Source organism: Dama dama, chromosome 16 (assembly GCF_033118175.1).
Source record: "Dama dama isolate Ldn47 chromosome 16, ASM3311817v1, whole genome shotgun sequence".
NCBI lineage: Eukaryota > Metazoa > Chordata > Mammalia > Artiodactyla > Cervidae > Dama > Dama dama.
In genome coordinates, this window is record NC_083696.1 from 22,696,813 (window position 1) to 22,985,170 (window position 288,358).

General features: G+C 47.7%; 3 protein-coding genes, 1 long non-coding RNA gene and 1 other non-coding gene across 19 annotated transcripts; 3 read left to right on the forward strand and 2 right to left on the reverse strand.

Moving 5' to 3' along the window:
- Nucleotides 1-28,060: 28,060 nt before the first annotated feature.
- On the forward strand, nucleotides 28,061-32,775 carry CKS2 (CDC28 protein kinase regulatory subunit 2). The gene is made up of 3 exons (XM_061163571.1): nucleotides 28,061-28,247; nucleotides 31,011-31,138; nucleotides 32,440-32,775. Exons 1-3 carry the CDS (start codon nucleotides 28,189-28,191, stop codon nucleotides 32,490-32,492), a joined length of 240 nt encoding a protein of 79 aa, XP_061019554.1. The 5' UTR covers nucleotides 28,061-28,188; the 3' UTR covers nucleotides 32,493-32,775.
- Nucleotides 32,776-34,355: 1,580 nt separating this feature from the next.
- On the forward strand, nucleotides 34,356-71,611 carry SECISBP2 (SECIS binding protein 2). Of its 12 annotated transcripts, none has more exons than XM_061163558.1 (17): nucleotides 34,356-34,500; nucleotides 35,494-35,642; nucleotides 40,478-40,727; nucleotides 40,946-41,069; nucleotides 42,295-42,524; nucleotides 45,704-45,785; nucleotides 47,347-47,552; nucleotides 50,214-50,336; nucleotides 51,622-51,711; nucleotides 52,995-53,127; nucleotides 59,768-59,934; nucleotides 60,623-60,770; nucleotides 61,686-61,809; nucleotides 62,433-62,653; nucleotides 69,380-69,537; nucleotides 69,858-70,050; nucleotides 70,719-71,611. In XM_061163558.1, the coding sequence occupies exons 1-17, from the start codon at nucleotides 34,465-34,467 to the stop codon at nucleotides 70,820-70,822; spliced, it is 2,538 nt and encodes an 845-aa protein (XP_061019541.1). In that variant the 5' UTR covers nucleotides 34,356-34,464; the 3' UTR covers nucleotides 70,823-71,611. The 12 variants fall into 12 exon arrangements, with proteins under 12 accessions (XP_061019541.1, XP_061019542.1, XP_061019545.1 ...); XM_061163559.1 differs by having other exon boundaries at nucleotides 69,383-69,537; XM_061163562.1 differs by having other exon boundaries at nucleotides 47,461-47,552.
- Nucleotides 71,612-85,864: 14,253 nt separating this feature from the next.
- Nucleotides 85,865-205,987, reverse strand: SEMA4D (semaphorin 4D). 3 transcript variants are annotated; one of them, XM_061163555.1, is made up of 17 exons: nucleotides 205,905-205,987; nucleotides 168,956-169,027; nucleotides 121,339-121,400; nucleotides 112,180-112,534; nucleotides 110,663-110,808; nucleotides 107,502-107,564; nucleotides 105,592-105,690; nucleotides 101,844-101,937; nucleotides 101,092-101,205; nucleotides 99,942-100,093; nucleotides 98,462-98,637; nucleotides 98,191-98,347; nucleotides 97,000-97,222; nucleotides 95,824-95,939; nucleotides 89,297-89,469; nucleotides 89,167-89,210; nucleotides 85,865-88,182 (listed from the first exon to the last, which is right to left on the reverse strand). In XM_061163555.1, exons 4-17 carry the CDS (start codon nucleotides 112,283-112,285, stop codon nucleotides 87,254-87,256), a joined length of 2,592 nt encoding a protein of 863 aa, XP_061019538.1. In that variant the 5' UTR covers nucleotides 112,286-112,534; nucleotides 121,339-121,400; nucleotides 168,956-169,027; nucleotides 205,905-205,987; the 3' UTR covers nucleotides 85,865-87,253. The 3 variants fall into 3 exon arrangements, with proteins under 3 accessions (XP_061019538.1, XP_061019539.1, XP_061019540.1); XM_061163556.1 differs by lacking the exons at nucleotides 168,956-169,027; nucleotides 205,905-205,987 and adding an exon at nucleotides 133,856-133,921; XM_061163557.1 differs by lacking the exons at nucleotides 168,956-169,027; nucleotides 205,905-205,987 and adding an exon at nucleotides 124,180-124,201.
- LOC133071161 (uncharacterized) lies at nucleotides 169,577-171,220 on the forward strand. Of its 2 annotated transcripts, XR_009696365.1 has the most exons (4): nucleotides 169,577-169,610; nucleotides 170,352-170,497; nucleotides 170,702-170,847; nucleotides 170,958-171,220. It is a non-coding gene; the product is annotated as an uncharacterized LOC133071161 (long non-coding RNA). The 2 variants fall into 2 exon arrangements; XR_009696364.1 differs by lacking the exon at nucleotides 169,577-169,610 and having other exon boundaries at nucleotides 170,006-170,497; nucleotides 170,976-171,220.
- A 78,931-nt stretch (nucleotides 205,988-284,918) lies between the features above and the next one.
- On the reverse strand, nucleotides 284,919-285,041 carry LOC133071485 (small nucleolar RNA SNORA26). The gene has a single exon (XR_009696438.1). It is a non-coding gene; the product is annotated as a small nucleolar RNA SNORA26 (small nucleolar RNA).
- Between the last annotated feature and the right edge of the window lie 3,317 nt (nucleotides 285,042-288,358).

The following is a 288,358-nucleotide window of genomic DNA, read 5'->3' on the forward strand; positions in this document are numbered from 1 at the left end:
AACTGGAAACCCTGCAGGCACCCAGCCTCCCACCTGGGTGGGTGTAGAGTAACCAGCTTTCCCAGCTTGCTTGTAGCTGTCCCTGTTTTCACTTGGAAAGCCCTTATCCTGGGCAACGTCTCAGCCACAGTCATCCTCTAGCTGGGTTATGTATTTATCTAGAATTACCTTCTGGAGTGATTGTGAAAAGTAACTTAAAAGACACTTATATATATTTTTTATATAAAAGCTTCCTCGGAAAACAGAATTTAACTTGCAGATTATCCCTTAATACTCTGTGAAAAGAAAAGTTATTCAAATTAATACAATTAACCTATCTTAGTATATTCATTTGTATTTGCCTTAGCACTTAAAATATAAATGCACCATACTGTTTTTTAAAAAGGATCATATTGCATTTCTCAGGTAGTGTTTTTAATTTTAAATGTCACTGCAGAAATAATGTGTTATAAACACTGCACGCATGACTCACGGCTGGTAGGATTTGAAATTTCCCACTTGAAGTCACTTACATTCTTAAAATAAGTTTATTCCTATGTTTCTTTTACATTCTATCTTCCTGATAAGAACCCAAAATATTGCATTCTTTCCCATTTAATTTTCCCAAGAAATATGCTTTGGCGTTTCTATTTCTCCTTGAAACTGAAAGGAAGAAGTGATGGTCTTCAGAGACAGAAGTGATTACACGGAAGACACTGGCTAAGCCATCAAAGTTATCTAAGTTGGGAAAGGATTTGTTGGCCTTCTGCTTATGTTTATCAGAATGATGCACTGAAGGCGCCAAACTTTTCAAATGGTAAATTTAAAGTCTCTAGTGAATTAAAATGCAACCATGTGAAATCTGAGACTGCTCAAAGTGTGCAGAAGAGCTGTGATCTCTACCACATTGCTGAAAATGTGTTAGAGGCCAGAAAAAATATATCTGACGGTTGTTTGTATTAACCAGTAGATGAGGAGACATCTACTGGTGAGTAGGTGAAGAGAGATCAGAGACCAAGGGCCACTGAGGGCATTGGGGATAAACATCACCCTCCCTGTTCTTTCCAGTCCTCACCCTCACCCTTGTCAGTCTGTCCACCTGCCCTCTGAAAGCAGGAAGAGCCAACAGGTGGGGAGGGAGCGCAGAGGCAGTTTGTGATCTGCTCCAGTCTACATCGACCTTTGATCTTGCAGAAGGAACTGTCTCTCCCATGTCCCTCCCCTACTGCTGGTCATATTCCAAGGCCAACAAGAGACTTCCTAAGAGACAGTCTTAAGTGACTTACTAGACAAATCTGTGAAGTCACTGCCTTAGTTTACACCCATGGCGTTTCTTACATGCAATCCAGTGAGCACCCACACCCTGAAATCACAGAGGAGCTTTTTTTTTTTTTTTTTTTTTAAGTTGTTACAAAAATTTGTTTTTTAATTGAGCCAGGTCCCTAAATACAAAATAAATCTATCCACAGAATCTTATATACTGAACACAGATTTTTTTTTTAATTTTTCCTCCCTCCCACCTCCCTCCCCATCCCATCCCTCAGGGTCATCCCAGTGCACCAGCCCTGAGCACCCTGCCTCATGCTTCGAACCTGGAGTGGCAATCTATTTCACATATGGTAATATACATGTTTCAGTGCTATTCTCTCAGATCATCCCACCCTAACTTTCTGCCACAGAGTGTAACAGTCTGTTTTTTACATCTGTGTCTCTTTTGCTGTCTCACATATAGGGTCATTGTTACCATCTTTCTAAATTCCATATATATGCATTAATATACTGTATTGGTGTTTTTCTTTCTGACTTACTTCACTCTGTATAATAGGCTCCAGTTCCATCCACCTCATTAGAATTGATTCAAATGCATTCTTTTTAACAGCTGAGTAATATTCCATTATGTCTATGTACCACAGCTTTCTTATCCATTCGTCTGCTGATGGACATCTAGGCAGAATACAGATTTTAAAATAAAAATTTAAATTCATCTAAAATATCAGGTAATCACAAGACAAAGCACTAGAAATAAACCTACAGAAATAATAACACTTAGCAAAGAATTTTTGTAAACAACCAAATGAATGATTAGTAAGTAATTGACCTAGATTGGAAGGCTCAGTATTGTAAAGATGCCAATTAGCTCCAAAACTATTTATGGATTTAATGCCCCCCTCTTTTATTTGCAAACATTTGAAACTACAGGTAAGAATAGTGAAGTGAAGTCGCTCAGTCGTGTCTGACTCTTTGCAACCCCCTGGACTACCAGCCTCCTCCATCCATGGGATCTTCCAGGCAAGAGCACTGGAGTGGGTTGCCATTACCTTCTCCAACAGAGGAGCTTTTTAAGAACACAGGTTCCTGGGCTCCACTGAATCAGAATCCCTGGGAGGGTCCCCGGGAACCTGTATTTGTAACATGATGGTTCTGGTACACACTAAGGTTGAGCCTCAGTGATCCTTGATCTTCAGAGCATAGCTAACTTTCATAACTCCCTCCCCCCAAAGACATCTGCCATCCCAGCCCTGCCCATGGACAGCTCCCTTCCGACCTCCTTCTCTGTGGGATATACCCCTGGGTCCTGAGGATCTTGAAATGAAGTGCACACAAAAGTGCTTCCCTGGCCTCATCTCCTGAAAAGAAGAGCCTGTTTCCTGAGTCAATGTCACATATAAAATAGCACACATGTCAGTCTTCTCTATAGGACTTGGGCTTCACTCAGACTTGAAGAGGTCAACTCAATGTTTGCCTGTCCTTGAGCCTGGTTTCTCTAGCAGACAGACCATGAGCCACTTGACAGGAGGGGCTGTCTCTGTCTCTTGCACAAAACCCAGACCCACAAGCCAAACTCAAAGCTGCCTGGGATGGTAACACTCTCACACTCTTGCTGACATTCTTTAGTTTGGCAGGACCCCGATAGGTATTTTTGAAAGTAAAGCTTCATTGGACACTGAGAAAAAGTAAATATTAAAGCATAACTAAGTTTAGCAATAACTAATTCATTATATGTAACTACGGCACAGAATGATGTCAGATACATTGACATATTATATAGCAGCAGACTTTAAAACACACACAAAAAAATGGATTTAGATAAAAGCACTGCCTAAGTGCAAATAGGGCTTCTCTGATAGCTCAGCTGGTAAAAAAAATCCGCCTGCAATGCAGGAGACCCTGGTTCAATTCCTGAGTAAGGAAGATCCGCTGGAGAAGGGATACGCTACCCACTCCAGTATTCTTGGGCTTCCCTTGTGGCTCAACTGGTAAAGAATCCACCTACAATGCAGGAGACCTGGGTTGGATCCCTGGGTTGGGAAGATGCCCTGTTGAAGAGAAAGGCTACCCACTCCAGTATTCTGGCCTGGAGAATTCCATGGACTGTATAGTCCAAGGGGTCGCAGAGTTGGACATGACTGAGCGACTTTCACTTTCAAGTGCAAATAAGTTTTAAAATGTGTGCAATTTAAACTACTATATAGTGATTACAAATAGGAATTAGATTGTTGTCTTTATAAATGTTCCTACTTACTTTTCTGGTTACCAGAATCAAATTTTGGACCAGCTTATTTTGGACTATCTCTAAATGCTTCCCTGGTGGCTCAGCAGTAAAGAATCTGTCTGCAATGCAGGAGCTGCAGGAGACACAGATTCAATCTCTGGGTTAGGAAGCTCCCCTGGAGGAGGGCATGGCAACCCACTCCAGTATTCTTGCCTGGAGAATCCCCGTGAACAGAAGAGCCTGGTGGGCCATGGTCCACAGCGTCTCAAAGAGTTGGACATGACTGAAGTGACTTCGCACACATGCACGAAATGCCACAGCTGCTATCGGAAAAGCACCAAGAACTGTAACAATAAAACAGTGAACAGGGATTTCTCTGGTGGCCCGGTAGTTAAGACTCTGTGCTTCCATCCCTGTAGGGGCCACGGGTTCCATCCATGGTCAGGGAACTGAGATCCCACATGCTTCAAGGCATGGCCAAAAAAATTAATTAATTAAACAGTAAAACAATGAACACTGTCTGGGATAGAAGCAAGCCCTCAGCTGACATCAAGGGCTGCCCACCCACCACCATGACACTTAGATGATGGATTTCCCATTGATACTACCTGGGAAAGGGCATTGATCTTCAAAGTTGGCTCCAAAGAGATGACCATCCTCCCCACAGGGCACCTCTCCCACCTGGCTGCTCATTACAAAGCCCAAACCAGCTCTCTCCAGTTTGAGAGCAGCCCCAGCAACTCTCCACCCTCCCAGAAGGTTCTAGGCTGGCAAATCCCAACTAAGCAGCAAGCTGGTAGAAACTCAGAGTAAAAGGCATCATCTGGACTGTGAAAATAAATAGCATGAAATTCTTGTACTTAATTCATCAGAGTCCCTCACAGCCTTCCTCAGGGCACACTGACTATCCTCACTTAAATTTGTGTAGCCATTTCTAATCACAAATAGCATTAGAAGGAAACGTATAAATGGGGATCAAGGAAACTGCTAAATAATAAAAATAAATTCGTCAGTGATCAGGCAAAGAAAAAAACAGGAGATATTCAGTACCTACTACAAACCAAGCATTGTGTTGGCCCTGGAGATACAACTGAGCCGATGAAGTCTTCACAGAATAGAACCTCACACGTGTTCTCCACCTGCGTTCTGTCTGTAGAAAAACTTAAGTCAAAGAATGAATTTAATCACAGAAGTGAGAAAAGGCAGAAAGAAAGGAAAACTGTCAAGCATGACAAAATAATAATACTCTAGGCATTAAACAAAGTCAAGGACTTTTAGTTCTGCCTTGAGGACTGTGGGTAATATTCTGAGTCATGTTCTGTGAACAGTTTTGCAGATACAGACAGACACTCCTACCAGGTCGGAGGAGCTAACTGTGTGCTGCCCACAAGCACGAAGGTTCCAGACCAGTTAGAACCAGAAGGTTGGAGATGCTGGCTCCCAATTACCTCAGTTCAGTTCAGTCCAGTTGCTCAGTCATGTCCAACTTTTTGTGACCCCACAGACTGCCAGGCCTCCCTGTCCATCACCAACTCCCGGAGTTTACTCAAACTCATGTCCAATTACCTCACCACCAGCCAATCAGAAGAATGTCCATGAGTTGATCATGCCCTGCTCCTTGAACACTGTGAGACTCCTCACTACCCACTCCAGGGTGGGACCCACAGTCTTAAGGGCATGAGGCCATTGTGGCCTCCTTTGCCCAGCAAAGCTATTTCTTTCTCAGTTCAGTTCAGTCGCTCAGTCATGTCCAACTCTTTGCGACCCCATTGACAATAGCACACCAGTCTTCCCTGTCCATCACCAACTCCTGGAGCTTACTCAAACTCATGTCCATCACGTTGGTGATGCCATCTCACCCAACCATCTCACCCTCTGTCGGACCCTTCTCCTTCCACCTTCAATCTTTCCCAGGGTCAGGGGCTTTTCCAATGAGTCAGTTCTTCACATCAGGTGGCCAAAGTATTGGAGCTTCAGCTTCAGCATCAGTCCTTCCAATGAATATTCAGGACCGATTTCCTTTAGGATGGACTGTTTGGATCTCCTTGCAGTCCAAGGGGCTCTCAAGAGTCTTCTCCAACACCACAGTTCAAAAGCATCAATTCTTCAGCACTCGGCCTCCTTTATAGTCCAACTCTCACATCCATACATGACCACTGGAAAAACCATAGCCTTGACTAGACGGAACTTTGTTGGCAAAGTAATGTCTCTGCTTTTTAATATGCTGTCTAGGTTGGTCATAGCTTTCCTTCCAAGGAGCAAGCGTCTTTTAATTTCAGGGCTGTAGTCACCATCTGCAGTGACTTTGGAGCCCAGAAAAATAAAGTCTGTCTACTTCACCTGAAACTCTGTCTCCGAGATTTAACCTAGCACTAGTACACAGAGGCCAAATTTCAGCAACAGAGAGACAAAAATGAGTAAGACCTTGTTCGTGCCCTCATCTTAGATACAATCTGCATGTTAAGACCAACACACAAATGATTAACGTTAATATGATGAAAACAAAGTAGCAATTACATTAGTACAGGTACCAAATTTGACCTAACTTCAGCATAAATGTCATTTGCTGGTATGGTGTTGGTGACTCATATAATTGTTGGTCAATCTAGACAATCAGGGGCTTCCCTGGTTCAGTGGTAAAGAATCTGCCTGCAATGGAGGGGACAAAGGAAATGTGGGTTTGATCCTTGGGTCAGGAAGATACCCTGGAATAGGAAATGGCAACCCACTCCAGTATACTTGCCGGAGAAATCCCATGGACAGAGGAGCCTGGTGGGTTACAATTCAAGGTGCCATCAAAGAGTCGGATGTGATTGAGCACACACACAATGCAACTAGACAATCAGCCCTCATGAGAGAGAGAAACCAAAGCAACCCCAAAGATCTCAGTAACTAGAACTGCTATGCCATCACCTAAGGTTGCTGCCATTCCAACTGCCTTCCATTCACTTTCCTGAAAGAAAAAATGTTTTTCTAAATTGCATTACCAACTACTATGGTCAGGGAAACAAAGTCCCATAGTCTGCAGACCAAAGCCCGCCTCTCCTGGAGTGAGAACTGAAGTGAGAAGTACCTTGTCTTGCCAGCACTCGTGTAGACCCATCTTTCCATACAGATCTCTGCCTTACCAAGAGGCCTCTGACTAACATTTTGCTAATACCACCTACACACTCACCTGCTCCCCAATGGAACACAACCCAAAATGACATCCAGTAACTGCATCCAGAGTAAGATAGGGTACCCACTTGGGATTACACATTGGGTTATGTTCCTAGCAAACTGGACACTTGGTAATGGCTAAGTGAATTGTATAAATAGAAGTCCCTGTTTTTGAATCCAAGGTAGCAGTTGATGGATTTGTTGGTTGGTAAGTCATTAAGTCATGTCTGACTCATTTGTGACACTATGGACTGTAGATGGCCAGGCTCCTCTGTTCATAGGATTCCCTAGGCAAGGATACTAGAATGGGTTGCCATTTCCTTCTCCAGGGGATCTTCTTGACCTAGGGATTGGACCTGCATCTCCTACCTTGACAGGTGGATTCTTAACCACTGAGCAACCAGGGAAGCCCCCAAAGTAGAGGAAGAATTTGTTAATAATTGGTCATTCAGTCCACCTAGCTGTTAAGATCTCTCCTATAGAAAGAGCCTCTGGTTGGCATTCAAATTGAACACTCTATCCTTGGATTCTGGGCCTCTTCCAAGCAACTCAATCTCATCTCCCTGTCCCACATCATCTTGCCTGCAGACCTGCCTTTCAGTCCTTCCGAGATCCTGACCAATGACAGGATCCATGTAAAGGATGGAAATAAGCATGAGGGAGGGCCCTCCCTCCTCCCTCCTCCCTCCTCCCTCCTCCCTTGCCTCCTCACTCATTGGCCACTTTTTTCCTTTTTGACTATCTGCCTTCCCTGTCCCATGAACTTGGACTGCCCAAGGGACCACATGGCTAGCAAAAGCAGTAACCGGTAAGTGGTCATCAGTATTGTACCAACCACTCTAAACAGAGAACATGAAAAGAGAAAACCCCCACCCAAGTTTTGTTAAAATATAAAATGCTGCCTGTGTTAAAACTGTAAGGATGTATATACTCAACTTGCTCCTGTCTTATAAGAATGCTGACCCGTCTTCAGTCAGGGGGTGGTGGGTGCTCACTGGTGCCGAAGAAAGTCTTTAACCTCTGTTTGGTCTCTTAACTCATTTTTTTCCCCCCAAGAATAGGTCTAGGTCTAAAGCTCAGACCATCTTGTTTTGCAGGCTCAGTGGATATTGAGAGGTTCTACTCAAACAACACCTACTTGGAAAACATTTGTCCTTCTCTGTTATCCATCAGAGCTGCCTAAATGGGATGCAGTACTTCAGTTGTGCATTTCTCTTAAGTGCAGCCATGTCCTTATACCTTATTGCTTTATTTTTCATTTATGATTCTCCATCAGTCTGTCATAGGACCATATGCTTTATATGTTCAGATTGAGAGAGAAAGAGTGGAAATTCAGGCAATCTAAGAGGTCTAAGAGGGGGAACAGGATGATCCCATGTCTTTCAGAAGCTTCCTTCTGTTTTCAGGGACTCAGCAGGCCCAGCTTAATATTGACCACCTCCATGTGATGCTGCAGTGTTGCTGGAGGAGGTCATCGAGAGGTCATGGCTTCTGACTGATATGAGAGCAGGACCCTGGCAATCAGAGCTTCCTTACCCCTTCACTGTCCTTGGAACGTATGTACTCTCCACCGACCATTCCCACAGTTGGAGCTGTTTCAGAGACTTAGCCTTGAGAGAGCAATGGGTTGTCAAGACCATCTGGACTAAATATGAGACTGAACCCAGATAAGGTTTCTCTATGAACTCTTAAGATTCTTGTGGGCAGGTTGAAGTCCTACTGCTCTGTGGCCACGTGACAGCATCCTACATAAGTTTCGCTGATTATTAAGGCTGTCACCTATCAATCTGGAATGGTCTGCCTCTTTCTTCGGTTTTTCCTTGCTCTCTCTGTATGGGGGCCACTTTGCAAATCAACAAATGTTCCTGGGCACCATATGGCCAGGTGAGTCAGCTGAGCTCAAGTAAGGATGGTAGCTTGGAGCCCTGGGATTCATGATCAGAGGGGAACTTCATCCCCACAACAGGTCCGTGTCTGTACGCTCTTATTCTGACCTTTTACATTCCTTCCTATATATTTTATGCCAGGATTTCTGGCCCTGTAATGTCCCTTTGTTTGAGCCAGCATTTGGTCTAGGCTTATGTTAGCCAATACAGGAAATTATTGCAGTTGTAACCAGCTGCAAGCCAGCAGCTGAAAGCAGAACTCCTGGTAAGGACATCCATATAAGCAATGTCAGTACTATCCAAAATTAAGTTTTGCGCTTCTTAGCCTCCCACCCTTGAAATTTCTTTCCTCAAGTATAAATTAGTAAACTCCTGCAACTCCTCCTCTTTCTTACTCTGGTTCTGTGACACACATACCCACACACTACACCATATACCACACCCTCATCACACACACAAAACACAACATTCTCACACTCCAGGCAGGTGAAGTATGAATCCTGGGAGGCTAAGAGCAGGAGGATACTGTTTTTCTGTAGGAGAGGCAGCTTCTGAGAGCTAGAGAAGCATAGGGCAAGGTGGTACCTGAGAGGACTTGGGGTCCTCTGAGTCTTCCAACTCAGCCCTGATGACACCAGTACTAACTTGGGGAACCCACCCTTTCCAAATTAATGCTATAACTGTCAAGGAAGAAACGCAGTGAGATAGCAGATTCAACTGGCACTTCAGTTCAGGAACCTATAAAACCCAACTCTAAGGTTTGGTTTCTCAGAGATATCAAAACCAAAGCATCAAGGATGCTTCCAGGATCCAAATAAAGACCCCCGGGTTTATCTCCTGCCTCACAGGGGAACTGAGATTCACAGTGTGCTTTTCTCATTTTAAATCAGTGCCTGAGTCCAAAACAATCCTGGAACCCTGTGATCTTGGCAGTTCCCTTCTCCTTTCATGGGTCTCAAGTTCCATCTGGAAACCCGGAGCCTCAGAGAGCTGCAGGCAAAGGCTCAACAGGCCGGCTCTCCACTGTGCACTGCCATAATAAGTAAGGGTCAGCTTCACAGAACAGGAGCCGGGGCACAGACCCGCCTCAGGTAGCTATCAATTCTGATGTCTCATATTTCCTCCGCACTCCCACAGGCCTGTAGCACACTCCAGCCAAAGCCTTTTTTTTTTTTAATTAAAAAGTCTTCATGGTTGTTTGGAGCCTAAATCTATAAAACTAAATGACTGCCAGGTCACTTGCAGGATCCAATAGCAGGAATGGGGCAACCAGCGGTTTGGGGAAAGACACCCAGCCTCCACTGTGGGGACATCACCACTGGACAACTTGCTTCACCGGTGTTCCGTCCTGCTCAACATCCAGACTCCAGGAGACAGGATGACTTGCTTGCCTAGGGCCATGTGCTCTTCAGGCAGTTGAGGGGTGGGGTTCTAGTTTCTGTAGCCACAAATACAAGTTGTGATGGGACTAGTGGGAGAGAATTAATAGAAAGGTCTATGGATACAGAAAGAAAAGACTACACTGATCCCACTTGGCTTAGAGGAGTGGGAAATTGCCAAACAGGAAGGAAATCGGGACCAACACCTTCCTCAAAAAACTCAAGTAATAATCCTGAGACCATGGGTAATAAACCTGTCAGCCCGAAGCGAGTGATCAGAACCACTATGATTATGGGGAAGGGCACGTTGGTGTGTCCCCACGTTGGTGTGTCCCATGGGTGGGTGTGGGCTATAGACTCGAGCAGCCTGGGACATGGAGTTGACAAGTTTTCAGTCAGAGCTGCTCCCTTAGCCTGGCCTGGATCAGACACTCTGGCAGCTCCCTTGGGGATGACCTAGCAGGATCAGAGCGCAAGATGACAGATAACATGTCAGGGGGTCACTAAGGATCCACAGAGGGGTTCTCCTACATACAGGGAAGGGAGGGAGGCTGAGATCATTCTGTCCTGTGGCTTCCTCATTTCTTCTTAGATTTATTGTCATTTATTGTCATCCCACTGGTGACAGAAGTCAGGGTCTGCAGACCCAGAGCCTGTCCAGGGAAGCCAAGTGCTTCCATATTAAATCTCCAAAATCAATGCTAGTTTTTTGTTTTTAGCTGTTCCATGTCTTAGTTGCAGCATATGGGATCTTTAGTTATAGCAGACAAACTCATTCTTGCAGCATGTAGGATCTAGTTCCCTGACCAAGAATCAAACCCAGGCCTTCTGCATTGGGAGCATGGAATCTTAGCCACTGGACCACTGGAGAAGTCCCTATACTAGTTTTAACTTAGGAACTTCTAGGGTCGCATACAGTGACTTTCATTTTTTATAAAACCATGCTCAAATGTATAATTCATTCTGATTTTTAAGAATGCTTTACCTTAAAATAACTTCAAATTTACAGGAAAATTGCAAGAATAATATAAAAAAACTCCCCTATTCCCTATATCCCCAATTCATTATTTTTAATTACCCCAAATCACAGTTTTTCACATTCAATCATATTTGTTTTATCATTTTCTTTCTCTTTCTTTATACACTCACAGACTTATTAAAGAATGTCCTCATACTAAGGAAATTACTGTATTCATATGTATACACTTACAGTGTTTTATATACAAAATATACATAGCATGTAAGATATGTAGATAGAGTATGACAGTACATGCCTATTTAAAATTTTTTTTTATTTATTTATTTGGTTGCACCAGGTCTTAGTTGAAGTATGTGGGATCTTCAGTTCTGTCTTGCAGGACCAAGTTTTCTCAACAGGGGTAGAACCTGGGCCCCCTGCATTGGGAGCATGGAGTCTCAGCCTCTGGACCACCAGGGAAGTCCCAGTACATGCCTAATTTTGAACCATCTGAGAGTAGGTTGAGGACATGCTCCTTTATCTTTAACTGAAGTATGTATTTCTTAAGAATGAGGATACAATTTACCTAACCATAGTGAAGTGAAGTGGAGTGAAAGCCGCTCAGTCATGTCCTACTCTTTGCGATCCCATGGACTATGCAGTCTATGGAATTCTCCAGGCCAGAATACTGGAGTGAGTAGCCATTCCCCTCTCCAGGGGATATTCCCAACCCAGGGATCGAACCCAGGTCTCCCACATTACAGGCAGATTTTTTACCATAGTAAAAAATATTCTAACCACAGTATACTTATCAAATTCAGAAACTTTAACATCAACACTTTTTATGATCTACCATCCTTCAAAAGTCTCAAAAACGTCTTTTGCAGTCTTTTTTCTTTTTCCTGATTCAGGATCACATACTGCATTTAGTTGTCATATTCTTTTGGCTTCTTTAACCTGGAACTGTTCCTCAAACATTGCCTTTCATATCAACATTGTAAAAAAAAACTTTTTTTTGGTTTATTTTTGGCTGTGCTGGGTCTTCACTGATGCATGGTCTTGTCTCTAGTTGCAGCAGGCAGGAGCTACTCTCTAGTCTCAGTGTGTGAGCTTCACTGCAGTGGCTTCTCTGGTGGAGCATGAACTCTAGAGTTCAGGCTCAGTACTTGTGGCACACGGTCTCAGTTGCCCCACAGCATGTGGGACCTTCCCCATCCAGGGATCAAACCCATGTTTCCTGCATTGGCAGGTGCATTCTTTACCACTGTGCCGCCAGGGAAACCCCATATTAACTATTTTTGATACTGTTGTTCATTTATTTTAAAGACTACCCTTCCATTTCCTTTTGATGTTTCCTCCCCGAGAGATTTAGGCTGTGTACTTTTGGCTTAAGTGGTGGCGTGACCTTCTAGGGGTCGCACATCTGAAGACACGTGATTTCCGTCTGCTCTGTATGTGTGATGTGCCTTTGATCACTTGCTTAAGGTGTTGTCCAGTCTCTTCATAAGTAGAATTTCCATCTTCATAAGTAGAATTTCCCCATTTGAAATTAGTTAAGTAACTTGTATGGAAAATTGTCACACATTTTACCAAACTGTCAGAACAGATAAAGAAAAGCTTTTTGCATATGACTCGGTATGCAAAAATGACTTCCCAAAATACTTAAGAGATTCAGAAATGGGGACATCACTGCATCCAGGTCGTGGATTCCCAGAGGCATAACTGTAGCTCTCAGCGCTGTCCAGAACCTTGTAATGCTCAGATAAATGAACAATCACCCCAGTCGTCATCCTCCTCTTCTTTTTAAAGGTCTTCACAGTAACATGATTGAGGTCTATTGCTCATGACCCCAGGATTATTGGGTCTTTTTGCATTTTCTGAGGAGAACGTTGGTCCAGAATTTTCTTCCATTTAGCAAATCCCCACTCCTCACCTTGGAAGCAGCAGACATCACTTTCTCCCTGAAGCTTACCTGGGGCAGTCCCCCCTCCACTCCAGGTAAGATAAATTTACTCCTCCTTCCTCTCCACCTCCAAATCAAAACCTATGTGATCATGTAGTACAATATTTCAGCTGGGAACTAGTAGAAAAATCTGTTTAACTGAGGGCAATACTCAGCCTTCATATGTGAAATTTTTCTGTCTTGAGGGAAGATTTGCATGAGTTAACATAAGATACATCCAGTACCTGTGTACACAGCCTAGTAGTCTGCATGCAACCAAGTTCCAGGAGGCTCTGCCCACATAGAGCCTGTGCAACTCCTGGGCATGGAAGCCTTTCTGTTTCCTCATTTCTTGTTTATAGGGAATAGACTCCAGCCTCCACGACCTTCCCTGAGTCCCAAAGGGTGAATTAGAACAGTTGCTAATCAGGGAAGGGAAGGGATGCAGAGACAATGGTGGGGCAGCCAAGAAACAATAGTGCAACTCTGGGGCAGGGTCCTGGTTCTACCTCAGTTCAGTTCAGTCACTCAGTTGTGTCCGACTCTTGCGACCCCATGGACTGCAGTACGCCAGGCTTCCCTGTCTGTCACCAACTCCCGGAGCTTACTCAAACTCATGTCCATCGAGTCAGTGATACCATCCAACCATATGTCATCCCCTTCTCCTCCTGCCTTCAATCTTTCCCAGCATCAGGGTCTTTTCCAATGAGCCAGTTCTTCGAATCAGGTGGCCATAGTATTGGAGTTTCAGCGCCAGCATCAGTCCTTCCAATGAACATTCAGGACTGATTTCCGTTAGGATGGACTGGTTTGACCTCCTTGCAGTCCAAGGGACTCTCAAGAATCTTCTCTAACACCACAGCTCAAAAGCATCAATTCTTTGGCCTCAACTTTCTTTATAGCCCAACTCTCAAATCCATACATGACTACTGGAAAAACCATAGCTTTGACTAGAGGGACCTTTGTTGGCAAAATAATGTCTCTGCTTTTTAATATGCTATCTAGATTGGTCATAGCTTTTCTTCCAAGGAGTAAGTGTTTTTTAATTTCATGGCTGTGGTCACCATCTGCAGTGGTTTTGGAGCCCAAGAAAATAAAGTCAGCCACTGTTTCCATTGTTGCCCCATCTATTTGCCATCAAGTGATGGAACTGGATGCCATGATCTTAGTTTTCTGAATATTGAGTTTTAAGCCAACTTTTCCACTCTCCTCTCAAGGGATACATATAACAATATATTTGAGTTCTTTATAGAATGAAAGGGGCTTTCCTGGTGGCTCAGATAGTAAAGAATTCATCTGAAATTCAGGAGACCTGGTTTGATCCCTGAGTTGGGAAGATCCTCTGGAGAAGGGAATGGCTACCCACTTGCCTGGAGAATTCCATGGACAGAGGAGCCTGGAGGGCTACAGTCCATAGGGTTGCAAAGAGTCAGACATGACTGAAGTGATTTAGCATGCAGCCCAACATAGAACTAAGAGCTCCACAAGTAAAAGATGTTAGCACTACAGAGAAGACCACCTGAGGCCAGATTAAAGGAGTGCAGGCTCTTCACACAGCCGAATCCTTATCAGCACCTCCTTCCTTGAATGATTGCTTTGAAATTTCTCACTAAATCCTCTTGGGTTGGTATACACAGTTTTTCAGGGCACAAGTCTGTGTCCCCTCTTTGCCTGGTAAAGCAATAAAAGTATTCTTTTTCACTTCACCCAAAACTCTGTCTCCAAGACTTGATTTGGCATCAGTGAACTTAGACTTGTGGTCGAGTTTTTGTCATCAAGACTGTGAGGAAAAGGTTGTCCAGGAGCTGTGCCTCATGGCTAACCACAATGAGATAGCTCTACATTCTAGTAGAGGTTTTTCAAATGTAAGACGTACAGATCCTATTTGAAAGTAAATAAATCCCTCTGACTACCAGTGTCAACTTTACATCCATTATACTAGGGAAAAAAAACAACAACACTTTTATTATAATGTTACTTAAATACACACAACAGAATAAAGATTAGAAGTTTTATACAAAGAAAACAAAATATTAAATGCAAACTAAACTAACTTCAGTTTAAATACAAATTAAATTGACTTAAAAATGTGATAATGTTTTGCTGAAACCAAACATCACTTCAATATACTATGATAGTACTTAAGACGGGTTTTTTTTTTTTTTTCAGGCCAGCATGATTTACCAATCCCATTGGGCTTTTGATACTTCATATTGTGATACTGTGATTTATGAAAGCAATACTTATTTGATCTTTGACCCTATTCCTGGCACAGATCTCCTAAAACCATAGTACTTGCCATGAGAACCTCATGAAGTGTATAAAAGGCCAAAAAGCTATGACACCAAAGATGAGTGCCCCAAGTCTGAAGGGGTCCGATATGCTACTGGGGAAGAGTGGAGGAGAATTACTAGTAGCCCCAAAATGAATGAAGGAATTGGGCCAGAGTGAATACAATGCTCAGTGTAGATGTGTCTGGTGAAGAAAGTAAAATCCAATACTGCAAAGAACAGTATTGTATGGGAACCTAGAATGTTAGGTTCATGAATCAAGGGAAATTGGACATGGTCAAGCAGGAGATGGTAAGAAGAAGCATCCTAGAAATCAGCAAACTAAAATGGATTGGATGGGTGAAATTAATTCAGATGACCATTATATCAATTACTATGAGTAAGAATCCCATAGAAGAAATGAAATAATCCTCATAATTAACAAGAGTCTGAAATACAGTACTTGGGTGCAACCTCAAAAATGACAGAATGATCTTGGTTCATTTCTAAGGTAAGCCATTCAACATTACAGTAATCCAAGTCTATGCCCCTACCACCGATGCCGAAGAAGCAGAAGTTGATCAGTTCTTTGAAGACCTAGAAGACCTCCTAGAACTAACACCTAAAAAAGATGTCCTATTCATCATCAGGGATTGGAATGCAGAAGTAGGAAGTCAAGATACACCTGGAGTAACAGGCAAGTTTGGGTTTGGAGAACAAAATGAAGTAGGGCAAAGGTTAATTGAATTTCGCCAAGAGAATGCACTAGTCATAGCAAATAACTTTTTTCAATGACACAAGAGATGACTTTACACATGGACATCACCAAATGGTCAATACTGAAATCAAATTGATTACATTCTTTGTAGCCAAAGATGGAGGAGCTGTATACAGTCAGCAAAAACAAGGCTTGGAGCTGACTGGGGCTCAGATCATCAGCTTCTCATAGCAAAATTCAGATTTAATCTAAAGAAAACTGGGAAAAACAATAGGGCAGCCAGGTATGACTTTAATCAAGTCCCATATGAATTTGCAGTAGAGGTAATGAAACGATTCAAGGGACTAGACCTAGTTAACAGTGTGCCTGAAGAACTATGGACAGAGGTCCATAATATTGTAAGGGAGGTGGAGAAGAAAACCATCCCCCCAAAAACAAAAAGCAAGAAGGCAAAGTGATTATCTAAGAAGGCCTTACAAATAGCAGAAGAATGAAGAGAAGCAAAAAGCAAGGAAAGGTATATCCAATTTAATAGAGTTCCAAAAAATGACTGGAAGACACAAGAAGGTCTTCTTTAATGAACAGTGCTTAATAATAGAAGAAAACAAAAAAAGGGGAAAGACTAGAGATCTCTTCAGGAAAACTGTATATGTCAAGGGAGCATTCCACCTAAAGATGGGCACAATAAAGGATAAAAGTGGTAGAGACCTAGTAGACGCTGAAGAGATCAAGAAGAGATGGAAAGAATACATGGAAGAACTGTATAAAAAAGATCTTAATGAACCAGATTACTATGATGTTGTGATTAGTTAGCCAGAGCCAGACATTCTGGGGTGCAAAGTCAAGTGGCCCTTAAAAAGCACTGCTGTTAATAAAGCTAGTGGATCCAATGAAATTCCAACAGAATTATTCAAATCCCTAAAGGAGGATGCCATCAAGGTTTTGCATTCATTATGTCAGCAAATCTTGAAGAACCAGCAGTGGCCACAGGGCTAGAAACGGTCAATGCACATTCCAATTCCCAAGAAGGGTAGAACCAAAGAATGTGCTAACCGTCAGATAATTGCACTCATCTCCCAGGCTAGTAAGGTCAGTTAAGTTCAGTTCAGTCGCTCAGTCGTGTCTGACTCTTTGCGACCCCATTGACTGCAGCATGCCAGGCCTCCCTGTCCATCACCAGCTCCTGGGGTATACTCAAATTCATGTCCATTGAGTCAGTGATGCTATCCAACCATCGTATCCTCTGTCATTGCCTTTTCCTCCTACTTTCAATCTTTCCCAGCATCAGAGTCTTTTCAAATGAGTCAGCTCTTTGCATCAGGTGACCAAAGTATTGGAGTTTCAGCTTCAACATCAGTCCTTCCAATGAATATTCAGGACTGATTTCCTCTAGGATGTACTGGTTGGGTCTCCTTGCAGTTCAAGGGACTCTCAAGAGTCTTCTCCAACACCACAGTTCAAAAGCATCAATTCTTCGGCACTTAGCTTTCTTTATACTACAACTCTCACATCCATACATGACTACTGGAAAAACCATAGCCTTCACTAGATGGACCATTGTTGGCAAAGTAATGTCTGTTTTTTAATATGCTGTCTAGGTTGGTCATAACTTTTCTTCCAAGGAGTAGCATCTTTTAATTTCAAGGCTGCAATCACCATCTGCAGTGATTTTGGAGCCCCCCAAAATAAAGTCTGACACTGTTTCCACTGTTTCTCCATCTATTTGCTATGAAGTGATGGGAACGGATGCCATGATCTTTGTTTTCTGAATGTTGAGCTTTAAGCCAACTTTGTTACTCTCCTCTTTCACTTTCATCAAGAGGCTCTTTAGTTCTTTTTCACTTTCTGCCATAAGTGTGGTGTCATCTCCATATCTGAGGTTATTGATATTTCTCCCAGCAATCTTGATTCCAGCTTGTGCTTCATCCAGCGTTTCTCATGATGTACTCTGCATATAATTAAATAAGCAGGGTCACAATATACATCTCTGACTTACTTCTTTTCCTATTTGGAACCAGTCTGTTGTTACATGTCCAATTCTAACTGTATCTTCCTTACCTGCATACGGATTTCTCAGGAGGCAGGTCAGGTGGAATGGGTGGATTTAACTCAGATGACCATTATATCTACCACTGTTGGCAAGAATCCCTTAGAAGAAATGGAGTAGCCATCATAGTCAACAAAAGAGTCAGAAATGCAGTACTTTGATGCAGTCTCAAAAATGATAGAATGATCTCTGATGATTTCCAAGGCAAACCATTCAATATCACAGTAATCCAAGTCAATGCTCTGACCAGTAATGCTGAAGAAGCTGAAGTTGAATGGTTCTATGAAGTCCTACAAGACCTTCTAGAACTAACACCCAAAAAAGATGGCCTTTTCATTATAGGGGACTGGAATGCAAAAGTAGGAAGTCAAGAAACACCTGGAGTAACAGGCAAATTTAGCCTTGGAGTACAGAATGAAGCAGGGCAAAGGCTAATAGCATTTTGCCAAGAGAACACACTGGTCATAGCAAACACCCTCTTTCAACAAAACAAGAGGACTCTACACATGATAGTAAGGTCATGCTTAAAAATCTTTCATGCTTGGCTTCAGCATTATGTGAAGCAAGAACTTCTAGATGTCTAATCTGGGTTTAGGAAAGGAAGAGGAACTAGAGATCAAATTGCCAACATTTGCTGGATTGTAGAGAAAGCAATGGAATTTCAGAAAAACATCTATCTCTGTTTCATTGACTACACTAAAGCCTTTGACTGTGTGGATCATGACAAACTATGGAAAGCTCTTAGAGAGATGGGAATACCAGATCATCTTACCTGCCTCCTGAGAAGCCTGTATGTGGGTCAAGAAGCAACAGTTAGAACCCTGTGTGGAACAACTGGTTGGTTCAAGATTGAGAAAGGAGTATGGCAGCGTTGTCTGCTGTCACCCTGTTTGTTTAACCTATATGCTGAGACATATTAAGAGAAATGCTGGGCTGGGTGAGTTACAAGCTGAAATCAAGATAGATGGGAGAAACATCAACAACCTCAGCTATGTGGATGATACCACTCTAAAGGCTGAAAGCCAAGAGGAAATAAAGAACTTCTTGATGAGGGTGAAGGAGGAAGAGTGAAAAAGCCAGCTTAAGACTAAATATTTAAAAATGTAAGATCATGGCATCTGGCCCCATGACTGCATGGCAAATAGAAGGGGAAAAGGTGGAAGTAGTGACAGATTTCCTTTTCTTGGGCTCCAAAGTTACTGTGGATGGTTACTGTGGCCATGAAATCAGAAGACGATTACTTCTTGGCAGGAAACCTTGACAGTGTGTTGAAAAGAAGAGACATTACTCTGCCACAAAGGTCTGTATAGTCAAGGCTATGGTCTTCCCAGTGGTCACATACAGTTGTGAGAGCTGGACCGTAAAGAAGGCAGAACACCAAAGCATTGATGCCTTCAAACTGTGGTGCTGGAAAAGACTACTGAAAGTCCCTTGGACGGCAAGGAGATCAAACCAGTCAACCTTAAGGAAGATCAACTCTGAATATTCACTGGAAGGACTGATGCTGAAGCTGAAGTTCCAGGATTTTGGTCATCTGATGTGAACAGACAACTCACTGGAAAAGTCCCTGATGCTGGGAAAGATTGGGAGCAGAAGGAGAAGAGGGCGTCAGAGGATGAGATGGCTGGATGGCATCATTGATGCTATGAACTTGAATTTGGGCAAACTTCAGGAGATGGTGAGGGACAGGGAGGCCTGGTGAGCTGCAGTCCATGGGGTCGCAAAGAGCCAGGCAGGACTAGGCAACTGAACAACGACATTGTGATACTGTGATTTTTGAAAGCAATGCTTATCTGGTCTTTGACCCTGTTACTGGCACAGAGATCCTAAAACCCTAGAAAATTACAAAAAGTGGTGAGCAATAAAGATGTCTTATGCTAACGAGATGACTTTTGGAATACACCTAAAGATGTGGGTTGGTGACCAGTATAACTGGACATCTAACTAGAGGGTTGGAAATTTCAGTCCTACTTACTGATCTCTGGGAAGAGGAGAGGGACTGGAGGTTGAATCAGTTGCCAATGGTCAATGACTTAGTCAATCATGCCTGTGTGATGAAGTCTGCATAAGAACCTGAAAAAGATGGGGTGTGGAGGACTTCCGGTGGGTGAATATGCGGAAGTTTGGTGAGAGCTCTGAGAGGGCATGGAAGCTCTGTCCCTTCCCTATGCCTTGCTCTGTGCATCTCTTCCATTTGGATGTTCCTGTGCGGTGAGTGCAAGCTTGCTAAGTCACTTCTGTCACGTCCTACTCTGGTGACCCTATGGACTGTAGCCCACCAGGCTCTTCTGCCCATGGGATTCTCCAGGCAAGAATACTGGAGTAGATTTCCCTGCCCTCCTCCAGGGGATCCTCCTGACCCAGGGATCAAACCCGCATCTCTTTATATGTCTCCTGCAATGGCAGGTGGGTTCTTTACAACTAGCACCACGCGGGAAGCTGTCTTGAGTTGAATCCTTTTATAATTAACCAGTAATCTAGTATGTGAGATATGTATACATGTACTAAGTAGGGCTTCCCAGGTGACTCAGTGGTAAAGAATCAGCTTACAATGCAGGAGACCTGGGATTGATCCCTGGGTTGGGCAGATCCCCTGGAGAAGGAAATGCAACCCACTCCAATATTCTTGCCTGGGAAATCCCATGGACAGAGGAGCCTGGCAGACTACAGACTATGGTGTCGTGAAGAGTTGGACATGCTTGAGCACACAGGCATGTCTGTACAAATCTATTAGTAGTAAAACATTTCTGAGTTCTGTGAGGCATTCTAGCAAATCAACTGAATCTGAGGAGAGGGTTGTGGCAACCTCTGATCCATAGCTGTTTGGGCAGAAGTACAGGTGATAACCTGGACCTGCAATTGGCATTCTGAGTTGGAGGTAGTCGTAGGAATCTCCAATTTGTATTTGGCCAATCAAAAGCAGGGGTAACAAAACTGGGCTTGCAACTGGTGTTTGAAGTGTGTGTGTGTGTCTGTCTGTCTGAGCGGTGGGGCTGGCAGGAGCAGTCTTGTACAAAGGAGACTTAACCTGTGGGATCTGATGCTATCTCAGATAGACAGTGTCAGAACTATGCTAAAGTGCAGAACACCCAGCTGGTGTAAGAGACCTGCTTGGTAGTGCTGGTAAGAGGAGACCCTCCACTCACCCACCCCTAATACTCAGGAATTTGTGATCAGGAACAAAAGACAAATAAATCCTTTATTAATTTAACAACTGTAAAACCTTCCTAAAGTTCAACTTTTGTTTCCCATCTAATTCTATTAGTTTCTCATTGGTCCACAACTAAAGGAAGACTAATAGGAACATTAAAACTCAACAGAAAACTAAGATCATGGCATCTGGTCCCATCACTTCATAGTAAGTAGATGGGGAAACAATGGAAACAGTGACAGACTTTATTTTTGGGGGCTCCAAAACCACTGCAGATGGTGACTACAGCCCTGAAATTAAAAGCCACTTGCTCCTTGAAAGAAAAGCTAAGCAATCTAGACAGCATATTAAAAACCAGAGACATTACTTTGCCAACAAAGATCTGTCTAGTCAAAGCTATGGTTTTTCCAGTGGTCATGTATGGATGTGAGAGTTGGACTATAAAGAAAGGTGAGGCTGAAGAATCGATGCTTTTGAACTGAGGTGTTGGAGAAGACTCTTGAGAGTCCCTTGGACTGCAAGGAGATCCAAACAGTCCATCCTAAAGGAAATCAGTCTTGAATATTCATTGGAAGGACTGATGCTGAAGCTGAAGCTCCAATACTTTGGCCACCTGATGAGAAGTACTGACTCACTGGAAAAGACCCTGATGCTGGGAAAGATTGAGAGGAGGAGAAGGGGACAACAGAGGATGAGATGGCTGGATGGCATCACTGATGCAATGGACATGAGTTTGAGCAAGCTCTGGGAGTTGGTGACAGATGGGGAAGACTGGAGTGCTGCAGTCCATGGAGTTGCGAAGAGTCCAACATTACTGAGCGACTGAACTGAATAGGAACATTATTAAAAACAACAAAAACAAAAAATCCATGCTTGGGCTTTGAAATTAAGAAGTCATATAGTGAGACAGAATGAATTTGCCCTTGGACTTAAAACTCAAAATTTAAACATTCTGGCAGGGAACTTGAGGGTCCTTCCAATCTATAGAATCTAACTAAAAAAAAAAAGAAAACTGCTCTTAAAAGCTACTTCTTTCACAGCTCATTTTCTTCATTCACATCCTTTGGTAATCTTTAAAAGAAACATTCCACAGTAATAAGTGACAAAAATCTTGAGCAGAACCCATTTTTTCACCTATGAAAAAGTGACAAAATGTTTCAATAAGAATAGTTACAATATTAGGTAAATTCACACTTTGCTTTCTTAGGCAGCAATAAATGCATTAAGTTACTTTGTTTTGTGTGTGTGCCTGCTCAGTCTTGTCAGAAGACTCCATGGGCTGTAACCTCCAGCTTCCTCTGTCCATGGTATTCTCCAGGCAAGAACACTAGAGTGGGTTGCCATTTCCTTCGCTTTATTTCCAATATATAAATTGCCTTGAATTTATTTGTACTCCTTCATTCAGTACTCTGTGAACAGTAACCCATTTTCTTCTTGAATCCAGTGCTGCTTTTGAGATTGCTGCTGTCAGTGTACTCTTGTTGCTTTGTAGCTTGGCTACAAAGACCTGCAGCTTGGTTGCTTCTTCTCCCTGGAAACTTTCCTTTGTCTTTGATATTCTTAAATTGCACTACAATCTTTCTCCCTGGTTATGTTTTTCTTAACCATATTATTTGGCACTTTACAAGCCCTTGCAACCTGAAGTCTTTTTTATCTTTCTTTGAAACTCGGAGGTTCACATCCATTATATTTTTGTATTTCCTCTTCTGTTTATTTTTTCTCTCACTTTGAGACTCTTCTAGTATCAAATGTTGTCACTTCTCCGTTAGCCTCCAGGTCGTTTTACTTCATATTTTCCATCTGTGTATCCCTAACTGACGGTTTCTGGGACTGTTACCCTGCCTTCTGGGTCACTGATTTGTTCTTTATTAGTATCCACAATGCTTTCAGTTTACCTATCTAATATTTTAACCATTTAGTTTTTGATAATATTGCCATTTCACTCTTCCTTAAGACTGTACTTACTAATACCCTTTAATCTCTTATGATATTTACAACTAACATATAGTCATAACTTCAAAAAAACAATTAATCAAATGTAAAAAAGTTTTACAGTATTTGGTGAACTGCAATGTCAATTTATGATTAAAAAAAAAGTTAGCAAACTAGGAATAAAAAGTGTACATACATCCTCAAAATGAAAGAGTATATAGAATTTTGACAAAACTGCAGTGAACATTACACTGGGCTGGTTATTAATATTACATCTCAAAGTCAGTTTGTGTGTCCAGTTATCTTAATTTTTATAAGCCACTGCAACACTGTCTGAATTACTATCAGTTAAGTTCAGTTCTGTTGCTCAGCCATGTCCGACTCTCTGCAGCCCCATGGACTGCAGCACACCAGGCTTCCCTGTCCATCACCAATGCCCAGAGCTTAATCAAACTCATGTCCATTGTGTCAGTGATGCCATCCAACCATCTCATCTTCTGTCGTCCCCTTCTCCCGCCTTCAATCTTTCCCAGCATCAGGGTGTTTTCAAATAAGTCAGTACTTTGCATCAGGTGCCCAAAGTATTGTACTTTCAGCTTCAGCATCAGTCCTTCCAATGAATATTCAGGACTGATTTCCTTTAGGATGGACTGTTTGGATCTCCTTGCAGTCCAAGGGACTCCCAAGAGTCTTCTCCAACACCACAGTTCAAAAGCATCAATCCTTCAGCACTCAGCTTTCTTTATACTACAACTCTCACATCCACATGTGACTACTGGAAAAACCATAGCTTTGACTAGACAGATTTTTGTTGGCAAAGTAATGTCTCTGCTTTTTAATGTGCTGTCTAGGTTGCTTAGCTTTTCTTTCAAGGAGCAAGTGTCTTTTAATTTCAGGGCTGTAGTCACCATCTGCAGTGGTTTTGGAGCCCCCCCCCCCCCCCCCAAATAAAGTATGTCACTGTTTCCATTGTTTCCCCATCTACTTGCCATAAAGTGATGGGACCAGATGCCATGATCTTAATTTTCTGAATATCGAGTTTTAAGCCAACTTTGTTAGTCTCCTCTTTCACTTTCATCAAGAGGCTCTTTAGCTCTTTCTCACTTTCTGCCATAAGGGTGGTGTCATCTGCATATCTGAGGTTATTGATATTTCTCCCAGCAATCTTGATTCCAGCTTGTGCTTCATCCAGCCCAGCATTTCTCATGATGTACTCTGCATATATGTTAAATAAGCAGGGTGACAATATACAGTCTTGACATACTCCTTTTCTTATTTGGAACCAGTCCATGTCCAGTTCTAACTGTTGCTTCTTGACCTGCATACAGATTTCTCAAGAGGCAGGTCAGGTGGTCTGGTATTCCCATCTCTTGAAGAATTTTCCACAGTTTATTGTGATCCACACCAGTCAAAGGCTTTGGCATAGTCAATAAAGCACATGTTTTTCTGGTATTCTCTTGCTTTTTCGATGATACAGAGGATGTTGACAAATTGATCTGGTTCCTCTGGCTTTTCTAAATCCAGCTTGAACATCTGGAAGTTCTTGGTTCACGTACTGTTGAAGCCTGGCTGGAGAATTTTGTCCATTACTTTGCTAGCGTTTGAGATGAGTGCAATTGTGTGGTAGTTAGAACATTCTTTGGCATTGCCTTTCTTTGGGATTGGAATGAAAACTGACCTTTTCCAGTCCTGTGGCCACTGCTGAGTTTTTCAACTTGGCTGGCAAAATGAGTAAAGTACTTTAACAGCATCATCTTCTAGGATTTGAAATAGCTCAGCTGGAATCCCACCACCTCCACTAGCTTTGTTCATAGTGGATTACTATAGGTTCTTAATAAATCATGATCTGCTAAGAGTCCATTACGTGTCTTTGCTATTCTTAGCCATTTCCTTATTCATATTGTTTTGGAGTCAAGTCAGTCCTTTGAAAGTGGTACTTTCATTGGAATTAGACTAACTCTACAATCAATTTGGAGATAATTTATATCTTAACCATACTGAGCCTTCCTAAGCATGAACACAGTATATTTGCCCATTTATTCAAGACTTCATTTATGTTTCTCAAAGTTTCATAATTTTGCATATCCTTTGTTAGGCTTATTCCTAGGTGGATGACATTTGATGCTGATAAATTACTTTTAAATAGGTTTTCTAGATGCTGTTTCTGGTGTACAGGAATGCCAATAGACCTTGGATATTAATCTTACACATACGGATGATTACATCAGTTGCAAACAATTTTTGTTTCTCTCTTACCAATTAATTTGTCTTAAACCTTAACTGTGATTTTCAAACATTGTTCAATCTAATTGGAGATAGAACATTTTAAAGAGAATGCTCCCAATGTTTTCTCATAAGAATTATGTTTTTTATAGGTAGCTTTACAAGGTTAACAAAGCTTCCTCTTACTTCTAATTGCTAAGAGTGGTATCACCAGTGAGTGGTAGGTTTACTAAGAGTTTGTATTATAGTAGTTAATTTTAGCAATTTTTTTCTGCATCCATTGTTGTTGTTGAGTCTTTAAGTCCTGTCCGACTCTTTTGCGACCCCTTAGACTGTCAATGGGATTTTCCATGCAAGAATATTGGAAAGGATTGTCATTTCCTTCTTCAGGGGTTCTCCACACAGGAATTGAACCTGAGGCTCCTGCTGCACTGCAGGTTATAGGAGCATTGAATTTTAGCAAATGTTTTTTCCTGCATCCGTTGGGAGGATCATTTTTTCTCCTTTACACAGTTAATGTGGTGAGTTAGATTAACAGATATTTCTAATATTAAACTATTTTTACATTTTGAGATAGTAAAATCATCCTTTTAAGAAACACAATAGGATTCAATTGGCCATTGCCTAATAAATTCTTATAGAGTGGAAGTTTATTCTATGAAATAAACTCTTGGTAAAACTTGGAAGCTTGGTAAAACTTTTCTGTAAAGTCATATACGTCCAGCGTTTTTTTTTTTTTTTTCTTGAAAACTTACATTTGAGCTGAAATATTCATGTACCATACATACAGCTCACCCTTTTAAAGTATATGGTTCAATGTTTTTTCCTGTTCACCCTTATGCAGCTGTTATCATACAGCTGGACTTTCAATCACTGCTCTAGATTAATTGACATAGGACTCTTCAGTCTTTCTCTGACTTCTTGAGCCAGTACAGGAAGACAGGCAGGGGGAAGCAGATGAAGGAAAGATATACCAAGTAGAAAACAACTATTAGAGACAAAAGAGGAATCACAAGTGTAGAAATGACATGGTGCTTAAAATATTTTTAAAATTTTCCTTGAGAGTCTATACCGTGTACAGATATATACAAGAATGTATTATTTCAGACTGAAATGACATTTGGGCTCTCTTTAAAGATATTATAGGGAAAAGGGAAAGAGAAGAAACAAGATGGGCCAAATGTTAACAGCTGAAGGTGAGCAACTAGTCTATGGAAGCTGATTTTATTACTATTCTGCTTTTCTGAGAGTTTTCACAGCAGGCTCTTACATATCTCTTTGTAAGATTTTCTTTCCTAAATTCTGCCGTGGGATTTCCTTAACCAACTCTCATAACGGTTTATTTACATCTTTTTTTTGGGGGGGGGGGCGGTTGATGTTTGGCATGGGTAGGATCCTAACTCCCCCACCAGGGATCCAACTCCTATCCCCTATAGCAGCAGCTCAGAATCTTAATCATTGGATCGCCAGGGAAATCTCTTCTCACCTTCACTATTACGGCACATTATTATGTCTAATTATTTAGGCATACATTATTTGAAAAGTAATTGTTACTTCAAAATTAGGGAGTGGAGCACAAGGAACCGTTACGTGCTGGGTATAAAGTGGTGAACAAAACAGACATGCCTACCACGCTGGTTTACTGGAGGATATGTTATAGTGGGGGTCGGGGCACAGTACACGAGCGAGCTTGCAACTGCTGGGCAAGGACGGAGAGGAATGGGGAAGGTGGGGTTTTCCTCCGAATAGGTGATGAAAACGACTTTCAGAACAGGGAATCCTTAGGCTGAGAGTCAAAGGACAAAGCGACCATCCTGTGGCAGGGAGGCAGAGGCAGGACAGTGAAGCTCTTACCGATACCGTGCTGCACTACAAAAAAAAACACAAAAAACAAAAAACCCCACACGCTCATTGTGGAAAAAGTGAAAAACACTTTCTTCTTGGCCACGGGGCTTGTGAGATCTTAGTTCCCTACCAGGGATCTAGCTAGGGTCCACGACATTGAAAGCGCACAGGCCTAACCACTGGACCACCAGGGAACCCCCTACAAGTACCTTAATTTTAAATGAGGATTCAAGGCTAACAAGCCAAAGGAATTTTTACAAATCACTATTAATACCGTTGTCCTCTACCAAACATCATTATTTTAGTCATTTTTATTTTCCCATACGCACGCACACACGCCTATCTATAGAGTTGTCAGAATGTGCGAACGGCGCGGGAAGACAATTTTCCCCTAACAGAGGTCTCTGGGCAACGGCCTAGCACCACCACCCCCGCAGCACTCTGTGGCGAGGTTCCGGGATGCTCCATGCAGCCTCGCCGCGGTGGGGTATTCTGACGTCTTCCTCAAGTCCCGGCACAACTTTGGCTTTCCGGATACCTACTCCACAAAAAGGCTGGGCGCGCCCCGGGTAAGACTTCCCAGGCCAGGATTTCCCTCAGTCTAGGGCTGCCGGCCTTCCTCACCTCCCACGTACTTCAGACACTCAGCACCTGCGGCGGACGGTGCGCCGACAAACTGACGACAGTTCTACAGGCAACACCCTCCCACTCCCGGGCCTCGCCAAACATCGCGATACCGCACCCCTCCCGCAGGTTCGCAGTCCAAACGGCTCAGCGGACCTGGAACCTTCTAAACTCCTGCGCACGCGCTCTATGGCCCTTAACGTCCCGGTTCCGCCCTTCCCTGGCCACGCCCTTCTCGTTAGGGAGCTCCCCGCCCCCACGCCACGCCAATCATCACTTCTTTCCTGGGGCGACCTCGCAACAGGCCTCTGATTGGCTGATCTTGTGCGAACGCCGCCGAAAGGCGGTGACGATAGGCTGGGAGCCGGTTGCAGCCTTCCCGCAGGATGCGCGGAAGGTGATTGGTCGACACCGTTACCCAATCAGCGGCGGGCTGTCGGATTCAAACCTGGCTCGTTCGGCTTACTGTCGGTTGGTCTCAGTTGAGTCGTTGCCTTCACCTGACGCAGACGTGCTCTCACCTGCGCCCTGTCTTCGCGCCGCGTCGCTCTTGTCGGCTGCTGCCCACCGCCCACCTGCAGGATGGCCCATAAGCAGATCTACTACTCGGACAAGTACTTCGATGAACACTACGAATACCGGTGAGCAGGCCAGACAGCCTACCTCTGCCGCGGCCCCGGGCGAGCCTGAGCTGGAACTCCGGCCAGGGGAGAGAATCTGGGACCCAGAGTCAGGGTCGAAGCGCTTCGGGCTGGGGTTGGGGACGGGGTCCGGAGGTCAGGTCAGGGGCCAGCCGGGAATCGCTGTTGGGGTCGGGCCGCCGGGGTGGGAGCGCGCGCCTCTCCTCGTCTGGCGGGCCGCCGCGGCCCGCTTCCGCTCTTTGTTCCCGTCTGTGAGGGGGACGAAGCTGGAGCGCAGAAGGGGCCGCTTCTGGTGCAGAGTTGCCGCCTTAAAAGGAAGGGGCCGAGGGCCTAAACGGCCCCGGCGTGGCCGAAGCCTGACGCGGAGGGTCCGAACCTTGTACAAAAGCGCAGCTGTTCCTAAAAGCTTCGGCCTACCTGGCATTCAGGCAAACGCCCCCCACACCCACCCCCAGTCACAGCGGGCGAGGGGGTGGTGATTTTGGTCAGGTAACGTCGCCAGAGAAACACTTCTCTTTTGAAGTTAATGGCACTAAAAATTACTTTGTGGGGGAATCCCCCCAAAACGAGCTTGCTTGGGATTTGAATGTGTAGTGGGTATGGCGACTTTGAGCGGGTGCTGGTGCGTGGTAACCCTCTTGGGTTAATAATTGAAGGGGCTTCCTTTTGAGACTAAATTGAGAACTCGAACGGATTTGGGGCATTTTTTTTCTGATAGTTTATATCGGCCAAATAATTTTTTGCTTTGAGGCATTTTTTTGGCTTCTGCATCATTATGAGATGGGACTAGAGAGTAGTTCCTAAATGTGTTAGATTAGCAAATTGGATTGTGAGAGGGAAGGAACTCTTGTAACACTTATTAGCCTTAACGCATGCCGGAAACTTAACTAGGGTGTGGCTTCAAACACCAGCTCCGCCCAGTCCTCCTGGGTGGCGACTAGGACGCTGCATCCTGGGAAACTCCTGACGTGGAGGCGGGCCCAGTGAGCTTTTCTGTCTGCAATCCTTTTAGATTTCCAAGAAAGCTATTTGAGTTAGAAAGCTTACATTCAGTAACAGTGGGTGGGTCTCCTTTTATCCCCTCCCCCTAAATATCGTGTAAATCTGTATTCTCTGGAGAAAAATTGATGATTTCTCTGGGCAGCCTTGCAGATTAGTAATACCTAATTGCATTGGAAAAATCTCTTTGAAGTCAATTGTCTTATCTTTACATACTACACAGTTCTAATACTGTAATGTGTTGATAATAATGTTCAATTATGTGATGCTGACCAAGAATTCGGCTGGGGATATGCAGTAATGGACAGAATATAACCACAATCTTACTAAAATCTGGATTAATATCTAATCCAGTATTAATTAGAGCTGTTGTTTCTTGACCAAGCCACTTAACTTTTATGAAACAGGGCAGTAATCTCCAGAGAAGGGAAATTTAATTGTATCCTGCAGTGTTATCTTAGTAGCTCCTTTGTTGTTGGTACTGTTAATGCCTTCTTTACCTCTTCACCCTCCTTGAAAAGCACTTGGTACTGAAATGTTAACTTTGGGGAATAATTCTCCTTATATGTAGTTAGAAATATATATAGTTTTGAAAGTGTTAGTCGTTCAGTCCGTGTCTGACCCCATGGACTGTAGGCCACCAGGCTCCTCTGTCCATGGGATTCTCCAGGCAAGAATACTGGAGTGGTTGCCATTCCCTTCTGGAGGGGATCTTCCTGACCCAAAGATCAAACCTGGGTCTTCCACATTGCATGTAGATTCTTTACCTTCTGAGCCAGCAGGGAAGCCCAATAGAGAGTTACACCCATGCAGGGGGGAAAAAAAAGTCATGTAGACTCCATCTGAGATTGAAGCTACTTATAAAGTTTTCCCTTGTAATCAAACCTTGATGATGGCTAGCCTGTTCCCATGGTTTATGGAGAAGGTAGGGATGTGACTTCCATTTAAACATAAAATATTGCTTAATTTTGTAGGGTATACATGAATACAAAAGCACTGTACATTTCTCTTGAGACTAATCAACAATTAGGTAGAAGATAGAAATCAGGTAACAGGTTATTTGCAGCTCTTACAATCAGGGACCATTCTCAATTCTCAAAAAATAATCACTTCTGTAGTCTTAGTGGAGAAGGAAATGGCAACCCACTCCAGTACTCTTGCCTGGAAAATCCCAGGGATGGGGGAGCCTGGTGGGCTGCTGTCTATGTCGTGGCAGAGTCTACACAACTGAAGCGACTTAGCAGCAGCAGCTGTGGTCTTAGATGACTTCTCTTGCTCCCGTATCACATCAATCTGCTTCATAACCAACAGGAAGGAGAAAAACAGAAACTGGGATTCTTTTCAGGATGCTTTCCATAAGTTGCATATTTTCTGCTTTTATCCTATTGGTCGATTTAGTCATGTGACCAGAGATAGCTGCAGGAGAGGCTGGGGTGTTTTGGATAACCATGTGTCCCACTTAAGTTTTTGAGGTTCTATTTCTGAAGATGAGCAAGCAGTCTCTATTAGGGAAAAATGTTAATCAAATAAAATGCTTTCTACTTTCAGACTACATATTCTAATCTCTAATTTGAACACAGGCCATCAAAAATCAGAATTAAAAGTGGTAGAACTACTTAAGTAGTTCTTAAAATTGATGCCAGTGATAACTAACAGGGTTGCTTTTTTAAGTGTCCTAAAGATGCATGTGTAAACCGACCATAATTGTAGGAAAGCCATATTCACATAGAGTGCTGATATTTGGCTATATATTTTTTTAAACAGACATGTCATGTTACCCAGAGAACTTTCCAAACAAGTACCCAAAACCCATCTGATGTCTGAAGAGGAGTGGAGGAGACTTGGTGTCCAACAGAGTCTAGGCTGGGTTCATTACATGATTCATGAACCAGGTAAGTTTTGCTATTTAGAGAAGCATTAATTGACTGAAAATAGTGGTTGTTGAAAACGTGTTTGTAATACTGATGTTTCAATGATGTCCCTAAGTTAAGTGATAAGCTTGACTATTTTTGAATGAGTTTTCCTTCCTAGAGCGGGTTCTAATTTTGTAGTAAACAACAGTTTACCATAGTGAAAATAATGCATTCTTCTATCTGCAAAAATAACCTATGAAGTAAAAAAAAAAAAAACCAGGTTATTCTGTTTTATTTTAAAATGTGTGTCATTGCTAGTAGTATCTTGAAGTATTTTGCCATAAATATATTTAGAATTATGGTGTCTATTTGAAAACTAACTTAAGATTGTGTGTCTAGAAGTTCTGTGTATAGAAACTGATACAATTTGAAGTGATTTGAACAGTTTTCCAGATTATTGGTAAACTACTAGTAAACTAGACTAAGAAACTGTGGTGTTTTGGGGTTATCAATAAATCTAACTTAAAGGATTTATATTGCTTTGAACAAAATTTGAAGGCACAGAAGCTGAGTCAGGTGTGGTAGTTTAGTCACTCAGTCATGTCTGATTCTTTGCGATCCCGTGAACTGTAGAGTGCCAGGCTCCTCTGTTCATGGGATTTCCCAAGCAAGAATACTGGAGTGGGTTGCCATTTCCTTCTCCAGGGAATCCTCCAGACCCAGATCTCCTTCATTGCAAGCGGATCTTTACCAACTGAGTCATACCTTAATGATATAAATTAGGTAAAGCTCAAGCTATCTTGATTTCTACTTTAAAAGAAAAGCATTGGCAGCAAAAACTCAAACTTGTAACTATCTTGGGATCAGAGCATGTAATTATATTAAAAAGGTCTTTCTCCAGATAATACAAAGCAACTGAGGACCTTACCTGTAGGTTCCTACTCAGTCCTCCACCTTCTGAAACAGAATCTACCAGGAGGGCCCCTGGGACCTATGTTTTTTAAATGAGGTGTTAACTGTCTTTTCCCCACAACAGATAACCTTTTTCTTTACTTCTCATTGGAACTGAGATTCTAAAGATAGAAACCCTTCTCCTCAAACAACTTCTTTACTTTTTCTCCAGAGTGTGTAAAATTAACTGGGGGGATATTCTCATTGTTATGTTGATTATTTATTAAGTTTATTATTGATAGTGACTTGAAAGCAAAATTTCAGATACCTTAGTAAGTAACATCAGTTGACTGGATTTATTTTATTTTGGTTCAATTGCAAATCTCTTAATTTTTTGTTGAAAGAAAATTAACCATATTAAAATAACATAAAACATTTTGTTTCCACAGAACCACACATCCTTCTCTTTAGACGGCCTCTTCCAAAAGATCAACAAAAATGAAGCTTATCTGGGGATCATCAATTAAATCTTTCTCAAATTTAATGTATATGTGTATATAAGGTAGTATTCAGTGAATACTTGAAAAATGTACAAATTGTTCACCCATACCTGTGCATGAGCTGTATTCTTCACAGCAACAGAGCTCAGTTAAATGCAACTGCAAGTAGGTTACTGTAAGGTGTTTTAAGATAAAAATTTCTTCTAGTCAGTTTTTCTTTTAATATAAGTGCCTGTTTGACTTTATCTGTTACTTTTGTTAAATAAAGTTTGTATGTTGCATTTATTACTCTGAAGTTAGTGAGGTTTGTTTTCTTAAGGTTAACTTGTGACTGTTGAGGATGTTGGATGATTTCAGTTTTATAGTCCTGAGGAAATAAAATCACTTCAAATAAATGTTAAGTGGGTTTAAACCTATCAGCTTGGTGTGATTCAGGGTACAATTTAAATTCACTTATGAAGATACTAGGAACCAGGGATAAGTTTAATAGAGCCAAGGTAGATTTTATAGTTCTGTTGTTTAGTTCCTAGAGAATTATCTAGAATCTCCAACTGAACAAAAAAGAAACCCAACTTAATACTTTGGGTTACTTCACTTATTTATGTAAGTACTGCCTTGGGAGAAACCACTTAACCCCATTTCTGTTCTCCATGTGCCAAAGGGGGATACAGTTTTGTATAAACTATCACAGCATTTTTTAAAACTTCTAACATGGTGTGCATTTTGTGTCAAATTGCTTTAACTGCTAAGGAAATAGTTAATGCAAACACAGGCTTTTTATCATCATTGCTAATGCTGAAGAAACCTTCTAGCTAATCTGCCAATAAGCATAAGACCCCCCAGTATGCTGGTCCTCTGTATGCTCCTCTCTTTGAAAATGGTAATGCTTTCACATAATAAGCACGATAAATATTGAGGGCGGTGTGGTGATCGGCAAGAGCCTAGAACTTACCCCAATCCCCATGGGTCCACTGGCTATAGGTTCAGGGTTGGGCCAACAGACGTCAGAATTGTTAAGTAAACTTGATTGTATTTAGCACAAACCAGCATACTGCATACTGCTCAATCTCCAGCACTGCTTACTGTGAGATCCCAAGCCTCATTCCGCTCAGGAGGTTTAGATGTGTTTAATTGACCTGTGGGAGGCGCACAGAACACCAGGAGATGAGCTGGAATTGCCTGCATTTACTGCTTGAAATACCTGGTAGTCACTCAACAGAGGAAACCTACAATTAGCCTCCAGTTTAGGATGTTCAATCTTACTAACCATTACTGGTCAAACAGCTCCCACTTTACACCAAGTAAGCAAGAGTTCTAGGATCTGCGCTCCCCCTTCCTCACTCCGTCTCCCAGGCACCGCCCTCCATTTCCCATTCTACCTAACACCACTGCCCTAGGATTGCTTACTTCCACCCTGCTTTTCCATCTCTTCCTCTCCCAGCACATTTCCTAGTGGTCAGCAGCCCTTTGTCGAACTGAGCAGTTTTGAAATTCTTTTTCGTTAACTGCTTTAGGTTCCTGGAAATGTAAGATGCCAGATCTTGTTGACTTTCTCCCTTTGTAGATCCACAAGGTGTGCGGTTTCCTTAAGGCCCCCAACTCCCCACAAACCCTTCTCCGCTCCAGGTGCCCGCCACCCCGTGCACCTACCCCTCGTGCGGGCCTGTCTAACCACATCCCGCGTTTTGTCCGCTATCTTTGCGGAGAAATTCTCATGTCAACTCCAAACTACACGCGCGAGGATGCAGCTTCTCCAAGTACTCACCACGCCGGGTACCTCGCGCAGGCGCAGAGCCGCCGCCCCGTGCATTTCCGACCGGAAACAAGGCGGGCCGAGGCGCGTTTTTGTGACGCACTTCCTGGCGTCCTCTCCGAAGGTGGAAAGGCGGGGAGGAGGACTGTCGCCCTTCGGTCCCGCCAGCCGACGGGGCGGCTACTGGCCTCCCCGGCCGGACCTCTTCCCAGCCGCCCGCCATGGCATCGGAGGGGCGGCGGGAGCCCGCGGCCGAGGTGAGGATGGCGGCCCTGGGCGTCCCACAGTGTTGGCCTTGCGCGGATGGGGTGGGAACTGGATTGGCGTGGGCGGGAGGCTGGTTGGGGACAGGGCGGGGGGCGGCGGGCCGGGCGGCCGCGACCTCCAGCCCCGGGTGCGTCCCCACGGCCGCAAATGAGGAAGGACTCGGTCGACGGGAAACTGCCGCTAGTCCCAAGGCTGCGGAGGATCTGAGCGACCGTGTCTGCTTACGGCACTCGTGAGCAGGAACCACTTGTTTAAAGCTTGTGAATACGTTTTCTGAAGCGGAAGTCTCTGCTCGACTAGCTAAGAGTAACCTCTAGCAGGAGCCCTGACAATCGCAAAAACTGGCTTTCACACGAATGAAAAAACATGATTATAAGTTGCTCGTGAAAGTAAATTTCTCAATACAGATCTAAAAACGGAAATAAAAACCAAACAAATATTTTAGATTCATATTTCAAGGGCTCGTGGCGATACAAAGGTTTTCTGGCAAAGCTTACTTTTGATTTTTAACAAAACAGCCTTTATTGGTTCGCTGAGTGAAAAACAGCTGTTCTAAGTTCTTTGAGAAATTTAATAGAACCATAAAGGCTAAGGAGCATGTGCGTTTTGAGTGCTACAGTTAAGTTTGATAGTTTGTTATCCTTTCACTCAGCTGAGAGGTAAACTACTGTATTCTAGGTTAAAGATAAAGAAAGGTCACTTGTAGTTCTAACTCTACAGTCTGGGTTGACTTTTATTCTCACTTTAAGTGGTTGTCCTTATTTTCCATTTTTAATATTTGATAGACTGGTTTTTCTAGTGAAAAGGGGTCTAGGGAGATATTGCTAACAAATTCTTGTCTTTGCTGGGCAGATATGTTTGAACTGCAGCACTGGGATGAGCATTTCTGGGGCTTTGAGATGGGAGGGACTCTTTTTGTTGTTTTTTTCCCCAGTTGGTTGATCTTAGAAAGTTTGTAGCCATAACCCCCTTTTTCTCCTCAGGGCATCAAGTTGTCAGCAGATGTCAAACCATTTGTCCCCAAATTTGCTGGGCTCAATGTGGGGTGGTCAGAATCTTCAGAAGCGCGGGCTTTCCCCAGCTGTGCAGCCACCCCGTACTATCCATGTGTCCAGGAGCTAGCAGTGCCTGAGTATGTATTCTTCACATCATCTTGCCTTAACATGGGGACCTTGTTGCTTGGCTTTAATGGTAATTAGAGTTGAAATGTTCTGCAGCTATCAGGTTAACGTTTCCAGAGCAACTAGAGAAGATGCTCCTCATCCAAGAAGGAAATGTACAGCACAGCTTAGCTGTGTAGCACACCAAAAACTGAAGATTCAGCTCTCCTTTTTTATCTCCATATTCATTTGGTTATTTGGGGCAGAGAAAGTATGGAGATTCCATTGCATTTATTAGTGGGGAGTGCAAGTCTATTATGCCTACAGTTTAAAACTGCATCATGTATTAATGGGTGATGAAATGGCAGGAACAAGTGGGTCAGAGCAAATGGGGCAAAGAAAAGCCCAAATAAATAAATAAAAATGCTCCTCAGTTTTAGGGTGTAACACTGAAAAACGCTGCCCAGTGATGGAGTGGGGCTAACAACTAGGGCTGCCTCTTTGTGCAGATAAGTGTTTGGAAATTGCTGAGGTTTGCTTTTAACCGTTTTACTTTATAATTGTCCTGTGGAGATGGATCCTGCAAATTTTTGGTTATAAATTATTCTAGATTTGAGCTGAAAGGCTTATTTTGTCCTTTAAATGTTGTTTTTCCTCCACAGGATTTATTCTCTAGGTAGTTGCCAAATGGTTTCCATTTATTAGCTGAAGTTAGAAAAATAAGTGTTAAGCCTTTCACATGATTGTGTGGATTACTTGTAGATTTATTTTTAAGGCATGCATCACCTTTATGCTTATGTGAAAATCCTTATCTTTATGTTCTGTTTTGGGTCAGACTTGTTACCTTTTCCCCCCACACCTGCATAGTGTGCTTGAAAATAGTTTATACTTCATATAAATTCTAGAGCTTTGTTCACAAAAAAGTTGGAATAAATAAGAAAATCATTGGTTTGTCTGGTGTATTTAGGAAATAAGAAAAGTTATATTTTTTGACTGAAATTGAAGTCCTGACAAAATGTGCTTGAAGGTCTTTGGTAGGAATGCCAAGTTTTCCATTGTATTTCTTCCTTTGTAATAGGAAGGTTGCCATGGGTCTCAGTTAAGTCATTTCCTACCTTGAGTGGGCTCACATGATAAAATACAAGCTATGTCTCACTCTGTGATAAAAACTCTTAAGCCATCTGCTTGGTGAAATTCTAGTGACCTAAAATAAAGGTGGAAAACAGTCATACAGCTAAAGCAGCATTCTAGCTGTAACACGTTGAGACTAATCAGAGGCTTAAGGACGCTCAATGCTGAATTTTTAAATTATGCTTTTTTAACCCCTTAGTCCCTTATAGCTTTGATTTTTTTTTTTTTTTTTTTTTAATATTTATAACCACTGAAAAGGTTGACTGACAGTATTCCTGCCTGACAAGAAAATGATTAAGGACAGTGGAGTCAGGAAACCAAAGAACAAGCTTAGAAAAGAATGAGAGCCTTTAAAGTGGGGATGAAGTGGTGAGACTTTACACAGTGAAAAAGTGATTATCTAGTTAATTCTAATATAAGTTAAGAATTGTTTTGCTGTTATCAGGTTTTGTTTCAATGGAGATCTCTTGCTGCCTTGAAAAAAGGACTGAAATTTTCTATAACAAACATGTCATCTTTTCTACTTCTTCCCCTATAGCAACCTAGTTCTCTGTGTCCTTAAAGGAAGTGAGTGACCTTTTGCTGAATGTCCACCTCTAGTACTTCTAGCGGTGCATGCCAAAGGACTTCATCTATTCATTTGGAGTTCATTAGCTAAAGGCTACTATATGGAGAAGCACTAGTTCCTAAGTGGGGGAAGGCCTGTTTCATGAGCTGTGGTCAAGATTGAAGAAAACATACTCCCGATCTCCTTCAAGTTTATGTTATAGGCAGTACAAATATCAGTAGAAGTATCCTAGTATGTAGAATGGCCCTGTTTGGGAAGTACTGAGTATTTACTGGTATAATGAACAAATAAAGGTATGCAAACAAAGTAAGTTCTCTATTGCCAGTCATCCTCCCCAGAAAATGATTTTGTTGATTGTCATAGTATGTACTTTGTGACACATCCTGTGTGACCGAGGGGTGAAGAAGTGTGTGTTTTGTTTGGGAATTACTGAATACATTCATTTCATGCTTGCCAAAATCCATGAGTTTGGCAGGGAGATGTAGTGTTATTACTACGCAAGAGAAACTGAGGCTACAAATGCTTGTCCAGGATTTCTCCAGGAGGTAGCACCAGCACCAGACTTAGCATTCAGTTCTTCTGACCTGAGTTCAGCTGCTCTTGCTGTTGGTATCTTGTAGTATACTGTGAAAATTACAGTGCCAGTGGTTGCTTGTAGGTTAAAATTCTCATTTGTGAGAATTGGGGCTTCCCTGGTGGCTCAGTGGTAAAGGATCTGCCTGCAATTCAGGAGACCTGGGTTCAGTCCCTGGGTCAGGAAGAGTATTCTTGCCTGGAAAATCCCATGGACAGAAGAGCATTGTGGGTTCCATGGAGTCTCAAGAGTCAGACCCAAGTGAGCAACTAAGCATGCACATACACTGTATGAATTCGTAGTTCTCCACAGAGTGTGGCTCATGTTGGGTGGGTGGGTGGAGGAGTGACTGGATTCCTGACAGGTCAGAGGGGACCAGATGCAAGAGATGTTGGGGAGACAGTAGAGAAGTAAGGTCCCATTGCTGGAGGGAGCCACTAGTCAACTGGCCTAACTGGCCTACGTGGTACAGCTGAAAAGTTAGGTTTGTTGGGTAGGAAATAGAGAACTTTGGGAGTGTTTTGGGAGGGATCATGATAATCACACCTGGTTTCTGGCTCAGCTTTAAAGGAGAGGGACTTGAAGGTTTTGATTGGGGTGGTGGTGGTGGTTGTTTAGTCCCCAGGTCGTGTCCGACTCTTGTGACCCCATGGACTGTAGCCTGCCAGGCTCCTCTCTCCACTGGCTCCTGCTTTCCACACGCAGTAAGTTCACTGTGAACAATGATCAGGAACACTTGGGGGCCTGCAGGATTCTTGAGTTAGGCACTGGAAATAGAGAAGAAAATACAGGGAGACCTTCTGCAGGAGAAAAGGGTTCATACGGGTTTTGGCGGGAAAGATCCTAGGTAGTTCCAGTTGAATACATGGAAAGATTTGGGATCGTTTGTGAGAGCATAAGTTGGCAGTGGGGCTAGTTTGGGGATCATATGTCATGTTTTGGATCTGTACGTACTGCTGCTCCTGCTGCTAAGTCACTTCACTCGTGTCCGACTCTGTGTGACCCCCATCCCTGGGATTCTCCAGGCAAGAACACTGGAGTGGGTTGCCATTTCCTTCTCCAATGCATTAAGGTGAAAAGTGAAAGTGAAGTCGCTCAGTCATGTCTGACTCTTCGCGACCCCACGGACTGCAGCCTACCAGGCTCCTCCGTCCATGGGATTTTCCAGGCAAGAGTACTGGAGTGGGGTGCCATTGCCTTCTCCCTGTACGTACTAGATGGGTGGAAATGACCTGTAAGTTGGAGACAGAGGCCTACCGGTGGTAAAAGTGCTGGAATTCAAGTATGTTGAAGTGAAGTCCTGAGCAAAATGAGGAGAGGTTCTGTCTCAAGAGTGGGTCTGACTGGTGAGATGGGGGAGTGTAGTGGGGACCGTGCCACAGAGGGACCTTTGGGAGATGGGTGAGGGCAGGAAGGGCAGAGGCTGTCAGGTCCTGGTTAGAGGGGCTTTTCAAGTGGTGAGACAGACGTGGGCGCCACGTAGCAGAGGTCAGGGAGACTGCCAGGAAGGAGGGCACGGGAGATGTGGCAGCCGTCAGTGTGGTACAGGCCTAGCCTGTTTGTAGTGACTCCTTTCCTTCTGCCTTGCAGACTCTTACTCGTAGCAGAGTAGAAACAAAAATTCTGGTAGTTGGTGCCTATGCTTGTATCTCCTGACATTCAAACAGCTGGAAGATCACATGGGGTGTCTTATCCTTAGCTTTGACTCTTCCTGCCTTTCAGTGGACCCTACACTTCAGGATTCCACTGATCTGCTACAAGATAAATCAAAGTCCTGCAAAGTCATGGAAACACCTGCTGGTGCTTATTTGTGGGAATGAGAATACTGTGATTTGTATTAAGTCAGTTGCTTAGCATTTATCATTGTCTCAACCTTCATTGCAGAATGGTTGAAACCTCTGGCCTTATACTAAATTTGCTTAAAAAAAAAAAAAAAAACAGTGTTAAATTATAGTTCGCTCTACCCTCGCGACTTGAGCAAGTTGAGTCAGTGGCCGTGTTCACAGACAGTTCCATCTTATTAGCAGGACGTGTTGTTCCTGCACCACGTTCTGCATGGTGTTCCCAGCCCCCTGAGGCAGTAGAGTGCAGGATGTGGTGGTGGGCTTGGAACAGGAAAGGGGCTGGGCAGGCTGTCTGGGGGCACCCAGAGCCCTCAGGGAGCAGGCCCTGGAGGTTGTCAGGGTGGAATTTGGATGGGCAGTGGGGGCTCTATAAAAGCTCTCTCTGCCGAGAGAGTGGTCTAGATGGCTTAAATTTTGGTCAGGGTTGCTGAGTGAGGCATTTCCGGATATTTGACAGCATGAGAGTGGAAACCTGCTGGAGCATCCTTGGACTTTTCTGATATTCCTTATCATAGGATCCTGTTATGGAGGTTCCAGCTGCGTAATGAAAAAAATGGAACTAGGTCAGCATCTTTCTTCGCTGGTTAAGAAGACGTGCTCAGAGGTTTTATTTGGTTTTTAGTTAGAGGTATTTCAGTGCTAGAATGAATGACCTCAAAAATAGTATGTTTAAGTTTGTTTATTATAAAATATTAATCATCTTGGTTTGTGGTATGAAATCTTCAACTAAAATTTACCGTTTTTATTTAGACAGAAACTCTATACTGACGATATGGCTTTTGGAGCTTCAGCTTTTCCGTCTCAGTATTTCTCTGCTGAGATCCCTCTTCATCCATATGCCTACTCTCCCTACACCCTGCAGTCACCACAAAATGTTTGCCCAGTGCCTGGCTCCCCGTATGATGACAACCAACCCAGTTGTTTTGGAGGTTTTCAAACAGTGAAGCCACGAAGTGAGCACATGTGCCCTCTCCCACAAGACACAAAAGCTGTGTTTAAGGTCTGTAAATGTCTTGGTGGTGTTGGTCACTTTAGCATTTAAAACATAAAGAACAGGCCAGTTCTTGCATGTTATTTAAGGTATTTAAAATTTGATATGGTCTACTCTAACCCTTTTAAAAAATGATTGAGTTGTAATTATGAATTTGCAAATTCAAGCCTTTTTTATAGTGATTGTGTTCTTAGAATAAAAATGTTATTTTTTAATGTTTCCTGCAGAAGAAAACCTATGGTGAACAGAAGTTTGACAGTAAGAAGGCTGATGGACCTGTATCATCTGATTTAAAATCAGTCAAAAGTTCACCTCGTGTGTCCATTCATGCTGAGAATAGTTTGAAATCAGGTAAAAATAACATGCTCTGTATATTATATTTTTCTACCCTGTCTACTCCCAGAAACATTTCTGTTCTTTAAACTGTTTTTGTGGGCTTATTCATCATGAAAAACTGAGGCCATCAAGTTTCCTATGGGATCCTGGAGTTTATCCAAAGATGATATTACATTGTCTTATGCAAGAACTTCTGTAAAATCACATAGCAAGTAGGAGACAATCACCCACCTCAAAACATTTGTTAAATAGTGAATTACAGCCATGTCCTTGTACTGTATTTGATCGTGTTGATCCCTAAAATAGCTTCTCTGGTTTTCTGTTGGGACACTTTTCAGTAAGGGAGAGAGTTGACTACAGTTTAAATCCCATCCTGAACAATACCAAACCCAGGGCAGGATGGTTATTCAAAGGACATGTCTGTTGTGGGCTTAAGAACTGCTGTTCCAGTCTCTGGTTGAAAGTTAGTGATTATACATGATACCTTGGTTTTTTTTCCTGTAAATTATTTACTATTGCACCTTGATCACAGCCATCATCTATTTATGTAATAACTTAAAACCTCTGTAATAGTGTACTTGCTGGGAATGGTTTGTTGTTTTATTTACATGTGTAATTTACTGTTATTTGATACATTTTCTCTTTGTGTTGACGTTGTTTATAAACCTTCTTGTACATGGTAATGTGAAAGAAGAGTTGAACAGTTAACTGGAATAACTCTAGCCTTGTAATTAAACAATTTTTAAAATGCTGGGGCTTTATGGCATTGTAACCTATGGCATCATTCGTTTGCATTTGAAGGAGAAAGGTGGGAGAGAGGTTATAAGTTTAATTCTATTAATACTTGTTTTCCTCTAGTTTGTTCCAGCAAACTAAAATATGGAAAATTTATTATTTAAAGGAAATTCGCAAGAGTCCCCTTAATCTCACAAAACTGTAAAGTGTGTTTTGAGAATAATTGAAATGCCCAGCTGCACAATCAGGTTAAGGTAACTATTTCATCCAGTTGAGAATTACTCCTAAGATTTGCAGCATGTTGCTTTTTTCTGCTTGGTGACCCCCATGGTCATTTATGTTTTCCACTGTTTCAGAGGTTAACAACGCTACCAAAAATTAGGCTGTTTGGACAATAATATGTTGTTGCATCAGTAGCAATAGACTTTCTACACTGCAACTGAAGTGTGAGTACAGGTCATCCAATAACCTCTAAATTTTTACCCTTTTAATTCTGTAAATGCAGATGGTTATTATAAACGAACAGACAGGAAATCCAGAATCATTGAAAAGAGTGGATCTGCCTCCAAACCTGAGTTTGGATTTACCAGGTTGGATTTTCCTGAACTGCAGAGTCCGGAGAACAGTGAGATACCAGAGATACAAAAGCAGCCCAAGTGGGGGCCTTTACACTCCGCCCCTACCAACATTGCTCTTCTCAGAGAAGTGGGGACACCCTCTGCAGTGTTATCAGGGGTGAGTGCAGCCTCCTGCTCTTTGTTCCCCTCTTTCTTCTTTTCTCCTCAGTGATGGACAGTTACGCAAGGACATCACCTGGAACACTACATACACTTCACATCGTGGGGTGGCAGGGGCCTCTTAATGTGCTTAGGTGACTTTCTCTGTCGTTGGAGCTGTTTATGGTCAGACTGTAACACCTGGTGTTGCTCTTGCCAGAAAATCACTCAGCAAGTGTCTTCATGTCTGGTGGCTAGAAAGCATTGCCATGCCTCAGGAGGAGAAGATTCTAGTGTTGGTTCAACTAAATTCCCTAGCCCATTGTGAAAATGTTGTTTCTACCATTGCATTCTGATAACACTGTTTTCAAAACAGAGAAAAGTATTTTTTAAAATCAAATAGTAATGTTAGAACTGCACAGTGTAACTTCTGATTTTCCCAGGCAGTTTATCTGCACCTCTGTCCTGTCAATGATACAGATCTCACTGCAATCAGTGTTAAATTGCACTGTATTCAGTATTTGATCTCAAGTTTTAGTCCATCAGATTGAAGCATTTTCCTCTCAGACAGATTTTGAGACTTCCAGGAAAAAGTTTTGTTGGGTTATAGTTGCTAAAATGGCTTGTGATAAATTGAGGCCCATCCCGGTGTAGAGGCAAGGAGAAAGAAGAAACAATGAGGAAAACAGAGCTTACCAGTTCATATACCTTTTGAATGGAGAAAGGATTTACATTTCCTGTCCTAGTGCTGCTTTTGGGTGCCTGGATATTGAAGCCTCTGAAGGCTTGGTGGTAGTGGCTTATATAATGTGTAGTGGCTTATATAATGTGCTGAAAATAAGTCCTTCCCAACATGTTGACCCTTAGCCTGTCACACCTGGGTGTTTTCCTTTTACATGGTGGTGATAAGTAAGGCTGATTGACTGATGTAGAAAAATCACAGTTTCATTTAGCTGTTGGGTGACTTTTCTGGGCCTTGGCTGGGTGTATGGAATAGCTGAGTGGTTGAGGGGCTCCATGCCTTCATCGTGGGTGGTCAGTGGATAATTCCAAGCCTATGAGCTCTCACAAAAGTAGTACAGGGTACAGAGGGTCCAGGGTGGGCAGGGGCATGACTGACACTTTATGTCATTGCACACTTGTGTATGAGTACTGCGTATGTGGACAAGTAGGACACTTCATGCTGTGTGGGGAGATTTGCACACTCAGTGCCTTATATATTCACACTCTTGAATTACATGTGGAGTTGTTTTGTTTTGTTTTTCTTCAATTTTCCCATAAAAAGGAACTTTTTTTCCTCATGGTGTTAGTAACATAGCACCAGAAAAGTATTAAGAAAAAACAAACTGTCTAAAGTTGTACAACCAAGAGCAAACCATGTTTGGCACTTAGTCTTTTTTTAATATTACATTGTGGGAATTGAGGGGCATTCCCTTCAATTAAGAATACATATGTACAAGTTTGTGTTTGAATTTTTTAAAACTTTTATGGTAATCTTCCCATGTCATTAAATAGTTTTTGGACATATAACTTGCATTGAATCTTTGATATCGATACATGTAATTTACTTAATCATTCTTGAATAGGTAAGCCATTTCTAGTATTTCATTGACTTTGGTGAGCATAAAACTTATGTTTACTCGAGAACAGGCTGCATTTTAATCGTTTATTTTCTCATTTGACAGATTTTTTTTAACTTGTTTACTTAACATGTTTATATACTGTGTCTATCTGGAATCTCCTAGAGAACACAGCAGCCTACAGATGGGTCCAGAAGAGAATTTGTTTCTCAGGGTATAGCCACTTCCACAGAGCTATGCTGATGCCACATCACCTCCTCCAGAACTAGCCCAGTGTTTTGGAAGCTGAGAAAAGTGCCAATAGAAGGGAGAAGGGCATCTTTCTCTTTGCCTAACTCTGTACCTCCCCATGCCTTTGGAGTTTCCAGAAATGCATCATTTGAAAGTAAAAATTCACTTCCCTAGTGGCCATTGTCTTGCATTTATTTGAGGTAGCGTGCTGAAATTATCGAGATCCTATTCAGAGGTGGGGCCTCAGGCCCCCAGCAGATTGAAGCAAACAGCTCCACACTCCCTGGAAGGGACAAGCGCTCTAGGTGACACCTCCTGCAAGGTTTGTATGCTGTGTCGGGCAGTGATTTGGAATTTGCAGGTTAGCAAGTGACACCTGCCAACACAGGAAACCATGGTTGCTCTCTGGAGGGAAGTGGTGGGTCCTTGCCTGGGGAAGCCCTGGGGCAGGAGGGCCCAGGGCGATGTAGGCATTTCCAGGCTCTTAAGTGAGCTCTGCAGTGGGGCCAGGAATCAGCAGGTGTCCCTTGGAGGATTTTGCTTTATTTTTGTTTTTAACGAAAGTGGTGGCTTTCCGTCCTAGTTACGGAGCATGTTCTTTCCATGGTTCTGAAGCAGCTCTTTGAGGTTGCCAGGTTTCTACTACCTAGGTAGAGAAATGGCCCAAGGCATATTCAGCAGTCAGCAGTTTAAGCTTCTGCACAATTTGTTTTTTTAACTAAACTTAGATGAAATGGTAAAATGGGTAAATTTTTGAAGCATATGAACTTCAGAATTTATTTTAAGGCCACTTAGTTTGAGTTTATCAGTTTCCTTTCACCTTGGGTGCTGCTGGTCACTTTGAGGTCTCTCTTAATGTAGTCTCTTGTTCCCGAGTGTCATTTGGTTCCTCTTGTTCCATGCATGATGCAGCTTTATGTCTATAAAAGGAAGTACACATTAGAAGACTTGTTTTTGTGGACATTTTCGGGAATTTTTGTTTGAGCTTTGGTGTGGGGGTGTGATGGAAACAGCTTTTCCTTTGACAGCAGGCACTTTGGCTTTTAAGAATCCTTGCTGACTTGGAAATTATTAAGCTACGTGATAATATGTGTAGTGTGATCCCATTATTGAGATCCATTTAAAATGATACACAGATGTTTATCTCTGAAGCCATGAAACACTAAAATGCTAGTAGCTAAGCTGTAGATGGGTGGTGTTTCCTCTGGGGAATGAGATTTGGCAAAAGAAAGTAATTTAACTTTGCATGTTATATACTTACATGTTTGGAATTTTTAATTAGCATATATTTTGCAGATTTTAAGAATGGTGAAGGAGGCTATATGTTTTTAAAATAATGATTATTTTTAGTTTGAACTAGTAAGAAAACAACTGGTTTGCTTTTTAGGGTGAAATAGTGGTGAAAAATAATAATCGGACTGAGTCTGTAACCGATAATGCTGTTACCAATCCCTCTTCATGTATGAGAGGTAAGAGTGGCTACCAAATACTATTTTAGAAAATCAGTTGTCTGTTTTCTTAGTTTATTTTCAGGTTAGTGCTGTTGAAATGTTTCTGTTTTAAAGCCTTCTTTAAGGCAGTTGATGGGTTGTTGATAAACTGGCATTGTTGTTAGAAGATTGAAATAAGTGGGTAAGATCCCACTTAACTTGCAGAAGGAATGTAAACTACATACAAGTAAGGAATTCTCAATGAAATGTCCATCGGGCTAAGGGAGACGTTTTATGAACTCAGGAATGACCACTTTCTTAAGCATTTCATATACCAGTGATTCTCATAGTTTTTGGTCTCAGGACCCCTTAATACCCTTTGAAACCCCGAAGAGTGTCTGTTTATTTGGATAATTGTCAATGTTTGTAACACAAAGTCTGAGGGTTAAAACTGAGAAATACTAAAATACTTATTAATTTACTTAAAAATAACAATAAACTTATTACAGGTTAACATAGCACTTTTTAATTTAAAAAGGTAGCCATTTCCCAAAGTTAAAGTCAGGAGAGGAGAGCAGCCTTTGCATTTTAGCAACTCTTTAACACCCAGTTCAGGAGATCTGCTTCAGCATTCAGCTCTTTGACTGTTCTCTGTCACACTGTTTTAAGTCCCACTGTACTCTGAGCAAGAGAGTGGGGAAGGCAGATGACACATTCCTATTATCAGGAAAACAGTTTTGACGGTGGACCCCTGAAAGGGTCCTGGGAGTCTCAGAACTTTGAGAACTGCTGGTCTGTCCTGGCCTGGTGCAGAAGTGAGATATTCAGAATGCGTTCAGTAGATTCTGCTTCTGAAATTTTTGTGGGTAACTTGTCCTAACAGAAGATCTTTTTACACAATTACTCTAGATTTATGCACAGCTGTGTTTCCTATGGTGTTAGCATGTTTGGTACATATGTGATTCAATACAAGATCCTCACTTGAGGAACTGCTGTGAAGATGTGTAGCTTTGTGGTGACAAGAACAGTCTGTCTCCTCACTGTGGGGGGGCCGCAGGCTGCTGACGTGACCTGCCTGTGTCCTGATGGATGTCCTTTTGTTTTGTCTGTGTATAGAGTTTCACGGGCACCTAAGGAGTAGTGTTGCTGTACTTAAGCCTGTGTTCTAAAACGAAATAAATTACCAGTTACTTTGGTAGCTGAAGTCTAGTGATCTTTGACTTCTGATGTTTAAAAGTACACATCAAGGTTAGTAGGGCCACAGTTTGATCTTCAGCTCATTATTTCTGTGTGTTTGCCATGTGGATGTATTGTGGATTATTATTGTTTAATGGAAATTATTATTTGTTTACTGCCTGCACCCCCAAGTTAAAAAGAGCAGATCCTAGGATAGTCAGTCCCCCTTTCAAGTTAATTCAGCCTGCATGTTCCAAGAAGAAAAGTAAATTTAGTGGAAACTGTAGTTTCCTATATAGTGTTCTGAACAGTACCTTAATTTAACTGTGCTCTTGAGTACTTCATGTAGTGCATGCTTGGAATTTCTAAGGAATTTCCTTTTTACTGTTGGGATTGTTCAACAATTTTGGTTATCTTTGAGCAGAATTATCTTGGACACCAATGGGTTATGTTGTTCGGCAGACATTATCTACAGAACTGTCACCAGCCCCTAAAAATGTTACTTCCATGATAAACCTAAAGATGGTTGCTTCACCAGCAGATCCTAGAAATGATAGTGTGTCATCTTCTGAAGTTTTATCTTTGGAGCCTTCCTACAAAGAGAAACACGTTGTCCACCTTACTGAAAAGGTATGCGTCACACTTTGTTCATGTTGCTCTCCTGTGCCACTGGATAGTCTTTCTCTCTCAAAGCCTCACTGAAGGTGTTTCATTCGGTACTGTAGGCACTAATCTGAGTTGGTTGTACTTGAGGTCTTATTCTTTTTTCAAGAGGGACACAAGTATTTGAGGGGCGCAAGTGATCCCTAACATGAGTGAGGATGTATGTTTTAGACCTGTGGTCTTAAAATGTCAGTGACCATTTTGAATTCTTTAAAAGAGAGATGCTGGAAGAAACTTACGCTTTGGTATTTAAAATACTGCAGTCTTTTGTCTGTTCAATTTACGTTGCCACAAGTACTGATAGCAAAATAATTTTATGCCCCATTTTGCAGTCATCTAGTATGCTAATTGATTCTTGGTTACTTGCAGCTTACTTACTGTAAGATAGCATTTCAGAATTCATTTTTTCCTTTCAGTTCAAATAATTTTAAGGTGTTAGTTTTCAATCTCTAGATTTGTTTCTTGAAGAGCGTTTTGTAGGGGAGGCTAGATTTTGTTCTTGATTTTCTTTCTATACTGATACATTATTTTAGATTGAAATATGGGGTAGTATTTGTTTCGTACTGGTTTCCTATTATTTTTAGTATCGGGATACTTTTCCATATCCAAAGTGTCTTAGACAATCCCACACAGAAAAGAACTGTGTGTTTATACTTGGTTGATTGAGGGAATCTGCGCTGGTGATAATTAATGGTGAACTTAGACTGGCGTGCCTGTTCCCTGCAGCTTCATGCGCATACTTCAGGAACACAGGAGGCGGTGGTGAGACCCACTCCAAGTAGACAGAGACTGGCCACCTCCGAGGCCCCATCGACATTTGGGCGCAGGTTACACAGCAGGCCACCACTGTACCGTCTAAACCAGCATTTAGCACTCTAAGAGTTAACAGATTCTGTTTTCATTTTCCTAACATCTTTAAAAAATTAAAAAAAAATTTTTTTTTATTCTTTTAATTATGAAATTATTTTAACACGTTTACAAGAGACTAGGAAAATACAGAACAAAGTTACATGTGGTTCCCACTATATATTGCAATTATTTAAGTAGATAAATTAAGATTTTTAGTTGGAGTTTCAATATCAGACTCTCAGAAATTAATGGAATGAATGTACAGAGAAATAAGAGAATATGCTAGACCTGAGTAAAAATTATTTTTTAATTAAAGGTGTAAGAGAAGTTTACTGTTCAGAAGTTCCAAAATAAAGATTAGAAAATGAAGATCTCTGATAATCTTATGACCCAGATCACTTTGCACTGTGGTCATAATGTTTTGATTGTTTTTTCCCCTTCCCTCTAAAACTTTGTGTTGTGACTTTCTATTACTGAAAAAAGCACATGTAATATTACAAAGATCTAGTTATGGAAAAGGTCCTTGTCCTATAGCCCTGTGGTCCCCACCCCTCCAGGAGCCTTCGTTAACAGCCTGCTGTCTGTCCCACTTTTGTTGTGTTGTGGTCAGTCTCTCGGTCTCGTCTGATTCTTCACGACCCCACAGACTGTAGCCCACGATGCTCCTCTGTCCATGGGATCTTCCCAACAAGAATACTGGAGTGGGTAGCCATTTCCTCCTCTAGGGAATCTTTCTGATCCAGGGATGGAACCTACATCTCCTGCAGTGCATGCAGATTCTTTACTGCTGAGTCAGCTGGGCAACCCTCTGTTCCACCTTAGGCTCTTGAAAACATAAATAAAGAAGTTTATTTGGTGGTGGTGTTTTTTTTAAGAACAGAAATGGGATAATTCTATACATATAACATATGAAAGTTGCCTTTTTCACTTAACAGGCTACCATGGTTGGCCCCTCCAGGTTAGTAGATAATATCATATTCTTTTTAATAGCCATTGAGACTTCTTACCTCTGAAGGGTGAGGTCTTATTGGGGCAAAGCAGCGTCTCAGACATTGAAAATGTCCCATCCTCTTAGAGCCGCCATTCTCATGGAGAGAGACTAGCTGTCTACAGACCAAGACAGAGTTTGTCAGATGGGGATTAGTGCTCCAAAGAGGATGGAGAGTGAGAGGTTAGACAGAGGTGGGATGACTCTTGAGCTCAAATGAGGAAGTGGATGGTAGTCTAGATCCAACTATGTGAGTGTTCAGTGCAAAGGGCCTGAAGCTAAAGCGCACTTGACCTGACTGAGGAAAGGCCAGGGGGCTGAGCAGAGCATGACGGTGGTGAGGTCAGATTCTGCAGGTCTGGGATGAGCCCAGACAGAGGTCTGATTCACCGGCTGCATTGGTGATCCTGTGGTACAGTCAGGTTTAGGAGCCATTGGGCTGTGGTGATGGAAGTGGCTCACCTGGACTTATGAAAGGACTTCAGGTTGAATCAGTAGAATCATTATCATGACCTCCTCAAGCTGAAAGCTTATGTCCAAATCCACCTGTTTCAAAGCAGTTGGATGTGGCATCTGCTTTAATGGATTTTTTCCTTCAGAATCATTCTACCAAATGCTGGCTCTTTAGAAAATAGGGAGTAAATCTGAGTAAGGTTGCTGTGTGGTTGTACAACTTGATATCTTAATTTTATTCTGATGCATGGAATTAAAATGTTTATTGAATTCTCTAAAAACTGTAATTTTTACTTTGTTTTTTTTTTTTTTTTTTTGTTTTGTTGTTGTTGTTCTAGTCCAAAGCATCACACGGTGGCAATCCTGAGCAAAATGAAGCCTCAAGAAAGAATAAGAAAAAGAAAGAAAAGTCTAAATCAAAATATGAAGTCCTGACAGTTCAAGAGCCACCAAGGATTGAAGTACATTTATATTTATTACTCACCTTGTATGATATAATAAATGGGTCTTCCTTAATAGAAATAGAGGTTCATACTGGTTACCCAAGTAAAAAGTCTCTAACATTTTTTAAAATAATTGTTTTCCTAGTGCTAAAGAAAATAGCTGTCAGCCACTTCTTCAATTTGGTGTCTCCAGCACAGTGCCCATCTCAGAGCAGGCACTCAGTAAATATCTGAAAAGAATGAATGAATGGTCTAGAGACAAAACTGCTTATATTGAAATTTAGTGGTGTATATGCCATACTACTAATATATACCACATCCCCTCAGTGTCTTCTGACCTGTATTTCCTTTGCTTTGGCATGCTTGCTTCTGCAGGGCCTCCTTTTCTATTTAGATGTCTTGCTATAATGTGCTCCTCTATAGAGAGAAACTTACAATACCATAAATCTGTTGTGGGCCCTGGGCAAGAAGAGAATATCATGAGCTTCCAAAAGTGTGCTTTAAATTATTGTTCTGTGATAACTCTTAAGAATGTCCTTGTTCTCCAAGGAGCCATCCTGGATTCTGATTATGTTTCTCCTGGGTCAGGAAGTACCAGACTCAGCAGCCTGGTGCTGACAGGAAGGGTCTCAGCAGTGCTCCCTAGGCCACCAGCTTAGGGTCAAGCCTGAGGTGTTCCCACAAATTTGAGTGGCTCCCAGGGCTTTTGAAACATTCCCTTGAGAATAATGGGATTGCCTGTTTGAAAACCTGCGACTGTATTAGAGCATTATTGTTTGGGCCAACAAATAATTCACGTTTCCGCCCCTCATTTTTCACATAACTTCTTCAGGGTGCCTAAAATATTGACAAAAGTACATAAAACATTTTTACATGATTTAAACATTGTTTAGAGACTTCTTTTTTCTAGCCTAGGGTCAGCACACAGGACCGGATGCTTAAATCTCCTGTGTCCAAGTTGATGGTTTCCCTAAAGAAAACATAGTTGAAGGATGTGCTTGAATACTCTTGTGTCAGGATGGTTAGAGGCAGTTCGTAGACTGCTTGGTGAACCCATCCTTGAGGCCCCACACTCTCTGGGGGCAGGGGCATTCAAACTGTGGTCTTTAAGTTTGTTCTAAAAATGAAATAAAGCCAAAGCAGTTACATTAGTTTTTTTGTTTTTTTTTTTTTTAAATAATACCTTTGAGCACTTCTATAGGAGATTTTTACAGAAAGAAAATATGAGCGAGGGAAAGATTGTAGTTGGGCTTATTTGATTCTTGTGATGTGTGAAGAGCTAAAGGGTATGTGGTTTACTTAGGATGCCGAGGAATTTCCCAATCTGGCAGTTGCATCTGAAAGAAGAGACAGAGTAGAGTCACCGAAATTTCAGTCTAAGCAGCAGCCACAGGTAATCTTTAGATTGAAACCACAATTGCTTTAGGCTTAACTTTTCTTGCTAAACTAAACTCTCAAGAAAGCCTCCTTTCCAGACTTCTTCCTTTATGGGCACAGGTAGTTTTGTTTTGATTCATTTCTTCATTGCAGAACCGCATCCAGTATGTTGAAACAAATTTGCTCTTAAGCCAGAACTACTTTGTCACTTTTGAAATTAGATGACTGATAACTGCTATTGCTATATCAGAAAGGAGGGGACCACATACTGCTCATCTAAGTTTGATTTAAAGAAAAAACATTGACTTAGTGTATTCAGGAAATAGAAGAATCCTTTTGTGAGGCAGTTATGTCTGACAGAAGCGTTGTCAAGTAGTCAGGGTCAGAGAAAGAGATGAATCTCCTTGTATCTCAGCCCCCACTGTGGATTCAGGAATGAGTTTGTAGTTCATAATCTAGATGGGGAACTTGCATACTTTGGGCATTTTCATTGTCCCTTTGCCTTTCAAAGTGGGGTGATTATTTCCACATTTATGAAGAGTAAGATTCTTAACCCTGTAACTTTGCATTCCTATGTTGTAATTTGGCCATCTTCCATCCCTGCAGAGGTCTCTGTGGGCGCCGGTGCTGTGCTTAGCATTCCCCTCTTGCTGTGAGCCCTCACCCAGTGTGACTCTGGCATTAGGGAAGAGAAAAGTGGCTGGAGGGCAGGAGTGGAGGCACTAAAGCACAGGAGACAGCATGCCATCCAGCCTTTATATAGTCTCAAGACCTGTATCACAGTTATTTCAGGAATAACGTTTGTTTAGAGGATATCTGACCTTGTGCCTAAATTTAGTACTTTGGACTTGTGTACATTTTTGATGTGCCCCCATGATTTCACGGTTGTTAGTTTTGCTCACTTAGGCAGTTGGAGAGCAAAAGGTGCTAATGAGGCAGTAGTACGAACCAGCTAGCCTCACACAGACTTTGTAGCCAGGGACTTTATTCCAGCCTTTGTTCCTTATCTGTAGATGTATGCTGTTATTTATTCATAATGGAGATGCAAACAGACATGTAAGTGGTTTAATTAAACGAGTGTAATGAAAGGATAAGAAGGAAATAAGCAACCTTGGTGGTAATATTGGCAGATGATTTGAAATTGATGGGGCTTTTCTTTAATTACTTTTAATTTCAAGATTTTTAGTCTCTGTATCTGTCTTTTTTTATCCTTAATTATATGGCTTTTTGTTATTAAATGAAAAGTACAGTTTGTAAAATAAAGTATTATGAGTAAACTTCTGATTTTTAACTTTTTAGAATAATTTTAAAAGTAGTAGAAAGAAAAGCCAGATTCCAGTACAGTTGGATTTGGGAGGAATGCTAACCGCACTGGAAAAGAAGCAGCACTCCTCGAATGCAAAGCAGTCCTCCAGACCCGTGGTATTCTCAGGTAAGAGAGCTTGTTCATTTCAGATGAATGATTGACGTCTTTGTCAGTAAACTGTTTTGTGACAGTCTTCTTCGGTAATCAAAAGTGGAGTGAGTGAGTCGCTCAGTTGTGTCCAACTCTTTGCAACCCTGTGGACTATAGCCTGCCAGGCTCCTCTGTCCATGGAATTCTCCAGGCCAGAATACTGGAGTGGGTAGCTGTTTCCTTTTCCAGGGGATCTTCCTAACCCAGGGATCAAACCCAGGTCTCCTGCATTGCAGGCGTATTCTTTACCATCTGAGCCACCAGGGAAGCCCAATCAAAAGTTATTGATATGTAATCAAAATAGTGTAGTGCTGGAATAAGGATAGATGTAGACCAGTGGAATAGAATTGAGAATCCAGAAATAAACACACGTATCTGTGGCCAGTGAATTTTTGATTAGGAGTGTTGAGTTTATTAAAAGGACAAAGAACAATCACTTAAAAAAATGGTACTGGGACAACTGTTTTAGCATTTCCACATGCTAAAACAACAAAGTAGTACTGTTAACCTCATACCATATACAAAAATTAACTCAAAATGGATCACATTTTAAATATGAGCTAAAATCTTGAAACTCTTTAAATAAAACAGGATAAATCTTCATGATCTTGGATTAGACAATGAAGTTTCAGATAGGACTCCAAAAGCACAAACAACAAAAGCAAAAATAGGTAAATTGGATTTCATAAAAATTAAAAACTTGTGTACCAAATGATGTTATCAAGACAGTGAGAAAACAATTTACAGAATGGGAGAAAATATTTTATAAGCATTTAATTTACAAATATATAAGAATTCTTACAATTCAGTAACTTTCTACAAAATGGGCAAAGTTCTTGAAAGACATTTCCCCATTAGAAGATATACATATGGCCAGTAATACATGACAAGATGCTCAACACCATTAGTCATTAGAGAAATACAAGTTAAAACTACATGGAGGTAATTCTTCAAACTTCCCATGATAACTGATCAGAAATGTGGAAAATAACAAGTGTTGGTGGGGATTTTGAGAAATTGCATCTTGCTGATGAAAACATTAAATGGTGTACTTGGAAAAGTTTGGTGGTTCTAGAACGCAAAGTAGAGTTGTCACGTGACCTAGCAGGTGCACTCATCTGAATGTATCCGAAAGAATTAAAAACAGAAACTCAGTCACTTGCACACCAGTGTTCGTAGCAGCATTATTTGTAGTAGCCCAAAGGTGTAAGCAGCCCAAATGTGTATCAACAAATGAATGGGTAAACAGAAGGTGGTATATACATATAATGGAATACTCAACCTTAAAAAGGCAGGAAATTCTATCATAGAAAGAAGGTAGATTAGAGGTTACCAGGGGTTGAGAGGAGTAGGAAATGAGGAGTTAGTGTTTAATGGGGACAGATTTTTATTTCGGGGCATGAAAAAGCTTTGGAAATGGGTAGTGGTGATGGTTGCAACAATGTTTTGAACGTAATTGATGCCACTGAATTGTGAAGTGAAGAATGGTGAAAATAGTGGGTTTTATGTTACATGTATTTTACCGTAAAAATTTTAAAGTTAATTAAGTGTGATGGTTTTAAGAAATAGGTCTTATTAAAAAATGGGTTTTCCAGTTGATGTGATGACCTGCTGAAAATCTTATGATGTATAAATGCCCTGTGCAGGTTATAAAGCTGCATTTGGTAGAAATGAATTACATGCTTGTCCATGGGAACACAGCAGGTGGCAGTGTTAGCTCCTTAGTGATGTAGTCATTTTCTCTGAAACATGCCTGAGAGCCAAGACAGTTAAAATTGGTAATATGTCATACAAAGAAATAATGCTCATTTGCCACCATAGTCTTGTAGATATGTTTCCCTTTGAGGTGGTTTAAAAGTGAAAAATAGGATCCAAGAAAATGATGAAGCTTACTTTTTTTTTTCCTGAAGCATTTTAAAGCAATTCATGGACATCATGTAATTTTACTTATAAACCCCTCAGTCTGGTGATAATTTTATTGTGGCATCAATCCTAGAAAGGATGAACATAATTTGTTTCCTCAAGGGAAGGGAAATGGAATATTTTTGTTTTTTCTGAAAATTTTCAAGCATCTGGAAAAGCTGAATAAAATCCTTCAGTGAATACCCATGTACTCACTACCTAGATTGTACAGTTGTTCCTAATTTTTTTCAGTCACATAACTTTTCCAGAGGTCAGCCAATTATATCCTGCTGGCTCTGAGTGTGTATGTGTGCTCAGTTGTGTCTGACTCTTTGCACACATACGAAGAGTATGTGTGTATGCACTGTAAGCTCATCAGGCTCCTCTGTCCATGGAATTTTCCAGGTAAGAATACTGGATTGGATTGCCATTTCCTACTTCAGGGGATCTTCCCGACCCAGGGGTCAAACCCATGTCTCTTGGGTCCCCTGCATTGGAAGGTGGATTCTTTACCCCCACACCACCTGGGAAGCAACCTGGATGCTTGTAAAGTTTTATTAGAACACAGCCAACACACATTTATTTAAGTATTGTCTGTGACTGCTTTTGAACTAGAATGGCATTTGAGTGTTGCAATACGTGTATGCTCATTAGCTTAAAATATTTACTCTCTAGCCCTTTTTAAGGAAGTTTGCTGACCCCAGTCTATCCGTCAATTTATCCAATACCAATTTATTTGTATTCATTTTTGATGCATTTCAAAGTAACTTGCAGACATCAGTATATTTTACCCCCAAGCATCCATATCATTAACTAGAGTTCAGTATTTGTGATTCTTATTTTCCTTTGGTGGCAAAATATGCATTTAATGACATGCACAGATCTTCAATGTATCACTTTAAGAGTTCTGGCAAATATATAACTTTGTAACCCAGACTTCTGGCAGTGTAGAACATCAGCAGCACCTCTGAAGTCCCAGCCCCTTCCCGTCCCAGTCGGTCCCTGCTGCTACTTGCAGGCCACCAAGGGTCTGATTTTTTTTCCTGCTGTAGACTGTTTTTTCCTGTTCTAGAACTTAATATAAATGAAATCTTGGTTTGTTGGTGGAGGTGGGAGTTTTTTGAAGCTAAAAATGCTAAATGCTGTTTCTCCTGTGGATTATTTTATATGGGCTGCTGAATGGTATAGTCAGCAGTTTCCTAAATAGCTTTCTCATAGGTATAGCAGAAGTAAGTCTTAGTGAGTTTCATAGTGACCTTAATTAAAAGCCCAGAGTACAAATTTAAAATGTGTGAATGCAGTTAATTTAGTCCAAGTATACAGTGACTGAGGCACCAGTTGATAACTTGTCCCTGAACCCAGTATTTCTTTTTCATGCAGTATCCCCAGGACTGCCAGCAATGGCACTGCTGGGAGCAAGCTGAAAGTGCAGGTTCTGGGAACGCCTCTGATGTGGTACACTTAGAACCACTTGGTATGGGATGGGCGATAGGTGTTTTTAACAAGCACACAGTGGGACTTTTGGTTTTGTTTTGTCCTTGTTTTTCACTTTTCGTGGTGGAACATTTAAAACAGAGTCAAAAGCAAAATATGATGAAGACTGCCACCATATGCCCATTACCCAGCTCTGTCAGTTACCAACATTTTGCCAGTCCTGTTGCATCTGGAACTCTGTTTTTTTTCCCCTAAAGTACTTGTAGATATCATGTCATTTAACATGTAAATACATCAGTCAGTATCTCTAATTGATGGTGATTTTATTTTTAATTGATCCATTCTGCCATTCTCCCTTCTAATAATAATAAAGATTATTTTTTTGTTAGCATCTTGTATCCAGTCTGTATTTAAATTTCTTTCTCAATGATTTTGGTAATTGTTTTCATTTCAGGATCATACATCACATGTATGAGTAATTCTTAAATGTATCAAAGCTTAGGATCACGGCCTTCTTAGGTATTCCTCCTTCAATGTTACTTTGCTCAGCATCTGTTTGGGAAAGGTCTGCAGTGTTGGCTTTTCCAGAAAAATCAAGAAAGTGCTTGGCCAACCTCTGATTCTGAAAAATGTAGCTTCTTGGGGAGCCTGCAGGGAAGCATGTGAGCTACTAACTGAATGTTCTAGACCTCCAGCCAAAGGTAAAAGCAAGAAAAATGAGGGAACTACCTCTGAGGCTATATATATAACATGGCTCTTGCAGCTAGATTCAAGTTGGACCTTTTAGATGGAATTGTATATGAAGTCCGAGACAATTAGGCAAAAAGTAGGGGCCCTCAATCAGATGATATTTTTAAGTAGCTTGAGGTTGTTAGATTGTAAGGTTGGTTGTTGGATTTTGGTAGTATTGAGAGGATGTTTTGGCCACAGATCCCAGTAATGCCCAGATATTGACATGTCCATTATCTTCCTTTTTGACATCAGTAATGGAACCATTCTTACTAGAAAAAGTAAAAATTAGCTAAGAGGAATTCAGAGTTTCTCTTTATTTTTAGATTAGCGAGTACCAAATACTCCTACAAGGGACTTTCTTGCCAGAACACAACTTAAAGGCCTTTGGTGACTTATATCTATTCTGGAGCCCAGGTTTGGCCTTCCCAACTGGCTGATCAGATTAATGAGGAGGTGAATGCTTTTACCAGCAGCATAAGGAAGAGTAGCCTTGGCCACCTACTGGTGTCTTTAAGCTGTGTTTCTGGTAGACAGCTTATTGTCGGAGCTTTCTGTTTAATCCAGGCTAAAATTCTCTTCCTTGTTGAGTGGGGTGCTTTGTTCATTCAGGTTTAATGCTCTTGTTACTGTGGTTGAATTTACTGCTGTTAGTTTTATTTTTTTTCTGATTCTTTCATGTCTTAATTTATTCCTCTGTTCCTCTTTAGCTGTTTTCTTTTATGTTAAATAAATATATGGTACCATTTTGATTCCTTTGATTTTTTTCCTTTATTTAAAAAAAAATTAATCTTCTTAAAAGTAAGAAAGTAGTTGCTTATAAATAAATCAGTCAAGCAACAAATTCAGTCCTTGTTTACCTAGAAACATCTATATTTTCGATTTGTTTTTTGAAGGATAGTTTCACTGGATATAGAATTCTTGATTGACAGGTCTTCCCCCTACTTCTTTGAATGTCATTCCATTGCCCTCCTGCCTCCATTGTTACCAGTGAGATGTCAAATATTACTTGTCTTGTTGATGCACTTTCTGTGATGAGTTGTTTTTCACTTGCTGTTTTTGTTTTGACCTTCAGCTGTTTGACTATGATGTGTCTATGTGGGAATCTCTGTATACGTCCTACCTTTTGTTGAGTGATATTTATCTTATTTTGAGTTTGTCAATTGAAATATTCATTGAATTTGGGAAGTTTAAGGTCATTATTTCTTCAAAATATTTTGTCTTTTCTCTTTCCTCTCCTGGCACTCACATTATATATATAGTGGTACATTTGTTGTTGCTCCACAGGTCTCCGGAGGCTCTTTTAAAATCTTTTCTTTAAGTTGAATGGTTTCTGTTGATTTATTTTCAAGTTCATTGATTTTTCTACCATCTCAAATCTTCTGTTGAGCCTCTCTCCTTTATAATTTGTATTTATTGAAATTCTGGGTTTATTTCTAGTCTCACAGTTGCCTTCATTTCTTGGTCAGCTGGGGGCACTCAAAGACAGTTTCTGTAACTTCCTGTTTTCTTTAGGGTGGGTTACACTTTCTTGTTTCTTTGAAAGTTTCACAATTTTTTGGTGAATATGGACTTTTAGTTAATACATTGTAGCAACTGGGTATTTTTTTTTTTTTTTTTTTGGGTATTTTGTTTTTTCCTTCTGAAAGTAGTGATTGTGATGGGGTGTTTTTTGTTTTGTTTTGTTGAAGGAACTGCCTGGTCTGAGTCTGGTGGCTGCCTTCCCCACAGTGTGTGGTTGCTGATTTCTCAGCTTAGTTGTTTTTTTTTTCTTTTTTTTGTTTTTGGGTTGACTTTCCAGGAGTCACTCCTGTGTCTATGCACTACTTTAAAAACATGTACCAAAATTAAGGAGGGTGGGTAAAATATATTTGGAAAAATACTGATGGTTGTTGAAGCCGGACAATGAATACATGGGTTTGTTGTTCTACATTCTCTTTATTTGGTGTGTGTTTAGAAGTTTTCCTAATTAAAAAGTTGGGGGAAAGTAAGCACAAATTAACTATTCCCTTAGAACAGGAACAAGGTGGGAAGTAGAACAGAACCACAGCGTGCAGTGGAAGTATTAGGACCAGTGATGGTGATCATGTATTTACTGTCTGCAGGGAATTTAGGAATGTATGTCTAGAAAACTCAAGAGAATCAACTTGAAATATTGCTAGGATCTTATATAAGGGCCTTTTAAGATAGTGAGGTAGAAGGTATACCTGTATATACATGAGGTAGAAGGAACCCAGTGGCCAACTTCTGCAAAGGCAGGGTCAGCTGAAAATGGTGGAGTAAAAGGGGCATCTTAAGTACAAGCTACCCGGAAAAGCTCTTCATCAAAAAATGAGACCCAAACACATCATCAGACTTAGCTGGAAAATACAGGAGGTTTGATTATGGGGATGGGAACCTGGTTCCCTCAGGGACAGTTTGATGGGGACGAGGAAGGTTGTGGGGATGGGTGGGCGGCATAGGGAGCCCCTGAGATCTGCAGCAAGCCTGCCTCTGGAGCTTGGCATGTGGTGGGTGGCAGCCTGAGCCCTGTGTCCCTACTGTGTTGCAGTTGGGGCAGTGCCCGTCCTCTCCAAAGACTCCATGTCAGGGAAGAAGGGCCCCCGCCTTGCCCAGGTGAAGACCCCACACAACCCGCTAGACTCCACTTCCCCCATGATGAAGAAAGGGAAGCAGAGGGAGGTCCCCAAGGCCAAGAAGCCGACCCCGTTGAAGAAGGTGTGTGGCGTTTTGTTTGAAATCGGGCATGAGTGAACTTGTAGACTGCTGCATCCGTTCTGCTTTCGACTCGTAGGGTTTTAGAGTTTTAACATTTACCCTCATTTGAACCTGCTCTTAATCAAGATGCATGCACGCTTCTCTGAAAGATGATCCCTCGCTCTCCCTTCATGGTCTGCAGAGCACCTCAGCTGCTGGAGGGGGGAGGCCTTACTTATTTATTCATTCCATACTTTGGAGTGACATGGACAGAAATCCAGAAATGGGGGGAATCTGTTCTCACTTATATTTTTTATCCTCATTCTACCCCGAGGCATTGTGTGATGCTCTGATGTGGTAAATATTGGACACTTCCTGCCACATGTGTTTGATTTAACTCTGAGAGCAGCCTGTGGGGTATGGTGAGGCTCAGAGGGAGGAAGGCATGTCTTGCCTGGGGCCAGATTGAGCTGCACGGTGGCACCAGAGCCCACGTCTCTCATGCACTGCTCTGTTTCCCCAGGGGGCCTGCTCTTCCTGGGCCATGGGTGAGAGGGTTGGGCTGCCCACAGGGTGGGGGCAGGCGGCGGGGGATAAGGGCACAAACAGGTACAGTGCCAGCCAGCTGAATGGGGGGGCTTACTTCACAGAAGAGCTTGTTCTCAGATGCGAGTGTTGAGGTGTTTCAATCATTGATTTAACTTTAAAGATTATTTTGAAAGAACGGCAAGAGAGAAAGCAGCAGCGTCTCCAAGAAAATGCTCTGAGCCCAGCTTTTCCCAGTGACGATGTGCAGGATGTGCAGGATGAAGAGAGCGGCGGTGACGACCAGGTCCTCAGGCCACCTGACGTCTTAGGTATTGAGTTCCGTTGGTTTGCTTCTCAAGGAATCCCTCGGCGGGAGTAGCCGTGTACAAAGGCCATTTGTCTGGTCCCTGTGTGGTAAAAGCAGGTGCGCCTTGGGCCTTGGGAATGCAGATGATTTTCAGTGTCCTAACTTGACAGTAAGAGGACATCCCTGTGAACAAGTGGAGCTTCTGGTGCCTCTGCTTCTCGGGGGTGGGAGACACAAAGGGGTGAAGCCCCTGAGCTTGATGTTTGTGATACTGGATGGTCCTTGCAGTTTGAAATGGCCATGAGAATTAACACCGTTAACTGCAAAGTGGCTTGCCCACAAGTGTGTGAGACATGCTGTCATTCCAGAAAATGGGTTAAGTTAGCTTTTTATTGAATCACTCCTTCGGAACAGTGCACAGATCATACCCAGTTCAGAAGCAGAACGGCCCCCAGCCCCTGTGATTCTGGTCCAAGGCCTCACCCCTGTCTGCAGTTCACCCATGAGCTTTCAGGCTGCATTCCAGGGGAATCTTGTGTGTTCTTCTGGCCAGCAGTATGTCTGTGGCCTGTGAAAGTAGTTCTGACTGTCAGTGCAGCGTAGCGTTGAGGTGTACAAACATGCCAGGCGGCACATGGGTGTTTCCACATGGCCTCCGTTAGAAGCAGAGATGCTGTGGCAGCTTGGGGTGTATGTAAGAAATGTGAGCATACTTCGTGCTTGCATTTTCCCCTGGTGCATCTACAGCCTACAGCCTACAGGCCCCTGCCACACAGGCTGCCCAGGGTTTTAGGAGCTACACCCATGGGTGGCAGAGGGGCCAGCCGCTGAGTCTGGGTGCTCGGGCGACGCTGTCGCATTTCCTGCCCCAGGCCCCTCCGTCTGTGCACCGAGCACTGCAGGGGCCCTGCTGTGACTTCTTACTCTGAAACTCCAGGGGAAACGAAAGAGTCTGTGTCCTGTGTTCCTGTGGCGGAGAGCAAGTCAGAGGAGCAGCTGGGAGCTGAGCCCCAGAAGGAGACGGAGGCCTGCCCCAAGATCCACAGCCGGCGGTTCAGGGAGTGAGTGCGCTGGGGCGTTGGGCTCACTGTGGGACCTGGGGCGCTGTGCTCACTCTGACCTTGGGCCTCGAGTTCTCTGCCCGCCGTGCTCGGCACAGTAGAGCGGCCAGGCTGGGCCATGGTGATTGTGTCCTCCTGGTGGAAGGTGGCTAGGACCTGGTCCTAACACATGCCAGGGCTACATAGCCTGCTCGTGAGAGGTCTCTGTCCTTGTTTGTGATCCCAGAGGGGCCCTTGAATCCACGTTTATGACTGGGAATGGGCAGTAAGGTGACAGCTCATGGTCTGAGGCCCCGTTCTGTGTGTAGTTTCCTAGGGCGCTCCGCCGCTTTCCCTCCCCCTTTTCTTCAGGGTAGACTGCAGATGTTTGTCTTCACGAGGAGAGGTGCCCGGGAGTGTCTGCCCTGGGGATGTGGGGCCCACATGTCTTTGTCCCTTGTGGTTGGGGGTGGGGAGGATGCCTCCATCCGTATCTTTTAAATTCTGTCAGTCAGGAATCCTGCCTTCTGACTGGCATTACTCATCAAAGCATGATTTGCCCACACCTCGTCTGAGGTGTGCCAGGAGCAGCATGCCAGTGTCGCAGCCAGGGGAAAGGTGACCGTGTCTAATGTTCCTTTCAGCTACTGCAGCCAAATGCTCAGTAAAGAAGTTGACGCCTGTGTTACGGACCTGCTGAAAGAGCTGGTTCGTTTCCAAGATCGTATGTACCAGAAAGATCCAGTCAAGGCTAAGGCCAAACGCCGACTTGTATTGGGGCTGAGGGAAGTCCTCAAACATCTGAAGCTCAGAAAGTTGAAATGCATCATCATCTCTCCAAACTGTGAGAAGATACAGTCGAAAGGTAAGGGTGCCGTGTGGTCCCTGCTGTGTGGCTCCTGCACACACCCTCTGGCCACCACACACACGTCAGCCACTGGGGGTTGGGGGCCTTGGAAGTGCAGTTTGTTTCATTTTCTTTTAGCTGAGGTTTTTTTTTTAAACTTATTTTTAATTGGAGGATAATTGCTTTACAGTTTTGTGTCACACATCGACATGAGTCAGCCATAGGTATACGTATGTCCCCTCCCTCCCACCTCCCGCCCCACCCATCCCACCACTCTGGGCTGTCACAGAGCAGCAGGTTGAGCTCCCTGCGTCATACAACAAATCCCCACTGGCTCTCTGTTTTACATATTTGTTTTCAAAGTTTGTTGGATCACCAGGTGATCACTCTGAGCAGCTGGGCCCCTGCTCATGATTCAGGCTGGCCCACACGGACCAGAGGGGGTGTGTCACCCTCGTATAGCTGGCGGGGTGCAGAGCCGCTTTCCTCTGGAGCTGTGGGGGGTGGTCCCTCATACCACAGATTTCATGACCGGCAGCTAGGCAGTCCCTGCATTGGGCTTTTCCTCAGTGTGTGACTGACTTGCCTATCCACTTAACGAAAGGTGTGGGTTTGTCCAAGCCCTTGGCCATCTTACTGATGCTGGAAGGTTGGTTCTCTCTTTCAGCGTGTGATGTGCTGGGTAAGGTGACCAACAGATGGATGTCTGACGTCTCCCTGACCCTCAGCTGACCCACTCTGTGGGCCGCAGAGCCCAAGTCCTCCTTGGGCTGCACAGTAGGGGGCTGTTAGGAGCAGGATGTCGTCACTGAGACGCCGGTCCTCCGTCTCATCTTGACATTCAGACGACTCCTCTGGTCCCGTTGTTCTCTCCCATGGTGTAGAGTTCCACTTGGCTGGAACAGTGCTTTCAGGGAACCGGTCCAGATCCCTGTGCTGAATCTTTCTGGTTGCTGTTTGCAGTCTGAACACTTGAGGTTTCCTGACTTGTCTGCAGCATCCAGGGGCCCTTGGGCAGCAGCTGGATCTGCTCATGGCCAGCCCCGTGGACTCATCCCCGTCCTAGCTGGAGGCAGATCTAGTCCCTGCCATCGGAAAGGGCTCTCAGGTTTGTCCCTTTGGTTGTGCGCTGGCAGTGTCCCGACCACAATCCCATGGCAGATGCTGGGCTTTACACGAATCACCCCTCAGGCTCTCAGCCAGCTGCCTGAACCCCCTCTTAAAGTAGTGGTTGCTTCAGATGTTCTGCAGCTCCTCCTCTGGGGCCATTCTAGCCCTGTGCCTCCCATGTAGCTGTCATCCCGGGGATGTGTCTTCTGGTGGGCTGTGGTGGTCGTTGGCTCTCCCATACTCCCTTGTCTTGGGGCGTGTGCATCCCCCTGTCAGTGGCTTATGAGAAAAAACTGCGGGACATCTAGAAGATGGTGCTTGAGATCCAGTCTTTCCGATTTCTCACCTTTCTTTCTCTTCTCCCTTCTCTCTGGAAGCTTGTGGGAACTTCCCTGTGCCCAGGGTTCTGGGAGGTGGGATGGCTTACAGGCAGTGCGCTCAGTTCTGGGACATGCTGCTGAGTTTGTGCTCTGAATCTCTCTCCTGTTTGCCCTCTCTCGGCTCCCCCTAGAACCGTGTTGCTCGGATGCTGGGTCTCCTGCACCGTCATCCACCTGTTAGTTTTCTTCTTTTCAGCTCTTCAGTTCTGTTTTCTGTAAGGATTCTTCAGTTATGCTTCTTAATATTTCATTTCTGCTGTTATTTTTTATTTCTGGGAGCTATTTTTTTTTGTTCTCCAAAGTTCCTGTGTTTGTAGCGGTTGCTTCATGGATGTGTTTCCTCCCTGAGAACCATAGTGATGTGAGGGTCCTTTCTCCCTGCACAGCCTCCCTGCCCAAGTGGTTTGCTTTTTGGGCTGGGCTCATGGTGGAGGTTTCTGCAGATGCCCAGGTCTGCTTGTCTGTCTGTCTTTAGCAGCCGCTAAAGCTGACTAGGGACTTCACTGGTGGCTGAGTGAATCTCCCTACCAGTGCCGAAGACTTGGGTTCGATTCCTGGGTCGGGAAGATCCCCTGGAGTAGGAAATGGCAACCCACTCTAGTATCTTGCCTGGGGAATCCCATGGACAGAGGAGCCCGGTGGGCTACAGTCCAGTGGGTCACAAAGAGTTGGACTCAACAAGTGACCAAGCAACAACAAAGCTGACTAGAATTCTGGGGGTGAGGCTAGCACTTAAAGGCTTTGAGCTGCATTTGAGAGCAGTGGTTCTCCAGCTGCAGTGAGCATCAGAGTCACCTGGGAAGCTGATGAAAACATAGATTTCAGAGTTTCTCCCTGAGCAGGTCCAGCGGACCCCCAAATTTGTATTTCTCGTAAGTTCTTAGTTGCTGCTGCCACTTCAAGGACCCAAGGCTAGAACCTCTGCTGTGGGATGGCAGCTGGGCTGCTGCTCTGTTGGAAAGCACCGTACGGGGTGCATCTCTGATGCCACGTTTCCGGGGGAAGGACTCTTACTTTCTGCGGGGAGTCTGGGGTGAAGGGTGGAGGCCCTGACCTCTACCCTATGACCATGACCTTATCCTGACATTCACAGTTGGAAGTGTGGGCCCAGTGTCCTGCAGACCCACTGCCCTGCTGCACCACAGGCCCAGCACCGGGTGTTGGTTGAGTGAAGCAGTTCCGGACACCAGCTTGCTATCGCCTCGTCTGATCTCCACACTGCCTCTCAAATGCCCGGCACTGCCTGTTAGTTGCCAAGCTCTGGGGGAAGAATTCTAGGGTATAGATGTGTTCCCACTGTTGCTTCTGGGCATTTCCCGCTGGTGGCTTAGGGCAGCTGACTCACCTGTTTGTGTTTCAGCTTCCAAAATCTTTTACTTGTCTAAGAGTGTCCTGTGGATTTTCGTCTTTAAAAGGCAAACCGGGAATATGTATATTCAGTTGGTGGTCCGCCTTGCTCTTTCTCTAAGCCCCCACTCCTCTGATCATGCCAGAGAATGGAGCTGAGAGGGCATCTTAAGGATTTGTTAATGCATTTAAAATCTGTTGTTTACTTATTTGTTCCTGTCTTTTTTGTTTGTTTTTTGCCTTGAGGCAGAAGGAACTTGATTACATGTTCTAGGAATGTTTCTTCCTTGGTAAAGACAGCCAATAGATTGTGGTCATTTTAAAGGTAAAATTGAGTATTATGGCCTGGGATTATGTTGAAATACTATTATTTGCTCAGAGTGGCATTTTGCCTAATAATTCTGAACTTAAACTTTAAATGGGAATTGTTGATCAGATATAGCATTTACTTGTTTGGTCTCGCTGTGAAACTTTGAGAAGCTGGCACTTGGAGATATTTTTCAGCTCTCACAAGTGACGTTGGCTGGGAACAGGGCTGAGCAAAATCATTGAGACTTGGCTGCTGCGTCAGGGAAAGCGGTGCACACCTGCAGCATCCTCTCCGGGGGAAGTCAGATAGGACAGGCTGAATTCACCAAAACGAGATGCAGTGACACGTGTAAAGTGTCATGTCATCTACCAGGGAAGCTCAGTTGAGATGAGCACTCAGGATTTTTATTGGGGCTGATCACAAGGACACCCTCTGCCAGGCAGGTCCCCACATTCCAGACTTATAGAAGGAAAGCCAATGTTGAGTGTAATCTGCATATGCATTTTGGGAACAGGAGTCACTCTTACCAGATGGGGTCACAGGGGCACCCCCAAAGCCCAAGTTCAGGCACCAGCCAAAGGTCAGCCAAGTAAGTAAGCTGGCCTTTTTTAGGAGAGCAGCCATCTGGCCAGTCTTATAACTCTTTTCTGCACACTGCCCAAATACCCTCTGTGATCAGTTCCTGAGCTGGGGTGGACACAAAGCTGAGTCACCCTTGAGTGAGAGACCACGGAGCTGACGTTTAGGAGAGTCGTCAGTCTCCCGTTGGAAACATCTCGCTGTAAGTAACGCAGATATCACCTGTCCTGCCTCCCCCTTTCCCCCACCTGCCTAGGAGTGAATTTTCTTTAAAGTTCATATCCCCAGAAGTTGCTTCCTCATCACCTTTGATCTCTGCGGGTAGATCGGGGGAGGGGATGGACAGATTAAAATGATGTGGGGCTTAACCATTAATTCCCTATTAAATCAGCTGTGGAATGAATTCCCAGTTCCCTCAAAAGCAGTTGTTGTTCAGTCATTAAATCATGTCCAGCTCTTTGTGACCCCATGGACTGCAGCACGCCAGGCTTCCCGGTCCTTCACTATCTCCCAGAGTTTGCTCAAACTTGTGTCCATTGAGTCAGTGATGCCATCCAACTGTTTCATCCTCTGTTGCCCTCTTCCCCTCCTGCCCTCAATCTTTCCCAGCATCAGGGTCTTTTCCAATGAGTCAGCTTGTCATAATCAGGTGGCCAGAGGATTGGAGCTTCAGCATCAGTCCTTTCAATGAATATTCAGGGTTGATTTCCTTTAGAGTTGACTGGTTTGACCTCCTTGTTCTCAAGGGACTCTAAAGAATCTTCTCCAGCACCATAGTTCGAAAGCATCGATTCTTCAGTACTCAGCCTTCTTTATGGTCCAACTTTCTGTATAGTTAAACTCTCACATCCATACATGACTACTGGAAAAGCCATGGTATAGCTTTGACTCTATGGACCTTTGTAGGCAGAGTGATGTCTCTGCTTCTTAGTACACTGTTTAGGTTTGTCATAGCTTTTCTTCCAAGGAGTAAGTGTTTTTTAATTTCTTGGCTGCAGTCACCATCCACAGTGATTTTGGAGCCCAAGAAAATAAAAATCTGCCACCTTTTCCACTTTTTCCCCTATCTATTTGCCATGAAGTGATGGGACCGGATGCCATGATCTTAGTTTTCTGAATGTTGAATTTTAAGCCAGCTGTTCTACTCTCCTCTTTTCACCCTCATCAAGAGGCTCTTTAGTTCCTGTTCGCTTCTGCCATTAGAGTTGATACCATCTGCATATCCAAGGTTGGGTGTGCATTTGAGAAGTTGTTCTTTTGAAAGAAAATTAGGTAATCATATGTAATTAGGTACCAGGTGATAAGAGATCTTAGGAGATTTTTTCTTTCTCCTGTAGATGTTGTGTGTTCCCTCAGGAATGGTCAGTTTGCAGAGGAACTGGGGTGGGCCACCCTGCCTCTAGGGGACACCGCAGCCCCCACAGACGGGCATGCTGCCTCCTCCCAGCCTCCCCCGGTCTTCAGGTGATTCTGTTAGCGTTCTCTGTGAGGCGAGGCTGAGCATCTTTCCACTTGTTTAAGGGCTTGTATTTTCTGCAAATTGTTGATTATTTGCCCATTTGTCTTTTAGGATGTCAGTCTTCTATATTCACATATACTTTTTTTTTTTTTTTTTAATAATAATAGCCACTTTGGTTAAGAATTGTGAATGTTTTTCCAGTTTGTCATGTGCCTGTTTTTCTTTAAGTCTCAGAGATTGGGTGTGTATGTGGATATTTTTTATTCGTGTTTTTATTACATCTAGGTTTTATGTTATTCTTCAACCTTCTTACTCCAGGGTTATTAATTTTTTTTTTAATTCAGTTTTTTTCCTTGTTCTTCTATGGTTTCATTTTTATTTAGGTAGAATGCATTTCAGTCTGAAATGGATTTTTGCAGAGGCTGACCCCGCTGTCTCTTTGCACCTTCTGTGCTTCAGGGGACTCTTGCCAACCTGCTTAAGTGCCACACATTCGGGTGATTTCTGGGCTTTCATTCTGTCACCCTGTATCCCATAATTTACGTTCTTACAGTTCTATAGCAAGCTTTAATATCTGCAAATGCTAACCTGACATTAATTTCCTTTTTCAAAAGACTATTCTCATTTTGTGTATTTTGTATTTCTCAAAAAATGTCCCACTTAGAGTAAGTTACAGTATAAAAAGTTTTAGGTTAACATAGCATTGACGTATGATCATATTGGCTCGTTCCATCCAAGAGCATAGATGCCTTTGGCTTAGATTTTCTTTTGTGTTTCACTAGCATGTTGAGGCTGCTTTGTAAATTGCTCATGTTTCTTGCTACATTTATCCTCACCTGTTGTAGCCTTCGGTTGCACTTGCACGTGGAATCACCTCTCCCATTCTGCGTTCTAGCTGGCTGATGTTTGCACGTGTATGGGTGGTTTCTATGTTACTCACGCACAGATGCCCGGATGTATTCTCTTGTCGGTAGCAGCTTGTCAGTGTTGCTGGGTTTCCGACTGCGTGAGCATCACTCACACACACAGCTTCTTCACCCTCTCTGCTTGTGGTGCCACCCCTACCCTTCCACCCTCCTCCTACCAGGCTGGTGTCTCACTGGGAGGCAGGGTAGGATCACTCCGTGACCTCCCTGGACTCCGGGTTTCCATCTTTTTGAGGGGGTACCACCTCCCTTCTCAGGGTTTTGTGAGGATATAGGAGCCAATCCACCCGAAGCCATTAGACCCAGACTGGCACACAGTATTCAGTGAACATGGCTAAGGCTTCCTTGTCCTGTTTCACACGGCTCCAGCTGCTGACTTGATGTGGACGTATTTTATAGTGATTTATTGCTTTAGACGTGTCTCTTGAACAGTTGATTTCTTCCGTGTGGCCGAGGGTAACAGTGTACTTGCACTGCAGTGACTGGCTTTCCCAGTGAAACCCAGCCTGGGACGCTGGCTCGAGTGAGGAAGTAGCCGGGAGTGTCACCGTCCATCGGGAAAAGCTCTTGGCAGCCAGTGTCGCCAGCGCGCTCCTGGGATGCCCTCCCCTGTCATTTTCCTTGTCCTCCAAGCAGGTGGGCTAGACGACACCCTGCGCACCATCATTGACTATGCCTGTGACCAGAACATCCCCTTCGTGTTTGCTCTCAACCGCAAAGCTCTGGGGCGCAGCCTGAACAAGGCTGTTCCCGTCAGCGTGGTGGGCATCTTCAGCTACGACGGGGCCCAGGTGAGGCGGGAGTAGGGTGCTGGCCTGTCTGCTCTGGGAGTGAGTCAGGGGGGACGGTGGTTGTCTGTGCTTCACTGGCAGAGTAGCCCTGAGCCCCAGGGGCCCCAGTCTTGAAAGCAGTAGCCTCGGGGGCCTGGTTTCCTTAAAAACCCAGAAGTGTGATTCCAATTTAGCTCTGGGCTCACTGGTGCCACAGAGGAGCCTCAGGAAGGCCTGAGGGCAACACCCCTGGTACACAGGCGGGCATCCCCCATTTCCCTGTAGTGGGTGTCTTCACCAGCTTGCAGGGGACCTCATTTGTACTATGGTTTCTGCTCAAGGACCAGTTCCACAGGATGGTGGAGCTGACGATGGCGGCCCGGCAGGCCTATAGGACTATGCTGGAGAGTGCACGCCAGGAGCCGCTGGGCGAGCTCGGCCCCTGCACCCCCGCCAGCCCACCCAGTCAGGGCCCCAGCTGCCCTGCGGAGGACAGCCCCCTGGCCCCCACTGCAAAAGAGGAGCCACACTACAGTGAGTGCTGGGGGCAGTGGGGTTGGGGCCCATCGTCCTCTAGGTCTTCATCGATGCTGATTGAACAGGGCGCCCAGGAGAGCGTCATGGCCACTGTGGCCAAACGAGCTGCAGAAGGCCCTGTTAAGCCCCGGCCCTTGTTTAAGAGGTGGTCTCAGATGCGGGAGGGGAGGGCTGGTCAGTGGGTGTCTCAGACAGACCTTCCTTGGGTCACATGGCACCCAGAGGGCAGCCGTGAGGACAACTGTATCCCTGGCGGGTGGTTGTCAAGGCTGGCGTGCACCGACCTGTTTGATCCTGTTCACGAGGGGAGGTTGCATTTGGGGGTTTTTGCTTGAGTCCTTTCCAGGCCCCACTCAGGGAGCCAGGTTGCTGGGCAGGCTGTGTGCTGCTTGTTTTCCAAGAGACTTCCCTGACTGTGGTGGCTCAGATGCTAAACAATCCGCCTGCAATTCAGGAGACCTGGGTTTGATCCTGGGTTGGGAAGATTCCCAACCCAGAAGGAGATGGCAACGCACTCCAGTATTCTTGCCTGGAGAATCCCATGGGCAGAGGAGCCTGGTGGGCTACAGTCCATGGGATCGAAAAGAGTCGGACACAACTGAGCGACTGACACTTTGCCTGGCTGACACTGCCTGTCTGTTAGTGGTGTGCTTTCTTGTTTCCAGTTGAAGTCTGGAGAAACCATCTGGAAGCGTACAGTCAGTGTGCCCTGGAGCTGGAGGAATCGCTGGAGGCTTCAACCTCTCAGATGATGAACTTGAATTTATAAGAAGAGTTCGTTCCTGTGTGTTTGTGTATTTGAGGTGGGGGTGGGGGGGTTGAAAGACTTTGGGGCCTTTTTCTTCTCATTTTTTCGTTGACCTACTTGTATTGTGTATGGCTGTTCAACTGGGGAAGTAACCAGCAGTGTTTGTAGCTGTCCAAGAGCTGCGAGTCCTGCGGAGGGGCACTCGGTAAGCTGGCGGAGACCCTCTCACAAAGCCTTGGGATGCAGCCTCGGCTCTCTGAGCACTGTGTGAGTCTGGAAGATGCTGGACAAGGTGGTACTCGGAGTACTCTGCTGCTGTGGAACATCTCTCCACTGCAGGACAGCTGAGCCAAGTTAGTTTGTGGAAAGCAGCTGCGGGCTGAGGCGATGTGGCTCGGAAGGTGGGGTAGTTCACCGCGTGTTCCCAGCCCCGGTGACCCACACAGCCCTGCAGAAGCCGTGGGGGTGGGGGTACGGGGAATACCTTTCTCAGGATATGGCTTTCTAGCCAGAAGATTGGGGGATACTTGGAGGGTCTGCTAAAATGAGCCTCAGAAGGAAAATCAGTTCTGTAACCTGTGACCTTTTGACATGAATATTCCTTTTATTGTTTATTTTTCAAAGAAACGATTTTGAAGTTCCTAAATCTCAGTTTTGATAATTTAAGAATATTTTCTTTCTTTTGTAAATGAACATATTGCGAATGTGCTTTCTTAGAGGCCAGAAGGATAGAAGTTTACTTTCGTATTTTCCTGTAAGTAAGAGGGCTTATTTATTTTGAATAAAGAGTGATTATTTAATTTCACTGGAGACTGTGGTCACCTTGGTCTAATCAGCGCTTCCTACATCCTGAGCTGTATTTTGGGGGCACTCTTCTTTGAGCTGAAGGGGACTGAGCAGGAAGAGGTTTGCTGCACTCATATCTCTTGGATCTCGAAGGTAGTGACTGTGAAATCTCCAGCCCTTAGAGATCCTATTGCTGGACCTACTTTGGTCCAGCCTGCTGGCGAGCTGGTCACATGAGAAATGGCAGGATCAGACTTTCACTGCTTTGCATTTGTCAAGCAAGCAAGGTATCTTGTGGGCTTTGCAAGTGCTGTTAGTTGAATTCAGTCATGGCAGATGTACTTTGGTGAGTGAGTGGCCTGTGGGAAGCAAAATAACGTGAAGTAATGAGTTGGAAGGGCTTCCTGCATGGCTCAGTGGTAGAGAATCCACTTGTAATGCAAGAGATGCAGGAGATACGGACTCAGTCCCTGGGCTGGGAAGTTCCCCAGGAGGAGGAAATGGCACCCTACTCTAGTACTCTTGTGTGAAAAATCCCATGGACAGAGGAGCCTGGTGGGCTACAGGCTGTGGGGTCAAAAAGAGTCGGACATGACCGAGTGATTTTGAGCACAGCATGGTGAGTTGGAAAGAGCCTGCTGTGGCCAGGGCTGGCGGCGAGGTGGAGGCTGTCTGTGTAAAGTACTAGTCTGTCTTTTCATCTGTTGTTCCCAGTGAGTGCCCTGCTCTCCCATACACTTTCTGAGCTGTTTCAGTGAGGAACATGCGATTTGGTCCAGCAAGCCCTCCATCCGGTCACAGGTTTCTCCCTCAGGGCCACCAGAAGGAACAGCAGCAGGGAGGGTCCCCGCCCCACCGTCCCCATCAACTGTGGTAGGTTTGAAAATAGATTATTTGAGAGTAAAGGTTCCATAATGAACTTACAGGCAAAGTTAACTTGTCAGCTGTATTTAGCAGTCTAGAACTATAAAACTGATACATGAAAAAAAAAACAAAAACCCACATTAAAAAGTCTGTGCTAGAGATGCAGGTTGTCTGTTTAGAGCCCTCGAGGCCCCTGGGTCTGTGGTGGTCAGATTAGCTGAACAAAGTAGGTGGGTTTTAGCATCACATTCAGCTGCTGAGAGGGTTTGCTTCTCCTGTGACTTAACGCTGGGTTGCCCTGGCAGCCAGGGCATGGTGTCACTTTCCTGGCAGAGGCCACTGCCGCAGGTGACACAGTGACCTACTCTATGCTGATGGCACCGTGGGAAGCGGGCAGGTGTCCCGAGTACAGACACTCTTCATGGAGCAAACGTTTCAATGGAACTCTTTTATTTTTCTTCCCACAGTTCAGAGAATCAGATCTCATCCTCATAACTACCTTTCCCACCAGAACCCTGCATGCTGATGTTACAGTAACTGCAAGTGTCTGTTCTGATCCTAGCACCAAGGAGAAGGCCCTGCCCATAGAGCAGGGCAACCACCCTACAAGAGAGCCACAGTGAGAGTGGATGGATGTTGTATCAAAAGTCTTGTCACAGTGCATCGTGGGTGACCTGTGAGCCAGCTCGGCCTCTGTTGACAAGGTGGACCGGCAGCTCAGTGGCAACTGGGATGACTTTGACCCCGAAACCAGCCGTCCTCAGAAGCCGTGTTCACAGTGGATCCTGGAGGTGACTGGCTGGAAACGTGTGCTGCTCTTGAACAAAGGCAATCAGCTTCAGAACAAGGGAGTCTGGAAACAGGCTGTGGTCATTAGGCTTAGGAGACGTCCATTTGCTAGGGTCATGGGGAAGTACCACTTAATTTAACAGAGATTTTGGTTTTATGATAGATGAGCATTCCACTAAAAGCAGTCATTCTGCAAACAGTGCCTATAAGGTTCCAAGCTGAAGAGCCTCAGCCGCCACATTACACACACGGCAGTCTCCAGGTGCAGCGTGAGTAACTTGGGGACCCCGTAGCACATGGACAGAGTAGCCTCATTAGACCTGTACCGCCGTGAGCAGAGTGACCGGGACCCAGGAGATGCTGATCTGCTGGCTTTTCCATCAGACAGGCTCGACACCTGGGCCATGGCTGCGAGTGGACAGGTGCGCACTTGGAGCTTTAGGAAACAGGCTCTGACATTAGTGAGTAATAACACAAAGTCTCCCATCCAGTTAGCGCCTGAGTTTGGACCTCAGCACTGAAGGTTAAAGGCAAATTCTGGTCACCTGGAGCCTTGTCCTTCCTGCCTTGTCTCTTAGAGTTGAGCAGCTGAGTGTGAAGGGGGCTCCAGAGCAGTAAAACCAGCAGTCACAAGAGCTAACACGGCTGTGTGAAGGACGACCCGTTGCATGACATGAAGTTAACTCAGACCTGTGGAGTGTAACAGCAGTGCTTGTGGAAGAGGACCCGGCACGCACACTACTGTCTTAACCAGAGTTGTGTCTAGCCTGTTAACCTCCGTTTCCTGCTTCTGCCAGACAGGCCGTTCTCTCCCATCTAAGTACCTGAGTAAAACAAGTTCTGGCTACTGTCGCAGGCCCTTCAGGGCTCCGTGTTCTCCGCTAAGCAATCCAAAGAGCTGTGTCCAGCGAACAGGGAGACAGCCCACTGCTCTGAGGCCTCTGGGGCTGCGTGGCGGTGGCAGCACGGTCAGCCTGGTCAGCACGGCTTCCTGTGGCTAGAACACGTCCTGGTTACAGCTTTCCTGAAAGAACACCGTGGACTTCAGTTCTTAGCAGAACAGAAAAGCCTGGAACCTGCTTCCCATATGCTCCCCGGGGGGTCCAGGGTCCTGAAGGAGGGAAGCCTGGGCCTACTAAGCTCTGGGCTAAGGGTCAGAGTGACTGTGGGGGGCTTGTTGGAAGCAGCTGGCCCCACCTAACTTTGGGTTCCTGTAAGAGCCCATTTTCCCTCCCCGCAGGCTGGAGGGCAACAGGTAGAAGGGGTGTGGGTTTCAGAATGCACAACTGATTGGTGGGCCAGGAGAAAGCACATGGGGCCCCCTGGCAGGATGGGCCCCCAAGAGGGACAGCTGTCATCCCAGACCCCTGCCCTTTTTCAGGCCCGGCCACGTACCCACGCCTTCTTCCAGTTCTGCATCATGCGGTCGTGCTCCCCAACCACGGCCCTCCAGCTGGCGAGCTCTCTGGTCCACCTCTCTTGCTGGGTCGCCTCTGCAAGGTAGAGGGGGCGCTCCAAATCTCAGTTTCCAGGCCTTCATGGCCCCCGGGGTGGGGGGCCCCCTCCATCCACAGAGGCTGTGCTGCGAGCCGAGTGGGCTGGGGTGAGGTGTTTACTCCTCAGGCCTTCACTTCCTGGCTGGGGGGGGGCCTTCCCAGTCATGTCCCCTGTCTGCCGTCCCCAGGCCCACCAGCTCCTATGGCAGCTGCTCCCCAAGGCCACACTGGCCCTGTCCCCCACATCTCACTGGCACCTTTGGTGCAGCCAGGAGAGGGGCTAATTCCCCACACCTCACGGGGCACTGCACTCATCGTGGTGGGCAGGGGCCGTTGCCACCTCCCTCAAGGGAGACTGGTCACCAAGGCTCTGAAACCATTTGGTCCCATTACATCACCTGCCACACTCGCGCTGCACCTCCTTGCGTGTGTTTGATCATTTGACTTACAGATACAAGGTCACAATTTGTAAGGCACTTATTTTCAGTTGCAAAGTCTGACTCTTCGCAACCCCATGGACTTTCATGCCAGGCTGCTCGGTCCTCCACTATCTCCCAGAGTTTTCTCAAATTCATGTCCATTGAGCCAGTGATGCTATCTAACCATCTCAGCCTCTCACAAGATAATTCATCTTATCTTGACCAAGGGCATTTTACAGAAATGAATGGAAGTTATAGGTGGGAGAGAGTATCTGTAATTTCCTTTTCTCTGGTAATTCCCACTCAAAAGGACAAAGGATCTTTTAAAATATGCACATTTACATATAAACTCCATCTTGAAAATGGATGGAGAACAGGAGAGAAAACTGAAAACCTGGGAGTTGAGAAGCAGAGGGGCCAGTGGAAACAGCCTCGGTAGAACCAGCAGACCCAAGCAAGCATGCAGGGTCCCAGGCCGGCAGTGGGGAGGCGGTCGGGATCTTGGGGGCTGAGACAGCGCAGGCTCGCAGGCCGCTTACAGGCTGTGCAGGAGTGCACAGCCCCCAGGCCCTAACCGCTCTGCACAGCCAGGATGCTGCCCTGTGTCTGCCCGTGAAGACTGGTGGTCTTGGAGAGCCCAGGACCGGGGGCCTGGGAAGTACCTGCACTGAAGGCAGACCAAATGCTGGGCTATGGACTAAATGATGAGGCCCCAGCCTCTTGCCAACTGGTGTTCTCACTGATAACCCAACCTGAGCCATGTGGGCTTAGCTAGGGCCCCTCCATGCAGCAGTGGAGGGGTGCAGGGCAGACCAACTCCCTAGTGCACGTAGGAACTGCCTGGAGAACTTGAGATGCCCCCAGGACTTGGGAGCGGCTCTGCATTTCTAAGGAGCTCCCAGGTAGATGCTGCCCATCCAAAGGCCACACCTTGGGTAAATAACTGACCATCAAGGGTCCCAAGACTTGGGAGGGAAACAGAACCGTCAAAAAAGGGGCAGCTGAGAGGGAAAAGAACTGGAAAATCCTCTCAATAACCTTAGAAAGGGCAGAAGATACTACATCCATGAGACGAGAAGAGAATGCAGTCATGACAACAGAATGAAAACTGAGTAGTGACGGTGTGACAGTGGGACAAAAATTCACCAACAGGTGAGAAAGTTGAGAAAAGCTAACAAGTAGAGGTGACAGGATAGAGAAGATGGACAGAGGGCCAGGTCAAGTAGCCCAGGATCTAGGAGAACAGTTTCATGGAGACAGGAAATGAGAAAAGTGCTGAATACTTCTGATAGTTGAAGGGCAGAGGCTACCATGTGTAAGGGGTCTGGCCAGGCGCTGATTGACACAGTGCTCAGAAAGATGGTGGTCACATGGGGTCACAGGGAGACCCTCAGGAGCAGAAGACAGAGCCAGCATCACACACTAGGGAATCATTTTCACATCAGAATTGTCCACCCAGCTGGATTCAAGTGTTAAGATGGAGAAAAGACATAGGCTCTCAAAATGCTCTCCCCCTGCCCCCCACCAGACACCCTGAGTGTGCCAGAAGAGACACTTAAGAGAAAAACGGAGAAAGTCAAAGGAACACCAGAAACAGGTCATGAGACCCAATACCAGGGGAACGGAATCGCCAGCCTCAGCAGGAAGGGCTGGTCCCCAGGAGGCACACGGCTCCTGGTGCAGCGGGTCTGGGGAGCTGACAATAGGACCCAGTATGTCTGTGCTGATCAGGGATTTCACTGCAGAGTCTGGGTGGCAGTAATGCCAAGTATGAACCAAGCAAAACAACAACCAAGAACAACGGACTGGTTCAAAACCGGGAAAGGAGTTTGTTAAGGCTGTATTGTCAGCTTGCTTATTTAACTTTGCAGAATACCCTGATAGCTCAGTTGGTAAAGAATCCGCCTTCAATGCAGGAGACCCCGGGTTGATCCTAGGTTGGGAAGATGCGCTGGAGAAGGGGAAGAGCTACCCACTCCCCTATTCTGGCCTGAAGGTCCATGGGGTCCCAAAGAGTTGGACAGGACTGAGCGACTTTCACTTTCATTTGGGATTCCCTGGTGGCTCAGACAGTAAAAGAGTCTGCCTGCAATGGAGGAGACTCATTTGATCCCTGGGTTGGGAAGATCCCCTGAAGAAGGAAGTGGCATCCCATTCCAGTATTCTTGCCTGGAAAATCCCATGAAGGAGGAGCCTGGGGGGCTACAGTCCGTGGGGTCACAAAGAGTCGGGCAACAACTGAACAACTTCACTTTGCAGAGTATATCACATGAAATGCTGGGCTGCATGAATCACAAGCCGGAGTCAAGACTGCCCGGAGAAATTTCATTTACCTCAGATATGCAGATGATACCACCCTAAGGGCAGAAAGGAAAGAGGAACTAAAGAGCCTCTTGAAGGTGAGAGGAGAGTTAAAAAGCTGGCTTAAAACTCAGTATTTAAAAAACTTTAGATCATGGCATCTGGGCCCATCATTTCTGACAAATAGATGCGGAAAAAGCAGAAGCAGTGACAGGTTTTATTTTCTTGGGCTCCAAAACCAATGGATGATGACCACAGCCATGAAACTTGCCCCTTGGAAGAAAAGCTATGACAAATCTGGATACCGTATTATAAAGCAGAACCATCCCTTGCTGACAAAGGTCTGTATATTTAAAGCTATGGTTTTTCCAGTAGTCATATATGGATGTGAGAGTTGCTCCATAAAGCTGAGCAAAGAATTGATGCTTTTGAACTGCGGTGCTCTTTGGACAGCAAGGAGATCAAACCAGTCAATCCTAAAGGAAATCAGTCCTGAATATTCATTGGAAGGACTGATGCCGAGGTTGAAGCTCCAGTACTTTGGCCACCTGATGAGAGTGGGACTGAGTCATTGTAAAAGACCCTGATGCTGGAAAAGATTGAAGGCAAAAGGAGAAAGGGGCAGCAGAGGGTGAGATGTTTAGATCACTGACTCACTGGACATGAATCTGAGCAAACTTCAGGAAACACTGAAGGAGCAGGGAGCCTAGCATGCTGCAGTCCATGGGGTCATAAAGAGCCAGATACGATTTAGCAAGTGAACAAGAAAAACGACAGTGAACCAAGCAAATGGGTGGGCACAGTGGTCGGTTATGTGGGAAAGAGAAGTACAGAAGGGGAAATCACAACAGCGTTGTTATCTGGACCTGCAGAGTCGGCCATCCGAATAACGTAGCAGAGTCTAATGTTGGGAGGACGGGATGGGCAGCCACCATGTGTGCTCATGGGCAAAGGTGTGTTTGTGTACAGGTAGGCACACACAGGCATGCAGCTGGGAGATAAGACGGTGAAAAAGTAATTTTCTGTCTTCGTGAAAGCTGATAGGTAATCCCCAGACTGAAACGTCCCCATGCAAGCCTGCTTGCTGCTCAAGGGACAAGGGTAAACAGTGAAGCTCACTTACCGAGCCTGGTGACGGTGACCAGCGCCCTGGAGGTCTTGTTCCCGGCCCAGGAGAGCGCAGAGCAGCGGTACTCGGCGCTCTCCCGGAGGGCGTCTCGCAGCCAGCTGAGCACAAGGGCCCTGCCGTCGGGCAGTGCGTGGGTCTGCGTGGGCACACACACCTCCAGCTCGCGCCCGTTCTTCTCCCAGAGGACGTGAACGTCTGCAGGACCTGGGGATACACAGACCATCTTCACCCCTGGGTGAAGGTCATGAGAACTAGGGGTCATGAGAGCTACTCTGGTATGGGAGGCAGGGTGTGGGGGCTTCCCAGATTAGGGGCCTCGTCCCAGCTGGTTCCAAAGTGACAGGACAGCTTCCTCCTAAGTCTCTGTCCTTTCCCTGGAGGTGGTTCCCCACTGTGGTCCCCAGTGACCCCTGGGAGCAAAGGGGTACAAACACTTCACCACCTCATGCTTCGTGGCTCCCTACTCCTTGACCTTGCTTGGGCGCCTTTTTCAAAGCACCCTTGCAGGGCCGTGTCCCCAGGACACACACACACGGACGTCGGAGTGAACCTTCTCTTCCTTTCTTGCTGGGCTGTGCACCCCTGTGAAGTGCTCTGGAGAGGGTGTCTATTCTGCACAGAGGGTCTGGGCCTGGGAAACTCATATGCTCACTGGCCCTGCTGCCCCTACCTTTGGCCTAAAGCTCTGCCCCTGCAAGCCTGCTCCCTCTCCTTGGGGCATCGGGAGGTCAGAGCCGCCTGCCCCTTGGGGCCTGGCAGGGCCTCCACGCCCAGGGGTGGGTCTGCCACCAGCAGCTCCCAGGCGCACCGGAGTGCTGAGAAGGGCTGACGGCCTGTCTTACAGAATAAGGACTTGGAGGACAACGGACTGGAGGTGGAAAAGGGCCCAGGCCTAAGCCCCCTTCCTGAAGCATGCCAGGGCTCCGTGCACCATCACCCCCAGATCCCATGCTCATTACAGAGAGGCCGGGGGGGTGCGGGCCTTGGGGACCAGTGTGTGGAAAGCGTGGGGCAAAACTGGGCTCTGGCCCCAAGGCTGGAATCAGCCTCACTCAGCACGGCACCTCCTTGATGGGGCCCCCGTCCCCCTGCACAACATGCGGCTGATGAGTCGGGGGTTTCAGGCTTCACCCCGGGCCCCAAGGGCTGTGCTGAGTCAGGCCCACCTCCCGTCCCTACTAAAGAACAAACAAGCCGGGGCATCTCCCCGGCACCTGATAAGACACTGGCTTCCACTCTAATGTGGGCCAAAGGCAGGACAAGTCACGACTGAAACACCCAGCAACAGCTTGGCTCCTTCCTGGGGTGTACGCAGCCCCTGTGGCTGAGCTGAGCTGCGACGGAGCACAGGACAGTCCAGGCGTTACAGCAGCTGCCGCCCACCCCAGGCACCCGAGGGGTTCAGAGCCGGGCAGGAGGGGGAGGCAGGCCCTGCTCCCTGAGGGCTCTGGCAGGGGGTCGTGCTGGGGCCGTTTCCCCCCACTGCCTGTGCCAGCCGAACACCCCAACCATGTGGACCAGGGGGTCCTAGCTCCCTGACAAATGCCTGCAATTCTGTGTTGACTGGACCACCCTGGGCAGCAGGCAGGCAGGTCAGTCTGACCTAGACCAGAGCAGCCTTGCCTGAGAATCAGCTTTCAAGAGCTCAATTCCCTCTGAGATGCCCACCAGCCTGGGAAGGACATAATAAAACATTTCACACAGGATGCTCAGGGGTACCAGCACTACATCTATCTGTGGCTGGAGTTCACCGAGCAGCTGATGATAGACCCGAAGGATTAAAACACCTGCACGGAAACAACAGGCATCTGGGTGTGCTTGTGAGTGGGGACATGTGTACACGGTCAGGTGCAGGCGGCTGGCTGAGATGTTTCTCTGTCACATGCTGGGCTTTTTACAAGGGGAGAGACGTCTAGTTTAGATGAAATTACCTTTGACGGACTCCTAGCGAGTCAGGTCCCCGTGTGACCCCCTGGGGCCTATTCACCTTTGACCCACCACGTTCAGGATCCTCAAAGATGTGATTTGATTCTACTCTTTATACTTCCCTAAAGTTTCAAATTCACTACAAGAAGCAAATATTGCTTCTACAACAAAACAGTGCTATGTGGAAGAAAGACATGAGCCACAGGCTCTGGAGGGAATTCTGAAAGGTGTTCAGAAGTAATTCACAACGGCAGCTCCCTGCCGTACTAGTCCCATGGGGACCGTGGGGTCTGTTCACTTGTTTTCTGGGTGGGATTGTTGGTGTTTTATTCTATCACCCTTGTATGTGTGCTCAGTCATGTCTGACACTTTGTGACCCCACGGACTGTAGCCCGCCAGGCTACTCTGTTCAGGGGATTCTCCAGGCCAAGAATACTGGAGTGGCCTTGCTCTTCTCCAGGAGATCTTCCTGACCCAGGGATCGAACCTGCGTCTCTTGTATCTCCTGCATTGGCAGGCGGGTTCTTAACCACTGAGCCAACCGGGAAACCATAATTTGGTACAAGGTACATTTTTGTATACAGAACATTTTGTACCCTGCCCACAGATAACTCCACTCTTATTTTCAGATATGCATGCTTATACATATATGCAGATCCACACCTACAGGTACACACACCCATGTCTGTGACACCTGCTGGGTGCCTGCCTCACTTTAACTGAAGGCTCTTCATGACATCGTGCCCCATTTAGTCATTCCCTTGCTGGTGGGCAACTCAGGGCGGTCAACTCTAAAAGCTGATACTCCTAAGCCGACTGGTCACAATGCAAAGGCTTCTCAGAACAGACAGTAAGGTCGGTTCTCATCTTCTCACCCTGCCCATTGATGACACGCATCGAGTCCCTAGGACGGGAGCCTCAAACATGGGTCACTGGAGCCTCAGATAGGTTCTCCTGACCGACGCCGAGACAAAGAACCCAAGTGGCCCGAGCTGGGGACGATTCGTCACCCTGAACCATACAGGCCAGGACCTCTCAGGAGCCAAATTCTCCTTAGACCCACAGTCGTTGGGGCACAAACAACATGAAAACCACTCCTGCATGCACCTTTACCGTGAGTATAGCATGAAGCATATTCTCTAAATGGGGATCTAACCGTGTCAAGTATGAAAAATGTTAAAATACTTACGTTCCATTTATTCTTTTTAAAAAACTATCCAACTCATTCTGAATGCAGAAGAGATTAAAGAGAGAGGGAAAGGAAGTTAAAAGTTAAAACCAGTCAGCAGGGCCAATACACGATGTCAGTGGGGACCTAGGGCAGCAAGCCAAACCCACCTGCCCTGTCTCCCAGGGGCCCGCTACCCGGGAATTTGGGGTGCTGGGCCCATCCCTCACAGCCACCGGGGGCTGGGGCCACCGGCAGTCTCGGGCCCCAGCCCCCACTTCAGGTTTGTGGGACTGTTGGCTCCACCCTGACCCCACCCTGTCCAAGGAAACCGCTAGGCAGAGTTGACTATGTGTTTTAGTTGCTCAGTTGTGTCCAACTCTTTGTGACCCCATGGACTGTAGCCCGCCAGGCTCCTCTGTCCATGGGGTTTCTCCAGCAAGAATACTGGAGTTGGTTTCCAATTTCCTTCTCCAGCATACTCCACTGTGTGACAAAACCAGAACTCCTCTGAGCAACGGCCCCTTCTTGAGGAAAGCTGACCCATCCTAGAGGCGAAGGGCCTGAGAGCCCCCAGCTGGAGGGGGGTGCAAGAGACCACCCCAAGTCATCGGGCCATGTCCCGTGCAGCTCCAGGCATCCCCCTCCCTGTGCTCAGCTCCCATACTCACGCAGAGTCCTGCAAGCTACTGGATGGCCAGGTGCCCCCATAGGGGTGCAGTTCTGGTCTCTGAGCACCCAGAGGCTCGGAGTACACACCAAGGACACTCACTCCGGATTCCCCCGCGTGGCTCAGAGTCCACATGTGTGTGTGCGCTCAGTCACTCAGTCGTGTCTTTGGGACTCTTTGGGACCCTTTGCACTGTAACCCACCAGTCTCCTCTGTCCATGGGATTCTCCAGACAAGAATACTGGAGTGGGTTGCCATGCCCTCCTCCAGGGGATCTTCCCGACCCAGGGATCAAACCCACTGTCTCCTGCATTGGCAGGTGGATTCTTTACCACTGAGCCACCTGGGAAGCTGTCCAGAGTCCACAAGAATCCCATGGACAGAGAAGCCTGGCGGGCTACAGTCCACGGGGTGGCAAAGAGTCAGACACAACTGAGCAACTAAACAGCAAAACTTTCTGTGTGTATACACATGCATGTGCAACCACATGATCTGCACAGACATGCACACGGACATATCACCAATCGCTGTGATCTACACAAGCTTGCTTCGTTTGACTGTGCTTTGCTATATTGCAGTTTGCAGAGATTATGTTTTTTATAAATCAAAGGTGTGTGGCAACCCTGCATTGAGCAAGTTGATTGGTGCCATTTTTCCCAACAGCATTTGCTCACTTTCCGTCTGTCTTTGGTAATTCTCACTGTACTTTAAACTTTTTCATTATCATTAATATAATAATTCTATGGTGACTATGACTGGTGATCTTTGTTGTAAGTGCCTCAGCTTGCTGAAGGCTCAGATGACCATTAGCATTTTTAAATTAAGGTACATAACGCTTATTCCATTCTTATGTAAGTTTTAAATGTACTGGGAAAGGAAAAAATTCATGCAACTCACTTTATTACAATAGTTGCTTTATTGCAATGGGTCTGAATCTGAACTTGCCACACCTCTGAGATATCCCATATCTTAATCTCTATTTACAGGCACAATAAAGTGTGCTCACGTGCACATAGTGGAAGATCTCTTTGCTTATCTGTTCTAATTTTGCCACAAGAGCATGGATTTTTTTCAGAAAAGCAGAACACGACTACATGCCTTCATGATTTCTCCAGCTCAGAACCCCTTTTCTCCATTTATCGGTATTTTCCTAACTCCTAACTTTCAAATGGAAGACAGCCAGCAGGTAGGAGAACCACCCCAAACCCAGAATTCATCCTACCCACACTCAAGTCTCAAGGCCTTTGAATAGAAGCATGGCCACAAGGCACAGTTGTGCAGAGTGCTCTGCACCAAATAGAAACACATTCACACACACGGGTGTCTGCATACATGTTCATGCAAGAACACACAGACATACAGGCACACGTGTGCACACAGATAGGTCAGTACACAAAGCACATACATGTACCTATGTACACATACACGTATCGACATACAGACACCCAAGCACACACACATTCCACCAGCATAATCTGGAGATGCAGAGAAGCCCCTCAGAGTCACTCAGCTGCAAGGCTGTCCCCACTGTGAGAAGCTGACCTGGCCTTAGCTGGGCCAGTGCTCTAGCCACCGTGGGACAGTTTGGTAAGCCCAGCTCCGCAGTGACACCCAGGCCAAGGCCAGGTGGGAGCAGCCTGGACAGGGAGGTGCCCGCAGGTGGAAGCAGGAGCTGACACCTGTGCAGAGCCAGAGCCTGCACTGGCTGATGGAGCTCTGGCGCCGGCCACCACCTGGGGGAGGAGCTGTCCAGGGCTGCTGCCTTCTTAAACACCGTGCACTTGAACACCCGCACCGTGCAGGGACCCAGTGTGGGCTCATGGGCTAGATTTAGGAGAAAAGGGCAACACCCGCCTAGATCTGGATGTATCATGGGGGGTACCCAACCCAGCCACCTGCGGCAGGAAAAGCCTGGGGACAGGCCCCCAGCACGGCCTCAGCAGAGGAGAGGTGCTCTCGTTCACTCCGCCCCTCACCAGCAGGTCGCCCTCGGGAAGGGGAGGTCCCCAAGTGGAGACGGAGTGAAACTGCTCCATCGAGGGTTGGGCCCTCACAGGCCATCTGTGGGGATCCTGAGGCCTGCGTCTGTCAGCAGGGAGCCTGGAGACACCAGTACCAAGTGTCTCCGCCTTCCCACTGCTGAGTGGTTTCCCCAGCGTGGCTGTGAAGGATGCTGCCACTGCGGGCCGGGCCAGGGAGGGCTGAAGCACCTCCCCAGTGCCTGCCCAAGGAGTCAGGGCTAAGAGCAGCACCCAGGTGACCTGGGGCCACATGGACCCACCCCTCACAGGTCTGTTTGCAAGCATCTCCTTCATAGATAACTTCCCTGTCCAATGCCTGGGGCCCAGGCGGAGCCACCAGTGGCTACAAGTGCAGGGTCGCAGTGGACATGAAGGCTCGTGAGTCAACCCACAGGGAAGTGGGTAGCAGCTTAACACTTCCCACAGCTTGCTTAAATTCTCCAAACAGTGAAAAAAAAAAAAAGAGATTTGCTTTTCCTCTTAAGTTTATTCTTGAGCAGGCCTGGAGCATGCTGTGTGTTTGCAGCTACTAATGAGTTAGAAGATGGCAGCAGGGAGACCAGGCCGCCGAGCACTGCCCAGAGCCCCCATGGGACACGCTCAGCACAGAGGCGTGGCTGACACCCCATCTCGGTGTTGTCCAGCATTGAGCCAACACTGCCTATGGCTGAGGGCACACTAGACTTGACACCTTTTCTGCATTTAAACATCTCAAAGCAAATTGTTAAAACAATTCCCATTCTGGAGGCTCTAAAGTTCATTTTTAAATCTCCAGATGCCAAGTCTATTAAACCCAAATTGTTAGCCAACACAGAAGTAACCTTATATACCAGTAACTGGCAAGCTGCAGCTCGAGTGTGCAAATAAATTTGGGTGCATGGCCACACCCACCCATTGGCAGCTTTCAGGTTACAAAAGAAGAGCCAAGTAGCTGCAACAGAAACCATGGCTTGCAAAGTCCGAGTTTGGTCCTTCATGGAAAACACTGGTTGACCCCTACTGTCCACAGGAACAGCTCTGGGGTCACGGTTAAGTGTCGCTGGAGATTACCGGAGGGATGCAGTAAGGAAGGCAGTGTTCCTGGAGGAAGTGCCCCCCACCCCCACCTGGACAGGTGCCCTGCTCACCTGTGGCCTGGCAGAAGAGATGGAAGGTTCCCAGGGCATGCACGTGCTGGGCCTGGTCGCTGAGGAAGGGCGGCAGCAAGGTGACCTGCAGGCGGCTGTCAGGCCCTGGGCCCGAGGCAGGCCAGGGGCTTCGGGGAGAGGAAGATGAGTCGGGGCCCAGACAGGACAGGGAAGAGGACCCCGGAGGAGGGAAGGGCAGAGGAGATGAGGCTGCGAGACAGAGGACAGAAAAGAGAGAGGGCTCTGAGGAGAAGTCATCAGGAGTGCACCGCATGCCGGGGGAGGAGAATGAAGCAGAGGAGAGAAAAGGGGCCCAGGCCACGCGGGGAGGCGGCGGAGGAGCCGCAGAGAACCACGGGCCCGCATCAAGGATATAAGCTTCTGTTTATTCGGTTACTTTCCAAATGTATACAATTCAAAGTAGAAAAATAAAAACAAAGTAAATCTTATAAAACACAAATGTTTACACCAGAACGGTCAAATCCTATCATGCTGGAAGATGACATCGGCCACACAGGCACACACGCTCAGAGTTTATTGCTCTTTGCCACGGAAAGAAAGCCTCCTCTTGTGGGCGTCTGGAAAGCAGGAGGTGGAGTGTGACGTCGGTGATGGTAGGACCGTGCGGCCCACGTGCACCTTGACAGATGGCACCAGGCTTGGCAGGTCTGCGGCAGCAGCATGTGGGGGCTAGGGGGCTGTGGTCACTGGCCTGGCTGCCCCCTGGCCACCCAGCTCTTTTCCAGTTGTGGACAGCTCAATTAGGCCAAACAGAGAGTCTGGGCAGGCGGAGAGCATGAGATGGAAGCAAAATGGAAAAGGAGATGTTCAGATGACCAAGACATCCTGGAGAACATTCTGCCTGAACAAGAGGTTTTCACCAGTGGCCATGGGCATTAGATTGTAACACGCTTGTCCTCTCAGCTCTGGGCTAGCCCAGCTCCATCCAGAGCATGCTGGGGCCCGTCCCTCCCTCCAAACTCTGCCCAGTGTCATGGGATGGTCCCCCACAGCCTTTTCCTCGAAAGAGTTAAGACAAGAGTAAAAAGGTACAGAAAGAAAAATCTCTGAAAACGATGCTTCCCTCAAGGAACAAAATTTTAAGAATAATTAAAAAAAGAAGTGCGATCAAGAGATGATTTTGTCTACATTTCTAAAAGCGGAAAAGAATGCATTTAGCAAAAGTAAGTTTATCCCTGAGAATCTTAAGCAACGTAAGCCATACCTTTATCCTAATATACAACAAAATTCAGAAGATGTACACCTTCCAAATATTAAAACATCTGCTTAGTAATTAAAAAAATAAAATGACCCAACACGCCAACATAATTAAAGCAAAATCCTACAAAGTAATGACGTGGAAGGAAAGGTCCGTGCCAACCTGGACAACAGGTGATAAGTTACCAATCTGATAAACTAAAATGTCATTTCCAATCTGGAATTAAATTATCTTTCAGTGGCTGCTATGAGGAGGGGACGTTCACAGACCTTCTTCTCAGGCCAGTGGCAGTCTGGCCGTCTCTCCGCCGCAGAGCGGCCGCGGGTGAGCCTGCGGGCCCGACTCCAAACGCCCCACCGACCAGGGAGGCCAGACTCGATGCTCGCTGTTTTCCAAAAGGACAAAGAGAAACCAAGTCACAAGTGCGACCCAAGAGAAAAGACACAGAAGACGGAGGTTTGCTGACGACGGCTACCTACGCAGCACTGGATGGGGCGCTGAGGTGGCAACACAAGGGACCTGTGGGCGGCCGGGGCCTCAGTCCCCGTCCGCGTCCGAGTCGGCGAACTTCAGCTCGCACTTGACGTCGAATGGCCGGTCCCTGCCTGGGAGCTCGTCGATCTTCTGCGAGTCCTCCCGGTCCGTGGGCAGCCGGCTGGCCATGGTGTCCTGCTCTGTCTCGTAGCCAGTGTCCAGGGCCGGCTTGGGCTGTCCCCCATTCTGCTGGGAGAAGCTGCCCTGCTCCACCAGCGTCTCCTTCACACTCTGCTCAAAGTCTGAGAAGTCTGATGTGGGCTTCTTCTTCCCGAGGAGCATGGCCGAGCGGAATTTCAAGCACTGTCCGGGCAGGTAGCCCTTATAGCAGTTGTAGGAGATGAGGCAGAGGAAGAGGGCGAAGAAGAAGAGGAAGAGAAACATGAGGAGGCGGTTGTCACTGGACTTGAGATACAGTGTCTTCTCCGAGTGGACTTGCGGGACCGTGTTGATGACGATCTTTGGTTCACAGGATGTACTGGTGGGTGCCACAGGGCTGGATGGTGGGGGGACAGCACCCGGCGTGGTGACCCGCACAGCTGGGGTCTGGGGAAAGGAGACTGGGGTGGGCCCCACTGACACTCTAGGGGTGATCCGACTGCCTTCTGTCCGTGTGGCCAGCGAGGTAGAGGCCACTGTGGTTCGCGGGACTGTCTTGACCTCCAGAACATGCTTGGCCACCACCTGCAAGATTGTCTTGTTCTTGACCCTCTCCTCCGACAGGCACTGATACACCCCGCTGTCTCCTTCTGACAGGTTGAAGATGAGCAGGTTCTTTCTGCCTACCAGGCTGTACTTGGGGCTTTCGGCCTTGAGCACGCCATTCTGGAACTTCCATACCACCCGGGCCAGGTTGGACTTTTGGGAACATTTGAGTTCTGCTGTGCTGCCATGCTTGAAAAAATGCTGCAGGTAACTTTCTTTAATTTTATCTGGAACATTAAAATAAATGTGCACAGCATCAACAACCCCGCTCAACACGTCTCTCAAAAATAGGTCAACATGTACAAGAGGACACAAGAATTTCACCCAGTGGAGCAACATGGAATCTTCCAGAACAGCTAAGGAGATAAAGACATGCGTGACCAAAAAGCAAAGATGAGCTCCCAGTGGCAGCCCCGGGGGACGGGAAGAACTCCCCAGGCCAGGGAGGCCGCAGAGAAGCCAGCTGTGCCTTCTGGTGGCGGCGCCAAGTCAAACACACCGGACTTCTGCTTGCAGCTCGGCGGGCCTTGCCACCCTCCTCCTAAACCTGTCTTAACTGATGACATCTGTCAGGTTAGGGATGGGAGCCCAGGGCACACCTGCCTTCAGCTGAGACATGCCTGACCTCCTGACAGGGGTGGGATGACCTAAGGGGAACGGGAATTAATGTCTCCTGAGCACCTCCCTCTGGCTCACAAGAGGTATGTATGCGTGTGTGCTCAGCTGTGCCTGACTCTTTGTGACCCCATGGACTATACCCCGCCAGGCTCCTCTGTCCATGGGATTCTCCAGGCAAGAATACTGGAGTGGGTTGCCAGGCCCTCCTCCAGGGGAGCTTCCCAACTCGGGGATCAAACCCATGTCTCCTGAATCTCCTGTATCACAGGTGGATTCTTTATCCACTGAGCCACCGGGGAAGCCCCACAAGAGGTGTAGCCCCAAGCTAAGCGGAAGAGAGAGGCGTGTCAAGAGTGGACGTCACGGTTTGGGATGAGAGTGCCTCCCAGTAAACACATTCTGCATGGCTTCAGCATCCTGTTTTGTGATACAAGGGACAAAGAAACATCACGGGGGTCTGCCACGAGATACTCGACCTCTGTTCCGAGAAAGAAAAACAAAACGTGCGAAATGCTACAACAGCAAAGCGTCATGAAATGGTTAAGGAGACCCGGCCGCCCCTAAAGGGGAGGTGGCGGGGACGGGCAACTTACCAGGGCAAGTGGATGCGTCCCCGTTCATTTCCTGAATCAGGCCCCTGCAAGATAACGGGGTACGGGTTACAGGGTGCACACGCGTCAGGCCGTGGGGCTGGGCAGGGCACCCACATGCCGCACACGCTACCTGCTGGGGCCATCAGTCTGGTGCAGGGCGACACAGGCGGCCATGGCAGGGCTCCAGGCGCAGTAGGGGTCCCGGGCGAGCACGCAGTCCTCGCAGGTGCCATGCTTCCGGCAGAAGGCCACAGGGGCCTGCACCACGCCCGAGTTGGAGCCGGCGTAGACAAACTTCCTGCCCTGTGGGTGTGAAACAGATGAGAGCGGTGGGCACGGGGTGGGGCAGCCTTCAAGGGCTGGGTGCCTCTCTAGCTCACAGGGAGGAATGGTGACAAGGCATCTCCCCAAGCTTCTGGAGGAGGAAGTGGTACGAGGCCAGGTTAGATCCTAGACAGATCTGCATAGCAGCATTGTGACATCATGGGCAGCGCGTGGTTTTGCGGGCTGGGGGGAGCCCACAGACTAACTCAGAGTACACTGGGCCTTGCTCCAAACCCCTCCCTCCCCTTCCGAGCACCCACCCTCATCCTACTTGCCAGCAGTGCTTCTCTGCACCTCGTCTGCCCATTCCGTGTGCAGGAAGGTGCGCTAGCCTGACACTCCCGGCTGCCCTCCCAGCCTCACTAGGCCAGAGGCCACAGCCTCCAAAACCCATCTCGTGTTCCCACACATGGACACCAGCACGTAGACGACAGTGTGTGAATCCAGTGAGGCCGCGGGGAACGCTGGAGGAGAGCAAACAGAGTTTTAATAAACAGAGGAAGACAAGTGAGGAGGCAGTCACTGCTCTCGCATCTACAAGAAATGAACACAGCTAGGGAAATGGAGAGCCACGCGCAGGGTGTCTGTGAGTGTTAGTCGCTCTGTCGTATCTGACTCTTTTGTGACCCCATGGACTGTAGCTCGCCAGGCTCCTCTCTCAATGGGATTCTCCAGGCAAGAATACTGGAGTGGGTAGTCATTCCCTTCTCCAGGAGGTCTTCCCGACCCAGGGATTGGACCTGGGTCTCCTGCAGACCCAGGGATTGGACCTGGGTCTCCTGCACTGCAGGAAGATTCTTTACCATCTGAGCCACCAGGGAAAGTAGCAGAGAGCAGAACAGGCTCCTCCATGCTCCACAACACTGGGCCCGGGACATCTCCCTCTCAGGCCGATGGCCCCAGAGCCTGCAGCACAGAAGGAAAACTGGGTGCAGAGGCCATCGGGACAGGCTGATTGTTCTCACTGAGCTCAGCTAGAATGAAGGCTGCCCTTCGGCGTCCACTGGAAGCCCATCAGCAGACTCAGGGCTGGCCATTCAGAAGCTCAGCGTTTTCTCTCTCCTCTGCTGGTGAGTCACTCTCACCTTGACATTCTAGAAAGGGCTTTGTTTAATGTCAAAAGATTGCCAAATTTACACGGCGCTTCCTATTTGAGACTCAGATGAGACACAGCCCCTGTCCTCGGAAACCCGTTTTCAAGTAACCTGTCTGGCTGGAGTGCAAAGTCCCCGTGTGACCCCAGATCCCCTGGCCTGTGATGCCTCGAAGTCCCAGGGGTCACAGACCCACCGTGTGTGATCACAGCCGAGAGAGAGGGCAGCGCGCCTGCGACGGTGTCACACTGTGAAGGCAAGTGACAGAGCGTCAGGCCCAGTGCTGGCCTGTCCGCGTAGGCAGAGACCTGGGCACCGAAGCCAGGAGCACCCTGTATTCGTAAGAAGGAATCAGGACGACATCTCAGATCACAGTTGGGATCATGTGACTCGGAAGAGAGAAAAAGTTTCCTGGGGTGATTGGCCCAGTGGGCAACTTCAGCAGGATCCTATAGAAGGGCCCTGGCGAGGGTGCGGACACTCATGCAGAGCGGAGCAGGTGGCCTGGGTTGGGGAGGGGGGCAGCCTGTCCCAGGCTGGCTCCATCCCCCTGCCCTACAGCCCACTCAGCCTCCAGCCCTTGCTCCCCAACAGGGCAGGGCTGAGCCCCCATGACTGCACCTGACCCACTCCAATGAATGTGGAACAGTCAAGTGGCCTGAGACCTCATAGCAGTGACCGCAGCAGGCAAGGCCCACAGGTGGACATAGAAGTCAGTGGGCAAGATGGAACTGTGTGTCTATTTAGCCTCAGAGCATTAGTCGCTCAGTCACGTCTGATTCTTTGCGACCCCATGGACTGTAGCCCTCCAGGCTCCTCTGTTTATGGAATCCTCCAGGCAAGGATCCTGGAGTGGGTTGCCACTCCCTTCTCCAGGGGGTCTTCCTGACCTAGGGATCAAACCCAGGTCTCCTGCATTGAGGGCAGATTCTTTACCATCTGAGCCACCAGGGAAGCCCAAGCTTGCCTATAACTAAGTGTCAGCCACTGCAGGGGCTGAATGTGGCCCCCAAATTCTTCAACCCCTCCCTCTAGGAGCTGGGGCTTGGCTCCTGGCCCCCTGGGGTGGGCTGCTCCCACTGACCACAGAGTGTGGGGATAACACGGTGGTCCAGTGGCTAAGACTACATACTCCCAATGCTCCCGGGTTTGAGCCTTGGTCAGGGAACTATATTCTGCATGCCGCAATGAAGATCCCACATGCTAAAAGTAAAACTGGATGCAGCCAAAAAAAAAAAAACCAGGAGGTCACACTGACTCCACATCCCTGAGACAGAGGTCATCTCCCCAAAATGCTCAACCCCTATCTAAACACAAGAAACACCCAAGGTATGCCCAAAACTCAAGGGCATTCCACCAAACGTTGACCAGTACTCTCCAAAAGTGTCAAGGTCACCAAGACGAGGGCAGATGGGGAGCCATCCAGACCGGGGGCACTGAGGAAAGGTGCCAAGGCCACGTGTGGCCCTGGAGTCAGAAAGCAGGTTGCGGGAACGTGGGCATCGGGCGTGTGGAGGTGAGTTAGGGTGCTGTTGCCAGGAGACCTGCGCAGGTTCGATAGGAGCACAGGGGAAGGGCTGCAGGACTACCACCGTCTCAACTCTTGCGTGAGAGAAAACAATCTGGCCGGGTACCACCTGGCTCCTGTGAGATGTGCTGAGTATGCACACGCTGAGGCCCCCACCCTCTGGGGGACTGTGCCCTCAGCTGCAGCACTGGACTCTCCATGTCTGGGTCCACACGCTGAGGCCCCCACCCTCTGGGGGACTGTGCCCTCAGCTGCAGCACTGGACTCTCCATGTCTGGGTCCACGGGTGGGTGGTTGTGGGTGGACGCGGCCAGAGCTGGAGGGGCTCCCGCCTTTGTGGCACAGGTGGCATTTCACCATTACAGAACGTCCGCAGAAGAACCACACTTAGCCTGGCCCCGGGACCCAGAGCACGCCGGCCACGTATACACCAGAGACGAGAGCAGGCCTGTTCATGCAGCAGGGGAGAGACAACCCCAGTGTTTACCAGGGGGTGAATAAAGCAGATGTGGGGTATGCACATGATGGAATGCGACTCAGCCCCAAACAGGAAGGAGATCCTGTCAGCTGCTACAACATGGATGAACCTTTAGGACATGATGCTAAGGGAAATAGGCTCGTCTTAAAAGGACGAATGTTGTCGGATTCCAATGACATGAGGTTCTTCTTAGAGTAGTCAAAGACACAGAGGTGGGACGCAGAGGGGTGGGTGCTAGAGGCTGAGGAATGGGAGGAAGGGGGACTTAGTGGTTAATGGGTATGGGGTTTTAGTGGTGTCAGATAAGATGTTCTGGGGATGGATGGGGAGGAGGGTTTCACAGTGTGAATGTATTTAATGCTTCTAAGGTGTACACACAAAAATAATTAAAACGGTACAATTTATGAAGTGCATTTACCACAATGCCCTTGCTGTGAGGGGACAGGAGGTAGTGACAAGGAGCTCTGCTCCCTGGTGGAGGCTGTGTGCTGGCCGTTCTGTGCTCCCCCAGCCCTGTGGTGCCTGCTCATTCGCTTTCTGCAGTGAGGACCAGGCATGGCTGACCCAGAAGGGCCTGCCGCTGGGGAGCGGGGAGGGAGGAACTGGTGTCTTTCTACCCCAAACAGCCGCTTCCTGCTGCCGTGGCCGCATAGCCAGCATTCCAAAGCCACCCTGAGCCCACCAGCCCAGGAGGTGTGGGACCCCATGGTTGCACAAAGCACTTCCACCTGTCCTAGGCAAATGAGCCAGGCCCCAGCGCAGTGCGGGCTCCTGTAGGGAAAGGTGATTCCCTCCCCGGGGCGCCAGGCTCCCTCCCTGGCCGCTTGACCATTCCTGATGGCAGGGAGTGAGCAAAGGACTGACCCGTGAGACCTTCCAATGGGCGATCCTGCCCCCTCCCTTCTCTCCTCCCTCCCCCATCCCTCCCGTGGGATCAGTGCCCATGAAGACTTGGGTCAGGATGGCAGGGCCAGCTGGGTCCAGCAATGATGTCGTGGAGCAGAGCTGAGCCCTGTTCTCACCACATGTCCACACTGGGGGCCCGGCCTTGGTTCTGATGAGTATTTGACCATCTGGAGGCCTTACGCATGCTTGTCCCAGCTTGGCTGAAGTATCTGAGCAACATGGCTGTGGCCAGAAGGGCCCCTGGGTTTCCTTATTTCAACAAACTGTTCAGGAGGGCATGGCGAAGGGTGGCCAAAAGCACCTGCTCGAGAGGCACAGATCTAAGTCTGTGAGCCTAACTCCACCAGGCTATTCTGTCTTCCTTCCCTTTCAGACCTGGAGGGAGAAGACACGCACTGCAGGGGCCGAGAGGGGCGGGGACCCTGCAACAGGAGACTGAAAACCAGACGCAAGTCCTCAAGTTCCTGATGAAGGGGAGAGGGTGAAAGCCCATGTGCAGCATTTGCAAATACAAGCCTGACTGAGACATCGCCTTCTTTTCTTTCTCACATGCCTATCAGGGGCCCAATCCTGGCTGCCCACAGCCCTGGGGCTGAGGAAGGACTGAGCCTGGGCCCTACAAGCCAGGTGTAGCTCCCACCAGGACCCAGGGCAGGGAGGATATTCTGGGAGGCCAGAGGAACAATCTCTTTCCAGCATGAAGGGAGGAAAGCTCAGGAGGGCAGTGGGTCCAGAGGGAAAATCTCAACAGGGCGACGCCTTATGAAGTGGGGACAGGCCAGCCTGGTGCCCCTAAGCCAGGCTTTACAAATGGGGTACAGGTGGGAGAGGCTGAATGATGGGGGGGCTGTGGCAGAGGGGAATGTGACGTGTGGCCAGGTGGCCAATTTCTGGTGCTGACCAGAGTCTATCAGCCCAGGGGCCACAGCATGGGGGGCGTCACAGCACAGGGCCAGGACCCTCCCAGCGGCTGCCAAACTTCACTGCACAGAGGAGGAAATGGAGGCAGGACTGGCCCGCCCAGGCTCACAGTCACACACCTGGAGTCAGATGTGGACAAGGCCACGTGAAGCCTGCCCCACGCTCCGCTCCTCACTCTCCACCCCAGCGGTAAACCAGGAGGCACATTTCCCAAAGGCCACTTGGGATGTACAGCTGAGGACAGCCTGTGGACTGCAGGGCAGATCCAGCCCGCTTGCTGCTTCTAGGCAGCCCACCCAGTAATAACAATTTTCACATAATTCAAATGGTTGAAGAAGAATCAAAAGACTAACATTTTGTGACATATGAAAATTTCGGGGACTTCCTTGTGGTCCAGTGGTTAAGAATCCTCCTGGTAATGCAGGGGACGTGGGTTTGATCCCTGGTCAGGGAACTCAGGTCCCACAAGCCATGGGGCAACTAAGCCCACGCATCACAACTGCTAAGACCGTGTGCTATACCTAGAGTCCGTGCGCTGTAATAAAAGATCATGCATAAAAGATCTTTTTATGCACAAGAAAGATCCTGTCTGCCACAACTAAGGCCTGATGCAGCCAAATAATTAAGAATATAAAAATAGAAAAGAAAGAAAATGTGAACTGCAAAGCTTGGGGCCCATAAATAAGGCTTTGCTAGGGCCTAACAGGACTCACTTGCTTCCGGACAGTCCATGGCTGTTCTCAGCACAGCCTTCAGAGCCTCCAGCGTTCACTCTCAGCCCTTTATGGAAGAACCATGCTGCCCCCGGTGAGGAGACAGCACCCTGTCTAAGGGGACTTTTCAGCATGTCATCACTTAAGAGGACGGTTTTCTGTGCAAATGAGGGAGCTGCATGGATGGCACCCGAGGATGAGGTCTCAACCTCACCAAGTTCCCACACGAGGATGTGTTTCCATGGCCCAGCAAGCCCCTGACAGCATTGTACATCAGTCCCAACAAGTCAGGGAAGTTCTTCAACTTTTAGGACACAGTTTGCCTTCCCTAGTGGTTCAGATGGTAAAGAATCTGCCTGCAATGCGGGAGACTCAGGTTCAATCCTGGGGTTGGGAAGATCCCTTGGAGTAGGGAATGACAACCCACTCCAGTATTCTTGCCTGGAGAATCCTCATGGACAGAGGAGCCTGGTGAGTTATAGTCCATGGGGTTGCAAAGAGTTGTACACGACTGAGTGACTAACATTTTCACTTTCTTTGCCTTCCCTGTACCCTACAGCTCACGGAAGAACTTTCTGTAAGAGCCTGAAGGTAGGTTCATCTGGGCCAGATGGAAGACAGTGCCTGCCTGGCCCAGCTGGGGCTGTGGTCACTGAAATGTGGGGTCGCCCTGCCAGCCCCCTGGGGACTTACCTTCTTGGAAGACAGCAGCAGGCTCTGGATGGGCTCGAAGTCCTGGAAGAGCTGAGTCTCCTCAATGATGTGGATGTCATTCTCAAGGCTGATGGCTTTGTGCAGGGCGCCGTGGTCTGGAAGGTCAAAGCTGCAGGTCAGTCCCCAGGAGGAGGGGACGGTGCTGGCGCTGTTGGCCACAGCAGCAAACAGTCACCCTTCTGCTTCCCACTCCTTCCCCAAATAGGAGGCTTAGAAACAGATGATGTTTTTGCATTAGACCCACAAAGGGAAGAGTCATCGGCAAAATAAACAACTGGACACCCAGCTGGCATGGGTCATCCTCATCTTTTTCTGAAAAATAAACAGCTCTTTGTTAAGTCCAATACTCCTCATCAGAATGGTCGACACTGTGTCATCCAAATAAATGTGACGTGGTTCTTAGGCACCACAGGCCTCTGGGGGTGCCAGCCCACCAGGAGCCCTGGGCAGGGGAAGCCAGCAGCTGGGTAGCACCCAGGACTGACCACAGGGCCTGCCCGCTGCTGCTGCTCCTTTGCCTGATCACCACCTCCATTCCAGGAAGCTTGTGTTGGCGTCTACAGGCCACCAGGAGAGGTGTGCCTCCCGTGGCAGGTCAGGACAGGTCTCGAGATCAGTTGTTCTCTCAGGGAGGCAGGACGTGCCTGTCTGCAGCTTTCACCTCGCCGCCACAGCACCACCTGGCCTCCCTCCGAACCAGCCCTGACCCATCAGACCTGAATTTCTAGATCCGGGTTAGGACCTGTATTTTTAACTGGTGCTCCAGGTGTTCTGATGGTCACAGAGATCTGAAGCCACCCAGGTGTGAGGACTTCTCAGAAATCCTCCCACACACGAACAAATTCTCCCACCACGTGGGCACCTGGGCGAGACGCTGGCTCCATGTAGCAGAGATTAGCTGGACTTTATTGTTGTTTGGTTGCTCAAGTCGTGTCTGACTTTTTGCAACCCTATTAACTGTAGCCCACCAGGCTCCTCTGTCCATGGGATTCTCCAGGCAAGAATACTGGAGTGGGTTGCCCTTCCCTTCGCCAAGGGATCTTCCCGACCCAGGCATCGAACCTGTGTCTCTTGCATTGGCGGGCGGATTCTTTACCATTGAGTCACCAAAGAAGCCCTGGTTGGACGTACCCATGTTCTTACCCAGGGACCCACCTGTGCTGACAAACATGACATCGTGGATGGTTCCATCCAGGGCCCGGGTCCTGTCCACCACAATCTGCGTGTAGTTCACATCGCCTTTGATCAGCCGGGGCCTGCTGTCTATTGGGGTCACGGACTCGTCCATCAGAGGGTGGTCTTTGACAAACTGCAGGGTCTTGTCCGGCAGGTTGAGGGAGCTAGAGAAGTTGGCTGCCCGTGCCTCCCGGTTGATGCACTGCAGGAAACAGATCAGCCATCACCATGGGCACTCGGGCACGCAGCACGTGCTCACACAAGAGTCGAGGCTTCCCTGACGTGTAGAACTTGGGAGTACACTGTGGATTTCTTGCCAAGACGGAAACACTGAGTTGACCTTTCCCCAGGAATCTAAAGACACAGTTATAAAGCAGGTAGGAAATGCAACTGTCTTCTTTTCCACAGGACACAACGGTGTCTCGTGATATGTAGTCAATGAAGTCATTTTCATCAACTCATAAATGAAAAAAATTGTGTCAGACGTCTGGAACTGAAAACCACACATTTCTCTTTTGCTAGCTCTCCCAGAAGAGAAGCCTGGAAAAATGGCTAAAAACAGTCCAGTTATAAATATAAACAGCATAAAGGTCGAGAGCATGAAGGTTCTTTTTTCTGTCCTAGCTCCTAATGTGTGTACACCAAAATTCACGCCCACAGGCGAACGCCTTTTGCTCAATGACATGCAGGAAAAGAGCTGACCCGTCAGCAAAGGTGCACCCACAGAGGGGACGGTCCTGGGAGGGAGCTCCAAGCCTCAGGCCACTCTCCCAGGTCACAGTCCCACCCATGGACCATGTACACGGCCTGGCTCACCAGGCCCATCATAAATGGATGCTGCCACATCAGCCTAGATACCCACACCGATTTCTCAATCAAATTTACCACTTTAAGGGAAATAAAAAATGTGACTCATATTAACGAATGGAGAGAAGCGCTCATCTCTCTGCCAAGAAATCATGTTTCTCTGCAAGCACAGAAAACGAAACAGATCTCATTCTATTGTGCAATGTTAATCCCACAAAACATCCGGTGCCAGCCAGAACACCTTCTCGTTCGGGCAGTTGACAGCAATGGCTGTGACACAGCACGCTGATGGGAAAGGACCCAGGAAGTGGACAGTGTGCCCCCAGCACCCCCGCTCCCAGGGGGAAGCCCGCGCCCACTCACCGCCCCGGGCCGCGGCGTGGGCACAGCCCCATTGTAGCGCACCCACTTGGTGTGGGACTGTTCCACCGTGGCGCTCTGCATGTACTTCCCACGGGAGAAGACCGCCTCGGCCGTGGACAGGTTGTAGGCGCACACGGCCGACAGCCCCACGTTGTTCCTGGGGAGGAGGGGGTGATGTGACTGCCCTGAGGTGGGGGGCAGGGTGCAGGGGGGCGGTGGGGAAGGAGCCTGCGGTGCAAACACCCCACCCCCGCCCGCCTGGAGCACTCACAGCTGCGGGGTGAAGACCCCGTAGAACACGGGCTCCTTCAGGTCCGGAGACCTGAGGACGAAGACGTCCCGCAGCACATTGAAGACGAGGTTGCTGTCCGGCCGGGAGCAGATGAGCCTGGCCTTCAGGAAGGAGGTCCACTTCTTCTGTAAGGTCCTCAGGCCGCCTTGGTCCCCCTGGAACCCCAAAGACAGGTGAGGTAGGGGGAAGGCAGGCCGCCCTGGTCCCGCTGGAACCCCAAAGACATGTGCAGGGAGAGGAGGGGAGGCTCCCCACAAAGAAGAGCCGGTGATAAGGGATGTACTCCAGCCCCGAGCAGCTCCGCCTCAGTGAAAGGAAGCTGAGGCCAAAAAGGAAAGCCAGCTGCAGACCACCAGTGACCCCAGCAACCCCTTCCGTGCCAGCTCAGGTTATGGATTAAAGCACAAATCCCAACCCACAACAACAGCTCCACGAGCAGTCACCCAACTGCACAGAACAACTGTTGGATTCTGCCCACCCTCGGCGTCACAAAGCAGATGCCCCATTGTCCTCCTGCGCGGTCACCGCTTTAGCCCTTTGGCTCACATCCATCTCCAGACTCAAGACCCATCTGTGAGTGACTGGCAGAGCCGGGGGCTGGAGGACACACAGGCTCTCCAGTCTGTCTCTGGCCAGTGTGGCATAGACGAGGTCTCCCCTAAAAGGCATTCCTCAAGGAGATCAGATTTTTACTTCCTTCCAGCTCTTGAGTTATCTGCCGAGATGCTCTGGACCTTTCAGGTTCCCCAAAGCACTTTTTAGTGAACAGAGCACTAAGCAACAATCATGAAACACTCCTAACATGACTGGGTCTGGACAGAAGCACCGAAACTCTGAGAACTGGACACAGAAGATCATGAAACTGAAGTGTCTGTACTCATTCTGGACACATTAACCCCACCCCCTACCCTTATGTTGGAATGGAAAAACCCCTGATTACAATGTGAAAGTGAAAGCGTTAGTCATTCAGTCACATCCAACTCTTTGTGACCCAAGGGACTGTAGCCTGTCAGGCACCTCTGTCCATGGAATTCTCCAGGCAAGAATACTGGAGTGGCTGCCATTCCCTTCTCCAGGGGATCTTCCCGACCCAGGGATTGAACCTGGGTCTCCCGCATTGCAGGCGGATTCTTTACCATCTTGAGCCATCAGGGACAGATTTTGGTTAATACAGTACAGGAAAACTAACTTCCCATAAACTGGGAGAGTTTAAGGAATGTGTTAAGAACAGAGCCCTGAGGACAGAAAGCCGGTCACTCTCACACACGGGCCGGTGCTCCTGTGGTCCCCAAGGTGACCTGCAGGAAGGATGAAGGCCGGGCCCGCCAGCCATCCACACTGCTGTCTGTGGCGTGGAAGAATAAGCTGTAGGGGATGGGCACCTCAGAAGAAGCGTGGAGCCAGGTGACGCACTCTCTCCAAGTGTAGGGACCAAAGACAACGGCGGGGGTGGGCTCACCTTGCAGACCCTCGCTATCCGGGGGATCATCAGCTTGAAGACAAACTCGTACTCCACAGACACCTCCGTGAAGAAGAAGTACACCCTGTCGTCCCCGAGGTCCTCGCCCTCCGGGCTCTCTCGTACCACGTCAGCAAACACGAAGCTGGGCTCTGCAAGAACGGACACTCTGATTAGCCCCAGAGGGCCCAGGCACCCCCTGTCAGGATGTGGGAGGGTGCCTGAGCCACACCTCACACAGACTCCAGGGCCCAGGAATGATGACGGGGCCCATCTTGCCCTCCTCGGGCTAAGGAGATGCTGGAGGTGGGGCTTCTGACACACAGCCTCCCAGTCCAGCCCAAGAACTGAGGGCTGGATCTCTAAACTGGCAGGCAGCCTGGAGGCAACAGAGAGCCAGACCCCAGCATCCCTAGAGACTCACCGGGGAATATGCATTCACTGGTTTAAACAGCCCATCCCTAAGAGACAAACTCCTGACCACCAGATCCGGGTGCCCCAAGGCTCTGGCAGGCTGGCCAGTGCCCAGGAGAAAAGTCTCCAGTGAGTAGCCATGAGCCATCTGATTGTGAATCCAATGTGGACATGTGACATCCAGAGATAACGGTATAACGTCACGTGCTGATCTAACGAGCCTGAGTTTGTCAATCTGAGCCCCCCAGATCTATTTTCAAGGAGGGTAAAGGCAAGGTTAAACCAGCTCACAAGTGGCACTAGTGGTAAAGAACCTGCCTGCCAATGCAGGAGACATAAGAGACACAGGTTCAGTCTCTTGGGTTGGGAAGATCTCCTGGAGGAGGGCATGGCAATCTACTCCCATATTCTGGCCTGGAGAATCACATGGACAGAGGAGCCTGGTGGGCTACAGTCCAGAGGGTTGAAAAGAGTCAGACGTGACTTAGCACACAACCAGCTTACTTAGCAGAGAAGAAAACAAGCCCCCAGATGCTGGCGGTGGAGCCCCGAGTGGTTCCAGAAGAAACCCCACCTCACCGGGCCTGACGTGAACCCCACGACACAGGAAGGTGAGGCACGGACGCCTTCCCATGAGGCTGGGAGTCGGCAGAGGGCGAACTAGAGCGGGGGCTCTGGCGGAGAGGGAGCCACCCAGAGCACAAATACGCCTTCCACCATGTGGCCCGCTTCTTACCGTTAAGCCAAGGAATCGCATATTCTGTCCTCAGAGGACTGTGGGTGGAATTTCGGGAGATGATAGGTTCACTTCCCAAAAAGTTATACGACGTCCCGGAATAAAGCTCTCCATCTTCAGTGACGCAGGAGGAAAGAGGAAAAGGGGATGAACACTAGTGTTGGTGACACGCTGATGCCCCAGCACCACTTTTCCTCCCAACTGGACACAAGCCCTCCCAGGAAACAGAGAGACCACCATCCTGCTTCTGGGTGCATGCTTCTGTTTCCTGAGTCTCCTGTTTTATTTCTGGACGTGGGGGGATTTTGTGCTCCATGCTAAACTGTCTGGGGCCAAGAGCAACACAAGCACTTCCTGCATCCAGTAAAATGACAAACACAACAGTGGGTGCACACGGGGCTCCTGGCTTGCTTGCCTTGGGTGTGCAAGAGCATTTCAAGGCAGGCCACGGCTCAGTCACAAACATCCCTTGAACAAAAGCATTCCCTCAACCTGACCGACTCATCCAGGTCATTTGCACAGACGATAGATATAAAATAATCTTGTCCCCAAATCTAACTCGAAGACTGCGGAGGTGGCCATTTATCCTACTGAAAAACGAAGCCAAGAGCTCTATAGAGAGACTCCTGGACCTTCTGTGAGGACGGTGAATATGGGTACTAAGCAGAGGGGATCACTGTAGAGGAGGAGGAACGGGGCCGCCTGGGTCCAGTGGGGCCAAGCCGGGAATGGACACCAAGAGCAGGACTCACCGACCATGACAGACGTGTAGCTCTGTGCTGGGTCAAAGGGACACCTTCCTTTGCCATCTTCATTTTTCCCCAGAAATTTGAAGGATGTTAAGTTCTATAATTGAGCAGAAGGAAGAGTATCATAAAATGTCTGAAATCCTGCAGTCATCCTGATCATACATCTTTGTTGGATCATTTAATTTTCAGACTTGTTCTTCTGGGGAGATGGAGGGGATAGCACGTATGCTGTCACCAGCTGGTCCCAGGTCTGGAGGCCAGCACCTTGGCAACTTCTATCACCCTGGCACCCTCTGACACCCTCGAGAGCACCTTGAGGTCCTGGAGCCTCAGTTGACTCCCCTGTAAGACCGAGATGGTCAATGCTGATTCTCTAGGGTCACAGAACAGCCAGGGAAAACCAAACACAGGATGTGCTCCGGAAGGAACCGGAAGGCCACACACAGACTTTTAACATCAATAAAGATGCCTTCAAAGCAGTGGGGGAGCAGGCTATCCAATGAACAGATAACAGAAAAAAGGAGCAGAACCTCCACCTCATCCCACCCACCAAGATACACTCCAGATGGATTGGTGATCAGAGTATTAAAGATGGAAGCATGCTGCACTAGTGAAGTATGGGTGACCATTTCAGTCTTGGGACCATCTCTCTGCACCTGGCGAGAGAGCTCAAAGCCAAGAAAGGGGAAAAACAGACAGGTCCAGCACACAGAGGACTGGACGGGGTCTGTCCACTAAAAGAAGGAGACAGATCAACAGTGGCAAAGTGCGGGACACGAGAGCAAAATGACAGACAAGGCATGTCCATCCCTGAATATGTGAGAAGTTTATACAAATGAGTAAGAAAGCATCTCAGGAGGAAAATGGTCAAAACATAGCAAGCTGGAGAAGAAAAAACCCATCCAGCAGTGCAGACTAGAAAGGATATGTGTACTGCCGGCAACCTAGGAAGCACACAGCAATGAAAGGGTTCCATTTTCCACCTGACAGCCTGGAGATTAAGAAGATGGACATCCCAACTGTGATGGGTGGATTAGCGGCCTCGATGTCTGTCAGAGCCAGGGAAACAATCACAGTCACAGAGAAGAAAGGGCTGGGGGCATGGAAAAAACTGTAGTTACATTTCTAACAGGCTGGTGGAAGCAGTATTCAGATTTGCCACCTCCCAGGTCAGGAGCTGTGAACGGGGGAGACAGTGCATTCAGTGTGATTCACTGACTGCATTTCAGCAGGACGGCTGAGGAATCTGAATGCAGACTGGAGGTTAGATCATGTTTGGGAGACAGCACTCAGGGATCACAGGTCACAACTCAGCATGTCCACACACGTGCACGTACATGGATGCTCCCAACTGTACAGTCTACTGTATGCATGATCAACTTTTCCGTTGGCTTGAAATTTATTTTAAACACTGGGGAAAAATATGTCTAGGTTGTTTTTTTTAAAGTTTATTTATTATTTATTTGGCTGAGTTGGGTCTTAGTTGTAGCACGAGGGATCTTCATTGCTTCACAAAGCAGCATGCAGGCTCCAGAGTACACGGGTTTCAGTAGTTGCGGAGCACAGGCTTAGTTGCTCTGAGGCATGTCGGACCAACCGGGGATTGAACCCAAGTGTCCAGCATTGCAAGCTAAATTTTTATTCACTGAACCAGCAGTGAAGTCCCTAGGTCTAGGTTTAAGTGAAATACATGATTCCCCCACCTCCAAAACCAACATGTTTATGGAATTTAAGCTTAAATTCCATACTTTGAGCATCTGCCCACTCCAGTATCCCTGCCTGGAAAATCTCACGGACAGAGGAGCCTGGTAGGCTGCAGTCCATGGGGTCGCAAAGAGTTGGGCACGACTGAGCGACTAACACTTAACTTGAGCATCTGACTAGCAGAGTTTAGCCATGAAATCCTTCATGTGCAAAATGTTTCTGACTAGTAAGACTTAAGCAAAAAGAAACCAAGTTTGTCTCTGAGGAGTGAAGATCTCAGCACCGTGGAACACCCCTCCACCCCAGATCCCAATCCTAGTTGCCAGAGTCTGTGGACACGGCAGTGAGGCAAACCCATGCCACGTGTGGACCCCTCCCCAGGGGTCTGTGTACTGATGCAAGGTTTTCTAAGCAGGTCCTTACCTTGCCCAGACTTTGTCTTGTCATTCATCTCTGACTCAAGTTTGGAAAACATGGGGGATCGGGATGGGGAACACATGTAAATCCACGGCTGATTCATGTCAATGTATGGCAAAAACTACTACAATATTGTAAAGTAATTAGTCTCCAACTAATAAAAATAAATGGAAAACAAATGAAATAATAATTCTTATCTTCAAAAAAAAAAGGACAAGGAATTTAACATAACAAAATAATTATAACTACAGAATGGGGAATAGAACAGAAAACATATTTTAAATTTCAATGAATTTAGGGTTCTAGCAAACAGTTTTCTACTCTAGCATACCTTACACTTGACAGGTACTCACTAAATCAGGAACAAACTCTAGAAAATGTGCTTCATTTTTTAATCTGAAGTGCATTGAAAACACTCCTCTCCCCTCTCTGTGGTTGTTCCAAATGACTCATCAGATCATCTGAGTAAAAAAGAGTGTCTCTCGTGAGTCGCTGCTGCCCAGTCTGCCCTCTCCTTCCCGTTAATTGTCAGCAAGCGGGTCAGGAGTGGTGGGAGGGCAGCGGGAGAGTGGGGGCCCCTCTCCCAAGGACCCTAACACAGCAGAAGGTGACTGACGAGACTCAAGGAGAGGCAAGGAAGGACATGACATGGGTGAGGGAGAGATGGGTCCTGCTTCTAAAACTGCTCACCCAACTGGCATCATGTTGTCACTCCCTGGAGGGGCAGATTCCAGAAAAGAGGATCAGGGAACAACTTGCACCTCAATAGCCAACACTGGATGGTGGTACCCCAAGACCAGAGGGGCAGATGTGCTGTCCCAGTGAGCCCGGGCGGCCATGAAGACCGCAGACCAGGGGTGGGGCTGCAACCACACACAGTCGTGCTTCATGGATCTCAGGCTGCAAGTCTGAGATCAGGGTGATGTTGGCAAGGAGGGTTCCTGGTGAGGAACCTCCTCCTGGCTTGCAGACAGCTGCCTTCTCACTGTTCCTCATGTGGTGAGAGAAAGAGAGAGATTCTGGTGCCTCTATCTCTTCTTCAAAGGCCATCATCCTATCGGATTAGGACCCCATCCTCATGACATGATTTAACCTTAATTACCTCCTCACTGGCTGCATCTCCAAATACCATCACATTCAGAGAATTAGGGCTTCGACATTTGGATTTGGGGAGACACAAACATTCAGCCCGTAACATACATGAACCTAGCACACAGGAGCGAAAGTCCTGACTGTTCCACCTAACCACGGCCCCTGTCACACATGCTTCCTCACAAAATGCAAAATGCGTCAATGAGAAACAGGCAAGATGCTGGATCAGGGCATGATGGTGCTTCTCCTCGTCAACACTGGCCTCCCCAGAAGGTCACCCCACAGCCAGCCCCACACTACGGGCCAGCGGCCCCATGAGTCCTGCCCCATCCACGCCTTCAGTCATGGTGGTTTATAGACAGGAAGGCTTAGAGGAGGCTGCTGAGGGGGTGGAGGCCTTGTGGGGAGCCACAGCTGCCCCAATTCCCACAGGGGTGGCAGGAGGAAAATCCTCCCCGATTGCAGAATAGAGACTACTCAGCGCTGCTTCGAGCCCCACTCCACTTCAACCACCGACCAGGGCGCCCGCATGTCTCACCAGGTGGTCACAGGCTGGCTGGAACGCGTTGGTCCCGCACACGTAAAGGGCGCTGGTGCTGAGCGGCTGCAGCACACGGATGTAGTTGAGGCATTCTGTCTATAGGGAAGAGAAGCACACGGGTCAAGCACTGAGCAGGTTCCACCGGACGCCCTCCACGACCCCAACGGCTCACCCTGCTCGCTCTAGAACAGGGACCACACCAGACAGCAGCTCCTCACAGATCACTGACCACCTCGGGCCTCAGACGCTTTCCATCTCCACAGGCCAGCCCTGCTCTGCCCGGCACGGTGGGGGCAGGCTCCCTGAGATCTGATCCCAGACCTGGGCAATCCTACATGTGCAGCTGGCCTGCATGCTTCAGTTTCTACAGGGTTCACGGGCTGCTACCTCAGTCACTGATCTATACTCAGCAAAGACATGCCGGCCAGAAAGCAAGGAGAGCTGACCCTTAATCTCAGTGGACAGCCAGCACAGGAAAAAATGCGTTTGCTCTCAGGAGCAACACAAACCATTCATTGTGTTGGCAGACCCACGTGGGGGTGTGCTGTGCAGAATTCCCTCTGCTTTCCTTTTTCTCTGGGGGACCCTACCCTTGACACCCTAATGCATGCAACTGGAAACAGTGCTGCTCAGGAGAGGGGTGTGCCCAGCCTGCCCAGCTCAGGGGAGAGGCAGGACTAAGGAGGGGCTCCCAGCCTGGCTGCACATCAGAGAGGCCCATCAGGAAAACCAGATGCCACTGAGGAACCCACTGGCTATTCTAGGCTGCAGTGTACTGGGATTATATGTGTTAACATCTGAAATTATCTCCATTCAGGAAAGGCTTCTTTTGCCATGACTGTTTTTAAACTGGTTGGAAGTAATTCATACTCCGTGAAAGAACTGGGAGGGACCCTTGTCCACTGTACGACCTCCACGTGGGCCCAGCCCAAGTGCCTGTTGTAACTTAGGTCTAAGATAACTCCCTGTGACACCTGTTATTACATTGCAATGCCTGCATTTTCCCTCATTTCCAGTTTAGTGACTTTCGTGACAGTGCTTAGTATGTTGCTAAAAAAAAAGTTTCGCCAAAATTTCTGTTTTTGTTTAAATTTTAATTGTTTTGAAATTAGCCACCAACTACTGAAACTGACCATAACTGAGCTGTCTTAACCAACAACCAAGGAAGATGGGGCTTTTATACTCTGAGACTCTGACATTGGCCCAGCAGATGGTGGTAACCCAAAATTCTGGAGGGAGATGGACATTCAGCCCAATGTTCCCCAGATGGATCAGGCTGTGCTGAGTTGCTCAACTGTGTCCAACTCTTTGTGACCCCATGGACTATAGCCCACCAAGCTCCTCTCCATGTGATTCTTCAGGCAAGAATACTGGAGTGGGTTGTCATGCCCTCCTCCAGGGGAATCTTCCCGACCAAGGGATTGAACCTGCATCTTCAGAGTCTCCTGCACCGCAGGCAGACTCTTTACCCACTGAGCCTCGGGGAAGCCCCATGCTGAGGTGCCCAGTATCTCCTAGAGAAGGAGCAGAATCTCCAGGAATGGATAGATGTTGCCAAAAATCCTGTAGCAACCCCTCCAGGCCATTGCTGTTTAGGAGAGGCACAAGGCCTCCCTGCGTTTTACACCTTTAGCCGGCAAGCATCAGACATCATTTTCTACAGTCAAAGTTTCAGGCCATTTGGACCAATTAAACTCAGATCAACTTTAAAGTAATTTTCAAAAGCCGTGTATGTTTGGCACTGGCATTGAGAGCCCCAAGCTCACCACTTGGGAACAGAGAGGTGACCTGCAGGATAAGCAGCAATGAACACTCTGGGGGCTACTTAGCATAAGTCGGGGTACTGGGGAGAGTAAAACAAGTAAGCCGTTCCCCGGGTGGTCTTTGAAGCTTGCAAAATAAATTACCTGTTTTGATTTCCCCTTTTCTGCACATCTTGCTTTTTTATCTTCTGAGGCCTTCCAATAAGCCTGTGAGGAAGAAGGAAAGAGTCCATTTCAGTGCATGTTCCCCCTTTAATAAAAAGGACAGACTGGTATATAAACACACAGTTTACAAAGCACACATTGGTATTTGAAACACAGGTATTCCCGGAGGCATTAACATCTCAGATTACAAAGTGGGGCTCAGAGCAGACACTGCTGCATGTGAGCAACAGGGGCTTTGAGAGTGTTCTGTGATCCTCACCCCGCACAGCCTGAAAGGGGGCCTGGAAGAAAGATGACCACTACTCACTGCAAAACAACTTCAGAAACAAAACAACCAGAAGTGGGGAGAATTAGTCATCAAAACCTAAACTGTAGGCATTCTCTCTCTTTTTTGGGGGAGCGGGGCATGCACCACACAGCATGGAGGAGCTCAGTTCAGCGACCAGGGATGGAACTCCTGCCCCCTGCAACGGAAGCGCAAAGTCCTAGCCACGGGACAGTTGGGAAGTCCCTAAATAAACTGGAGGCACTTTCAAACATCGAGTGGGTTTTTTCAACCATTCAAAAGTGATTTTCGAGTCCAGTAAAAAGTCTAGATATTTACTTGCTCAGCGAAACAGCAGGGTTACGATACTTTAAATTTTATGTGATGGCAGCAGGTGAAAGAGATGGAGCCACATGGCTTCCTCAGGTCGAGCGTCTTTCCGCTGAGACCTGGGTTCCTGCTCCTTCCACGCTAGGTGGACGGGCAGTCAGGCCGGCAGGTGCCTTGGCCCCTCACCTCCCAGGGAAGCAACAGTCTTGCCTCACTGAAGGCTCCCACACTCCCGCCTCACCGTCCCCAGACGCCACATCTGCCCATGTGATAGTCCATCTCTGACACCAAAATACATTTCCCCCCAGAGAACCGAAGTCAGCTTCAGGCACTCGGGGGTCAGGAAGCAGCAGGAGAAGCTTCTCCACAGCAGTGACCTGAATCCCCCAGTGACATGTCTTCAGAGAAATGGGGGCCCTCATCAGGACCAGGACGCGTGAAAGCAGAACAAAGTCCCATTCCAAACAGTAACTTTCTTTTGCAATTAAAATGTACACAATTTCGTCATCTACAGGCAATGCCTGAGGACACGGGAACATGAACTCTGACAGGCCCTTAACCACATTCTCGGGGGTTTCACTGAGGCTTGGCCTGGGGTCCTTTCACTTTTTCTTCTCTTTCACATCAACAGGGCCCAAGCTTCTTGGTCAGTCTGAAGGGCCACAGTCAGGGAATTAACAGAACAATGCAGGCTCTGACTGAGCATCTATGTGCCTAGTGGAACCAGGAAGCTCCCAGCATGACATTCTGAAAGACAGTGTTGGGCCGAGTTGTCGAGGAGACTGGGGTTTGACCAACACCGGGAGCAGGGGCTGAGAGGGAATCAGGCTGTGAGCACCCCTCTGCTCTAAGCGCCTTACAATTTTAAACACTTTATTTTCACAGCATAATGACTGCAATCTCATTTATGTGAAACAGAAACTACGTACTATGCCTGCCTCTGGAGATGAAGACAAAAACAAGAAAATGAGAGAGGTCTGGGGCAGAAAATGCATAAGATGAGTGTGGGCCAGCTTGATTTCAGAAAACAAGAAAATTACACCAACCACTTGTGTGGTGTTTAAGGACTCAGGAGCCAAGGAGAGACTGCCAGAGGCTAGGAGGGGACAGTCTGAGCACGGAGTGAGGGTCTGGCTGCAATGGCTTGAGACACTTCAAACGTTTGAATCCATGAGTCACGGTCATACTAAAAACAGTCTCCACACCTAATGTCTCCCTTCGGAGTGAACTTACCCATTATTTTGCAAACTAGTAAAGAAAGGCAAAGATTTTAAGCTCTGATCCTGCCATTTCCACAGGAACTAGCCTTGGGAGATGTGAATAGCTGGTGATGGGCAGTCCCCCTTCACAGATAATATTCCAGCACACAGATGGAGAAAGTAGAGGCAAAATGTCCCATTCGGCAATTCTTGGTGTGCTCTAGACTGTAATGGTCAAGAGCAAGGAGAATGCCCACCTGGGAGGAGGGTCCTGCCTTTCACAGGAGCCAGCCCAACACTGGGGGCCTGACAGGACTGAGAGCAGCTTTCCCAGCAAGTGGACCGAGGGCAGCTTCTAGAAATGGAGATTCGATGGCAGAGTGCCCAGCCACATAGACAGTCTGATTTCAACCCAAGCAAACTGAATAGTTAAACATCATTAATGTGAGAGTCCATGAAATTTGAACACTATTTGATGACATTAATTGTTAGAATGCAATAATGATATTTTGGAAAAAAAGAAAATAGGAGTCCTACCTTTAGGAGATGCTCTGGGAAACTTTTGGGGATGAAGAATGTGTGGTTGGTACTTGCTCCCACCGGGAGCAGAGGACAAGGACAGGGATGAGAGGATAGGGGTGAAGCCTTGTCCTGCAGGAGCCTCGAGGGGGTACTGCTGCTGCTGCTGCTAAGTCGCTTCAGTCGTGTCCGACTCTGTGTGACCCCTTAGACGGAAGCCCACCAGGCTCCGCCGTCCCTGGGATTCTCCAGGCAAGAACACTGGAGTGGGCTGCCATTTCCTTCTCCAATGCATGAAAGTGAAAAGTGAAAGTGAAGTCGCTCAGTCGTGTCCGACTCTTCGAGACCCCACGGACTGCAGCCCACCAGGCTTCCTCTGTCCATGGGATTTTCCAGGCAAGAGTACTGGAGTGGGTTGCCATTGCCTTCTCTGCGAGGGGGTACAGGGGTCATCATATCACTCCCTCTGTTCCTGTGTGTGCCTGAGATTTTCCGTAATAAAACAGTCAATAATCCAAGATAAAAAGAGTGTGATCCCCGGGTGAGCTGCCAGCCTGGGGAGGACGGAGGCTGCCAGGGCAAACACCCGGAGATGGGGTTCATGGACATAGGGCAGGAGGGGAGCTTCTGGATAACAGTGCCCTAGGCCCCGGTGGGCAGGGAGGCTGCTCGCTGGATGTGCAGGACGGCCCATGGGACCGGCCACTGGGGTGAGGCTGCACAGCCAAGAAGGGGACTGCCACCGCAGGAAGAGCCCAGTGCATGGACTTGAGGAGGAAATGCTGGAAAGAAAAAGACAGCAGGGGCACAGGGAGCCCATACCATACCTCATGCTGCTTCTTGGAGATGTTGTGTGCGTTTAAGGCAAACACGGCTTCCCGGGCACCCACGAACAGGGTGTCCTCGTCCTCACTCAGCAGCAGGGCCGAGTAGTTGAAGATGCCCGGCTCGTGAAACTGCACCAGCTGTACCTCTGGGGAGGGAAGGGCAAGAGGAGAATGTGTTAGGTATTTCTGAGCCTGGACGTACCTGGAGCACCCAGTCTCCCTCTAGCACACTGCTGACCCACCAGGGCCATGCCTGGGGTCTGCTGCCACGGTGGCCAGGCCCGGGCCAAAGCCAGAACTCAGGCACCTTTGGGCGCAACAGATCCGCCGAGGCCACCACCAAGTATGAGGCCACCATGGAGCCATTGCGCTTGACCAGTGTTGTGGCATGACTTCCCTTCCTGCTCCCTCCAGCCCAGCTGAATTCCAAACCCGGCAGTGTGACCTCCCAGGATCATGACTTCCCAGGAATGTGACCTTGTAGGAACACGACCTTGAGGCAGTATGACCTTATGATCTCCCAGGGACCTCAGGCCAGATACCTTAAACTGCTGACAACTGGGGTTCCCTCTGCATCCCATCAAAGTCTTATCTCTTGTGTATTTAATCACCCACAGATGAGGTTTATAAAGAATATAACTATTTAGGATTTTCTTATTCAGGAAAAAAACATTTACCTCAAAGTCTTATACAAAAAATCTATTGCAGCATTTTCTAAGGATAACCACCACAAACTTACAAAGCAGAGTAACAGGTGACTTTTTCACTTACTAGGTAATTGCATCAATAGCTATTTAGGAATATGAGGAATTTAAGGACTAGCTATTTAGAAATAATATAAATGTACTGACACTCTTTCCTAGGGAGCTGTTTCTTCTTTTTGACCATCCCAGCATCAATTTTAAACTTGGCTTTCCACGGATCACCAAGTTCTGATTTTATTGAAGGATTAGGTGTTCTCACTTTCTCCTCTTCTAATTTTCCCGTGTTGAAGAAAGATGTGCTAGGGCAGAGGCTCTCCCGGCACACAGTGCCGGGAATTCTGCACAAGACAGCTGAGTCCTGCAAGCACAGCTCACTCAGGACCACGGAGTCAGAAAGACTGGTGCGTCCCGAGGCAGAGCTCCCAAGACAGAAAATGACAGAAAAACCAATAAACAGCAAATGGAAACAATTAGCCTGAAGCTCAGCTCCACATTCTGCCTACTACAAACACTACTGTGGTTTGTGTCTGGGCAGTGTGCACCAAAGGTCGTCAGGCACAAAGAAGATAAACTTCCTTCATGCGCGCCCCCTGACTTAGAAACCAAATCAGAGGGCCAAGAAGAAGCCCTGCGAGTGTCTCCAGGTATCGGAGCATCTCCCCAAAGCGGCAGTGCAGGCCTTCTGTCCACACACAAGGGCCAAGAATACAGACCCAGCAGCCAAGGGCACCCATGCTTCTCCACACCAGAGCAGGGTGCAGCGCGCCCATCCCCGTCAGGTACTGCCAGCACCTGTCACCGTTCTGCCCTCACCTCTGTGCTCCCAGGTGATCCTAGGTACGGGAGCAAACGCCACAGCCGTCCCAAACACCACGGCGAGGGCGGCGAGCAGCCCCCCAACAGGGGCACACATCCTCATCAGTCAGGGCTTCAGCAGGGGCTTCAGCAGCAAATGCTGGCGGGCAGCGGAGCCCACAGCGGGCGTCACGGTAGGGTGGTGGCCGCTCAGAGCCGCAGCGCAGCCCGGAGCTGGTGGGCGGCACGAGCCCGCAGGCCCCGCATTTCTCAGCGCTCACTCTGGGTGAGGTCTGCCGCTCTCACCAGCGCAAATGTGAAAGGCCACCTGGTTCTCAAACAGCGCGCTGCTCTACGGCCTTCTGAAGAAATTCTGGAAGAAAGTGCAAAGGAAAGGATGCAAGTCAGGATGTGTGGCAATAACGCCTGCTTTCTGTTCTCTCAACATCACCCCCGCCCCCGCCCAAGGCTCTGCTTTCACCACAGCCTCAGCAACGGACTCTTCTGCGGAGGAACAGAGAGTGGGGAGACGTAAGGGGCCTCCTGAGGGGGACAGCCCCACACAGACACTGCACCCCAGAAGCTGCTACAGGGTCAGGGCTTCCTGCTCCTCAGACTGGCCTGGAACACAGGACAGACAGGGACCCGACCAGCAGGACAAACGCACGCCTGGCTGCCCAGCTTCTTCCCTGTGTGGGCACCGTGTGCAGCTGGTAAAGTGATGGGAAGGAAGGGAACGGAACTGGGGTTTCAGTTTCCCGTGGAGACTCTGGCTTCCCAGTTCCTGTAATACTCATCAAGGATGATGGCCAGAGCTAAGACCAGGGAGCTGGGTGGAGGCTGAAATGTGTAAGCACACTCACCCGTGCAAGCACACATGTGTGCTTAAGTACAGACATGTACACACACACCACATCCATACACGCAGGGCCAGGTCGTGCAGGAACAGCTGATCACCTGCAAAGGACGGGCCACCCTGATGCCACCTCATGGCAAGAACAGGCCAGTGCTTAACAGAGAAACTTGGGGCTGGGGGTCCCCAGGTCTCCTGGCACCAACCCTCTGTCCCTGCCCCATGACCACCTGAGTCCGGCTGCTGCCTGCTCAGACCGTGCACCATATGTGAGGTGAATATATGATGAATATGCCCGCAGGTGAACCTGCGGATATCAGTGGATCGGAGCAATTATCGATAACACTGGGGTCTGCCTCTGACCCAAGGCCCCACCAGGAACCCAGTGAACCTCTGAGATGGACTCATTCCCGGCTTCTCAGGAAAGGTTTAAATGAAAACACTGGCCTGAGCAGAGGCAGGACCCTTGCCAACCACACGTGGGGAAGAGAGTGCAGTGGGACCCCTGCATTCTCTACATGCTGCCCCCAGGGCCCCCCAATGCAGTCCACAGGCGCTCAGTCTCCTCCTCACGCTGAGTACCCTCTTCTGCAAAGTGGGCGAGCAGCTGCTTCTTTCCTCCCCCGAGAGTCAGTCACCCTCACCCCCTCCTCTTCCTTCCACCCCAACCAAGCCAGCCCATTTCCACGTCTACCGGTCCAACTGACGGCCCGAGGCCCTCCCTTTCTAGAACTTTCCTCTTGCCCCCACCATCACTGTCAGCCTCCTGACCACCACTCTTCAGGGTGTCCGAGGGACAGCTAGCCCCTCACTCCCTCTCCAGTGGTCCTCTTCCGGCTCAGCCTCCCCAGACCTCTCTCAGCTTGCCCCAGGCCAGTGCCTGACCAACTGCCCTCTGACATATCACGGCAGACCAAACCACTCAAGAGGGTCTGGGGAGACGTTTTGGCTTCCGGTTGCCCTAGTTAAGTCACCGACTCCAGGAAGTGCTCCTGGCTCCTTCCTCATTTTGCCTGGGAAGTTATCTCTCATACCCCTGGTGGGCTTGTCTGGCTCCCAAAGTCTAGCAGGGAGCACAGCTCACCCTCCACAGTGCTCTGGGGCAGGGAGGGTCTTTTTTTAATTGCATTTGCTTTTTATGTGTAATAAGGGGCACTACCACCCCGGCTCCACCTCACTAAGGAAGGAATCACAGGGGACTTCACGGTGAGCACCTGCCACTGGGGGGATGTTGGGCAAGGGCCAGACACCAGGAGCCAGGCCACATGTGCCCGCCCAGCTTCCCTGCTCGGGCCCCACTCTGCACCTCCTCCTCCAGCCCGAAGGCTGCCTGCCCAGGCTCCCTGCCTCCACCCAGTGTCTGTTCTCCATCCCGACGTACCTATTAATCAAGGAGTACACCGAGTCTGTTTCCTCCAGGGACTGGCCCATCCTAGGTGGAGGCGGCACCTCTTGTCAACAAACAGCTTAAAAGGGCATTATTTTCAGCTTTTTGATTCCTGGAGCCTCTGTCCCAGGTCCTCGAGCCTGGCAGAGTAGCTTGAAAGCAGCCACAGGTGATGCATGAATGGAGCATGGCTTTGCGCCAACACAGCTATCAGAGGACGGGCCCTGGGCTACAGGCCAAGCCCACGGGGATGTAGCCCAGACACCCAGGGACAAGGGCACAAGCCACACTGAACGCAACATCAGATACACCAGGAGGCTGAGGAGGCTAGGAGGGGAAGAAGAGAGGGCTGCCTCACGAGGAGCCAAGTCTTGGAGAGGCCCATCATGTGGGTCACATGTCACCCTCAGCCTGGGCCCAGGGTGGGGTCCCTGCTCTCCAGCCCTTAGTAGGGAAGTGAGGTACAGGTGGGTCCAGAAGCCCAGGCCAGGTGAGAGTCTCCGAATGGGACTCATGCAGCAATCCCAGAGTGTCCAGTGAACACTAAATACACCCACAGAAATCCTACGCAGCTGTAGGATACCCAGGCCCTGGGGGAGAGCTGTCAGCGTGGATGATGCTACCAGCTCGGGATGCACCAGATGCGCGCTGAGCTCATTCCCAAGTCCATGTCCACCACTACTGGTCCAATAAAAGCAACGCTCATCCCCCTACCCTGAACTCTCCACAGCCTCCCACGCCCTCACTTTTGCTTCTGTTCTTGCTTCCTAGGGTAGAGACTGCTGGCGTCCTGTCCCAGCACCCATGTCCCTCCATTCTCACTAATAGTATCTTGATTTTACATAGGAATGGAAGTTTGACCAGTTTCCCTGGTGGCAGTTCTGAACAAAGAACTGTGAACAGAAGTTAGAGAAGGTAGGAATTCCAGGAAAGTTTTTTAAAGGAGGCTGACTCAGGTTTATTTTGGTGTTTTTTTTTTTTGGCTTCAGCCTTTCCTCCTTTTGCTGCCTGGAACTCAAACCTGATGGCTGGAACTCTGCCAGCCACCTTGTGAACATGAAGGTACATGAAGATAAGAATCTCATTCTAAGAACAGCCAAGTAGAAATTCAGAAAACTGAGGACCCTCACAACATACCAAAGACTTTACACCTGCTTTCTTCTGCCTACCTCTAGACTTGATAATAAATTATTAAGCTTTTTAAATTACTGTTTTTTTCTTCTAGATCTGTTGCCAGCAGTTGTATATAATTACAAACAGATACAACCTCTTTGTAACACATTTACCAAACAGAAGCAGCAGCCAGAATAATGTTTTTAATGTAAATCAGAGCATATCATTTCCCTACGTGGAATGTTTCTCCCTCAGATTAAACCCAAGCACATGGACTTGGCTGACCTTCTGTCCAGCCTCCGCCATTTCATTTTCCCTTCACCTTTCGGTCCTAGCCATTTCTGGATATGTGGAGCTGCAAAGAGTTGGAAATGACTGAGCGACTCACAACAACAACAAGGGCCACCTGCCTCGTGTCCCTAGATGGCCTTTAAAAAAACCCACATGAACAGCCAAAGGTCAGGAGGGTCCACGTCACACACAGCTGACTCCTCTTGGGGGAGGGAGTGTGGGGACCAAATGTTTTACTTTATGATATTGAAAGGGTTTGATGTTTGCTCTTTTTCAACAAGCATGCATTGTTCTGTACAATTTTTAAGTGCTAAGCAAAGCACAGGGCACATGCACACAGACACACAGCCACGGTGCACTCAACCAGGGACACGGACTCTGAGACTGCTGACAGGATGCTGCATAAAGAATCAAAGTCTTAATGTTCAAATGGATACAACTGGACCAAGCGCCCATCCTGCCGGCTTCTGTGGGTGTTTCTGCTGGGAGCCGAGGCTCTGGAGTGCACACTTGGCCTCCCCCATGTCCAAGTGTCACACTGAGACAGGAGCCCATTAGAAAGACAAGGTCAAAACAATGTCACATCCATTACCTGCACGTAATTGTGCTGCTGCAGCCGGAGTGCACGACCCCACTTTAAATGTCAGGAGAATGGAACCCCAAGGGGTCTCTGAGCCCATCCCTCAGGGTCCTGTCAGTGTCTGTCACACAGCAGCCTTCCACCCGAGTGACTATGAATCATGTCAGCGGGTGGGACAGAGAAAAACAGGCTAAGGGCTGTTTCAGGAAATCATGCACACGTCTGTGCATGTATGTGTGTGCACACATGTATACACATGCATGTGTGTATCAGAGTATATATGTGCATGTATGTGCTGTGTGTGCGTCTGTAAGTGTATGCACTCCGTGTACTATGTACATACACGTACCTATATTTATTCAGGTTCATTCATGCATCTATATACCTTTAGGTGTGTGCATCTGAGTAGATGTGTGCATGTGTGTCTGTTCATGCATGCCTGTGTGTGCATGTGTGTGCATGTGTGTACATGCACGCCTACGCAGTATGTGCAGCACACAAGTCCTGATCTAGCACTGTGTTCCCAGATGTGCCCAGTGACTGAAGGCTAGGGTCCTACCAGGCAGGAACCATGGGCCAAGGGTGTTGTCTGAGGTCTATCCTGCCCACACTGCACCTTGTCTTCCCTTCCCGGGATCAGCTGTCTGTAGGGTCACAGAGAGGACACCACTCGCCACCACATGTAAAGTGTCAGTGCTCCGTCAGCTACAGAATGCTAAACCAATGTTCAAAGTGCCCTCACTGGCATCCCCAGGGAACCCATGAAGGGAGCCCGGGTGACCACTGTGGACAACTGCGGGGGAGCCTGCTCAGGCTTCTCGTCTGTGGGGTTTGCCCCACCCCACAGGGCAGGCGAAGCCCCACTTACCCTCCAGGCCCTGTGGCCAGGACAGTGGAAAGACACACACTTGACCATATCTTCCCCTCCCCAGCCAGGGGCAGAGAACCCAAGAGCCAGCCCAAAACCATGCCCTGCCAGTGCTGGTGCCAAGCCCAACATCCCCATCACCAGGCTGTACCCCCCGCCGGGCTCCCCTCCCCAGTCCAGCCCTTAGGCCAGCCCCAGGCTGTGCCCCCTCCTCCCCTCCCTGCCCTCAATGCTCTCCTCCCCCACTCCTGGCTGTGTCGCTGATGTCACCCCCTTGCCAAATGGCCTTGCCCCTTCAGGTATCAAAAACAGGTTCAGAAGTTCTCTGTTCACACACACAACAGACAGTTTACTGATTCAACTTCAGTTTCCCCAGAACTTAGAATGGATGGCGGGAGCAGCACTTTAGCTGCAGAGGCCATGCAGTCTTGGAGCTGAGTCTTGCTGGAACCCCCCCATTCCCCTTCCCCAGTGGAAGAGTGTCCAGGACACAGGCTTTCCCCTCTAGCCACTTCCCAGGGGCAAACAAGCTTGTCAGGATGTCCCCACATGCCTGAAACCTTCCTTATTCTCTCACCTCAACCCAGGCACGGGTGTGCCACACACGTGCTGCATGGGAGCCAGGAATGAGACACGGCAGCAGGGTGACAGATGTCCAAAGCAATCAATTAATCAGCAATCAATCAGCAGTGGTGATGGGCAAGTGCTGAGAAGGGCAGATGCAGGGTGGGTGCAGGGCTGCGGGGATCCCACAGCAGAGGGGCCCGTTGGGGGAGGGACCAACCACCTGTGCAACACCATTCTATACTTCACACGTGGACTGTCTCTTTGGAAGGTGTGCGGTGCCCAAGCATAGCATGTGCACCTGTCTCTGAGCCCAGATAGTTTAACACTGGCAAAAAGAAGATAACCCCCTCCCCTGGCCTGACTTTACTGGTCGGCCTGCATCTGGGGAGGAATGTGTGTCCTTCAGGGTTGCTGACACCATGGGGAGCTCGGCACAAGATATGCTCCTAGGCTTGTTTCCCCAGGGGTCAAAGGATGCTGTGTGCACCGGGAGATATTTGAAATACCACTAAATCTGGTGCTTCAGTCCTCATTTAGACCTACAGAGAGAGCAAACTTAGATAAATGACACTGTTGAAAAGTTCTGCCTTAAAACGTAATTTATTTGCATTCTTAATTTTCTCCTAATCATATAAGACTTTCCTACCTTCAAAAGTAACTCCAAGGGTTCTTAATTCTACTAATAAAGAAATGTAACTTAAATAAAACACCTAAACATTCCCCCATGAGGCAGAGAGAAATTACTTCAAAAGATTGCAGTTAGAGGATGCTGGTGGGGCTTCCCTGGTGGCTCAGATGGTAAAGAATCTGCCTGCAATGCGGGAGACCCGGGTTCGATCTCTGGGTTGGGAAGATCCCCTGAAGAAGACCATGGCAACCCATTCCAGGATTCTTGACTGGAGAATCCCATGGACAGAGGAACCTGGCAGGCGACAGTCCATGGGGTCGCGAACAGTGGGACATGACTAAACAACTAACGCTTTCAGTTTTCAGGGGTGCTGGTGAGGTGGAGGATTTCTGACGACAATTCTGAATTTCCAGATGGCTCCGACTTCCTAGTGATTCTTGGGCAGCAATCCTATGGACCAACCCAGTGTGCAGAGCTACATGGACGAGGATAGGCCCACCACCCTGAGAGCACAAGGGCATCTGGAGGGATGCGCCTCCGTGGGGGCTGGTTAAGAGACATGTGCAGGGCACTGAGGCGGCTCCATCGGAACTGCCAGAAAGCACACGGCATCTCGACCGTGTGGAAAGACAGGCATAGAGCAGCAGGCCAGGGAGACCCGTATGTGTCCAGGCAGGAAGCACCGGTCCACTCACACACATACAGATACGCACAAAAGACACACACAAAAGGACACACCCAGGGACACAGATGCCCAGTCTGTGCTGGGCTGTGCTGAGTCGCTCAGTCATGTCCGACTCTTTGCGACCCCGTGGGCTGGAGCCAGGCAACTCCTCTGTCCATGGGGACTCTCCAGGCAAGAGTACTGGAGTGCGTTGCCATGCCCTCCTCCAGGGACAGGTACCCACGGAAACATACAAAAGGACGCAGGCATGGCCACAGACACACAGGTGCACATACACTCATATGGACACAGACACACGTCCAAGAGTTAACACTGATTATCTCTGGGGAGGGGGAACGGCCAGGGGACTCACATTTTATGTTTGCTTTCAAAACAATGAATTACACTTTATACTGCTTTGCAAAAACTTAATATATTAAATTTTTATGTCTCCTCTATACTATATTCAAGTCAGTGAGAATATATTATATGGAGAACATTAACCTGTGGAGCTGTGTGTAACATTCCACAACCCAGCCCATTTCTTGGTGTTTACTCTTGCCATTTTTTTTTTGCCCTTTTTTGCACTTACATAAAAATGAGAAGTGGCTTCTTCTCTTGCATGCTTTTTATGACCACAAGGTAAAAGTAACAGGAATCTATTCCTGCCATTCCTTTGACCTTTTTACATTTACATAAAAATGAAAAGTGACTTCTTTTTCCTGCATATACTTCGTGCTATTATTATAACAGACCACAAGGTAAAAGTAACAAGAGACTCCATCCTCTTAGGCCTTTACATTGGAATTCTCCAACAACTCAATGTAGTACTGAACAGAGGAAACACTCTTACTTTCAATTTTCCTGTGTCCCAAAATCTTTCTTTAAAACAAAGTGTCCAGCAAACAAAAGACAATCTATGGGGAAATACTTGGAAAAAAATACTTATAAATGCCTGGGACTAGAATTCCTAATAAGTGCAATTATTCCTAGTAACTGGGCTTCCCAGATGGCTCAGTGGTAAAGAATCCACCTGACAATGCAGCAGCCACAGGAGATGCAGGTTTGATCTCTGGGCTGGGAAGATCCCCCAGAGGAGGAAACGGTAACCCACTCCTGTATTCTTGCCTGGGAAATCCCATGATCAGAGGAGTCTGATGGGCTACAGACCATGGGGTCACGAAAAGTCAGACACGAGTGAGCACACACTGAACACAAACACACACTCCTAACAACTACAGAAAGAAAAACTCTAACAAACTACAGAGCTCTGGCCCAATAGAGCAAATAATTTAAAATGTGCACGTACATAACCAGCCAATACACACAGAAAGTGCAAAGTGTCCCTAGAGGAGAAGCTGTGTTCATTAAAACTGGCCCCCAAGCTGGCACAACCGGTTCTCTCAATTGCCACGCATGGCAGATACCAAGGACCATCCTGGCAGCAGGTGTATCGAAAAGCCAGAGGAAATGACAACCCTACTTGCTCATCCACAATACATGAGTAGCATAACAGGAAGAAAGGGACGCGAGGGCTTGCCTTTTGTTTTTACCAATTAAACTGGCATATCTCTGTCCTCTAAAGCTAGAGGTACATGGCTGACCATGTATTTATCAACAAAAATTAAGACTGATCACAAAATGACTCGATTTCACGGCAGATGACACAGAAAGTGCTCTTTTCACACCAGACCTCATGATGACCCCCACGTGGGTGTGTGCTCAATTGTGTCTGACTTTGCGACCCCGTGGACTGTAGCCCGCTAGGCTCCTCTGTCCATGGGATTCTCCAGGCAAGAATACTGGAGTGGTTGCCATTTCCTTCTCCAGGGGCTCTTTCTTGACCCAGGGATGGAACCCACATTCCTGAGTGGCAGGCAGATTCTTTACCACGGAGATACCAGGGAAGCTTCCCTGTACTCCCAAAAAAGAAGATAGGGCCTTTCAATGCCTAGACCAGGGGACTGCATTTCAGAAAGGGGGCAGGGGAAGGAGCACAGGGTGAAAAGGCGGCTGGGGCAGGGGGAGGAGAGAAAAGAGAGGCAGTGCCCCTACTGCCCTGGGGGCTTCCCCTTAAGCCAGCCCCAAGGGGCAGTGGCCAAGTCCAGATCTTTGCCCCTAACATCTCACAGGAGGACCAACCTCCAGCTGGATCCCACTGAGGCTTCTATAAGGTGTTAACTTGGCTAAACTGCAAGATATATTGAGAAACAAAGGGGATTTTACCTGTATCTTGTGCCTTCTCGAAACTTCCCAATCGTTTCTAGAAGTCTTCAGAAATCTTGGCTCTGAAAATAATGGGAAACAAGAATATTTAAACACTTCAACTATCCACAGAAACTCAACAGTATTTCTGAAAAGGCCCCAAAAAGAAACTCCTGCCTTCACTTCCGGACCCCCGCAGCTAATTCTCTGACCCAGGACGGCTTGGCATTTGTGCACCATGCTGGCAGGAGGGAGGGAGTGTGCAGTCACTCGCCCATGAACAAAGGAAGTACAGCCTCTCAGTCACCCATGTTCAGATCTGGTCCCCAGCCACTGACCACCACCACTTCCCTGCAGAACAAGCCATTCAAATATGAGCCAGAGTCACTGTCAGCTGAGAGTCCATCAATCAAAAAAGTATTATCTATTGTCTACTGACTTCAGATATGTATTCTTTAGAACTCATCTTCATTGAAATCCAAAGGCACCAGGCAATGAAGGAAAAACAGATACAGAGAACATATTTACAAGAAAATGATTTCCTAAAGGATCCCTTTAATTCATTTTTTTCTTTGCTTTTCATTGTTTTTAAGCCAAAACAGCAGAATTTCCACAGCTGTGTAGCCAGTCTCTATATTATACATTACCCCTTCCCAGTGCAGGATGGAGCCCTCAAAATAGGAATCCTCAAATCCAATAAGATCACTGACTCTCAGATAAAGAGAATCAGAATTGCAAAACCAAAGGTCACCGTGTAGGATTAAAGAAGGTTTAGAGGCTGATTACATGGATGCTGACCCCTCTATGACTGCAAATGATCCAACATATTTTTTAAACCTCAGAATCAAACCCTAGCAATGCGTATGGTGGGAATTATTTTTTTCTTTTGCTTTAAGGGTTGATACAATTCCTGCCATTTTTCTTAAGACAGCTGAGAAGTCGGAGATGCTCCCTGGAAAAGCGGTTACTGTCTCATCTCTCCCACACAGCCCCCGGGGAGTGGGACCATCAAGTCTGCAGCACAGAGATCAGTTTGTATCCCTCTCTTACATATCCACCCAGGACACATGATTTCCAGGGCCACCCAGGGCCCCCTCTGGTGCTCAACAGCTTGGGTCAGCAGATGAGACCTCAAAGTGACAAGCAGAGATGATTGGGATTCACCCAGCCCCACTGTGCTCTGCTGCCTACCACTGGGTCTGGGTCTTTCCTATACCAGCGGCTGCTTCTGATGGCCGATTTACAAGCAAAAATATCTTCAGATGAGCTAGCAGGGAAGTACCCCTGGACACAGTTATATCCATCCAAGACAGGGAACCTACATCCCCTGTTTAAATGCTGGGGGAGGGGCTGGCACAACTGATGGACAGGTGGTGGGCAAACGCAATGAACCTTGGGATTTACCTGTTCACACGGGGCTTTCCTATCACGCGGGCAGGCGGGGCATAGCAGCCACCTGGGGACCGCTGAAGACACTTCAGGGAACAAGAAAGCGAGTCACCCGTAAGTAAGAGGTTTAGGTAAACAACGTGAATACCAAGAATTATAAAACCGAAAAACTTCTCTCTTCTACAGTAAGTCTTTGTCATTTCAGTAAACAGAAGCCCAGAGCTGCTTGTTCTGTGGTTGGAGGACAAGTCGCGTATCATATTCACTCTAATTTCACAGTATTGAGCAACAGATGAAAGAAAGCAGGCGAGGGTAGGTGTGGGTGGGTGTGTGTATCTTAATCACCTCACACAATGCACTTGGATGCCGGCACCCTCATTATCCACCTTCAGGCCAAGTCTCCCTATCTCCCCTCTGTCAAACAGCTTCTAGCCCCCATGTTCCTGAGTGAAAACACTCACTAACGGCCCAGTCAACCGCGAGGCCCCATGGGGCCCCCGTCGTCTGCACCCTTTACCACAGCAATTTTTCTCTTCTCCCAACATAAAACCCACAGGCTATAATTAATTATCACCACTCTGAAGAAGGCAAAAGACAAGCTCTGTATGCAATTACTAACCACATCATTCTTGTCCTCCCCCAAACTTGAAACTTTTTACTTTGTATTGGGGTGTAGCTGATTAACAATGTTGTGGGTTGAGGTGAAGAGCAAAGGGACTCAGCCATACATACACATGTCTCCATTCTCCCCCAAACTTCCTCTCATCCAGGCTGACACATAATCCTGAGCAGAGTTCCATGTGCTATACAGTAGGTCCTTGTTGGTTATCCATTTTAAATACAGCAGTATGTACAAGACCTTCCCAAACTCCCTAACTGTCCCTTCCCCCTGGCAACCATAAGTTCATTTGCTAAGTCTGTGAGTCTCTTTCTCTAACCCTTATCATTCTAATTATGCATCTCCTCTGACTATGCATGTGTGTGCCTGCTCAGTCACTTCAGTGTCTGACTCTGTGGGACCCCGTGGACTGTAGCCGGCCAGGCTCCTCTGGCCACGGGATTCTCCAGGCAAGAATACTGGAGTGTGTTGCCACCCGCTTCCCGACCCAGGGATCGACCCTGTGTCTTCAATGTCTCCTGCACTGCAGGTGTATTCTTTACCGCTGAGCCACCGGGGAAGTTCCCCTGACTCTGCATATGTGCTTATAATTCACATAATGCCCAGTCCATTTGCAGAAGAGAGGAATGAAATAAATCAGGAGAGAAATGTTTCCCTCTCACACTGGCAGGAGAAACTTGACCTTCACCCCCCCAACACCACACCTCCAACCCTGTAGGAGGGTGTGGGAGCCCCAGTGTCCATGCCCTGAAGGCAGCTGTCTCAAGACTGTTCATAACAATAGCACAGAGCCCCGGTGAAGGGGGTCTTTGTCTTGCATGCATCTTGCCTACATTCTGCCAACGTGATCTCACCTTCTGAAGGCCCCTTGCCTCAGCAGTAATCCAGTGTTCTCTTTAGCGCATGGAGAAGACACAGGTACATGCCAGGCATAGGACTCTATGGTGAAAATGGCCTTGTTCCAGGTCTGGCGTCTCCATTTCCCAGCTGTATGTCCTTGGGGAAGTTACTGGACTTTTCTGCTCTTCTGTTTCCTCATCCAGAAAGTAGGTCTAATAATAGTACCTATCTCATTTGGTTGTTGTGAAGATCCATGAGTAATCTATATGAAGAGCTTGAAACAGTGTCTAGCGGCTAGGAAACAGTTGTGAAACTATCAGGTAGGACTCTCCCTACCTGTGAAGCAGAACCAATTATTCCTAACTTGCTAATTACCTACCTTGTGAGATACATTGGGTAGGCCAAAAAGTTTATTTGGGTTTTTCTGTAACATTTTATGCAAAAATCCGAACGAACTTTTGGGACAACCACAAAAATATTAGGGTTTGGCCCCCACCATGTGTAAGCACATTTCCCACACCCCCTCAATCAGGGCTCTGACAGCCTCCTCCTGTCACGGGAAATTGAGAGCTCAGTGCCTGGGTGTGCCTGGGGCCACGGCCACACTCTCCCGGGAGCAGGACCCCTGCTTCTGATGGTTGTGGATGGGGACGAGCCTCGAGCCTCATCTGCTGAACTTCCTCACTTCAGCCCAGAAGCCCACCCTGGAGGTGCCCAGGCACTTCACTCACACGCCGTCTCTAGGGGCAACGTTCACACGCAATGGGGCCACGGGGTGACACCCGCCAAGATTCTAGGTCCAGACCCTCCGACCCAGCAGTTTTCTACCTGGAATTCAGCTGGGCACACCCTCACATGTACAAGATGCCCAAGTATGAGACTGCTGACAGGAAAACTCTAGAAATACCCAGAAGTCCATGGTCCATCGGTTCATGTGCATGTGTGCATATATGTATGTGTTTGTATGTATAAACATGTATATGTACTACATATGTGTAAGCTGATTTGTGTATGAGCTATGGCACATCTGCAGGATATGCAGCTATTAAAAAATAAAGAGGTCACTGAGATGAAATGATGTTCAAGATACTTAGTTCAGTAAAAATTAAGGTTCCCAACAGTGTTATAGTATGCCTCCTGCATTGGGAGTGCAGAGTCTTAGCCACTGGACCACCAGGGAAGTTCTGGGTGTATTTCATTTTTGATGATGTGTATTCTTCAGTACTATTTGAATTCCTACCACATGGTTCCTAATTAAAATATTTAAAATCTGATATTAAAAGTAAAATGTATTAAATGTGAAAAACTTGGAAAATAAAAAGTCGAAGAAGAAAACATTTGTGGCAATTTCAAAACACAAGTTATTAGAACTATTAAAAACATGAGTTCCTTTTTGAAATTTACTAAATGCACTTCATCATAATGGACGTTTTCAAGAACAGTAGCAGACCTGACATTATCTCCAGCCTCTCCGATGTTTTGGACATTTTGTTGGCAATGTTTATCCTAAGAAAACTCAGATAGAGGAAAGCATTTCGCTGCAGGTGAGTGCCCCAGATCCCAGCCTCAGCTGAAGGGCCCTGGGAAGTGGGAGGGGGAGGCTGGCAGCCATGCGGCAAGAGGAACAGAGACTGGAATTCAAGAAAGAACAAGGGACCTGTGGGCGGTCAGGCTGCCAGGTGGGAGGAGGAGAGGGGAGAGGAGGGAGGAGGGGAGGGGGGAGGGGAGGAGAGAGCGGCCCAGCAGGAACTGTGCCCCATCCTACCTGTCGCAGGCTTCCCCAGCACTGTTGCATGTTGCATAGTTAAATATGATAATGCTGGACATTCAAATCGTTTGTCAATTTCCCACATAAAACTCACTTTTAAAGACTGATATTTTTGGTTATTTTTTAAAGACTGATTTTTAACAACCAGCAAAACTTGATCAAGAAGGCTTTCTTTCTAGAAGGCAGCATCTATCTGCAGAGGTCAGGGGCCACCTGAGAACACCGGGAAAAGACTCAGCCCTTAACCAATACGGTGGAGGGGCCAGTGGGGGTGGGGCAGGAAACAGGCTCAGAACTTATTCACCACCTTTGTTTCCTTCTACTGGGAAATACTGCACGAAACTTGCATGACTTATATTCATTTGACTCACTTCTCAGTTTTCTATTAGTTAAGCTGTTTTTGAAAAGGTGTGTTTTCTATGCTATTAAACACAGTCAACATCTAGAGCATTTTTTGTACTTCTTTCAAGGCAACTAAATGCCTTAATTCAGCTCATGTTTATTCTCCCCCTAATGGGGAAGGCTGCAAAGTGTGGGGGCCAGAGTCTAGACTCTGAGGCCAGCCTGCCCAGGTTCAGGCCTGGTGCTGCCACTTCGCAACTGTGTGACCTAGAAAAGTCACTACCCTGCTTCTCAGCTACTCCCCCAGCCTCTCCACTCCCCTCAGCTACTCCCCCAGCCTCTCCACTCCCCTCAGCTACTCCCCCAGCCTCTCCACTCCCCTCAGCCACTCCCCCAGCCCCTCCACTCCCCTCAGCTACTCCCTCAGCCTCTCCACTCCCCTCAGCCACTCCCTCAGCCTCTCCACTCCCCTCAGCTACTCCCCCAGCCTCTCCACTCCCCTCAGCTACTCCCCCAGCCTCTCCACTCCCCTCAGCCACTCCCTCAGCCTCTCCACTCCCCTCAGCCACTCCCCCAGCCTCTCCACTCCCCTCAGCTACTCCCTCAGCCTCTCCACTCCCCTCAGCCACTCCCCCAGCCTCTCCACTCCCCTCAGCTACTCCCCCAGCCTCTCCACTCCCCTCAGCCACTCCCCCAGCCTCTCCACTCCCCTCAGCCACTCCCTCAGCCTCTCCACTCCCCTCAGCTACTCCCCCAGCCTCTCCACTCCCCTCAGCTACTCCCCCAGCCTCTCCACTCCCCTCAGCTACTCCCCCAGCCTCTCCACTCCCCTCAGCTACTCCCCCAGCCTCTCCACTCCCCTCAGCCACTCCCCCAGCCCCTCCACTCCCCTCAGCCACTCCCCCAGCCTCTCCACTCCCCTCAGCTACTCCCCCAGCCTCTCCACTCCCCTCAGCCACTCCCTCAGCCTCTCCACTCCCCTCAGCTACTCCCCCATCCTCTCCACTCCCCTCAGCTACTCCCCCAGCCTCTCCACTCCCCTCAGCTACTCCCCCAGCCTCTCCACTCCCCTCAGCCACTCCCCCAGCCCCTCCACTCCCCTCAGCCACTCCCCCAGCCCCTCCACTCCCCTCAGCTACTCCCCCAGCCTCTCCACTCCCCTCAGCCACTCCCTCAGCCTCTCCACTCCCCTCAGCCACTCCCCCAGCCTCTCCACTCCCCTCAGCCACTCCCCCAGCCTCTCCACTCCCCTCAGCTACTCCCCCAGCCTCTCCACTCCACTCAGCCACGCCCCCAGCCTCTCCACTCCACTCAGCTACTCCCCCAGCCTCTCCACTCCCCTCAGCTACTCCCCCAGCCTCTCCACTCCCCTCAGCCACTCCCTCAGCCTCTCCACTCCCCTCAGCTACTCCCTCAGCCTCTCCACTCCCCTCAGCTACTCCCTCAGCCTCTCCACTCCCCTCAGCTACTCCCTCAGCCTCTCCACTCCCCTCAGCCACTCCCTCAGCCTCTCCACTCCCCTCAGCTACTCCCCCAGCCTCTCCATTCCCCTCAGCTACTCCCTCAGCCTCTCCACTCCCCTCAGCTACTCCCCCAGCCTCTCCACTCCCCTCAGCCACTCCCTCAGCCTCTCCACTCCCCTCAGCTACTCCCCCAGCCTCTCCATTCCCCTCAGCTACTCCCTCAGCCTCTCCACTCCCCTCAGCCACTCCCCCAGCCTCTCCACTCCCCTCAGCCACTCCCCCAGCCTCTCCACTCCCCTCAGCCACTCCCCCAGCCTCTCCACTCCCCTCAGCCACTCCCTCAGCCTCTCCACTCCCCTCAGCTACTCCCCCAGCCTCTCCATTCCCCTCAGCTACTCCCCCAGCCTCTCCACTCCCCTCAGCCACTCCCCCAGCCTCTCCACTCCCCTCAGCCTCTCCACTCCCCCAGCCTCTCCACTCCCCTCAGCCTCTCCCCCAGCCTCTCCACTCCCCTCAGCCTCTCCCTCAGCCCCTCCACCTCACTCCCCCATTCCCACTACTCCCTCAGTCCCCCACCTACTCACCTACTCCTTTACCAACCCCCCCAACCCCTCAGCTACTCTGCTTAGGAAGCTGCATGAATGAGGAATTTAACACGTGCCCACCACAGGAGTATACTGTAGTACATACAGTGCATGCTACACCGAATCAATGTTAACACAGAAACAAAAGAACACTGCACTGTTGTGATACAGGTGGGGACACCCCTCAGTGCGGGCAGAGATCCACCAGAACCTCACAGCCACACACAGTCACCTTGTAGCAGAAACAAGTGTCGGGGGAAAGCGGGTTCCTCAAGCCAACACCAATCCCCACAGTGGTCTACTCTGTGATCTAGCCGGCCCAGACTGAAAGCTTCTCTTTCTAAAACACACTGTCGTGACACCAGCTTTTACTACCAAGCCCACATCCATGAACCTGAAAAGCTCTAAACTCTGGGTGCATCCTCTAACTCCAAACTCCATCACGTCCTTTCTGCCGAGGTCCATGCGCGGGGCTGGGAAGAATTTCCAGACATAAGGCAGAATGAGAAGAGAATAGAGTTCATTAGTGCTGTTAGAACATCGGGCTGGCTCAAGGGAGAGCTGACCCCCTTTGAAGGCCAGTAGCCAATTTTTATAGCCTCACTCCCCACCCCAAAATTCCCTGGAATTTTCCAGAGAAAATTCCTACTGGAATGGAGGCATTAGACTGATTGGGATGCTCCAGGGTGGGCAACAGCATTGCTATTTTACCTAATATGGGGTCAGGGAACTGCGAGGCTCAGAGCAACAGCTGCTATGGGGTTTGGTCAGTTACAGAGATTTGGTCCAGTGACCTTGGAAAGGGGCCCACACTTTCTTTCACAATTGGACTTGGCTGCCCCAGAGTGACCTCTACCCTCTGTTCACAAGATATGCCATGGCGCCACCCAGGGCCCCCTTCAGGCCACACCCCTCCCACCCTCCTTCAGGGCTTAGAGAGCGCACAGTCCAGACCCGCCCCAGACATTCTGGCAGGAGCTCCATGAGTCCCCAGAGTCTGCGTGATTTCAGGGGCTGAGAACCAGCAGAAACGCCACCACACTGCCTGCCTTCCCCAGGGTGATCCTGCCTTTGTGCTCCACACATCCCAGCTGCACCCCACTGGAAGCATTTCTACCACACTCATCCCCCCAAATCCCGGTGGTCACTACAGTTTGGCTCATGGGCCAGGGCAGCCTGAAAAGTGCCCTCAGAGAGATGGATGGCTGGATTTGGCTGAGATTCACTTACTGGGTGTTGTGAAGAATTATAAGCAATAGGAATAATGAACATCCTACCAAAAGGCCAAGGTGAGATGGTGGTCAGAAGAGTAGTACAGGCACTCCTGACAGATTCTGCCAGCATTGCTCACAATGGAGATTTCTACTGCGCTTTGCTGTGAGTGCGCTGTGAGTAACCCAGGGCATTAGACCCTCACCACTGTGAGTGAGTCAGGGAACCACATCCCCCGTGGGCAACTCCGTGGAGTGTGCACATGCCTGATCATAAACACTGGCCACCTGGGGGGGCCTGTGGGGCAAGAGACTTGGCATTGGATACGGGACACCACCAGCCTCGTGGCCTCCTGCTGTCTCTGGGAGTGGCAGTGACCTAGTCCCCAGCGAACCCTGGGGAGACAGGCTTTGTGTTGCTGCTGTGGAGGAGAAACAGACTCAAAAAAATGCAATAACTGGTCTGGAGCCACGATCAGAGCTGGGACTCCCTCCCTTCAGGATCTCGCAGCACCCAGAGGCCTTGTCAGCACCTCCTGGGCTCTGGGAGGGTGTGTCAGAGCAGGGCAGAGACGGCTCTGGGGAAGCCCTGTGTCTCCAGCTAGAGATGATGCCCCTTCTGCCCTGGAGCCAGCAGCTCCCACCCTTCCTTCTCCAGGAGCTTGAGGCAGAGACGAGGGGCCATCCCAGCCCCACAGCGAGCACTTCAGAAACAGTGGTTCCTTCCCTTCACCATTCGGTGAAGATGTCACAGAACCTGCCCAGAAAGAATCATCTGGAATCTGGGGTAGGTGGAGGACTGCATGCAGGGCAGGGCTGACCCCTAGGTGGTCACGGCCCCCTCCAAGTGTCCCCATGGAAGGAAGCACCTGTGGTTGCACCAGGAGACTGGACTCCTCTCGTCCTGCACGGGGCCCCCAGACCCAACCTGGCTGCAGAAGGACAAGAAGGTCTCTGCCGAGGCAAGAGGAACTGGCTTGGGAGCCTCACCAAGCCTGGGCCCAAATGGGGATTTCTTTTTTAAGTCCAAAACCACAAAATGCCACTCTCTTTGTTTCATATCTAGTGATTCCTTAAAAATATACAGCAGAAGTACGAAGTGAGGCCAGCTTGACCACAGGCCATCATCCAGATTGAATGGGCAAGGGCTGGAGCCAACATAAGGCTCTGTCCTTTCAGCCTTGCTGCCTCCCTGGACTTGGCCATCCCTCCCGGCTTGGCAAACCCGTCAGGGAACCCACATTGTTCTGCAAAAGCTCCGTGAAGGCCCAGGTCACCTCACCCTGGCAGGACACAAAGGAACAGTCATCACCCCATCATCTCAGGTCCAATTCCACCTCAGGAATTTGTGCACACACCATCTGCACAGACCTCTGAGTCTGATTCGCTGGCTTCCACACCCCTTCAAGGAGACTTACAGGAACGTCAACTCGGCCCTGGACTTAGCTGAGCACCTTGTGGTAAAGCTTGTTATTTTGAGAACTCCGCTGCCTTTGAACCACGTTCAAACCACACCAGCTACAGCCAGGCAATGGTGGACCAAGGGGCCTCTGTCTGTCTGAACGCAAGGTGCTTTGGAAACTGCCAGGAAGGTCAGAAGGGTATGGAGCCCAGCTAGATGGCCAGATTAGAAAAGGCCTGTGCCCCTCCGGACGGCAGGAAGGTGCCTGGGAGTCACCTCTGCTAGAATTCCCAGCGTGAGCTTGAGTCCAAGTCACAGTGAGGATTTGACTCTGCAGCCGCCACGGGGAACAGACCATCACAAGCCACTGCTGGCCGGACCCCAGTTCTGTTAACCTTCAACCTGCCCAGAGCCCAGCCTAGTGGCCCCCGGGGCCCGCAAAGGCCCTGTTTTTCCAGCAGATGGAATTCCACAGTGGGCGGGGCATCCCTTTCTGAACCCTGAGTCACGTTCCAGATGATTCAGAGCTTGTGAGACGCAGAGAAGTGGCAGCTGGTGCGTCACCATCAGGCTGTCACCTTCCAGGTGGAAAACCCCAGCTGAGGGGTTAATCTGCCTCACTCTGTCCTGCAGCCCCCAGGAGGCACCTCTGCCCTGAGACCACAGCTAGGGGGGAGGTTAGAAATGAAGCAGGAACAGAGGCTGAGAGAGGGGTCTCTAGCCAGGAGGTCTATCCTCCCAATCCATGCGAACCAAAATTAACTGAAAAATCTAAAAGACATTTGGTTGTTGTTGTTTAGTCGCTCAATCGTGCCCGACTCTTGCGACTCCATGGACCCCATTGGGCTCCTCTGTCCGTGGGATTCTCCAGGCAAGAGTACTGAAGTGGGTGGCCATTTCCTCCTCCAGAGGATCCTCCTGACTCAGGGGTTAAATTTGCTTGTCTCCTGCATTGGCTGGTGGATTCTTTACCACAGAGCCAACCGGGAAGCCCCAGAGATATTCTAGGACATTCTTAAACCACACAAGGTAGGCCGCCAGTTCCGCTCCCTCTAGGGTTCTGCCACCCTGTCTCTGGGGAGGACAGCATCTTGGCCCAGAATGACTGGGCCCAGGGGCAGGGCACCTTCCTCAGCATGGTTACGCCAGGCGGTGGTTATGCCAGGCCCCTGGTCAGGGAATGGCCTCTGGGCACTGCCCACACTCGCTACCTCACACAGGCTGAGCGTCCTCATCCAGAGACACAGGATGCGGAGACAGGATGCAGGGATGAAAGGAAGCGGCCCCCAAATATGGGTCTGGAACAGCGTCGGCCGGAGGAAAGGGCTCAGTTTTCTCACATTTCAGAATCCTTGGGTAAGATGCATGTGATTTTAAGGGCTGAGTCAGTGTGAATAATCGTGCTTCACTAATCTCTTTTCTGACCGTCCGACTTGCTCAGCTGATAGAAAGCAGGGCTGTGAGCACACATCAAACATCCCCGTTCTGTGGAAGGTGACACAGCTGGGAGGCCTCACTTCCTGCAGAACTGGCCCTGGTTTGTGGCCAGCTGGCCGTGCCTTCCGCCACAGAACATCCTCCTCGGGCGCCCCCTGCTAAGACCGACCCAAGGCCTGGGCAAGGTGCTGGGCTCCCCGTGAGCATGAGAGATGCAGGGTCTGGCCTTTCTTGTCCAGTGGGGACCCCTGATGACCATCGCCCCCAAGGAGGTCCACCTGACTGCTGCTCTCCTCACGCTGCGGGACATGGAGCAGGAACTCTAAGGGGGCAAATGTTCACCGTGGAGGGTCCGACAGGCGGACCCACTGGGTCCCTCGGGGTGGGTTGCTGCCCCCTGGGGTGGGAGAGTGTGCCTGGTGGGCTGACCTCAGACAGAAGTGGCATGATCCCTGGTCCTGGGAACGGGTTCTTCCCTCGTCTGCAAAGCTGGCTGCAGGCCAGCCTCACCCAGGCACTTCTGCTTTCCCCGTGACCACACAGGAGGACGAGGTCTAGACAGATGGCCCTGGGCAGTGTGGGTGCCACTTCCCACAGAGGCACTTCCTTACGATCCCAGCCGTCACAGGCTCAGGACGCTGCCGCCCCCACGGCCACAGCTTCCCTCTGGGCCCCAGGCCCACTGCCACCGTCAGGTCCCTGCTCGGGACACCTGAGTCATTGCATGCCAGACACAGCGAGGGGCTCAGGCTAGCTTGTGAGCACCTTCTGAGGGTCAAGTCTGAGCACAGTTATGGGCGTTAGCCACACCTGCAGGTGCCCAGGTGGGCACCGGGCAGCAGAGGAGAGGGTGGGAATCCTGGGCCAGACGCCAGGCAGGGCTCTTGGAGCTGTGCAAATGTCAACCCGGTGAATCCTCCGAGTTTCCGAGACTCTGGCCCTTCATTCCAGACAGGAGGGAACTGAGACACTGACCGCTCTCAGTCCAGGCTGGCTCCCCCTCCACCAGGACCGTGCTCCCCCTGCACTGGGACCCTGACAGCACTCACGCCAGCCCTGCCTCCAGGTGTGGGGTGATGGGCGCCCCCAGGGAGGAAGTGCTCCCGGAACAGCAGAAAACCTCCAACCACAGGCTTCCTGTGGGGGCCCAGGAAAAACAGAATTCTTGTCCTGAACCTTGACCCTGTCAGCAGCCAATGCGGCTTCCCTTAGGGCTGGTTTGGCCCATCCCTGCCTACCTTCCATCAGTCTCTCAGCATCCTTCTCAGCCTCAGGGTCCCTTCCAGCCCCTCAAAGTTCTGGGTCTGGAAACTGATAGGGAGGGACCCAGGGGTGAAGTCATCCACCACAGGCCCAGTAAGCAGTGCCTCCCGGGGTACCAACAGTCAGGGTGGCCCCAGCTCCCAGGGACCAGAGCACCTGATGCAGGCCTGCAGGCAGCTCCCCCCACCCCACCAGAGCCACCCCCTGTCCCTCTGGTTACCTGTAGCCTCAGCCTCACTCGCGTCACTTGTGAGAAGCCAAGCAGACGCACACTGGAGCACTGACTTCCCCATCATCACTGCTTGCACCTTCTGGGGGTGGGGCCAATAAGGGAGTGAGTCAGGCCGCCTATGACCCCAGGAATGTACCAACATCTCACGGGGATTCCTCTTTCCAGCAACCACAATCATCAGATATTCGCGGATAAGAACACCAACAAGGTACATCAGTGTTGACCAGTGGGGTCAAGTGTCCAAATCCCACTGTCTGACCCTAGGGCTGCTCCCCATGTCCCCTTGCAACTCCTCATGGCTTCAAAGTGCAAATTTCCCCACTCCGGGTTGGAGCATCTGACCCAGGTGGACCACAGGGCATTAGCAAACACCTCTGGGCCTAGCTGGGCTCATTTAAATACAGTTTCTTATCAAAACCTCAACTCGTTCCAAGTCAGGAGTCCAGCAGACACTTTGGAAAAGATGGTTTGGGCTGAGGACGCCTGCATCTGAATCTCCAGGCCATTCACTTGTCCCTGCCTCCGGGTGATGCCTTTCCCCAGGGAAGTCGAAGAAGCAAGGCCTTTCCAAATAAATGCTCTCTGCTAACTAGGCCAAGCAGGAGTGCACACTACCCATTTTCTCTTGCTAGCTTAAGAGAAAGGCGTAAGAGTGAAACGAAATAATTTACACAAACTGCAGTCTGCAGAGTGAATGAAGAGTGACATTAGTTTTATGCTCAAAAGAATGTGGTTTCTGTTCAATGTCAAGCTGTCTCAGGACATTCTGAAGACTCAACTGATGATAGAACCTCATTAAAAACTTCATAATTACAAAAGCTTGGGAAAGTTGCTGCTTCACCCCGTGCTCAGAGGGGAGCCCCCAGTGGGTAGCTCTGCATGGGGAAATGGTCTTCCCTGGCTGCCCAGGACAGGTTCCAGGCTTGGGCGGCAGCCACATCTAAAGCATCCACAGGTGATGGAAGTTTCTAGAAACATTTCAGCCACAGGGCCGGGGATTACTCAGAGGCCAGGACACACATAACAAGGCTCTCCCAACTTGCAGGCTGGAAACTTGCAATGCCTGCTCCAGCTTGTCCAGCCCACCCCTTTCTTCCCAGCCCTCTACCCTGCCAGGTCCCTGGGGCATCTCTCTTCGATCTCACAAAGCCAAGAAGAGCCACACTGGGTAACCCCCACTTCCCTTCCACCCCACACTCTGGCAGGGAACCCACCGTCAGTGCAATACAAGCCCCTCAGTCTCTAGTGGGAAACAATTTACTGCCTCCCCGGTGGTTCCTATTGCCAGGCTGCAAAGCCTCCTCCATACCCCCCATCCCAACCCTGGCAAGAGCTGGCACCTGGCCAGCAGCCCGGCTGACGGATCATTGTCATCCCAGGCCAGGGGATCCACAACAGTTATCACTTACTGGTGAGGGCGGAGCTGGGCCTGGCTTTCTGGAGGAGTCTGACAAGCTCTGCCACACGGGTTTCTTTGGACTCAGCAATCCTACAAGTTCAAAAGGATGCCAGCCCAGGAGTGTTTATCTCCACATCGCTTTAACGAAAGTAAAAATTCAGAATCTAAATGTACACTCATCAGGAACTGGCTAAATAAATAAATACTACAGCACGCTCTGCAGGCAGCACAAACCATCAAGTTAACGCTTGTTGACAAGTACAGATAAACACAATATATCATTAAATGCAAAAGAGAGATGATAAAACAGCACTTAAATGTAAGCTTATTCATGTAAAGAAATTGCCAAGAAGGCTCACACCCAGAAGGGTGTGAGCATCGTGGCTCCAAGCACAGGCTGTAGTTCACTCCCTGATCCCAACAGGGCAGCATTACCCGTCTCCACAGGTGAGCTCACTGGGGCCAAGCACCTGATCTTGGGCCATGACCTAAGATCATGGGGCCTAGCATGTTCGCCATGACCGCCTGCTGCAGGCAGAGGAGGGGCACCAGGTATGGGCAGTGCGCAGTTCAGGGGCATCTTTAATTTTCTTCTTCGGAGTATTCTGCATCTTCTAATTTTTTTACATTAGGAAATGCACTTTTCAGTCCTTTTCTTACAAAACAATCTTGTTGTTTCCAAACAACAACCGTTTCTCCAGATTCTTTCAGTCTTTTTGCCCCCAGGCCACTCCACAGTAAAGGAGAGGTAGCCCCAAGGGCCCCCAGGAGTGCGGTCCTGCCATCCTTGGGGTGGCTTTCCAGCACTTCCTGTCCTCAGCCAGACTAGAATCTGAACTTTCAAGTCCCCAGTCCCCAGTCCTACCCTGGTTACTCGTGTCTCCATCTCTGAGTGTCACACCGCATCAACCACCCCCCGCCCCACCTGTGCTGCCCCATCAAGCTGGCCCCATCCATTTACCCACCAGGAGAGACATAAATCAGTCTGGGTGCTGGGCCCAGCTGCCTGGGTTTGAGCTCTGGTCCCCTTGCCAGCTGTGTGACCCCAGGCCAGCCACTTAACCCCTCAGCCCCTCAGAGTCTGCAGATGCAGCTGGCCTAAAAGTACGTGGATTATTGTCACACATATTATTGTGGATTATTGGCATGATAGATGATACCCACTCACATTAGAGATGACATTAATATCTACCACAGAATGCCCGGAGCCATTCACTAAGCCTTTAACGAGATCGTTCGTAGCAGTGAAGCTGCCTAATCCTGCCAGGGGCAACAGCTGCAAGAAAAACAACTCTTGGCCAAGTTTCATATTTTGCTCTTTCTATAACAATTTTTCCCAAAGAAACTGATCAGAGGGAAAGAGCTTTGTCCTTAAAGTCTGCGGAAACCCACCACTTCTACACACCTCCGAGCTGCTCTGGTCTTGGCCTGTGACTCTGACACCCTGTCCTAAAAGATGTCAACCTGCGGGGTTGCACCAGCTTACCCGAGGACATCTGGGGATAGGTGTTAGTGATGTGAGCAATTGCCTCCTTCAGCAGCCAAACGTTCATATTCCAACAAAAAGAATAAGAAGATCCAAAAAAAAAACAAAAAAAAGAATAAGAAGATCCATGGAAGGGAGGGGGAGGGCAGTCAGGGTTGCCCACAGCCAGCCTGTGAAATCCAAGCAAGGACAGGCAGCCTGTGGCCCTGCCCATGCATGGGAGTGAGGCCCACGCAGGGACAGCGGGAGCAGTGCCCAGAGCTGCCAGGTGCCTTGGACACCTGCAGTGGCTCAGTAATCACTGATTTAACTCTAAAACATTCAGTCACTGGGATGAGTCAGCTGCAGGCAGCTCTCAGCGAGAACGCTCTCAGAGAAGATAAATCAAACAGCCCTCCCAAATCTTGGAGGTGGCTGCCACGGGATCACCCAGGTCTTCAGTGGTTGCAGTAAGAGCCCCTGAAGAGATGAAGAGCCATTAGCGTCCATAATGGGAGAAGGGCTGGCACAGAGCCGTACCCGACAGCCAGGAACAGGGCCACGTGCAGCTGCCACCACATCTGTCTCCGTTCCTCTACCCCCACGTGTGAGGCAGACCCAACCCACAGCCCCGATCCCATAACACTGTGGTCCAGGGAGAAGACAGCCCTGCTCGACGGTCACCCAAGGACCCAGACGCACATGCCCATGGACTCTGTGCAAACAAGACAGAATCAGAGGGCAGGGCCAGCTGAGTGCGGTCAGTGCCAACCAGGCAGCCCCCCATGCTGCTCTGGGTACTGTTTCCCGTATGTGGAGAGCCAGGCGGGGACCCCGGGGGCACTTGGGGGCCCAGACCTGAGGAGCTGCAGTCACGCCACCTTAGTGAGAGCCCTGGAACACTTAAATATGTAAATGAACACCCTCCAGTGTCCTCTCCCATAACAAGAATGTGCAACCAAGAGAAAGAGGGCTGAGCGGTGCACCCCAGGACAGGTAAGCCCAGAAGCGAGATGACTGGAGCACATACACCCACCAGGCCAAGTGAGCCCTGAGACCATGGCTACCAGCTTCCTCTCTTCAGGTCCTGCCTGCTCCACGGTTCAGCTTCCCACGTCCCCGGCCAGCTCTGCACCCTTCACCTGTTAGGGGAAGCACGCTGATTGAAACCGCCCACCCTGGCCAGGCACCATGGTAACCATTTGCATGAGTTGCTTTATGACAGGAGGTCCTGGTAAGGAACAGGGAACTAGTAAGCCTCCACCAACCAGAAGAGTTCGAGAAAGGTCAAAAAGAGACACCACCTGTTCGACTACCCCAGAATCCTTCTCTCTGGTACCCATCTTGGCTAAACAAGACATGCACCACCAGGAAGGACTCTGAGTCAGAATTATTGGCTAAGAACACCCAGAAACTAATCCCATCACCATAAAACCCGAGGCTGCAAGCCATGTGACAGAGCAGTTCTCCTGGGCTCCCTTACCCTCCTGCTCTCCGCCTGGGTGCCCTTTCCCAATAAAATCCCTTGCTTTGTCAGCACATGTGTCTCCTCAGACAATTTATTCCCGAGTGTTAGACAAGAGCCCAATTTCAGGCCCTGGAAGGGGTCACCCTTTCTGCAACACACTTAGGAGCCCTGGCCATGCCCCTGCACAGCCAGGCGGCCCCCTCAGGGTGTCCATGCTGTTTCCTGCCCTGAGAATTCTCCAGCAGCCACAAGGAGCAGCAGGGGGCCTCTGCTCACAGCTCAGACCTTACCTCTGCAATTCCTTAGTCTCCCAAGGACAGTTCATTCCCACAGGAACTCTGCTGCCAGGGTGAAGATGAGGAGCTTGAGTCCTTCTCAGATGAGAGAAGGACCTCAGGAAACAGGGTGCTGTCCCCTCTCTACCGGATCTCCAGCAGCTTGCAGAGCCTGTCCCCTCAACCGACCCCCAGGGGGCTCTGAGCAGCCTCCCAGGCAAGAGCTTGCAAACACCCTGCACAGAGCTCCCGCCAAAGCTGTCTGCCCATCCACAGGGGACTCCAAGAACAACATGAGGCCACAGACACGGATTCAAAAGGACCAGACACACACATGCACACAGCACATCATACCTGCCCACGTGCAGCAGAGACCGCGGAAGTGGGTGAGAGTGGGGGCCAGGGCGGGCAGAGCCCCCACGGGCGCCACGCTCCTGCCTCACATCAGGGCTGCTGAAGGCAGCACACGGGCAATGACCGGTCCCGGCAAGAGTGAAGCTCCAGTCCTGGAGGTTCAGCCTGATTTTCTCAACCTGAAAGGCCCCAGAACTGTCAGCTGAGTGTCCTTTTCAACCATGCCCTGGAGCACAGTCCCCAGCCAGCCCATGCTCCTGCTGCTGCTGCTGCTAAGTCGCTTCCGTCGTGTCCAACTCTGTGCAACCCCATAGACGGCAGCCCACCAGGCTCCCCCATCCCTGGGGTTCTCCAGGCAACAACACTGGAGTGGGTTGCCATTTCTTTCTCCAGTGCATGAAAGCGAAAAGTGAAAGTGAAGTTGCTCAGTCGTCTCCCACTCTTAGCGACCTCTTGGACTGCAGCCTCCCAGGCTCCTCCGTCCATGGGATTTTCCAGGCAAGAGCACTGGAGTGGGGTGCCACCGCCTTCTCCAGCCAGCCCATGGCCAGGTCCAAATGTTAACTGAGTCCAAGCTTGCCATGCTCACCACACAACAAGCCAATGAATCCAAGAGAGGTGTTGAGGCAAGGAATATGACTTTATTCGGAAGGTCGGCAGACAAAGAAGGCAAACTAATGTCTCAAGATAACCATCTTATGGGCTTTGGGCACCAGGTTCTTTTATAGAACACAGGGCGGGTGGGGGTGGTGAGGAAATGTAAAAGAGGCAGAATAGAGAGGCAGAGGTAGTGAGGAAGTAATAGTAGAAAGGGCCCTCAGTCTTGCAAAACATCTCTGTGAATGCCTGTGGAAGGGATGTGTTAATTTCTTCTTTCCTGCAGCCATTCATGGGTGGGCTGGGTTGGATTATCTCTCCCTGTGAGCTGAACAAAGGTACTTTAGTTTAACGGTTAAGCCGAGGGGCAGGGTTCTCCAAGGCAGGCCATTAGGGTATGATCATAACAAAAGCAAGGAAAAGCAAATCAAAGAAATAGTTCCAACAGGGAGTCAGAATTGGTTCTTCTCTGCAACACAACCCCGTGCAGGGCAAAACGGGGCCACACTGGCCTCACACCCACCACTGTGCCCTGGCCTCTGGCTCTCCTTCCCCTTTGTACTCCCCCTGAGATGCCCTCTGGGGATTCGTAGGGCCTGAAGAATAGAGGTGGATTTGGTGTTGCAGAATGATACTTAGTAACCACGCGAAAATTAGGTGAGTTTCCAAATTGAGCCTTTAATTAAAGCAAAGACATACTCCTTAGGATGGTTACAATAAAAACAGAAAACAGGCATGGGTGAGAAAGTAGAGAAACTCATAAAATTAAATACAGAATTGCCCATGATCTCTTAATTCTACTTCCATTTATACACCCAAATGTACAGAAAGTGAGGTCTCAAACAGGTTTTTTGCACACCCACATTCAGGGCAGCATTATTCACAAGCCAAAGGAGGGCAGCACCCGAAACATCTACTGATGAAGCAGGTGTGAGATACCCATACATACAGTGCAATTATATTCCGCAGCAGGGAAGAGGGCTTTCAGTGAATATGCCTCAGACACTACCAACCTGCCGCCCCTCCAAGGTGGCCCAGCCAGCGACACCATCACCACCCAGCACTGAAACTGCACCCAGGGCTGCCATGAGCCAACAACGCAGTCACTCAAAGGTGTACAGAGCTGGAACTGTCAAGAAAACACCAGCATCTAGGGATACTCAGCGCTCAACCACTCACGGCTCTTCTCTCCAGGACATGAGAGAGACAGGAGAATCAGAAGAGCACCCCTGCACAAGGAGAGTGGTGAGGCTCGGGGGCATCTGGGAGCACCTGAGACAGCATGGGAGCACCAGGAGCCCCCTCCCCTTCTAGAACCTCTGCCCCCACTGACTCGGCCCTTCCTCCAGGCTCACCCCACTGGAATAGACATACGCAGGTGGAGAACTCACATAGCACTGCCATGCACGATCACCACGGGAGCCGTCTTTAACTGTCTGAGCTCCAAGACCTTGGCCAGGAGACATAATGACCCTTCCAAAAAGTGGGCTCTGATAGCCTGCACAGCCAGCCAGGCCTGTCCCATGTCCACTGGTTCCCAAGCCACGGCTACCCCATCCCCACCACAGGCTAGGGAAGCCGAGTTCCAGGCAGGGTCAGGGGCCACGGTCCTGGTGACAGCCAGGCTCCTGGAGACTTCAAGAAGTGAGGATGTCAGCAGGACGCTTCTGGCCATCTTGTGGACTGAGGCACATTCTCCCCACCAAGAACTCCCAGCCACACACGCCAGGTTGACAGAGACCCACGGTCAGCTGGAATACACATCTGTGTGTGAGTGGTATGTGTAGTGTGTGTGGGTGTAGGGGTGTACATCTGTTTATATGTTCTGAAATAAAGTAAGAGATGATTGAGAACCCTGGAGATCAGGGTCAGAGCTGACAATTGTGTTAGACACTGTCGGCTAAAAGGTGGAGACCTGACCAGGTCACAGTTCTCATGGTTTGTTGGGAAAAATATTCCCCTCAGGGTAAAGTCCTGGATGGTTCAGACAGTAAAGGATCTGCCTACAATGCAGGAGACCCCAGGTCTCGTTCCTGGGCAAGGAAGATCCTCTGGAAAAGGGAATGGCAACCTACTCCAATAATTTTGCCTGGAAAATCCCACGGACAGAAGAGCCTGGCAGGCTACACAGTCTATGAGGTTGCAAAGAGTTGGACACAACTGAGCAACTAACAAGGTCTAGAAAAATTTCTAAGGCAATTTTCACGTGAAATGGGACAAGGTCAGAAGTACCTCTGGTGGAAAGTATAACCATTTCCTTGTTCCTGCATTAAACCCACCTCTCTCATACAAACAGCTAAAAGGGTAGTAAAATTCCAACCCAGAGAGGGCACTTCTACCAAAACCCAAGTTCACCAAGTCCAGGAGTATAGCATATGCGGGCCCAGTCCAGTAAGAACAGGTAGGATATGAAGGGGGAGCGGGCAAAATACTCAGAGCGTCTAACTTTCAGGAACTATCATAGAACCAGCTAAAAGCATCCATAGAGGAAATAAATCCATTGGTCTTGCTTACACAGAGCTAAGCTAGAGTTGCACAGATGCTTCTCAAGACCCATAGCCCCACTGCGGGCCTACGATGCTGAACCCAGTGGAAATATATAAGCTGGAATAGATGTGCCCCGAAGTCCTGAGCCACAGCAGAAGAAGGGGCTCAGATCTAAAGTCCAAGAGGGACAGTCCATTGAATTAAAAGGTCAGTTGGCCATGCAGAAGTTCAACTGTGTTGAGGGCAAGGGCACACAGGAGACCCGTGACAGGACATAATGCAACCAGAGGCAAGGCCGGGACCAGGAACTTGGGGGTGCGGGGTTGGGGGGAGTGGCTAGCCCAGAGCCAGGTTGTGGGGCTCCTGAAACCAGCAGCCACCCAGCGAGCAGCGAGGCACGGGGAAGCCACGCCTCCTGCCCCATTCACACTGTCCTCTGTCCTCTCTGAATCGCGAGCCCAGAGCTCATGGCTGCTCCCCTGGCCCCGAACGCACGAGTGCCTCATACACAGCGCATGCCCAGTCAGGCCCCTGGGAAGGAAGGGATGCTGGACAGGAGATGACCGCTCCTGCCCTCCCCGTGTAGCTCAGGCCCGGCAGAGCACCAGCACATTCCTGCTCCCACCCTACCAATCCCCAGACACACCACTCCTCTTTCCTCCTGTTGTTAAATCCTACCATCCTCTGCAAAGGGCTTCCCTGGTAGCTCAGTGGTAAAGAACTCACCTGCCAATGCAGGAGACATAAGACACGCAGGTTCCATCCCTGGATCAGGAAGATCCCCTGGAGGAGGGCATGGCAACCCACTCCAGTATTCTTACCTGGGAAATCCCATGGACAGAGGAGCCTGGCAGGCAACAGTCCACGGGGTCACAAAGAGTAGGACACAACTACTTAGTGACTTAGCATGCACGCATGTCCTTTGCAAGCCAGCAACTGCCACTCCCTTCTGAGCTCCTCTAAACTCCTGCAGCAGCCGTGGTCTAGAAGGTGACGCAAAGTCCCATGCCAGGCCAGCAGGAGTACCAGCAGTGTCCTGTCCTCTGGGCACATTCTCAGCCCTCCACAGCCCTCTGAGTTTGCACAAGCTATATCTACCTAGGCCCTCCAGGTGATTCTTACCTGAAGTTTGAGTATCACTGGCCCACATGATGCAGTTTCACACTAAATCTTACCCTTTCTTTGCTGCTTGGTAATGGTTTCATTTATCTTGTCTCTGTAAGTGATTATGAAACTCCTCTTGTCACCGAGTCCAAGCTCGTTTGCTGACCACACAACAGGCCAGTGAATCTGAGGGATGAGGTGCTGAAGCAAGGAAAACAACTTTATTCAGAAAGTCAGCTGGCCGAGAAGATGGCAGATGAGTGTCTCAGAGTAATCATCTTGTCCGAGTCTGGATTACCAGGTTCTTTAGCAGAGTCAGAGAGAAAGAAGCAATAAGGAAGTGAAGTCAAAAGGCAGAATAAAGAGGGAGAGGCAGTGGGAAGTGAAGTGAAAGGGTCGTCAGTCTTGCAAAACATCTCCAAGGGAAAGGCCAGCCTTTGGAAGGGGTGTGTTAATCTCTTTTTTTTGGTGTAGCTATTCACAGGTAGGCATAGTCAGATTATCTATGAGCTGAACAAAGGCACTTTAGTTTACAGTCAGGCAGAGGGGCAGGGTCCTCTGAGGCAGGCCATTATGTATGACTGTAATAACAAAAGCAATGAAAATCAAGTCAAACAAACAGTTCCAACATGGAGTCAGAACTGGCTTCTTCTCTGCAACACTCTGAGCACAAAACCACGTCTTAAGGGACCTACATTAGTTTTCTATGGCTGCCGCAAAATGTCACTACAAACTTGGTGGCTTAGAACACCATAAATTTGTTATCACAACTGTTGGTCAGAAGTCTGACATGGGACTCACTGGGCTAAAATGGAAGAGCTGGAGGCATGCCTTCAGAAGGCTCAGTGGAAAATTGTGAGCGTTTTCCAACTTCCAGAGGCCTCCTGCATTCCTTGGCTCCAGGCTCATTCCTCTACTGTAAAGACAGTAGCATAGGACAAAGAGGCCAGCTGGGCATAAGGATTCTTCTGAGCTGAAGGCAACTGAGAACAGCAGATGCAAGAAGAGTTCCCTGCCCTCCTCCATTTGCCTAAAAGCAGGACATAAATTCTCTCTGTAAAAGTAAGTGTACCAGAGATGACACTGAGTCTGCTTACTAAGCATCCTATATATGCTTCCTAGTCATCTTCCCACAATTTACTGTCCCCAGGAGCCCAACCCCCCTTTCTTTGGTCTTGTCACTTCAAAATTGGCTGCCCTTTGTTAAAATGATACATAAGCCCCAAGCCTACTGTGGTGACCCAAGGACAAAGAGCAGATAAAACCAAGAGGGTCTTGGTAAGCAGGAATGGAAAAACCAGGCCCTTACTGACCTTTCCTCCCCCATGTTGTAACTATTAATGGAACAATATAACCTGTCTCCCCCCCACCCCCCCCCGAGAAGGAGAAGGTATTTGCCCTACTCTTCCCCAACCCAGTATACATGCCCCATCCAATCAGCAAATGACCCGCAAGACCCCAATCCCACTCTTTGTACCTTGGGTACAAAAATGGACTAAAAAAAAAAGAAAAGAAAAAGGAAAAAAAAAATGGACTAAGGACCTCTGTTCAATGTCAGTTCTCCCTTGAGCTGGCCGGCTGTTCTAACAGCATCTCCCACTCTAGGAAACTTTATTCTCTCTTTTTGCCTCATGTCTGGAAATTCTTTTCCAACCTGCACCCGGACCACAACGTTTTTGGTGGCCTGTTTGGGGAACTTGGGGTCTCTTCCCCACCTCCTCACTTCTCCTTTCTCCTAGAGACCCTCTGCAAACAGGCAAGTGCTATGGAAGCAACTGAGGAACTCTGGCCAGGGTTACCCTCTGGTGTGTTTCAAAGGCCCCACTGCTCACGGCGTCCCAGTAGCTGCCTCCTGAACACGCGAGGGTCTCTCCTGTGTCTTCTTTCCAACTGAGGACTAGGCCAACCAATATTGTGTGGGCACAGGTCAGGCACTTAAAAGCCATTAGGGTGCCATGAAGACTCCCGTGTGAGGATAAGGGGGACTCAGAATGGATCAGGCCACCAGGGCACCTGCCCCTAGCAAGATAACTTCTGTGTACTGTGTCAGACACATAGTGGTTGAAGCAAAACAGAGACCATTGTCCCCTAGCCACCGCCTCCCCATTGGATTGTAAGGCGGATTCCTCTGCCTTCTTCCCTGTCACTTTCACTTTTTCCTTTCGGTCCAGGTTAATTTACAGGAGCCTAGGTGTTGCCCTGAGCCTTCAAGAGTGCCTTCCATATTTCAGGGAATCGCCAAACAGTGAGTCAGCCGGTTGCTCCCGGAATCTCTGTCATTCTCTGCCTGGATCACATGGTGCTTTAGCCACACGGTTCTCAGAGGTCACCTCTCACTGTCGGACATGGCTGTTGGGACAGTTGGCCATTTTTGTGCCATTATGAGCACAGAGGGATCACTGGGACCAACGGAACACCTTTCTGTCAGCCAGTGACTCTCAGTACCCCCATTCTACAGCAGGTAGGCTAAGAGTGGGTTCTGGTACGTCCTGGGAGCTTCTCTCAGACTCACCCCTTGGCTATATTCTCAGAAACTGGAAAATTCTGACCCTGCAAAAGGCCTGGCCTCAATACAAACTGGGGGACCTAAAAACAAAAATGGCCTCTGAATGGCACCCTACCCTTTGTCAAACGCAGGGCAAGTGCTCAGAAGTTCCTTACGTTCAGTCCTTTGTGGCCCTCAGTCAGAATCCAGATTTGAGGGGCTCATGTCGCTCATGTCTTTCTGTTGCCTCCCTATCTCCTGTCCCCCTCTGTCTCTCTCCACCAGATTTCCTAGACGACCCCTACGCAACCTTTCATATCCACATGATCTCTCCGAAAGGATTCTGAGGTACCCTTTGGTCCAGGTCTTTCTCCTATATTCAAAAGCCTGAAGGATCAAAAACTCTCCTAACATTCTAAAGAATCCCCTTCTAACTACACTTTTCTCTCAGGTGGGGAGGGAACCAAGCTTCCCCCACTCCTGCAAATTCCCTTCACCCTTCAGATTCTTCTGATGGGACAAAGATCTCACTTCCCACTACAGGGACAATCCAATACTTTTATTGGCTGATCTGCCCCTAATATCAGTCAATTTGAGCACTATTTGGTCTATAATTTAGGTATAAAACTATGAGTACAGAAAGGAAAGATGACTTTTTGACACAGTTTGGCCATGATATTCTTTAGACCCCAGAGAAAACTAGTTAAAATGAAATTTTTTTACTGGAAACTGCAAAGCTGGTCCCTTTTACATATGCAATCAAAAACAACTAGCTTGTTAAAAAGCCTGCCTAGGGAAAAGCTTGGAGTTAACCCTTTCCATGTCCCTGAAATACACAGTCCACTTTGCCTGAGACCTCAGCCTTGAGCAAATTAGAACTTCAAAAAAAAAGAAGAAAAAAGTGGGGTGGGTCCAAAGAGAAATTTTAAATCTCAAGCAGAGAACTGTCTGTCTGTATGGATTTATGTATGTCTCAGTGTGTGTCTTTTTTTTTTTTTTTAATAACACTGCTGAAATTGTAAATGAGTTCTAATTTAATTGGCTTAAAGAAAAGTAGTCAATAAAGCAGAAGTAGATGTTTTTCTGGAACTCTCTTGCTTTTTCAATGATCCAACAGCTGCTGGCAATTTAATCTCTGGTTCCTCTGCCTTTTCTAAATTCAGCTTAAACATCTGGAAGTTCACGGTTCACGTACTATTGCAGCCTGGCTTGGAGAATTTTGAGCATTACTTTGCTAGCGTGTGAGATGAGTGCAATTGTGCAGTAGTTTGAGCATTCTTTGGCATTGCCTTTCTTTGGGATTGAAATGAAAACAGACCTTTTCCAGTCCTGTGGCCACTACTGAGTTTTCCAAATTTGCTGGCATACTGAGTGCAGCACTTTCACAGCATCATCTTTTAGGATTTGAAATAGCTCAACCGGAATTCCATCACCTTCACTAGTTTTGTTTGTAGTGATGCTTCCTAAGGCCCAGTTGACTTTACATTCCAGGATGTCTGGCTCTAGGTGAGTGATAACACCATGGTGGTTATCTGGGTCATGAAGATCTTTTTTGTATAGTTCTGTGTATTCTTGCCACCTCTTCTTAATATCTTCTGTTTCTGTTAGGTCCATACCATTTCTGTCCTTTATTATGCCTATCTTTGCATGAAATGTTCCCTTGCTTCTGCTTTATTGACTACACCAAAGCCTCTGACTGTGTGGATCACAACAAACTGGAAAATTTTTCAAGAGATGGGAATACCAGACCACCTGACCTGCCTCCTGAGAAATCTGTACGCAGGTCAAGAAGCAACAACTACAACTGGGCATGGAACAACGACTGGTTTCAAATTGAGAAAGGAGTACATCAAGGCTGTATATTGTCACCCTGCTTATTTAACTTATATGCAGAGTACATCATGAGAAATACTGAACTGGATGAAGCACAAGCTGGAATCAAGATTTCCGGGAGAAATATCAATAACCTCAGATAGCAAATGACACCATCCATATGACAGAAAATGAAGAAGAACTAAAGAGTCTCTTGATGAAAGTGAAAGAGGAGAGTGAAAAAGTTGGCTTAAAGCTCAACATTCAGAAAACTAAGATCATGGTATCTGGTCCCATCATTTCATGGCAAACAGATGGGGAAACAGTGGAAACAGTGGCTGACTTTATTTTTCTGTGCTCCAAAATCACTGCAGATGGTGATTGCAGCCATGAAATTAAAAGATGCTTACTCCTTGGAAGGAAAGTTATGACCAACCTAGACAGCATATTAAAAAGTGGAGACATTATTTTGCCAACAAAGGTCCATCTAGTCAAGGCAATGGTTTTTCCAGTGGTCATGTATGGATGTGAGAGTTGGACTATAAAGAGGGCTGAGCGCTGAAGAATTGATGCTTTTGAGCTGTGGTCTTGGAGAAGACTCTTGAGAGTCCCTTGGACTGCAAGGAGATCCAACCAGTTCATCCTAAAGGAGATCAATCTTGGGTGTTCATTGGTAGGACTGATGTTGAAGCTGAAGCTCCAATACTTTGGTCACCTGATGCGAAGAGCTGACTCATTTGAAAAGACCCTGATGCTGGGAAAGATTGAGGACAGGAGGAGAAGGGGACGACAGAGGATGAGATGGTTGGATGGCATCACTGACTCGATGGACATGGGTTTGGGTAGACTACGGGAGTTGGTGACGGACAGGGAGGCCTGGCTTGCTGTGGTTCATGGGGTTGCAGAGAGTCGGACACGACTGAGCGACTGAACTGAACTGAAGAGTCATTAACACTAAGCATGGTATTTTCATTGTGCCTAGGTTTATTATAAGTTAAATATTGTTATATCTGTTACAAGTTTGTCAGCAAGGAAAGTACCTCAAGTGAAGAAACTTCAAAAAAAAAAGTAAACTAGATATGAGCTTTTAGATAAACTCTATTAAGAATAATTATACTTTAGAAATGTCTGTCTGAAACAGTCTCTCTAGATTTTGGTAACCAGAATTTCAAGGGTTGCGCTAAACTAAGTGACGAAAGTTTATTGAATAGCTAGGACATTTCCAAATAAAGTAAGATTCTGAAACATTCATTACTGAACACTTCCTCTTACAGAGAAACTAGATATTTTAGACTATTAATGAATAATGTTTGATGCCATCCTAAGATGTTCTCTAGAATTTTTTTTTGAAATTGTCACTGATATGTATGCTCACCAATCTATAGACTGCTAATATAAAGGTCAGTTCTTGGCTGCTTAAGGAAAGCACGATGTGTCTTTTCAGTAAAGAAGGTATGAGGAATGAAATTACATTTTATGAAGGGAAAAGGAAGTAGGTCTGACTTACAGGTGGCTGTTTCAGGATGGGAGAACAAAGTAATGGGTACAGAATGTGATAATAAGGTTTTATGGACAGTGGACCCCAAGGGAAGAATTTTGCGTATAAATACACGTTTTCTTGAGATGTCAAACTGCCTTTGATAATGGATTTTATATCTACCTCTGAAGTGATCTGTTCTATGTTTACCTTTGAAATCTTCTTTGTTACTTTGGCTAAGTGAATATATTGTTTTACAGTGATCTATATGATTTTATCTGACTGAGTGTTATAAACCCTTTCGATGTTTATCAACAAAATTTCCTAAATAACTTGACTTCTAGCTGACTTTGGGATGCTTCAGAGGGCCCCTGAAACATCCCAAAGAGCTATTAAACTACCTGAGTTCATCTGACATGTTAAAATACATGGGAAGTATTTTTAGAGGAGTGATGAATCCTATCAGGTTGTACTGTATGGTTGATGTTACTAATATAAATATCCTAGAAATTATGTGAAATTCATGAAAATCTGATACGTCCTGGTAAAATGTTGTCAGTTATATGTTAAAGTGTTATAAGTCATAACAATGACCAGGTTACTTTGTCAATTGCAGTTTAGTTAGATTTTAAACAGCCTTCTATGGTTTCACTCTGATGCCTTTGCAAGAATACTGCTACTTCAAGATTTATGGAAAAAACTTCTAAGATTAAGCGATAAACTAATTTTGTTTGTTCATTATCTGGTAAACAGGTAACAGACTGGAATTTAATCTACTCTGTATGTTAAGAGAACAAAGTTTTCTTAGAATGAAGCTTTCGATAACAGATTATGAATTTCTTTGCCTTTAAGTGATTTATATTTGTTTTTAAAATCTTTCGTTACTTTGGTAAAGTATTATTTAAGATTATGGTACATATAAAAGCTCATTCTGCTTCTACAAAAAAATAACCCATCATTGTTAGATTTTTGCCATTCCGATGTCCTTAAAACATAGCAACAGTCTACTCCTAAATCGGGGAGTTAAAAATGGGTGAATGATAGCTGTAAATCAAAGAGTCAGGGGTATGGTAAATCCAAAATGGCCAGTTGGTTTTTCCTGGCTCCCTAACAAACCTCATTTTTATTTTATGGGTTAAAGCCTTCCCTGGCTACAGGGTTAATGCCCTCATAATGAAAAAATCATGTTTCACTGAATATTAAGTTTTGTTAATTGTTAAACTAAGTTTCTAGTATTGTTAACTAAGGTCTAGTGTTTACTCAGAGGAGAAGGCAATGGCACCCCACTCCAGTACTCTTGCCTGGAAAACCCCATGGACAGAGGAGCCTGGTAGGCTGCAGTCCATGGGGTCGCGAAGAGTCTAACACGACTGAGCGACTTTACTTTCACTTTTCACTTTCATGCTATTGGAGAAGGAAATGGCAACCCACTCCAGTGTTCTTGCCTGGAGAATCCCAGGGACAGGGGAGCCTGGTGGGCTGCCGTCTATGGGGTCACACAGGGTCAGACACGACTGAAGTGACTTAGCAGCAGCAGCAGCAGCAGTGTTTACTAAGACTCACTTCTGAAATAGTTCCTTGCTAAGTTATATTGCTAAAAGATTTAATTAAGTTATTAAAAAGGACACTCTAAGTTTGTTTCCGAAGCTTATCTCAGTAACCAATCTTTGGATAAAGATCAGATGCTCCATGATGTACAACCAGGAGATTAACACCAGGCTATAGTCATTTAACAAACAAAGTCAGATGACCTGGGGTATACTGGGCTCTACCTAATGAACGTTCTTGACTTATAATTCTTACTTGTGACCTCACTAATAACTGCTAGCTATATTATTCTCTGTGTCACTTGTTTCAGAAGATTGTTTCTTATGTTACCAAATGTGTGACTGAGCCTGTGATAAAATGCTGATATGCAGTTCCATATGAGATCAATGATTGTAATAATGTAACTCTAGAATTGGGAAGAAGCAACAAGAGGGAATATTTTCCTGGACCAAGAGGCAAGTAATACAGGTATGGTCCAGAGACTTTTGCTACTCACAAGGCCTGATCCAATAACAGCACACTGAGTGACCTATCAATGGAATTTTCGTTAAACCTGGGCATGAGCCTGCCCAGCACCATGGGACACAATGGCCATGAAATGCCCCCAAAGCACGGTCAAATATGTGGCTATGAAGGGATCCTGTTGACTGGAAGTTGGCACCTGCCAGCTGCCTCTACAAAGATTATATCATGACCATTGCAAGCTGCTTACCTTCAGCAACTTCTGAAAGGAGTTCAGGGTGAAGGTCAGAAATAAGGCACTCTGTGCTCTGGGAAAAACTCAGAAGAACCAGCCTCCAGATAGCCAGAAGTTTTCAGGTAAAGATTTTATGAGTCCAAATTCTTGCATCTTCTCATACCCAGAGAAACACTAATGTCACAAACCAATGTCTGGTCCTGGTTCTCCTGGTGGCCCCTGAGCAGCTTTTCTACTTTGATTAATCTTTGGGCCACGTACCTTTAACTTTCTTGCTGAGTTTGTTTCTTCTAGAATACAACAAATCTCCAAGTGGTAGTATGACAAGAATATTCCCTGACCAACACTCAGACAATGCTGAAACAAGTCACCTTATCATTCCATGGACTCTCCTCTCCCTCCGTAAATGCACCCTGACAGAGAGCAGGCAAAAGGAACCCAGAACCCCATGATGCTCCTATACAGCCTGAAGAAGTCAGAGCGGTCATTGCCCCTTTTCCTTTGAGACTGGGTTCCCAAATGCCTGAGAAGGGAAACAGGTAGATTGTTAGACGTGAGCAGGGTATCAAAAGGGGCCAAAGAATTGGCCCTAAAAATAAACAGAGGGAGGAATGTGGTGACCCAAGGAGGAAAGAACAGATAAAACCAAGAGGGTCTTGGAATGCGGAATGGAAAAACTAGACCCTACTGTCCTTCCCTCCTCCATATTGTACCTATTAAAGGAACAGTATAACCTGTCTCCCATCCTACCATAGGGAGAAAGTATTTGCCCTACTCTTTCCCCACCCAGTATACATGCCTCTTCCAATCAGCAAATGACCCACAAGACCCCGATCCCACTCCTTGTACCCTGGGTATAAAAGGACAGGACTAAGGACCCCTGTTCAACGCCAGTTCTCCCTTGAGTTGGCCGGCTGCTCTAACAGCATCTCCCACTCTAATAAACTTTATTCTCCTTTCTTTCTGCCTAATATCTGAAAATCCTTTTCCAGCCCGAGCCCAGACCACAATTCCTACTTTACTTCTTTTGTGTGAAGCCTCTGTGCATGTTAACAACATTAAATGTGATATGCCTTTTCCCCTGTTAATTTGTTGTCAGTTTAATTCACAGGCCCCACAAATAGAACTGAAGAGTAGAGGAAAAGTTTTCCTCCCCTACACCAGCAGCATAGCATCTTCTCTCTGTCCTCCTGACTCTTTCATTAGGAACCTCATGATTACATTTAGGATCTACCCATGAGGTCACAAGGGCTTCCCTCATAGTTCAGTTGGTAAAGAATCCACCTGCAATGCAGGAGACTCCAGCTCAATTCCTGGGTCGGGAAGGTCCGCTGGAGTGGGGATAGGCTACCCACTCCAGTATTCTTGGGCTTCCCTTGTGTCTCAGCTGGTAAAGAATCCGCCTGCAATGTGGGAGACCTGGGCTTGATCCCTGGGTTGGGAAGATCCCCTGGAGACGGGAAAGGGTACCCACTCCAGTATTCTGGCCTGGAGAATTCCATGGACTGTATATACAGTCGATGGGGTTGCAAAGAGTTGGACATGACTGAGTGACTTTCACTTTCACGAGATCACAAAGAGTCAGACACAAACAACTTAGTTACTAAACAGTAGCAACAGTAGCTGATAAACCAGAATGATTTCCCTATCTCAAGATCCTTAACTTAATCATACCTACAAAATTCCTTTAACATATTCACAGGTTCCCGGGCTTAGAATGTGAACATCTTTAGGGACTTGCAGACTCCTACTGCCGTTCAGTACTGAATAGGTGTAACTCTTTTGATTTTTCTCCTAGAAAAAAAAATTAGAATTTTAGGTGGTCTCCTAATTTCTTGACACTGAAAAATAAAATATACTTTTTTAATCCTGGGAAGTCCAAACAAGACCTATCTGCCTATGAGGGCTGAGTTAGCCAGCTGGCCTGAGAGCTAGGCGTCCACCTGGGTGCTGTGTTGAATGGGGACCATCACTCCTGCACACCCTCCATGAAGATAGACAGGATGGGAGATGCCAATGCAGAAATCCAGGCTAGGAAAAGTCAGGATGAGGGCAATTGTAAGGTAGCAGTAAGAATGCTGGTTGAATAAAAAATGCAAATGATTGGTAGTAGGAACTGAAAAATAAGAAGGAAACCACACATTCCAAGGCAATCTTGCCTTGATGAGTCATTCAGATGCAAATTTTATCCCAATTTTGGAAGGATTACAAGCACCCTTATTCACAGCCCTATTCCTATGTTAATTCCAACCTCAGAACTCCCTCCACAGTCCTCAGTCTGGGCACTTTCCTGCCACTGTTTCTTTTTATCAGGCCCCTAAGCACCGAGCTTTTCCAAGCTGGTATGGCAGAGTTTCTGATGTGTTTCTGGCTCTCTCCCTAGCTCCCCGCAACCCCGGCCCAGCAACCCCTCCAAAATACAGCGAGCATCCTCCCCAGTTACTGGACTTCAATACACTTAAGTTCCACTGGACTCAAGGCCCATGACCTTCACACACTACTTGACAAGCACATAGGAAAGGGAGAAACCAAGAGACCTAAGCTATTCCAAACATTAAAGGGAGGTGATGAGCACTCCTGGCCCATGCCCACATTATGATCCATCCACAGGGATCTCAATCAGCTGCTCAAGAAAAGGACCGTGGAGCCTCCCGTGGCCAGCAGAGTGCCTGCCCTGAATCACAGCCTCAGCCCTGGACACTTGCTGGCCTGCTGGACAGACAGATGCACTTCTCATAAGCAAACTCCTCTGGTCCTTGAGATGGGCCATCAGTCACTCAGGCCCTGGTCACTCGGGTCAACGGACAGGACACCTGTCTGCTGACTCAGCCCACTCCTGTTCACCTGAGCCATGAGACCTGAGAAAACAAAAACCCATCTGCACAAATAATAAGAAAATGCTGGGATGCACTAAGTACTCGGCCTCACTGTACACATTTCCGTGTCAGTGAAATGGGGATGACTGTAGGTCACCCGATTATTCAGAGGGTTAAACAAGGTCTCTGGAGAGGGCAATGGCAACCCACTCCAGTACTCTTGCCTGGAAAAATCCCATGGACGGAGGAGCCTGGTGGGCTGCCGTCTATGGGGTTGCAAAGAGTCGGACACAACTGAAGCGACTTAGCAGCAGCAGCAGCAAACAAGGTCTCACATGGCAGGCACTCAGAATACTTCAGCAGGAAGTAAATCATACCATCGGGAAAAAAAGAAAAGAAAATGCTAGGTTTCTTGGCAGCAAACCCTAAAGAGCCAAGCCCCTGCCACCCAGTCCAGCCACCTTACCTCTCCCAGGGGCTGCACTCGCCGATGGGCTCACTCACCCCGCACTGGTCACGGAGGACGGTGCTCAAGACGCAGTCTGACCCAGCCACCCTGTCCTCACAGGGAGCTCTGCTGCCCAGGGGGGTCTGTCCTGACACCTCGGTCTCCAGGGTGCATCCTGGGTGGGGCCAGGGGGACAGGCCATGGCAGCCGGGTCCACAGGGGCCACGACAAGGAGCCGTTCAGCAGTGGGACAAGGCCATCGCAGTGAGCCTCCCTCAGGCCATGGAACACGCTTGCCCCATTCTCGTCCCTCTCAATGGCCAGCTGTGCGCCCGCGATGTGGACCCAATTGTTCTCCTGTGTGGGCTCATTCAGGGGCACGGGCACGGCCGGCTGAGGCCAAGGGAGGAGCCAGGAGTGCCTGTCCCCGAGGAGAAAGGTCCTTAGAGCCACGCAGGACGGGGGAAGGGGACCAGGCCCCTTGGTGTCTCCAGGGATCACATGGGCCCAGCCACAGGGTGAGGGCCTCGGGCTCCGGGTCATGAACAGGGAGCTGCCTTTCAGCCAGGCTCTCCTGCAGGGGCCCAGCAAGCCCCTAAGCCTCTCCGAGTGTCGGCGTCCAGCCTTGAAAACAGGGAGAGCCACAGCATCCGGTCCAGTCATGGCTGCACAGTGGCAGCGAGGGTGAACGGGGACGTGCTGTGTATAAGACACCTCAGCACCGCTGCCCAGAAACCACCTCGGGAAGAAGAGCTGGCAGAGGAGCGCCTCTCTGTCCCCTGACTATACTACCCATCAGGACATCCTCCCGAGAGTGGGCCTAGCCCGGGGGTCACCATGCTACCTGCAGGGGCGGCTGGATGGGGGCACATGAGTGCCAGTGCAGAGTGGCCAACGCATTGCGGGGCCTGGAATGGGGCACAGCATGAGGATGGTGGGGCCCGCAGCTGGTCAGGAACCATCCTGAGGAGATGGGCAGACACCCACAGGCTCAGCCCCACCAGACACGGCCTCTGACCAGCACCCAGTACCACCCTCAACGTCCCCCTCCCCCCAAAAAGCAGCGCCTACAGCTCCACCACATGTGTGCTAAGTGGCTTCAGTCATGTCTGACTCTTTGCGACCCCAGGGACTGTAGCCCGCCAGGCTCCTCTGTCCATGGGATTCTCCAGGCAAGAATACTGGAGTGGGTTGCCATGCCCTTCTCCAGGGGATCTTCCCGACCCAGGGATCGAACCTGCGTCTCTTCTGTCTCCTGCGCTGGAAGGTGGGTTGTTTACCACTAGGGCCACCTGGGCTCCACTGCTGCCGTGAAAAATTCCACACTCCATGATAGGAGGACCCGGGTCTGGGACACAGGCATGGACCCTCGTGGCTGCCTGCAACGGACACAGACTCCTGAGGTCCCCCTCAGGGCACCAGGACAGAGGACTGGCCGACATGTCCAGTGAAGGAAGCCAGGTCATGGGGTAGGCAGACACAGCCATGTGACTGCCACAAACACCGGGTGTCTGGGTCTTGGTAATAAGCAAGATTGAGGATGGCTGCACCCATCTGATGGACAGAGCCATGCTATACGAGAGATCCATGCCCTGCCCCTGCAGGACTGAAACTTGTTCCGTCCCACACCTCAAGTCTGCTGCTGTTGCTGCTAAGTCGCTTCAGTCGTGTCCGACTCTGTGCGACCCCACAGACGGCAGCCCACCAGGCTCCCCCGTCCCTGGGATTCTCCAGGCAAGAACACTGGAGTGGGTTGCCATTTCCTTCTCCAATGCATGAAAGTGAAAGTGAAGTCGCTCAGTCGTGTATGACTCTTAGCGATCCCGTGGACTGCCGCCTACCAGGCTCCTCCATCCATGGGATTTTCCAGGCAAGACTACTGGAGTGGGGTGCCAGTGCCTTCTCCGGACCTCAAGTCTAAAATCCCTTAAATCCAGAAACCAGGTAGGTCCATCCCACCTGCTGACCCACACATCACGCAGGCAGGGGCAGCATGCTGGTCTTTGCCCCTTCTAACTGGAGGGTTCTAACGAGCCACAGAGGTGGCGGGAGACAGTCAGTATGCGTGGGATGCTGCAGGACTGCGACAAGGGGTGACAACGCAGACTCTGCTCCCAGGAGTGGCCCCACCTGCTCCAAGGCACCAGTCCAGTGACCTCCTGCACCTTCCTCTCCCTCGGAGCCTTTGGTGACAACACGCTGGCTTGGAGACAAGATGCAGGAGAGGCAAGACAGCCACGGTTAGTGCTCAGGTGGGCTCAGTGGGAATGCCGTGTCCTGGGATGGCGTGGGGACGACTTTCAGAGCTGCCCAGGGCCTTGTGACAGTTCTCATCAGATGTCCAAGCAGGCGTGCTCTGTGACTTGGCCGAAAGTGCCAGGGAACTGTGACCCTCAGTGGCAGAGCTGGGCTCATGAAATTAGAGAAAATATTAATCCATCCCTTCAAGAGTTAAAAGCTGCTTTTCCAGTCAAACCAGCATTATGAAAACACTTTATTTTGTCATTTATAAGAAACAAGAATGTTTCCGGCTTTCAAGGTATTTTGAGACAACAAATTGAAATATTCTTTACATTCATTGACTAGAATTATATATAATTTAAGTATTTTAAGACTTCCAGAAAATAGGCAATATGGCTTACAATTCTAAAATATTTTCATAGATTTATAATATATGAGCCACCTGTTTTAAAAAACAGAGTTTCTTTGATTCACTTAAGGTCTAGCTGCTGAGAGTCAAAACCACTCTGGTCTAATAAACTGCCTATGAAGACAATTAGCTCTGAAGACAATTTTCTTAAAGCGACAGTAATATTAAAAGAAACACTTGGGGAAACACTTTTCTTCTGTGATTAAAGATTTCACCCAAAATTTAAGGTACCAAGCAGAGGCTCAGGGTTTCAAACAGCAGCCTTCACCATCCACAGATAACAAGACATAAAATTTAATGCGGCTTCCACCGCAAAGGTGCTCCTCGGATCAGCACTAGCTCAGCAGACCCATCTCCAGAGCTCTGCAGCCCACCGCAGACCTCAGGACTCAGAGTGCATCAATGGGTCAATTCGACTTGCAGTAAAAAGCAAGAGAAGTGTCTATTTTTAAAAAACCTATTTACACGTTCTTGCACTTTAAAAAAAAGTTAGCAAAGAACCCACTGCATACATTTTGGTCAAATGAAAACCAACTGACCCATGTTCAAGCTCACCACACCTTTGCACCAATTTTAAGCATGAATTCAACTTTATTTGGCTCTAGACTGCACCACGTTAATAATTCTCCAGTTACAGCACAGCCTTGGTCATAGCTGCCAAGTGCCAGACAGCATGAGGAGAAAAGCTCCAGGGACAGATGAGCCAGACTTCAGTCTCACCAAGTTCAGACAGACAACAAAGGTCCAGTGGCTCATCACCTGCCCTCTGACTTGACCCTCATCTTGTGGGCCACCCAGGACACGGGGCTTCTCTCCCACCACCCCTTCGCCTAGACACACCCTACACACTACTGGCCCCAGCCACGCTGACCACCTTGGCACTGTCCTCTGCTCCAGCATCTTCTACCAATCAGCCACTCAGGGCATCCTCCACACCCTTCAAATGTGCCCAGGCCCCTCTGGGTTACAAGCTCATGATCTTCCAGGAAAAAAAAAAAAAGTAAGGGACCACAGATGCAGAGATCATTGTGGGGGCTCTCAGGGTGGGGGGCCTGCTTTGTCATCTTAGGTACTCTCAGGGGGTGGGTGGGGGTCTGTGCAATGGACAGGATCCCCAGGGGACTCATGGGGGTATGCGTGGTGGATGGGCCATTTTCCAGCTGGGGAAAACAAGTTGCCAGGTAGAGAACCCAAGGGTGCTGAGGCGAGAGCCCAGCATAGTGGGTCCAAGGCCAGAAGAGAGATGCGGCCAGAGTGCTGTTACTGGAAGGATGACCTTGAGCTCTGACCACAGCGTCAGGAGGCCCTGGCCATGAGCAGGGGGCAAAAGTGGCCCAGAGCCAGGTGCAGGGAGAGAGCACCGATCACCCACCGCCCAGAACTAGAGACTCCTTCTCATGCCTGTAGGGTCCCCAACACCCGGCGCCCTCGGCCCACTTGCCATCAGGGCTGCTTTCTTTCTACACAGCCCCTGGGTCCCTCTCACCACTTCCACCTCCACACTAGGCCAGCACTTTCTGTTTTCCTTCCTACATGGGCCCGCACTAAAATCCAGTTAAACTGTGGACTCCGATCAGAAACTCAGCGCCAGACTCCGCTGTTAAGACAAAGGCCTGGGGGCTGGCCGGATGGTGAACGCCGCATGCAGGGGACAATCACCCCACAGGGCAGGGAGGAGGCGGACCCAGGGTGCTGACAGTGCCTCTCACGTCCCACAGCTGGGTTTTTAAACGTCTCTCTCTCTTCCCCACTGGGCATGCACCTCAGTGTACACAAGCCCGAACTGTGCAGGCAGGGACTTGCAGACTGACACGGGTGAGGCTGGTGAGCTCGTTTGTTACTAATGCCCCTTCCCCAGCCAGGCCACCGGAAACACATCACACATCCTTCCCACCCCTGCTGGCCACAGACCAGCCTCTGACTCGGTCTACTTCCCCTGTGTGGCCTGGGTCACAGTCACTGCCAGAGCAGTGGGAGGGGCTCCTTGGGTTGGAGGCCAAGGGGCTGTCCGGCGCCCAGCCACAGCCCCACTGGCGTGGAAGGGGTGGCCTCATATTTTCAAGCTTTAATATGTCTATTAAATGCAAACAGCTCTGCAAGGCACCCTGAACTCCTTGCTGGGTTGCAGCAACACATGTAGTTATAAGGAAGCCAAGTGCCTGCGGAATCTCAGAGAAGCAGGGCGCAAGCTGCAAGGAAGGGCAGGCGCTGGCAGGATCGGACACATCAGAAGAAACTGCCCAGCCAGGGCCACCTCATGTGCTGGCTGGAAGTACAGAGTCCAGGTGAAATTTGGAAAGACAGATGATTTTCACTGGCAAAGGAACCGCTGGCAAAGGATCAGCACCACACACTCATGCCCCTCCAGCTCTTGTGTCAAAACCCACTGGTGGGGGGTATTGATCCATGCAGGCCTGGAGGGGATCAGTGCTAGACACCGCTCTGCACAACAGGGGTCCTTGGCCCATCCTGCTTACCCCTCCCCAGGAAGGAAGCAGACAGACTACCAGGCACAGACCCTGGGCCAGCACTGGGACCTGGTGCCAAGTGCGCCCAGCCAACACCCACCCCGCAGTGTGCAGTGAAAGTGGAAGTCACTCAATCATGTCCGACTCTTTGTGACCCCATGGACTATACAGTCCACAGAATTCTCCAGGCCAGAATCCTGTAGTGGGTAGCCTTTCCCTTCTCCAGGGGATCTTCCCAACCCAGGAATCGAACCCAGGTCTCCCTTATTGCAGGCCAATTCTTTACCAGCTGAGCCACCAGGGAAGCCCAACAACACTGGCGTGGGTAGCCTATCCCTTCTCCAGAGGATCTTCCCAACTCAGGAATCCAACCGGGGTCTCCAGCATTGCAGGTGGATTCTTTACTAACCGAGCGATCAGGAAAGGCCCGCGGTGCGCCAGGCCCACCTGCAATCCCCATCACAGGGGCCAGCCCCACATCTAGAGGACCTGAGTGGTCCACATCTACCAGTGGGCAGACGTCTCCCCTGCAGCAGCTCCACCTCCTCCTCCTTCCCCCATGCACAGGGAGGCTCCTGGTTCGCCTTCCACTGTCAGCAAAGCAAAGAGCCTCCAGTCACCCAGGTGTCCATGGGACAAGTGAGCCAGCTTGCAAGTGCATCCTGGACCACCACCCCCACCCGAGAAGCAGGCCGGGCCACCAGCAGCTGCCAAAGGAGGACCTTTGCAGGGCAGAGCAACAGGACAGCCCTGAGCCTGCGGCGCCTACACCCATCCCACCCCACGCCCTCTTCTGCTGCACCCAGCTTCCTTAGGTGAGATAGCTGTTGTCCTGTGTGGGCTCAGGGGCACGCAGCTCCAGGCACCCCTCCACCTGCAGTGTGGGCGGGGCGAGGGCCCCAAGAGGATAAGCACTGCCCTGACCTCAGCAGGTTCCCAGTGTGGGTGGAGCCAGTCCAGCTTGAGCAGCACTGTGGGAGCTTGGGCACAGAGGGCGTTTGGGGGACACAGAGGGCATCTGGGGTACACAAAGGGCCCTGTGGAGACGGCACGCCAGCCCAGAAGGCCCTAGTCGGTGCCCAGGTGTGAGCTCCTGAGGGCAGCTGTTGGACACAGGGTACCTGGGAACGGCAGCCTTCATACAAGCCAAGGGCACGTGCACCCCGCTAAGTACACACACGCCCCACCACGTGCAGAGTAAGAGCACCCATACCCAGAGAACACCTAGGCCGCTGCAAGTCCACAACACGACGGTGGAGCCAGCACCGTATGTTATCTTTCCATGATAAACTTGTTCTCTTTTAGCGCCTTATTCCTTCAGCTCAGTTCAGTTCAGTTGCTCAGTCGTGTCCAACTCTTTGCAAGCCCATGAATTGCAGCACGCCAGGCCTCCCTGTCCATCACCAACTCCCTGAGTTTGCTCAAAGTCATGTCCATCGAGTCGGTGATGCCATCCAACCATCTCATCCTCTGTCGTCCCCTTCTCCTCTTGCCTTCAATGTTTCCCAGCATCAGGGTCTTTTCCAATGAGCCAGTCAGCCTTATTCCTTGAATACTGCTGTTTCACTTGTTCAATCATCTTGAAAAATTCTGCCTGTGCAGAGGGGTAATTTTACTCAATGCAAAGGTCTTTGTGTCCCTTTTCACCTGGCCTCCTCTCCAACCTTCACCATACCTCCCTGCCCCCTGTCCCTGGCAGCACAAACATCGTGCGTCCACCCACATCTTCCTCTTCCCAGGAGCCATGATACACGTTAACGTGGATACGCAGTCATGAGTGCATTATAAGAACAGTCCTGTGACATCTCATCACACACACAGAGTTCAGCAAGGGGGGGTTCCTCTCAAAACACACCATACATGCAGCTGCTGCCAATGTAAAGTTGGCACGTGGAAGACGAACAGGCCAGCGGGATGGATTGGAGAATCCCTTAAGGGAATCAGTTTACATGAGACCATAATATACTACAGAGCTGAAGTTCAATTCATTGGTCAAAGGGCTGATCACTGAATAATTCTTTAGTGCTGGTACACTGGAGGGAAATAAAATTATACTCCCCTCCCTCAAGCATCTTACTCCCTATTATGCTAAAGCAGTTTTAGACAGGCTCAAGAGCAGAATTTATACACAAAACAATAAAACACCTACCAAGAAGTCAATAGAGAGCCCATGGAATCTTTCTAACAAATACAGTTATTAATACTTAGAAGTCATAAAAGAAACGAGACACATTTGACCATATAATGATTTAATCTTGATGGCAAATGACACCTAAGTAAAAGTAATTAGCAAACAACAGAACTGTTTGTTTTCAAGACAGAAAACCATCCATTCCTATAACGAATGAAAAGCCCCCACAATAAGATTTCTCTGGTGGTTCAATGGTAAAGAATCTGCCTGCCAATGAAGGAGACACAGATTCGATCCCTGGGTTGAGAAGATGCTCTGGAGAAGGAAATGGCAACCCACTCCAGTATTCTTGCCTGGAGGACTCCATGGACAGAGGAGCCTGGTGGGCTACAGTCCATGGAGTCACAAAGAGTCGGACACAACTCAGCGACTAAACAACAACAACAAAAGGATACGGGAGGGAGAAACACCCTAAGAAAAACACAGGCAAAGAACCCAAATGGGCAATTCACAGATGGAGGGACCTTTGAGCAAAGATCCTAAACTCACCAGGTTCAAGGAGACACACGTCAAGCAACAAAGCTGCCACTCTGGACTTCTCAGACCGACAGAGTCAGAAAGACCGCTCATGCCCACCACTGAGAGAACCTGTAGGATCAGGGTACACACCCATCCATGCAGGAAAGAGATGGACTGCTAGATCTTTTCAGAAGGCGACCTGGCACGGTCTATAAAACAAAGAGACACACACCCTGGCCCAGTGGTGCCACTCCCTGAAATCCATGCCTGAATAACAGCTCGTGCGTGTGGCTTGGGTATTTACGGGAGCACTGTTTACACTGGCTGTGTTCTTTTCCTGTGGCAGCTCTAACAAATGACTCTAAACCGGGTGGCTTAGAACAACAGAAACCTATTCTCTCAGAGTTCTGGAGGCCAGGAGTCTGCAGTCAGTTTCTCTGGGCTGAAATCACGGTGTCAGCAGGCTTGCGCTCCCTCCAGAGGCTTTGCGGGAGAATCCTTCCTGGCCTCTTCCAGCTTTCAGTGGCTTCTGGCACTCCTCGGTTTGTGGCCACTGTATTAGTCAGCACCCCCAGAGAAACAGAATCGATAGGATGTGTATACACAGAGAAAGGGATTTATGAATCCCTAATGAATCCCATCACGTGACCATGGAGGTTGACGGGCCCTGAGATCGGCAGTCAGCACGCTGGACCCAGGGGAGCTGACGATGCAAGTTCCATCTCTAGTCCTAATCTGAAGGCAGGAGAAAACCAGTGGCCCAGCTCAAAGACAGCCTGGCAGAGAGAGGGAATTCTCACTCCACCTTTCTGCTCCAGCCAGGCCCTCAACTGATTAGATGAGGCCCACCCACGTGGAGGAGGGCAATCTGCCTCAGTCTGCCTACATATTCAAAAGCTAATCTTGCCTGGACACACCCAGAATCAGGTCTGACCAAGTGTCTGGCACAGTCAAGCTGACACATAGAATTAGCCACCACACCCACATCACCCTAATCTCTGTTTCATCTTCACATCACCTTTCTCCTCTTATCTTTCACATCTCTGCTGCCTCCCTCTTGTAAGGACACTTGTGATGGCATTTAGGGCCCATCAGATATAGCCCAGGACCACCTCCGCATGCAAGATTCTTAACTGAATCACATCTGCAAAGATTCTATCTCTAGAAAAGGTACCACTCAGAGGTTCCAGGAATTAGAATCTGACTTCTTTGGAGGCCATCCTTCAGCCTGCTACAAAGGACCAAAAACTCAATCCTGGAGCCTGAGTGAGTAGCTTCGAGTAGCGCCTCGTCCAAGTTCTTAATGACCACTGACCAGTCAGTAATTAAGCAACATCCTCCCTCAACATGGCCGAGAAGACAAAGACAAGGACCCTCATTATGATAATGAACACAGCTGGGCCTCTCTCAGATTCTAGTGAGGACCCTTTGCTTCCCAAGGCATTTCCCTGAAAAAACTGAGTGCCCCTTTGACTCAAAGGCATAGGCTATCCGAGCCCCTGGAGAGCCGTGTGTTTCCAATGAGGCAGCAAAACAAACCAACAAAGCCATGAAGAATATCCATAAAGGCTTACACAGAAAGATGGAGGCACTTCCTTTCTAAACTCGCCTCCTGCTCTCCAAACCATGCTGTGCAGAGTCTGCCAGCCCGGCCGAGCCAGGGATGGGGGGTTCTGCCTCACCCCACCCCTGCCACTCTCCCTCCCCACCTCTAGACACATTAGGACCCCACCACTCATGCTGAGGGGCTCAACTGAGCAGGTCTTGCATTCCCACACGCCACCCACGTACTCTCCTTTCCCATCCAGCCAGCTGTCCGAGTCTTGCAGTGAGTCCGATCTCACCCCATGGGCCCATCCTTGTGTCCCGCACAGGCCAGCCTCACCTGATGAACACAGGGTGGAGGGACGTCCCCAGGCCACACAGCCTGCACTCTGGGAGTTGAGCTGGGACCCACCCCTCAGGGCCACGCCTTGGACGTCTCCCTGACTCCAGGTGGAAGCTGCCAGGACCTCCTCCCCTCCACACTTCACGTGCCCCAAACCATACTCCCGGGATGCCTCCTAGACAGCCTGCGTGGAGCTGGCCTGTAAGTGGGCCCTCTATCCTTTCAGCTGCTCAGCCAAAATCTCAGTGCATCCTCAGCCCCCCACCCCACCCCAGATCCAACCTTGAGGCAAGTCCCCTCAGCTTCACCTCCAAATAAATGCCCGATCGGGCCATCCTCCCACCCCTACTGCTGCACTCTGGCCCAAGCCACCACCTCTCCCCCTGATCACCTCACAGCCTCCTAACAGGGGGCCCCATCCTGCCTTCCAGGGTCCATTCTTCCTAGATGCCAGCAGTCCTGTCCAAACGCTTGGCTCCCAGGGCGCCCATCTGAGCATCTCTGAGCACCATAAGCTCACCATCCACACGTGTCTTCTCTCACCTGCCCCTCCTCGACACCTGAACACACTCCTGCCTCAGGGCCTTTGCACCTGCTGTCCCCTCTGCCTGGAACACTATTCCCGAAACCCAGGTCCAGATCTCATCTTTTCTCAACCAACTGCCCTTTCTCTGCAAGGCCCTCCCAGGACCCTTTCTCTGCTTCCTTTCTCTTCTTTGCACCCAGCACCTCTTCACCCCCACATCTGACTTACTGATCCCCTTTGTGGTCCATCCTCCCCAACAGAAGAAAGCTTCTCCAGTGCCTAGAGTGTGTGGAGCACAGCTCAGGAGCTCAGGGCACTGTCAGAGTCATGGGGCCTGGAGGCTGACGGGGCTCCACGCCCCGGGGCCAGCCATGCGCCCCAACACCAGAACGGGGCTGCAGCTCCACCCAAGCTCTCTGTGTGCACATGCACCACAGCACCGGGCAGATGTGGAACCCTGAGGCCTGTGCGTGCCACGAAAACGTGCCAGACACACCAGAAAGTCATTTACTGAAAGGCTCACTTCACTGGCCCTTGCACTTGACAGCATCGCCACAGGCCCCCTCTTTTCAGAGAAAAACAGGCCTTTGTGGGATATAAATAGCCCAGCCAGATGTGAGAAGGCCTGCGGGGCTCTCCCAGCACTCGGGCCACGTGCCCCGCAGCTGCTCAAATGGCAGCCCCCATTCAGCAGATCGTCGGCGGGGCTTCCGGGGGCAGGAGAGGGTTAAACGGTGGTCCCTGCCCCCCATCAGATCAGTGGCACGGATTCACCAAGGCCATCGCTAACTCACAGGCTCAGCACGCCAAACAGCATGCACAGACCACAGCTGTACGTGGCAGACCAAGCCGGACACACTGCACGTTTCTTTATCCACAAAAAACAGGGAAACCGAAGCCCAGGCAATGGGGACCCTGGATAACAGGGAGCCCGGATAAAGGGCAGCCTGACCAACAGGGCACCGGGACCACCCTTCCGGGGAGCAGCATGCTCACCAAAGCCGACTGCTCGGTTCCATGTGCAAGAGAAATGCCATCTGAGCACAAAACCCATTTCTCGGCTGAGGCCTGGAAAGCCATGTGCAGCCTGAAGGCCCTGCGCAGTCCCTGTCTGCAGAAAGGCAAACACAACTGCACTCAGAGCTGGCTGAGCAGTATTCTCAAAGCCTGACACTTCCTCATTCTTTGAGTCTCTAGTCTGTGCCTCCCAGCCTGTGGGCCCAGCCTCAACCGAAGGAGAAATTCAAATGCAGAGGGCACAGTCTAGACTTGTGCCTCCCAAAGAAATACCAGGCGGGTCACACACGTGAGCCACATGTGTGATCTCAGATCACATGTGCGCCTACCAGTCACACTGAGAGCAAAACCAAACAGGTGAAGTTTGTGTTAACAACACACTTGACTGAGCCCAATACACAGCCAATCCCTCCAACACATAACTAATAGAGTCGTGGACAGAACATCTTCCCATCGCTTCTGAGTCTAGGGCCTCCCCAGGCACCGCACCGCCTGGCTCTGACCGGCCACACGTGGAGTGCTCCTCGCCCTGAGTGGTGTTGGCCACAGTGCTGGACAGTGCGGGTCCAGGTGTGGCTGCAGGTGTAGAAGCTTCCACTCACTATAAAGGGACCCAACAAGATCAGAGTGGGGTGACGGCCATGGAGGGAGGTCCTGGACACAGTCCTCTGTCTACCCCGGTCCTGGCTCTTCGGAGCCCCATCCTCAGCAGGACAGAGGGGCACCAGTACCTTGCAGACTGTCTCTCACTAGAGACTGACTGGGGTGCCCCTAAGCTGGGTGGTGTTCAGGCCCCCCCATCATATTACAACAGCTTTTGGACACACACCACTCTGTGCATGCCTCTGTGTGGGTGACCTGTTGCTCCTGCAATATAATCTATACTGTAAGCCTTAAAGGACACAACTGAGCTAACATCGCGCACAGATCAGCATTAGAATGAAGTGAGTCATGTATAGTTTTTACATTAACAAGTCCCTCAGGTCTAAAAGCTCAGACCATTCATTTTTGGTTACAGCAGCACCCCAGGACTCTGCACACCCTTGGGAGGTGGTCCTGGGAGCTTGTCCAGGTAACAGCCTTACAGGACCTCAGCCGGTGTACCAGAGCGCCCTCCCAGGCCTTCTGACACACACACAGGAGTAACTAACTCCCATTCCAGTGTCACTTGATTACATCTGGTCTTCCCAGCTGTCACGTACAGATATGAGCGTTGGACCATAAAGAAGTTAGAGTGACAAAGAATTGATGCCTTTGAACTGTGGTGCTAGAGAAGACTCTTGAGAGTCCCTTGAACAACAAGGAGATCAAACCAGTCAATCTTAAGGGGAATCAAACCTCAATACTCATTGGAAGAACTGATGCTGGAGCTGAAACTCCAGTATTTTGGTCATCAGATGAGAACAGCTGACTCAATGGAAAAGACCCTGATGCTGGGAAAGATTGAGAGCAGAAGAAGAGGGAGTCAGAAGATGAGATGGCTGGATGGCATCATTGATGCAATGGACATGAACTTGGGCAAACTTTGGGAGATGGTGAGGGACAGGAAGGCCTGATGTGCTGCAGTCCACGTGGTCACAAAGAGTCGGACACGACTAAGCAACCGAACAACAATTACATCTACAGTCATGCCACTCTCAGCTCTGCAAGACACTGAATGCTACGTGGTGAAAATAAAAGCACACCTCTTAGGGACAGGTGGCCTATCTCACGCCTGTGGAGCCCCCTGCCTCTGAGGGCCACCCTGGTACCCAGGCAGCACTCACAGGGCATGCTTGGTAAGAATAAGACTGTGTGGTTGTAAAGTAGGCATCACCAAAACCAAAACAGTCAGAATAATTCACTTCCTTTACCCGAGTTCTCACTAGAAGCAGGAAGGCTTTAGGAGTTTGAGTCTAAGAAAAAAAAAAAACCACAGGTAAGACATAAAACTGTACCCTCAGTCAGACATCCACATGAACCCGATCCTGGGAGGCTGCAGACTCCCTCATGTCCCTCCTGTTCCATGCTCCGGGGAAGCCCCAGGCAGGCCCAGCACCCCGACCATCCCACACCTTGAAGCTAGATCACCTGGTCCCCAATCTCGTGGGAGAACACACAATCTCAGGGGTCAGCTCCTCGCAGAGGCTGCCCTTGGTTCAAGCACATCCCCAAGACTCATAGAGACAGCCGGACCCGCAACAGCAGCAGCAGGACATACCTGCCCCATCTGCAAACAAGAGACCATGCCCACCCCGCCAATTTCTATCTGAACCACTTCAAAGCAGCAAAGCTGATCCCGGAAATGAGTTGTTTTCTTCTCTTCAACACAGGTTCTAGAATACTTTTTAATCTTCCTAAGCTTTTCCTTTTCAATTACCTTTTGTAAACCATCTGTTTATAATGTGAAAGGTAAAGCCAGGGGGAGATTCCTAACATGGGGGTGGGGCAGTTCCCAGAGTCGGGGAGGCAGGACTGGGCCAGGAGCCAGCCTGGGCACCAAACCCTGAAGTCTCCCTCAGAGAACAATTCCGCCAGCAGGACGGGTACCTGGAGAGGAGGCGGTACTTAAATGTCCTGTGTACACACTGCAAATAAAAGTTACTCCTGGAAACTCCGTCTGACGCAAGCACGTCTGGACAGACTTTTATTCCAGCTCTCTCTCCGGGACATGCACAGATGTCTGCGGGTCTGAAGTGGCCGTGGCCCACCCCCTACCCCCCCAGCTCGGGGAGGGACTGACGGGGCGGGCACCCGACATTTCCACCACCCTCCTCCACGGCCATGTCCAGAGCTGCCAGCTCACAAAGTGAGCTCTCTGGAAGCTTATTCTTGGGCTGCTGGCTCCCAGCCCAAACAAACAGAAAGGCTCCCTCAGAAGCCCTCTTCTCTCCCGGCTCACTCAGAGCAAGTAAACGCGATGAAAGCTCCACATGGAGCCCCAAGGTGGACCCTGAGCTGAAGACGGCCCTCCAGGGCCATGGCAGGTACCAAAGGTTCAAATCCAGTTTAGGTATGGCTGCCAGGGTGTGAGACTGGAGGTCCTAAGACGCTGCCCACCTCCCCGCAGGAGAGCAGCATCAAAGACAACGATGGATGGGAAGTGAGGGGGCTCAGAGCTGGCATTGGTGCCAAGGCTGGGCAAGGACTCCACTCTGTAGCCCCGGCCCTTCCCCTCCTGCCCAGGGAAGCTGGCGCTGACCACAGACACCCCACTCCTGGGCCAGCCCCCAGAGCAGCCCTCCTCCTGCCCTGGTGTCTGCTGCCGCAGCCCCCACGCAGACTGTGAGCCCTCCAGCAGAGTCACCTGAGCCTTCTGACACCAGCTTTCCTCCTCTGCCTTCCCATCACCAGCTGGGGCCAGAAATGTAAGAAACAGGCAAAGCTGCTCACTAACGGGAGAAACACCTACGACCAGACCTGCTCAGGAGCCACCTCTAAAAAGAACCGCACTCTGTAGGCAGATTTCATCCCTTACCTGATGATCGGCATTATCAAACATATCAGCAACTGGGATGCGGCTTCTTCCTACCCGCTGGGATGGCAGAGTCTGAGACAGAGAAAAGGGGATGTGTTAGCAGGCAAACCGTGAGCCAGAACCCCTTACCCGCCAATCCTACACACAGACGAAATGCCATGGACACTCGACAGGCCCCCAGGGCTCAGGCATGGGGCATAGCTCACCTGGCCAGGTAAGACCAGGTCAGGTCAGCATCTGCATGAGCAAAGAGTGTCACCTGTACCCTGATTCCATCCATGACACTCCCTTTGGCCTCCTGAGCACTTAGCATCAGCTCCTGGAGCTACAAAAGGAGTGGGGGCAGGTCAGGCCTTGCCAGCAATGGTGTGAGTGCTAACAAAGTAGAATTAACAAAGCTTCCAAATGGGTCCCTGATGGAGAATCGTATAGTAAGAAACTGTGGGTGAGTCCAAGGTCAGTATGTCAACAATGTTTACATTTTCATTTTTAAAAAAGAATTTAACAATGTTTAAATTGTTTAATGTTTAATGTTAAACATGGCTTAACAACGTTTAAATCAGCAGGGAAGCCTGGTGTGCTGCAGTCCATGGAGTCACAAAGAGTTGGACACGACTGAACGACTGAGCTGAACGGAACTGAAGTTTTAAAATGAGTTATGGATGTAAAAGGGTTTCCCTGGTAGCTCAGCTGGTAAAGAATCTGCCTGCAATGCAGGAGAACCCAGTTCAATTCCTGGGCTGGGAAGATTCCCTGGAGGAGGGATAGGCTACCCACTTCAGTATTCTTGGGCTTCCCTCATGGCTTAGACATTAAACAATCAGTCTGCAATGCAGGAGACCTGGGTTCGATCCCTGGGCTGGGAAGAACCCCTGGGAGAGGGCATGGCAACCCACTCCAGTGTTCTTGCCTGGAGAATCCCCATGGACAGAGGAGCCTGGAAGACTACAGTCCATGAGGTTGCAAAGAGTCGATACAACTGAGTGACTAAGCACAGGTGTATGTAAAAACCAAAATCAGAAAAAAAGAATAGAGGGGAGGAAGAGGGGGAGAGTCAAAATGAGAAAAAAGAAAGGAAGAAACCAAAACAGTTCTGGAATTTGTGAGAGTGAAGAAAGGAATAGGCTACCCACTCCAGTATTCTTGTCTGGAGACTATAGCTTCACATTACGGCTTCCCTGGTGGCTCAGATGGTAAAAGAATCTGCTTCAGTGCAGGAGACCTAGGTTCGATCCCTGGGTTGGAAAGATCCCGTGGAGAAGGAAATGGCACTCCAGTATTCTTGCCTGGAGAATCCCATGGACAGAGGAGACTGGTGGGGTATAGTCCATGGGGTTGCAAAGAGCTGGACATGACTCGGTGACTAACACTTTCACTTTAATAACCTTTAAAACAGGGTGGGCCTACTTTAACTGTCTCCCAGTCAGAGCTGAGGAGGAGTGAGATGCTGAGGAGGCCCTTTGCAGGTGCGCCTTCCTTCCACAACCTCAACCCCGCTGACCAAGCCCGACGATGCAGCTGGCGGACCCAACACTGCAGACGGTCAGTGCCCCCTCACCTGGCCCTCTGTCCCCAGAGCCACTCCTGTGTGCGGCAGGCCCTGCCAGTCCATCACAGCCCAGTTCAGATTTGCCTCCCCTGGAAGCAGGTCCTCGAGGGAAAGGCCTGGGTGGGGTAGGCTGAGGTTTCAGGGCCCAGGTGGTTGCAGCACGGAATCCAAGCAGCCACCATCCGCCACCACCACAGACCATGCCCTGCAGAGCTCTGCCTGGCAGACTTGATTGCACGTGGCCCTGCGATCGGCAGGTAGACAGTCCCGTCCCTCTGTGATGCAAGAAGGGCTCACCGCACAGGACTCAGACAAGATGGAAGCCACGTTCACCTGAGACCAGGTGAGACACAGGCACCCCCAATTCCATTCTGGGCCTCGTCCAGGATGGGCTGAATGGTCATCCCCACAGATCAACTGGAACGAAACACTTGTCACCTGACTCTGCTTCAGTCTCTCTTCTTCCCCCAGGCCTCCCTCGACCCACAGCCAGGCTGAGCCCTCAGACAGCCCTGCTGAGAACAGGCTGGCCTTGGGGGACACATCCTCCAATCTACCACCCCTCACTCTTCATCCCACTGCCCCATACCTGGGTCTTACGGACTGTCTAACACCTCCCTACAAAGGAAAAGCCCAGAGTGCCTGATCCCTGACGTGCCTGCCATGGTCACACAACTCTCCACGGCAACATCTGTCTCCACACATCTCTCTCCCTCCCTGGCTCCCTGACAATAATCCTTTCAAATAAAGACTCTTACTAAGCCTGGCTTTGATTTTCATTCGACCACTGATTACAAATGACCTGAAGCCCAAAAACACATGGATCTGACAGACAGGTGAGACCTCTGATTTCCACCTTCCTGAAGACTCTCAGGGTTCCCTAAGGTCTCACTAGTTCTGGCTCAAAGTACAAACAGGGACTGGTTCGAGAACCAGCTCAGAAGCATGTCTGAGACCTTAAGCCACAGATGCTTCTGGGGGCTGGCGAGCAAGAGAAACAGGGGGAAGCGACATCAAGGAAAATCAGACCACTCACGCATGTCCAGTGTCCCGTTCACTACGGAAACTCTGTGCTTCCCTGGAAACATCACACACAGCACACAGGGAACTTCCCCGGTGATCCAGTGGCTAAGACTGTGCTCCCAGTGCAGGGCGCCCAGGTTCAATCCCTGCTCAGGGAACTAGATCCCACATGCCACAACTAAGAATTCACGTGCTGCAGCTAAATATCCTGCATGCTGCAACTTAGACCAGGCACAGACAAACACATGAATAAAATGTTAACAAACAGACAAAAAACAACCACAGCACACGGAACCCTTTGCTTAAGCTGATAGCCCTCCAGGAGGTGGGCAGGTCTCCACGGGGCCATCCAAAGCATAACACACAGTGAATCCAGGCCCCCTGCTCCCCACACCCCTGCAGGTAGAGAAGTTCTGGGTGGGGAACACTTCCACCACCAACAAATGCTTTACTCTCATTCTCCCAGCAGGGGGTGAAGGGGTAGTGGGTGGGGCTCATTGGGGAACCTTCACTGATCGACTGAACACGCAAGATTCTCTCTCAGTCAGCAAAGAATCTGCCTGCAATGCAGGAGACCTGGGTTCAATTCCTGGGTCAAGAAGATGCCCTGAGGAATGGCAACCCATTCAGTATTCTTTCCTGGAGAATCCCATGGACAGAGAAGCCTGGCAGGCTACAGTCCATGGGGTCACAAGAGTCGCACACCACTTGGTGACTAAACCATCACCACCACTCTTTCTAAATATGCTGCTACCAAATGTGTGAAAGGAAATGTTCACCTCGCTGCTGATCAGAAAAATACAGATTAACACAAGATGCCATTCTCCCCCTACAGAAGTAACAAAGAAAAAAAAAAGATAAGGTTCAGAGGTGGTGAGGAGGTGTGGGCCCCTTCCCACGGTCAACAGGAAGTCTTTTCTAGAAGCAACATCCGGAACCTTCCAAATCAATGCTAGCTACAGGTAACAATGTTCTTATCTTGTATTCACACACAGAAGTTCTCATCTAGTAGCCTCTTTATAGCAATAAAAACAGAAAACATCCCCAAAGACAGGATTAAATGAGCATCTAAAGGACCAGGCTGGCACCAAAGCGTGGGTATGGTCTTTCTGGACTGCTGTGGTTTCGAGTCACACCTCCTCAGCCAACCCAGGAGGCAACGGGGACACCCACTGCCCTACCTGAGGCATGTCAACACATGAGAAAAGCCGTCAAAATAAACTTCTGAAAGTTGCATCCATCTGAGTTTTGTTCCCACCCCAGAGAGCAGCATATGGATAGAAAACCGCGGTGTACAAACCACGGAGAAGTTCCTGGGATCCGCGTGTGTTTCTTCAGCAACAAATGAAATAATGAATCAGATCTAACAGAAGGGGAGGATGCGTTTTGGCAAACTGCTTTTCCTAGCAGCTGATTAAACTAGGTTTGGGTTTTAGGAAGGGAAGCTCTCAGGCTTTGCTGAGATCCAGACTGCAGATCTCGGTCCTGACATCATATTTCCCAGCAGCTGATTAAACTAGGTTTGGGTTTTAGGAAGGGAAGCTCTCAAGCTTTGCTGAGCTCCAAACTGCAGAGCTCGGTGTTGACATCACACACACACTCCACTGGGGCAGGGATGGTCTCTGCGGAGCCAGAGGGAAGTACTTAGGAACCACTCCCCACCGCTGTGCTGCAAATTCTGGAAGCTTGATTTCTCACGAACGCAGATGTCGGGACATCCCACTAACTTCCCTCCTAAACGTGGATACGGGGCCATAATTCCTCACAGAAACATCATTAGCCATGCGTTTGTTTGTTTTTTTTCTTTTATGATAGAAAACTCATAATTTGGTTGATGCAGAGAAGTGGGGACTCCAAGGGAAGGGGAGACCCCATGCTTTCCTCTGGTGACAACACTGATGTGAGTGGCAACAAACAGCCATCTGACCGGACACGGAGATGTTGTTGCCCTAGGATAACTCATGTAACATGAGAGCTGTGTTTTCTTTACAAAACAGAATTTTTTGGTACAGTGATGCAATGCCTTAAATCTGAAGGAGTGAAAATGCCCCAAAGTATCAGTCAACAGAAAACAACAAATGCCTATCACTTACAAACAAGTCAACGATATAGGTTATACATCTCTTTGATCTCAAAATCATGTAATTGGATGCTTTTGATTATGAGATTAAAATATGGAAAAGATGAGCACCAAAAAAAAAAAAAAACCAACAACAAAACAAGCCAACAATAACTTCAGTGGAGAGCCATCCTTGGCCATTTACAAAAGCACCAACAGCCTGCCCTGAGTTGGAAATCTTGAGCTCATACCAGCAGTCTTGAGTCTAACAATCCAGCCCCCTCTAAGGACAGGAGTTTGTCTTTGTTCAACAGAACTACTCCGGGGCTTCCCACAATCAAGTCTTAACCTTCCCCTTTCTGCTCAAGGTCACAACTACCTGCTTACTGTGGTTGGCTTTGGACAGCAGGGACAGGCCCCTCCCCACGTGGCTGAGGGACCGGGAAAAGCCATGGTCATGGAAAGCCAGGCTCCAACCCGAGGTTCCACCACAGTGAGGGCCCCACAAGGAAAACTGACCAAGACTCAGGCCAGTTATGAGTTCAGTCTTCACATTGAGGGTGTGCTTTAGGTCTGCCAGGAACACGGGGTGCCAGGGCGTCCTCAGCTCCTGGGGGCAGGCTGGGCCAACTCCTGGCCATTACCACGGGGCCCGGAGTGCTCATGGGGTGAGAGTCCTGCTCTCTGCTCAGCTGATGCTGACGACTATCATACAAGGCTGTGGCTCCAAAAGTATGGGATTTATTTCTTTACTCACTGCATTTTTGTTCTTGGCACTATGCCCTCTCCACAGCTAAAAACATCTGGCTTGCTCAACACAGCATTGGACTTGTGATAATTAATCAGTACATGCTGTTTGACCTGGCAGGGCCCAGAACGCCGGCCCAGAAAGAAGAATTCTTTTCAAAATATCATCCAAGAGCCCCAGACAAGACCAGGAAAGTCCAAATGTGAAGTGTTCACTTACCCTCCATGACCAAATTCTCACTCTAAAAAAAAAAACCCCAGCCCATTGCATCCCACAGAGGACAGACAGGAGGTGCCAGAAGCCGCTGGAAGTCAGCACCACCCAGTGAGAAGGGCTGGCCGCTCAGAGAACCTCAAATTACATGGGGTAGGCTGAGGGAGGAGGAACGGGGGTGGTACAGGGTTTCTTATTGGGGTGACCAAAAGTTCTTAGAACTGTGACACAGGTGGTGGTTATACACACTGTGCATGACCTAAATGCCACTGAGCTGTTCACTGTAATGTAGCTGAGATTATGTTATGTTCAATAAACAAACACATACATTTACATAAATATTAAAAAAGGAAATTGAAATGAGCTTCCAATGGGCACAAAACTGGATTCTTCTACGGGAGGAAGACAACTGCCCCGCCACTAGACAGAATCCATTCGCCTGTCTCCAGGGGAGGACAGTTTGCATGGCCATCAACTCTGTACAACTTGCAGAGCTGTATCAAGACAGACAACTCCCACAGGTTCCAACGTGCCATCCAAAGGCTGCTCATTCCAAAGTCTAAAGACAACAGAAGGGAGAGGGGAACTGTGAGATTCAGGAGGGAAGGGGGCTCAGGAACGGGCAACGGGACAGACGGAAATGAAGGGTGCAGTTGTGCCAAGAAGGACTCCTGCATTTCTAGAGGGGAGTGGGTGATGGGGAGAAGATCTGGGGGCTGGGAGTGAGGAGGAGGCTTGCCCCTGATGTCAAGTAAAGCACCGCTGTCCAGGGAGAAGCCTGCCAGTGTCCCAGCAGCGCCGCCTCCCAGGCCACCAGTGGGACGTTCCCATGAAGGAACTGCAGCTGCCTGGGGCATGAACCAATGGAGCCCACACAGAAAAAGGATGAATGGTAAGACGAGTCCCCCTTATGCAAGTGAAAATACACAGTGACCACGTAGATCTGTGTAGTCTTGAAAATAAGGAACGGGGATGTCAATTCACTTTCAGAAATGCCCTTCTTTTCCCCTGCCAAATAAGAATTCTTGCCACGGTTTCTCAAACATCCCTAAGAACCTATACGGTCAGAGACAGGGGGCTATCTTGGGCCCTTTCCTTCTTTGAAAAGAATCACTGCTCTAGGAAGACATCTGTGTTGACCCCAGGTATGCCCAACCCGAAGACCCCTTCCAGCCTGCACAGCCCTGTTCAGACACGCAGATAGATACCACGCAGCCCATTGCTCAGAGGTCACTGGCCACCCAGGGACTCTGAGGTTCCTCCTGCATAGAACACAGTGTCTTGTCGAGACCGTACATGTTTCTGTCTCAAGGTCCAAGCAGGTCACACACATGCACAAACTCCTCAACGACAGCCAAACTGCACTCTTCTCACTGTGATTCTTGCTCATTAATCAACACCCCCGTATCCAGTCCCCGGACAGGACACAGGTCTGCGGTCCTGAAGGTGGATGTTTTCAGGTGAGTTCTCACGTGACACCAAGGGAGGTAACTGCCAGGATGCAAGGACTCCTTGCTGGGTTCACGTGACGATGACACATATGAATACGACATCCGTTACTGGAACCTTCTGCAGGGATGCTGCTCCTCTTCCCCTGCCCTCTCATTACTGTGTAACTATTAGATTCTAAGCCACAAGTTCCAGAAGACATGACCCAAAGAGAGGGGTTTGTTATTCTTTTACGAGCAATCAGAACAGAAACTAAAATGTCAGCAAACAACTGGAAAGGAACGGAATGACTAATCTCCAGAGCTAACCACCACAGTGAAGAATTAACAGGGGGGCCCCCTCTCAGCTGTCAAAGCTGAAGGCTCTCTATGAAAAGAAGTGGGCACGCCTTCCCCGCCATACCCCACCCGCGCCCACCTCTATCCTGGCAGCCACGCGCAGACGAGAACAGGACATAGGGAACTCAGTCCTGGGACAGCGCTCACTTTCACACCCTCACAGCCTGGCTGCCCATCTTCTGAAACCTCAGAACTAGATGGTCTCGGGAATCTCACGGAAGACACCACGCCAGCATGTGGTCCCTACAATTCAGATACAGATGAGCCTAGCGCTGTGGGGGTTAAAAGGAATGTACACCCCAACTCCCTCAGAGGAGGGGCTGACTTTAATTCCCCTCCCCTCTATACTTCCTGGGCTTCCTTTGTAGCTCAGTTGGTAAAGAATCTGCCAGCAATGCAGGAGACCTGGGTTCGATTCCTGGGTCGGGAAGATCCCCTGGAGAAGGAAATGGCTACCCACTCCAGAATTCTTGCCTGGAGAATCCCATGGACAGAGGAGCCTGGTAGGTTCCCAGTCCATGGGGTCGCCAGAGTCAGGCACGACTTAGCAACTGAACAACAACCCGACCTACTGTTCCGGCACCCTGATCTCAAATGTCTAGCATTCAGAATTATGAGAAATAAACACCAGCTGCTTAGAAACCACCCCAGTCTGCATTATTTTTTTACAGCAGCCCAAACCCCAGAGCCTTCATCATTCTAAAAATGTGTACTTTAGGATCCGTGACAAAGGAAGATTAAGCCTCATACAGAAGGATGTGCTATCAACTATCTTGCATCCTCGACAAATAAAACAACCAATTTCCGTTTAAACCTCTGACTAAAACATACCACTCCACTAGCCTTAATTTACCATGGTTTTCAAGATAATCCAATTTGTGGCCTTGATTAGCAATAGACGAAACATAAATTAGTACTACAGACACACCACTCAGAACTGTCCCCTTAAATACTATGAACAAGAGGGGAATCTCTTCCACCCTTTAGGGAGATTCCTACCACCCATATCCTGCCCCACCATCTGAAACTGCTCCCTGGCAGCAAACTGATGCTTCCGGAAACACATGAAGACATGCAGGTCACTGGGATGCTGTGTATTAACTTCCTACCCCTGGGCACCAAATGCTGACCCAGAGGCTTCAAAGCTTTAGTGTTCCTCTGAACAAACCTCATTTGCTACTCCCTCTCGATACCACGGGTACCCCCAGAATCCAGTCAGGGAGATGGGGCAATGCCTTCAGCTAGGATGCTGACCCCACTCCAAACAAAGGCTGCATTTCAGACACTGGGTCTAATACATTCCCAAGTAACAGAACCAGGACAGAGGGGTGTGATCACTGCAGACCCACAGACAGTAATGGATAACAAGGAACACCATGAACAACTATGCTTATAAGAAAAGTCAACAACATAGAGGGAATGATCCAATCTCTCAATCACCACAAACTGTCACAATGTACCGTGATGAAATAAAGAAACTGAACAACACTTTAAAAATAAAATTCATAGTTAAAAATCCTTTTGAAACAGCTATCTCCAGGTCCAGATGATTTTATCAGCAAATTCTACCAATGAATGAAGAAATAACAGCAATTCTACATAGTGATAATTGCTCAGTCATGTCCGCTGACTCTTTGTGACCTCACAGACTGGCGCCCACCAGGCTCCTCTGTCCATGGAATTCTCCAGGCAAGAATGCCGGAGTGGGTTGCCATTTCCTTCTCCACTATTCTACATAAGCTCTTCCAAAACACAGAGGAGGAAAAACCATTTCCCAACTTAAATGAGGCTAGCATTACCCCGATAACAAAACCACGCAAAAACAGCCCAAGAAGACTGCAGACCAATATCCCTTGTGAACACAGATGCAAAAATCCTCAACAAAATATCAGCAAATTGAATCCAGTGATATACTGGATTGGTCAAAAAGTCTTTTCAGGTTTTTCTGTAACACCTTCCAGAAAAACCCAAACAGACTTTTTGGCCAAACCAATATATAAAATGTTATACCACAACCAAATGGAGTTCATCCCAGAATGCAAGGCTGGGTCAATGTGTAAAATCAATCAGTGTAATCTACCATATTAACCATCTACAGAAGAAAAAATACAAAAGCATAACAATTTATGGTGAAAAAGTATTTGAAAATACTCAGCATCCAATCATGATAACTCTCAGCTAACTAGCAATAGAAGGGAACCCTGACAGTCTACTAACGAATATCTATGAAGAAACGTATAGCTAACATGATACTCAGTGATGGAAGGCTGAACGCTTTTCCCAAATGACAGGGACAAGGCAGACATCCGCTGACACTGCCTCTATTCATCACTCTACGGGAGCCCTGGCTAGTGATGAGGTGAGACAAAGATATAAAAGGTATACAGATTAGCAGGGAAGAAATAAAATGGCCTTTTCACAGATAGCATGATTGCCTCTGTTGAAAATTCCAAAGAACCTACAGTAACAACAAAAAAGCTCTTGAGACTAACAAGACAGTTTAGCAAAATCACAGGATACAAGATCAGTAACAGAAAATGAATCATCTTTCCATGTACTCCCTATGAATGATGGTAAATTGGTAAGTCGAACTTCATCACTATTAAAATGTTGCCTTCTGTGAAAATCTTATTACAAGACCTGAAAGACAAGTTGTAGACTGGAAGAAAATGTTTGAAAACCCCAACTATGACAAAGAACTTATGTTCAGGAAAAATTCCCAAAATTCAATAGGAAGAAAAAAAAATCAACCCAATAAAATACAAGATACTTCACCAAACTAGATACAGGGATTGCAAATAAGTTCATGAGAAAGTATTAAATGCCATCAGTCACTAGGAAATGCAAACTAAAATCACAAGGAGACACACAGTATGCAAATTAGAATGGTTAAAAAAAATAGTGCAGCCACTGTGGAAAACAGTATGGAGGCTTTTCAAAAAACAAAAGCAGAATTACCATATGACCCAGAAATTTCACTCTTGGTTATATATCCAAAAAACCCCAAATCACTAGTTCTACAAGATCATGCACCCCAGTATTCACAGCAACATAATTTCTAACCGTCAAGCTACAGAAGTAACCTAAGTGTCCATCAATAAATGAATGTATAAACACGACGTTTTATATATATGTATATGTATGTATGTAAAATGGGATATTAGTCATAAAAAGAATGGAACTTTGCCATTTGCAGCAACATAAATAGACTCGGAGGGTACTATGCCAAGTGAAATAAGTTAGAGAAAAACAAATACTGTATGATATCACTTATGCATGGAATCTAAAAATACAACAAACTAGTGATTATAACAAAAAAGGAGCAGACTCACAGATACAGAGAACAAATCAGTGGTTACCAATGGTGAGAGGGAAGTAGGGAGGGGCAAGATAGGCACAGGTGATTAAGAGGTGCCTTATTATATCAGGTATAAAATAATATAAATACCTTATTATATCAGGTATAAAATAAGCTACAAGGACATACTGTACAACGTGGGGAATGCAGCCAATATTTTATAAGAACTATAAATGGAGTGTAACCTTTAAACACAGGGAATCACTATACCGTACACCTGTAACTTGGGCTTCCCTTGTAGCGCAGTTGGTAAAGAGTCTGCACTGTCTATCAACTATATTCCATTGGAAAACCAATGAACAAAGCCAAGTATGAGTGAGGATGTGGAGCAACTCGAACCCTCACAGGTTGTTGGTGAGAATGTAAAGCAAGACAGACACTCCAGAAAATACTTTGCTGGTTTCTATAAAGTTAAACATACACTTACCAAGTGGCTCAAAAATCTCATTTGTGAGTATTTATCCTAAGTAAATGCAACCATGCCTTCACAGAAGAGCTGACAAACAAATATTTATGGCCGCTCCATTTAAGGGTACAACAGAATACTACTCAGTGACCAGAAAAAAATCAAATGTCGATATATGCAACAACTTGAGTGAGCCTCAAAGGTGTTATCCTTGGGAAAGAAGCCAACCTTAATAGGCTATCTACTCTCTGGCTCCATTTATAGGACATTCATAAACAAGTAAACTACAAGGACAGATTAAGTCAGTTTTCAGAGGTGATGAGAGGGTGCGAACATAAAGGGTAATACAGGCATACCTCATTTTACTGCCCGTGGCAGATACTGCTTTTTATAAATTGAAGGTTCGTAGCAACCCTTCTTCGAGCAAGTCTACTGGCACAGTTTTTTCCAACAGCACTTGCTCACTTTGTGTCTTGGTGTTACATTTTGGTAATTCTCAGAATATTTTAAACTTTTCAATTTTAATTGTATTTGTTATGGTGGTCTATGATCAATGATGTCTGATGTTACACTACAACTTGCTGAAGGCTCAGATGATGGTTAGCATTCATAAGCAGCAATCTGTTTTTGCCTTTGTAAACAAATTTTTATTTTATTTTTAATTTTTGTTTTATATTGGAGTATAGTTGATTAACAATGTTGTGTTCGTTTTAGGTATATAGCAAAGTGATTCAGTTATACGTGTACCTGTATCTATTCTTTTCCAAATTCTTTTCCCATTTAGGTTATTAGAGTATTGAGCACAATTCCCTATGCTATACAATAGGTCCTTGTCAGCTATCTAGTTTAAATATAGCAGTGCATATGTGTCAATCCCAAACTCTCTAACTACCCATCCACCCCACCCTTCCCCCCTGGGAACCATAAGTTTGTTCTCTAAGTCAATGAGTCTGTTCTGTTTTGTAAATAAGTTCATTTGTTAGGCAGACCTAAACAGACATTTCTATCAATACAAAGAAGACATACAGATGGTCAAGAGGCACATAAAAGATATTCAATAATACTAATTATTGAGAAAACACAAATCAAAACTATATTGAGATATCATTTCACACCAGTCAGAAAGGCTATCATCAAAAAGTCTACAAACAATAAAGGCTGGAGAGTGTGGAGAAAAGGGAACCCTCGTACAATGTTGGTGGGAATGCAAATTGGTGTAGCCACTAAGGATAACAGTTTGGAGGTTCCTTAAGAAACTGAAAACACAGTTACCGTATAATCCAACAATCTCGCTCCTGGGCATATATCCAGAGGATAATATGGTTCAAGAGGTTACATGCACCCCAGTGTTCATTACACTGCTGTTTATAATAGCTAAGACATGAAAGCAATCTAAACGTCCATCAGCAGCTGAAGATAAAGATGTGGCTTGTGTCTATGTTAGTCATTCAGTCGTGTTCGACTCTTTACAACCCCATAGACAGAGCCCGCCAAGCTCCTCTGTCCGTTCATCTGGAATTCTCCAGGCAAGAATATTGGAGTGGGTTGCTATTCCCTTTCCCAGGGGACCTTACCGACCTAGGGATCAAACGCGGGTCTCCTGCATTGCAGGCAGATTCTTTACCATCTGAGCCCACTAGGGAAGCCCCAAAGACATGGTACCTATATACAATGGAATATTATTCAACAATTAAAAAGAATGAAATAATGCCATCTGCAGCAACAGATGGATCTGGAGATTTTCATACTAAGTGACCTAAGTCAGATAGAGAAAGACAAATATCATATGATATCTCTTATACATGGAATCTTTAAAAAAGATACAAATAATGCATTTCAATGCATAAATTATTAAATGCATAAAATTTTAATGCATAAATTAAGGTACATATACACTGTTTTTTTAAGACACAGTGAGATTTCACACTTAATATGCTATAGTATAGTGTAAATATAAATTTTACATGCCCCTGGAAAAGCAACAATTTCATGTGATTTGCTCTATCGGGAGATTCATTGTATCGTAATAATCTGGAACTAAACTTGCAAAATCTCTGAGGTTTGCCTGAACCGAGAACAACTTGGGGGGATGGAATTATTCCATCCTGTGGAAGTGGTTACACAAATCTATACATGCATTTAAACTCACAGAACTGTATACCAAAACAATCATTTTCACTGTAAAATTATGTAAAATATGAGGGAAAAAGAGTAAAAGAACTACATTAATTTGACTCAAATGTTTTTAAAAACACCTTTGCTCTTAGCCAGATACAAAGGGGCAATACTCTATATAATTCCATTTGTTTGAGGTGCCTAGTATAGAGACAGAAGTAGACACAGAAGTAGAATGGTGGTTGCTGGGGGAGGGGGATTGGGGAGTTTCAGTTTCAGAAAATGAAAATGTTCTGGGTGTGGAGGGTGGTGATGGCTGCACAACAGAGCGAAAGTACTTAATGCCTGAACTGAACACTTAAAAATGGTTAAAATGGTAACTTTTATTTTAAAACACTTTTATCAGAAAAGTAGATTTACAAAGGTATACTTGTATGGAAATAATAAAAGAGAGTTCTAAAAGCAGGAAGTTTTAACTGCAGATCACTTTACAGATGTGTGCTGTTTGGTTTGGCTTGCGGCTTCCAGACTTACCCTACATGAACCATGCACACAGGCTCCATCACCTGTGGGACAGGGCTGTTCATACTGTGATCATGGACCAGACAGAGACCCTTAGTCAACCTGTCCAATATTTTGGACTTTCAAAGAATTATGCTTTTGCTTCCCACAAGAGGCAACCAGAAATTTGGTAAAATACATCCACAGTCTGAAGAAGCATTTTGCATGTTCAGCCATACCTGGGCAGATCAGAACTTTAAATAGACGGACATGTAACAGAGGCCTAGGAGACTCTGGTCTGATTAGTCAGTGACAGAAGTTTGGACCTTGTTCCTCATCTCCTCTTTGAAATCAAGCAGGCAGAGAGATAAGGAGGTTATAGTCCCACAGCTGTGTTTCTGGGTCCCCGGCAGTTGTACTGTACAGTCCATGCTACTCCATTTCAGAAAAGTTCCAGCCACTCTGCAGCTTCTAGGTAGAGGCCTTCCGCCACTTCCACTGGCTGCCAACAGGCTGAACCCCACTGATGTCCAAATGGAAACTGCAGCTTCCAAACACCTGGCATCAATAAACACCAGTAATAAACACCATCTGACTCATTTACGCAGCTCTATGTATCACAAGCTTTCAAATGGTAATTAACCTCCATTTAAACTCTATGTTGACGGTTAAGTCAAGAAATCATTGGCGTTTTGATCCAAATAAAAACACCACAAAGATTATGCTGGACAAATAAAATAAAAACCAATTTGAATGTTTCCAAGTTCTTAATTTCTAACAATATTCCCTTGTATACACAGATGAAAGAGCCCAGTAAATAATCTCTGTAAACTGTGTTTAAATTAGTTTCTCTTTCTCTGTGGTTAAGCCTCTAACCGTTGAAGTTCCCCACAGAACACAACCTTCAGCACACGTGGATCATAAACTACATACACTTCATCATCTCTTTCGTTTTATGATTCCAAGAACATCCTGACTGAGGGTAGGGCTGAAAAATTAAAAAATGATCAAATGGCTATTTCCCAGCCCTCTACCTACAGACATGCTTTCCTCAAAGAAGAGAAAAAAGGCAAAAAGAATGTTTATCCCTGGCATGGGCTTTCCCAATGGCTCAGTGGGTAAAGAACCTGACTGCCAGTGCAGGAGATGCGGGTTCAATCCCTGGGTCAGGAAGATCCCCTGGAGGAGAAAATGACAACCCACTCCAGTATTCTTGCCTGGAAAATTCCATGGACAGAGGAGCCTGGTGGGCTAGTGGGCTACAGTCATGCAGTAGCAAAGAGTCAGACTGGACTGAGCATGTGTGCACGCACGCACGCACACACACACACACATATTCCTCCTGGCTATCCTTTCTGCAAGTGTGTTAAGACAGCAATCTGGTCTCAGGGCCATCACTGGGGGAGCCCACGGGGGTCCCAGGTGTGGAGACTCCAGACACCCCACTGGGCCACCCAAGGAAGTTCCAGAAGGTACTTTCAAGACACGCAGCTGGTGCTTTGGAGCCTGGGAGTGGGCACGGGGTAGGGGCTGGAACTGCGGCACAGCTCTGGCCCTCGCTTTTGTCACAGGGCATCTCCAGCACCCCAGCCTACCTTCCAGATGGGAGACGGTCAGCCTCGGGGCACCACAAAGGCCCTGCCTGCCCCTGAACTCAGATCAGCCACACCCTCAGGCATGCCCCTGGCTGCCAGGCAGACCACGCTCTACTAAGAAATAACGAGACCAGAGGGCTTTTTTGGCAGCTTCGGAGGTCTAGGGGCAGTGCACTGAGCCCCACACATCCAGAAACAAGGAGAGGCTGCGGGTCCCCAAAATCCTAGTGACGTCCCTCTCTGAGCCTCAGCAGCTGGGAAGGCTCCAGACACACCAATGCCAGGCTCAGAACTGGCATTCCCTCCTGCTGCATGTACAGATGTGAGAGTTGGACCACAAAGAAGGCTGAGCCCCGAAGAATTAATGCTGTTGAAGTGTAAGTGTTGGAGAAGACTCTTGAGAGTCCCTTGGACCGCAAGGAGATCCAATGAGTCAATCCTAGAGGAAATCAACCGTGAATATTCACTGGAAGGACTGATGCTGAAACTGAAGCTCCGACACTTTGGCCACTTGATGCGAGGAGTCGACTCATCGGAAAAGACCCTGATGCTGGTAAAAACTGAGGGCAGGAGGAGAAGGGGATGACAAAGGACAAGATGGCTGGATGGCATCAATGACTCAACGGACACGAGTCTGAGCAAGCTCTGGGAGATGGTGAAGGACAGGGAAGCCTGGCATGCTGCAGTCCTTGGGGTCACAAAGAGTTGGATACAAGTGAGCAACTGAACAACTGCCTCCTGACCCTGGGTCTCAGGCCTGGCAGGTGTGCCCCTCGGGCACCCACCTGCCACCCTAATCCCTTCCAATCTCTGGGACCAGCCCACTCTCCCATTCATTCATTCACTAGCCTCAAACACCACACCTAATGGAAACTAAAAAGAGCCACCTTCCTTCATTAAGGGCATCCTGCAGTGCTCCTGCCCGCCTCCCTCCCCTTATCCACCAAGCAAGTCACTTCCAAGGCCATGTAAACCTGAGGACTAGGACAAGCCTGCCCCAGGACACCGCTGTGCTTTTCTTCTGTCTCACTGTGATTATTTATTGTCCAATTGACAGGACGGCCCAAGAGCCTTGATAAGAGCATGCCAGGCGGACAGGTCAACTTCAGTGACATGGAGGGCAGAACAGGATGGCCAGACCATGAACTGAACAAAGGTTTCTGCCAGCAAAAGAAAATATCAGGATGCGGAGCACTGAGCCTTTCAGCTAATAAATACTTCCACCGTGTCCACGCCAGGAAATGAAGCATTTCATAGAAAGAGGATGCAAGCATCAACCCCAGAGGCACTGAGGGGCTCGCTCAGCCCTAAGTGTGGGGACAGAGGTGCCGGAATGAAGGAGCAATCCCAACAAGGCCACAAGTTAGCCAGCATGGGGCTCAGCCCACACAAGGCCAGAGCCATGCTCCCCACGCCATCAGAATACAAGAAATGTCACCTTCCTCCACACTGGTGCCAGGCCCCATGGCCTCTGGAGATGAGACACAGCCCTGCCTGCATGCAGAGCAGGTCACCCCTCCTCCTTATACATCCTAAACAAGCTCACACACCTAACCCAGCACGGGGTTGAGGTACTTGGGGTGTTGATCAGGGTGATTAATTTTATATGTCAACTTGGCTGGGCCACAGTGCCCAGATAAATGATCAAACTATTCTAGAGGCTTCTGTGAAGGAATGTTTTGAATAACATCACCATTGAAGTTGGTAGATTTTGAGTAAAGCAGAAAAGTGAAAGTGAAAGTGTTAGTTCTGTCTGATTCTTTGCAACCCCACAGACTGCAGCCGCCCCTGGGCTCCTCTGTCCATGGAATTCACCAGGAAAGAACACTGGAGTGGGTTGCCATTCCCTCCTCCATGGGATCTTCCCGACCCAGGGAGTGAACCTGGGTCTCCTGCATTGCAAGCAGATTCTGTACTGTCTGAGTCACAAGGAAGCCCTGAGTAAAGCAGGTAACCCTCCGTAATGTGGGTGGGCCTCATCCAATATGTTGATGGCCTTGGCAGAAAAAATACTGATCTCCCCCTAAGAAAGATGAATTCTGCTTCCAGGCAGCTTGAGTCTCCAGCTCACCTTGCAGGTTTCAGGCCTGCCAGCCTCCCCAGTCATGTGACCAAGTCTTGAAAATAACCCCTCCCTCCCCCCTCCCCCACCCCCCACCCCACTGGTTCTGTTTCCCTGGAAAACCCTGACTGATACAATCAGGAACACAGCTTCTGAGATACCACCCAGCCTGGGCCACCCCACTCTGGAGCAGAACCTTACAATGGAGAGAAGAACCCCACCATGAGCACACAGCACCCTATGAAGGGTCCAGTGCAGTGTGGAGCACACGTGTCTAGTGCTAAGTGAAAAAAGCAAGTTGTAAAACCTTCTAAGGTGTGAACATGTCCTTAGGAAACCACCATCTATATATATGTCCTATGTATGTGTACATGTGTGCACATGCACGTGTGTGTGTGCAACCAGCACAGAGAAGGAGACGTACCTTGGGCACGAGGACAAAGCTTATACTCTTTTTCTTTCTTCATTTTCAAAACAATAGAAATGCCATTAAAATAAAGGAAAAGTTAGTCAGCATATCTGACTTCCTGTTCACACTAAAGATTCAACGGGTATTTTTGTAGAAAAGCTACTTAAAAGAAAGGTCCCACTAGCAGAGATAAAAACTCACATAAAAAGATAGAAGGCCCTTTCCTGTTTCCCTTCTGAGTCAATGCAAAATTATTTAACAAAGCAGTGAGTTTCCACCACACTCTCATTTCGATAACTTCCCACGAAGTCAGAAAGTGGCTGCGGTTTCCATTTTCCTGCTGATAAAGCCTCGATGAACTATATCCTGGAGAAGGTGAATGCCTGCCAGCCCCAGCCCACACCCTTCTCCCTGCAGCTGGCCACCAAGCCAGTTCCTGCCCCACCAGGGCCACCCGCCTCCTCCCGGCCCCACTCGGTTCTTCTCTTGCCTTCTCATGCACTACTGCTGCTGCTGCTGCTGCTAAGTCGCTTCAGTCGTGTCTGACTCTGTGTGACCCCATAGACCCCACCAGGCTCCTCTGTCCCTAGGATTCTCCAGGCAAGAACACTGGAGTGGGCTGCCATTTCCTTCTCCAATGCATGAAAGTGGAAAGTGAAGTCGCTCAGTCGTGTCCGACTCTCAGCGACCCCATGGTCTGCAGCCTACCAGGCTCCTCCGTCCATGGGATTTTCCAGGTAAGAGTACTGGAGTGGGTTGCCATTGCCTTCTCCAATGCATGAAAGAGAAAAGTGAAAGTGAAGTCACTCAGTCGTTTCCGACTCAGCGACCCCATGGTCTGCAGCCTACCAGGCTCCTCCGTCCATGGGATTTTCCAGGTAAGAGTACTGGAGTGGCGTGCCATTTCCTTCTCCACTCATGCACTACAGTCGGCGGCAAAGAACATTCACTCAGAGCTTGAGAAGTGATGTTATTTGGAAAAAGGGACTTTGCAGATATCATTCAGATCACAGTTAAGATGCCATCATCCCAGGTCACCTGGATGGGCCCTAAATCCACTGACAAAGGTCCTTGTGAGAGCATCATGAAGGGGAGACACAAGAAAGAAGGCCTCGTGAAGATGGAGGCAGGTCCTGGAGGCATGTGGCCACAAGCCAAGGGACACCTGGAGACAAGAGAAGCTGGAAGAGGCAGGAAGGGTCCTATCCCAGAGCCTTCAGAAGGAGCACGGCCCTGCCAAAACTTTGATTTTGGACTCCTGGTCCCTAGAACTGGGCGAGGATAAATTTCTGTTGTCTAAGCCATTCATTTTGTGAAGTTTTCTTATGGCGACCCTAGGAAACATGCGTGTACATCATGATTCGATGAGGTATAAGCATGTTTCCTTCATGGTCAGTTTAAGGAGAAGGCAGAAGGCCTCCCGGCTACACAGACAATGAGAAGTGCAGGATGAAAACTCAGGTAATTACCACTACTGCACCTGTTATGATTCACAGCCCCCCTCCCACCCAGCACCTGTGTCTTGGACTACTCCTACTCCACCCCAAGGCCCCACCCACTCTCTGGGGGAGCCACCGCTCTGGTCTAGCCACTGCTGCATGTAACAAACCACCCTGGACTTGGTGGCCCAAGATACTTCCCTGCGCTTAACAGTCCCTGGGCCGGGAGTCCCGACGGGCCCCAGCAGGACACTTATCTCAAAGTCTGAGGCCGCTGCTGGGGGGTCCTGATGCCAAGGGCTGAGATCACGTAAAGGCCACTCCCCTCCCAAGTCAGGGCGTGGCGAGGAGGGAGCAGAGACTGGTACTGTCCACTGCAGTCCCAGTGCTACATGGCCTTGAGGGGGTTGGGCTTCCTCATAGCGTGAGGGCCATCAGCCCCTTACTTAGCATCTCAGGGCTCCAAGATCCAAGCAGTCACAAGGGAAGGCAGACACGGCATCTCAGTGAGAGCAGCGTCAATGCATTTACAGCCACGTGCTTTGTTTAAACTGCCACAGCTTCTGTCCCGGCTCGGCTTTGGCTGTTTCCTGCAGTCCCTGAGTTCCAGCTCAGAGTTCCCAGTTTAGACCCCTCGAGCCCGTCCCTGCTGGTCAACACCCAGCCCCAACTTTCCCTTCCTGGCACACATCCCGGGTCACTGCAGTTCAGCTGGAGGCACCACGTGCGATGGGCTCTCCCTCCACATCCCCGTGCCCTGCTGCACGCATGGTGCCCGGGACATGCCAGGCATGCCCCCTGCTCACTGAGGGCGTGAAGAGCAGCACGGCTGAGTGACGGAGTATGGTGCAGCGGGACCGAACTACAGAGCAGAGAAGAGCCACCACATTTTAATGACCAGGGACTGTTCCACCAGGCCTTGCTGGGCCCGCCAGGTGGGGGGAAGCAGAGGGTAGCAAGGAGCAGGGTGCAGCTGGAGAGACCCCAAGGGGTGAGATGGCAACAGAGGGTGGATAAGGAGGCCCAAAGCCCTTCCCTGGGCGGGGGGGGGCAGCTCCTGGTGGGGGAGGGGCTTGAAGCAAGTTGGAGCCAGGGGTGCCAGCGAGCTAAGTCTGAGACCCCAATTCCTGGAGCCCCATTACAGATGGAGGCAAGCTGCCCTGGGAAGTGGAACTACAGATAATCGAGGACCCCCGGCGTCCTCAATGGAGACTAAAGGGACAAGAATGTTTACAAGCCATATTCATAATGGCCCAAGCCAGAAACCAAGCCAACAGCACAGTGAGTGCGTGAACTGTGGCGCACGCCCCAGATGGATGCTGGAGAGCTGGGATGAGGAAAGAGCGCCGGGCGTGCAGCGGGGCCCGAGGCCACTCACAGGAGCTGAGGGACATCCACGCAGGCACTGCAGGATCCAGTGTACGCAAGTCGAACCCAGCCAGAACGCACCTCCGCTGCGCTGAATGGGGACAGCATCCTTGGGGCGGAGTGCCAGAAGGGCCTGCTAGTGCTCCGGGCACCTCACAGAGTCGGGGTCCATTTGTGAGCAAAGCAAGGTCACGTGTGCATTACTGTAAAAGTGCAAATGTCTCACCAGAGGAGGGGGAAGGCAAATGGGAAGATGAAGATAGAGAAGCAAGGGCAGGCGGGACCTTCTGCTGCTGCTCTTTTGCGGGTGATCTTCCCTTGCATTTCAAGATGGGAAAAGAAGAGAGGCCACACTGCACTGGGTGAGGGGACCCACTGCCGAGCAGCCAGTGGTGGGCGGCCATGGAAGCGGTCAGCCTGAAGCCAGGTGGCCTTTCCCGGGGGACCCGACCCCAACAAGCTGGCCCTGGCCCCGGCATTCAGAGGATGCGTGCCCTGGTCCATCGGCTGCTGCTGTTGGGGCCACTCTCCTGGAGAGAAGATGCCTCAGGACACCAGGGCTGGCCCAGGGACACACAAGGGCACTCGCCTGGGCAGAAAGTGACCGTGACCCCACAGCCCTAACAGTACGTTTCCTTCAACAGACCCATCCCCCTTCAGCTCTGAGCAAACAGGCATGGCACAAAGAGCAAAGAGAAGCACAGGCCAGGCTGGGACAAGCTCCCGGCTGCTCTGGGAAGTGCCCAGACGTTCTCAGCTGGTGCTGCTACCAGCCGCTGCCAAGCTCATGGAGATCACTCTGGGTAACAGAAGCCACACTGCTGCTCCCCGCGCCCCCGGCCAGCAGGCTGGGGACACTGGCAGCTGTCATGGCTAATGAAAGGAGCTGTGCTTGGGGAAAGTTTTTCTGTCTTTAGGGACCGCAACATAAATGCTAGAAAAGGCCTGAAAATAGTCCTGACACAAAACATCTTAGCAGAAGTCCAGGCCTTGGGAGAGAGCTGGCACGTGCACACGCAGCATGCTCTCCCAGGAAGAGCCGAGACAGCGTGTGTGTTCCGGGTCTCACTTGTTTTCGAAGCGGACGTCTGCCCTTTCCACTCACTCTAAGTGGGGCTCTCTTCCCAGGATGGAAAGTCTGTGCCCACCAGCTCAGGCGGCCACAGAGCCATCACTGCAGACCCGTGGGGACCTGCGTCTCCCAGGGCCCGCTCTCCAGGCCCTCAGCATCTATTTTAAAAATCGTGTTCCCATCCCCTCCCGGGTTGCCAGGGAAAACCAAGCCCTGCTCCGTTGGTGGTCCTGTCCACTAAGCAGAGAGGATATAAACATAAAGGAGGGGGGCCGTGCTGCCAGGGAGGCCCAAGGGAGCCCACATTTGAAACCCAAGCCAGTCCCTCAGGTTTCAAAGACCTGCGCCAGTGATCCACTTCCGAGGCTCAGGGGCTCTGCTTTGACCCAGTTTCCTGGCTCCCCCCTCCCCCTGCCATGTATGGCCTTTGAGCATGCATTCCCCAGGCAACTGGGGAAGGGCAGCTGGGGGGGCGCCCCTCTGCTCCAGGCTCCAGGCTGTGCTCAGCGCCAGGCTTAGAGAAACCAAAGGAGAGGGCGCCACAGCCAGTAGCTGATGCAGGAAATAAAACGACAATCCAAAGTCCTCACACATTTGCTTAATGCCAAAAGTTTAAAATGTCCATGCAGTCACACAGAAGGCCAGATGACAAGATTGGGTTCAGTATTTTTCAATCTGGGGGGTGCAAACACAGTTTTTAACAAGATGCAACTGAACAAAATATCAGAGAGTATCATATGTAGTTAGGGGTGAATGCTCCCACGAGAAAACTTTGATTTTAAGTGCAGGTGTGTGTATGTATACATAAATGTGTGTGCATGCATATGTACACACATATAAGCAGGTTCACTGCCTTACAGAATAAATGCATGTCTTACTATGAGCTGCCCTCAGGGTCCCAAAAGCAGCCATTAAGTTTTAATATTCTAATAAAATGTTTTCAGCTACATTAGATAAGGACTGAAACCTCTCTGAAGCTTGGTTTTAAATATGACACTGAAATCTACCAGCATCCCAGTTCAAAGATAACCAAGAAGGGATATTTCACTTGTCACCTCATTTTGTAAATCCCACAGCCCCCAGATGCTGCTGACCCCACTCATGAACGATCAGGCCTTGCTGAGGCCACACACCCACACACACACACGACACAAGGCTGACTCCCGGTCAAACCCAGGCCGCCCATCAGAGCAAGCTCTTGCTAAGCCGGGCACGGAGGAGGGCAGCGGGCCCACCGCACCCCCCTCCACCCCCCGCCAGGGGCAGGGCTCATGGTGGCCACACATTCTCACTCAAGCATCTACTCCCACCCTATCTGGACAGGCCAGCGTATGCTTCCCATTTAAAAGTACAACAGAAAGAGCTCCCACCCGCTTTTTAAACCAGGCAGGTATAACAGGTCTATGAAAAGTGTGTGAGACTCTCAAGGCATATGACGTACGTGTGTGTGTGTGTGTGCGTGTGATCTACAGTTGTGTTTTTTCCATTTTTCTATTTTTCCTTTATTGCTGCAGAAAACTGGAGTCAAGCAGACAAGCACCAAGGAGAAAAGAAAAACCACATTGTCAACGAACCACGTGACCCTCCCTTCTGGACACAGTCTATCTAATGCTTTCTAGACAAATTATGGGTCCTCACTGTATGCCCCGGTTTAGGAATAGTTCCTAGTCCTTGATGTGATACATCAAATTAGTCATATTTTATACTATTATTTTTAGAGGTTGGCTAGCCTAACTGTATCTCCTCGTCTCTGACCATCTGTCAGCAGCTTTCAGCTGGTATCTGGGTCTTCTGTTTATCAACACCTGACACCCTTTCTAATAAATGCTTCTTCGCAACCAGGATTCCTCAGCATAAATTTCCAGACAATGAACTGCAATGGCTGAGGGTACAGGCATCCTTAACATTTTTTAAATACCTCAACCAATGGCCACCCCTCAGTGTGTGCATCAGATGCTGTGTCTGGCAAGTACCCCTCCCTGCAGGCTTCAAGCCACAGCCCCCGCGTTCACATTCTGGGTCCACCACACCTTGGTTTCTCCATTTTCAACAACCTCACCGTAAAAGACAGAAGGACTATCCCAATCTGATAGGGCTGTGCTTAGAACTCCACGAGACAGGTATAGAAGGCTGGTGGCAGGTCACTGACAATGAGATCACCACGAATATCGCTGTCACTCTTTCCCATAGTGGCCTCTCTGTCTTCATCCTCATCTTTCTGATTCACAAATCAGGTGTCAGAGTCAGCACTCACCGTGGTTCTGATCACATCAATTACTGCTCAAACCCCTACAAAATTAGGCAGAGTGAAAGAAGCTGGACCCAGAGGCCGCACACTGTATGACTCCACTTGTCCATCATCCTGGAGAAGTCTTTAAGGATGGAAAACAGATTCGTGGGTGCTGGGAGTGGGTGGGGTGGGGAAGGATCTGACTCCAGATGGACACAAGGAAATCTGTGGAGTTACAGAGATTTTCTCTATCTCGATCTGGTGATTGTTACATGACTGTGTTTCAAAACTCATAGAACTGGACATGAAAATGGGTGCATTTTGCTGAACACAAATTGCTGTTGTTCAGTCGTTCCGTCGTGTCCAACTCTTTGCAACCACGAGGACTGCAGCACTCCAGGCTTCCCTGTCCTTCACCATCTCCTAGAGTTTGTTCAAACTCATGTCCATTGAGTCAGGGATGCCATCCAACCATCTCATCCTCTGTCATACCCTTTTCCTCCTGCCCTCAGTCTTTCCCAGCATCAAAGTCTTTTCCTGTTCTCATCAGGTGGCCAAAGTATTGGAGCTTCAGTGGCAGTCCTTTCAATAAATATTCAGGGCCAATCTCCTTAAGGACTGAATGCAAATTATCCCTCAGTAAATCACACTTAAAAACAAACACCAACCCTGCAGAGAAGGAAGTCTAGGCTATGTGGCCTGGCATTCCTTGTCTCCTAGCCAGCTGCTTTCCTTCCTATTTTTCACTGGCTCCAAAATCTGGCATGTAGAGAATGCCCTCCACACCTGCAGGTCCGCCCAGGGCCCACACCAAACTCAAAGCCCCATCAAGGCCACTGGCTGGGTGTTCTCCATGCAGACCCCGTGTTGAGACAAGGCCCCTGTGTCCTTCTCCGCTCTTTCAGATCCTCCTTCTCCCCCTTCTGGGAGGCCTGCCCAGAGCACCAGTAAGTAAAGATTATCCCTCCTTCCTCTGCGTCAAAGGTTCTCAATTCTGGCTGCACAAGAATTACCTGAACAGCTGTCAAAACCACACATCCACACCCTCCCTCCCATCCCAGGAGATTCTGATGTAACTGGGCAGGTGTGGGGACAGACACGGGGGTTTTGTCCTGCTTCATTTTTTTCAAGAATCCCAGGCTCAGAAATGAAAGAGGGAAAGCCATGCAAATCCAGAGGCATTAAAATGACAATAAGGAAATATTATCAACAACTTTATGCCAACAGCTTTGACAACTTAAGTGAAATGGGCAGATTCCTTGAAACACACATATCACAGGACTGACTCAAGAAGAAACAGAAAGTCTTCATAGCTCTATGTCAATGAACCGAATTCATAAAGAAAATCCAGGACAGCTTAACTAATAAATCCTGTTAAATGTTTAAGGAAGAAACAATGCCAGTCCTACAAAAACTCTCAATAATAAATGAAGAGGAAACACTTCCCAAATTATTGTGTGGGGCCAACATTACCCTGATACAGAAAGCAGACAGAGGGATTACAAGAAAAGATTACAATATCCCTCATCAATATAGTTCTAAATATTCTTCACAAAATTGTAGCAAATTGAATCTAGCAATACAGAAAAAAGATAATACTATCATGACCAGCTGGGTTTTGTGCCAGGAATGAAATATTGTCTAACATTCAAAAATTAACTACTGTAATTCACCATACTTATCAAAAAAAAAAAAAAAAGAGGAAAAACCATATGATCATCTCAACAGATACAGAAAAAGCATATAACAAAATTGAACATCCACTAATGATAAAAACTCTATGCAAACTAGAAAATTCCCTCAACCTCAAAAAATGCATTTACATAAAACCTTCACCTAACATCATATTTAATGAAGATACTAAGTTCCTTCTTCCTAAGATTGGGAACAGGTGAGTATCCATCGTCACCATTTCTGTTAAACACTGCACTGAACATCCTAGACAATGGAATAAAGGAAGAAAAAGAAATAAAAAGCATTTAAACTGAAAAGACAGAAGTAAAATGGTTCCTATTTATAACTGTCAGGATTATCTTTGTGTAAAAATCTTAAAGGACTACAAAAAAGCTACTGAAACAAATAAGAGAATTTAGAAAGGTCACAAGATAAACAATATAAAAATCAATAGCATTTATATACAGTAGCAATTCAGTTCAGTTGAGTCATTCAGTCATGTGTGACTCTGCATGCAACTTGTTGGACTATACAGCATGCCAGGCTTCCCTGTCCATCACCAACTCCCGGAACTTGCTCAAACTCATGTCCATCAAGTCGGTGACACCATCCAACCATACAATGTTCCAACAGTAGCAATAAACAATTGGAAAATTTAAAAACCCACTTGTAACATTTAAAATCATAAAATACTTATGAATAAATGTGATAAAACACATATAAGACCTACACTGACTGCTACAAGTTTCTGCTAAGAGAAATGAAGGAAGGTGAACACAGATGGAAAGACCGTCCATGGTCACTGGCTGAGACTCAGTCTTAATAAGATGCCAATATTCCTCAAGGTGATCTAAGGAGTTAATGCAATCCCAATCAAAATTCAAGCAGTTGTTTTCGTAGAAACTGGCAAGCTGATTTTAAATTTATATGGAAATGCAAAGGATCTAGACGAGATAACACAGTTTTGAAAAGGAAGCACAACTGGAAGGCTCACTACATGACTTCAAAAATTACTGTAAAACAACAGTCAGAAAGACAGCGCAGTTTTCAGGCCAATGGTGAATAAGCCAAAATGGACTAGAACTGAGTCCTGAAACAAAGCCACACAGACTCTCATTTACTCTTCAAACATGCAGGAACAACTGGGTATACACACTCAAAACAATAAACCTCAACCCTAAACTCTTTCCAGTTAAAGGGTAACTCAAAATAGATAGTAGATAAAAGCTAAAACCATAATGCTTTCAGAAGAAAACACAGGAGGAAATCTTTATGATGATGGGTGAGACAAAGTTTCTTAAACAGGACACAAAAAGCACAAACCACTAGCTAAGGACAATTGATATAAATGGACTTAAAACTAAAAATGTCTGCCCTTTGAGTGACATCATTAATCAAATAGAAAGGTAAGCCACAGAGAAAAAATATTTGCAATACAAACATCTAACAAAGAAACTGAATCCAGAATACGTAAAGAACTCTTAAGAACTCAAATATAAGAGATAAATAGCCCAATTAAAGAGTCAGCAGAAGATTTTAACAAAAACCTAAAAGAAGCACAAACAGCTAATAAATACAGGAAAAGATACGCAACTAGAACATCTACGGTAGAGCACAACTCCCACTAGAGTAACTAAATTTAAAAAGACTGACGACCGCAAGTGTTGGCAAGGATGTGAAATAACTGCTCCCACATTAGCAGTAGGGATGTAAAACGATACAACCACTTTGGAAAACAGTTTGCCAGTTTCTTATAAAGTTAAAGATACACTTACCACACAGCCTCACAGTTCTACTGGTTAAGTAGTTACTCAAGAGAAACAAAAATGCATGTCCACTCTCAGATGTGCATACAAATGAATACAGCATTTTTCATATCCTTTTTATAACAGTAAAATACATATAAAATAAAATTTACCTTTTAAACCATTTTAAAGAATGCGCAACCATCACCACTCTCTAGTTCCAAATCATTTTCATCATCTCCAAAGGAAACCCCATACATATTAAGCAGTCACACCCATTCGCCCCTTCCCCAAGCCCTGGCAAGCACCAATCTGCTTTACTTTGTCTCAACAGATCTGCTTATTCTGGACATTTCATATAAATGGAATCATACAATGCACTTTTTGTGTCTGACTATTTTTACTTAGTCAAATGTTTTTAAGGGTCATCCATGTTGTGGCACATGTCAGTACTTCATTTCTTTAATGGCTAAGTAATATTCCATTGCTTGGATGGACCACATTTATTTATTCATTCATCCACTGATAGGCATTTGAGTTGTTTCCCAAATTGTGAATTAGCGCTGCTATGAACAGTGGTGTACAAGTTTTTGTTGGAATATCTATTTTCAATTCTTTTGTGTATTTACCCATGAGTAGGACTGCTGGTCACATGACATGTCTATGTTTAACTTTTGGAAGAATCCCTAAATTATTTTCCAAGTCGCTGCACCATTTTACATTTTCAAAGTAATGTATGAAATTTACACCTTTTCCATATGCTCACCAACACTTACTATTTTCCATTTTTTTTTAAACGAAAGTCATTCTGATAAGAAGGAAGTAGTATCTCACTGCGGTTTGGTCTTGCACTTCCCTAGTGACTAATGATGGTGAGCGTCTTTCCATGTGCTTATTTGTCATTTCTCTATCTTCTCTGGAGATATCTTCGCTCATGTTTTAACTGGCTGTTCTTCCTTTTGTGTTGCGCTGTAGCTCGCGGCACTTTTATTCATAATAACCTCGACGAGGAAGCAATCCAAACATCCACCAGCAGGTGAATAAATCAATAAACCATGGCACACCCACATGATGAAATAGGATTCAGCAATGAAAGACATTAAGTACAACACACACAGCAAAACCCAAAAATCTCAAAGACGTGCCAAGGGAAAGAAGTAAGACAAGAAATCTACAATACATGCTTCCATTCTGAAACTCTTAAAGACACAAATCTTCTAATAGTCTAATCTCGACAGATCAGTGATTGCCTGGGTGGAGGGTTGACTGCAAAGAGGCAACAGGGAGTTTGGGGAGAGTCAATAGGCTAAACAACCTCTGTTGCAACTGCCCAACTGCTATAGGGCTGGACAGCAGCCAGGGATGGTGGGTGCATGAATGCGTGAGGCGCACCTCACCCGCAGAGTTGATCCACTGTTGGCCTCCATCAGGATCATGGTAGCAGCTGCATCACTGGATACCTTTGTCAATACTCACTGAACAGTGCCTTTTATTGTATGTAATCATACCTCAGTAAAACTGGTTAAAGAAACATTGTTTCTACCGGTGAACATCCCAAGTCTAATGTGTATCCAGAGTGGGCCCACTGGCCCTCCCTCTCCCCTCCAGTCTGCCCTCCAGGGTGCACTACCCCCAAAGGCAAGCCCTGCTTGGCCCAAGCTTAGAAATGAAAGTGAAAGTCGCTCAGTTGAGTCTGACTCTTTGAAAAACCATTGTCTGCCCATGGGATTCTTCATGCAAGAATACCGGAGTGGTTTGCCATTCCCTTCTCCAGGGACTCTTCCCCACCCAGGGACTGAATCTGGGTCTCCTGCATTACAGGCAGATTCTTCACTATCTAAGCTACAAGGATAACTGTATACCTTTGTCAAAACTCACTGAACAGTAACCTTTTATTCTATGTAAAGTATACCTCAATAAAGCTGGTTAACAAAACACTGTTTCTACGAGCAAGCACCCTAAGTCTAATGGGCATCCAGAGAGAAGCTCTCCTGTCTGCCCCTCAGGGTACACCTCCCAACCACAGGCTGTGCTTAGCCCAACCTTGGAAGTGAAAGTGTTGGTCACTCAGTCATGTCCAATTCTGTGCGATGCCAATGACAGTAGCCCGCCAGGGTCCTCTGTCCATGGAATTCTTCAGGCAAGCATACTGGAGTGGGTTGCAATCCGCTTCTCCAGGGGATCTTTCTGAACCAGAGATCGAAACCGGGTCTCCCGCCTTGCGGGCAGATTCTTTATCACGAAGCTTCTGGTTCAGGGATCCTGGGGGCGGAGGTGAAAACCCGCACCTGCAGCCAGATCTGGAAATACAATGCTGCTGGCATAGGAACCACGCCTGGAGACAGGCTCTCTCCCTCATTCACGTGCGCTCAGTGGATGTGGAATCAAGGCAGTGTTAATCGATAACATGCAGGCCCTCGCTAGTGACCGGGCCCTGTGTGTAGGGATGCCAGGCCAACATCAAGAGGGAAGTGTTCACATCCTGGGTGCGAGGACATGGCCCCACTTTCAGCCTCGATTTCTGGCCAGGTCCATCAGGCCAGAAGACCAGGCCCCCTTCACCCTTCTCCTGCCACACAGATGTCCTCTCAGCCAGAAGGGCATCTCTCTCTGCCAGGGAGCCTGGCAAACTCAGCTCTCCAGAATTCCTGTGCTCACCACCCAAGAGTGCTTCATCACCCCTGGGCACCCACTGCCATGATCAGAGGTTCTGCTATCACAAGCTTCCATAACCATTTTCTGCCATCCTGACCCCTTCCCCTGTCTGAGGACCCCAGGACCAATCAGAGGAGCGGTGCATCTAAGAGGCTAATGACAGTTTGCTTGCAGGGGAACAGTGGCCACTCGTCTGTCCCCTCCATCTCCCCCACTGAGGACATGGGCAAGGCCCCTATCCTACTTCCTTCACTCTTCCCCCTACTCCATCTTTCCCATCAGGACCAAAACCTGAAACACAACCCCTTATACCCATCAGCAACACCCCCATCTTTCAGCCCCTTTCCCAGAAAAATTATCAAAAAAATTACCAACTCCTGATGTCCTGAGCTCCACTTCCCACCTTCTCCTGGCCCAACACTCCCACCCCTCTTGTCAGGATACTGACAGCCTCCATATTTCTAAGGTCAATTCTCCAAGGATAATTCTTGTTCCTCACCTGGCTGGCTCCCTCGGCCAGGCAGGCCTTTCTCTCCATGCACTCTATTCCTGTGCCCTGTTTGCCCCAGTCTCCTCTGGCTTTCTCCCGCCCTGATGACACTCCTTGGTTCCTTGACCTTGGACCTCTCCTCTCCTCCATCCATTCAACTCCTCTGCCATCTTGTGCTGACTCAGCTTTAAAAACATCACCTTTGTGCTGGCAACAGCCAGACCCATATCTGGCCCAGGCCACTCTCTCCAACTCCAGCCTCGCTTGCTCAACAAGCCCCTCACCACCTCCACGTGGACAGCAGCAGAGGTTGTAGGTACCACCCTCCCAAATCCCCCAAAGCTGCTCTGCCCACAGAGACCCCATCTCAGGGTAACGCCCACTCCATCCCTTGGGTTGCCTGAGCCAAGAATCTCACCTTGGACTCCTCTATTGAGCCAACCAGCCCTTTGGCTCCATCTTCACAACCCACCAGAATCCAGCCAGACCCACCACCTGCATGGGGCTGCTCCTCTGCTCCAGCCACACCCACCCTCTGGATTTGCTAAAGTGCACCAGGACATCCCCCAGTCACTCCTCACCTCCTCCATCAGCCCACCAGCCACCTGGTTTTGAATCTCAAACATCCCCAAACTGTGAGCACCTGGACCCCACACTGGCTTCCTCCATGGCACTATGGCCCCAATACGTGACATTTGGATTTACTTCCTCTCCTTAGCCTTCCAGCACCCGCTACTTGACCATAAGTGCCAAGTTGGCAGGGCCTTCTATCTCTTGGTTTCTTGCCGTAATTGGAGCTCAGTAAACATTTGCTGGAGGAAGTGGTGAGACTTCATGAAGTGGAGGTGAAAGGGGCCTTGCTAAGTCACTTCAGTAGCGTCCAACTCTGTGTGACCCTATGTAGACCCTATGGACTACAGCCTGCCAGGCTCCTCTGTTCATGGATTCTCCAGGCAAGAATACTGGAGTGGGCTGCCGTGCCTTCCTCCAGGGGATCTTCCCAACCCAGGGATCGAACCCGCATCTCTTAAGTCTCCTGTATTGGGAGGAGGGTTCTTTACCACTAGCATCACCTGAGTACCTAATTTCTTTCGCTCTAAAAAGATGAATGATGGGATCTTGCCTACAAAGGACACAGACCTCCTGGGTGCCCCGAATGCCCAGATGGCACAGCTCTGTTCAGACAGGATCCCTAATGCCTCTGGAAAGGACTGAGATTCAGAGAACACATCTGATCTCAATGGAAAAATGAGCCGTGTGCCTACAGTCTGTTCTGAGAGCAGGCAGCTCATGGCCATGGAGTCGAGACCCCAGGCTCAGAGCACATGAGCCGCCTCACTGCGGGCCCGGCCGTGGCCTCCCCACAAACATGGAAAATACTAGTAAACAACAACAAACAAAACTCCCAAATACATGGTGAGAACAAAGTGGGGTCCAGCTGAGGCCCTTATTCAGAGTAGGCCTCCGGGAACGTAGTGTCCTTGCAAACAAAATCAAAAACATGCTTCAGAGCCAAACAACACCCAGATGCTAGATCAAAGCCGATTACATTCTGGTACTTGAGCAACTCAAATTTCTTGTAATAGGACAGGAAAATGGAGGGGGCGGGAAGTCCTGAGGATTCCAGGCAACTTGTACTTTTTCACTCTGTGGACTTAGCATTTTTATGGGTTTTGTTGTTGCTGCTGTAGAGGAAAGTTACTTAACATATCCTCTACTAAATGAAAAAACAGAAACTGCTGAAGATGAGTGGAACAGCCCCACAGTGGCAGGTCATCCAACTAGCAGTGGAAATCCACCCATGAAGGCTGTGGACTGTCACTGCTTTTGTTGCTGGGTCAAGTCCCATGGAAGGAAATGTGCTTCTCCACTTAAACCAGGACCGTGGTGGGTCTGAGCTAAGGGTCTTCCCCATTCCATGGCTCAGGGCCAGCATGGTACCTCAGCATACTGCCCAGACTGAGGAACAGCGTTGCTGTTAAATTTTCAGGGTCTGGGTCTCGTGCCCCCTATTGCTGAGGTCAGGGTATTGGTGTCTCTTTTTCATGGCTTGCAGAGCACAGGCTCAGAGCAACAATGGCTATGGATCCACTGACTGCCTCACTGAAGCCACATCATGTTACTATGTTGTGTAGGAACATGAATTCCTACAAGTCAAATCCATTTTGAATAAATTTGGATTTAGAAATTTAATATTTAAAACAGGCTATTCTAGGGACTTCCATGGTGGTCCAGTGGCTAAGACTCTGAACTCCCAATGCAGGTGGGGCCTGGATACAATCCCCAGTCAGGGAACTAGATTCCACATGCCAAACCTGCATGCCACAACAAAGACCGAAAATCCCAAGTACCACAACTAAGAGCCCATGAAGCTAAATAAATAAATACTGCAAAAAACCCAGGTTATTCTATCCCCTAAGGGCTTCCCTGGTGGTTCAGATGGTAAAGGACCCACCTACAATGTGGGAGACCTGGGTTCAGTCCCTAGGTTGGGAAGATCCCCTGAAGGAGGGCATGGCAACCCACTCCAGTATTCTTGCCTGGAGGATCCTCATGAACAGAGGAGCCTGGTGGGCTACAGGCCTTAGGGTCACAAAGAATCAGAGACGACTGAGCAACTAAGCACATTCCCTAATGGAGATCCCTTCTTACAAATACCTTTTCTCATTACAAAAACAATCCCACTGTAAAAGGAACAAACCACATGGAAATACGTGAGGGGGTAAAAGGATAGATTCCACTTCCATCCCCTTCTCAACCCTCTGCCAACACCCAAGCTCACACAACTCACATGCCCACATATATCCTTCCCTCACATCCCAGTCACCAGCCGGACCGCCACTCTTGCTTGGAGCTGTGTCCCTAGAGTCTGGAGCAGCACCTGCCCTCCTCATCCACCAAGGGTGCTCTGTCACCGTCTGTTTGACAGTGGGTGTCATTCCAGATGCTTCTATACTTTATGACCTATACATGTCTAAAGGGGATCACTCTATACAGTCTATACTAAGGAGCAATGTTTTCACTTAACTCATCAGCACTTCTTTTAAAGTAAACGTCAACTACTCCATGAAGTGAAGGATCCTATGGCATTTGAAAGGGGGAAATGGGATTCTTAGATCGTTAACTATTTTATGATAAAGACTTTCAAAGACTAAAGATAAAGATAAAGACTGAAGAGACTAACAAACCCTCAGATACCATCACCCAGAGCTAACAACCACTCAACCATAGTCAATGCCGCCCCCTCCATCACCCAACCCATCCCCCACCCACGCTAATCTGAAACAGCTCTCAAACACCTCCTCTGCAGATCACTCCAGCACCTACAGCTAAAGGGTAAAGACTGTGTGAACATAACCACAATACTGTTATTAAGGAATATAATTATCTTTTAAAAATCACTGTTCATTCAACAAATGTCCAACTGTCTCTTTAAATACCATTATTTTCGAAAGGAGTGATTCTTGACTCAAATGCTGGTTAACTGCACTTCATTCAAAGCTGCAATCCCGAGTAATACATAGAAGTGACCAGGGGAAGGGGTGCAGTGTCCACTTTTATAGAAAGCATCTGAGACTTTTAGACCAAATAAAGGACCCAGTCCTACTGGAGGATCACAGGGCATGCTGGAAGGCAGCTATGGGGGAACGACTCCCGGGCTGCTGTGATGTCTGGTCCAGGCACAATATCACCAGGTAAATGACCATGCACTCAGGAAGGGACAGGCAACTCAAAGTGAGCCACTCCAAGGAGTTGCAATGAGCCAATTTGCTTATCCCAAAGATCACCTTAATTGGTGCACTGAACAATGCCAGCCCAGCTCCAGGCAAGGCCCACTCACATGCTGTCTCCACTTGACTGAATCAGCAGATATTTCCTCCTAATAAATCTCCACTTCTCTCCATCACCTTTTGACAGCAGGCAGGCTGCAGTGGCCACGAGCTGTGCCGAGTCTCCAGGGCAGAGGAGCCTGCCTGACGGGCCCGCTCTCGGGTGACGCCCCGAGACATCCCTGAATGGCCAAGGGCCCCAGAGGCACGGGTGGAGCAGGGGAGATTGCATCTGCCGAGCCCCACAAAGGACAGCAGTCTTTCTTCCCGCAGCCACCCTCAACAGTCAGTTGATGGCAAATTCATTTGTGTATTTTTACATGGCCAGCTTCACCCCATGGCCACCCTGCAGGCCTGGATGGTTAACTTGGTCACTGTTGTCACTCCCAGAAGAGACTGGGTATGGGGGGCCGGGGGCACTGGGATGCACTACCTGCCACATCACCTTCTCAGGAGTTCTTCTGAACAAATTGTTAGCATGAGGGGAAGGTCGCTGAAAATTAAGGAACAATTGGGAAGTCAATACACTTATGCAACAGCAGGGGCCTAACCCAGGGACACTGGGGACGCCTGGTGGTAGGAGGGGACACAGGGCCCTGCTGCCAATCCAGGAGCCCCAGGCTCACCACACAAGGGATCAGGAAGAGGCTCCTGGCCGCACCCATCCACCCCCAACCAGAAACAGAACCCAGAGGGAGGGGTGGGAGGCCTGAACCTGTCCGTGCCCAGTGTGGGAGAGGCAGGCTCTCTTTGGAAGCACAGAGGACCAATGAGAAAACCATTGATCTCTGCAACACATTATTGATTTCGCTATGTGCTGGCACCAGCGGATGGTCCTCCCCCCTCACTCAGAGCCAGCCATTAGTGTGCGCTCCCAAGACTGGCCTAGACATCCCTGCCTGGTGAGGGGGGAAGGCGCTTGAGACAAAACCTGCCTTGGCTAACCCACAGGGACTGGATCACAAGTGAATGATGTCATCATGGTCATCTCCCTGCCCCCAGACCCACTGGACAGCTGTGCGGCGTGGCCCTGCACCCCACTCCTGAGCTGGGGTGGATGCACCATCTGCCAGGACCCCAAAGAAGGCTGCCAGAGCACGCCCGTTACCAGCAGAGGGGTAACGCTGCATTTTCCAGCAATCATAGGGAGCCAGTACCTCTCGAATGCCAGCTCACGGTCCTATAACACGGCTCAAGAGTAGACCAGGGCTGGGTTGCCTCTCAGGGTCAGCAATTTGGTTTTCTTTCTTTCTTTGGTTTACCTGCTGTTCATAATACAAACTTTTTTTTTTTTTCTCTTTGCAATCTGAAGGTCTAGCCTCTTGGCAGGGAGAGTCTTTGTCCCCAGAAATGCCCCAGTGAATCCCTTCACCATCCCCTCATCCCTACAGGCTTTCCCCCTGGCAGGACTGGTTGCCTGGAGTACTCCGAGCAGGTCTGCTTTATTCTTCTTTATTCTTGCAGACGATGTGCACAGACATCAACGGTTCAAGTGACAATCGGGGCATTATCTCTGCCAGAATCCTGGCCCCAGCACTAGCTGAGGCAGCCTGTTTCTGGGACACAGTAAACATTCCCAAAATACAGCGCCCAGGCCGCCAGAAGGCAGGCCCCAGGCCTGGGGCAGGTATGAGGTGACAGGCCACCGATGTCACTCACCCTTGGAAAGGAAACTTCCGCTCGGTGGCGCCTAGTGGATCTGAATAGACTCAGAATGGTGGGGGGGGGGGGGGGGGGGGCAGCCACTTGGCCACAGTCCCTAAGTCCTGGATGTGCTTAACATAAGTGGTGGTTTTCGAATCAAAAGAAGAACAACTTTGCATAGCAAACGCTCCAGAAAGCGGGGACCCTTGCCCTGGACCACAGGCCTCGTTTTTGGTGACTGCCCACCTCCAGACGCCCACACACCCCCATCGCCAACACTAAATGGAATAAACGAAGGGGACCACCACGACCCAACTCTCCTTTCCACCGTCTGCACGGGCAAAACCCCAGTGGATTCAGCCTCCTGCAGTTCACCAGGCGGCGGCAACAGGTGCAGCCCTGAGCTAAGGCTGCTGATTCTCCTTGCCTATTCTAGAATCACGCAGCCAAAACCCTAAAGGAAGCCGAGGCCTGCAACACTCACTCGGGGGCCAGGGCCCCCGACCTGCCCCACCTGTCTGAGTGCGCGGCTCGGGGTCTAGCGCCCGGGGGCCGCGGCCTCGCCGACAGAAATAGAAGCCGCGGGGCCGGGCCAGGCCTGAATGGCCGGAGTGGGGCGGGGGCCGGGCGGACAGAAGCCGCCGGTCAGGCAGAACACACCGCCCCCGCCCCGGGCCAGGGTCTGCCGCGCGCCCCGAGCCCCAAGCTTTGCCGAGCCACCTGCGCGCCGGGGCAGGGAGGCAGCCGGGGAGGGGAGGGGTCCTGGGGGCTCCTGGGAGGGGACTCAAAGAGGGGTCTGGGGAGAAGTCAGAGAGCTCCGGGAAGGGGGCTCCGGGGAGGCCCCGGGAGTCCCGGGAGGAGTCAGGGGGCTTCGGGTCGGAGGCTCCGGGCGGGCTCCGGGGGCCGATTGGGGGAGGGTCTCGCCGCCCCCGCGCACCTGCACCGCCCGCGCCCGCCCTCTACCCGCCACCCCTTACCTGGCGCGGCGTGTCCTGGCCGCGCGGCCCCGCGGTGCCGGGCCAGGCGAGCGCGGGCGCAGGAATGGCGGCGGCGGAGGCGGAGGCGACCGGCTCGGAGGCCCGGCGCGGAGGGGCGGCGCGGCCAGGCGACTCGGGGATGCTGCGGCGAGGGAGGGCGCGGAGGCCGGCGCGGGAGGGAGGGCGCGGGGCTGCGCGCAGGCCCCTCCTCCGCTCCCCTCCTCCCTTTCCCGCCTCCTCTCGCTTCCCTTCCCCCTCTCTCCTGCCTCCTCCTCCTCGCCTCCCGGCTCCCCGCCCTAGTTCTCATCCCCCACCCGCTCCGTCCCTCCCCTTTTCCCTCCCCTTTCTTCACCTTCCTGCACTCCTCCACTCCCTCCATCTCCACCCGCCCCTGCCACCTTCCATCTCCACTCTTTCCCTCTGACTTCTTCCCTCCCCGCCTTCCACCTTTCCCCCTACCCCCCAAGCCCCCAAAGGCTAACCTCTGCCCTGGCCAGGCTTTGCTGGGTCCAACATACGTTCCGATGATGTGCCCAGTTACCCGCTCCTCACCACCTGCTATTGAAGCATTGCCCCTTCTGGGAGCCTGACCTGACTTCACCCTCTGGAGCCTCCACCCTCCTCCAAATCTCCAAGGTCTTGCGAACTCCCATGCTCTGATGCTGTTCTGCTGGGGACCCGACCTGCCCAATGGGTGGACAAAGCACGTGGGCTCTGAGGACGCTTGCGCCTTTGTTTCTAAGCAGATCTAATTTGGATAAGAACATTTCAAACCAAGCCTTCTGCCACTTCCCCAGGGTGAGGTGGGTAGGTACCAATCCAGGTGTTGCTGCACCCCTTCTGTTTGCCCCCATGCCAACTGTTTGCTCAGTGTTCACCATTTGATCACCCCCTGATGACACACATTTACACTAACCCAAGGGTTTGAGAACCTAGGTGCCCTCGGAAGACTGCTCCAAATCCTCTGCCCTGGAGGAAGAAGTGACAGGCCTGAGAAGGTGGTCGATCTGGCCAGTAGGCTTGCTGAGGGACGCTGTCCAGAGAAAGGGATGCAGTTCCCAGTGAACCAGCCAGGACTTCCCTATGTATAGTATAGGAGTCAGGGCTTCCCTGGTGGCTCAGAGGGTCTGCCTGCAAGGGATTCAGGTTTGATCCCTCGGTGGGAAAGATCCCTGGAGAAGGGAATGGCTACCCACTCCAGTATTCTTGCCTGGATCATCCCATGGACAGAGGAGTCTGGCGGGCTACACTTTATGGGGTCTCAGAGAGTCAAACATGATTGAGCCACTAACTAGCTAGTTAAGAGTCAAGGCACTCCACCCCCAGTCTTGGCTGTAGATCCCAGGCTGCAGGAACCCTCCCAGCTTACCTGAGCTCACTTTCCTGATGCCTAGGAGCTGCTGGTAACCAGAGTGAGAGTTTTAAAATGAAGCCATTCCTAAATGATCAATAATGGGACTGAGAACCTCACTCTCTTCAGGGGCCTCCTCTCTTTTCATGCTGGGGCTGCCATAGGCAGACCTTAGCGCCAGTGCCCCAACACTGGGCCAGCAAAACTCAGATGGCAAAGCTAGTGCCAAGGGTGAAGGTAGGGGTGGGCAGGAGTTCACTCCCTCTCCCTCTGTAGTTGGGAAACGTGACCTGGAATCTGACAGGCTCCAGTTCGAGCCTTGGCTCTGATGCTTCCAGGTGACCTTGTGAGCCCTGTCCCACCCTCTCTAAGGGTTGCAGAGCATGGAGGAGAGAATCTCAGGTAACGCCACCAGCACCACGTGCCCCACATTCATAGCTGGAGACTTTCATGAGAAAGACACAAGGGAGATGTACCTTCCAAGCTCTCCTCCTGTGGGAGAAGTCTGTGAATCTGTGTTCCCCCATCCTCTTTGGACTAAAACCTGATGGGAAGAGATGTTTTAACAGCATCCCAGGCCCCAAGAAGGAACCCATTCTTAAGATGGATAAAAGCAAGTATTGCAAATTACAGGAGCAGGGGGCTGTCTTGTGTTCTTTACTAGTCCGACACGTCTAGAATACAGTGCCCTTGCTTGGAATCTAAGGACAGCCACCAGCAGGCCGTGGGAGGGTAGTTGACACATGGGGAACCTTCAGTCTGGAAGATCAGTGTGCAGAGCACAAGACGGCAGAATCCAAATATTTGCGAAATTGTCTGGGAAGAAGGATTACCCTGTGGGGTTATGAAGGGCAGAACGAGGACAGATGGGTGGAAATTAGACTAGAGAGTCGTTTTCCTCCCACTTGTGAAAGCTGTCTGGCAGACCTGCCTGCCAGAGGAGCCAGCCACCCCTGGAGGACCATGTCCTACACGGCCAGTGTCTAGACAGGTTCTGGGGCCACTGCAGGAAATTGCTGGAGGGGCCTGCAGTAGGGATGACCCCTGGAACCTTTTCTAGCCATTAGATCATTCCATGTTGTCTTTAATAAGGTCGCTGCACCCCTGTTCACTTCGTCTGCAGAGTGGAGGGCAGCTTGGCAAAGAAGAGACTGACCATATGCCTGACACAGAGTCAATGCTTCCAGCTTCAGCACCTTCAACAATCAATCATAAGCTTCTCTTAGTATGTTTCCTCATTGTATAAAGGAGATAAGGGAGGATTCAATGACATGATAGCCTTTTCCCACCACCCAGCACCCGGGAGGGACTCATCCAGGTTCACACAAAGTGACCCAGTTTGACTTTTTATTCTTGTCAATGTTTTCTCTTCTATTATGAGACATTTCATCACTATGAACAAAGCTAGTGGAGGTGATGGAATTCCAGCTGAGCTATTTTAAATCCTAGAAGATGATGCTGTGACAGTGTTGCACTCAATTGCCAGCAAATTTGGAAAACTCAGCAGTAGCCACAGAACTGGAAAAGGTCTGTTTTCATTCCAATCCCAAAGAAAGGCAATGCCAAAGAATGCTCAAACTACCACACAATTGCACTCATCTCACACGCTAGCAAAGTAATGCTCAAAATTCTCCAATCTCGTCTTCAACAGTCATTACGTGAACCAAGAACTTCCAGATGCTCAAGCTAGATTTAGAAAAGGCAGAGGACCCAGAGATCAAACTGGCAGCATCCATTGGATCATAGGAAAACGAAAGAGAATTCCAGAAGAACATCTACTTCTGCTTCATTGACTGTGCTATAGCCTTTGATTGTGTGAATCACAAGAAATTGTGGAAAATTCTTCAAGAGATGGGAATACCAGACTACCTTACCTGCTTCCTGAGAAACCTGTATGCAGCTCAAGAAGCAACAGTTAGAACTGGACATGGAACAGCAGACTGGTTCCAAACTGGGAAAAGAGTATATCAAGGCTATATATTGTCACCTTGTTAATTTAACTTATATGCAGAGTACATCATGTGAAATGCCAGACTGAATGAAGCACAAGCTGGACTCAAGATTGCCCAGAGAAATATCAATAACCTCAGATATGCAGATGACACCACCGTTATGGAAGAAAGCAAAGAGGAACTAAAGAGCCTCTTGATGAAAGTGAAAGAGGAGAGTTAAAATGCTGGCTTAAAACTCAGCATTCAAAAAACTAAAATCATGGCATCTGATCCCATCACTTCATGGCAAATAGATGGGGAAACAATGGAAACAGTGACAGACTTTAGTTTCTTGGGCTCCAAAATCACTGCAGATGGTGACTGCAGCCATGAAATTAAAAGATGCTTGCTCCTTGGAAGTAAAGCTATGACCAACCTAGATAGCATATTAAAAAGCAGAAACATTACTTTACCAACAAACATCCATATAGTCAAAGCTATGGTCTTCCCAGTAGTCATGTATGGATGTGAGAGTTGGACTATAAAGAAAGCTGAGCACCGAAGAACGGATGCTTTTGAACTGTGGTGTTGGAGAAGACTCTTGAGAGTCCCTTGGACTGCAAGGAGATCAAACCAGTCCATCCTAAAGGAGATCAGTCCTGAATATTCATTGGAAGCACTGATGCTGTGGTTGAAGCTCCAATAATTTGGCCACCTGATGGGAAGAACTGACTCGTTTGAAAAGACCCTGATGCTGGGAAAGATTGAAGGTAGGAGGAGAAGGGGATGGCAGAGGATGAGCTGGTTGGATGGCATCACTGACTCAATAGACATGAGTTTGAGTAAGCTCCGGAAGTTGGTGATGGACGGGGAAGCCTGGCATGCTGCAGTCCATGGGGTCACGAAGAGTCAGACATGACTGAGCAACTGAACTGACTGACATCCCCAGGGGCTCGGCAGTGAAGAATCTGCCTGTGATGCAGGAGCCACGGGAGACACGTGTTTGATCCCTAGGTTGGGGAGATCCCCTGGAGGAGGGCGTGGCAACCCCCTCCAGTATTCTTGCCTGGAGAATCCCATGGACAGAGGAGCCTAGCCAGCTACAGTCCATGGGGTCATAAAGAGCCTGACAGGATGGAAACAACTTAGCATGCACACTCGCACATGGGACATTTTAAACTTGTACAGAAGAATAACCAAAGGAACCCTGTGCACAAGGATGATCATCTCGTGTCACCGTGACCCACTCCCTACCCAATCCCCCAATACTAGGTTGATACACATCAAAGGCATCCTCTCCACCAATTTGTTTTCCAGCTTCCCCCACAATACCAAATGTTTGAATACTTAGGTCACATTTTGTGAAGTCTCTCTGCCTGTCCGGTCAGAACGCTGGTTTATCTCCATGTGGATGAGCACAGTGACTGCCTAGATGATATTTAAATCCCATATGAAAAGAAGCTCAAGGTGTCAGCTTATGTGGCACCAGTACATTGGGCTTTCACCATGGCCCCAAGAATGTGAGGAGGGACACCCACACTGCTCCTCCCTGCTCAGAGGAACTTGCATGTGTTGGCTGAGAGCAGTTTTAAAACCAATCTGAATATGGAGTATTTGAGCAAGGGAGAAAAAGTTTCCTGGAAGAGCTGGCCCTGCACATTTTTCCTGAAGCCAGGGATGTAGCCCCAAAGTCCAAGCCTGAGAGCAAGGGGTTAGTACATGGACTGGCAAAATAAAGGGCAGTGGCCCCTGGAGAAATGAGTCCTGGGGGCTGAGATGATAATGTCTGGGGAGCGTCTGACCCAGGTCTGGGAAAATGTCTTTTGTTTTACACCAGAATTCATTTATTTGTTTGCTTACATTTTTGGTTTTACCACCAAGAAGTAACTTGTCTTAAACTTTAATGTCGTTTCATCCCCTCACATATCTGAACTATTTTTTTAAATTGAAGTGCAGTTGATTTACAATGTTGTGCTAATTTCTGTGATTTGATTATACACACATGCGCACACACACACACACACATGCACACATAATATATACATTGTTTTTTATATTCTTTTCCATTATGGTTTATCATAGGATATTGAATATAATGCCCTGTGCTGTACAGTGGGACCTCATTGTTTATCAATTCTATATAAAAAAGCTTACATCTCCTAGCCGCGACCTCCCACTCCATCTCTCCCCCATCCACCACCCCTTGGCAACTACAAGTCTGTTCTCTGTGTCCGTGAGTCTGTTTCTATTTGTGTCATGTTTTAGATTCCACATATAAGTGATAACATATGGTATTTGTCTTTCTGACTTAGGGTGATAATCTTTAGTTGTATCCATGTGGCTGCAAATGGCATCATTGCATTCTTTTTTATGGCTGAGTAGTATTCTACTATTTGTATGTACCATGTCTCTTTATCCATTCATCTGTCGATGGACATTAGGATGTTTCCATGCCTTAGCTATTGTGAATAGCACTGCAGTTAATACCGGAGCATAAGTATCCTTTTGGATTATGCTTTTCTCTGGATATGTGCCCAGGAGTGGGATTGCTGGATCATATGGTAATTCTTTTTTTTTTTTCATTTATTTTTATTAGTTGGAGGGTAATACTGTAATTCTATATTTAGTTTTTTGAGGAACCTCTGTTACTGAGTCCAAGCTCACTCTGATCACTACATAAAAGGCCAATGGATCTAAGGGATGAAGTGTTGAGGCAAGGAATATGGCTTTATTCAGAAAGCCAGCTGACCAAGAGGATGGCAGACTAATGTTTCAAAATAACCATCTGGTTGGGGTCTGGATGTCAGGTTCTTTCATGGATTAGAGATAGGGGAAGATGAGTAAACAAAGTAAAAAAAAAAAAAAAAGCCATTAATCTTGCAAATATCTCCTAGAATGGCAAGCCTCAGGCACGGTGATGTGTTAGTTTTTCCTTCCTGCCATCTACAGGTGGACAGGGTTCTGAACAAAGGCACTTTAGTTTAATAGTCAGGCAGAGGTGTAGGGTTCTCTGAGGCAGGCCATTATGTGTAATTACAAAAACAAAAGCAATGGAAAGCAAGTCAAAGAAACCGTCTCAACATGGAGTCGGAATTGACTTCCCCCTGCGACACCTCCATGCTGTTTTTCACAGTGGCTGTACCAACTTACATTCCCACCTTTGGAATGTGATGGAAGAGTCCTTCTGGGATGCATGGGAACAGGCCTCCACTGTTATTTGCTGTGACTGCTGATGGCATGACTGTCACCCCACACCTCATGGTTCCTCCCCCCACCCTAGAGAAGGCCCACTTCCTGGCAGCCTCCTTAAGATGAAAGGTCCTTATAGTGCCTCCACCAGGACCCTTGTTACCAGAACACCCTTTCCAGCTGTGAAGGGAATGGTTGGGTGCCCCCAGTACCCTCCTGTCCCACTGCTGTCCTGGGACACCCCCCTCCCACAGGAAATGGAAGGCTCCTCTCTTGAAAGCTGCTTTCCAGTAGCAGCATATAAATGAAGGCCTTGAGCTGTCCTCATTGTTCTATGTGCCCTGAGTACTACTTTAGCTGTCAAAGCACTGAGTACTAACTTACTCTGGTTAAGGGGTGTAATCTAGCTCTCATGCACACCCTTCCCCAGCACTTTCCCTGTTGTTAAATGAAAAGGGTGGTTTATTATCAAGGCTTCTTTTGTCTTATTTTATTCCTGAGAGCAGAGCTGGTGAGAGCCACTGAGCACTACCCCAGTTGGAACCAGGGAGAGTGGAAATTGGGGACACTGAACAGGATGCTGGCCTGCTGCCCTGGCTGACCATTAAGTCTAACCAGAGCTGGTGTCCTCAGTTGACCTGCAACAGCAATGCCTTCCTGACCCCTAAAGGCCACTTCCACCACCAGCTGCTTGAGCTGGCGCTTTAAAGGCCTGTCAGAGTTGTCAGCTGGAGCATCATTTCTTCAACCCTATCCCCCACCCGCACCTCCGGGCAGAGCAGGGTGTCTCCTCTCACTGTGATGCCACCTTGCAAGGCTCTCAATCACTGCTGCACCAGGGTTTGCTACTGTTGTTTCTTGGTGTGTTTCTTTTTAGTTTGATCTTCATTTTGAGCTTCCAGAGCTTAGTGCACTCTTGACCTCTTTTCAGAATATGCTTTTAAATGCATAAAGTAAAAAATACAGGATTAGAATGGAAACCTATTGTACTGAAATCCAGTTATCAAAATATCTCAAAATGTGACCCATTTGCTTTGTTATTTACACATTAAGTAACATGCTCTAGCAGCAAGCCTGATAACTAGTAATTCTGAAGCCATGACAAAGTTGCCCAGTAATTTGAAATGTGATGTGAAAACGTCTGTGACAGCTAACATGACTGCATTCTGTTGCCTGCATTGATATTTTGAATAAAATTACTTTCAGCTAGAAGTTAGTAGGGTGGGGGTGGGGGTGGGGGGGGGATGTAATTCTTTCTTTCCAATGGATTCCATCTGTATGGGCTCTCTATCCAGATAAAGAATTGCCATTTTAAAGGGAAAGGGCTTTGGATCCCCTGCATCTAGCACAATGCTTGTATAAAATCACCCTCAAACTTATTCAGTGCATTCATAAAAGAGACAGGACTCTTGGTTGCAAGTGACAGAAGTCTGGCTCAAACTCTTGGCTCATTTACATTTAAAGGTGCTGAAGGTACAGCTAGATCCAGGGGCTGAGATACAATTGATGGCCTTCCTCTTCTTGCTGACTCCTTTCCTTCTTCTCTTTGACTCTGGTTCTGCTTGTGTGTTAGCTTCACTATCCTGCCACAAGGCTAATGGCAGCCTCAATTCAAAACAATGATAAAGACTCTCACCAGACTACGAGTCCCATGGAAAGACTTTGGTTGGCTCGGTTGGGTCTCATGCCCAGGGCTGGAGAACCACCAGCAGTCAAATCTGAGCTACCTGCCTATATCCTCAATGGACTTTGGTTAATAATCTCACTGAACCTCAGGGCTGGGCAAGAAACAGCACCCTAGTGAACAGATGTGCTGAGCAGACAAAAGCAACACCATCAGACTGTAGAGGAGTCAGAGGGTAACTGAGTCATCATCATAGTGTGTTCTTTGGGGAGCGGTGCTTCCTGCTGCAATAAAGAGACATAAAACACAGTGGTTTCACCAAAATAGGAGTTATCTTATGTAACATTGCCAGAAGTAGACGAGCAGACTGGGACTATATGCAGCTAGGCCATCTCATCCAGCTGGAGGAAGGAAGGGCATCCTCATGCAGTATGGTCCAGGAGGTAGCATGCATCACCTCTCTCCACACCACTGACCAGAACTCAGCCCCGGGACCACACATAGCTTCAAGGAAGGTTTGGACATATAGTTGCTAACTGAGTGACTATATGCCCAGCTGAAAATCTATTACATTAAGGAAGGGGAAATAGGTATGGGTGGGCAATTAGAAACTGCCATAAACACAGTCTAGTGTAGTTAGTGCTGTAATAAATGTAAGTGGAACACTACTCAACCACTAGAAGGTCTTGAGTCAAGAATGTCAAGTGTTGGTGGGGATGTGGAGCAACTGGAACTCTTGTACATTGCTGGTAGGAATGTAAAATGAAATAGCGGCTTTGGAAAAATATTTAGCTAAATAAACACACATATGCTGTGTAACCTAGCAATTCCTCTGCTGGGTATAATCCCAACAAAACTAAATGGATTTGTTCACTGAAAAGCATGTGCAACAATGCTCATGGCATTGCTCATGATCTCACATTAGAAGCAATCCAAGTGGGCATCAACAGTAGAAAGACCAAGGAATCCTGGTATATTCCCACAATGGAATAACAGTGATGAAAAGGGAAGAACTCCACACATGAAAGGAAGAGTCTCTTAGATATGTGTGCCAAGTTGCTTCAGTTGTGCCCAACTCTTTGCAACCCTATGGACTATAGCCTGCCAGGCTCCTCTGTCCATGGGGGTTTTCCAGGCAAGAATATGCAAGTGGGTTGCCATGTTGTCCTCCAGGAGATCCTCCTGCCCCAGGGATCGAACCCACATCTCTTATGCCTCCTGAACTGGTAGGTGGGCTCTTTACCACTAGCAACAACTGGGAAGCCCCTCTTAGGTATAGTTCTGAGTAAAAGATATCAGATCCAAAAGAGCCCACACTGTATGTTCTGTCTGTAAATCACAGCGGGTGGAAGCATGCACTATCTGGACCTGGGTTATAGCTAAATGCCCAGTGTATACATATGACAAAATTCATTGAGTTCTGCCTTAAGGATTTCTATATATTTGTTTGTGAGTTATACCTCAATCAGAAATACCAGCAGGGACTTCCCTGGTAGTCCAGCGGTTAAAAATCCTCCTTCCAATGCAGGGGACATGGGTTCCATCCCTGGCAGGGGAACTGGGATCCCATGTGCCACAGGCTAAATAAGCCTGCTAGTCACAACTAGAGAAGCCACCCACTGCAATAAAGAGCCCCCACACCAAAACAAAGAGCCAGTGCAGGCAAAAAAATTTTCTTAATGTAAGTACAAAATGCAAAAAAAAAAAAAAAAAGGAAAATCATCATGTAGTTTAAAATGGTGGTAGGAATGTAAAAATGAAATAGCTGCTTTGGAAAAATATTGGCCTTGACTCTCGCTAGAGGCCAGCCTGGAGTTGGGTGAGCTTCCCACCTCCACTGGAACATTCCTCTTGGGCAGCAGGCAGAGTTGTGTCTCTGGCACTCCAGGGCTTGGGCTTCCCAATATAAACACACAGGCAGGGCATGCTGGTCTCATTTGTCAGACAAGAAACAGGGTCCGGTCCGTTTCATTCATTCTTCACCCACCTCTTCACTGAGACAGGATTTATACTCTGGCTTTGGGACTTCCTAGAGGCACTTTCTGCACACAGAAGTGTGAGAAGTTTTTGTGCAAAACCAGACACTGGCCAGACCATGTGGTGGGTAAGCCACCTTCCCTGAGAACTGCAGACTGCCCCTCACTCTCTTGCCCACCTTGACTACCCTGGGGAGAGGGAACTCAGTGGTCTAGATCCCCCTCTGATTAGTCCATGATTCGGAAGATACAAAGAATTAGTCTTCAAAGAGAAAAGTTGAAGACCTCATCGCCATTGTTCCATCCCCATGGTTTTCTCTGTCTACGGCTGTTCACTAAGGGCTTCTGGAGATTGACAGCCTTCCTCTCGCAGCATCGCCAAGCTTGACTTATTATCTGTTGGAGTGAGTCTCTGCAGCTGCTTTTCCTTTTCATTCAAGATCATTCATCATATCTGATGAAAGCACTCGCTGAATACTGAGTGCACTGTGTTGTTTATTTCCCAGCAGGAGAGAGGAAATAATTCGCTTGGAATGAAAACACCACATGCCCACAAATGACAATAACCTACCTGTTATGTTCCAGTTTTGATAGATTTTAAGAAAAAGCTGAACTGGAAGATTCTGTTGTAAGAACTCTGGAATTGCTAGCAGGAGTCAAAAGTACTTTCATTTTTATTGCAGAAATAAAAGCTGTTTTCAAATCAGGCCATTGTCTAAGTATTATGAGTCCATCAAACCTGCCACCATCTAGGACTCCACCATCCGGCTGTCCAGTCCCTGAAGGGGAGCACGTGGACAGCTCTCCCCAGTACCAACGTTTCATGACTGCTTGCAAAATGCTCGACTGGTGTTTTATTTAACAGAACCAAAATCACCTTGAAAGAGAGTATGTTTGAGAAGACTGAGTTTTAACTAAAATCAAGGTGAAATTTTCTATTATTGAGGCAAAATGCAAGCATGCATGAGATTCCAAAGAAGGAGATATTAGCGAAAACTAGTTTCAACAGAAAGCACTCTACAGTGTAGAACTGCATCTATTTATGCTTTAAAATTATTTTTTATTATTTATTTATTTTTGGCTGTGCTGGATCTTTATTGCTGCATGCAGACCTTTCTCTAGTTGCAGCGAGAGGGGGCTACCCTCTAGTTGAGGTTTGTGGGCTTCTCACTGAGGTGTCTTCTCTTATTTCCGAGCATGGGCTTTAGGGCTTGAGGACTTCTGTAGTTGCAGTTCCAGGGAGCAGGCTCAGTAGCTACGGCCTATGCAGTTGCTCTGCAGCATGTGAGATCTTCCCGGATCAGGGATAGAGCCTGAGTCTCCTGAACTGGCAGGCGGATTTTTTAACTACTGAGCAAACAGGGAAGCCTGTTTCAAAATTATTATGCAAACTTCTCAAAAGGAATCAAATTAAACAGAAGTAAACAACAACAAAAAAAGAAATGACAACCTTCCTTCTTTCCCAGTTTTCTAGCACAATCAATTTTAGCACTTTTAATGCTTCTTCCCAGACCTCGTTTCCTCTTAAACAAGCATGTAAACATGCGCATATTCTTTTAAATGGTTTGGTATGAATTTGCGTCTTTTGGTCTCTGTTATTTATTTGTAAGTGGGGCTGTACGATTAATTTTCACTCTGCAGTTCACTCATGGGCACATTTCAGTGTGCATACATACAGCCTTACATCATTCTTTTAGACCACTATCAAAGCAACACATGTACAAGGGAAAAACAGTTTACTCCAACAACACAGAAGGACATTTTAAATAAAATTCTCACCCTACCTCCTATTCCAAACCCCAGAGAAACCATTTTTGAATTTTCATAAGCGTTAGTTGCTTAGTCATGTCCGACTCTTTGTGACCCCACGGACTGTAGTGTCGGTCCGTGGAATTCTCCAGGCAACAATATTGGAGTGGGTTGCCATTTCCTTCTCCTCCTTCAACTGACAGAAGGCGCTGTGTCTCTGTTTCCTGATTTATCAGCGTGAGATGGTAGCTAATGGCTTCTTGGGGTGAGAGATTGTCCCCCCATCTCTTATTGCCCCCTAGATTTAAAAAATATGTGTGCTGTTTTGAGGTTTTCTATTGGTTGTCTGTTTATTGTCTAACACAGGCTTTGAGTGTTTCTTTATTTCTTGAGGGTTTTTTTTCTCACTCATTTTAGGCTGTTCCACGTGAGTGAGATGAGAACCAAGTACCCATTCCTCTCCTCCCCCTGACCCACCATCTTTTTTCCCCACCCGCTTGCCACGGGGTTGTGTTATACATTTTGAATTTTCTGTATTGGAATCCATATAGACTGATGGAAAAAACAGAATAACTAGAAGGGCCAAGTATGTGATCACAAGTCTGTAGCTGTCATTCCCCGAAGAATGAGTGATGGACAGAACCTTCCCAGGGAAGGAAATGTCATCCTGGGCCGCCGACTTGATCTTGAAGAGAAATGTCCCCAAGGCCAGGACGAGCAGACCTTGTTTTCTCCTTTGATTCATTCCTCCAAGTCCTGGCACCACTCAGCTTGCTGTTTTCCCCCAGAATTTCTAATGCTTTTTCCTTCCGAGCACATGCCTCCAGCATAGCAGAGATATTCTGTTCCATGAGTTAGATGCTGCTCATTTCTTGTGACCCTGTTCCTGAAGACGTGCTTCTCAGAGCCGTCTGCTGTCTGTCTCATTCCTGGTGTGAGGCAGGCCAGGGTCCCCCTGTCCCCAGCCCAGACTGCCTCTCCCCTGGACTGGCTCCCCTATCCAGTAGGCTCATACCTCGCTTTCATAGCTGGCTCCCTCCTTTTGATGGAGTCCCCCCTTCCTTCCAGTAGCCTTGGCGAGATGCCTGGTCAGAGCAAAATTCTAGGTTGGACATTGCTTCCTTCTCAAGCAGCTCCTGATGCTGTGTGTGGCTGAGGCCGTCCTGATCCTTAGAACTCTGTCGTGGCCTGTTTCTCTCTGGAATGGGTTGGAATCTGCTTTTTGCCCCTGTTTCTCTGAAGTTTCATGACATACCTAGACGTGGGTGTTTTTCATGTTTCACTCTAGGAAAGCTATGAATTAAATCTTCACTAATTTCTTTTCCTCTAACTTTCCTTTCTCTATAACTCCTGTTATTCAGATAATGGGTCTTGGTGGATTGACTTTAAATTTCCCAGCTTTTCCCTTGTACTATACATCGTTTTGCCTTCTGCTTTACTTTTAGATTCCCTCCACTTTTTCTTTGAACACATCTATTACCCTTTTCATTTTGGCTATCTGAATTTTAAATTTCCAAGAGCTCTTACTCATGAAAATATCTTGTCTTTTTCATCTTTTCTCTGAGGGTCTTAATTTTAGCTTTGGGGGGAATTTTTGAATGCTATGTGATTTTCTCTATTTCCTCTTTTCCTAGGTGGGTTGATTTGTTTGCGTGTTCCTTTCAGCTCTAACGATTCCTTTGTGGTGACCCTGGGCTGCACACTCAGCCCAGGGATTCTTGACTGCCCTTTGAGAAATTCACTGTGGCGAGCTTGGGTGGTCACCTCACACTTCTCTGGGATCCTGGCTTTCTGTGTCAATACACCTTTTCTCTTTGGCTATTCATTTCGTTGGGGAAGAACCCTCAGATTTCCTACCTGGACCAGGTGGGGATAAGCCTGCTGCCCATTCTCAGGCTGGACATGGAAGGGCCAGAGGGTTTTCTTTCCCCCTACAATAGTTTTCTACTTTTGTGCCCCTGCCTTCCCTTGTCCTTAGCATCACTGAGGACAGATGGTAACAGAATGGGAAGTGGACATGGGAGTCTCACTGCTTCTTAGATTTTTGCCCAGCTCTCCTGTTATTGGTTACCTCCACATCAGAGGTCTCTGATTCCTGAGACTTTCCTGGGTTCTGTGGCAAAATTGTCTTGATCTTCTCCCTTCTGGCCTGCTAAGTTGGTACCACCCATTCATCCATCTTCTAGGTTCCAAAATGCTATTGACATCTTTCAGCTTCTGTTACCCCTTCTCCCAGGCTCCTGGTTGCTAGATGGTGAACTGGATGGATGCGTGCATGTGTGCTAAGTCGTTTCAGTCCTGTCTGACTCTTTGCAACGCTATGGACCATAGCTCTCCAGGCTTCTCTGTCCATGGGATTCTCCAGGCAAGCATACTGGAGTGGGTTGCCATGTCCTTCTCCAGGGGATCTGTCTTCTGCGGCTCTTGCATTGCAGGCAGATTCCTTACCCACTGAACCACCTGGGAAGCCTGAACACACAAATATCTACTGCAAATTCCACTACTAGCATGTCCACGCATCTATTCATCTGCGTATCCAGCCATTAATCCGTCTCATTTTGAAACATACATTTCTAATTGCAGATACCCCTACCCGTCGCCTAAATACTTAATTATTTCAATAGAAGTTTGTTCCTTTTTCTGATTTCAATACTGTCTCCAACATGTGGGGAAGCTACTTAGAATTTCTATGACATTCTTTTCTGATCTCAAGTTGTCAGGGTCTCTTCATGGTCAGTCAGTTCCTCTCTCTCATTACTGTGGGTTTTCCCAGGTGCCCAGTAATTCTTGGTTGTCTGTTTATCTATTAAGAATGAGGACTGGGCTGACTGATTTAGGCGGCTGGCTTGGCCATCCTTTGCCTTTGACTGTGTAGGTCTGTTTTACCCACAGGGAAAGGTTCCTGGAGCTAAGTGTGTGTGGGAGCATCGCATGGGTCAAGGGCTGTGGTTGTGGTATGAGTCTGGGGCATGACTTTTAGGCCGGATTCAACTGGACTATGGGATGGGATGATGTGATAGATGGCTATGGAGACCTCTTAGCTAAGCTTTTCCACTCTCTGAGGGGTTAGTGTGGGTCACACTGTTTGGAGACAGGAAGTGAAGCACGGAGATATGGTAAGTTTGAAGGGAAGGGAGGCAGGGCCCACCAGATGCTGGTTTGGCTGCCGGGGTAGGGTGGAGTGGGGTGTGGTCGGGTCTGCAGCTGATCCAACATCAGCCAGATCCTCCCTCAGCTTCCCCAGCCCTGGGCTGCGTGCATGGTTTGCTGTGGGATGACCCACATTGCCGAGGCTGACAGCTTGGAGACAGAAAGGTCAGGATGTGAATCAATACTGGGATCTGGGGTCCAACTCATCTGCACTCTTCTGTTTCACCTGCATCTGTCCTCTCCGACGCCTGTCCCTCCCTGAGCTTCGGAGATTGTAGCCTTCCTCAGACTCTCAGTTTGCACAGCACAAGATAAAATTATGGTACGCATCACCCCTGTGGTCCTGCATTCCTGATGGGAGCCCACACCACACCTGCCTCCGTGTGCCCACCTGAGCAATTTGATCACTTGGAAAATTTAAGGATCCTTCTATTTGTTTTTGGTTTCCATCTGTTCTTTAGCTATAATATGGATGGTCTCATGCCTGTTGTCTTTATAATTAAATAGATTAAATGTACCTAATACTACTTAATGACTCAAGGTGTTTGCCTGCCAGGTGAAACTGGGGCTTTGTTTATTTAGTTGCAACCCTCCATTATCCTTTCAGAATATGAGTCTTTGTTTATTTGTTGCAACCCTCCATAATACTTTCAGAATATGAGCCTCAGGCTCCCAGCTCCTGAATCCAGAGAAGCATCACCTCACTCTGTGTCTCATTCACAGGATTACATGCTGCACTGGGGGCATCTTTCTCCTTTCTTCCTCCTCTGGGCCCTGTTCAGATTCTGAAGCCATGAACACCCAAACAAAGGGTTTTCCTGAGAGTCTGCAAGAATTCAGGAGGCTCTGTGCATTCACTCATTTACGTTACCAGGACAATCACCTAAATGTACGTAGGGAATTTCCCGGCAATCCAGCAGTTAGGAATCTGCACTCCCACTGCCAAGGACCCGGGTTTGATCCCTGTTCAGGGAACTAAGATCCCACAAGCAGCATGGTGTAGCCAAAAAAGAAAAAAAAAACACAAACCTAATGACAACCAATGGTACTGTTTCAACTGAGCACATGTGTGGACCATGCATTGGGGTAAACTCCATATTCAAGCATCTAAATTTTACCATGACATATTTCAAGCATACTAAAAGCAGTGAAAAAGAACACAGCAAATACCTGAAAGAGAAAAAGGCTGCCAATACAGTGAAGCCCCCTCTGGTACCCCCTTCAGCTATGTACCCCCAAGGCACACCATGCATTCTCTGGTGAGTTTTAAACTTTATCGTGCTCATGCTCAATTGTGTCTGACTCTTGGCGACCCTTTGGACTATAGCCCGCCAGGCTCCTCTGTCTCTGGGATTTTTCAGGCAAGAACGCTGGAGTGGGTTGCCATTTCCTTCTCCAGGGGATCTTCCTGACCCAGGGATCGAACCCACGTCTCCTGTGTCTTCTGCATTGCAGACGGATTCTTTACTGCTGAGCCATCAGGGAAACCCTTTAAACTTTATAGAGACAGTTAATATATTTAGTTCAGGAGTTCTTTGAGACCCTTAGAATATACCAGGTGTGAAAGGTTGCACATTAGCTCACAATCTCCTAGAAAGACAGTGAAGCTTTGAAATAGCTCTTTCTCATTTTTCTGGGCCTGTTCAGAGGTTTCACCTCCATTCTATGCTTGTCTATTCTGACTTCTGAACTCACTGTTTAAATCTGGCCTTCTCTGGCTGTATGTGGCTTCTCTAATTATTGTTCATCAAATTCTATTTCCCCGCACCATGTCAAAATCAGATGGTGATTTTTTCCATCTGCTGCCACAATCTGTTCAAACTGTCACATTCCAAGAGCTCTCTGTAAGTTGTATAGCCACGAAAGGGAAATGAATTTGCTTCTGCCAGACTTACTATGGACAGGGTTTTGGTATACAATACTGTATTGCGATTCTTGGTATATAATATCAAGTTCAGAAAAATTGCTTTTTTCTCCCATGCCTGTAGTGAGTAACATGAAAGTCATGGTTGAGACCCAAACAGGATTAAATTCTGACATCCTCAAAAGATTCTTTGCCTCTAATACAATAATATTTAATAAAGAACCTTCCCATCCACAGTCCATTCCTCTTCAACCACAAACATCCCAGACAGAGCACTGAAGCCCTTAATGCTACCTTTAACATAAATGCTACACACCTGGACTTGGAAAAATTCTTGTTGTTGAAAACATGTCAAGAAAAAGCATCATTCTGATGTTGAGCTGCTCCTATTATGCAGAAAGCTATTTTCCTTTCTCATTAAGTAAAGTGATTGCAAAGCCATCCTGTGGATGTGTTAATGGCCTTAGGGTCAGAGGGCCAGAGTAAGCCTGGGAGAGTGGAGCTGGCCCCATGGCAAAGCCTACCTGCAATTTTTATTATGGATGTGGCAGCATCTCTACTCACTGCAGAGACGCAGAACAAAGCAAGAGGTTGCTCTGGAACAAATCCAGTATGGAGAGGAGGAAGCAATCACTCTGAGTGTATTTTCCAGAAGAGATGCAGGGCTCAGGTATCTGCCCTCCCTGCCACCCACCGCTCTGGGACTCCCATTCTGCTTTGGAGAGTGGTTCATGTTGGTCCTCACCCCCAAACAGACCTGGAAGCCAAGAGGATCCCCATAATGAGACCACATGCATTGCCATTCTCCTTTATAAATGTCAGCTTGTAATGATGAATTCTGCATTCAGAGCAGAAAATAGCTCATCCCATAGTCTGTAAAAAGCATGCATTTGGGGTTAACTCAGTCAGATGTTTTACATATTTATTTGCATTGTGCATTTACCCACTCTTCTTTCATTTAATCGAGTGAAGCTGCAGCTAGCCTGAGCCATAATCAGGTCCCCTCTTTTCTTCCTGCCCCACCTCATTTCTCCACCCAAAGGCATGTGCTGTTGTGAAACGAGGGAATGAATGGTGATCCCACAAGGGACCCGAGGGCCCTGCTGCCTTTCACATGGTTTGCTGCTCCTGCTGCTTGTGACTTGCTCTTTCTGGTTCCTGAAGTAAGATTCCCTTCTCTGGAACATTCTTCCTTGTCTTCCTTCCCTCAGTGCTAAGAAGGACTGGGCTGCCAGGGATCATTCTGCCCAGACAGTCTGCACCCAGGAGCTCAGGGAATAGCTCTCTGTCTCACTGAGGGTTCCAGCCCCTCAGTAGCGGACTTAGAGAGGTGGGAGGACGTCCCGCCTGTGATGGTACCTTCAACCCACCATGGAGCTCGTGTCCTCAGGGCTAAGAGCTTTCCTGCTGGAATCTTACCACCTCTCTCTTGGGCAGCAGGTTTCAGCCAGGTCTGAGAAGACCCTGGGGTGTTGGGTACCTCGAAGCCCAGGAGAAGGGAGAGGGCTGGCCAGAGATGTGGGACCCATCTGCTTACGGCTGTTTCATGTTTTGGGCATCATTCATCTCCTGTGTTGAATGAGGGGAAGAGGGTGGGCTCTGCAGGGAACTTCATCTCCACCTTGAATTCTTCCCAGCCCTTGGGCTGCCCAGGCTGTGTTTTCACTTATCCTGGTTGAATTCCTTGGGGCGTGAGGGGTGGGGAGGGGTTGCTGCTCGTAGGAGAAGTGAGTGCTTTCTTCCATAAGAATCTACCAGATGCTTTCCAGGGTGGCCAGACCACTTTCACATCAACACACGATTTCTGTTGCCCTGCCCTGCCCAGCGCTTATGCTGTCAGCAGCTCTAATTTCATTCATTCTTGGGGGGGGGGTGGGGGGAGGGGGGCGAGCGGTGAAGCCTAATAGAACACTCCCAGCATTTCCCAAACATACTTGCCCATAGGAGATTTTGTAATTCCAATGGAGAAACCATACCATTGCAGGAATGGGGATCCCTTCCAGGGCCCCAAAGGGGGCTTTTGTCTAACACTTGGAAGTGAATTGCCCAAGGAGACATACACGCTGACAAAGCAAGAGACTATTGGGAAAGGGTGCCTAGTCGGAAAGCAGTAGGGTAAGGAAACCGGGGAGGACAATGTGCCATTTAGCTCACAATCTGGGGTTTTATGGTGATAGGATTGGTTTCCGGGTTGTCTTTGGCCAATCATTCTGACTCAGGATCCTTCCTGGTGGTGCATGTGTTGCTCAGTCAAGACGGAGGCCAGCGAGGACTCTGGGAGGTGGTAAGACACGTAGTGTCTCCTTTTGACCTTTCCTGAACTCTTGTGGTTGGTGGTGGGTTATTAGTTCTGTCTTCGTTACTAGGATCTCCTATAGTAAAATAATTCACACTAATAATTACTATGGTGCCTGGCCAGGGTGGGCAATTTCAGTCAGTCAGGCAATTTTCTACCCCAACAATACTAGGGTAGGAAACCCTGCCGAAGGGTGGCTCTGAATCTGAGATGCTCTGGTACCAGGTTTAATCAGGACTTGCCAGAAGTCTTGTGTGCAAGTGGCTCCCCTGTTTGAGGCACCTCCCAGAGAGGCTGTCCCTTCTCCTAGGCAGGAACACCTGCATACAGGGACTGTCACCTCCAGGATTACTCTCTGCTGGCCTCGGGGTGTGGGCTGCAGGCTGGTCACTGTGGTCACAACCCACTCTCCCCTTGTTGGGGAGTCATTCCCAAGGAAAGGGCCTGGCTACATAGCAAACCACCTCCCAAAGCTTCCCCACCAGACTTGGACCTAAGGCACATCCGACCCAGAGAGTGTTCTCCCCGAACCCCATCCTGTCCACCCGTGGCTTCGGCCATCAAACACTTCTCCATCAGCATGTCCAACAGATCATCCCAAAGTGGAGGGTCACCTTGAATGGAAGAATGACTTGTTTTGAGGCCTGGTCTAGTCTCATGGAGGGACAGACATTCCACCTTAAACCCCCCTGGAAGCCTTAGCTGTGTCACTGGAAGATGAAGGCATCTTTAAGAGGCAAAATTAGGACTAGCTGGCAGCTGAGATCTCTGCACGGCTGCTGGTGGCTTTTGGATGTCACTGTGCATGACTGTGCAAACCCAAACTTCTCTTTGTCAGCCTAGTCTCAAAGACACCATCATGGACAATTCTGAAACCCTGGAGATTAGAGGGACAGGTGCACTTTCTCCGTGGGGTTCAAGCCTTTGGGAGTCGGCATCAATGACCTACTGTGGATGCATCTTCTTGCCCTTGACGGCCCCAAAGTGCTGCCTGTTTCTGGCCAGATGGTCATGGATCTTTGATATCTATGGTGACAAAATGTGGGCCTTTGGAAAGAGACTGTAAGTCTTCGATGGAAGATGTGTGGGTGCATGCTCAGTCGCTCAGTTGTGTCAGACTCTTTGCAACCCCATGGACTGTAGCCCGCCAGGCTCCTCTGTCCTTGGGATTCTCCAGGCGAGAATACTGGAGTGGGTTGCCATGCCCTTCTCCAGGGGATCTCCCTGACCCAGGGGTCGAACCTGTGTCTCTTATGTCTCCTGCATTGGCAGGCAGGTTCTTTACCGCTAGCGCTACATGGGAAGCCGCAGATGCAGGATACCACAGGGGAAAACAGTGACCACAAGAAATAACACTTTGGCACTTCTGTCTCCGGGATGAGCATGGTCGTGCCCCCAACTGGCTGTACACAATGGTGAGTGTGAGGCGTGGCCTGCATGACCTGGGCCTGGAGTGGCAATGTCACGGAGAAATCGCCTCACTTTTGTGCTTTGCTGAGTCTCAGTGAAGCTTAACCGCAGTTCCTTCTCGGTAGGGGAAGGGAAGGGGTCCCCAAGATCATCAGATATTCAGAAGTAATTGAAACACTTGAGGGTGAACACTGGCCTTGGGTTTCATTTTGGAAGCAATTGGTCTTTTCAGAGGCTTTGACCTCAGGGGAGAAGGTAAGCATAGTGCTGAGCAGGAAATTGGAAGGGGATGGATTTTATTCCCTTGGCCAGAACTAGGCCATCTCGACCATGCAGTCTGCAGCTGGTCTGGAAGCAAATTATTTTCTATGCCCTGCCTCTAGAAGACCCCGTCCTCCTGGGTGTGAATCTCATTTCCTCATGAGGGGACGGTCACAGTTCTGGTCCTTATGAGCCTGCATGCTTCCCAGGAGAGTTCCCTGGACTGTGTGAGAAGGAGGAAGGTTTCAGACCAGCTGGGAGGGGTTTTTGCCCTGGAAGCAGGGGAGGTGTGATGGAAAGGATGGCCCTGGCCCTTTCCCAGAGCAGGGACACCATCTATGAGGACTAAAACAGGACAGAGAGGAGGGGCCTGGCAAGAGGTAAAAACAGAATCCTAGGTTATTTTCTATGTTAGGATGTAAAACAAACCCTGCCATTCAGGCTTGCACGGAGTGAAGGGCCAGCATAAAAGGGGTGAGGCATATCTGTTCTGAGGGCTTCCCAGGTGGCTCAGTAGTAAAGAATCCAACTGCCAATGGAGGAGACTCAACAGGTGCAGGTTTGATCTGTGGGTCAGGAAGATCCCCTGGAGAAGGAAATGGGGACCCACTCCAGTATTCTTGCTTGGAGAATTCCATGGACAGAGGAGAATGGCAAGCTACAGTCCATGGGGTCTCAAGGAGCCGGACACGACTGAGTGCTCATATCTGTCCTGTCTCAATCCCTGTGCTAGGACTTGCATGATTACCTTCAATGATCCCACGTGTGGACAGGGAAATCCTCGGAGAGGCTACGAGTGGGCCAGACTTGAGTTCAAAAGTGTCCTCAGTGGCTCATCACACCACACCACATTTCGTGGGGCCACAGGCTTCTGCGCCTTCTGCGCATGTTAACTGAGCACCTACTGTGCTCCTCACTGGGAGGACAAGGCTGAATGAGAGGACAAGATCCCCATACTACCTCCTCCTCCCCTGAGAAAAAAATAGGGAAGAAAACCCTAAGTGGACAGATGCAAGCAAGGGAACTCCGTAATGCCGTGTTTCAGGATGGAAATAAACCAGGAAGGCGACAGAGAATAATAGACAGGGATCTATCCAGAGATGGCCTTGCTGGGCTGGCAAAACCTACGTAGAAACTCGAGGGTGGGAGGTACCCGTCACGCAGGTCAGTTTGAAGACTTAGCACCAAGTTGTTGGCAGGCCTCCCATTGTATTATGGAGGGTGGGTGCGTCTGTCCTCTCCCCTTAGATCCGGGCAGGTTCCTGCTTGCTTTAATGGATAGAGATTGACTGTGTTGGTGCTGTGTGACTTCCCTAGTCATAAGAAGCCAAGCTCTCATTCCACTTTTGTGGAAGCCCTCATTCTTGGGCTCCAAGCTCCCAAATCAGAAGTCAGGGCCCTCTTAGGAGGCCCAAGTCACCCATGAAGGAGCTTGACTCAGCAACCCTGCTGAGCACCCAGCTGGCAGCCAGCATCAACAGCCAGCCAGGGGGGTGAGTCACCCAGACACCCATCCCAGTTGAGCCTGCAGATGGCTCCAGCCCTCGCTGACATCTTCTATAACCTCAGGAAACACCCCACCAGGAACTCACCAGCTGAGTCCTCCGGATTCCTGACCCATGAAATTGTGGAGTATAGTATGACAAACCGGTGTGGTTTTAAGCTAACAGGTTGGGTGATTTGTTATGCATGCACGAGTTTGTGCACATGCCCGAGACTGTGTGCCTGCTTGGAAATGACTTGAGACGGCCCTCAGCTCTCACCTTTGGCTGATCTTGAAGCCCTGTGCCAACAGGAAGTGAAGGCTAACATAGAGTTGTCAACTGTCTAGCTGAGTGTTGAAGGCTGGCCCTCAAGTGTGTAGCCCATTGGTAAAGACTGGGAGGCTTATGGATTCCAGGTAACTCAAGAGATCTCTGTCCTGTCACCAACTAACTAGTTGCAACTAATAGAACAGGGACTTTGTGGCCACATATGACAAAGAAAACATTTTTGACAGAAAGTTCAGAAAAGTCATCAAGCAACAACAGTGAACCCTGGGGAGAAGAGGAGAATGAGATTTCCAGAGTGGCCACATTATATTATTTAAAATGCATTTTCAAGGGCTTCCCTGGTGGCTCAGTGGTAAAGAATCCGCCTGCCAATGCAGAAGACACGGGTTCAATCCTTGATCTGAGAAGATCCTACATACTTCAGAGCAACTAAGTCTGTGTGCCGCAACTGTTGAGCCTGTGTCCTAGAGCCTGGGAACAGCAACTACTGAAACCCATGTGCCCTAGAGCCCGTGCTCACCAGCAGGAGAAAGCCACCACGATGAGAAACCCATGCACTACAACTAGAAAGTAGCCCCCTGCTTGCTGCAACTAAAGAAAAGCCCGCTCCACAGCAAAGACCCAGAGTAGCCAAAAATAAAGTGATTTTAAAAAGTCATTTTCAACAACAACAAAAAATAGGGAGTACACAAAGAAACGAGAAAAGATGGCATATACGCAAGGCAATAGAAATTATTCATTAGGGAGCCCAGACTCTGACTTAATAGAGTTAATAACTTAATGGCTAATTGAAATATACTTAAGGAACTAAAAAGAATTAAAAGGGAAGTAAGAGAAGGATGTCTCATCAAATAGAGAGAGATAAATTATAAATAGAAAGTTCTGAAAATGCTGCGAAGACGTCTAATAGTCTAGCCAAAAGATGTACCATGATTGTGACCACTGGGAATCAACAGATCAAAGAAAGATCTGGGGGGAAAAGCCATCAAATTTTTAGAGAACAGGTGGCCGAGAAAGAGCTCGGGGTGGTGCCTCCATCTTCGGTGGGGTGGGCTGAGGGAAGAGAATGTGGATGAGACAGGCGTCGCTAACCTGCATCTGTGTCCTCTGCCATGCTGAGTTGCTGTCCCCACACATGAGGCCTCACTGTTGTCCCTGTTGTCTGACCGTGCCCCAAGCAGAGCAGGAATCATGGGGAATTAAGGGGGCAGGAGCAGGAGGGTTTGGGGACTTGGTAAGTTTGTTGGTGACATAGTTTGTTTGTGGCTACACCGTGGAGGATGAGAACCAGGTTGCAAGAGGTGTTTGACTTGGCCCCTGCGTAAATACTTCCTCCTGGGGAGGATGTCCGTACTGTCCAGCCACCTTAAACTGGGGTAAAGCCAATGGCTTAGGAGCGAGGCCTGAATACTTCGGGCCAGTGCACTGGGCATCCTTGCTGAGGCAGCCAAATTCTCAAGTGCCCGGTGGGTGATCTCACTGATGAGATGTAGGCCCTTCCGCAGGGCCTCAGTGCCAGTGCGGAGTCACCAACATCTCGATGTGAAGCCCAAGGGGAGATCACCCAGGCTTTGCTGGCTGGTTGAGTGAGGCTGGGTGCTGAAGAACCAGTAGAGATCCTGGAGGGACTCCTGGCCTCAGGGAATGACCACTTGGACCAGCTCCAAAGACCAGTAATTCCGCATACTCTCAACTGTTGTATATCTTTTTGCAGCTGGTTGGTCACCTAGGCCATTTTTCCTCCTCTTCCTCCTGCCACCAGCCCTGCCTCCCTCCACCTGACACTTAACTTACCTCCTGAAGAGGGGCTGGGAAGCCAGCAATGCATCAGCAAGTTTCTGTTATATGGTGACTGGGTAAAAACTAATTGCATCATCTTTCTTTACATTGTTAGATTTCAAAAAGAATGTATGGGATGTGGGATTCAAATATTGGGCTATTACCTACTCATGTTCTTCCTTCCTCTAATTCCCAAGACAACTGGGATTTGACCTTGTTTGGGAAATGCAAACATACACCCTGTCTAAAATAGGAAGCATTTAAATATCTGGGGACCCCCAAGGAAGACACTGCCCTTTTCCTACTCAGGGACTCTTCCTCATTTCCTTTCCCACCAGAAGAACTTAATTTTGTATTTATGTAGTAGACAGGGAGCCCTTGATCTCAGACAAGGTAGGTTTCCCACGCCTCCTCGGTCTCAACCAGTCACAACAATCCTTGTTTCCTTTGCCACTGATTGTTCTAGGGGGTGCACGGGACCCTGTTCTGCATGATGAAAGGTAAAAAGAAATCAGCTGGAGTCTCATTAGGCTTTTTCTCTGGTCCCTCCCTTCCAGTTGGGGATCCTGGTGCATCGCCTGGAGCTCTAAGAGCTATTTTGTAAACTAAGTGACCAGCATGAGGATTAAAAGCCACTGTGTTGAGAATGAAATGGAAGGATAGGACGTGCCTGGCTCGAATGGCGTCATTGAGCTAGGGCTCCCGTTCTGACTTTTTCTACTGTGACACCACTAAATGCCCACTATTGTTTCAGCCCCAGTGAGACGGCCTTTTTCATAATTGTAGCAGAAACCACTTTGGGGAAAACACTTTTACAAAATTTCAGCCTGAGTAGGTGTTACTTTACCCAGACATGTTTATTCCTTTTCAATGAACTTAAACTGATGTGGTTTTCACGCCTCCCCCCACAAATCTTGTTTTTCAGCAGGGCGAGATGGGGAGGGAAGTTGGAGAATGTCATCTGGTAGAAGAGGAGGTTGGAACCTGCCCACCTCCCCCCACAACCCCATCCCCACCCCTCTCCACCCCGCCCTTGGCCCCTGGGATCATGGAGGTGACCTGCCTGAAGGAGAAGGATGGTGAAGCTTGCTGCCCTCGTGGATCTGGCTTCATTCTGGGGTGAGGAACTGCAGTGTCAGCCAAGAGCTGGAGATGCAGGGGGGTTGGGTTTGGATGATCCACCTCTTGGGGATCACAGAGATACCTCTTCCCTGGGGCCCCTACAACTTCCTGGGACAGCTGGGAGAGTGGCAGTCTAGTGGGATTTTTTTACTTAAGAATTTTTTTTTTTTGATGTGGATCTTTTTTAAAGTCCTTATTGAATTTGTTACTATGTCGCTTCTGTTTTATATTTTGGTTTTTTGGTCACAATGCGCGTGGGATCTTAGCTCCCCAACCAGGGATCGAACCATCAAACCCCCACCCTCTGCGCTGGAAGGCAAAGTCTTAACCACTGGACTGCCAGGGAAGTCCCCAGTCTGGTAGTTTTAAAACAGGCCCACAAATTCTTTGACAATCCTCCAGATAGAAAGTGGGGTCTATGCTCCCTCCCCTTGAACCTGTGGGGAGTCTCTGTGGCCTTGTGTGACTTCTGAGGCTCTGAGGAAAGAGGCCAGGCAGCTGTGCTTGCCCAGCTCAGGTCTCTCGCTCTGGGAGTCACCATATCAGAAGTCTGGGTTTTGAGGACACCAAGCAGAAAAACCACAGAGTTAGAGAAACAGAGAGAGAGAGAGATTGACAGAGACACAGACACAGAGAAACAGAGAGAGAGGCACACGATAGACAAAGATGGAGAGACAGAAATAGAGAGAGCGCATGCCCCGAGGATGTCCAAGGTGTAAGTGAGAGGGACCGCTCCAGCTGAGGCCTTGGGCCAGGAGGCCGGCTGAGTAACAGTGATGAGTGCCAACTTGGGTGACTGGGAGATTTGCCGTGTCCCCCAGACAACAGGGAGGGATGAGAGCTGGCCCCAGCCAGCATTCTGGAACCATCTCAGATGGAAAGAACATAAGAGGGGTGAAGCAGGAAACTCGTTCGGGCCACTGTGGGGCAGGGTAGGTACCTGGGGCTGTTGGGGTGGGATTGGGGGACCTTGAGCCTCGCTGAGGTGGGAGAACACCAGAGCACCCAGCCCCTCCTCCCACAGCCACGCCCTTCCAGCATCTAGAAGATACTTTGGAGAGGGCAGGGCTGGCCGAGAAAATCTTGGAAGGAGCCGTACATTCAAGTCAGGTGAACTCAAATTGCCAAACTGGACTTTGTTTCATGAATTGCTGTGTCACAAACAAATCTAAATACTTGGATGAATACAACAGCTATTTCTTATTTCTCATGACTCTGTGTGTGGCTGGGTGGGTCCCCTACTGATGTTCCTCTGGGCTCAGGCAGGCTCAGCTGTTCCCAGGTGGCTGAGTGGTAAAGGATTCACCTGCAATGTAGGAGATGTGGGTTCGATCCCTGGGTTGGGAAGATCCCATGAAGAAGGAAATGGCAACCCATTCTGGTATTCTTGCCTGAAAAATTTCATGGAAAGAGGAGCCTCTTGGGCTACAGACCATGGAATTGCAAAAGAGTTGAACATGACGTAGTGACTAAACAACAGCAATGACCCTTTGACCTCGTCTCCCCCTGCTTCTCCCCCTCCTAGTTCCCCCCTGGTAGCCACCATTCTACTCTCTGTTGCTATGTACTCAACTTTCCTATATTCCACAAGTGAGTGAGTTCAAGCAGTCTTTCTTCTGTGTTTGACTTATTTCACTTAACATAATGTCCTCCAGGTCCCTCCAAATGGCAGGATCTCCTCCTTTACTGTGACTCAATAATAGTTCATTGTGTATATATGTACATCACATATTTGATGGAGACTTAGGTTGTTTCCATGCCTTGATCATGATGAATAAGTCTGCAATGAACCATGGGAGTGCAGATATCTCTTCTAGATAGTGATTTCATTTCCTTTGGATAAATTCTCAGAAGTGGAATTGCTGAATCATATGGTACTCTATGTTTAGTTTTTTAAGGAAACTTCATACTATTTTCCATAGCGGGTGCAGCAATTTACATTCTCATTAACAGTGCACGAGGGTTCCCTTTCCTACACATCCTCTCTAACATTTGTCATTTTTAAAGTAGTAGTTCTACTCTTTTTTAAAAAATTTATTTGGCTGCACTGGGTCTCAGTTGTGGCATGCAGGATCTTTCATCTTCGTTGAGGTATGTGGGATATTTAGTTGAGGCATGTGGGATCTAGTTCCCTGACCAGGGATCAAACCAGGGCCCCTGCATTTCAAGCCCAGAGTCTTAGTCACTGGACCCCCAGGGAAGTCCCAACACTTGTCATTTTAAAATAATGAAGATTTGAACAGTCTATCCAATGTCAGCCAAAAGTCAGAATAAATCCAGGGAGCTAGGTAATCTTTTTCGACTGAGGAGGAGGGGAAAGCCTGAATCTTCTGAAATTCAGTGAGCATACTATACCCCATCAACTTTATCTCAGTCTGAACTGCTGGCTCGAGCCTTACTGCCCTAGGAATACTCGAAAGAAGGTTCAGGACAGAGAGAAGGAAAGAAAGGAAAGAGAGAGGAATGGAAGGAAAGACAGGACAGAAGGAAAGGAAAGAGAGAGGAATGAGACAAATTGAGAAATAGAAAAGACAGCGGGATGGTGGGTATTTCCATGAGAGTAGAAACGCTTCTGGAGCGCAAGCTGAGTCCCCTGTGGTTTTGGAACTTTCTCTCCTCTGCCGATTCTCTGCTCAGTGGATTTTCTTTGTAGCCTGGTCTGCTCTGCGGGCTGCCTTCTGGAGCACATGGGATGGGAGAGGAGTTCTCACCATCTGTCCCGATGGAGTGGCGCCTTCCCAGCTTGTGCGTGAACGTTTATGGAAAGTGGGGCCATTAAACGTGTTGGTTTCAGAGGACCCAGTTCCAGGTCCCGAAACTCCAGACACTGTGATTATTATTATCATTTTTATTGGAGTATAATTGCTTTACAATGCTGTGCTAGTTTCTGCCATGCAGCAAAGCGAATTATCTCCATGTAAATATACATCCCCTCCCCCCCTGAGCCTCCTTCCCGCCCTCCCATCCCGCCCATCTAGGTCATCACAGCTGAGCTCCCTGTGAGTGTATGGCAGCTTCCCCCTAGTTTTATCTGTTTTACACATGGTACTGTATATATGTCAGTGCTACCCTCTGAATTTGTCCCACTCTCTCCTTCCCCCTGGTGTCCACATGTCCATTCTTTGAGTCTGCACAGACACTGATTATTATTAATGATTCATATCAACAGCTGGTTTAGTCTTTTGTGAGGTGTTTTCTTTGACCCACACATTCTCATTAATGATTTATTATTTGTAATTTCTGATGAGGCTGAAGATGTAAGTGGAAGTGATTGGTTCCAAAGGTTTAACCATTCCTTCACTACTCATCTTTCACAAATAATAACAGGAGGGCGGAGAGGTGGAGGAGGGGCTGGGATAACAGTTTAGATGGGGGACAGTGATGGGGAGACATCCCACCAGCATGGGCCTTCGCACCTCCAGCTGCTCACCTGCCAAGAACAGGAGCAAAGTGGTCCTGCTTCTGAGTCAATCTGTCTATCTTAGGTTTCAAAATTCTTGACTCAGGATTGGCTGACTTCACTCAGGTAAAGTCTGAAAGATTTAACTTAGTCAAGAAGACTGGAATTTTGCCATTTCAAAAGTCTTCCATGCAATTCCTGAGTACATCTGTATGGATGTCCTACCTAAATGTTACATGACTTTTCACCCATTGATTTTCTTTTCATCCATCCAGATCATCCCTCCAGAGAGAACATTAAGGTAAAACAAGTCAAAAGTTCTATTCATGGACTTTTTCCCTCAGGGGAAAAAAAAATCTTTGGAATGTGGATCTGAACCCAGGAAGACCTGGAAGAAAAATCATGAACTGCCCTATGTGGGGTGGTTAGGGGGACATAGCACACGGTGAGCTCCAAGGCTTCAGGGAAGATCAGGAATGGCTTTGCAGAAGCAGAAGCCTGGGTGCAGACAACCACCCAGACATCAGCTCTCAGGCCCCTGAATGATTTGGGAACTGATGCTCCTTCACCTCGTGGGAGCTGGAGCTGAAATCAGAGCGTGTGTGCAGTGGTAGTCCCCAGAGGCTCCCTGTCAAGAATTCCCACGACCTGATAAAGAAGCTGTGATGGATTTGCACTCTACATCTTCCTGCCTCTGCCTCCCAGGCCCAGGAGATGTGGGGGTGGCTGCTACCTGCTGCGTCTGAGGTCTCTGAAGTGGAGGGTTCACACGGAAAAATTTTTCCATTTTCATTTTGTATCTACAGAATAAAATTTTGCCTGGTGCAAACACTGGGAGCATGTGCCCACCCTTGGGTGGGTGCCCAGTTAAGTGGGATTGGGGGCTTCATCTTCTCATCCAAGTACACCCACCCCCACTGAGGGACAGATGGTGTCAAACTGCAAAGTGAAGATTACACTCGGGATTTTTCAGGGAAAGAGAAGACATCTGACAGTGTGAAAACATCCACTGTCTGTCAGATCTCACAGGAGGCCTCTTTCAAGATCACAAGAGAAAGAATTAGGTGAAAGAGGAACTCATACCTAGAGTCATACCGCAAACCCTAACCTATTGTTTAGTCGCTAACTCGTATCTGACTATCTTGAGACTCCCTGGACTGTAGCCCACCAGGCTCCTCTGTCCATGGGATTTCCCAGGCGAGAATATTGGAGTGAGTTGCCATATCCTCCTCCAGGGGAGCTTTGGGACCCAGGGATCGAACCCACATCCCCTGTTTTGCTGTTGTTGTTGTTCAGTTGCTAAGTTGTGTCCAACTGTTTGTGACCCCATGGACTCTAGAAGGCCTGTCTTCTCTGTCTTTGACCATCTCCTGGAGTTTGCACAAACTCACGTCCATTGAGTTGATGATGCCATCCAACCATCTCATCCTCTGTCACCCCTTTCTCCTCCTGCCCTCAATCTTTCCCAGCATCAGGGCCTTTTCCAGTGAGTTGGCTCTTCGAGTCAGGTGGTAGGTGGATTCTTTACCACTGAGCCTCCAGGGAAGCCCAAACCCTGCACTACAGGTGTATCGTCCACTGAGTATAATCCAGTATGGTTAAGACCAGAATTTTTAGAAGGACATTCAAAAATATCTTTTTGGCTTTGTCTTATCTTTTAATGCATTTTGCATGTGTTTTGCAATGTATATAAAACACAAATACAGCAGTGATGTGACAATACACACACATCTGTATACTCTCATCATTTCACTGACAGTAGTGTATGATCCGTGAACATGAGAACCATTCTTCCTGTCTTCTCCCACCTCTACCCTCCACCCTCAATGGGCAGGCCAGGCTCCCACCCTGGGGTGTCCCACTTGGCCACTGCCCTTGGGCTGATTCTCTGGTATTTCCCTCCACACACACATTCTGCCTCTGAGGCCGGGCAGTTGTTGGATTCTAACCCAGTTGGCAGCATGAAGGGGCTGGGTTCAGGCCCAGGTCAGGAGATGAGGATGGAAGAGGTCCTCGTCTGGGTCTGGCCCATGGCAGCACTAGATCAAAGAGCATTACTGCTTGCAGAGTACACCATGAGCCCCAGGCACACCCCAGCCTGCTGTTAATGCCACCCTGTCTAAGCAAGTCACTCTGCTCCTGGGGTACCCCTGTCAGTCTCGGAGTCGCCCCCGGTGTCCTCTGCACCCCACCATCCAATGATTCATTATCCACGAGGGCCATTCTCTCCCCTCATCCCATCTTGCTCTAGGTTGGCCAAATTGTTTGGCAGATCTCCAGGAACCCATCCAAATTGTGACACTGACGCCCACCACCTGCTCGGGGCTGGCCCCTCACCTTGTGACGCTGTCCTGACTTCCTCCAGGCCGCCAGGATGGGGCACAGGAAAGCTGCAGGGGGGTCCTTTCAACCTCCTGGGTCAGCTGGCACTGGCCCTCCAGTCCATCCGATCACCAGTTCTTCCCAACCCAACCTGGGGCAGGTGAAAATTTTTGGAGCTTTGGATGACAAGCGACCAGGTATTTGAGAGTCAGTTGCTGAGGATGGGCAGAGAACGTCTAGTGCCTCCACGTGAGCTCCAGTTCCAGCTTCTGTTCATCATTAGTATAAATAGGGAGCTCTCTTACACCTCCCTGCACCCCAAATCCAAAGCTGTACCCCATCTCTGGTCTGCAGGTCCTTGCCAGAGATACTCTGTCAGAGTGAACACTCCATTTCCAAGTGTTAGGTTGAATGACCAGTCAGATCACCATCAAGTTTCTCCCCAGCCCCCGAGACAGCTGTTCTTCATCCCCCCCAGAATGCAAGTGGAGGGTGACAGAACTCCTAGGGGGCTCAGGCTCGGCCAGTGAGCCCACTCCCCAGCACCAGATCTGGCTCTTATCATGACTGAGTAGGTTGCTAGTATAGAGTCTGATGTTAGTCTTCTCATGTCTGGGAATCTCCGAATGGGGGCGTCCACAGCCATCCAAGACCATGTTCCCTGCCAATGAGGAACTTTCTCCCGAAAAGAATGGAACTAAGTCAGGTAATCCACACACAAGGAAAGCTGCTTGCCAAGCCCTAGGCCTCTCTGTAGGTTCCTGGCCAGGAGCCATTCTTGCCCCCTCCGCCATGTGTCCTGGCTTCTGTGGTCAGGATTTGAAAGTTAAGAAGAGACTCACCCAATGCCAGGCATTCAGTCAAGCTGGTCGTTGAGGGCTATGTTTCTTGCCAAGTGAGAGCTCGCTATCTGACATGCCTGCACCTTCTCTAGTCTGAGCACTAATCTCCAGTTGGCTCTGGGGCATCCTCCTCCTCTCTGTCAGGACTCGGCCTGCATCACTCCCAGGCCTGGCGTGCCCGGAGCCACTGTGCACAGGGCCTGCGGTGCCTGGTGGCCGATCTGCTGGTCCACAGCCTCGGCCTTTGACCTGTGTTCCACAGGGGTACAGACAGCCTGGGGCAGCCGGCACACACGACCTCCCAGTCTCCGTGACTGGACCCAGCCAGCAATGGGCACTCACATCCTAACCCATGAGTTCGGTTCAGTTCAGTCACTCAGTCGTGTCCAACTCTTTGCGATCCCATGAATCGCAGCACGCCAGGCCTCCCTGTCCACCACCAACTCCTGGAGTTTACTCAAACTCATGTCCATTGAGTCGGTGATGCCATCCAGCCATCTCATCCTCTGTCGTCCCCTTCTCCTCCTGCCCCCAATCCCTCCCAGCATCAGAGTCTTTTCCGATCAGTCAACTCCGCATGAGGTGGCCAAAGTATTGAAGTTTCAGCTTCAGCATCAGTCCTTCCAATGAACACCCAGGACTGATCTTCTTTAGGATGGACTGGTTGCGTCTCCTTGCAGTCTAAGAGTAGCCACCTGTTTTTTTTTTTTTTTAATCACTTTTTTTTTTTACATACAGTTGATTTACTATGTTGTTTACTATGTTCTTTACTATGTTTACTATATTTTTGCTGTACAACAAAGTGATTCAGTTATACATATATACATTTTTAAAATATTCTTTTCTCAGGATAAGCCATACTGTTCTCCATACTGTTTTTCATAGTGGTTGTAGCAACTTACATGGGCTTCCCGGGTGGTTCAGTGGTAAAAGAATCTGCCTGCATTGCAGGAGACACAGATTTGATCCCTGGGTCAGGAAGATTCCCCTGGAGAAGGGCATAGCAGCCCACTCCAGTGTTCTTGTCTGAAATATCCCATGGACAGAGGAGCCTGGCGGCTATAGTCTGTGGGGTCACAAAGAGTTGGACATGGCTTAGCAACAAAGCAACAAGAACAAAAAGTACCAACTTACATTCCCAGCAACAAGAGGGTTTCCTTTTCTCCACACCCTCTCCAGCATTTGTTATTTGTGGACTTTTTAATGATGACCAGTCTGACCAGGGGACTTTTCTGGTAGCTCAGCTGGCAAAGAATCTGCCTGTAATGCGGGAGACCCCGGTTTGATTCCTGGGTCTGGATGATCCCCTGGAGAAGGGATAGGCTACCCACTCCAGTATTCTTGGGCTTCCCTGGTGACTCAGATAGTGAAGAATCTGCCTGAAATATGAGAGACGTGGGTTCTATCCCTGGGTTGGGAAGATCCCCAGAGGAGGACATGGGAACACACTCCAGTATTCTTTTCTGGAGAATCTCCATGGACAGAAGAACCTGACGGGCTATAGTCCACAGGGTCACAAAGAGTCGGAGATGACTGAGTGACTAAGAACAACACACATCTGACCAGTGTGAGATGGTACCTCATTGTAGGTCTGATTTGCATTTGTCTAATAATTAGTGATGTTGAGTATCTTTTCATGTGCCTGTTAATAGTCACCTATTTTAAATGTGGTGGGAACAACAGCAGTTACAATGGGGTTTCCAGACATAACAGATAAAAGTATTGTCCCATGCAATATTTGGGATGTACTTGTGCTAAAGTTTATCTGCTGTTCGTCAGAAACTCAAATTTAACAGTGTGGTCTGTATTTAGTCTGACAGGCCTAACTGCATGGGCTTTGAATCTGGGTTCTGCCATCAAATGCCCTGAAAGCTCAGTTTTGTAGTCTGTAAAATGAAAATGACAACACCAGCCCTCTGAGCTGTGATGGGAAGGTGAGTGAGAGCTTTTTAGCTGAATGCTGGACTCTTAAGGGGTGTTAACCATACCAGTGGGCAGGGAGAGGAGGTGAGATGGAGTTGGATGCCTTGGACTAACGCTGGTTACAAAGGTGACTACAATTGGAATTCCTGACCAGGATTTTCTGCCTGACGCACAACGGGCCCCCTGTGAGCGCTGGGCGTGTTCCCTTAATCAGGGATTGGCCACCTGACGTGAAAGGGCCTGAGAATGTCCATCAAATGTTGCCACATCCGAGCTGCTCCAACACCCCGGGGGCCCCTCCCTCACTGCACTGCACGAGGGTGGAGCTGGGTCCCCTTCATATCGACCCCACGAGGCTCCACACCCAGCAGTCCTGGATGGTGACACTGATGCCTACTAGAGTTGTCTCTAGTCAGACACTTTCCTTACTTATGATGTAAATGACACTGTCTCATCTTCATCACCAGGGGCCTGGCCAGTCTGAGAACTTGCCCATGGTTTCCCAGCAGGCTGGTGACACCCCGAGCCATGCAAGCTTTGGCCGGCCTAGTTAGCACTAGGCAGCTATGTTGCTTGGGAGACTGAGCGTTTATATCTGGAGACACCTTAAGGCTGCTCCCAGGGCTCTCCTGTTTCCATGGTGACAGATAAAATAGTGGCGAGACCTCAGATGGTTGACACGATGTGGCATCTGTTGCCGTCATGGATACAGCCTGCAAAAGGCTGGGTCTTCGTGTGGTGAGTGTCTGTGGCCTGGTACTTGGAAGGGTGCAATGGCAGGTTGAGCTTATTATGGCACAAAACAGGACATCCGTTAACAGCAGCTATCGTTTGAATGAAAAATCCACACAGCTGCCATTGGAGAGGAAATTGAGAAGTAGACTCAGAGGGCGGAGCGAAGCCTTTGAAATGATTCAACTAGTGATTCTTAACAGCTGTCTTCAGAGCACTTGTGTTTTATACCTTGGGAGATGATTACAAGAAATGTTTTCTACCAGTTAACCAGGTTTCCTTTCCCCCTTATTTTTGGTGCCTGAGCTATGTTGGTTTTCATTTTTAAACTCTCTTTAATGGTTTTCAGAACTCAATTTCCTTTTTTTCTTGCCTTATTTTCATCTGGGGATGTTTGATGATTGATAAAATAATTTTTATCTATGTATTTTTTATTTAAAAAGTAATATTTACCCATTAGTGACTTATATAGAGGGGCTTCCAAGGCAGCTCAGTGGCAAAGAACCCGCCTGCCAATGCAGGAGATGCAGGTTCAATCCCTGGGTCTTTAAGATCCCCTAGAGAAGGGAATGGCTACCCACTCCAGTATTCTTGCCTGGGAAATCCCATGGACAGAGGACCCCAGCGGGATACAGTCCATAGGGTCACAAAAGAGGTGAACACGACTGAGCAACCACACTGACCAACAGCTTGTAGGGAAATAGTCCCTGTCCCCCACGATCTCCACGCAGGGGTTGGGTGCTAGACCCCTGGATGTCCCCATAACCAGCTGTGGATGAGAAGAGCTGAGTTTCCTGCTTGCGGGAGACTAAGGTCCACACCCCCAGAGCTTTGTGAGCATTGCCTGAGGCAGCGAGGGAGGAATCTACGGAAAAGTGGGTGCCTGATTTACCATGGGGTCCATTAGGACTGGAGAAGAGTCTGAGCAGCAAGCTGAAGGATTCTGAGAATCTCAGCTTGGAAACTGTGCATGTTTTTCACCAAAGAGTTGATGGGCCTTCCGGGAAGTTCCTGTGATGAATAAGTAAGCTATTTGCCTGGAATAGGGGAGGAATGCTAGTGAAAATGGTGTGAGAGCAAAGCCCTGCTCATGGAGATGCTGAGCGCTGTGTGTGTGTGTGTGTGTGTTTCCAGTTCTCACGGGACATACATGAACATATGTAAATGTAATTCTGTACGCTGTTGCTCAGATTATGATTTATAACTACAGCTAAAATGGACAACGACAAAAACAACATTGGAAATGGAAAACCTTGTCTTCTGCCTGGTACACTCCTTAAACATCTGTAGGGCTTCGTTTCAACCAGATCTCAGCCTCCAGTTGGCCCTCAGGCTCCCGGGCCCCCAGCCCCCACCCCGCTGTGAGGCCTGGGTCTCATGCTGTTCCCTGCTCCCACTGCCTTCCTCTCTGGGAAGCACATGGTACGACCCCCTCGGGGCCAGCCCCTGCCCCCTCTCCCAGGAGCCTCCAGCTCCCTCTTCCAAGTTGTAGGGAGCATGGCATGAAGGTTGGGTCTGAGGAGCCCCATTTCCTGAGAGTCATGGCTATTCCCCAAATCCCGCTGTCTATATACTATTGCCCATGTGTGAAGTACATTCTCTCGGGGCCTGGGATAAGTATAATGGGTGTGCAGGGCTGTGTGTGAGAGTCTATGTGTATAGGCGTGTGTATGGGTGATGTGTGTCTGTATGTAGGACTATGCATGTCTGAGTTTTATTGAGTTTCAGGGTAGAAATAAATGCAAAGTAGTTAATCAAGATAGTGATAGTTTAAATTTTCATTTTAGATAAAAAATTTCAGTCTTGACACTGTGCTCTTGACATGTTATTGACGGTTGTTACATTTCTAATGGGCACATTTTTGTTCCTGGAGGATTGTGCTCAGGTGAGGCTTGTGGGTATAAGATGGGTCCTTAGTGCCCGTGGCAACCAAGAGCTCCTTCCCCAGGGACACTGTCTTCTGTGTCTGCAGAGGGAAAGTGCATGCAGCGCCGTGGACATCCACACTCAATGCCCGTGCGTGCTAAGTCTCTTCGGTTGTGTCTGACTCTCTGCGACCCCATGGACTGTAGCCCACCAGGCTCCTCTATCCATGGGATTCTCCAGGAAAGAATACTGGAGTGGGTTGCTATTTCCTTCTCCAGGGGATCTTCCCAACTCAGGGATCGAACTCGCGTCTCTTATATCTCCTACATAGGCAGGTGGGTTCTTTACCACTAGTGCCCCCCTGGGAAGCCCCACTCAATGCCCAGGAAGCCTTCAAATGACCTTGGATCAGAAGAGACACCAGGTGTCCCTCACCATGCCAGGAAGGAATTCCTGACAGGGGCCACCAGGATGTCGTAAAGTGACTCCAAAGAACTTGTAGGCAAATGCAGGGTTCTGAGGAGGTCGAACACCTGAGGGGGTGGGGAACATCTTCGGTGGAGAAGAGTCTAGGCAGGCATGGGGCCGTGAGGAGAGGATGGGGCTGGAGGGGCTCTGAGAAATGCATCGATCACCCACAAAGCATGCCTGGATAATATGCAGTAATGAGAAGGATGCCGGCCCATCTCTCCCTCTATGGAAGGATTTGTAGATGATTACTTAGCTGATTGCTGCTGCTGCTGCTACTAAGTCACTTCAGTCGTGTCCGACTTCATGCGACCCCATAGACGGCAGCCCACCAGGCTCCCCCGTCCCTGGGATTCTCCAGGCAAGAACACTGGAGTGGTTTGCCATTTCCTTCTCCAATGCATGAAAGTGAAAAGTGAAAGTGAAGTCACTCAGTCGTGTCCGACTCAGCCTCTGCAGCCTACCAGGCTGCTCTGTCTATGGGATTTCCAGGCAAGAGTACAGGAGTGGGTTGCCATTGCCTTCTCTGACTTAGCTGATTAGGTATTAGAGTGAACAAAAATCCCAAGCAAACAAAGCCAGCAACTCTGGATAAAAGCATGAAGGCAGAGTTTGATTTCATCAGATAAAGAATGATTTATAAAAATGGTTTCAGAATGGACCAATGGGAAAAGAAGAGGCAAATCCTGAATTGGGGATTAGTTGGATAACTTATGACATATCCAGTTAAGTGGGGTTACATCGGCATTTAAACTAACATTGAAGAATTATGGGATCAAAAGATACCCATAGCCTAATATTATGTGAAAATTTAGAAAATAAAACATGCATACTGAGACATACATGCACACACCCCTCACACTACAAGAGAGAAAGAAAGTAGACAAAACTGTTAGAAACAAGATGAGGAAGGTGAGAACATAAGCAGTATTGTTTTTCTCCCTTCTTTCTCTTTAAAATATATTTCTTTTTTCTCTTTTTTAAACATTTACTTGTTTTTAATTGAAGGTTAATTGCTTTATGACATTGTACTGGTTTCTGCCACACATCAACATGAATCAGCCACAGGTATACATGTGTCCCCTCCCTCTAGAACCTCCCTCCCACCTCCCACCCTCTTGTTTTTACTTTTTATGAAGGTTTATCTGTATTTAATTTTAACTTTTCTTTTTAAAAAATGAACATATATATGCATGAACACATCTATACATATGTCTCAGTGTATTTTAATTAAGTGAAGCAGTCTGGGAGAACCTTCAGCGCACTGAAGCCCTTGGAGCAAGCCCAGTCCCAGGGCTGCCCCTGCTTTCTCATGTAACAACCCCCTGAAATATCGGTACCTCTTCTCCTTGATGGATGGGTTTGGGCTCTTCCAGGGCAGCCAGCTGCTCAACGCCAGGCCTCTTACCAGGCGTGCTGGCCACCATAGTCGGCAGGGCAGGGCAAGTGCATCTCGGCCTCGTGGTCATTTCTGAGCTCTGACTTGGCTATTCTGGGAACCCAGCACCTGCAGGCTCTGCCTACCCATGCGGGCTTCAGGAAGGCCCATGAGCCTCTGCAGACTGTCAGGCAGCACCCAGCAGGCCATCCCTCGGAGGGAGCTGGGGTCACCAGGCGCAGAGCTCGGGCTTCACCCCGAGGACGGCCTTGGGCCCTCCACCTCGGCCTGTTAGAGGGACCCTCGGTGACTGTCGGCAGTGGGGTCCCAGACCAAGAAGAAGCCTTGGAAGAAACTCTGCTTTGCAGATGGCAGACAAACCTCTGTGGGGTGTTGAGCTCTAATTCAGATGTTCCTCTTGCTTCCTGTCTTCAGGGCACAGGGAAAGTCCACGTCCTTTGGTTGTAAACAGATACTTTTTTTGATTGGGACGTGAAAGACTGTGCTGTTGGGTCAGGCATGATGATCGAGTCCCCTTGGCTAGTCTGGGTCATCTCCTCTTTGTTACGGAGTTCATCATGTTGAGGGGAAAGAAAATGCAATTCCTGCTCTTCCAGAAACACAAGTGTGTTTCAAAGCCCTTGTGTCCTTTATAGTCTAGAAGAACACAGGAAGTTCAGATACACAATTTTGCCTTGAACAGCAGTGAGTTGTGTCCAAGACAAAAACTGACTCATAGGCCACAGGCCGAGTGTTCTGCATGGACACCTCTTTCCTCCCGTTGAACTATAAATGCCATACTTCATAGCAACATCTCAGAGCCCTCTGAAGAGTGGTCATTAAAGGGAATAGACCATTTGGAACAAAATAAGCCATTCTTTCTTTTTTTTTTTATAGCTAGAATTTATTAAGCATTTTTTCTGTTTACAAAGTTTTAACAGAATATTTTTTAAAAATTTATTTAATTGGAGGATAATTACTTTACAATATTTTGATGGTTTTTGCCATACATCAACATGAATCGGCCATAGGTATATATGCGTCCCCCTCATCCTCTTACTACATGCAGACGACAGTGGACACTAAGTCACAGGGCTCTTGCGAAAGTAGCTACAGGGCTCCCAACAGGCCTGACCTTCTCCCCCGCAGAGTAAGGGCCCCAAGGAGGAAGAGGCCTCAAATAACCGTGACTGCACAATTTGGGCCATTAGTGAAGTGGCTTCCACTGTCGTCTTGCACTTCAAGGAGCTGCCTTTTCTTTTCTTTTAGACTTTGAGCTCTATAGAAGAAGGAATCATGTTTTCCTGTCTCACCCACAGGATCCAACACTTTCCCAAACATAGTAAGTGCACAGAAGTAGTCTTTGCCACTGTCGACGATGCTCACCCTTCTGCAGCTCTCTCTATACACCTGCTCTTTTAAAACCGTCCCCACCCCACAGGGAAGTGCACATTGATTGTTGAATCCAGGCTGCAGGCACAGGGAGTCAGCTCTCTCTGGCTTAATACTCTTACAAATCAATTATGTTATATTAATGCAGGGAACAGAGATTCACCTCTAAATTGAGGCAAGTGTGTTAGTTGCTGACTCTTTGCAACCCCATGGACTGTAGCCTGCCAGGCTCCTCTGTCCATGGAATTCTCCAGCCAAGAATACTAGAGTGGGTTGCCATTCCCTTCAGGGGATCTTCCCTGGAGACCCAGGGATCGAACCCAGGTCTCCTGCATTGCAGGCAGATTCTTTACCATCTGAGCCACTAGGGGAGCCCAAATTGAGGCAAAGTCATAGCCATGTCCGTCACAATAAGCCCAGACAAGACCTCTATTTGTCATCACAGCCTGCAGTGCCCCCTTCCCTCACCTGGGGGCTAATGGTGGGCTTAGCGGGCCGAGAGGGGCATCACTTTCCTTTTCAGTCTTTTGGGAAATTGCTGAACCTCTGCCATTTCTAGGAGATGGCCTTGAAGCTGCATTTGCTGCCCGGCAGTTGGGCTGGGTGATGAGGTCCTTTTTGAGAGGGATGGTTGGCTGGATAGTGGGTGTGTGGTGCAAACTCATCTTCCACATTCCACAGGGGCCAGGCTGAGCCCCCAGAGGGGCAGGGGGGCTGCGGGTCAGTGAGATACTGGAAGAGAACTATGGTCTAGAGATGGCTGAGTGACTGGCAGGGGACTATTTTGGCTTTGGTTCCACTAACATCTGTATATATAATATACAGATGCGCCTAGATGTTTATAGAGGTGGGTGCTGGGCGTTGGAGGGGTGAGGATGGAGCTTCGGTCATGAGCCACGAATGTGTAGGGACCTGGTGTCCACAGCTTGTTAGCAAGGAGGGGGGCTTGGTAGTGACAAGGTCCTCTCCTGGGCAGGGTCAGCCTTTGTGAGTCTCAGAAAAGTTGATGTGTTCGAGGGAAGAGGGTAGTCCCCCGGGGATGGAAGGTCCAGGGGACAGGGCAGGACAGTGAGATGCCAGGAGGCTGTTCACCCTCATCACCTCCTCTCCTGCTGAGACTTCACTGGCTCCTGACTCTCCTTGCAGCCTGCTTGCACTGTGGTCACTGGGGTGGCTTTGGCTGGGACCTGAGATCAGATAGACAGTGTGAGGGGAGAGTGACAAGAACATTACAGTGGTCCCTCACCCCTGACAGCTATAAGATCTGAGCAGGTCTCTTCCAGGGGCCTTGGATGGATCCTTAGTGAACTAGGAAGATGACATCTTTGAAGGAAGGTCAGTGCCGCAGGATACCTCACCCTGGGTAGGAGAAGGGGTCCATCACTGTGTCAGCCTGCTCCTAGGTCTGCCACATGTCGCTGCAACCCCTCACCATCAGGTTACTTCTGAGAGCTCATGCAGGGTGCAGTGGGGGAATGTGTCTGTGTATATGCGTGTGTGCCTGAATACCTGTGTCACTTGGGTGCACATTGCATACATGTGCCTGTGTGCTATGTATGAACATGTGCTTGTGTGTGCACACCGATGTTCATGCAAGTGTTTCTGTGTGCACGTACATGGGATTCATGTGTACATGTATATGTGCACATGACTATGTGTGTGGGTGTGTGGAAATATGTGGATGCACAATGCTTATGTGCGAGTGTGTACCTGTGTGTGAATGCCTGTGTGTGCATGTACGTGTGCCCATATGCATGTGCCTGTGTGTGTTCAGTTCAGTTCAGTTGATAAGTCACGTCTGAATTTTTGCGATCTTATGGACTGCAACACACCAGGCTACCATGTCCTTCACTGTCTCCCAGAGTTTGCTCAAACTCATGTCCTTGAGTCAGTGATGCCATCCAACCATCTCACCCTCTGTTGTCCCCTTCTCCTCCTGCCTTCAATTTATCCCAGCATCAGGGTCTTTCACAATGAGTCAGTTCTTTGCATCAGGTGGCCAAAGCATTGCAGTTTCAGCTTTAGCATCAGTCCTTCCAATGAATATTCAGGACTGATTTTCTTTAGGATGGACTGGTTGGATCTCCTTGCAGTGCAGGGGACTCTCAAGAGTCTCCTCTAGCACCATAGTTTGAAAGCCTCAATTCTTTGGCCCCCAGCCTGCTTTATGGTCCAACTCTCACATCCGTACATGACTACTGGCAAAACCATAGCTTTGAGTATTCGGACCTTTGTCAGGAAAGTTGTCTCTGCTTTTTAATACACTGTCTAGATTTGTCATAGCTTCCTTCCAAGGAGCAAGTGTCTTTTAATTTCATGGCTGCAGTCATCCTCCTTCTCTTGGGTACACATACACTTGGGTCCTCAAACCCCAAGGTGTCACCTTTGCTGACATCTCGTCATATATCTTGGTCAGATATTCACACACGGTCTTTGGAATGAAGCTGAGTAGTCAGACAGAATGAAGCCTGCCCCCCTCCATGTGGGTGGTGAACACCATCTGAGCCACAAGCACTGTAGCATTGCTCTGGGAAGATATCTTACCCCAGTGCCTGCCCCAGGGTTGCCTTCCCCTCGGCCTCCTGCAGGGCTGGGGACACCAGAGTCCTTCCAGGACCTGCTGACCACTTGGCATCCCGAACTCGGTGTTGACTCCTTGAGCTGATCTGTTTACAGTGTTTTTAAAATTAATGTTTACTTTTACCAAGGTGAGAGATGCAGAGTTTTAAGAGCCACAGACTTGGAAGGAGAATTAGAAGACCTCTGCCCTATTCCTCTGGTTTCATTTCTTCTAATAATGAGCCTCACATCACCCTCAGTAAGAGAGCGTGATCCCAGAGCTTAGTACAGCCTGACCCTGGAGTCCCAGTGTGTCCCCAGGTCTGGCTCCTCTCTCTCAAGATCATGTGCGATTCATCCAGATGGTCATGTGATCAGTTGGGTTTATCCATACTTATTGCTGAATTGCTTTCCTTCATGTGGCTATGCTGTATGCATAATATATATCACTTAAATATATTAATATAATATACTTGTATAAAATTATGTATTATATAAAATATATTTGTGTTGTATAACTACATAATATAATGATACAGTTATGTAACAAATAATTATTGTTTAGTCTCTAAGTCGTGTCCAACTCTTTGTGAATCCATGGACAGTAGCCCACCAGGATCGTCTGTCTGTGGGATTTCCCAGGCAAGAAAACTGGAGTGGGTTGCCATTTCCTTCTCCAATAATAAATAATACATATCATATATACTATGTGATATGCTATGCATTTATTGTGCATATATTTTATATGGTTATAAATAATTTACAACATAACTGATCTAATGTAATATAATATTTAATTATATATACTATTCTACTGTTCATGGGCATTTGAATTGCTTCAGTTTTTAGTTATTGTTTTTATTGAGACATATTGGACATGTAACAATGTGTCAGTGTCAGGTTTTCAACATCATGATTTGATGTATGGATATATTGTGAAATGACCACCATAATAAGTCTACTCAGCATTCATCATACACATAGTGGCAAGTATTTTTTCCTTGTGATGAGAAATTTCAAGATTAACTCTCTTAGGAACTGGCAGATACACAGTATTATTTTAGCTATTATGAATAGTGTTGCTCTGTATAAATTCTTCAGTGACTATAATCACATTTCTGAGTATACACTAGAGTAGAATGGACAGGTCATAAGGTGTGCACATGTTCAGCTTCATTAGATATGGCCAGGGGTTTCCAAAGTGGTTGAGCCAATTTACATCCCTATCAATTTACAGAAGATCATTCTAGTTGCTCTAAATCCTCACAAACACTTGGTATCATTAGTTTTTTCCATTTAGCCATTTACAGGTGACAACCAGATGTAGTGTTCTTTCCTTTTGCATTTTCTTCATTATTAATGAGGTTAAGTACACTTTCATTTGCTTACCGGTCATGAAGTTTTACTGTTTTATGAAGTGCCTATTCAAGTATTTTCACCAGCTTTCTGTTATGCTGTCTGATCTTTTCTCATTTGCTTGTCAGAGGTCTTTGTATATTTGGGTACAAGTCTTTGGTTGGGTGTTCAGTTCAGTTGCTCAGTCATGTCTGACTCTTTGCAACCCCATGGACTGTAGCATGCCAGGCTTCCCTGTCCATCACCAACTCCCAGAGCGCGCTCAAACTCATGTTCATCGAGTTGGTGATGCCATCCAACCATCTCATCCTCTCTCATCCCCTTTTCCTCCCACCTTCAATCTTTTCTAGCAATATGGTCTTTTCCAAGGAGTCAGTTCTTCATATCAGGTGGCCAAAGTATTGGAGTTTCAGCTTCAGCAGCAGTCCTTCCAATGAATATACAGGACTGATTTCCTTTAGGATGGACTGGTTGGATCTCCTTGCTGCCCGAGGGACTCTCTAGAGTCTTCTCCAACACCACAGTTCAAAAGTATCAATTCTTTGGCACTCAATCTTCTTTATAGTCCAACTTTCACATCCATACATGACTACTGGAAAAACCATAGCTTTTTCCATAGTCTATGGAAAAACCATAGACTAGACAGACCTTTGTCGGCAAAGTAATGTCTCCGTTTTTTAATATGCTGTCTAGGTTGGTCATAGCTTTTCTTCCAAGGAGCAAGCATCTTTTAATTTCATGGCTGCAGTCACCATCTGCAGTGATTTTGGAGTCCCCCAAAATAAAGTCTGTCATTGTGTCTATTGTTTCCCCATCTATTTGCCATGAGTGATGGGACCAGTTGCCTTGATCTTTGTTTTTTGAATGTTGAGTTTTAAGCCAGACTTTTCACTCTTCTCTTCCACTTTCCTCAAGAGGCTCTTTAGTTCTTCTTCACTTTGTGCCATAAGGGTGGTGTCATCTGCATATCTGTGGTTATTGATGTTCCTCCCAGCAATCTTGATTCCAGCTTGTGTTTCATCTGGCTATGTATTTCGCATGACGTACTCTGCATATTAGTTAAATAAACAGGGTGACAATATACAGTTTTGATGTACTCCTTTCTTGATTTGGAACCAGTCTGTTGTTCCATGTCCAGTTCTAACTGTTGCTTCTTGACCTGCGTACTGGTTTCTCAGGAGGCAGGTCAGGTGGTATGGTATTCCCATCTCTAAGAATTTTCCACAGTTTGTTTTGATCCACACAGTCAAAAGCTTTGGAGGAATCAATAAAGCAGAAGTAGATGTTTTTCTGGTATTCTCCTGCTTTTTTGATGATCCAATCAATGTTGGCAATTTGATTTCTGGTTCCTCTCCCTTTTCTAAATCCAGCTTGAACATCTGGAAGTTCATGGTTCACGTACTGTTGAAGCCTGGCTTGGAGAATTTTGAACATTAGTTTGCTAGTGTGTGAGATGAGTGCAATTGTGTGGTAGTTTGAACATTCTGTGGCATAGCCTTTCTTTGGGATTGGAATGAAAACTGACCTTTTCCAGTCCTATGGCCACTGCTGAGTTTTCCAAATTTGCTGGCATATTGAGTGCAGCACTTTCACAGCATCATCTTTTAGGATTTGAAATAGCTCAACTGGAATTCCTCCACTTGCTTTGTTCATAGTGATGCTTCCTAAGGCCCACTTGACTTCACATTCCAGAATGTCTGGCTCTAGGTGAGTGATCACACCATCGTGATTATCTGGGTTGTAAAGATCTTTTTTTCATATAGTTCTTTTGTGTATTCTTGTCACCTCTTCTTAATATCTGTTAGATCCATACTGTTTCTTTTATTGTGCCCATTTTTGCACAAAATGTTCCCTTGGAATCTCTAATTTTCTTGAGGAGCTCTCTAGCCTTTCCCATTCTATTGTTTTCCTTTATTTCTTTCTACTGATCACTGAGGAAGGCTTTCTTATCACTCCTTGCTATTCTTTGGAACTCTGCATTCAAATGGGTATATCTCTCCATTTATCCTTTGCCTTTCACTTTTCTTTCTCAGCTATTTGTAAGGCTTCCTCAGACAACCATTTTGCCTTTTGCAGTTCTTTTTCTTGGGGATGGTCTTGATCCCTGCCTCCTGTACAATGTCATGAACCTCTGTCCTTAGTTCTTCAGGCACTCTGTCTATCAGATCTAATCCCTTGAATCTATTTCTCACTTCCACTGTATAGTCATAAGGGATTTGATTTAGGTCATACCTGAATGGTCTAGCGGTTTTCCCTACCTTCTTCAATTTAAGTCTGAATTTGGCAATAAGCAGTTCATAATCTGAGCCACAGTCAGCTCCTGATCTTGTTTTTGCTGACTGTATAGAGCTTCTCCATCTTTGGCTGCAAAGAATACAATCAGTATTATATTCTGGTTGGGTGTATGTGGGTCTATATCTTTCTGACCTTTGTGGTCACTTTATTGTTGTCTAGGGAGATAGCTGATGAAGATCCTACCTTGTTTAGCTGAGGTCTGTGCTAATCCTCTATGACTTGGAACCATGCTTCACATCTCTCAACCTTGAGACAGTGGATGGGAGAGTTTACAGTTTTTTTGTTGTTGATGGATGAAGCTGTCTTTTTTCACTTGGAGAAGCACAGCTTTTCCATTTTTTCACTCTGCAGAGGATTTCTGCTAATTTTGCTCTTGGAATTCATCTCCCTGGACAGCCTGAAGACCTCCTGCTTGTTCAGTGGAATCTGCTGGAGGCAAACGTTGCCTACTTCTTACCAGATATCAATAGATTAATGTGAGGAGATAGTTCTGAAATGTCTTAATGTGGCAATGAGTGAGGCTGGGATCAATTATTTACCTTCTTACATTGAACAGCTTGTTTCAAAGGACCACTGGTTTGGTGCTTCCTCTGTTTCTATATAACCCAGTACTGATGCTGCTGGTGCCTCATTCTGAATCCCCAGGGTCCACCTGAGTTATGCAGCCGCAGCAGGTGGCCAGTGTCCCGTCTCCAGCACCTGCATCTTTGTTTCCTTGCAGGAGAGCCTTCCCAGCATCCAGGGGAATGTCCCCTACAGGCAGGAGGGATATGGAAGTGCAGGGACGTTAGCGACTCTGTAGCAACACATCTCATCACACACGCAAGCCAATCCTGGGTGCTCTCTGTGCAGTTTCTCAGAGGGTCCCCAGTGGGACTGAGTCCCATCATCCATGATGAGACCCACCCATGGGTGTGCATTCAGTGGCTGTTCTCTTTTCCCAGGCTCATTCCCAAGAATTACCTGCCAAGAAGACTGCCAGCATCCAAGGCTGGACCTCAGGCTCTGCTTTTGGAGGAACCCAGACTCTGATACCTGCTTTCATGTAGGCAGTTTACATAATGTAACATACTATATTAAATTAAATTAAAAGATTCCTTTTAATTTGCTCCTTGGCATAAAAGTTATGGTCAACCTAGACAGCATATTAAAAAACAGAGACATTACTTTGTCGACAAATGTCCGTCTTGTCAAAGCTACGGTTTTTCCAGTAGTCATGTATGGATGTGAGAGTTGGACTATAAAGAAAGTTGAGTGCCCAAGAATTGATGCTTTTGAATTGTGGTGTTGGAGAAGACTCTTGAGAGTCCTTGGACTACAAGGAGATCCAACCAGTCCATCCTAAAGGAAATCAGTCCCAAATATTCATTGGAAGGATTGATGATGAAGCTGAACCTGCGATATTTTGGCCACCTGATGCAAAGAAGTGATGAATTGGAAAAGACCCTGATGCTGGGAAAGATTGAAGGCAGGAGGAGAAGGGGATGACAGAGGATGAGATGGTTGGATGGCATCACTGAAGTGATGGACATGAGTTTGAGTAAACTGTGTATGACTTTTGCTTCCCCAGCATCTGTAAAAATGTGTGGATGCTTGTGCATGACTGTCAACAACAACAATAATGATGATGATGTTATTGAGCAGGACCCCATGGGGCCTTCCTGGGGACAGAGCTCTCCCTCATACCCTCTGCTTTAGCTCCTCTCTGAAGTACCTAGATAATGGTATCTGATGCATATTTCTTGAGTTTTCCAGATACTAAAACCCACCACCAAATGGAAGAAATTAACTTATGATGATCATGAGCACACAGCCATCAGACCTACTGGCACCAAAGGATTGCTAACACTAACCCCTGTGACCTTACTCTGGTACCTATTATCAGCCAGAGAACTGTGCGCAGCCAATCACATACCCTGGGGGTTCTCCTCCCTCACCTGGTCTTAAAAATGCTTTGCTGAGAATCTGAAAAAAAAAACACATGTGTTTATGTAGCTGAATCGTTTTGTTGGACACCGGAAACTAACCCCAATGTTGTAAATCAACTATACTCCAATGTAAGATAAAAAATTTTTAAAGTGCTTTGCTGGAATCTTGCAGGGAGCTCAGGGTATTTTAAGCACAAGCACCCACCCCCCCAATCCCAGTTCTCCCTGCTTGACCCTGCAGTAAACCTTTGTCTGTTCCAAACTTTGGTTTGTTTGGCCTTATGGTGTGCCAAATGCACGAACTTGGTATTTGGTAATAATAATAACGATGATGATGATGATGATGTTGTTAAGATGTGACAGATGACTTGAAGGACCCAGTCCAGTGTTTGTGCTCCCAGTTCATTTGATGATGGGGAAAGAAATGGGCACAAACCCAACCTAAATGAAAAGGCAATTCCATTGTTGGTGTGAGCCTTCAGGGCCCCAAATAGCAAGAGGGTGCTGGAACACGCTCCCCTCCCTCTGGGCTTTCTCTGTGGCAAATGCTTGCCAGCCACATCTTTTAAATGATTTGAGAAAAAGAGAAAGATGTCTTCTTATTGCAGCCTTGTCTTGTCACTGCATGTCTTAGAGGAAAGGAGCTGGGCCAGAGGGTGCTGGACACTTGTCACAGGTCGAAGGACCACTGCCTCTCCCGCCCCAGGCTGTGTGTCCCGAGGGGTTCCTGTTCTTCACTGTGCTCTAACCCAGATGTCTGTACCCCTGTGTCCTCCCACAGGGATCCCCCAGGCCTGGTGCCCACGGGGCCACTCACCTGTCTGAGCAATGCGGGTTTTCTGGGCAAACATCCAGGAGCAGATGGGGTTCCCAGCCCACGCTCCATGAGCCCAGCTCTTGACCTGCCATATCTTGTCCAGTTCAGTTCCTCCTTCTGCCACCCCAGCTCCTGCATCCCCAGGCCCACAAATCCTTTACGCGTCCTTCTACAATGTGACAACAATTTCCACTTCTGGGAACTGACTCTGTCCCTGCCAGAAGCCCTGAAGGCAGTGGTCTCAGAGGTTGCTGCAGTATTCATGGTGATCAAGGGCTTTGCTCCTTCTAGTCCATCACCTTCCCCACGCACAAGTCTCCTTCTGGCTTGCACATGGAATCCCCACCTGGGAGGAGCTGGTCAAGAGGGTCTCCTCTGAGGCCACTCACCTTTCATATTATGGTCCACAAATGGGCTCTTGATCCGCTGCTCCTTCTCTGCACTTGTAGGGCAATGATGTGACCAGTCTTGGCCCTGTCTCCTGGGGCTGGCACACTACCCCACAAATAAAAATTGGGATCTCTGCGTGCACAAAAAAGCAGGACGAAGTATCTATCAATTCAGCAGCTGATAGTTTTTGTCAATCCGCCACTGAATCACCCTCCTTGAGAATCAGTCAGTGAGACCAGCTTTATATCACAGAGGCAAGCATCCATAAGACACACAAAGCATTTAAAATCAATAAAGGCTGAAACACCAATCAAAAAATGGGCAAAGGATATAAGTGCAATGAACCAAACCAAAACAAAACAAAAAAACAAATGGCCAATAAGCATATTATAAAAGGAGTCAAACTTCACTGAAGTCATGAAAAGCAAACCAATGTGAGGCCATCTAGTGTCTAACCCATCAAATTAACCAACTTTGAAAAATACTGTTTAATAGCCAGAGAGAGTGAAGATGTGGGGAAAGGGAACTCTCATGTTCTGCTGAAGGCAACATAATTGGTACTGCTTTTAGGATCCCCCAGTGGAGGACTGGGCTTCCCATGTGACTCGTGGTAAAGAATCTCTCTGCAATGCAGGAGTTGCAGGAGATGTGCGTTTAATCACTGGGTCATGAAGATTCCCTGGAGGAGGGCATGGCAACCCACTCCAGTATTCTTGCCTGGAGAATCCCATGGAAAGAGGAGCCTGGTGGGCAGTCCATAGGGTCACAAAGAGTCAGACACAACTGAAGTGACTGAATATGCACACACGCAGTGGAGGACTAGTTAAATGAATTATGAAACATGGACACCAGGAGCAGCTGAAAGAAAGCTTTACAGCTGATGCAGAAATGTCCCTGTGTCTTAATGTTATAAGAAAAAAGTCAAGCTGTAGAGTACTGGGTGTAGTTGATGAATAAAAACCTACGTGTGTACATGCACAGACGCGTTCTGAAATCACATCTGTCAAATCGCCAACAGCCATTACCTGCAGAAACGGGTTTGGGGGCGGCGGCTGTGACTTTGAAGGGTCCATTTTCATTTTTACTGTGTACAATTCATCTTGTCTGAAAACTTTCCCATGAAGAAGATCGCTTCTGCCTCTGACGCTCGTGGACGGGGTGGTTTAGATCACCTGTCTGACCAGGACAACCAGAAGAGCTGACACAATGCATACAGCAGTGTTGGGGGCAGCAGGAAGCCAGCAAGTCCATGAGGCCCTGGAGGAGGCTTGGGACCCAGGGGACTGCACGCAGCGCTGGGCTCTGCTTTTCCACGGGGATATGTGAGACTCCTGGAGTCAGTGTATCCAGGGCGGGCAAAGGTGGGTGGGAGGAGGCATGGTCCATATTAAGTCAAGTAGCCCGTGCATACCTGCAGCCTAGCTCCCAGAACATCCCAGAACATCCCTGACACTGAGTTGAGTGAGGGAAGCACTGACATCCTTATTGCATGAAGGTGGTATCGTCTTTGGCGTCTGGGGGTGTCTATGAGCGAGTGGGTCTTCAAACAGAGTATTTGACAGCACACAGGAAGAGCAGGGGCTGCAGCCCTGGGCGAGATGAGGGCTGTGGGCCTGCTGGGTTCACAGGAGATCATCCCAGGCTATGGGGTGTTAGGGATATCTAGGGCAGTTAGCTGGTCCCTGGAGTTCCCCATGACCTGGGATCCCTCCTTACCTACTCCTTGTCAATCACATACCCTTTGATCTCACCTGCATAGATGACCAGAGGAAACCACTGCAGTCTGTTAACATTGGAAGACACCTTCAGGATGAGAAAAAATCAAGGGTCACCGTTAGGGACAATAGCTGTGTTCCTAAAAACCCTGGGAACTGCACGTTGATGGGACCACCTGATAGCTGAGCGTCAGTCAGTTCCTGTGACATCACCGAGAGTTCCCCATTGTTCAGAAAATTAAGACTTGATTGGGGGATTCAATCTAATCCTTCAGTTGAAGATAAGTTCTCTAACTGGCCAAATAATTCTGAAGGTTTGACTGAGACATCAGAGAGTTAGCCAGGGATAAAGAACAAAAATGACTGAGATTCAAGAGAAGACAGCAATTCAGAGACCTGGGCCTGGATTCAGTCACTCTTGCCCTGAGGTGACTGAGCAGCTTAGCAATGCATCTGACATGCTGGAGGGAGGTCGGGGGTGGGGGGAAGGTTGGGCTGTTGGGGCACCTGTGGCTGTATCTTGTGCTTAGGTTGGCGCTTGAAAGGCTGCACTCTGGGAATAACAGTGAATCAGAGGACAAAAGTGGACAAAAAAAAAAAAAAAAAGCAAAAGACAGTCTAGACAGGCTTTAGCCTCAGGCAGAGACATCCAGGGACTTAGAGAGTCTCAATATCTGAAGATAGAATTAGGTAATGCCAGACTGCTAGTTGGCCAGGAGCCTCAGAGGAGCCATGAAAATTCTGTGGGCTGCAAACTAGTTCTAGAAGTAATTTTCAAATGTAATGACTAGTAAATTATCAGATTTAGCCTGACATGGGAGGAGACGTGATTAATAAGAATAAGCAGAAAGAACTGACAATAGAAATAAACCCCAGAGGATCCAGAGATTAGAATTAGATTAGAATGTGCATAAGATGGTTAGATAGCATCACCAACTCAAAGGACATGAACTTGAGCAAACTCCGGGAGATAGTGGAGGACGGGGAAGCCTGGCATGCTGCAGTCTGCCGGGTCGCAAAAAGTTGGACATGACTCAGCAACTAAACAACAACAGGCATCCTTAACTTCAGTCCAGGCCTTTTCCTACCTGGATGGGGCAGCACAGAGGCACCATCTCCATACAATTAGTACTGTGTCGCTTCACACAAAATACAAGAAGCTTAACTGAGAGTAATTCCATTCAACTCTTACCATCTGTGGTGCTACTGGGACCACACGTTTTACTTCTATCCAAAGTTGAAGGCTTCTGCAGAGTGTTTACTTAATGTTCCTTCTCATATTTCCCTTTCTCCTTTATTGCTCTTTCTTTCTGTTGTATCATGGAGTTTATTTTACAGATGAGAGAACTGAAGATTGTAAACATTAAAGGACGGACTCAGACTTCCTGGCAACTACTAGGTCATGGAGCAGGCTGGAGGGCCGAGTCTCCAGATCCCATGGGTTTTAAAAAAATATATTTATTTAGTTTTGGTTGTATCAGGTCTTTGTGGCTGCCTTGGGCTTTCTCCAGTTGCAGTGAGTGGGGGCTACTCTCTAGTTGCCGTGGGCAGGCTTCTCATTGCGGTGACTTCTCTTGTTGCGGAGCATGGGTTCTAGGTGCACAGGTTTCAGTAGCTGGGGCACACAGGCTGAGTGGCCCCAAGACACAAGGAAACTCCCCAGACCAGGGACTGAACCTGTGTCTCCCGCATTGCCAGATGGATTCTTAATCACTGGACCACCAGGGAAGTTCACTCCATGGGTTTTTATGGTTGTAGAAGAAAAAATGTTTCAGTGAATCAGATTGATCCTCCAGAGCCAGCATTTGCAAAAAAGTCTTGATACTTGTCTATACTTTGCAAAGAAGACTCTTGGAATGTGGGGTTTTAAAGTAGACTTATCATCATTATCTTTTGTGACCACAGGATCAGTGTTATACTGGTAAATGTTTAGTAATTGCTTGGGTGGTGGGGGTGCTGGCTGACTTACAGAGCACACAGATTTCTGTCATGTAAATACTTCCTCGTTAGTTGATTTCAGGGTTTCCTCGGTAGCTCAGCAGTAAAAAATCCACTTGCAATGCAGGAGATGTGGGCTTGATCCCTGGGTTGGGAAGATCCCCTGGAGGAGGGCATGGCAACCCAATCCAGTGTTCTTGCTTGGAGAATCCCCATGGACAGAGGAGACTGGTGGACTACAGTCCATGTGGTGGCAAAGAGTCAGACACGACTGAAGTGACTGAGCACACACATACAAGCTGATTTCAGGCTACCAACATAGTATCACAGAAGCAGAGCTGGGGAGAGTAGTTTACTATTATATATTTTTATCACACAGACGCAATAGATGTAAGCATTCTCAGGAGCATAGATACTAGAAAAACATAATTAGGAAGTTGTGTGCTTTAGTATGATTTAATTGTAAATTTGGGCTTCCCCGGTGGCTCAGACAGTAAAGAATCTGCCTGTGATGTGGGAGACCTGGGTTTAATCCCTGGGTGGGGAAGATCCCCTGGAGGAGAGCATGGCCACTCACTCCAGTATTCTTGCCTGGAGAATCCACATGGACAGAGGAGTCTGGCAGGCTACAGTCCATGGGGTTACAAAGAGTTGGACATGACTGAGTGACTAAGCATAATTCTAAGTTTATATAATGTAATTCTTCACGATGGCTGTGTTTAAACAACCGGCTCATGAGATGGCTGTAAATCCTCTTGGCTCTTGAGATCAGCCAGCTTTTGAGCTGGCTCCAGCACCCTGCTACATTAGACTAAACTGATATAGGAACAAAGACCAGGGCACACAATTCAACACGAGTCCAGTTGGTCAGGGTTTGTAGCAAGCTATGGTTTCTGCCGGAGAAGGCAATGGCACCCCACTCCAGTACTCTTGCCTGGAAAATCCCATGGACGGAGGAGCCTGGTAGTCTGCAGTCCATGGGGTCGCGACGAGTCAGACATGACTGAGTGACTTCACTTTCACTTTTCACTTTTATTCGTTGGTATACAGCAGCAGTATGGTTTCTGCTGTAGTGTTACCAAAAGGTGTGTGGTCTGGCTGCTCACCGCTCAAAAGCCAACAAACAGGCCAGGTTGGTGGAAAGGAAAGTTTGCTTTATTTCAGATGCCGGCAACTGGTGGGGAGGGCAGACATCTGTCCAAAGGCTGATTCATCCCACTGAGATCAGAGGGCAGTAGCTGTCATAGACAGAATTGGCGGGGGATGGGGGTGAGGGCTACATGTAGAAACAGCGGTCAGCTTTGACAGTCATCTTGAAACTGGCCATTGGTGGTCTGACCAGCACCATCTTGGTTGTTTTAGGTACAACTCATTTTCAGCTCCAGGGCTGGTTTGTTTCCATCTCTTTGAGGCCAGTTCTAGGAATTGTGGCAGCTTATCTTGTGGGTATAGTCTGGTCACCATGCAGTTAACTTTTTCCACCTGGGGTTTCAGGATCTATAAGACAGCTCATAGGATATGGCTCAGAATGGTACCCATAGCCCTTGACTATGCTTAATGACTAACATTATTATTGTTTTGTCTCCTTTGAGTGTTTTGCTTTGTTTCTGCACGTTCTCATTTCCCTGATCAAGCTTATTCTTTGACTAAAGTTTTCCACAGCCAGAAAGCAGGCAGGACATCGAGGTGGGGAAGACACTATGGCCCTGATCCATTTCAGTAGCACACTCACTATACAAAGGAGGTTGTCCGCCAGGCAATGAACAGCTCAGGCAGGATCGTTGGGGAGGATGCACCCAATGCTTACATCTTTTGTCCTGAGTCACTGAATTTCAGGAGGCAACCGCAGCTTCTGCCAACTTCAGATTCTGAATCTGCAGCCCAACCTATCTCTCCAGTGATCAGACTTAAATTGTACTCCTGGGAGGAGGTGAGAATAGAAATAATAGAAATGGAAATCAGAATTGGCATAGAGATCATGAAAAAAGTCAACTGAGACCCGTGGATTTGCTGCTTCTGTAAATATTTACATGTACTGATTATATTTGTAATCAACATGATTGTGGAAATGTTTCACCTGCTGTTTGTTTAAAACATCAGAGAGCAACTAATCCCGTCTTCTTGTGATTTTAATTAAATGTTTAGGAGAGTTTGAGTTTGCAATCAAATCTTAGGGACATCTGATTTAACTCAGAACATGTTGCTTGCCAGCTGTGAGAGCCCTGCGGATTTACAGCAGTTGTTCTCAAAGTCTGGTCTCCAAATTCTCAGGTTCTGCCCCAGAACTGCTGAGTCAGAAACTCCTGGGGGAGGAGGGCAGCAAATGTGTTTTAATGAGCCCCCCCAAGGAGTTCCGATGCACCGTCATGTTTGAGAACCATTGCTCTAAAGGGATCATTAACCTCTTAAGGAAAGTAAATTGGATATTAGATAAATTACCAAAGGTAGCAGACATTGCTCTCAAAACACTAAGCCTCTTGGACATCCAGAAGACATTCTCTTCTGGAGCTTTTCCCACCAAACTCTTGGTTCTCCTCTGGCCCTCACACATTTTTTTTCCTTTTGTAAAGTGCAGGATGAAGTAACCAAATAACACAGCCATTTCCTTTCTAGGTTTGGGGGTTGGAGCTCTGGGATTGAAATCTGCCATGGAGTTCACGCAGTGCCACTGCTAGGCTCATCCATCAGATATTAATTTTTAATTGCTCCCTCTTCATTTCCCTCGCCCCTGTTCTAAGCAAAACATCAAGTCCTAATGTTGCTTTATCATCTCTTGCAAGGGGGAAACTGGGCATGACTTAGAGTCAGTGGCTTACAGCAAGTGTGTGCGTGTGTGTGTGTGTGTCTGTGTGTCTGTGGTGTGGTATCTGTGTGTATGTGTTTTAAATCCTGCTTTCATTAAACAGATGATGTTGGGTGGACTGATAGATGGGGGGAAGTCCAGAGAGGAGAGAGAACATGGAGAGTTTGGGGGTCATAACTTAGTGTAGACCCATGCCGCAGGTTCGGACAGCACTCTGCAAGGTGACAAGGCCTGAGAGGGATGGCCTGGTACCCCAGGCAGACATGACTTCTGTCCTCACCAACGGGTGATGCTGGCCTGCATCTCAGGCCGGGTGCACCCTGGGAAGTGGTACCTGACCCTGAGTCCCTGAGACCTCGACACACCCAGTGTAGTTGGAGGGAGGGAATGTAGCTTGGGGGAAGGAGACTGAATTTTTTTTTACTGCCTGTGAAATGATAGTTTGCAATCAGATTTAAGTGGATCTGGAGAAAATAAAGACACATGAGCTTTCTTGCACACATCTGAGAGTGTGCTGTGGACTTTCACTCCAGCTTCAGTTCATCTCCCAGGGTTCTTGCCTTCCTGGGAAGCCACATGTTCTAATACTCGCTTCTCTCCTCAAATGTATTATCCAAGACAAACACTTGGCTCACTGAATCTGTCCCTCCCTTCTCTTTCCCTGTCTTTAGACCGAATATTATTCAACTCAAGCTAAAGTGAAAACATCAATGATGCTTGAAACCTCTTTTGGGTAAGTGCCTCCGTACTTCGAGGTGGTTCCTGCATGTTGGTGGGACAGAGCTCTTAATTCCCAGGGCCAGGGGATTTTCAGGATGAGCATGGGGCATTGTGTCCTTACTCCCAGCCTTAGGCATGGTCAGAGCCTTCAGTGACCAGGACCTTCACATTCACGTTGAGGCTGGCTTTGAACAAATGTTTGTGCAGGAAGCACAGGACGTGCTGGGTGGAGGAAGTGCAATGACGATGGGGTTCTTTCTTCTTGGAACGATCAAGGTTAGTATTTTTTCTTACTGATTTCTGTATTTAAATGTTAGCGGGATGTACCCTGTCATTTTGTAGCAAAAATATATTTTGGGTTTGTCCTTTGTTTCCCTACTTCATTGGATATATTTTGGTCTTCATACAAGCAAAAACATTTCCCAGAGTCAAATACAGTGTTTCTTGTCCTTCATGGATTTTTCCATTGCTTTTACATTTAATGAGCTTTCCCCTGCTTTGAAATTTGTTACTTATTAACTATTTTTTCACTTAATAGTTTTTCATGGTTTGGCTAATATAAAACTAGGTGTCTTTTGGTGCATGCAATACAAGTCAAAATGTAAGTTTTTTTCCTCCCTTGACTACTTAGCCAATATCCCCACACTATTTGTTGAATAATCCATTCCTCTTTCATGGGTTCACTCTGCTTTTTTTTTTTTTGCAAAAAGACAGCTTTATTGAGGTATAATTTATTGACCATAAAACTCATCCACTCTCAGTATATGATTCAATAAATTTTAGTAATCTGCAGAGTTATGCAGTCATCCCCACAATGGAGCATCTCTATCATTCTCAGGACATCTCTTCCTTGTGCCCATTTGCAGTCAGACCTCACTGCTGCTGATCCCCAGGGCAACCATGGGTCTGCTTTCTGTCTCTAGGGATCTGACATTTCATGTCAGCGCAGTCATCCACTGTGTAGTCTTGTGCACCTGGCTTCTTTCACATGGTGTGATGGTTTTCAGGTTCATCTGTTCAGCATTTATCATTAGTTGGCTCCTTTTAGTCATGGCATAATACTCCATTGTGTGAACACACCAGATATTATTTGTCCATTTATCAAGCGATGGACTTTTGGGTTGTTTCTACCTTTTGGTTATTGTGAATCAAGCTGCTCTGATCTTTGACATATAAATCTTTGTGTTGATGAATGTTTTAATATCTCTGGGGTAGGTTCCTAGGAGTGAAATTCCTGGGTCGTATGATAAGTCGATGTTTAACTTTTTAAAGAAACTATTTTCCAAAGTGTCAGTGCCATTTTACCTTCCTGTCAGTGGTGCATGAGGGTCCCAGGTTCTCTATATTCTCACCAACACTTGTTCTTGCATGACTTAAAAAAAAATTCTTTTATTTTTTTTAATTGGAGGATAATTACTTTATAATATTGTGATGGTTTCTGCCACACGTGAGCATGAATCATCCACAGGCATAGGTATGTCCCCTTCCTCTTGAACCGCCCTCCCACCTCCCACCCCATCCCAACCTTCTAGGGTGTCACAGAACACCAGCTTTGAGGTCCCTGTGTCTTCCTGCTTTAAAAGAGGAAGGAAATGTCTTCCTGCATTAAAACTTCCTGTTTTAAAACATTTACATCTGTTTCATTTTTATATTTTAAACTGATACAGTTGCCAGTATTTTTCAAGTTATGCTTTAAGAATAACTAGGTTTTCAAATCCCTCCGGGAGGGGAATACAATTTGGCTCTTTCCTACATAATACATTTTTATTTCAGGTCATAGTAACTCCCATGAAAGTTTATTTCCCCTAAAACATTTAAAAAAGTATTTATTTCTCATCTCATATTTATTTCTTAACCTCTAAACAAAATTTTGAATTCAAAGTCAAGTAAATTTTGATTTTGATCTTTGAGCTTACTTCTTTGGGCTTTGGAGATGGTGAAAACACCATGAAAGTTTCCAAGTCCTTGAGATCCCCTTAGTCTTAAAGTTTTTTTGGACACTGGGGCCTAAGCAAGGCTTTTTTCCTTGTTACTCATCTGGGGTGGGGAGGGGGTGGGGTCCTTCACTGAATACTTCATTCTGTGACCTTTACCTCAGCTTTGGCTCTGTCTCCAAGAATGTCTGGGCTGTTTGAACAGGACCCAGAAGGCCTGTGTCCATGCAGCGATCTGGGGCACCCTGCCTACCTGCTGACCTGGGTGTACCCAACTGCAGTCAGCTCTTTGCATCCTCAGAGCGTGCCTTGCCTGCTCTTGGTCATGGTGTCCTTGAAAACACCGAGTTCCTCCCGGGTGGAATGAAACTTTTTGTTCTTTGCTGTCCCTCCCCCTCAACTGTGTCACCTGACTGGAAGAATTAGGTACAAGGGTGGAGGATCCCCTGCAGGGATGACTGTCCCTCATCACCATTTCTCACTGAGAGGCATCTCCAGGACCCTCAGATATCTTGCTGCAGTCTTGCAGAGTGCTGGGTGGAGTATTTGTGAACGGGTGCGATTATCTTCATCAGCCGATCTTCATTTCTGCAAAGTCATTGTGGAGACCAGGCAGATGGACATAAGTGGGGCAAGAGGTGTTTCACCGCCGGAGCTCCATCTCAAGTGCTCTGTGCTCAGCGTTTCTTTGAGGATTGTGCCCATGGCAGCACCTTCTTTTCAGAGCTTCCCGCAGGGAACCCTGGAATGCTTTGGGGAAGAATCTCATAGACTATGAAGAACTTTTCCTCCTTTTTAAACTTGCATTTATTTATTGGTTGGGTCTTCATTGCTGTGAGAACATTTCTCTAGTGCGGTGTGTGGGCTTCTCATTGCTGTGGCTTCTCTTCTTGTGGCACCTGGGCTCCAGGACACACAGGCTTCAGCAGCTGCAGTGTGTGGGCTCTAGAGCTCTGGCACACAGGCTTAGCTGCTCTGCGGCAGGTGGGATCCTCCTGGACCAGGAGGATCTTGGTCTCCTTATGTCGAACTCCTTGGTCTCCTTGGTCTTCCTTATGACGAACTTATGTCTCCTGCGTTGGGAGGCAGATTCTTTACCACTGAGCCATCAGGGGAAGTCCCTTTCCCCTCCTTTTTAAAATATGGCTCACATACCATATTTTAAAAGGAGCATCCCCAGTGGCTCAGATGGTACAAACTACCTGCAATGTAGGAGATACAGGTTCGATCCCTGGGTTGATAAGATCCCTGGAGAAGGGAATGGCAACCCACTCTAGTATTCTTGGCTGGAGAATTCCATGGACAGAAGAGTCTGGCAGGCTATAGTCCATTGGGTGGCAAAGTGTGAGACATGACTGAGCAACTAACACACACACACATACCATTACCATCTATTTCAAAGAATAAACCATTCACCCTAGTGGAATTTTAAAAATAGCAAGGTATTATATAGGTATTTTTGTTTCTTTCTATTGTGAAATTATACCCATTCAGAAAAGTTCAGAAAACTTATGAGCCATGTGGTCATTAATTATTATTATTTTAATTAATTAATTAATTTTGGCCATGCTGTGTAGCATGCAGGACGTTAGTTCCCTGACCAGGGATCGAACCTGGGCACATGGCAGTGAACACACGGAATCCAAACCATTGGCCCACCAGAGAATTCCTGCAGTCATTAATCATTAAAACCTAAACGCCAGGTAACACCACTCGGGGCAAGACCCTGCACACGGCTCACCTCTGAGGGCCCCCACCCTATCACCATCTCCTTATTCACCCTTCAGGCTATGCAGGGGTTCAGGATGACTACTTCCTTCCTTACCTTATCCTCTCAGCGCCATCTCCAAACACCGTCATTTAGTCTTGCCTGTTTTTGCTTTCTTAATGGTCTCTTTTGATGAGCAAAAGTTCTAAATTTCAACGCAAAGTTGTTCAACATTTTCTTTCATGGCCAGTGCTTTTTTATGTCCACTTTAAGAAGCCCCTTTGCTGACCAGTGGTCTTGACGGCAATCTGTATTACTTCGTAACCATTGTTTGGCTTTTTACACAGAGCTTCTCAGCACCCCCGGAACAGTGTGAGGCAGAGACCACAGCTCACAGTTGATTCCAGTGCCTTGGTGTGACTCATTGGAAAGATTCCACCCAGCTGTAGCACCACTGTCCTCGGAAATCAAGGGTCATATTTGCATGATGTCGTTGTGAGCTTTCTAGTCTGTTCTGTTGGCCTGTTTTCTTTTAATCCTTGTGCTCATGTCACACTGGCTTAATTCCCAAGCCTTTATAATAAATCTCAGTAGAACAAGGTCCAGTAGAACAAGTCCTTCCACCTCCAAGTTTCATGGCTTCTTCATCACCATAAATTTTAGAATCAGCTTAAGTTTCACACATGCACAAATGTTGGAAATTTGATTGGAATCACAATGAACTAACAGATCAATTTTTAAAGAATTGTCATTTTTACAATATTGAAAATATGTCCTTAAACATGGTATTATATGTCCCTCCATTCATTTAAGCCTCACTTAAATTCCTTAATGCTCTGTTTTGTTCGGCTGTATAGACTCTTGCACCTCTTTCTGTGGCCCCTGCATTGGGAGCAGAGCCTTGGCCACTTGCGCCATCAGTGAAATCCCTGTGACCCAGTTCTGCGCATTTGAACACTCCGGTGTTGGAGTTTATTAGTTCCGATTAGTTTCCCGGATAGTGTGACCAGTGGCTAACCCCTATCAGTCCTCAGCCTTGCAGAGCAGATACCAGACCTGGAGGGGCAGGTGGGCCCTTCCCAGTGCCAGGTAACCTGGACAGAGAATCAGGCGCTCTCACTGTCCCCACCGTTTCTGAGGAGCCAGGTCCTCTGCAGTTACTGTCTTAACTGGCTTCCTTGCCTCTGCCCCACACTCACCAGCCTGTTCCCCTGGTTTCCTGCACAGAACATTCTAGAACTTTTCACAGCTTGAAAGGTCCGGGTGTCCCACAGCATTTGCTCTATGGAGTCTTTTCTCCAGAATCAAAGCCTCCCAGTGGGGGTCCAGGTGTTGAGGCATTTCTGGTGTCGCTCCTTTGGTCTCTAGATGGGGAAATCTAGACTCGGGGAATGTGTGACACCCTGAACTGTGGCTGTTTGGGGCGGACCTTGGCAACAGAACCTTCTGTTCTGAAGGAGCTCAAGTCACAGGCAAAGTGACCTGTATAGAAGCAGAGGGGACGGAAACTGTGTCTAAACACATTTCTATGTGAGTGAGGCTGACTCAGGGCAGAAACGGAGCACAAGGAAGGCCAAATCGTTTAGAGAAATCCTTGCAGGGGTGACAGCTGGCCTTGGGCAGTGCCCCATGTGACGCATATTTACTGGGCCTGTCCTGTGCCAGACGGTCTTCTGAAGCCTGGGACACAGCCCCGAGTCTGTCAGGCAGACGGCCGCCCCGCGGGGCCCTCATTCTCACAGGCTCAGGGATGGTGCATGTGATAAAGGAGTGAGTTATGGAAAGTGATGGAAGGTGACAAGGGTCAGGGAGAAAAATACTGACAGAAGAGGTGCAGGCCCAGGGAGTGGGCCAATCTGAACCAAGATTTGGGGCGTTTCTCGTGGGAGGGGTGCCATATCTATGGGAGGAGATCGGAGAAAGGAGAGCAAGTAGGTCCACCCAAATGTCCCTGAATTCTACGTGAAGGGGTCTGCATGCCTTAGGACACTGATTCTCCCCTACGACACAATGAATGAAACTCTGTTTGCCTAACAGACACCCATATCCTGCAGCTGATGCTGAAGGATGCTCGAGAAGTAACTTCTTGCTGAAACGTCCTGAATTCGGGTCTGACTTTCAGAGCCAGGGCAGAACATCAGACTGCTTCTCAGGTCAGCGAACACTGGGGACCATGGGATCTAGACTGGATGGCAAAAGGCACACTGGTCCTCCTGCTTGGGGTGTTGGGAACCTGCTGCTTCCCGCAGCCCCGATCTTCTCACTTGGCTACTCTCAGAACCTCCAGGGGACCTCTAACTGATCTGTGGCAGACTGTCTCCTTGAGCAAACTCTGGACAGGCTCCTCTGGTTCCTCTCTCAACCTCGGCCTTGCCCTGCCTGTCCTTGGCCTTTCTAGCCCAGTTTTAGCACGAATCCTGCAAGTAAGTTTAGGTAGAGAACCCCCACCCCTGATATCTGATCACCCTGGATAGCTGATCAAAGCCCTAATTCCCCACCTTTGAGGTCCGATCACCCCAACTTGTCTTCAGCAAGAGTGCTGAGTTGGTTCAGCCAGAATCACCTACCTTGGATGTCTTTTCTTAATTATTCTCCATATACTGACTTCTCTCTCTGCTCATTGGCTACAACCCTCAAGTATCTCTGCTGCATTTAGAGTTGGGCCTGATCTCTCATCCCTGCTGAAATAGTCTTCTGTAAAGACTTTCCTACCATTTTTACTCCTGCAGATGGGTTTAGGTTGAGTGAGGGGCTGAAAGTTCACCATGGACGAAGGCCAGTCTCAGGAGCTGCCCCCCAGACACCCTCCTTGCCAGAACAGGTGGCCAGCTTCCACCAAGTTTGATGTTATAGGTTTAAGATGAGAGCCCTTTCTAGAGACATATGTGTGTGTGTGTTAGTTGTTTAGTTGTGTCCGACTCTTTGTGACTCCATGGACTGTAGCCTGCTGGGCTCCTTCCTCTGTCCATGGGATTCTCCACCAAGAATACTGGAGTGGGTTGCCATGCCCTCCTCCAGGGGATCTTCCCAACCCAGGGATGAAACCCCCATCCCTTATGTCTCCTGTATTGGCAGGCAGTTTCTTTACCACTAACAGCACCTGGGAAGCCCCATGTATGTCTGAGAACACAGACACATGTATATATCATGAGTATCTATATCTATAGATAGAGGGGTAGATTTAGATGGAAAAATTAAATTTATGTCCAGAAATGTAAACTCAGGTGTACCCTGGTGGATTTGACAAATGCATTCTCCAGTGTAACCCAACCCCCTTTCATGACACAGAACATCACCCCCTCCAGGGTTCTCTCATGCCCCTTCTCCAGTAGTCCCCCTTCCCCGACCTCTCAGAAGGAACTGTGTTACAACTTTTTTCATTGCAATTTAATTTTGCTTGTTCTAGAGTTTCATAAAATAGAATCATGCACTATGTGCTCTTCTGTGAGGAATTCTTTCACCTAATATAGGGGTTTTGCAGTTCATTTAGGTTTCTTCCTTCGTGTTACTGAGTAGGATTCCGTCTTGGGGATCTGCCACAATTACTTTGTCATTTTCCTGCTGAGGGACACCTGGGCCATTTGCAGTTTTAGGCTACTGTGAATAAAGCTGCTGTGAACTGTGTATCTCGCTCTGTGTCTGTGTGTGTGTATGCTTTCATTTTTCCTGGGCAAGTAGCTAGGAGTGGAATTGCTCAAGCAGAGGATGATTAACATTTTTTGGATAAGAAACTCCCAGAACCTTTGCAGAGAGAAGTGTGCTGTTTCATATTCCCACTGAATACAACACCTACGCAAGCCCAACTGTGACCATGGCTGGGCTTCCTAGGTGGCGCTAGTGGTGAAGAAACCACCTGCCAATTCAGGAGACAGATTTAGGTTTGAACTCTGGGTCAGGAAGATCCCCTGGAGGAAGGCATGGCAACCCACTCCTGTTTCTTGCCTGGAGAATCCCCTGGACAGAGGAGCCTGGAGGGCTACATACAGTCCATTGGGGTACACAGAGTCAGACACGACTGAAGAGACTAAGCAAGCATGCAGGCTCGTGACCACGGCCTGCCCTCAGCTCTGGCCTCTGGTATTCACAGTCAGATTTCATTCACTGTGCAAGTTTTGGGTAAAAGAGTTGCACCATACCCTTCAGATCCCGGGCAGTGCTCAAGACATGTTCTCTATTTGAGCTTGTTTTCCTGGGCTCCTCCCCTGTTCTTGGATGAGTACTGGGAAATATAGAGGGAGGTGAGACTGGAGAGGCTGGTGGGGTCTTGAGGGTCAGTTAAAGGTTTTGCTTTATCTTTAAAAGCACTGTCCAGCAGGACTTTCTATAATGAGGGAGAAATTTTAAATCTATGATGTCTAACATATCAGTCACATGTAACTACTGAGCCCCTGAAATGTGGCTAGTAGCACTGAAGAACTGAGTTTTTAATGTCAATTAAACACAATTTAAGTAGCACAGATGACTTTGCCTGCCAAATTGGACAGTGTGGCTTTAGTGCAATGGCATGCCATGTAGAATTTAGAGTGGGCAGATGACACCATCAGATCCGGGTCTGTTGTTACTTGTCACTCTGGCTTCAGTGTGACCATGTAAGGACTGGAAGCGATGTCGCCACAGTCATCCAGGGGAGAAATAGTGGTTTCTTGACCTGGGGTGTGCAGTGCCATCAGAGAGAAAAGGATAGACTAAGGAATTTGGGGGAAATAGCATAGAGATATGACCCACTGGTCAAATGGTTCCTTGTAGGCTGCTGGCTGCAAGGAGGAAAATAGGGGAGATTCTCATCCCTTTGTAGGCGTGGGGCTCCAAGAAAAGACTCCGGCTGCTGAAATTTCTAGGACAGTTGAAAGAAGGCTCAGATGCGTCCATGTGGAAATGCAGCATGAATTTTAAGAAAAAGCCCTGTAAAATCCACACTTTCTTTCCATCCCGTAGATTCCTATTCAATATTGGCCATGGGCCTACACATCACCATCCTAGCTCACTCAGTTGTAATCAGGTGTAGGAGTCCCACTTTATGCTCTTAAAAAAAAACAAAACAAACAAAAAAAAAACCAAGCAGGGACTTCTCTGGTGGTTCAGTGTTTAAGAATCCACCTTCCGAAGCAGGGGATGTGAGTTTGATCCCTGGTGGGGGAGATAAGATCCCACATACCACAGGGCAACTAAGCCCACCAGCCGTGACCAGAGAAAGCTTCAGTTCAGTTTGGCCTCTCAGTCAGGCATTGCAATGAGGTTCCTTGGTGGCTCAGATGGTAAAGAATCTGCCTGCAATGCAGTAGACCTGGGTCCCATCCCTGAATTGGGAAGATCCCCTGGAGGAGGGCATGGCAACCCACTCCAGTATTCTTCCTTGGAAAATTCCATGGACAGAAGAGCCTGACGGGTAACAGTCCATGGGGTTGCAAAGAATCGGACATGAATGAGCAGCTCAGCACAGCACAGCGCAATGCGATAAAGACCCAGAGCAGCAGAAAAAACAAGAGCCTTGACTCGCTAGTGGGCACATTTGCGCCTATTGAGAGCATCTGCTCCAGCGTTCCTCCAGGAGTTTCGTTGGGGTCTGGGTGTGGCTCTGCCAGATTTCGTCTGGCTGCTTCTCTATTGTGGGCACTTGACTCTCCTCCAACTTCTCATTCTCACGCTTGGCCAGGTCATGGTTGGCAGGGCAGCTCAAAAGCCTGTTATCTAGAACCATGGAAATCGTTCACAGTGATGTGGTGCCTGGGAAGTTATCCCAAGGAAATAACTGAAAGAAGAAAATAAGTGCAGGAAGACGCTCTTTGTGACATTCTCTATGACAGGGGAACAATTTAAATTGGCTGGCAAGGTCAACAACAGGGGCAGCAGCCCAAGTGTACGGGAGAACGGTAAAGAGGGTGGTTTCAAAGGCTGTGCAAACATGGCAAAATGCCCTCATAGTTCTAGTGAAACGATAAGCACACTGTAATTACAAGCATGAAAAATGGATGCACAAAACCTAAGGAAAACACCATTGATGTCAAGATGGGAATGTGAGCAGTTTGACTTTTCCTTTGAGAAGCTTAATTTTAAGGGTACATAGCTGTCTCTTATAATATGTAGAACTCAGGAAAATGATAGTAAACAAACATGGTGCCAACTGTGTCATTTGGGAGCAGTTATTCCTCTTGGATACATTCACACTGACCACTGTCTTCAGCTCAAAATGAGTTTGAAACATTTGTTGTTGAGTTTTGTATGTGTGAATGTGTTTATAATAACCTTTTACAAATACTATACCAAAATTGGCACAGACAACACATTGTCATTTTGGAAAGGAATATAATTAAATAAGAAACAACATCGAGCAAACAAAATCAAAACAATCAGTGTACAGAGAGCTCTGTTACTCAACACCAGGCTCCGACATTCAGGGAACATCTATGGCATCCTGATCAGGGGTGGGGCTGCCTGGAAAGGGACGCATAGCTTCTTGGACTCAAGGTTTGGGGCCCATCTCCAGCTGGCCTGCAATGGCCACGTCCAGAGTTGTATCTTCTGCCTTGGTTCCTGTGCTGTCTACCACGCCACGGTCGGAGGAAGTCGACCTAGTTAACTCTTCTTAGCTGTCTTGCTGAGCGCTCATGTTCCTGGGTTCTCATTCCTTTGTGGTGGAATTCTGAAGAAACCAGCATCTCCAAGGTCCTTTGGTTCATCAGTCTCAAATGTAGACAGACCATCACTCTTGTGCCTCTCTCAATACTGAAGGACTGTTCGGAGAATTTATGAATGATTTGTAAAGGGCTTGGAGGGCCAGATGCAGGCTTTAAAAAGACTGAGTGTGATCTATGAGTCACAGTTACATAACTCCTTAAGGTCACAGCGGTCAATTTAATCAACCGTCTTTTCCACTTCACTAAATGCTATTTTGTTTCCTTGAAAGGTGACCAGGCTAAGGATTCATCACATTGTGGGAGGTACTCAATATTTAAATTTCAGATGAACTCTCATATTTTTCACAGCCTCCTCTAGGACAATTTCTTTCCAATCTAGTTGCTTATTTAGGCTATGTACTCTCATTTAAATTTAAGAAAAGGACTCCCCTGGTGGTCCTCTGGTTAAGAATCTGCGTGCCCACGCAGGGGACATGGGTTTAACCCCTCGCCAGGATGACTCCACATGCCTCTGGGCAACGAAGCCCATGCCCCACCACTGCTATAGAGCCCAAATTCCTCAAGAAGAGAAGACACCACTGCGAGAAGTCCATGCACTGCAACTAGAGAGAAGCCCCCACTCAATGACAACTAGAGAAAGCCTGTGTGCAGCCACGAGAACGGTGAAGCCAAAAATAAATAATTTAGAAAATAAATTTAAGAAAAGAATTAAAATATTAATTATAAATGTGAACAATCAGAAATCTTGCTACCTCTCCAATCATATCATTTATTGCCTTCTCTTTTGTTATTCACGGGCTTGCTTATCTTTCTTTCAATGTGTGTAGCTGGGTTCTTATTTCTCCAAAGTGAATACTTTTATTAATAATTTAATACAGGATATGTATTGCGGTCTGACTTGTTTTCTTTTGATATTGTTCAGCCTTGATTTAATGTATGTCAGTCATATAATTGGAGAAGGAAATAGCAACCCACTCCAGTGTTCTTGCCTGGAGAATCCCAGGGACAGGGGAGCCTGGTGGGCTGCTGTCTATGGGGTCGCACAGAGTCGGACACGACTGGAGTGACTTAGCAGCAGCAGCAGTCATATTATGTCTCTATGCGGACAGCAAAGTTAGGAGCCAGCTTTGAAAACAAGAGATGGATGGCAGGAACATGTCCCCCACCCACACACCCTCAACACACCCATGCTCACTCACTCTCTTTCTTTTATACACCCATCTGCTTAAGTGTGTGTGCTAGCGTGTGCATGCACACACACATACACACACACACACTTGTGTACAACGTGAGCCTTGAATGGACCATTTTTGAGGCATTGTCACACTGTGTGAGGACTGGGAAGGGGACAACTTTTCCATTATGAGAGACCCTAGATCAAGTCACTACCTGTACCATCCAGGCTATTGGTCATACACTGTCCTGCCCAAAGTCAGGACAATTCTGAGACAAGCAACAAATCTCTGGTTCATAGCATGTAACATATAATTCATCAGTGGTTGACATAAAAACCATTATTTTCATATCCATCAGTTTTCTCATGTTTTCCCAGCTCCTCTCTTGCGTGTGGAAATGAGCCTCAGGTCATCGTCTCTTTGTTGTGTGTTCACAGTAGCTCAGTTCTGTTTGATTCTTTGTGGCTCCACAGACTATAGCCCTCCAGGTTCCTTGGTCCATGGAGGCAAGAATTTCCCAGGCAAGAATACTGAAATGGGTTGCCATTTCCCACTCCAGGGGATCTTTCTGAACCAGCATCTAACCTGTATCTTTTGCATCTCCTGCAACGGCAGGTGGGTTCTTTATCACCAGCACCATCACCTTCTCTTTTTACTGATCGAGTTTTCTGCAAGGCTGTCTTGGTTAGTTGTCCCTCTGCTGATGGGAAGACAAGCTTGTCCTGTGGCCTATGGAGCACCACTCTGGCCATCACAAGAAGCAGAGCAACACTGCCCTCTGCTTTTCTCTTCAACTCTGCATGGCAGGCATTGCACATGCAGAAGTGGAAATGGAAACTCAGAGATGTGAAAGGACTCACCTAAGCTGTCTTGAGGGAGACGAGGCAGAACTGAAATATCTATTCAGGACGTTCCTCACAAGCCATCCCTGTTTGTGGACATTTGATGATCCTGTCACCCTTTCTTGGGCAGGAGAAACATCCTGTCCCCTCCTGGGATAGGGGCAGACATACTGACCCCCCTAATTACCTGGTGAACACAGGACCCAAGGTAGCCACTCAGACTCCTCGGAAGTTTGCATTTTGAGCTGACACACGATGGGAGGGTGAGAGCTGAGCTGTTCTGTAGAATGTTCCAAAGAGCTGGTTTCGTGGCTTCTACTGACCACCCCCATGCTTCTCAAGGCCTTGCTGTCCACCTTTTCCATGACTATGATCTGCCAAAATCCAATATTTTTGGCTCCTTTTAATTTCATCAAATTCAATCTCTGTTGCCTGCAACCAAAGGGCCATGTTGATATTCTCTTCTTGCAGTAGTGTTTTCTCCCAGAGGAACTACCAAGGAGACATTGGCTCTCTAGATGGGTTTTGGAGATGAGCTGGAGCTAGCCAGGTATATGGGAGGTGGGGTTGGGAATTCCAGTTAGCAAGAAAAGCATGCTGATAAGCAGAAGCGCTTCAGGGAACCTCAGATATTCTGGTCTGGCTGTCATGTGGTTAGGTGAATGACCTGTGTTAGTCAAGAGTGAGTCAGGAACGCAATCCTGCTATGTGAGTTATGGGACAGGAAATAAGACCTTACACAGTGGGCTTTCCTGGTGGCTCAGCGGTAAAGAGTCCGCCTGCCAATGCAGGAGACACAGGAGATGTGGGTTCAATCCCTGGGCTGGGAAGATCCCCTGGAGAAGGGAATGGCTACCCATTCCAGTATTTTTGCCTGGAGAATCCCATGGACAGAGGAGCCTGGGGGGCTTCAGTCCACGGGTTTGCAAAGAGTCAGACATGACTTAGCCACTGAGCATGCACACAGTCAAGAGTGAGTCAGGAATCCAAATCTACTGTGTGAATTATGAGACAGGAAATAAGAACTTACAAGCACACAGTGTTTGCACAGGCGGACAAGTAGGGGCTTGCAGGTAGGTCCACAGTGAGACCGTGAAAAGGCGCCCACAGAGGAAGATGCAACGTCGCAGTCTCTGTGTGGCTCCCACGTGGATTTGCCGGGAGATGTCTGGTGGTCGGCAGCAGCAGACGAGAGGGAGGGCAAGCTGGACCTGTCTGGTCTTTCAAGTTTCCCTGTTACGTTATCTGGTCACACAGATTTCTGGGGAGTCAGTGGAGAGCACTAGCCGGCATTCACAGGGAAGGAGATGCTAGGGACACCACTCCCAGCCTGACCTAGTCAGCAGAGAACAGTCCATCATGAGACCTGACCAGACCTGCAGTGTCTGGAGGTAAACAGGCAGCAGAGTGGATGCTGCAGTGGGCCGGGACAGGCAGGGTGCCCGCAGGAATTACATGCATCTCTGTGAAGTGAGAGCTTCCCTCATAGCTCAGTTGGTAAAGAATCAACTAAGAATCTCCTGCAATGCAGGAGACCCCGGTTCCATTCCTGTGTCTGGAAGATCCTCTGGAGAAGGGAAAGGCTACCCACTCCAGAGTTCTGGCCAGAGAATTCCATGGACTGTATAGTTCATAGAGTTGCCAGAGTCAGACACGACTGAGCGACTTTCACTCACTGTGAATTGAGGAAGGACAGCAGAGAGGAAGGGTGCTCTGGTCTCAGTGTTCGTGTCCCCACAAATTCATATGTTGATACCAATCTTTCAGCGTGATGGTGTTAGGAAGTGGGGCCCTTGGGAGGTGATTGAGTCTTGAGGATGGAGTCCTCATGAATAGGATTAGTGCCCTAAGAGAAGAGACCTCAGAGAGCGCCCTCACCTCTTCTGTCACAGGAGGGCACAGAGATAAGTTAGAGTCCACAACCTGGAGAAACCTCTCACCAGAACCCAACTATGCTCACGCCCTGATCCCAAACTGACAGCCTCTAGACTGTGAGAAATATATTCCTGCAGTTTAAGCCACACAGTCTGTGATATTCCAGTCTATGATAATACTCTGAGCAGACTAAGATAAGGGGACAGGAGAGATGTGGGCAGTGGTGTACACTGGACGTGGGTGGTCAATCATAGCTGGTCAGTGAGAAAGATGGAAGTTTCTAGAACAACCCCTAAGTCAGGCTTGGGTGTCTAGAGGGAACAAAGGGATATGAGAGGTCAGTCTCCCTGGGTTGGAAGGATGAAGGAAGCAGTCCTTGGAGGTACAGTTGGTGCCACCTCTGGGATCCTAAATGGGACAGAGCTTGCTCAGAAAGACCTCCAGATCCTGGTGGAGGGCCTTTTCTATGCATATTATTCAATCTTCTCTGAGGTCTGTTTGGAATGTGGTGGTAAACATGAAGTTTATTGAGAAAAATTACAGCCAATTAGTTGATTTATAGCTTTTCAAAAATTTTTATTTTTCAGAAATAAATCAGTGTAGTGTTGTGACTGACGTCAAAGCAAACCATTTCAGTATTTTCTAATTTAGCTGGAACTCCATGTTTTCCCTGTAATGGCGGTTTTGTAAAGGCTAATATGATTTATGAACACTATTTGATGGGCTTTCCCCCATACTTTCTTATATGTAACTTGTTCATAATGTTATTTCATGCTTTCTCATTGATGGCTACAAATTATTTCTCTGAACCAGGAACTTTCTCACAGCCTATTCTGATAAGTGTTTGGCCCTTTCCACATTTAACCACACAAGTCTTGAGTAACATTTACATCCAACAGCTGTTTCATTAACAACAAAAGTAAGCCACCTGAAATTTTTCCTGAAATTAGCAAGTTGTATGTTTTCATTGCAGGAAAAGCAAGGTATTTCATGACCAAGGTATTGCAAGTTATCCAAAATATGAAAACAAGAGGATGGGCTACCTTTGTTTTCTCCCCAAAAAACAGACAGAAGGCATACCCCAGAGAGACACAGAGATATCAGTTACTGCACTTTGGATGCTGGTGATAAGACGGACAAAGGGCAACTGAAGGGCGGAGGAAGCTGAAGTCTCAGCGTCGTGGACCCAGCTGAGAACCAGCTGATTCATATAGTGGAAAGCAGGAAGGATTAGAATGCAGAAAGGGCTAGGAATCAGAAGCCCCTGACGGTGGGGGAAGTGGGTGCAGCCAGAGGCAGCGTGCTTAGAAAGTTTGCATGGGGAGCCATTTAAACCCTCTAGTCTGGCACGTCCTCCCAGTCTCCCTGCCACACTACTCTGAGCCACCCTCCCTGGCCCTGGCAATGTCTGAAGGTTTGCTCCCTGCAGAGGATAAGGTGAAGGAGGCTGGTCTCAGACACAGAACTCACTGAGGGGGGTTGATTCTGAAATGCCGTCTAGCTTGCCTGCTTCCCCCACACGAGTGCAAGAATGTGGTCAGCCAGAGGTACGAACTCCAGGCAGGACACCCCATGATGCTCCCCTGAAAAACCCACCAGCCCAAGAAAACAGGTGACGAAAGAGCCCAGGTGACTGACAGTCGCACACTAGAAGCCCACCAGCCTAGTCATTGTCCCTGACCCCACCTCGATTTTACAGAGACCATTGTTGCGCCTTGTTGTAAGGTGAGATGGCTGTGAATCAGACATTTGAAGACGGAGAACTTCCAGCAAAAGAAACAGAAACCAAAGTAAGTAGAAAAAGCACAGGGTGGTGGAAGTGGGTAAGGGGGAGGAAGTGGGAGAAAACACAAATAACGTAAAAATAAAATTTTCTAAGAACTATGATTTGCATGCTTAAGGAAATAAAGGAAGATATTGCTCCTAAGAAACTGAAGTAGGTAAAAACCGAAAAGGAATGTTCATAGAATAAAAACAGGTCTTGGAAACTAAAAAAATAGGGACACAGAAATGAGGAGTTTAGTGGAGGTGATGGAAGGAGAGGGGATATCACCAAGAAAACAGACTAGAAAGAAAATCAGGAGGAAGATGGGAGAGAAGAATGAAGAATATCAGAAGAGTACTTCAAGAGATCTGACATCTGAACAAAGGAATCCCACCAGTGGAGGTGGATAGAAGACAGACAGGAATGTAGCAAAGAAATCACTTAAAAATTCCTAGAACAGAAGGATTTGGGTTTCCAGTTTGAAAAGATTCTCTGGGTGTCCTGCAAAATGGAAGGAAAAAGAGCGTCCCCAAAGCACAGAGTCTGGAATGTCAAAACACAAACAACTGAGATCAAGATGACCCTAACATCTGACAGTGTGGGGGAGAAAAGGGACCCGAGCCCTAACATGTGGTGGGGGCAGTGAAAGACTGCCGTCCTGAGATTTCAGGGAAATGATGTCCAACAGAGACCCTAGAGCCAGAAGGGTGAGCAGTCAGGAGGAAGTTAGAAAAACAGCATTTCAGTTCTGCCAATTCTTGAGGAACTTGCTCGGCAGATACCCTTTCTCAGGAAGCTATGAGTGGATATTCTCCAGCAAAATGAAGGAGCAGATCAAGAAAGAGAGGCCGAGACTTCCCTGGCAGTCCAGCTGTTAAGACTCTGAGCTCCCAATGCAGAAGGGCCTGGGTTCAATCCCTGGTCAGGGAATTAGAGCCCATCATGCCACAGCTGAAGATCCCTTGTGCTTCAACTAAGACCCTGTGAAGCCAAATTAAGAAATTCAAAGAAGAGAGAGAGAGAAACAGGAGGTCCAGGAAGTAAGAGAGAGGCAAAGGAATCTCAAGATGACCTGTTACCTGAAGTGCCCTGAAGGTCCTGTGAACTGAGGCTACAGAATGGGCACCTTCAGGGAGCAGCAGCAGAAGGGAGGTCCAAGAAGGACTCCATCCAAGAAAAAAAAATGCCACTGACAGAACACCAGATGCATTGAAAAGAGATTCGTATTTCTGGTGAAAGCTTTTGGAATTAATTTGTAATAGGTACAAAAGTTTGATAACCTGCAATACCTTACAGTGAAACAAATAAGACCTTTATCTGGCATGAAATACTTGTTAATTTCAGGAAAAATGAGTGGCTTATTTTTGTTGTTAATGTCATGAATGTTGGATGCAAATGTTACTTGAAAGTTGTTAAAAGTTGAAATTATCAAACACATTTTTATCAGAGTTGGCAGTAATATACTGGTAAGTTCATGGTTTAAGAGAGAAACGTAATCATCAAAGCAAAAATATAAAGGAACATTATGAATTGATTACATACAATAAAAATTTGACAGATACTCTTGGGGACAAATATTATGGAGGATATTGATAATGCAAATGAAAAACATTTAGAAAATGCTATCAAAATCTGCAATATTTTTTATTGCATGGTTAAAAACAATTGAACATTTTAGACATGATATATTTAGTGATCTTCAGAAATAGTGATACTGACATGAGCATTTCATTGCAATCTAAAATTTATGGAATCAGCAGTTTCCAAACTGTATCTGACTGAAATAAGAAAACAATTTTGGGGACAATTTATAAATGAAGGCAGTGATATTTTAGCCCTTATCAACAAAATGCAAAATTTCATAGATGAGATATGCTGTATTAGTCTTCTCAGGCTGCCAGAAACAAACAGCACAGACTGAGTGGCTTAACCAACAGAAAGGCATTGTCTCACAGTCTTGGATGCTGGGAGTCTCAGATCAGGGTGTCAGCAGATTCAGTTCTGCAGGAAAGCCCTCTCCCAAGCTGCAGATGGCTATCTTCTCACAATGTCCTACGGGGAGAGGAGAAGGGAAGCAAGCTGTCTGCAGCTTCTTACAAGGGCACTAATCCTCATCATGGGACCCCATCCTTATGAAGTCATCTACACCTAATCACCTCCCAAAGACCCCACCCACTGTTGTACTGCCCCTCATCTGCATGAGGCTGACTGGGCACTTGGCCTGTGACGTCGCAAGTCTGCTCCCAGATGTGTTCATGTGTGCACCAGGAGATTCGAGAAGAGTTGCACCATCTGTAATCATAAAAATGTGTTCACGGGACTACCATGGGCAATGACACAAATACATCTCAGAGAGGTAATTTTGTGCTCAGGAAGGCATGTTGCAAAAAGTTGCATTCTGTATGATGCCAAATACACACACACACACACACACATGCAATACAGCATGGTCCATTTTTTGTCTCTATATACATATGCAGAATTTGAATTAGCTGCAATTATATGAACAAGTTCCAGAACAATACTGTGACAATTTTGACTTAAGTTCCATAAAATAGATAAATTGAAGTGAGAGACACACATATTCTATCAAGTTTTTCCATCAAGCAATAATATGTCTCACTATATAAACTTTTTTTGTACTCCGTTCTGTAAATTTTGAGAGTTTTCTTCTTTGGGCATTATACATTGCTCTTAGAATTATCAATAGGTGTTTTCTGTATTTTTGTTGCTGCTATTTCTGGTACTATTAATGGAATATTTCCCCATTATAAATTATATTCTGTGATTAATATAGAAAATATATTAATTTTATCCTTTATTCATATATTTGATGACTTTATGCATTATAAAAATTTTAAGATGACTCTGTTTTCAGTACATTACTCCATATCCTCTAATTGCAATATTTTTATCTTTTAAAATAATTGTATGTCTTGTTTCTATTTCACTTATTTCTGAATCTTCTGCATTTCAGAAACCAGTTAACAGTGATAGCAAGAGACTTCATAATTAAAATGAGAAATAGGCTTCCCGGGTGGCTCAGAGGTTAAAGTGTCTGCCTGCAATGCAGGAGTCCAGGGTTCGATTCCTGGGTCGGGAAGATCCCCTGGAGAAGGAAATGGCAACCCACTCCGATATTCTTGTCTGGAGAATCCCATGGAGGGAGGAGCCTGGTAGGCTACAGTCCACGGGGTCGCAAAGAGTCGGACACGACTGAGCAACTTCACTTTCACTTTCAAAATGAGAATGTCTCTGAAGTGTGATATTGGTTGCCATTAAAAATTAGATTTTTAGATTTCTCAACTTTTTGCTACTAGTAGGTGTTAAATGGTATAAAATTACTTTGGAGCATTAAGTGAAACTTTTTGCTAGACCTTTTCTAGTCAGTTATCTTCCAACAGACTTTAGTACTTTAAATATACAATTTGACCACTAGATGGTGCTGTGCCCCATTTTTTTTTTTGCTGACCTAGCATTCTGAGCAGGGCGTGGCACAGCATTAAATTACAGAGCTGTTGTTAAAGTTTAAATTTCAACTTAATATAATCCTCAAATGAGTATACTCCTTTCAGCTCTCTTCAAAGTGACCCTAAATTAAGAATATGGTTTGCTCGTTTGTTTATTGCTTTCGTGTGGGCTTTCTCTACCTGTGGTGTGAGGGCTTCTCATTGCAGGGGCTTCTCTTGTTGCAGAGCACAGGCACTAGGGCGGGGGGCCTTCAGTAGCTGCAGCTCATGGGCTCAGTAGTTCGACTCGAAGGCTCTAGAACGCGGCTCAGTAGTTGTGGCCCAGGGGCTTAGTTGCTCTGCAGCATGTGGGATCTTCCCGGACCAGGGATCAAACCCACGTTTCCCGCTTTGGCAAGCAGGTTCTTAGCCACCGTGCCCCCAGGAAAGTCCAATAATATGCTTTTCTCAAAAACTTTTTTCTCCCTTTTTATGTGCACTTTTATGGGGAGTGGTATAACTGACACAGAATAAAGTTTACCATTTTAGGTCCATAACCCAGAGTTTTAACACCTACATACAGTCTTGAAATCACCTCAACGTTGTTATCTGGCAGATTTGTCACCCTGATGAGCTCCTTAATGCAGTTTCTGTAGTCAGCCCTTTCCCAGACCGGCTGCTGGAAACCACTGCTCTACTTTTGTCATTGGTTGCCTTTTCTGTGGTTTCATGCCCATGGCATCATGCATGCAGTGTGTGACTTATTGTGTCTGGCCTCTTTCCTGTAGCGCCATGCTTTCAGGATTTATCCATGTCAACCGATTCTGTAATTTGTTCCTTTCAACTGGGGAGTGGCATTTCACTGTATGGATAGAAGACAATTTTTTTTATCCATTCACCAGTTGATGGGCACTTGGGTTGTTCCTAGTTTTTGGATATTATGAATAAAACGGCTATAAACGTTCATGTACAAGTCTTTGTGCTGCCGTGTGTTTTCTCCTGTGTCAAATGAATACAGAACAAAGGAACTGCTGAGTCAGATGATTAGTGTTAATATATGTTTAACTTGATAAGATGCTGCTTTCAAACTGTTTTTCCAAAGTGACTGTACCATTTTATATTCCCACCAGCAGTGCAGGAAAGATCCAGTTTTTGGCATCTTCAGTCTCTAAAATTCTGGTGGGTGTTTAGTTATATCTCATTGTGGTTTTACTTCTTGTTTCCCTATCGTGTGATGATGTTGAACATCTTTTCATGGGCTCATTGGCCATCTGATAACTCTGGTGAACCGTCCAAATAGTTTGTTCTTTTAAAAAAAGTTGGGCTACTCCTTATTACTGAGTTGTAACAGCTTTTCATATATTCTGGGTAGAAGTTTTTTTACATGTTTTGCAAATATTTTCTTACAATCGGTGGTTTGGCTTTTCATTTGGCTTAATGGTGTCCTTTGAAGAGCAAATATCCTCAATTTTGATGAAGTCTATTTTCCTAGGCTTTAAAATATATGATTCCTGCTTCAGGGGTCCAATTTAAGAAGTCTTTGCCTAGCCCCAGGAGACCAAGATTTTCTTCTGTTTACTTGTAAAATTTCATAGTTTTAGCTTTTTCATTTAGATCTATGAGCCACTTCAAATTAGTCTTTTTATACAGTGTGAGATTTTTGTTGTTCAGTTGCTAAGTCTCTTAGGGACCCTATGGACTGCAGCATGCCTGGTTTTTCTGCCATCACTGTCTCCTGGAGTTTGCTCAGATTCATGACCATTGAATTGGTGATGCTATCCAACCATCTCACCTGTTGCCTCCTTCTCCTCCTGCCCTCAGTCTTTCCCAGCATCAGGGTCTTTTCCAGTGAGTCAGTTCTTTGCATCAGGTGGCCAAAGTATTGGAGCTTTAGCTTTAGCAGCAGTCCTTCCAATAAATATTCAGGGTTGATTTCTTTTAGGATTGACAGGCTTGATCTCCTTGCAGTCCAAGGGACTCTCAAGAGTCTTCTCCTGCACCACAATTCTAAGGCATCAATTCCTCGATACTCAGCATTCTTTCTGGTCCAACTCTCACATTCATACATGACTACTGGAAAAAACATAGCTTTGACTATATGGCCCTTTGTCAGCAAAGTGATATCTTTGCTTTTTAATACACTAAGCTTGTCATAACTTTTCTTCCAAGGAGCAAGTGTCTTAATTTCATGGCTGTCTGCAGTGATTTTGGAGCCCAAGAAAATAAAATCTGTCATTGTTTCCACTTTCCCTCCCTCTATTTGCAATGAAGTGATGGGACTGGATGCCATGATCTTAGTTTTTTTAATGTTGAGTTTTAAACCAGCTTTTTCACTTTCCCTTTTTCACACTCATCAAGAGGCTTTTTAGTTCCTCTTCGGTTTCCGTCATAACAGTGGTATCATCTGTTTATCTGAGGTTGCTGATATTTCTCCTGGCAACTTTGATTCCAGCCTGTGATTCATCCACCCTGGCATTTCGCAGGATGTACTTTGCATATAAGTTAAATAAGTAAGGTGACAATATACAGCCTTGACGTACTCCTTCCCCAATTCTGAACCAGTCAGCTGTTCCATGTAAGGTTGTAACTGTTGCTTCTTGACCAGCATATAGGTTTTATAAGAGGCAGGTAAGGTGGTCTGGTATTCCCATCTCTTGAAGAATTTTTCAGTTTGTTGTGATCTACACAGACAAAGGCTTTAGTATAGTCGATGAAGCAGAAGTAGATGTTTTCCTGGAATTCCCTTCTTTCTCTATGATCCAACAGATGTTGGCAATTTGATCTCTGGTTCCTCTGCCTTTTCTAAACCCTGCTTGTACATCTGGAATTTCTCAGTTTATGTAGTGCTGAAGCTTTGCTTGAAGATTTTGAGATCACAGCCTTGTGGAGAAGGGGCTTGCGAAACTCAAGGAAGCTATACTGTGCAAGACCACCCAAGATAGACAAGTCATAGTGGAGAGTTCTGACAAAATGTGGTCCACTGGAGGAGGGAACGGCAAACCACTCCATTATTCTTGCTGTGACAACTCCATGAACAGTTTGAAAAGGAAAAAGTGTGAGGAAGGGGTTGAATTTAATTGTTTTGTCCTGTTTTTTGTGGGGATAGCCATTTGTTTTAGCTCTTTTTGTTGAAAAGATTATAATTTTTCCATTGAATTGCCCTGGCACCTTTGCCAGAAATTAACTGGCCCTGTACGAGTGGGTCTAATTCTTTTTCTTTTTTTTTCAAACTGAAGGTCAAGTTTAAATTTAATGACTTTGGTATTAACTATACACATACTAGTAAGTGCTAAGACTTAAAATCTTCCAGTTCAGTTGTGACACAAGACAGGATCCAGAGAGGAGTTCTAAAAATCTCTTCTCTGGGTTTTATGGAGACTTTCTTTACCCTCCTGTGTTAGCCTCTTAAGGCACTGCGTCAGCCTTAAAAGGGCACTGGAAAGGGCGGAGTGGGTCTAATTCTGAACTGTGTTTCTCTATTGGTCTATGTGTCTATTTCACTGAGACCCTAATACCATGCTGTCTTGATAACTGTTGACTTATAGTACATCTTAGGGCTTCCCTGGTGGCTCAGATGGTAAAGAATCTGCATGCAATGTGGGAGACCTGGGTTTGATCCCTGGATTGTGAAAATCTAGAGGAGGGCATGGAAACCCACTCCAGTATTCTTGCCTGGACAATTCCCATGGACAGAGAAGCCTGAGGGGCTGCAGTCCACAGGGTCAAGAAGAGTCTGAGTGACTCTTTTCAGTTGAAAACGACTGAGCGGCCAAGCACACAGTACACACAATACATCTTAAAATCAGAAGTGTGAGTACTAAACCCTGTTCTTTCTCAAAACTAGGTTGGCTATTGTAGGTTCTTTGTATTTTCACATACATTTGGTAAGTAGCTCCTCAATTTCTATAAAAAAAGACTCCTGAGATTTTGTTTGGGATTGCACCAAATCTATTCATCAGTTTGTGGAGAATTGACATCTCAACAAGAGCAAGTCATGAGCATGATATGTGCTCCATTTATTACAGTTTACGTTTTCTCAGATTCATTTTTATCATTTGTGCATCTGTTAATGTAATAATAAACTTATTCAAATTTATGTAGAGACATACTAAAATATTTCATATTCTTTGATAACATTATAAATGAGATTTAAAATTTTAATGTTCTAATTTTTCATTGCATTTGTAATATACAAAAGTTTCCAGTTTACATTGTACTCTTAGTATATATGAATACAATGGATTTTTGTATATTGACCTTGTATTCTACAACCTTGTTATGCTCATTTGTTAGTTTTAGCAGCTTTTTGTAGGTCCCTTAGATTTCTCTACACAGAGTTTCATGTCTTTGTGAGGTAGTTTGTGAGGTAGATAAAGATGGTTTTATTTCTTCCTCTCCAACCTGCATGCCTTTTATTTAATTTTCTCACAAGGACTTCTGTGGTAGGCAGAATAATGGCATTAGAATGTGCATGTTCTAATCCTTATATCTGAGAATGAATAAATTAGTTGACATGGCCAAAGGCAATTAAGTCTGTAGATGGAATTAAGGTTGCTCACCAGTGACTTCAAGAGATTATTTTGGATTATACAGGTGGACCCAGTGTAACCATAAAGGCAAGAAGTTGGCAAGTAGGAGGTCAGAGTAATAAGGTAAGAGACTAAAGTTGCTTTTTGCTGTCTTTGAAGATAAAGGAAGGGGCTGTGAGCTGAGGAATGTGGGCAGCTTCTAGAAGCTGAAAAAGCAAGTAAGTGGATTCTCCCCAAGATCCTCCAGCAGAAGCCAGCCCTGTCCACACCTTGATTTTAGCCCAGTAAGATCTGTGTCAGATTCCTACCCTATAGAGCTCTAAGATAATAAATCTGTGTGTCTTTAAAATTTCTTTAAAAATTTTTTATTGGAATATAGTTGCTGTATAATGTTGCATTATTTTCTTCTGTATGGCAAGTGGAATCAGTTACACACATATGCTTATCCCTTACTTCTGGATTTCCTTCCCATTTAGGGCCCCACAGAGCACTGAGCAGGGTTCCTTGTGCCCTGGAGTTTATCCCCCTTAGTGGTCTATTTATACACAGTGGTGTGCATATGTCGGCCCCAGTCTCCCAATTCATCCCATCTCCCTCTCCCCTTGGTAACTGAAAATTTGTTTTCTATACCTATGACTCTATTTCTGCTTTGCAAATAAGTTCGTCTGTATAATTTTTCAGGATTCCACATATAAGTGACATTATATGATATTTGTCTTTCTCTTTCTGACTTCACTCTGTATGACACTGGGTAGGTCTATCCATGTCATTGCAAATGGCATTAATCCATTCCTTTTTGTGGCTGAGTCATGTTCCACTGTATATATGTAACACATCTTCCTTATCCATTCATCTGTCCATGGGCATTTAGGTTGCTTCTATGTCCTGGCTATTGTAAACAGTGCTGTAATGAACACAGGGGTGCTTGCATCCTTTCCAATTATACTTTTCCCTAGATATAGCGCAGGAGTGGGATTGCTGGGTCATATGGTAGCTCTATTTTTATTTTTTAAAGGAACCTCTATGCTGTTCTCCAGAGTGGTTGTACCAATTCACATTCCCACCGACAGCGTAGGAGTGTTCCTTTTTCTTCACGCCTTCTCAAGCACGGATTGTTTGCAGGCTTTTGGTGATGGCCATTCTGACCAGTGTGAAGTAATACCTCATTGTGGTTTTAATTTGCATTTCTCTAATAAGTAGTGAGGGGCTTCCTTGGTGGCTCAGTGGTAAAAAAATGCAGGAGACATGGGTTTGATCCCTGGGTCAGGAAGATTCCCCTGGAGAAGGAAATGGCAACCTACTCCAATATTCTTGCCTGGGAAATCCCATGGACAGAGGATCCTGGCAGGCCACTTCACGGGGCCGCAGAAGAGTTGGATGTGACTTAACAACTAAACAACAACAACAATAATTAGTGATGTGATGTTGAGCACCTTTTCATGTGCTTTTTTTGGCCATCTGTATGTATTATTTGGAGAAATATCTATTTAAGCATTCTGCCCATTTTTTGATTATTTTATTTTTTGATAAATATATATGGTTTTAAGACACTGAGTTTGTGGTAGCTTGTTACAGCAGCCCCAGGAAATCAAACAATATCCAATGTTGAAGAAAAGTGGTGAGAGTGGACAGAAGATGCTTTTTTAAATGGAGTACACTGATTTTTAAATAATGCTCATTACAATAACAGTTGAAAGGAAGGCCATCTCCTGAATTCCGGCCATGAGTCTGATCTGTACTGAGATGGATCTGGGCCCATTTAATATTAATCCTGATGCTTGCCACTTGAGAGCTGAAGGGTGTTTTAGCGGATCTTCTAGCAGAGTGGGGAGAAGTGTTTCTGTCATTCTGTTTCTCCATCAGACTATCTTTGCTGTGACATTTACTTTGAGCATTAGGGATTCCATACTGTACTACCTGAAAAATCAAGACTCCTTCTTGACTGACTTTTTGGAAAAAATTATGAGAAATTCATCTAACTTAGAAGAGTGTAGCAAGGCAGAGATATGTTGCTAAAATTTCCCTAACACTCAGGAATCCAGATTGAATCAAATCCATCTTTAAAGCTGGCCTGTCTCAGGCTAGTCTTTGTTCAGTAGGACTTGTCTTGAATGAGTTTCTGAGATCCTAGCTGCTGCTGTTCCTACTAAGTTGCTTCAGTCGTATACGACTCTGTGCAACCCCATAGACGGCAGCCCACCAGGCTCCGCTGTCCCTGGGATTC

Coding starts and splice junctions, on each gene's coding strand:
- CKS2 (XM_061163571.1), top strand. CDS start 28,189: ATGGCCCATAAGCAGATCTACTACTCGGACAAGTACTTCGATGAACAC. Junction 28,248..31,010: donor GATGAACACTACGAATACCG/GTGAGCAGGCCA, acceptor TTTTTTAAACAG/ACATGTCATGTTACCCAGAG. Junction 31,139..32,439: donor TTACATGATTCATGAACCAG/GTAAGTTTTGCT, acceptor TTGTTTCCACAG/AACCACACATCCTTCTCTTT.
- SECISBP2 (XM_061163558.1), top strand. CDS start 34,465: ATGGCATCGGAGGGGCGGCGGGAGCCCGCGGCCGAG. Junction 40,728..40,945: donor ACACAAAAGCTGTGTTTAAG/GTCTGTAAATGT, acceptor TGTTTCCTGCAG/AAGAAAACCTATGGTGAACA. Junction 62,654..69,379: donor TGAGAAGATACAGTCGAAAG/GTAAGGGTGCCG, acceptor TTGTCCTCCAAG/CAGGTGGGCTAGACGACACC.
- SEMA4D (XM_061163555.1), bottom strand. CDS start 112,285: ATGAGGATGTGTGCCCCTGTTGGGGGGCTGCTCGCCGCCCTCGCCGTG. Junction 105,691..107,501: donor AAAAGGGGAAATCAAAACAG/GTAATTTATTTT, acceptor TCTTCCCTATAG/ACAGAATGCCTCAACTACAT. Junction 101,938..105,591: donor AGCCAGCCTGTGACCACCTG/GTGAGACATGCG, acceptor GCTCAATTATAG/AACTTAACATCCTTCAAATT.